This window comes from Podarcis filfolensis, assembly GCF_964270895.1.
Source record: "Podarcis filfolensis genome assembly, chromosome: 17".
NCBI lineage: Eukaryota > Metazoa > Chordata > Lepidosauria > Squamata > Lacertidae > Podarcis > Podarcis filfolensis.
In genome coordinates, this window is record NC_139621.1 from 37,802,048 (window position 1) to 38,085,780 (window position 283,733).

Below are 283,733 nucleotides of genomic sequence, written 5' to 3' on the forward strand. Positions count from 1 at the left end.
AAAGTGGATTTGGGCCTTTGTGCAAAACAAATCCTCTTTTTAAAAATCTGGACTTTTTGCAGGAAGGAAAGTGACGCACTGGAATGTGATGCACTGGAATGTATAGGGTAACAATTGCTTGGCTTGAAATTGTATAGCCTCCGTGCAAACCGATCAGAATGAATACTGGAAAAAATTGCCAACATCATGCAGCTTCCGTGCAACCAAATCAGGGTGGAAACATTTCATCTGGAAGCAACAAGAAAGGCAAATGTGCCATTGACACCCATTCCATGCTAGATTGCTATTGCCTTCATTGGGTTGTTTTTCAATGCCTTGCTTTGTTCTTTTTCTCCTTTGTTCCATATCTCTACATGCACTCCTGCCACAGCTCCAGGTCCAAGACACACATGCCGAATGTAAGAGTCATGTTTGGATTATCTTGTTGTAATGTTCTCCTAAATGATTATTAACGTCACAGACAGATACATAAAATGAAAGGCTTCAGATATGTTCAGCTGATCCTCACCAACGATGCCATTCAAAATTCCTAGGTGTGTGCAGGCAAACATTATACATATTAGTTAGAATTGCTCACAAATCTTGGAGTTTCATCCCCCCCCCAATTTTGTGAAGAAAAATTAATGAACTGCTTAATCAAATAATCCCCTAAGTGGTGTATTTGTATGCAATATATAACAGTGATCAACAAACCACTGAGCCTTGGGCTTGCTGATCGGAAGGTCGGCGGTTCGAATCCCCGTGACAGGGTGAGCTCCCGTTGCTCAGTCCCTGCTCCTGCCAACCTAGCAATTCAAAAGCATGACAAAGTGCAAGTAGATAAATAGGTACCGCTCCGGCAGGAAGGTAAACGGTGTTTCCGTGCGCTGCTCTGGTTCGCCAGAAGCGGCTTAGTCATGCTGGCCACATGACCCGGAAAAACTGTCTGTGGACAAACGCTGGCTCCCTCGGCCTGTAAGGTGAGATGAGCACCGCAACGCCAGAGTCGTTTGTGACTGGACTTAACTGTCAGGGGTCCCATTACCTTTAGGAACATGAACAGATTTTTTTTTTATGTATAAGCAGGTAAACGAAATGACTTGGTAGGTTTGCCAAAACAAAAAAAAAAGCTGCCATACCCTATACCGCCAAGACGCTCTGTGACTTCAGAGCAGCTAAACCAATGGCAGCTGGAAGGGCTATTAGAAGCCTACCTACTCAAGAAGCATTTTTTGATATCAGAGTAGATCAGCCACACACTGGTGCACCAGCGTCTTCTGCAGCCCAGCAGTTGTGACTATGGATCAATTAATTGCAACAGGGAAGTTTATAAACATATGGTGACACCGACCCTCTGTTGAAAAAACCTCTTATCTCACTTATTCTGTATATTTACAGTATACTGGCTATTCATGTATCAATATACTGTTGTGTGATTGTTTTAAACTTAATTGCGTCTCTCTGTAGTCATCATTTATCCTTAAGCTGTACAGCATCAACTTCTTAGACTCCTGCCGATAAGGTAAATGATTCTCCACCAACCACCATCCTGACGGAAACAGGACAACAGAATATTCTAAATATGGAAGCACTGTGGCCTTATATAATATAGCATTATCGTGCTTGCTTTTTATATCCAGTCCCCTTCTTAATAATCCCAAACACGGCCTTTTTCAGTGCCGCCGAACACCAACTTGACATTTCCAGTGAGTTTTCTGATTTGACCTCAGGATTTATTTCCTAAATTGTAAAAGCCAGCTCAGAACCCATCAGCATACATGTGTATAGTTGGCATTATTTGTCCCAGCATGCTTTAATTTGCTGGATTTCATCTGTCATCTTGTTTCTCAGTCATTCAGTATGGAGATATTCATTTGGAGCTCATCCTCACAGTGTATTTTGGATATTTCTGTCTCCAGTACTTTGATGTGATTGTTTCTTCCTGCTGCAAAATCCTTATTCCTTCTCTAGCCCACATTGCTCCCAGGCGTCTCACTTTCTCTCCTTACCGACCTCACACATCCCCCCCCCCCATTTTTATGGCTTTTCCAACGTTAGGATTTGTCACAAAACCAACAAACTCCTGGTACATGTTGATTTAGAGGGATAATGCCAAGCCTGGTATTTCCATCAATTAACTGCTCTGGAAAACAAAGGTTCAGTACCACTAGGCTCTCCTTCCAATTGCCCCCTTTTCAACCTGTTATGTACTGAGTTGAATAGGATCCAAACTGCAGCAGTCTGATTGGTCCTAGAACAATAGGATTCAGAATGCAGCAGTCTGATTGGTCCTAGAACAATGCAGCAGTATGATTGGTTGGCAGGAACCACCCAATCATGCTCCAGATAAAAGTGAATCCACAACCTGATTGGCTTACAGTAGAATTCCGGAATTAGCCAATCATGTGCAGCCCATTGTGTAAATAATGTATATAAAGCAGATACTTTGAGGGGACATTCATTCATTCCTCCTCACCACTATGAGCTGAATAAAGAGCATGAAATCACTTTGCGGCTCTGAGTATATTTCACAACCCCTCCCCAAAAGCGTTACTGGTTTCTTGCCACCCCTTTCCACACTCCTTCATCCCCTCACCTCAGCTTACCTAGAGAAGATTTTACCTTTGTTGGACTTTGCTACATATCTTGTACCAAAAGAGATATATATCTTTTTGCATATATGCAGAAAGAATCAGCCTGGAAAGACTGCTGGTTGGGAGAAAGCTTAAGGCTTATTAGTCACAGCAAACAAAGCCATTTTAAGTAAAGATTTTACATGTGGCCAAGATGGAACCAAGAAGTAAACACTAGCGCATGCTAACATGGTGGCTCTCAAACTGTTCTCTCTGGGCCACACTTTCAGAATAAAAAATTGCTCACGCCACACATTTTTTTTATTGATAAGAAATACTACTTTATAATATGGCCATGGGACATCCAGAAAATATAAAGCAATGAGAACATGAATCATTCCCTAAAATATAATGATAAATGAGCCTCTTACGTGTGTACCTTCAGTATGTAAACTCAATGAGAGGTGTGAGCTTGATTTTGCCCAATAATCTCATTCATAAAAAAATATTTTGATACTATACTACATTATGGTGCTGGAGGAGACTCTTGAGAGTCCCATGGACTGCAAGAATATCAAACCTCTCCATTCTTAAGGAAATCAGCCCTGAGTGCTCACTGGAAGGACAGATCATGAAGCTGAGGCTCCAATACTTTGGCCACCTAATGAGAAGAGAAGACTCCCTGGAAAAGACCCTGATGTTGGGAAAGATGGAGGGCACAAGGAGACGGGGACGACAGAGGACGAGATGGTTGAACAGTGTTCTGGAAGCTACCAGCATGAGTTTGACCAAACTGCGGGAGGCAGTGGAAGACAGGAGTGCCTGGCGTGCTCTGGTCCAGGGGGTCATGAAGATGCGGACACGACTAAATGACTAAACAACAACGTACTACATTGAAATGCTTATGTTTCTTTGATTGTCCTTGAATCTTCCCCCCACACGTGCCATCCTCCCCTGCGATGCCACACCCTTTGAGAATCACTGTGCTAACTCATTCTGACTGAACTTGGAGATGAAGCAGGAAGAAAGTAAAGCCTGAAAGGATCTACCATGCTAAGAAGTACTTACTAAAAGAAAATTAACTGGTTGCCTCTCTATCTAGCCCCCTTCTGCATCCTCTGTTTCAGGTAACTGATTGCAAGTGTTGTTGCCTTACTCCCCAGGTAAGGTGGATTGGAAGTGGCAGAGTGGAAAACATGATAAGATCGGAAGGTCCTGAAGAAGCAGGCAGCAAAAATATAGTGCATTACTTTGCGTCCAATCTGCAGAGAATAAGATTGCACAAAGATCCACCCGTTTCAGCAGCTGCATATAATAATGATCAAGAGTAAAAACATACTGAAAGAGACCATAAGGGCTGGCACAGCATGGATTGTATCCTGCACCATGCGAGGGAATGGCAAGTAAACCAGCCAAATTAACCTTCTTAGCTTCACCGTTGCCACCAAGTAGATCTCTCCCACCACCACCCAGCTGCCTTCACTAAACCAGCTGCCTTCTAGCCTCCCAGACTCAATACTTATGAACACAATCACATAACATTTCTCTTCTTCAGGATTAAGCTCTGTGTGAACTGAGCACGGGACCTAGAACTCATCCTGTGGCTGCATATTTGCAGGACGAGATAAGTAATGATGGGCAAGCATGAACTGAAATATAACGTTGGCTTAGCACTGGCACGCAGAGCTCGCACAATTAATTTAAATGCAAACGGCAGTCAGTGTGCAGATTCTAATACCGATTTGCATTTTCTAATTATTGTACTAATTGTGCATTTCCTAATACTGGGCATGAGTTGATGGTGGGGAGGATGAAAGCAGTAGGGTGGCAGTTTAAATTAGCTGTGGGTCAGATAAAAAGACTCCAGAAAGCTTGAAAATATGGTCCAAAACTGTCTATGTGGCTGGGCTACATAGTGAAAGGGTCCCTTCTAAGGTATAGCTTATTTCTGCTACTAAGCGTGAAGCTGTGATGTCCCAATCCAATCCACTCCCCCCCCCCACCATGTGACTCATCCTCCTCAAGGGGAGAGAGCTTCATGTTGTCCCTCTGAATCAGCGATGTCTGAATGACCATGCAGTGGATTTCCCCCCCCCCCCATATATTTTCAAAGCCTTGGGGGGAGAGCGGGGTGGGGAATAAGAGGGCAGCCTGAATGCTTTTTCTCTTCCTCTTCATTCTGCAGGAAAAGTGTCTGCAGCTTAGTCTTTTTAATTTACTTGTGTCATCACACACGTCTTGCACTACTAAGCAATGTAGTTCCCAACTTCACTCACAAATATATGTTGTCGGCAGCCTTCTGTCTTGATGGAGTGCATCTCCAGGAGTAAAGTCAAACCAGGGCTCAGGCCTGGGCGGTGTGTGTGGAGGTCCTGGGCTGCCCAGATGACAAGATCCCCCCCCCCGGCTCATTGATGGGGTCCAAAGGAAAGTGTTATGTACTGAAGTTCTCACCCTGGGCCAGCAGGGGGATACTGCAGATAGTTCAGGTCCACATATGCAAACAAGGGATCGAAAGTGACGTTCAGCGATTGGATAGTTACAGAAAGTTGTTACAGTTACGTTGTACTGGAGCTCTATATAAGCAGGCTGGCTGAGCTCCTCAGTTCAGTTCTGTTCTGGCCTGTGAATAAACAAGAGCTGTTTGAAGAATCGCTGTGTCGTCTGATATGTTCACCCACAACTTAACAGAAAGTAGAGCAATATGTTTGGCACCAGCTTGGCTGCAGGAGTTGCTGGAAAGATGTGTACAAGACTCCACTCCAGATGTGTGAAGGATTTACTCCTCAACCCTTTCCCCTCCCGAAGACATCCTGCAAGGCAGAAGAAGTTTAGGATCCGAGTTTTCCTTCTCCTAGGTGGGCTACCTTCCCAGGTTGATGAGCCCCATCTGCCCCTCAGTTCACTCTACAGTACATATAGAAACTGCCTTCGTGACCCTTGGACCCACTATAGGTCTTGCCTGCTCAACCCTCTGGATCCTGTCTTTGCATGCAAGGGATGTCCCTAACTCACCTAGGATTTCAGACCCATCGGCTACCCTCACCCGGCTTAGCCAGCCAATGCAAGCTGTTCCCTTGCAAGCAGGACCAATGGTCAGGGTTGATGGGAATTGTAGTCCCAAAACAGATGGAAGCCCAAGTTTGGGAAACACTGATCTAGACTCTTACAAGCAGGTTGTTGTTGTTATTTCTATACTGTCCTTCATCCAAAGATCACAGGACAGTTTACAATATAAAAACCCCAAAATATTTTTAATAGTAATTTTTATTAAGTACAAATTAGAAAACATACATATTTACCACAAAATATAATACAAAGGAAAAAGAAAATACATATAACCAAGGGAAAAAAATACTTTGCCTCTTTTCATATTTACAGCTATTTATACCTCTATAAAATGCTATTCACAATAAAGGAGTGAAATACTCTGGTTTCTCTTCAGATCGTATAAATCTTTCGCCTTTTACTAAAACCCCCAAAATATATAGCATAGTCACAAACAAAAACAATAGCTGCTTCCCCCACCCCCGTTTAAAAGGCCGTGGATTGTTTAATGAACTAAAGTAACATTGAAGTATCTGGTTTCAGATCCCATCTTTACCTTTTCAGTATTCTTTTATGCCCAGAGAAGCTTCTCCTTCTTGCTGTTTATTTAGGTCATAGTTGTCGCTCCCCTTTCAAAGTGCAGAGCCACTTCTATCACACTTCCGTAATAAAGAATTTTGATACCTACCTTGTGAATTTTTGCTGCGACTTCTTTGGGCGACCTTGAAATGTGCCAGCACTGATGCAGCTTGGGGACTTTAGGAGATTTATTGAGAGCGTCTATCCAGAAAGGACAATATCTGCTCCTTGCTTGGCTGCAGACAGGTGCCCTGTGCATTTGGCAGCACACATCAATATATTCCGTACAGACTGTGTCAGTCCCACAGCACCTCTTCCTCCGACTCTTGACTGTGCCTTCCTAAACTCCTCGCTTGCTGCCCTGTCAGCTACCCAAGTGTCTCACACAACCCTGAGAGAGGGGGAAATGTGTGCCAACATTTGCTCCTTTGCCTTTCACTGCCAGGACTGGACTCTGGTATCATGCATTTAGGGCTGGCTCCAAAAAAATTGCCCTCCACAAGCAATGCAGAGCATCCTTGTGTTTTCAAGGGATCTGGGCTGCACTCACCCTTTGAAAGGGTCCAGCCAACTCTACCAGAAAGAAGAGTTTTGGCTTCTATGCCACTTCTTCAATGGTAGGCACCCTTTGAATGCTGCTGTCCTGTATGGTTGAGTGGACTTTAGACGTCAATGTAGATGAGACATTGGTAACATAAACCTCCTTTCCCTCTCCATACCTCAACATTCCTTTAACCTAATGGAGCCTGGCTAGGTATAGGTATTGCTCTCATTGCCCAAGTTCCAAAGTCAGACTGGGCTGACAAACCAAAGGGAGAATACTCCCTTTGCTGGTTAAAGTCTGGGACTTCTTCCAGTAATGCAAACAGCCCACTGAGGGAACGCAGAATTATGGAACTGTAGAGTTGGAAGCAGAGACATCACCTTGCCAACAAAGGTCCCTATAGTTAAAGCTATGGTTTTCCCAGTAGTGATGTATGGAAGTGAGAGCTGGACCATAAAGAAGGCTGATCGCCGAAGAATTTATGCTTTTGAATTCTGGTGCTGGAGGAGACTCTTGAGAGTCCCATGGAGTGCAAGAAGAACAAACCTATCCATTCTGAAGGAAATCAGCCCTGAGTGCTCACTGGAAGGACAGATCCTGAAGCTGAGGCTCCAAGACTTTGGCCACCTCATGAGAAGAGAAGACTCCCTGGAAAAGACCCTGATGTTGGGAAAGATGGAGGGCCCAATGAGAAGGGGATGACAGAGGACAAGATAGTTGAATAATGTTCTCGAAGCTACCAGCATGAGTTTGGCCAAACTGTGGGAGGCAGTGGAAGACAGGAGTGCCTGGTGTGCTCTGGTCCAGGGGGTCACGAAGAGTCGGACACAACTAAATGACTAAATAACAGAGTTGGAAGGGACCCTAAGGTTCATCTAGTCGAGGGGTGGCCAACTCCCAAGAGACTGCGATCTACTCACAGAGTTAAAAACTGGCAGTGATCTACCCATTTTTGGGGGGTTCAGGTCAAAGTTGTTGAGCTTTTATTAGGGAGGAGGAAAGCCCAATTTTTAAGGGGTCAAGTAAAAAATGTTGAGCTTTTTTTAGGGGAGCAAAACTTGTTGAGCTTCTTTGGGGGGAGCCAGTGATCTACCACAGATGTCCAGTGATCTACCGGGAGATCACGATCTACCTGTTGGACGTGCCTGTCTAGTCCACCTGCCTGCAATGCAAGAATATGCAGCTGTCCCTCACAGGAACCTGCAACCTTGGAATTATCAGCACCACGCTCTAACCAACTGAGCTATCCAGGAGGATTATCTTTGGGTGTCCCAGAAGCATATATCATAGTTTGCAGACCCTAAAATGAGGGACAGGGATTATCTGAATGGGAAACAGTCAAGGGCAAAAATAAAAATAAAACTGAACCTTTCTATTGTTTATCTACATTGGTTCCAAATATTTCAGATAGCGCCAACATGCAAAAACCTCATCCGGTGCTGTCGCTCCAATCAAATTGGGAATCCCCTGCAGCTAATTTAAAGTAAAAATAAAAAATGTCAGGAGATCCAATTATGGCCCTCCAGAATCTCTTACTAAATTCATCTGATGACAGATCTCCTGCATCCTTGCTTCTGTAAGAAGTTATTCTCTGGCTCTCCATGTCAATGTGACATATGGGAAGGAAGTGAGTGATAAATTCCCATAATTTTATTTTTCTCATTTTCTTTGTTGAAAACAAGCAATGAGAAAACAGCCTGTGACACATATTTGCTATTTAAGTAAAAGGAATAAGTTTTTAAGGGCAGTCAGAATATTATTACTCATTTTGGTAGCACCTTTTTTTTTGTGAAAAGTACTTTGCAATGCTCCTCTCATTCAACCAGAAAAACTTGCAAGATGAGTCATTAGAATGCTTATTCAACAAAGGTTGAATCGAGGCTGAGAGAGATTTTTGCACAGGGCCAAGTAGCAAGTTCATAGCTCAACTAAGATCTAAACCTCAGACTCCCAGGACCACTAGAATCTACTATGGGTGCAGGAACCAACACTTGCCATCTTAACAGCACCAGGGGTTGTAAACAGTGACTGCTGGAATCCACCTTAGTTTTCCACGATTCAGTATGGAGAGAATGTCTGGCTGCCTGCGATGGAGAAACATCTCACACATCCTTTTGTGCCCGTCTCTCAGTGACTCATGTGTACGGCTATTTATATTTCTTGTCTAGCAATTTAAGTCCCTTTCATTTAAGGCTATTTGCTCCATTTGTTTGCGGTTCTCAGTTGGTGATCTTAAGAAGCACCTTACTTTCCTTTTTTTTTTTTAAAGATATTTATTGAAGTTTTACAAAAACGTAAGTTTACAAAATGAAAAAAGGTCATATAAAAAGAAAAAGATACCAAAAAAAGAACATAGAAAAATACATGAAAAAGAAAAAAAGGAATAAAAATACAAAAGACAAATAGCTAAAAAAGAATTAAAAACAAATCCGTTTTTTGTAACTTTGAACTCATTAACTTATTTCCTTGGCCTCCTCACACCTCCCCTTTTTGTATTCCCATTTAAATAATCAAATCAGCAAATCCTTACCCTCTTTCGTTTATCTTAACTCTGTATCTTAACATATTATAACTCTATATTTTCCTCCATTATCAATTCATTTTTGCATATTCTTATTAACTTTGTTGCTAATACCACTTATTTTCAATCCAACATCATTTTAACATTCATTAATTTTACAGTATTTCTGAAGATAGTCTTTAAATTTCTTCCAGTCTTCTTCCACCAACTCTTCTCCCAGGTCTCGGATTCTGCCAGTCATTTCCGCCAATTCCATATAATCCGTCACCTTCATCTGCCACTCTTCCAGGGTGGGAAGCTCTTGTGTCTTCCAATACTTTGCAATAAGTATTCTTGCTGCTGTTGTTGCATACATAAAGAAAGTTCTATCCTTCTTTGGCACCAATTGGCCGACTATGCCCAGGAGAAAGGCCTCTGGTTTCTTCAGGAAGGTATATTTAAATACCCTTTTCATTTCATTATAGATCATCTCCCAGAAAGCCTTAATCTTTGGGCACGTCCACCAAAGGTGAAAGAATGTACCTTCATTTTCTTTACATTTCCAACATTTATTATCGGGCAAATGATAAATTTTTGCAAGCTTGACTGGTGTCATGTACCACCTGTACATCATTTTCATAATATTCTCTCTTAAGGCATTACATGCCGTAAATTTCATACCAGTGGTCCACAACTGTTCCCAGTCAGCAAACATAATGTTATAACCAATATCTTGTGCCCATTTAATCATAGCAGATTTAACCGTTTCATCCTGCGTATTCCATTTTAACAGCAAGTTATACATTCTTGAAAGTATCTTAGTTTTGGGATCTAACAGTTCTGTTTCCAATTTTGATTTTTCCACCTGGAAGCCAATTTTTTTGTCCAAATTATAGACCTCTCTTATTTGATAATAATGAAGCCAGTCTCGCACTTTATCTTTTAATTTCTCAAAACTCTGTAATTTCAGTTTGTCTCCTTCTTGTTCCAATATTTCCCAATATTTCGGCCATTTGACCTCCATATTGAGCTTTTTCTGAGCCTTCGCTTCCATTGGTGACAACCACCTTGGGGTTTTATTTTCCAGTAAATCTTTGTATCTTATCCAGACATTGAACAATGCTTTCCTGACAATATGGTTTTTAAATACTTCATGTGCTTTAACCTTGTCGTACCACAAATATGCATGCCAACCAAAAACGTTGTTAAATCCTTCTAGATCTAAAATGTCTGTGTTCTCAAGAAGCAGCCAGTCTTTCAACCAGCAGAATGCTGCTGATTCATAGTCATTATAAGAGAACAAGGGAGGTGTTTGTGGTGAATTCCAGCACCTCATTTTCTAGAAAAAATAGCACTGGATTTCTGGGTGATTTTTTATGATTTTCAGTTTTATACATTTCGATAATATTACAATCATGTTAACATTTCAAAACTCGACATCCTTCCCCCTCTTTCTGCAATTCCTTAATTTTTTTTAAAAAAATATATTTTCTGCATATTCCAAATTAACTTAATTTACTCATTTATTCATTTACTTTAAATATATACTCTTATAAAACTGCAAGTTATTACAGTAATCCTACCAATGTTCTTATCTGTTTACAGTTTATTTGTAAACATTCAATAAACCATTTCCACTCTTTTATAAAAAGTTTGTTATCTTGATTTCTGATTTTAATCAGGATTTCTGGGTGATTTGCAGTTCGGTGGCTAGGGTTTCCGATTCCCCGTCGTTTAACAATAGCACCCATAGCCTAAATTATGTTGCTTAAATGAAAAAGAAGCAAGGCAGGGTGGTAACAAGATACACACACACACACACCAGCATGAGTTTGACCAAACTGCGGGAGGCAGTGGAAGACAGGAGGGCCTGGCGTGCTCTGGTCCATGGGGTCACGAAGAGTCAGACATGACTAAACGACTAAACAACAACAACAACAATTATTTTTTTATTTCTATACCACATTATATTTTTAAGAAAAATCTCAAAGCAGTTTATAGCATATTAAATCAATAAAACAATCTGAAGAAAGTCAAATATAGAGCGTACAGTCAAAACAACAGAACAGAAAACTAAAATATTATCTGAAAGCTTTCAAAATAAAACACTACAAAGGAGGTCAACTACAAAATACATATAGTGTTTATTAAAGTTTGAATTTTACACATAGTGCTGCCCACTGCTTTGAAGCAACCGGATTAAAAGCTCTCTGGGACCTGTTGCCTTAGTAGGTATTCCTCAGGACCACGTGACATGGGAAATCGGTGAGAAGATCTCCCATCTTGATTTTACTTGATAGCAGCTGCCCTGCATTTTATCAGAGCAGCAGTAGATAGATAGATAGATAGATAGATAGATTCTTTATTGTCATTACACACGTGCAACATTGCACAAGTGCAACGAAATTGGATGCCATCCCTTAAAAACAACAAAAGCAAAACAACAACAACAACCCACAAACCACATTCCAGCCACACCCACACCCACACCCATCAATCTCCCAAGTCACACTATCGAGTTACAGCATTCAAAAGGGCCACAGCTCTCGGGTAGAAACTGTTTTTCAGTCTATTTGTCCTTGACTTGATGTTTCTATATCTCCTGCCAGACGGCAGTAGTGCAAACAGACTGTATCCCGGGTGAGATGAATCCTGCAGGATGTTGTTTGCTTTCCTAAGACAACGGGAACCGTACAATTCTTCCAAGGATGGGAGAGGTTGACCAATAATCCTTTGTGCTGTGGTTATGACCTTCTGGAGCACCAGAGACCTTTTCCCCTGCAAAGTGAAAATCACACACACACTTCCTATTATTTGACCTGCACTTCAAGGCTTACAAGTATAATTCAGGTACTGGTGAGTTCTACACATACTACCTTGGGGCAACTAGCAGCTGGGGAGGGTTACCTTCTGAACTCTCCTGTCATTAGCTTTAATTGATGAAACCATCAGTGGATCATTCTAGAACTATTAGAAAGCCATTAGCCTAATGAAGGATGATCTCCTAGCCTTTTCCTTTTGAAAGAGATGTGGCAGGGAAAGGGGTTTTTTCCGGTGATGGCACTGGGCCAGCCCTATCATTAGGAGTGGGATGACTGCCTCAAGTGGCAGATGTAAAATTAGCAAAGATATATCATAATTGTGACAATATACCGGTATGTTGGAAATGTAAAGAAAAGGAAGGAATCTTTTATCATATGTGGTGGACCTGTCCCAAGGTGAAAGACTTCTGGGAAAAGATTTATAATGAATTGAAAAAAATGTTGAAATATACATTTATAAAGAAACCAGAGGCCTTTCTTCTTGGAATAACAGGTTTGGAATTGCCCAAGAAAGATGTTAAATTATTTTTGTATGCCACAACTGCTGCTCATATTTTGTTAGCTAAAAAGTGGGAAACCCAAGAATTACCAACAATAGAAGAATGGCAGATGAAGATGATGGATTTTTCGGAGCTAGCCAACCTAACCGGAAGGGTCCACGACCAGAAGGAGGAGGAGTATCAGGAAGAGTGGAATAAATTTAATGATTATTTAGTTAAATTTGCTAAGTTAAACTAACTGAAAGCAGCTTGCAGATACTTAATGGGCTTAGGATTTTATTTATGTTAAGTGATGAATTAATATAAGGATGTTAATGTTTAGGTTAAATTTCATAAAAATTGGGATTTGGAAAACCGTTAAAAGGACATGCAATGAAATTCAACCAAGGGGAAGTGAGGAAGTCACTTAACAAAGTTAATAACTGTAATTTTCAATAAGGCTATGATTTATGTTTGTTTGTTTTGTGTGTTTGTTTGTTTGTTTATAATATTGTGAAAACTAATAAAAATTTTGGGTTGCAAAAAACAAGTGACAGATGCTGGGAGGTGAGGAATGACAGAGGGATGTTGAAGGATCTGTGGCCACTGTGGAACGATCTGCAGCCATATCACAAAGACATGATTGCTAGACAGTCACCAACAGGAGCAATGGCACCATGGACTTTCAAAACCTGTACTGTATAGAGAGGACTCTAATGATGTCATATCCCCAAACCTGGTGGCAGGAAAAAGACAATGGGTTAATCTCTATCCCTTCCTGTCACTTCACACGCTTCTTCTTACCTATGATAAGGTAGGTTACCTGTGAGCTCTCCAGGAAGTGCACTCCATTTTGAACTGGACTATGGACCTTTGTAACTTTTAAGGATTATCGCCTGTCTGGTTTTCATCACTGCACCTGTTGAAACCTGGCAATACATGTAAGGTGAGTAAACCTCCTATTTTTCTGGTTTACTTAAACTGTCTGAGAGTGATTTTTTTGTTAAGAGGGAGACATATAAAAGGAGAGGATCCAAGTCTTCCCTAAGCATAATTAGATATAATAATTGTTCCGGAAGGTTACGCAACCTTGTCCTAAAAACTTCTAAAGATAAGCTGTGCATGGATGGTAATTTTCTCCGCTGAAATACGTATTTGCATTCTTACACAAGTGAGAAAAAGAGGGAGGATAATTAAGAAATAAAATATCCTCCCTTACTCATCTAAATCCATCCAGCAGCCTCTTAGCCTGGCCTGTGGCACCTAATTCCAAGTGCTTCCCTCGGAGGCAGAGGATGCTGTCCTGTCAAGAGTTATCTTCTGCATTTATCCTTTGCTTTGCTTCAGGCAGCAATATGTCTTGGGCTGGCTTTGGTGAGACAACGGCAGTGTAGAATGCCTTTCCCCAACCCAAATAAAAGGAATAAAAACCTCATTTGATTTGGGCTGCCTTTGGGTTTGGTGGCCTCTGCAACTGCTGCAAGATTACAGAACTACAGCAAGTCTGACTCTGTCTGGAAGCAGATAAGGTTGTTGTTGTTTTACACAGAAGAGAGATGATGTCCACACTTGATTTATTTATTGCCAGTATTTATAGGCCACCCTATATGACTGGGTTCCCAGGGAGGCTAACCACTATGTTAAGAACAGATTAAACATTAATACCATCAAAGAAGACAACGGCAAAGCACAAAAGCAGCATGAAATATATATGGCAACGATAAACGAGATTAAAGCTAGTGCAGATTAAAAGCAATGGAAAAGAACCGTTTTTTAAAAGCCTCCTCTGGGCACCACAAAGTAGTACATAAACGAGGGTGCCAGGCCATTTTCCCATTCCAAATTGCGCTGCCTCCGTGCCCCAAGAGCTTTTCTCTCCTCGGGGATACACCAGGGGCCGCATTTCCTCTGGCGACGCTAGCGCGCGCTGGCATCACCATCTATACCTGCCGATAAGGCGCGATCCGTGCGAAGCAGCCCAACACGTGTCCCCGGATCCACCCCACCCCCCAAGACCGCACACCCCACATTTCAACCCCAGGCCCCTGGTGGCGGTGCACGTCTCTTCCCGCCTGTGGCGGATTCGTCTTCCTCTGCCTTACACAACCCCCCCCCCACCTCCTGTTATGCTCCCGTTCAGACGTGACGCGCGCTCTAGCGGGCCTGCCTCCGTTCCCTTGTCGTCGTCCTCCCACCACCCCACTTGCCGCCGTCACACCTGTTACCCCGGGCCCGGGCCCGCGTCTCCATCCCAGCCCGAGGCCGCTTTGGATCCCCTCCGGTGCGGCGATGGGAGGCGCGCAACGCCCTCGGGCTCGGCGCACGGACGGCGCGCCTCCTCCTCTGTCTCCTCCTCCTGCTGCTGCTGCTTCTCTTCCCCCGAGAGGGACTCCAATCCCCGAGAAGCCCTGAGCCGGGATAATGCTGCCACCTCCCTCGGGGACACGGAGGGAGGGAGCGAGCGCGCCGAGGGGACGGACACGCGCGCACCAGCCCAGGCGGCCGAGCCGGGGCCGCGGCCATTAAGAGAAGCACAAGCGGGATTCGCTTTGGTGGGTGGGTGGGGAGCTAAGGTAGGTAGGTGGCCGCCTGCCTGCCTGCCTGCCGTCCATCTCCCTCCTCCTTCGCCCCAGGATCTCTCCTCCGCCCGCCTTTCCCCGCGCGCCCGCTCTCCCCCTAGCCAGCGCCGCCGCCACTTCCAGGCGAGATGCGGGCAGGAGCGAGCGGCGTGGCTGGCGAGCGAGGCAGCCGCTCCCGCAGGCAGACACGCACGCAGCCGGCGGCAGCAGCAGCAAAGGATGCTCCGGTCGCCATGGCAGCAGAAGCGGCAAGAGGTAAGATGGACCAGCTCGCGTAGCTCGCTGCCTCCCCGCCGGGGCCGCGGGGAAGGGGCGGCCTGGGTTTCGCGCCGCGGTCCCCAGCCTGCCCTAGGGGCGCCTCGGAGCCCTTGCGCGCCTTCGGGCGATGGACGGCGCGCTTCGCCTTGGCTGGAGACCGCGCAGCTCTTGACCCCGGCCAGAGGGACCCTCTTCTCCCCAGGACGGAGGCCTCTGCCTGCCTGCCTGCCTGAGGCTGCAAGGACCCGACTTCCACCATCTCCCTCCTCATGACTTGGACATGGCCACTGGTGGGCACGGATCTGTCTCGGCTGGGTGATTTGCCCCCACCTCAGCCAGATTCTCTTATCCTCACTTCGGCAGGAAAGGGTACGGCAGGCCTGTGCCGCTCTCCCCTTTACTACCTGCCCACCCCCACCTTCCCCATCCCCATAGGAGCCAGCTCTAAGGAACCGAGGTCCCTCCGCGCTCCCCCCCCCCAAAATATTTGAGAGGGCAGCCCCCAAGTTGATAGACACTGCCATTCAAATGGTGTGTGTGTGTGTGTGTGTCCACCTCGTAATCAATTTTGCAGGACGTGGCTTACCTGTTTGTCCCCCCCCCCTCCGTATTTTATTCAAGTTGGCACCCTTGCACCCCCCAGGCCTACCCTCATCAGCAATAACCATGGTAACTTAGCTGAGGCCAAGGTCTGCCCAAGACAGAAGGATATATAGTGTTGGACTGGTGGGGGGGGGAGGATGTGTCAGTGGGGAATATCCCCCCCCACCTTTATTATTCCTGGTTTCCCCCAGAGCCCCACAGGGCAACAGCAGGGGCTCTTCCTGGCCCAACGTCGGCCAGGTTTCTTCTCTCATGCCCACCTTGTGTTTTATTTTTATTGTCTCTTTTCATTTCTGGGTCATCTTGCTCTCTCTCCGAGTCCCTCCTTTTCTGCCTCTTCCCCGTCACGAGCTCGTGAGTTAACTTGTTTCCGTAGTCAGGCAGAACTTCCCATATGGAAAGGCGGCTAGGATGGTGGGAGCTGGCATTTAACAGGAAGCGCCGTGTGGGGTGGAAATCTGCCAGCATAAGGCTTGCTGAGAACCAGCCATTGTACCAGGCAGGCCCACATCCCAGGGTAAGGAAAGGCAGAAGGAGAAGGCAGCGGGGTGAGGTCTTAGCCAACCAGCTTAGTATTGTGAGGCTTGACCAGAAGTTATGGGGAAGGTGTTGTGTTGTTCGTATTGCGTTTAGGAAACCCGTTGTCATTCCGGGCTGAGCTGACCCAGCTAGACCTCCGTGTGCCATTCAGATTAGCAGTGGCCGGCGCTGTCATCAGCCAAGCGTGAATTGCGAGTGACAGGCACAGTGATCGGACACACCTGACACCCATGTTGGGTCCTGTCAGTTTTCTGAGATGCCCAAATATGGTCGGATGCTGAAGCATCATAAAAACCTGCAGAAGCTACCCAGCCAGAAACCGTAGCATGGGAAGCAAAAAACAACGCCTGTATGATGGGTAGTAATGGCTCTGTCACATCACCTGCAAGTTGTTGTTGTTTTTGTTTGGGGGTGTGTGTGTGTGGAAACATTGCTTGTACAAAAAGCTCACCACCAAGCAAGCAAAACAGGATTCCAGGCCAGGCTAGCAACCAGGGTATAAGGTACTGTAGTAGATCTTTTTGCCAGTCTTTGATCCTCTTGTTCACAAGGTGTTCATGATGTGATTCCCAAGATTTGTAAATTAGCATGGATAGACTGTTAATGGAATTTCCAGCTATTTCAGAGGAAACAGATTGACACTGAAGCAATTTGTTCTCCCCCCCCCCTTTTAAAGGTCAAGCTAAGTGATAGCTCTAAGAATGCCCCTCAAGGCCAGCCACCAGTGCCCCCTGCCAGGCTGTAGTCTCCTGGGTGGTCCTTTGCTCTGGAACTATTCCAGGAAGGCTGCATGTGTGCAGCAAAATAAAACTTCCTGGCAGGGAGAGGCTGTGCAGTTGAAGAATATTTTACAGCCAATCATGTAGAAAGAACAAATAGGCCAAATGCATGACTCTGGGCAAATTGAGGAGACATGGGTCAGGATGGATTGAGGTTTATCAGCTGAGCTGCGTGTAGAGAGACAGGACTGCAGTGGATGATGGTTATGAGGTCAGGGGGTCACTGGCAGAGAGCTGTGGGAAATAACCGATGGCAAGAGAAGAATGGGGGTGGTGCGGCAGGACTGAGGAGGAGGAGGAGCAGAACTATAGTGGGAGCTCAGGAATGAAACAGCATGTGGGGACTGAGGACCGATGAAACGGCATCGTTAGGCGGCAACAGCACAGACTTCTGCTCTTCGGGAGAAAAGCAAGTAGGCAAGGCTGCCAGGTGGTCAGGTCACAGGAAAAGCAAAAGAGGAAAAGCACAGGGAAATATGAGGGTCTGCTCAGCAGTGCTTTGAGAACCACCACTGCAAGGTATTTCAGTACTGGCTGTTCAGATACAGCCCAAGACATTTTGATGCCAAGCCAGAAAATCCAATTGGCACACCCACCCAATAACAATCTAATGGACATGGGGGTGCAACTCACCAGGAAAGTTCTCCTGTCTAAACGTAGATGAAAGCAGTGGGAGCTCTGCTCCTAATTCTGTCAGCGGGACTTGCACAGAAGAGCTTCCCCAGTGAATTGTGCCTCGTGGGCCAGGTGTATCTCCCACACGGCCACTTTTAGCAGTGCATGAAATCCACAGTCTGTGGCACTGGCTCAGCTTGCCTCCTGCAGAGCACAGGGGAGTTGTAAGAGGCAGGGAGAAAACTAGGACCCTCCCCTTCCCACCCACCTCCCAGCAGATACTTTCATATTTCATGAAATTATTCCGGCCCGGGGTGCAAAAGAGCAGGTAACAAGAGGCACATGTGGCTGCCATGTGGTTGAACTCCTGATATACAATTTCATTGTTCTATCGATCCAGCAATTTGGCACACTAGGCTATACACACTCATTGCGTGGGCTGGTGAATTGGGAATGATTTCTGCGAGGTGGGGGAGAAGGCTGGAAGAGATGGAGCTGTTTTCTGACGCTTTCCTTTTTCTTCTTTCTACAGTAAGGTTTCTCTAAACTCTTGAGTTACCAAGGAACTCTGGGGAAACGATTATTCCCTCCTGCAGTTGTTGATTGGCTGCCTACATATTCCAAACAAGAGGAGAAGGTTCTGGCGACACTGAGCCACTGAGAAGCAGAGGATGTTGGTGTCCTGTAGGCAGTGAAGAAGAGAGAGAGAGAGAGAGAGAGAGAGAGAGAGAGAGAGAGAGAGAGAGAGCACTCAGTGGCCTGCAGCTCAGGTGTTTGGTGACAGAAGTCTGGTATTTCTCCCTGTGAGAACCAGGGCTTTCATTCTGTGCACTGTTCCATTTCCCCATTGACCCTTTATTCATCCAGGAGAGTCAGAGCAGTGTGGGGTTAAGAGAAGGTTATCTTCTTTTCATTTCTTTTTCTTGAGGGGGACAGAAAGCAAGCAAGCAAGCAAGCAACCTAAGAAGTAGTACCAGTAAATAAAAATCCTTCTTGCTTATCTCACCTCCTTAAAATTTATTATTTATTTTCAACGTATATCCTCTGCCTCTGTACTTGATGCTGTGTAAAAATATAAAGCCAGTTACAACAATAGTTTAAAACGCAACAAGGGAACCAGCCGCACAAATATACAGAGCCTCTCGAAGAAAAACAGCTGAAATAGACAAAATGCCAAACCGCTATCACTAAAACTAGCAGTAAATCAGTAAATACATAGGCCAGCAATTCAGGAAAGCAACTTTTGCTGACCAGAGGCTCTGAGGAAAAGTGTCTTACATTTCCTCCCAAAATCCAGGAGGAATGGGCATAGGCTGACATCCTCCAAAAGGTTGTTCAATATTATCCAGCATACAGCTGCAAAGAGTTATAAGGATCCTGTTACTATACGTGGACTAGCTTTCCGTACAGACAAAGCAGGGCGTTAGTACATAACTTTAAAAGGTAGGAGGAGGGGCACATACAGGTTGCAGCCTTCTGTCTTCTTTCGCTAGTTTCTTTGTGTTCTGTAAACAACATTAAAATAAGATATAAATTTAAAAGATATATAAGAGGAAAAGCGAGACAAAAATTAAAGAAGGGAGTATGGATCGAAAGAGTGAAAAACAAAGAATGCAGAAAGAGCAGAGGAGGAAGGAATAATAAGGAATAGGATTAAGAGAGTGGACCCTCCTCATGGCAGTACCTTCTGGACGTTCCTTCTACAGTTCTCTCCTATTTCCTCCCGGAAGTAGATGAGACAGGCACCCCTTTGCCTTGTGCATGCTCCTCTGTACTGTCTCCAGATCCCAAGGTGGAGGAGGCACAATGAATCGCGGTGGAGGCAGCAGCCCCATGGAGGAACTCTCAAAGGCTACCCTGCACAATAACTCGCTGTGGTGGCTGGCTTGTGGGCTCCTTGCCCTGCTGGCCAACTCCTGGATCATCCTGAGCATCACAGCCAAGCAGCAGAAGCACAAACCCCTGGAGCTTCTGCTGTGCTTCCTGGCAGGGACCCACATCCTCATGGCTGCCGTGCCACTCACCACCTACGCGGTGGTGCAGCTGCGCCGCGAGTCCTCCGACTACGACTGGAACGAGAGCATCTGCAAGGTCTTCGTCTCCACCTATTACACCTTGGCCTTGGCCACGTGCTTCACCGTCGCCTCCTTGTCTTACCACCGCATGTGGATGGTGAGGTGGCCTGTCAACTACCGCCTGAGCAACGCCAAGAAGCAGGCCCTGCACGCAGTGATGGGGATCTGGATGGTGTCCTTCATTCTCTCCACGCTGCCTTCCATCGGCTGGCACAACAACGGGGAGCGGTATTACGCCAGCGGCTGCCAGTTCATCGTCAGCAAGATAGGCCTGGGCTTCGGCGTGTGCTTCAGCCTGCTCCTCCTCGGAGGCATCGTCATGGGCTTGGTTTGCGTGGGCATCACGTTCTACCAGACCTTGTGGGCTCACCGAAGGCACCATAGATGCCACCACCTGAGAGCGGAGGAAGCCGCCTCTGCCTGCCCGTCTTCAGCTCACAGCACCTTCAACGTGCCAACTATCGTGGTGGAGGACGTTAGGGGCAAACGGCGGTCGTCGCTGGATGGGTCCGAATCTGCCAAGACTTCCATGCAGATGACCAATCTCATCAGTGCCATCGTTTTCCTCTACGACACACTGACCGGGGTGCCCATCTTGGTAAGAAATACCCCTTCCTCCTCTTTTCCATTGTCCTAGAGCAGTGCTATGGGGTGTTAGGGGAGGGGTAGTACCACTGGTGGGGGGACACATCCTGCTCCTTCTGGGGTACTTTGTCCACCTTTGAATTTCAATTTACATTTTATTGTTAAAAAGTGCAATTACGCCCAGCCCTAAATTTGGATAAGAGCTTAATATAAGGTCACACCCATAGCTATTTGGTTATAGTTTATTATGTCAAAAGTTGACACAGCACAGAGGTTATCTAAGGGTACTTGAGGAATTTGGTCTCAACCTCATTGTAAAATACACCCTTTCAAGAGCACCAGATTAATTTCACCTCATTTTCCATTTAGAGGGTCATTCCTTTGTGGGTACTGATCACGTATACCACTCTAAAGGTTGTGAAACAATTTCCACCATAACTCTCTGTCTGAAACATCCTCATACCTGTGTCTGAAAGATTCACCTTAGGGCTCAAATGTTCCATTTTGAGTCTTCACCATTTAAAAAAAAATACTGCTACATAAAAAGAAAAACTTTTTCAGTTTGTCCACCTTTGGTCCCACTCTGCATTCTCTCACCTGTGGCTCCTAGAAGCTGCTAGCATGCTAGAGTGGCCACACCCAGGAACGGCTTCAACTGGCCGGCTAAACCAGATGAGGGTAGCCAATGGGTCTCAAACCTTTAGTGAGTTAGGGACTTCCCCTGCATGCGAAGACTGGCCTCAGCAGATTGAGAACAATAATGGGTCCAAAGGTCAAGAAAGCGGTTACTGTACGTGCTGTAAAGGAAAACGAGGGGCAGATGGGGCTCATCAACCTGGGAAGGTAGCCCATCTAGGAGAAGGAAACTCTAATCCTAAACCTCCACTGCTTTGGGGAATAACTTTGGCTGAAGAAAAGGCTATGGAGTAAGCCCTACACTGATCCCCTAAGCCAGATGGCACCTTGTACACCTCCTTCTGGCAACTCCTGCAGACAAGCTAGTGCCAGACCTATTGCTCTGCTCCATATGCACCGCCCAAGCTTGCACCCCTTGGAGGTCACTTTGGTTTGACTTCACCCCTGGAGGTGCACTCCATTGTCTCTTGAGACAGACAGATGCTAACATCAGTTTCCTGACTTTGAACCTTTAGGAAACACTTTCTGCACTGACATGTTTGCAGTGAACCTTTGAGACTCCAACATGGGCTCCCTGTATTTTGCAGAAGATTTGGGGACATAACTCATGTGGGGCATGTGGCCAAGTCTCTTAGTCCTCCCCACTGCAATGTGTGCACTAGAATTCACCCCAAAACACTCCACTGCATCTAAGCGTCTCAGGGGAAGATCAGAAGCGATGCACAGGGTGTTTTCAGAGAACCCTGCTTATTGATCACCTCACTGAGGAATCCCCAGTTAGCTTCCAAGGAACATCAGTGTTCCCTGAAACATAGCTTGAAAACCACAGTTTCAGAAAGTCAACAACCTCCCTGCCTCATTTTAGAGAGAAAAATAAGCATAGTTCGACAGAGGCATTGTTGGCCTTGATGTAAAGGTAAAGGTAAAGGGACCCCTGACCGTTAGGTCCAGTCGCGGACGACTCTGGGGTTGTGGCGGTCATCTCGCCCTTCCACCTGCCATTGGTTTAGCTGCTCTGAAGTCACAGAGCGCCTTGGCAGTCTAGGGTCTGGCAGCTTTGCTTTTGTTTTGGCAAGCCTACCAAGACATTTCATTTACCTGCTTATACATTATTATTATTTTTTTAAAAAATCTGTTCATGTTCTTAAAGTTAAAAGTAAAGGGACCCCTAACAGTTAAGTCCAGTTGCAGACGACTCTGGAGTTGTGGTGGTCATCTTGCTTTACAGGCCGAGGGAACCAACATTTGTCCACAGACAGTTTTTTGGAGTCATGTGACCAGCATGACTAAGCCGCTTCTGGCAAACCAGAGCTGCGCACAGAAACACTGTTTACCTTCCCACCGGAGCAGTACCTATTTATCTACTTGCACTTTGACGTGCTTTCGAACTGCTAGGTTGGAAGGAGCAGGGACCGAGCAACAGGAGCTCACCCCATCATGGGGATTTGAACCGCCGACCTTCTGATCGGCAAGCCCTAGGCTCTGTGGTTTAGACCTTGATGTACGCGCACAATTATTGTGTCCCGCCATTGCCTCTGATCAAACAGGTTTAGGGGGATTTTGAAGAACTGAAGAAATTTACAAAAACTGCTTACCAAAGACAAGAGTGAGATGCGTACACCACGAGGCGCAGTGCATGTGCTGTTTTGCTTTAAAAACTGAAGAAAACCATCTGTTTCCAGCCTCAGGTTGCATTTATATACTCCTCCAACTAGCCTCTAGAGGGCATAATCTCTGTCCTGGCTCCCCAGTTCCTGTTAGGATTGGCAGATCAAAAGAACTTTTAAGAAAGGAGCAAACACATACACATAAAGAGATGCTATTTTCTGAAACGCAGGCCTTTGATATTTTGAAATAACGTTATCTTGAAACAACAGGCAGCCTAAAGGACTTGTGGATTATATCATAGGTACCTAAGCTATTTCCCCCCCCCCCCACCTGTTCAGCTTCTCTGAGCTTTGATGTCCATCTCTTTTGGCACCCCTTGACAAATTAACTTACATCCTTCGGTGACTGCACACACATCACACACAGCCATGCAATCTCTGTCCTCAGGCCCCGTCTACTGGACCTGCAGAGGGTACCAAGCAGTCACCAAGTGTCATAGTTCTGCTACAGAAGGAGCCTGTTGTACATTAGCAAAATGCAAAGCTGGTTCTAGACTTTAGGGGGCGTTTGGCACAGGGGTTGTCAGTAGGCCTCCCAACCAGGGGAAGACCTATCTGTAGTCTTGGTCCTGTATGGAACTGTAGTTCCATAAATATATATATAGTTGTTATGGCTGTATAGGCTGGGGTACTGCGTTTCTGGTATAATTAAACACGCTGAGCAGTCACTGAAGATGGGAGCCGAGTTTGGCTTCCATTTGAAAGTGGCAGCACTGCCTGCCCTACACTGAAATCACCTCTGGAGGCCCGGTGGGAAGGATCAGTGCCGGATTTACGGTACGTATAAGCTAAACAAGCTACAGCTCAGGGCCCCAAAAAAAATTAAAGGGAAAAAAACCCCTGGATGTACATTTCCAATATATAAGACAAAAAACAAATAAAATAAAACCTACATACAGCAACAGTGCTTTGTGTTGTGTAGGCTCCTATGATGTAAGTAATGGGCCCTGCCTGCTAGCCTGCTCCCTAAAATATCACTGGTTTGCTCATTTCTATATACAGGGTGCCTACATTCTACAAAGGGATGCGGGTGGCACTGTGGTCCAAACCTCTGAGCCTCTTGGGCTTGCAGATCAGAAGGTTGGCGGTTCGAATCCCCGCGACGGGGTGAGCTCCTGTTGCTCTGTCCCTGCTCCTGCCAACCAGGCAGTTTGAAAGCACGCCAGTGCAAGTAGATAAATAGGCACCGCTCCGGTGGAAAGGTAAACAGCGTTTCCATGCACTGCTCTGGTTTCGGTGTTCCGTGTGCCAGAAGCGGCTTAGTTATGCTGGCCACATGACCCGGAAAAACTGTCTGCGCACAAACGCCAGCTCCTTTGGCCTATAAAGCAAGATGAGCGCCGCAAGCCCAAAGTCGTCTGCGACTGGACTTAAATGTCAGGGGTCCTTTGCCTTTACCTTTTTTTACATTCTGCATGTGCAAATGGCTTTAGATACCTATTAGGTACATAAATTTCCATATAGCATATATTCAACACAAAAAACAGTGACAATTTGTGGTTGACAAGGACAGCTGGACATATAAAGGGCCCCATTACCTTCAGGAGCTGAGGGCCTCATCCAACCTAAATCCGGCCCTGGGAAGGATGCTAAGTGGCAGCACAGCAGGGCCCTTTGGAGCTCCTGGGGCCCTTGGCCAATGCCCAAGCCAGCTGACCTTTGGCACCAGGACTGACACAAGGCATGGGGTGGGTGGAGGGAAGCCCTTTATAGCACAAGGAGCACTGGGGATGCAAGGACAGGCAACTGGGGTGAGAGATTATGCCGGATCCTTGTCTAGTGGAAGATAGGTCAGCGTGTGCTAGAATTAGAGGGTGCCCTGACCTTAGTTGTGGCCCCATGAGCAGCACTTTCCTCTATATAAGTGAATGGGAACTATTGTTCGGAATGAAGTAAAGAGGCGTATCCCATGGGGCTCCACTGGGCGGGCGCTAAACCTGCCTTGGTGACCCCAGTCATCTGGGCAAGAAGCGGGTTCGACCTGCTCTCAAATGTATCCCCTTGGAGGCTGAGCCTCACTTATTTGCATTGCCCGATGGCCTTCGTAGGTACAGCTCCGTTAGGAGTCTGGCTCTTTCCTTTTCTGGGGAGTGTGATCAAAACTTGTGTGTATGCACTTCTAAGATACAAACATGCATTGCAATAATGCTTTCAACTCAAAAATAATAAATAAATAAATAAATAAATAAAGCAAGCATCAAGGTAGAAAATCAGTTTTGCAACGTTTGCCCTCAGATACTTTTTCAGAAGTCCTGACCTTTCAGAGCAAACTGGAATTGCATTTTTCCTTTTCGTAAAATGTTCTCTCGGGTCCCTGTTGAGTGGGTATAAAGCCCAGAACTGCTTCTCTAGCCGGTGTTCTGGGGGCAGCAGGAACATGTGGAGTATGACTGTTCATGAGAGTGGCAGGAAGAGACAGGACTGCAGTTGTTAGTTTCAGTAAAGGTCCCTAGAATCCTTGTAGTTTCAAGCACAGTTCATGCCCCTGGAGTTTTGTTTTCCCACCCATGGATGTACATTCCAGCAATGGAGAGGGGAAGACAGAGCTTCTAATGATGCTTTTTCTCTCTCTTAAGTAGCAGAAACCGATAGCAAATGTAAGAGCACTACTGGGGCACGTGGTTTCCAGGGCTTAGCAGTTAGAATATCTACAATTGTCTGGCACAGTAGCAGAATATATGGACTGCAAATTAAAACACATACACATACATTTTAAATAAAAAGACCACAAAGGTCTGGGGACGTGAATTTTGATGCACTACTTTGGTAACATTTGTGTAACCACATTCCACACCTAGTTTGTGATTTAGAATGGTGGAGTTGCTGAAAATCGTAGTTCCCCAAAGACAGGGGTCAGCAAATGTTTTCAGCCATGAGCGGGTCCTCCATCCCTCAGACCTTGTGGGGGGCTAGATTATAATTTGGAGGGGAAAAATGAACAAATTCCTATGCTCTACGAATAACCCAGAGATGCATTTTAAATAAAAGGACACATTCTACTCATGTAAGAACACACTGATTCCCGGACCGTCCACGGGCTGGATTTAGAAGGCTATTGGGCCTTAGTTTGCATACCCATGCCCAAAGACAAAGTCCAGATCAGCCATTGCTCTTTACATTATTCTAGCAACGATTAGCATTTGTTTGTTTTTAAAGTGCTTTGCTGGTGCTTGTTTGCAATGAATCAAGTTGCCTGACACTTGCCATGAGCGGAAGCTGAAATGCTGCGAGACAGCATTCAACTCATTGATCTGATTGCACCGAGGTGCACAAATTCAGTTCCTCCTGTGGTGAACTAGTTGAATGAGCTTCTTGCAGTGAGCACCAGGCACAGAATAAAGTCTCTGCTGTGAGTGAGGCAGGAATGTGAACTAGCTCACAAGTTACAATGCTTCCATTAATGTTAGGAATGACTCCCATGTTAATGCAGGAGCTTTGCCAAAAATATTTCACTTTCAGCTACCAGCTGCATTTTGCAGGCACCTCTCACAGCCTAGAGACACCCTCTCACACAGCCCAAACAGAAGTTAAGGGAAACTCTCAACAACGGCCATGGAAAAGTAGTGTAGAAACCAGAGAGTTTAAATGCTGCTCTGTTGGGTGGGAGAATGCATCATCTTTTCAGCACCCCCAGTAAACCCCAATATGGATTTTCCCAGTTTACTTTAGAACATATAGAATTCTCATCAGGGCCAGTCCAGGCAAGGCTGCCTCAGGTGGCAAGAATGATAGTGGCAGAAGATCTAGCCCCCAAGGAATGAATTACCTGCTGTTGCTGGTTCCCAGGTTCCCCATGTAGATCTTTACTCACCCTTCTTCCATGCCCCCCCCTACATTTTGTAGTTTGACTCAGGTGCGAAAATTTCTTGAGCTAGCCCTGATTTCAGTGTAATTTATATGCCAAGAAGCATACCTTCAGTATACCTGAAGGAGCGTCTCCACCCCCATCGTTCTGCCCGGACGCTGAGGTCCAACGCTGAGGGCCTTCTGGCGGTTCCCTCATTGCGAGAAGTGAGGTTACAGGGAACCAGGCAGAGGGCCTTCTCGGTGGTGGCACCCGCCCTGTGGAACGCCCTCCCTTCAGATGTCAAAGAGAACAACAACTACCAGACTTTTAGAAGACATCTGAAGGCAGCCCTGTTCAGGGAAGTTTTTAATGTATGACATATTAGTGTATTTTTGGTCTTTGTGGAAGCTGCCCAGAGTGGCTGGGGAAACCCAGCCAGATGGGCGGGGTACAAATAATAAATTATTATTATATTATTATTATAAGCAAAAAATGTTAACAAACATCACACTTATGAAATGATACACCATGAAGCAAAACAAACCTCTCTTTAATCTGCTCCAAAACTACCATCAATATTATTTACGAATACAGTGGTACCTCGGGTTAAGTACTTAATTCGTTCCAGATGTCCGTTCTTAACCTGAAACTGTTCTTAACCTGAAGCACCACTTTTGCTAACGGGGCCTCTCGCTGCTGCCGCGCCCCTGGAACACAATTACTGTTCTCATCCTGAAGCAAAGTTCTTAACCTGAAGCACTATTTCTGGGTTAGCGGAGTCTGTAACCTGAAGCGTCTGTAACCTGAAGCATATGTAACCTGAGGTACCACTGTATGGTGGTACCTCAGTTTATGAACTTAATCTGTTCCGGAAGTGCATTCTTAAACCGAAACTGTTCTTAAACTGAGGCACGCTTTCCCTAACGAGGCCTCCCGCCGCTGGTGCCCTTCCACCGTTCGGATTCCGTTCTTAGACCAAGGTAAAGTTTGCAAACTGGGACACTACTTCTGGTTTTGCAGAGTTCGTAAACCGAATTGTCCGTAAACAGGGCTGTTCTTAAACCGAGGTACCACTGTATTAGCTTTGTCTGGTACATTCCGTAACATAGTTCACATGATTTAACATAATGGAATGGATAAATGAGCAAGATTATGCAAGCAATTGTTTACTTATAATGGCATTATTTACTGTATTTTTCCGTGCATAAGACTAGCTTTTTTTAACCAAAAAATTAGGTTTAAAATTGGGGCTCGTCTTGTACACGGGTAGTGCTGAGGGGTGTTTTCTTAATTTGGAGTCCCCCAAAACAGGGGGCATCTTATACATGCGGGCATCTTATACACGAAAATATACGGTATTTGCACATTCAAAACACAAGTCAATATTTTTTTAAGCGAGTGAGTGGCTTTCCATTTCTATTGCTTCTAAAAATGATCACTGCTTGTTATATGCAAACAAACAAACAAATGTACAAAATGCACAGAAGCCAGAAAGGGCTTCTATTTCTCCTATGTAGTTTACTTTCCCATGCCTGAAAACACAGATGCTTAAAACACTTTGCAAAGGTGTGGAAGAAAGGAAGCATATACCGTATTTTTTGCCCTATAGGACGCACTTTTCCCCCTCCAAAAATGAAGGGGAAATCTGGGTGCATGCTATGGGGCGGATGCAGGCTTTCGCTGAAGCTTGGAGAGCGAGAGGGGTCCGTGCGCACCAACCCCTCTTGCTCTCCTGGCTTCAGGAAGACATCCGCAGCCTAGGCAGCCCTGCGGGAGTTCCCCGCAGGGCTCCCCACGCTGCGGATAGCAGCCTGCTGCCCGGCGTGCGGGGCACCCTGAAGCAGAGCACCCCTCGCGCCGGGCAGACATCGGCCAGCCCCACAAGCTCGGGGGACAGCAGGGAGGCGCAGCGCCGCCATCCCGCTGTTCCTCGACCTGGTTCGGTTTCCCCGACCTGCTTTTGGGGGGAAAATAAAGGAAAAATTTTTTTCCTTTATTTCCCCCCAAAAAAACTAGGTGCGTCCTACGGGACGAAAAATATGGTATGTGTGGAAATGTCAAGTCGTGTGACATAATGTAAACCACTTATGTGAATGATGGTGAGGAACATGGCGCACGAGCCTAATGCACAGATGAAGCTGAGTTATTTGATGAGTGTGTGGGAGAGGGTTAAGCAGCAAGGCCAGGGCCAGCTCAAGACATTTTGCCGCCTGAGGTGAACTGCAAAATGGTGACACACACACACACACACACACACACACACACCGGGGAAGAAGGGATGAATGAAGATCTGTATCAGGAACAAGGGGGGAATGAAGATTTACACCAGGATCTGCTGCCCCAGTGGATCTTGCTGCCTGAGGCAGTTGCCTCACCTTGTCTCATGAGTGGGCTGGCCCTGAGGAAGACATTTTGCTTTAAACCACATTATTTAGTTGGGGCATGTATAGAAAATTCCTGTATACTACACTAACTTCGCAGCGGGACGGGGGGGGGGACATATAAAGTATTATAGGGACCACTTGCTGGTAGGTAGTGTTGGGCATCAAATGCTACAGTGCAGCAATGTTGCTGCTTGGGTAAATGTAAACATCATGAGCTGTGATTGCTCTTTCTTCAGCTTTTCTTCTGTGTGTATTGGGTGGGGGGACCTGTCTCCAGACTTAGCCGTGAATGTTGTCGTTTAGTCGTTTAGTCGTGTCTGACTCTTCGTGACCCCCTGGACCAGAGCAGGCCAGGCACTCCTGTCTTCCACTGCCTCCCACAGTTTGGTCAAACTCACGCTGGTAGCTTCGAGAACACTGTCCCACCATCTCGTCCTCTGTCGTCCCCTTCTCCTTGTGCCCTCCATCTTTCCCAACATCAGGGTCTTTTCCAGGGAGTCTTCTCTTCTCATGAGGTGGCCAAAGTATTGGAGCCTCAGCTTCAGGATCTGTCCTTCCAGTGAACACTCAGGGCTGATTTCCTTCAGAATGGACAGGGTTGATCTTCTTGCAGTCCATGGGACTCTCCAGAGTCTCCTCCAGCACCAGAATTCAAAAGCATCCATTCTTTGGTGATCAGCCTTCTTTATGGTCCAGCTCTCACTTCCATACATCACTATAGCTGTGAATAGGGAGCCTGATGGTGGAATGTTACTCACAATGTCCCCGTCCTCCTTTCCTTTCTGGTTTCAGGTGGTGAGCTTCTTCAGCCTGCGCTACGACACGGCTCCCACCTGGATGGTGCTGGCTGTGCTCTGGTGCTCTATGGTGCAGACGCTGCTGCTGCCATCCTTCATCTGGTCCTGCGAACGCTACCGGGCCGACGTCCGGACTGTGTGGGAGCAATGCGTGGCAATAATGTCAGAGGAAGATGGGGAAGATGGTGAGCTGCTCCAATCCCGTGTTCTCTCTACGCTAGAGGAGGCTCTGTGTATTTTCTTTCTTTCTTTCTTTCTTTCTTTCTTTCTTTCTTTCTTTCTTTCTTTCTTTCTTTCTTTCTGCAGCTATGGCTGGGTTTTTTCCCCTCATTTTCAGTCTTTTATTTATATTTTATACATTTATTTACATTTTATACATTCTTTCTTTAAAAAATATTATTATTATTGACAAAGTAATAATCATAAATAAATAAGAATAAAAATGTGCATCCCACCTCGAGACCATTCCATCGTAATTATCCAACCTCCCCAAATTTCAACACCTCTTGCAATGGTTTGACCCCTTTCCGTTTTAACAGTACAAATTCTACAAATACCTTCCATATCTCCTCAAAATCATTTCTCCTGCATGTTCCCCATCTTGCCTTAATAGCACATGTTAATTTATCATTAATTGCTATATCCCACACCTCTTTATACCATTCTTCCATTTTATATTCTGCTTGCCCCTTCCACTTCCTGGCTATAATAATTCGTGCAGCTGTCAATAAATTTATGAGCAAGTCCTTCATAGCCTGCGAACCTTCCACCCCATCGTAAATTGATAATAATGCTACTTCAGGACTTTTGGTCACCTTTAACCCAGTGATTTCATTTATCTCCTTAAACACCCTTTGTGTTCTTTCTTTCTGCATTCTCTCTCTATAGCTGGAGGAAGTGGCAAAACTCTGGAGAGGGTGGGGATGGAAAAAGAACAATGGACAACGCTTTGTGGGATCTGCAGCTGGAACTGGGGGCAAATTAGTGAGAAGATCTATGACTGAATTTCCCATATTTGTTTGCATTTTGAAAAATAAACACAGGCATGAGTGGGGCTGCAGAAATGAGGGTTCATGGGTTTATTCTCCCCCCCCTGCACATTTTCCCCAATCTAAATCCCCACAGTGGAAAACATACAGATACCATATTGTCCCCCCCCCCATTGCAGCTACATCTACCTTTTTCAAAACAGTATAGATCTGATCACACATCATCCAGCGCGCAGCCAATCTAGTCCCTAGCTAATGGAAGATGGTTAGAACAAAATGGGTTCATCTTCTAGATGAGCCAGAATTGGTGTTAGTTAAATTGGTGTTCGCTCATGGTGATTGCATCAGCTGCTGTTGAAATACTAGAAAAACAGCATTAAAAGCATCAAGCAGTTTTAATAGCAGTAGGTATAGGCAGATAAAACTGGATGTATCGAGGCAAAGGAAAAAATTGTGTTTGCAGAGGTTTTCTTCTTCAGGGGCTACTATCATATCACCAAAAAAGGGAAATGCATCACAAAAAGAGGCAAAAGAGGACACATATTTGCAATGTTATTTTTCGTATATTAGCTTACATAAGGTAAAGAGTAAAGGGACCCCTGACCATTAGGTCCAGTCATGACCGACTCTGGGGTTGCAGCGCTCATCTCGCTTTATTGGCCGAGGGAGCTGAAGTACAGCTTCCAGGTCATGTGGCCAGCATGACTAAGCCACTTCTGGCAAACCAGAGCAGCACATGGAAACGCCGTTTACCTTCCCGCCGGAGTGGTACCTATTTATCTACTTGCATGTTGACGTGCTTTCGAACTCGGTTGGCAGGAGCAGGGACCGAGCAACAGGAGCTCACCCCGTTGCATGGATTCGAACCGCCGACCTTCTGATCGGCAAGTCCTAGGCTCTGTGTTGTGTTTTCTCTTTCTATATATATATATTTGCCATTGGACCTACCCAGTGCTATTTTTCTCGAAAAAGAGGTGCTGGAACTCACTATGAAAGCCTCCCTTGTTCTCTTAGAATGGCAAAAGCACCCACCTGAGAGGAAAAAAGCCTATATATTGCATGCCATCCAACCTCCTTGCCCGCTGGCTCTCACCTCCTTCTTTCCTTCTGATCGGCAATCCCTAGGCTCTGGGATTTAACCCACAGCGCCACCCGCGTCCCATTAGCTTACATAGATTGATGCAAATTTGGAAGTAGTTACTATAATTCGAAAAGAAATACAGTGTGGTGCATGGTAGGGAAGGCTGTGAGCAGGTAAGCTGTGTCCCTGCTCTGTCTGCTGCTCTCCCTTCCCAGAGTTTATTATCTTTAAAACCATGGGTCAGATTATATCACTTGACCTCTCAGTGGACCAACTAGGAGATAAAGGCTTTGAACCTGTCTTCATTATTTAAAATGAATATAAAAGTGAAGAGTCATGTAAGAGACGAACAACAGACACAGGTGTAAGTCTGGTTTTTCATTACAGACATATACTCCCAACACACTGCATAACGGGTCGGCCATCAGTTTTGCCCTTACTCTCATGCATCACATTTTTGTTTTAAAGTAGCACATGTACATTCATTTGTTTATATCTCCACTCATCATCTTAGGAAAACAATCACATTTCTTTGTTTCTTTCTTTTTTAAAAACCTGTTGCAACATTGCTGAATTTTGTTTCCAGATTGAAACTTTCATGATGCAGGCTGGATGTTACTTCAGTCACTCTCACCATCTTTGTAGAAAAGTGCTTTCAAAGCTTATTCCAGTAGAGAAATGTGTGTGTTTAAACTTAATAGGATAAGGCCACTTTTAAACACCCCCCACCAAACTAAAAATGTTGGCTCTGCCTTTAAACGTAAGACGGTCCGTTTCCTCTTACTTAAACAGTGATTCCTAGAATTTTTTTGGGGGGGGGAGGGAGGGGCATCAAGTACATTGCATTGCGCATCCCAATGCTCCTAAGTAACATACCCAATGACTATGGCATCCCTGTCCAAAATCCAGGTGGTGTTTCCTTTAAAAGCACCAACAGAAGTGACAGTGGATTCACACCATCACTGTGGTACGGTCAAATCCACACGGGGTTTTCCTTGTGCACATAGTCAACTAGAAATGGCAAGCTATTTCCCATAAGCGCAGAATACAAGCAAGGCTGCATTGTGGGAAACTTGACATGCAAGCCCAGCTCATTACAGGCTTGCGGCAATAGATGCCACAGTCATGACGAACCACTTAGAAAACCAGCTCGCCACAAATGAACACTCTAGCCTCCTCATAGCGCAAGAATCCAGATGTTCCACGCCTGCATAGGTCTGCCCTCTGTCTGTTTGAGGTGGGGAACAAGAAGGAGGAGCGAAAATGTGGCAAAGACATTTTTGTCGTCCTCTAGATGGCACTGGTGACGATTACGGTGACGGGAGGATCTGCAAAGTGCGATTCGATGCCAATGGTGCTGCATCTATGAAACGGGATCCGAGGGATGCTAAGCTGCTGCCAGTGCATCACATGTTGTTGCCCCATGACAGGGTGCACTACCTGCAGGTAAGCAGTCCCCTTCTTCGGGGTGCGAGGGTTTGGTTGCCGGTCTGGGACATGAGCAGATCACGCCTGCCAACATTTGAAATGTACAAACCAACATTCTGTTTATTTAACACATTTATGGGACTGGGACCACATAACACCGGTCCTGAGAGATCTGCATTGCCTCCCAGTACGTTTCCAAGCACAATTCAAAGTGTTGGTGCTGACCTTTAAAGCCCTAAACGGCCTTGGCCCAGTATATCTGAAGGAGAGTCTCCACCCCCATCATTCAGTCCAGACACTGAGATCCAGCGCCGAGGGCCTTCTGGCGGTTCCCTCATTGCGAGAAGTGAGGTTACAGGGAACCAGACAGAGGGCCTTCTCGGTAGTGGCGCCCACCCTGTGGAACACCCTCCCTTCAGATGTGAAGGAAATAAGCAGCTATCTTCTCTTTAAAAGACATCTGAAGGCAGCCCTTTTCAGGGAAGTTTTTAATATTTAATGCTGTACTGTTTTTAACATTTGATTGGGAGTCGCCCAGAGTGGCTGGGGAAACTCAGCCAGATGGGCGGGGTATAAATAAATTATTATTATTATTATTATTATTATTATTATTATTATTATTATTATGTTGCTCACTGAAAATTTCCTCTGTGCATGATGTTGCCTTGAACCGGATCTACCTAGCAGAGTCAGATGGTTTCCTTAGCCCTCTTCCCTGAGATGCTAGGGAGCAGAACTTCCGCATGCATGCAGACTTCCACCCAGAATTGAAAAGGGGGAAAGTTTGGACTTACCCAAGGGTATGGGGTGTTAGGGAAGGGGCGGTACCTCTTGTGGGGGGCACATCATGCCCCTTCTGGGGTAGTTTGTCCACCTTTGGTCCTCACCCTGCATTCAGCCCTCCTAGAAGTGGCTCCTAGATGCCATCAGCATGCAACAGCAGCCACACCCCAGGAAATGGCTTTGACTGACTGGCTAAACCAGGTGAGGGTAGCTGGTGAGTTAGGGACTTCCCCTGCATGCAAAGACAGGCACTGACATATTAAGCGGACAGGATCCATAGTGGGTCAACTGCACTATCAACTGCAGGTCATAATACAGCGGTACCTCTGGATGCGAACAGGATCCGTTCCGGAGCCCCGTTCGCATCCAGAGCAGAACGCAACCCACATATGCGCGGGTCGCCACTTCTGCGCATGCGTGTGACGTCATTTTGAGCATCTGCGCGTGCACGAGTGGTGAAACCCAGAAGTAACGCGTTTGTTACTTCTGGGTCGCCGCGGAGCACAACCTGAAAACGCTCAACCTGAAGCGACTTTAACTGAGGTATGAGTGTAGTGTGCAGTCCACACATTACCTGGTCTGTGTGTGTACCCACAAATTGTGGGGATACCATTGTTTCTGGGTGCGCCACAGGGGGAAAAACCAACGAGGAGATTTATGTAGGGGTGAACATTTGAGGGAGAGCTGAGAGATCGCTTTGCTTCAGGAGTGTGAAGACAGCCTTATTGTCCCCTTCTCTCCTTAGAAAACAGAGCAATGTAACTGATCTGTAGAAAAGACTTCACAGCATGAAAAAAGAGACAATGCACATACGTTTGTAAATCAAGAAGATCTTTAATAAAAAATATTGTTAAAAAAGAAAAACAGAACAAGGATGAACTGAGCAGCCAAAAGGTACCTCAGACTCTCCCACCAACACAATTCAGGACCACGAATCTGTGTTAGTAGAACACTTGGGTTTTCTTTCTCTGTCTTGGAAGTTTTGTAGCCCCAAAAAGCACATAAAGTAGAACAAAACTAGAAAAGCCAGGGGGAGAGGTGTGTGTCACATTTTCTTTACAAAGTGGTGTTACGGGGCAGGTGTGTGTTGCTCACTAAGACTCACATACCCAAAACATTTCTATGAAATTTGCATAGCTGCAGAACTCGAGGAAAATGCATCAGAAATAGTGGCACTAGGTAAAGGTAAAGGGACCCCTGACCATTAGGTCCAGTCGTGACCGACTCTGGGGTTGCGGCGCTCATCTCTCTTTATTGGCCGAGGGAGCCGGCGTACAGCTTCTGGGTCATGTGGCCAGCATGACTAAGCCACTTCTGGAGAACCAGAGCAGCACACAGAAACACCGTTTACCTTCCCGCCGGAGCGGTACCTATTTATCTACTTGCACTTTGATGTGCTTTCGAACTGCTAGGTTGGCAGGAGCAGGGACCGAGCAACAGGAGCTCACCCCGTCGCGGGGATTCAAACCGCCGACCTTCTGATCGGCAAGTCCTAGGCTCTGGGTTGTGTTTTCTCTTTCTCTTTCTCTTTCTATACTGTATATATATATATATTTGCCACTGGACCTACCCAGTGCTATTTTTCTAGAAAAAGAGGTGCTGGAACTCACTACAAACGCCTCCCTTGTTCTCTTATAATGGCAAAAGCACCCACCTGAGAGGAAAAAAGCCTATATATTGCCCGCCGTCCAACCTCCTTGCCTGCTGGCTCTCACCTCCTTCTTTCCTTCCAGGTCCCTCTCTCCCGGAGGATGTCCCACGACGAAACCAACATCTTCTCCTCCCACCGCTCCTCGCCTTCCTTCCTCCACAAGTGGTCCTCATCCGACGACATCCGCGTGCCTACCCCTCACAAACACGGGGGCGTCCCCAGCTTCCTGCTGCCGGAGCTCCGCAGCTACCACCACCACCACCGACGCCACCGGCCGCCCGAAGACGAGTTCACCACGCTCCGGCAGTTCCTGGAAGCCGGGCTGGTGTCCCGGGGACCTGCCTCGGGGTCTAGCGTCTGCTTCTTCCGCGACGAAATCACCACCTTCATCGACGAGACGCCGGCACCCTCTCCGCACAGCAGCCCGCGCCACTCGCGCCTGCCACTCGCGGCACAACAGGAGAGGCGCCACTCTCTGGATGGCACCGAGCAGGAAGACGGCCCCGAGAAGGATCGACGGTGTTCACTGACTGGTGGGGAAAACCTATACCTCTACAGCGGAGAACAGGAGCCCGGGGTACGGACCTTGGGAGCTCAGGAAGCACGGGGTTTCCAGGCGCTCGGCCTATGAAATGGCGGCGGAAGCGTTTGCTGGGCTCTGGATTTTTAAGCAAAACTCGACGTGTCTCCCCAGGACCCAAGGGGTATTTTTAGGTCCTTGTGTTTCTCACCATGTTGGCAGAGGAGGGGGGGTGCCCACGGCGGGGTCCTGATGTGGTGGGGAAGGAGAACCGGCTTTGTTCGAAGGAGCCACGGAGCCCTGCGTCCAGGTGGCAAAACGTGAGCACAGACCACCGCAGTTCACCGGAGGGCACTTTTTTCTCCAGTTCCACCCCCTCAGTAGCATTGTTAGTGCCACACGCCCCTCCCTTTTCTTAGCTCCACCCATTATGAGAAACGCTTGTCGTCGGCTGCCAAGTGTGGGACAGGAAGGTATTAAAAAGAAATCTATATTTGGAGTGTCACCTGTGCCTGGCTTTCTCTTTTTAAAGTGTGTTCACAATGTCTGTGGTTTTGTTTCAAGTGATTTGGGCATGCATTTATCTAGGACTAAGCCCCACTGAAAACAATTGAGACCTACTTCTGAGTACAGTGGTACCTTGGGTTACAGACGCTTCAGGTTACATACGCTTCAGGTTACAGACTCCGCTAACCCCGAAATAGTGCTTCAGGTTAAGAACTTTGCTTCAGGATGAGAACAGAAATTGGGCTCCGGCGGCGTGGTAGCAGCAGGAGGCCCCACTAGCTAAAGTGGTGCTTCAGGTTAAGAACAGTTTCAGGTTAAGTACGGACCTCCGGAATGAATTAAGTACCATATTTTCACTCTGTAAGACGCACTTTTTTCCTTCTAAAAAGTAAGGGAAAATGTGTGTGCATCTTATGGAGCGAATGCACGGGGGAGGCAGGCAGGAAAAGCCCCCAAGAGCCGCACACAAGCTTCGCGCGGCTCTTGCGGGCTTTTCCCCAGGAGGGAGAAAGGACTGATGCAGCCAGTCAGTCCCTTCTCCCTCCTCGTAGAAAAGCCCGCAGGAGCCGCATGCTCTTTAAAGGGTACGTGGCTCCTGTGGGCTTTTGCGGGAGGTGGGGGTATTGCCATAGCCACGTGCAGCCTCTCCCAGCTGGAGAGGTTGTGCGTGGCTAAAGAGGAAGCCAAGACAGCCAGCAGGATGGATCCCGCTCACTGTCTTGACTTCTTTGCTCTTTGGGGCTGGAGGGGGAAACCCAGACTTCCCCCGGCAGCCCCAGAAGCTCTGGGAGAAGCGGACAAGATTTTTTTTCTTGATTTCTCCCTCTAAAAACTAGGTGTGCCTTATGGTCTGGTGCGCCTTATGGAGTGAAAAATACAGTACTTAACCTGAGGTGCCACTGTAGATACTACTTAAAGAGACTCAACAGCCAACTGAGAAGAGAGGATTCCAAGACGGAGTGTCCCAGTGCCAAGAGATGACGCATGCATGTAATATTGAGCATGCAGCGCTCAATTTCAAAATGCTCCACAGATGCTATTTCAGTCCTCCTTGCGGCAGGCACGCTGTGGTGGGCTGGTAACATCACCCACAAGATACAGATGAGTTTGGCTATCTTAACAGAGGTTGTCAAGAAAAAGGATGGAAATCTTCTCCATCACTAGCCATGAGGAAAGTTCGATTTCAACGTATACAGCCTTTGCAGTGGCGTAGCAAAGGTTGCTGGCACCCAGGGCAAGACAAATATTGCACCCCTTGGGTAGACTGGGAAGCCTTATGCAACTTAGGACCCCAATACCTCAAGAACTGCCTCTCACCAGATGAACCAACCCAGACCCGGCGTTCTCCACATGAGGCCCTTCTGCATGTGCCCCCTCAGAGTGATGCAGGGAGCGGCAACACAAGAACTTGCCTTTTCACTGGTGGCCCCCCATTTATGCAGTGCTTTCCAGGGAGGCGTGTCTGGTGCCATCGCTAACTGTTTTAGGCAGAAGGCAAACACGTTCTTGTTCACCCAGGACTCTGGGTCTTAATTTTAGTGAGGTGATGCAGAGTTGGATCTGTGTGTGTGTGTGTGTGTGTGTGTGTGTGTGTGTATAATTTGTGTATTTTAGGCTGCTTTGCCCTTGTTCCTTACCCCTTTTTAATGTTTGTTTTTTGTAAGTTGTTTTGAGCTTCATTTGGAGGGGGGAGTAATTAACAAATAAATAGTAATAATCACCTCAGCCAAAACTTAATTGAGATAAGACAAGCTGTACTTTAGCTCAAACACCTTAGAATATATGAGAGCTCATGCCCTCTTTTAATCCTTAATGTAACATTATCAGATTACTTTGTGCTAGTAATGTCCAATTCTCATTGATTTTAAAGCCAGGGGGAACCATTAGTCTGATGTAGTCTGCCCTCTTACGTAACCCCAACCACAGAAATTCACTCAGCCATTCCTGCACTGAAGCCAGAATTCTTGGAGGAACTGAAATTCCAAATGTATGTATTCTATCAAAGTGTGAGCCATTAGAGTTCTTTAAGACCTCAGACCATTTCTTTGAAGCTGATTTCCATTGCTGGCGACTTAATTTTTTATTCTCAAGTGTTTTGAGTTTGTACTGGCTTTCATGCCTATCTTTTTGGAGATATAAAAAGATATCCACCCATAATCACATCGCACATTTATTTCACTTAACTCTCAGGCCATTTCAAAACTTCAGGAGCGCCATACATGTTAAAAAATAAGACCTGTAATACACATTGTCAAAATGTAGCCCTGCCGTCTTAAGGGAAGAAAAGTTTGTTCATCCCATTTTACTATTTTTAATGTATACCGATCTCGCTTAGGAACAGCAGGATTTACTGTACATAAGGGACGTGGGTGGCGCTGTGGGTTAAACCACCGAGCCTAGGACTTGCCGATCAGAAGGTCAGCGGTTTGAATCCCCGCGACGGGGTGATCTCCCGTTTCTCGGTCCCTGCTCCTGCCAACCTAGCAGTTCGAAAGCACGTCAAAGTGCAAGTAGATAAATAGGTACCACTCCTGTGGGAAGGTAAACGGCGTTTCCGTGCACTGCTCTGGTCTCACCAGAAGTGGCTTAGTCATGCTGGCCACATGACCTAGAAAGCTGTACGCCGGCTCCCTCGGCCAGTAAAGCGAGATGAGCGCCGCAACTCCAGAGTCGGTTATGACTGGAACTAATGGTCAGGGGTCCCTTTACCTTTACCTTTATACTGTACATACATATGTATATACATCTATACATACACAGTGTGGGGTAGTGGTTAGAGTGGTGGGCTAGGACCTGGGATGCCCGGGTTCAAATTCTTGCTCAGCCATTGAGCTCACTGGGTGACCTTGGACCAGTCACTGCATCCGCCTAACCTGCCTCACAGGATTGTTGTGGGAATAAAACAAAGGCAGGGAGAACCAGGCATTCCGCCTCAAGCTTCTTGGAGGAGAAGTGGAATGCAAATGCGGTAAATAAAGGATACACCAGGGCTCCTGGCAATCTGAAACAGAAGCCTTGCAATCCTAACTGGGGATTTGAACCTTGGGCCCCATTTTTGTTGGGGGAGGTCAATGTATAAAGTCAATAAACCAACCTGGGTTTCCTCCTCTTCATAGCCCTAGGCTGGCACTTGACATGGACTGGTTGGACACAGGAATAGTGGGAGGAACCAGTTGAGGGACATATCCCAAGGGAAAAAGGCTCAGATCCCAAGGAGTGGTGGTGGGACAACAATGATTGGTCAGAGGGAGAAGACCGGGAGGAGGAGGTCTCGGAAGCTGAAGACGTAGCGGGGCTTAGGGAGTAGGGAGACTCTCTGCAGGGACAAGTCCAGAATCAGAGATAGAAGCATAGCTGTCAACTTACAGATTTGAAAATAAGGGACCAGCAGCCTCGAAAATAAGGGATCAGCAGCCAAAATAAGGGATTTTCCAGGCACAGGTATGTTCAACTTCTGAGCCCCTCCGAGCCAAAGGCAGAAAGCCCAGCCAGCAGCCAAACGAAGCCTCAAGCGGTGGTTCCCACGGCGCAGCAACCTGGCAAAGGGGATTCAGCAAGGAAAACCACCGTCACCTCTCCGCTGGGAAGCGCTGAGCAAAGGTGAGTCCCCAGACAACGCGGCCGATTTGATCGGCACAAGGCATGCAAGCTCCACCCCCCCAGTCGTTCTTAGACTCCTTATTGGGTGAGCAAAGCAGCCAAGCAACACAGCTGGAGCCTCCCTCCTCCCTGGCCGGCAGGGAGAGAGGGAGAGGAGCTGCTTCCTTTGAAACCCGGGAAATTTAAGGGACATCATCAATAAGGGACAGCAGCGGGACACAGCGCTGGGATAAGGGAGTTTCCCGCCAAATAAGGGACGGTTGACAGCTATGGATAGAAGCTGAAGCAGGAGAGGAAAGAGGCCAAGAGGCAGAGATAGGCCCGGCTCGGGAAGAGGCAAGGGGGTCTCCGCTTCCTGCTGCGACAAGCTCCCCTCCCCCCTGGTGTCCTAGAACCAGGAGAGGCATGAAAAAGGCAGAGCAGCGGCAGGCGCAGTTTCCGATTGCTTGGAAAACACCCTGGAGAGGCGGGGACATCGCCAGCTACAGGAAGGCAGGGACTTTTAGCCTTGGCAACTGCTTCATGAGGGCAAGACCTGAGCTGCTGTGCTCATCCTGCCTAACACTCCAGTGCAGATCATGTTTTGCTAATAAAGAGTTAACTCCAATGCACTTGGTGTGATTTACTGCTGGCTTGCTCCTGTCAGCACTCCAACAGAAGACATTTTGCTTCCCCCAAGCCAAGGTGCATAGCATCCAAGGCCCCCTGAGGTTTTGACTTCTAAAGCCTTAAATGGCCCAGTACCTCAAGGATCGCCTCTCCCCATATGAACCAACCCAGGCCTTGCGAACGTCAACTGAGGCCCTTCTTTCTGTGGTCTGGATGGTGGCAACACGAGAACGAACCTTTTCTGCAGTGGTTCCCCATTTGTGGGCTGCTCTCCCCAGAGAAGCTCGCCTGGTGCTTTCCTTAAATATCTTTAGATGCCAGGCAAAAATGTTTCTCTTTAACCAGCCCTTTGGCTGGTTAACATTCTATGGCCTTTTAAATATGTTAGTGGGAGGAGAGATCATTGGTTTGTCTTTGTCTTTGTTCTATTACACATTTTGTGCTCTCATCTTGCATTTTTATGTTGTGAACCGCCCTGTGATCTTTGGATGAAGGGCGTGATACAAATTTAATAAATCATCATAATCATAGCAGCAGTGAACAGCACAGGGAACTACAATCAGGGGTGCGAACTTGAATAAAATATTGGAGGGCAGGCATGGATGTAGCCAAGATTTACGTGAGGGGGGCAGAATCTCAGTTAATTAAGTATTTTTAATTTATTTACTTGATGGGGGGCCCTGCCTTGCAAAACTGATCACAAGATGCAGTGTGCACACACCATTTTAATGGCAATGCCCATTAACTTGTAGGGGGGTGGCCCTCTCAAATATTTTATGGGGGGAGCCAAAGGGACCTTGGCCCTAGGAGTTGGCTCTTAAGCAATCATGGCTGGCTGGCAGGCCTGTTGACTGCATTCCTTAATGTAGAAGCACTCCTACCATGACCGAAAAATGTGTTGTGTCAAGGTGCCCTGGAGTTATGTGAATCCTGTTAGGGTGTTGGAGGCAAAGCTCTGTGAGGAAGAGAAGAAAATTTGTTGCTCTCTCTCTCTCTCCCTCTATTTATTTCTTTTTTGGCTGGGTTTCTGCATCTATCATCCTTCTGGCAGGCAGAAATTCGGCAGGTGGGGAGGATTTCCTTTCAATAGTCCTGCTGGAACCTTTGCAGGGACTTGAGAGCTTCCATTGGATCCTTGTGATGGATTGCTTTGAAGTGATTTCTGCACCAGGAAAGGGATTTTTGTTGTTGTTTAGTCGTTTAGTCGTGTCTGCCTCTTCGTAGCCCCCTGGACCAGACCACGGCAGGCACTCCTGTCCTCCACTGCCTCCCGCAGTTTGGTCAAACTCACACTGGTAGCTTCGAGAGCACTGTCCAGCCATCTTGTCCTCTGTCATCCCCGTCTCCTTGTGCCCTCCATCTTTCCCAACATCAGGGTCTTTTCCAGGGAGTCTTCTCTTCTCATGAGGTGGCCAAAGTCTTGGAGCCTCAGCTTCAGGATCTGTCCTTCCAGTGAGCACTCAGGGCTGATTTCCTTCAGAATGGAGAGGTTGGATCTTCTTGCAGTCCATGGGACTCTCAAGAGTCTCTTCCAGCACCATAATTCCAAAGCATCAATTCTTCGGCGATCAACCTTCTTTATGGTCCAGCTCTCACTTCCATACGTCACTACTGGGAAAACCATAGCTTGAACTATAGGGACCTTTGTTGGCAAGGTGATTAACCCCCTCCCACACACCTGTCCTGTATTTTGCCCAACCAAAGGTGGCAACCCTACTTAAAGCACAGGAATTAAGCAGCAAAACGAACTTTACCACCTCCAGGCTAGGGCAGAACCAGCGAACGAGCGCGCATCCCTTCACCACCGTGCGCCCCACCTTCCTTCCCCGCCTCCACCGCGTCCTTCCCCGGCTTGTTTGGGCCTCCTCTGCCCCTGGGAGGAATTTCCAGCCTCGGGCAGCAGCTCCGGATTACGCATCCCTTCTCCCCGCCTTCCTCTCCCCCTCCGCCAGCAGCGCAGGCCCCTTTCCCAGCCGCCTCCTGCCCGCCCCTTTCGCCCCAGCTCCTCGGGCGACGTCTGCAGTTTCTCCCCTTGGCTGCTTCTCCTCCTTTGCGCTCTGCCATGACTCTCCGCTCGCGGCCTCCTTCCTCCTCCTCCTCGCCCCGCTCCTCGGTCCCCTTCCTCCTCCTCCTCCTCCTCCTCTCCATCCTCCTCTTCCTCTCCTCTCCCTCCTCCGGCCACCTGGCGCCTTACGACGCGCTCTACGCCGACGGGGTGCGCGCCTACTTCGCCCAGGACTGGCCCCGGGCGGCCGAGCTGCTGCAGCGCTGCCTGCACAGCTACTCTGGGCTGCAGGGCGCACGGCGGGAGTGCCAGGGCGCGTGCCAGTGGCAGGCCGGCTTCGCGGCGGGCCGCCCGCCCTCGCGGCCCTGGGAGACGGGCTTCTTCGAGCGGGTGCTGCAGCGGGCCGAGTGCCTGGAGGAGTGCCTGGGGCGCCGGCTGGGCGGCCAGCCCTCCCTCCACCGGGCCAGCGCGCAGATCCGGCAGGACTTCGAGGAGAGGGAGCCCTACAACTACCTGCAAATCGCCTTCTTCAAGGTGAGGGGCAGGACCGGGCCAAGAGGCGCCAGCAGCTGCTGATGTGGCTGCCTCGCCTGCCCGCCCGCCTGCCTGCCTTTAAAAACTTGGCAAACTTTATTTTTCACTTTCCCAAACTTGGGCTTTCCAGCTGTTTTGGGACTACAACTCCCATCATCCCTAGCTAGCAGGATCAGTGGTCAGGGATGATGGGAATTTATAGAATTATAGAATTGTAGAGTTGCGATGCAGGAATTTCGGATAAAGCATCCATGGCAGATGGCTAGCCAACCTCTGCTTGAAAACCTCCAAGGAAGGAGAGTCCACAACCACCCGGAGGGAGACCGTTCCACTATTGAACTATCACTGGCAGAAAGTTTTCCTGATGTTTAGTCAGAATCTCCTTTATCGTATCATACTTTGTGGTCTTCGCATTAAGAGCAACCATGTGTCATCTTCTTCTATGGGCAGAAAAATGCCTAGTGCAGTCATGAAACATTCAGGCCGTGCAAACTTACTCAGCAAAAAGAAATGTGCAGATGGCCAAAAGCAATTTAAACTGGCAGGTCCTTGGCACTCAGTTCAGAAGTCCTTGTTTATCCGTTTTGTTCTTCTTCTACGTCTCCTGCCTTCCCATTCCATGCCTGGGCTGCCTTAGAGCAGAGTTAGCTGCTACACACAAGCACTCCTAAACCGGGGTTATGGGCATAAAACTCTGGATTCCCCCTCCCCTTGCAACATACTTTAGAATCGTGGAATCATAGTGCAACCTCCTGCAATGCAATGCAGAAACCTTTTGCCCAATGTGGTGCTCGAACCTGAGATGAAGATTCTTTGTTGTTGTTGTTTAGTCGTTTAGTCGTGTCCGACTCTTCGTGACCCCCTGGACCAGAGCACGCCTGGCACTCCTGTCTTCCACTGTCTCTCACAGTTGGGTCAAACTCATGCTGGTAGCTTCGAGAACACTGTCCAACCATCTCGTCCTCTGTCGTCCCCTTCTCCTTGTGCCCTCCATCTTTCCCAACATCAGGGTCTTTTCCAGGGAGTCTTCTCTTCCCCTGAGGTGGCCAAAGTCTTGAAGCCTCAGCTTCAGGATCTGTCCTTCCAGTGAGCACTCAGGGCTGATTTCCTTCAGAATGGATAGGTTTGATCTTCTTGCAGTCCATGGGACTCTCAAGAGTCTCCTCCAGCACCAGAATTCAAAAGCATCCATTCTTTGGTGATCAGCCTTCTTGATGGTCCAGCTTTCACTTCCATACATCACTACTGGGAAAACCATAGCTTTAACTATATGGACCTTTCTTATGCTGTACCAATTGAGTGGTGATGGGTGCCTTGTGCCTCCAGGGCAGGCCCTGCCATGAGCCACAACGAGGTGATTTCCCTTGGGAAACGGATGCTTTCTTCTCTTCAGCTGGCAGAGCTTGGTGTGCCAAACAGCCTGCCCTTCGCTGCCTCAACTCGCCTTCTTCCCTCAGGTGCGATAGTGGAGGATGCTGCGCAATCACTAGCATGAGAAGGATGCTGATGACTCTGTAGGGTTCTGCATATGGACTGGGCTGCATAGGCACCTCCAGCACCTCTAGCAACAAAATGCATTGGGCTGGCGATGCTTGTATCCGTGCCAGATTTTTTTTCTTTTTCTTTTTCTTTAAAAATAACTTTTATGGATAAATGCAATACTTACAGACACAAACCAGAACGCTAAACAAACTTATTAGACATTGATACATACACCTCTCAACTTAGATTACAAAAAAGAAAACAAATATACAAACTAAACATACAGACATAAATTTTGACTTTCCTCCACCTATATGTGGCTTCCTTTGTTTCTTTTCACTCTGTTATCAATATTATTTTTGACTATCTCATCTTATACCCATTTCTTCTTAATTTTTTACTCTATAAGTTTCATTCATTGCGTATTGATATATTAATACCAGAACAATGCTTTTAGATGTATTCCTTCACTCAAGCCCACTCCTCTATCAGTTTCTGGTCTGATTTGCCTCTTACCACTGCTGTAAGTCTTGCTAAGTCTATATATTCACAAAATCTTATTTGCCATTCACTTATTGAGGGATTTAGGGTATTGCGGACGGTTGCTCCGCACAGGGTGCTGAGCCAAGAGGGCGCAAAATTGAGAAGATTCATTTTGGGGCACCAAATGTTGGCCTCGCTCAGGGAGCCATGTAACCAAAGTCTGCCCCTGCTCATATTTTCCCCTCACAGACTCCAATCATTTGTAATCTGAAATAGGCCTTTGTCCAAATCTTGAAGTTATTGTGTTGACAAGAGCTTTAAAACAGGGGAAATGGTGTTCTGTCAGGAACCATTATGAGAGGGGGAAGTAGTCATGGACACACATATCCTGTGTTGCAGAGGGCAAGTGTTTATTTGACAGGGCTACCAATAATAATAATAATAATAATTTTATTATTTATACCCCGCCCATCCGGCTGGGTTTTCCCAGCCACTCTGGGCGGCTCCCAACAGAACATTAAAAACATACTAAAACATCAAACATTAAAAACTTCCCTAAGCAGGGCTGCCTTCAGATGTCTTCTAAAAGTCAGATTGTTTCCCCCCCCTTGACATCTGATGGGAGGGCGTCCCACAGGGCGGGTGGCACCGCCGAGAAGGCCCTCTGCCTAGTTCCCTGCAACCTCACATCTGACAGTGAGGGAACCACCAGAAGGTCCTCAGCGCTGGACCTCAGTGTCCGGGCTGAACGATTGGGGTGGAGACACTCCTTCAGGTGCCTACACTTCCATAGTGTGCATGCTGGGTAGCTTTGTTTTTAAAGCAAAAATCCTCTTTGCTTTTAACAACAAACAAAAGCTGTTCGATAGTGGAATGGGCTCCCTCAAGAGGCTGGGGACTTTCCTTCACTGGAGGTTTTTAAAGCAGCGTTTGGATGTCCATCTGTTGGGGAACCTTTAGCTGAGGTTCCTAAATTGCAGGGGGTTGGGCTAGATAACCCTTGGGGGCCATTCAAACTCTACAATTCTATGACATCTCTTTTGACATCTGATAATACTTGTTGTTGTTATTGTTTAGTCGTTTAGTCGTGTCCGACTCTTCGTGACCCCCTGGACCAGAGCACGCCAGGCACTCCTGTCTTCCACTGCCTCCCACAGTTTGGTCAAACTCATGCTGGTAGCTTCGAGAACACTGTCCCACCATCTTGTCCTCTGTCATCCCCTTCTCCTTGTGCCCTCCATCTTTCCCAACATCAGGGTCTTTTCCAGGGAGTCTTCTCTTCTCATGAGGTGGCCAAAGTCTTGGAGCCTCAGCTTCAGGATCTGTCCTTCCAGTGAGCACTCAGGGCTGATTTCCTTCAGAATGGATAGGCTTGATCTTCTTGCAGTCCATGGGACTCTCAAGAGTCTCCTCCAGCACCATAATTCAAAAGCATCAATTCTACGGCGATCAGCCTTCTTTATGGTCCAGCTCTCACTTCCATACATCACTACTGGGAAAACCATGGCTTTAACTATACGGACCTTTGTTGGCAAGGTGATGTCTCTGCTTTTTAAGATGCTGTCTAGGTTTGTCATTGCTTTTCTCCCAAGAAGCAGGCGTCTTTTAATTTCGTGATAATACTACGAGGTATAAAAAAACCCTGTAACAAATGTTTTTAACTTGCACTGCTTTGCATGTGTGTTTGTGTGCGTGCAATTAAATCCAAGAGCAGGCTTCTCTACGCTCTCTGCCACTTCAGTCTGAGAATGGTGGCCTCGTGGCCCTCATTTTACTTCTAAATGGTACTCTTTTGTTCCTGCAGCTAAAGAAACTCGATGAAGCCGTTTCCTCGGCTCACACATTCTTCGTGGCCAATCCACAGCACCTACAGATGCGCGAGGACATGGAGAAATACCGGCGCATGGCAGGGGTGAAAGCGGAAAGCTTTCGGGATCTTGAGGCCATGCCACACTGGGTGAGACACTTCTGGGAAACTGGATGTCACTTGGCAGATTAAGAAGGGCTGCTTTGTGGAGCCTACTGGGGCCTGTGGGTGGTATAGAATTCACAGAATCGTGGCGTTGGAAGGAACCCCCAGGGTTATCTAGCCCAATCCCCTTGCAATGCAGGAATCTCAACAAGATCTTATGTGACATATGGCCATCTAACCTCTGCTTAAAAACATCCCAAGGATTGAAGGTGGGGGTGCGCCTCCCTTCCCACAGCGCTACCTTTGGCTCCAGAGGGGATGGTAAGCTGAAAATGGCACAGAAGGATGTCACGGAATTCTTCTCAATATGGATCCAGATTCCAATGTATAGTTAAGTAAAGGTAAAGGGACCCCTGACCATTAGGTCCAGTTGTGACCGACTCTGGGGTTGCGGCACTCATTTCGCTTTATTGGTCGAGGGAGCCGGTGTACAGCTTCCGGGTCATGTGGCCAGCAGGACTAAACCGCTTCTGGCGAACCAGAGCAGCGCACAGAAACACTGTTTACCTTCCCGCCAGAGCGGTACCTATTTATCTACTTGCACTTTGACGTGCTTTCGAACTGCTAGGTTGGCAGGAGTAGGGACCGAGCAACGGGAGCTCACCCCGTCGCAGGGATTCGAACAGCCGACCTTCTGATTGGCAAGTCCTAGGCTCTGTGGTTTAACCCACAGCACCACCCGTGTCCCTTAATGTATAGTTAGCAGAGTAAAAACTTAAACACGTTGCTGGATTCCCAAAAATTAAACCAGAGGCAATAAATATTTCATCCAGCAGAGCTTTACTGCTATGGAAGGCAAATGAGCATAATGGTCACAAATTCAATATAGTGGTACCTCTGGATGCGAACGGGATACGTTCCGGAGCCACATTCGCATCCTGAGTAGAACGTAAGACGTGTCTGCACGTGCGCAGGTCGCATTTTGCCGCTTTCATGCATGCGCGTGACATCATTTTGAGCGTCTGCGCATGCGCGAGCAGCAAAACCCGGAAGAAATGCACTCCGTTACTTCCAGGTCGCCGCAGAGCGTAACTTGAAAACGCTCAACCTGAAGCACATTTAACCCGAGGTGTGACTGTACATTGAGGATTGGCCCTGTCCATAAGAAATCCAGTTGCAGCAGACTTAACTTAAACTTTCAATAACTTATAATAAGTCTAAACCATAACACTATATACAGAACACCACACCAGAAGGAAGAGAGACAGAAAGAGAAAGTGAAACCCAGGCTCCTTCTGGCCTATTATAGTCAGCATGACCTTGACAGAAGAGATAACAGAACCAGTTTAAGCCAGCTGTACTCAGCTTCTCTGAAGAAATAACCCAAACACCATGAACCTTCTGCTTGTTTCTTTCACACAGAGAAGCTTCCAGAACCCTCTTGAATTAAGTATAATAGGAAATATCTCTACACATCAGATCAATACTTTCTGCACTAAGAAATGCAAACTGACAAGGGAAGGGTTAAAGACCCATTAGACAACTCTTACTACATGCTGCTTTTAGGACTTAAAAGATACATCTAGCCATAAACTCCCATACCTCATGTGGTTTGGCCCTGAGAGCTTAGCCTCTGGTTGCAAAGGCCTGCTACCACAGCCCCTAATAATAATAATAATAATAATAATAATAATAATAATAATAATTTATTTATATCCCACCCTCCCTAGCCAAAGCCGGGCTCAGAGCGGCTAACAACAGTAAAATAAATACAACATTCTAAAATCATTTCATTATAAAATTAATTCAAATCAGATTAATGGCAACCATTGGGCTAGAGTTCTGTGAGGATTGCCAAAGGAGGGGGTCAGGCTGTGCCCTGGCCAAAGGCCTGGTGGAACAGCTCCATCTTGCAGGCCCTGCGGAAAGATGTCAAGTCCCGCAGGGCCCTAGTCTCTTGTGACAGAGCGTTCCACCAAGTTGGGGCCAGTGCTGAAAAGGCCCTGGCTCTGGTTGAGGCCAGCCTAACCTCTCTGTGGCCCGGGACCTCCAAGATGTTTGTGTTTGAAGAATGTAAGATCCTCCGTGGGACATACCAGGAGAGGCGGTCCCGTAGGTATGAGGGTCCTAGAGTCACAACCTGGGCTGTCCTGGGGGACTGATGGGTTTGTGACCTGCAGGTGGCCTACGAAGCTGGAATTCAACATTACAAGGCGGATGACTACCAGCAGGCGGTGACAAAGCTGGAGGAATCGCTCAAAGAAGGGCTGCTGGCGCTGGAGGACTGCAGGGCCCTTTGCGAAGGACCTCAGGAGGATGAGGAAAAGGAGGAGGAGACACAGCTTGGCCTCTACGAAGCCATTGCAGGTAGTAGCAGCAAAAGTCTGAGAGAGCGCTGAACGTTCAGAGCTGGAGAGAGCTTGTGGCTTGAGGTGGCCTTCCTCTTGAAGCAAGCACATGTGCTTACTCCTCTGTAGACTCTAATAATAATAATAATAATAATAATAATAATAATAATAATAATAATAATAATTCCCCACCCATCCGGCTGGCATGTTCTCCAGATGCTTAATGAATATCAAATGCTTGCCTAACAGTCACAAAAAACGGGTGAGGGTTTAAATAGATGTGGTGGGGAGAGCCATTAATGAAACTTCCTGTGTTATTTTAAGAGCAGTTAGAGGGGCTTTTGGGTTGGGATCTGGCAACAGAAAAAGAAGGTTTATCCATTTCCCAGCAATGTTTTCCCAAATGAAATGTCCTCCCCACCGCAAGCATCTGTTTCACCTCATGGGAGAAAAGGGGCAGGTGTGTCTTCATTTAGGTTGCTTTCCTGCACTGTGGTGAAACAAAAAAAAGTTGGGAAATTTTGAATATTGGCAGTATTCCTCCCCCCCCCCCGAAGCTCATGACTTCTGGGGGCATTATCTTGAGAGAAAATCTATTCCCTAGGTATAAGAAACATCCCATAGCCCTTAAAGTAGCACCTTCTGCTTTTCAAGTGCTGCTCTTCGAATAATAATAATAATAATAATAATAATAATAATAATAATTTATTATTTGTACCCCGCCCATCTGGCTGGGTTTCCCCTGCACTCTGGGCGGCTTCCAATAAAGATTAAAAATACATTAAAATGTCACACATTAAAAACTTCCCTGAACAGGGAAAAGAGGGAGGGGGTCAGGTCATCGTGGAGAGTTAGCCATCTGGTTTCCAGGATACAGGCCTGGAAATCTGACACACGGGTGAAGGCCGTGGGTTTCTTTAGGGTACTGTAACCCTCCTGGCAAATAGAAGGGGAAGAAATGGAGGCAGTGAGAGATTGTACTTTCTTGGGCTCCATGATCACTGCAGATGGTGACAGCAGCCACGAAATTAAAAGACGCCTGCTTCTTGGGAGAAAGGCAATGACAAACCTAGACAGCATCTTAAAAAGCAGAGACATCACCTTGCCAACAAAGGTCCGTATAGTCAAAGCTATGGTTTTCCCAGTAGTGATGTATGGAAGTCAGAGCTGGACCATAAAGAAGGCTGATCGCCGAAGAATTGACAGTCCAGCTGTTACTCTGGGGGCATGTATTCTCTATTTCTATTTCTCATTCTCTTTCTGCCTTCTTCCAGCTCACTACATCCAGGTCCTCAAGTGCAGGCAGAAGTGTGTCCTTGACATTGCCACCAAGCCCGGGAGGGTGTCTTCCACAGAAGACTTCATCCCGTCTCATTTTGATTTGCTGCAGTTTGCCTATGAAAGAAGTAAGCCGGGGATGCTGTGCTGAGTGGGAACGTGCCTAGGACAAGAGTGGGGTGGAGCATGGATGGAATGGTAGTCGGAGCCATTGTCACTTGAGTCCATCTTCTCGTTTTCAGCTGGGAATTGGGCCCTCGCCGCTGAATGTGCAGCTACCTATTTGCAGTTCTATCCATCAGACGGGGCATTGCTAGAGAAACTGAAGCAATACCAAGCAGAGCTGGGAGATGTGCCCATTGCAGCCAGAGAGGTACCAGTAAACATTTCTTCCATCTGGAAGCAAGCACCACATCAATGAGAACAAAATATTTTGCACACTGGGCATAATCCAGAGAGAGTTAAGGATTCCCAACTCTCTCATGAAAATCACTCATGTGACCTTCAGGCACATGGGATAGATAGCTGTGCAGATTTACTGTCTGAGTTTGCTGTTGTTGTTTTTAAGCAAAAAAGGGGGAGCCATTTTGTAGTAATGTTTTTTTTAATGGCTGGTTTTAATATCTTTATTTCATTCACAGAATATTCGCCACTATGTGGAGAGGTCTCTTATGGAGAAGAAACTCATTTACTATGCAGTGGAGCACCTTGGGGAAACTTTTAATGACCCTGTAAGTAGCTGCAGTCCACTTTTTCATCTATGGACGTGTATTTGACAAATTAATATATGGGAGGGGACCGTCCTCCCCCTCCACTTCCTGCCTTGGTGCCTGAAATAAGTGATGAGCAGGAAGAAAAGTATGGATATCAAAGATACTTCAAGATGGCTGCTTCCAGTTGACCACAGTGAGTTCCCAAAGCCAGGAGGGAGAGGACTGTTTAAATAAAGGAATTGACTGCTTACCTCACTGGCACAAAGTACACCTTTGGCTTCTCACTTGCTGTGGCTCCAAAAAGATCCCTGTGGTTCAGTGATTTTCAAAGAATGTGGCGCGCCACACTGGTTTAGCCCGAAAGGATGGCAAGTGTAGCCAGAATATTCAAGGACAATCAAATAAACATTTAAACATTAGTGTAGTGTAGTGTAGTGTAATTAATAATAATAATAATAATAATAATAATAATAATAATAATTTCATTATTTATACCCCGCCCACTCTGGGCAGCTTCCAACCGAATATTAAAAACAATACAGCGTCAGACATTAAAAACTTCCCTAAACAGGGCTGCCTTCAGATGTCTTCTAAAAGTCAGATAGTTGTTTATTTCCTTGACATCTGATGGGAGAGCGTTCCACAGGGCAGGCACCACTACCGAGAAGGCCCTCTGCCTGGTTCCCTGTAACTTGGCCTCTCGCAATGAGGGAACCGCCTGAAGGCCCTCGGTGCTGGACCTCAGTGTCCGGGCTGAAGGATGGGGGTGGAGATGCTCCTTCAAGTATCCAGGACCGAGGCCTGTATAGTATAGTATATAGCATAGCATAGCATAGCAATTGTTTTGGATATACAAACATAAACAGTATCCCTGCCTCTGTTCTAGAGCATTGGCTATACTACTGTTCTCCATGATATATTGTTGCGAACAGGGATTTTCAACACTGACAAATCTGACACACCAAAAAAGAGAAAGGCTTCTTTACACTGATGAGGAGACGAGAGTTTGTTTGTTTCAAAGTAGACATCATGTAAACAAAATTACCTGGCAAAAGCAAGCTCACACCTCTCATTGAGTTGGTATACACACTTAAGGTACATATGTAAGAGGCTTGTTCATAATTACATTTTGGGAATCATTTAAGTTCTTATTTAGCTGCATTGCTTTATACTTTCTGAATGTCCCATGATTACATTATAAAGTACAGTGGTACCTCGGGTTAAGAACTTAATTCGTTCTGGAGGTCCGTTCTTAACCTGAAACTGTTCTTAACCTGAAGCACCACTTTAGCTAATGGGGCCTCCTGCTGTTGCTGCGCTGCCACATGATTTCTGTTCTTATCCTGAAGCAAAGTTCTTAACCCGAGGTAATATTTCTGGGTTAGCAGAGTCTGTAACCTGAAGCGTCTGTAACCCGAGGTACCGCTGTAGTTGTATTCTGTGTTATAAATCAAGCACCGCTCTGGAGTGTCTCTTCCTGTGCTCCAGTGTACAGTGGAGAACAGAAATCGTGCTTCGGCGGCGCGGCAGCAGGAGGAGGCCCCATTAGCTAAAGTGGTTCTTCAGGTTAAGAACAGTTTCAGGTTAAGAACGGACCTCCGGAACGAATTAAGTACTTAACCCAAGGTACCACTGTATTTCTTATCAATGAATAATTGGTGTGGTGCTGGTAAATTTTTATTCTGAAAGTGTGGCCCAGAGAAGAAAGCTTGGGAACCACAGCTGTAGCATGAACTAACTGGGAGGCAGAGCATGTGTGCACATACCATGGTGAGGGAGCAGGAACTTTATACTGCAATATGTAGAAGGAGGTGAGGGTTCTGCCACAGCATGGAAAAATCTTGTGTAACATGAGTCTGTGTCTTTATTTCTTTAGGATTCGTGGACTCCAGATGAATTGATTCCTGAAAACATGAAGGAAAAACACAAGTAAGCACCAGAAGGTAGATAGGCTGGGCTAAGTGGGAGCAATATTAAGTTGTAGCCTTTGTTTTTTGCCGAACTTTTTAATAGGGGAGAGTCTCATGTCCTCCATTTCTGCAATTGATTGCCTTTTTTGTGTTTGTTTGTTAATCCAAGAGAAGATCAAGAGAAGCAAAGGCTGAAAGCCCCAGATATGGGACAGCAGGAGCCAAGAGGTGAGTACCAGAAAATGAGATGACACGCAGGGAGGAAAGGCTGACTAGGCAACAAGACTTGGTCATCCCCACCGACTCCCTGTGGTGGTTTGAGGGGAGTTGGGCATTGGTGAGTGAGATGAGCCTGAGGCTTCCTCTGAACCTGGAGCTAAAGAGAAGAAGGGACCAACTCTGCCCCTTCTCCAGCTCCTAAGGTCAACTGAAGCCTGGCATTTGTTTTGGCTCTGTGCTTGCAAGGCAGAGGTAAGGAAACCTAGAAAGTTGCCACCTCTCTCTGCGAACGAGAGGGGAGATGTAGGTGCATGGCTTGAAGCAAGCCTCTCCCCGCAGTCCTGTTCCAAATTGTTGGACGTGGGGCCTTGTTTTCTCTCTTCCTCTTCCCCTGCAGGCTCCAAGTTTAGAGCTTCAGAAGGAGGGGGTCCTGGCAAAATGAAAGTTTGGGTTTGCTTATTTGTTGTTGTTGAGTCGTTTGGTCGTGTCCAACTCCTCGTGACCCCCTGGACCAGAGCACGCCAGGCACTCCTGTCTTCCACTGCCTCCCCCAGTTTGGTCAAACTCATGCTGGTAGCTTTGAGAACACTGTCCAACCATCTCGTCCTCTGTCGTCCCTTCTCCTTGCACCCTCCATCTTTCCCAACATCTGTCTTTTCCAGGGAGTCTTCTCTTCTCATGAGGTGGCCAAAGTATTGGAATCTCAGCTTCAGGATCTGTCCTTCCAGTGAGCACTCAGGGCTGATTTCCTTCAGAATGGAGAGGTTTGATCTTCTTGCAGTCCATGGGACTCTCAAGAGTCTCCTCCAGCACCATAAGCATCCATTCTTTGGCGATCAGCCTTCTTTATGGTCCAGCTCTCACATCCATACATCACTACTGGGAAAATATAATGGTAGCAAAAAAATATATTGTTGAGACTCCTGTTGAAGTTTTAGATTGAGCCTTGTGGCCTTTGGAAGAGCACTGAAGAACTTTGAACAACCCGCTGGTTTTATCTTAATTAGGCATTTCTGCTCCCAGTGAAAAACAACTGACTTTCTCTGAAGCCGTGCTTGCAACACAGGGTGGGGTGTTTTTTATCGCTTGAATTAAGTTGGCTCTGAATTAAATTGGCTTTGGTGAATTAGGTGAAGCTTTGCTTTTTATTTTTGAGGATTTACCCCGGGTTTGAAATACCATCTTGTTTCGTGATCCTTTCTTTTATAAATATGTAAATTGTGCAAAGGATATCTCAGTTGGTAGAGTGTGAGATTCTTAATCTCTGGGTCCTGGGTTTGAGCCCCATGTTGGGCAAAAAGATTCCTGAATTGCAGTGGATTGAACTAGAAGACCCTTGCGGTCCCTAATAGTAATGATGATAATAATAATAATAATAATAATAATAATAATAATACCTTTATTGTCAATGTACAACCTGTGTACAATGAAATTAACCAAGCCTCCCTCCCCCCCACAAACTCTCAGTCTCATTGCACTCTGTGTGCTTGTCGCACAACACAGCAACCCCGAAAGTCAGTTGCACTATATTATTTTCCGTTCAGCAGCCTAACAGCCCACGGATAGAAACAGATTCCAAACTCTATGATTCTGTGAAATGACAGGGACCCAGTGCTGAAGCTTCCAAACTCATGCTAAATCAGATCGACTCGGAGGTTGCTTAAGAGGCAATATGCTGATAAATCGGAAAGTACTAGGGAATTAGGAGCTTATTCACTATATTTAAGAGCAGCCCTGCTGGATCAAGCCAATTCATCATCACCATCACTTTTAATCTGTATACCGTCTTTCTATCTTACAATACCCAAGGCGATTTACAAGCTGAAGAAACAAAGAACGTACACCGTATAACAATCTAATGCAATACAAAAATGTGATAATAAAACATAACTTTAAAATACGCAACCTACATCAAATAAGTAACATTCAACATTCCTTAGAATAGTATAGAATAATATTAAATATCAGCATATAAAAATTAAACTGAAATCCACTCTTAATAATAATAATAATAATAATAATAATAATAATTTATTTGTACCCCGCCCATCTGACTGGGTTTCCCCAGCCACTCTGGGCGGCCTCCACAGATACCAAAAATACACTAAAATGTCACACATTAAAAACTTCCCTGAACAGGGCTGCCTTAAGATGTCTTCTGAATGTCAGGTAGTTGTTTATCGCTTTGACATCTGATGGGAGGGCGTTCTACAGGGCGGGCGCCACCACCGAGAAGGCCCTCTGCCTGGTTCCCTGTAGCTTTGCTTCTCGCAATGAGGGAACCGCCAGAAGGCCCTCGGCGCTGGACCTCAGCGTCCGGGCAGAACGATGGGGGTGAAGACACTCCTTCAGGTATACTGAACCGAGGCCATTTAGGGCTTTAAAGGTCAACACCAACACTTTGAATTGTGCTCGGAAACAATTAACAATTGTTAACAATTTCAATAAATAATTTCTAAACTCCAGTCAATAAAATAACGGCAAGCTACAGTGCATAAAATAATACAATACAAATGGAGAAGCAGAGACTGGAGGGTTAGGCAAGGCAGGTGGAATAAGGCTTTGCCTGATAAAGTCTCTCCCAGTTGCCATATAGTCCAGCATTCTGTCCCCACAGTAGCCAGCAAGATGCCTCTGGGAAGCAGGACTTTAGCACAACAGCCCTCTCCCACTCATGATTTCGGCGGTCAGTATTCAGAGGCATACTGCATCTGATTACAGAGGCCGTGTAACCATCACGGAGCATAAAGCCATTGACAGCCTCATCCTCCATGCAAACTTGTGTTGGGTCCATAGCTGCTTTTGCAGAGCCAGGCAGCACCCTTGTGGTGGCAGTGTTTGCTTATGCACAGACCTTGCAGCGGCAGGGTTGTCTTATGCACATGTGCTGTACCCATGCCAAAGCGCATTTCCTCCCAGAAGGAGTATGTTGCCCCCTTTCTGCACAGCGCAGGGGCACGCGCTCCTCTGATTTGATGCTGTTCCTTTGGCCATCTGCACAGCAGATGGGAGTGAAAGTGAGGTCAGCGGTGGCTGCTCTGCCTGTGTGACCCAGGGAAAGGTGTTGCCAGAGATGAGCATTCGAACACTATGTTTCTGCCTCCTTTTTGGACAACAGCTCCTCTACTTTCAGCTGGGACCGAAACTGTTGACTCGGAATGGGAGACGTGTCTGGCTGGTGTCTTGTACCATGCATGTTCATTGGTAGTAGCCCTTGACTATATCAACAACGATTTGTCAACGTATTTGGTTCTTATGCCAAAGGTTATGGCAAATTTACAAGGTGAAAATAAGCAATAGCTGGATTGCAAATCACACACTGTTTGCTAGTGTACTAAACGTGAATAAAGTATACTAAGGATCTATCTGGATGACAAATCCTGAATGTCTTTAAGCCTCCTAGTGGTCTTGCTCGTTGGTTTTACATAATTTTATACTTTTTTTTTACTTTAACCATTTCCAAATATTAAAATAAAAGGTTCTTTCAAACCTTCGGACCTCCTTCCCTCCCTCCACGGGTTCCATATTCAAAGAAAAATATTTTGCGTCTTTTACCGTTATCTATCTGTTACATATCCATAGTTACCAAAGTTCATTTCACATTACAAGTGTCAGTGTATCCCTGCCAATGATTTTAACTGTTTACAGTGGTCTTTTAAATATATTAAAAAATTATTCCATATAACCGGTGTTATATGATCTTACAGGTATTCTTCCTAGACGTTTGGGAAGCAACACATAATTGACTAGGGACTGTAAGGAGATCAGTTTCCTCCCTGTTTATTTACACTCCTTAGGCACCGCAGAAGGATAGCATTGCCTCATGTTGCATTCCTATACCGCCTTGCTCATCTCCTTTCCCCAGAACCCCTTGCTTTCGAGGGCATCACCATCACCATGGACTCCCAGCAGCTCAATGGCTCCCAGAGAGTTGTCTTGGACAGAGTCCTGACGGAATCTGAATGCAAAGACATCCTCCGCCTGGCCAAGGTAAGGAGAGGTGCCAGCACCTGTTCTGCATCACCCCCCGCCAGCAGCAGGAGAGGGAGCCAAGAGCAGCCCTGGGTCCCTCACATTGTTTCTCTATGTTTCAGGCAGCTGGAGGAACAGAAGGCGGCTATCGCGGCAGGCGTTCGCCTCACACTCCCCATGAGAAATTTGAAGGATTAACAGTGTTAAAGGCTCTGCAGGTAAATCTCTATATTATTATTTTTAATTGAATTTATATACTGCCCTATACCCGGAGATCTCAGGGCGGTTCACAGAAAAGATCACAATATATAAAATAAAAATATAAACAATAGCCCAATAACACCCCCCCCAAAAGAGCCACATTTTAAAAGGGTGTAGGACATGGGTAGGCAAACTAAGGTCCAGGGGCTGGATCCGGCCCAATCGCCCATGGACGTTCTGGGAATCAGCCCATTTTTACATGAGTAGAATGTGTCCTTTTATTTAAAATGCATCTCTGGGTTATTTGTGGGGCATAGGAATTTGTTCATTTTTTTCCTTCAAAATATCGTCCGGCCCCCCACAAGGTCTGAGGGACAGTGGACCGGCCCCCTGCTGAAAAAGTTTGCTGACCCCTGGTGTAGGATGTCAAGCAGGTCAACCAAAGGCCTGGTTAAAAAGGAACATTTTTGTCTGGTGCCTAAAGGTGAATAATGAAGGCGCCAGGCGAACTTCACTGGGGAGAGCATTCCACAGACAGGGGGCCACTGCAGAGAAGGCCCGTTTTTGTGTTGCCACCCTCCAGACCTCTCGCAGAGAATGGCCTCAGAAGGTGAACTCAGGGTCTGGGTGGGATCATATGGAAAGAAGCGGTCCTAGAGTCACTGTGGTCCTGAGCCATTTAAGGCTTTATAGATCAAAACCAGCACTTCGAATTGGGCTCAGAAACTAATCGGTAGCCAGTGCAGTCGGACCAGGATCGGTGTAATAGACTCAGACCGTCTTGCTCCGGTGAGCAATCTGGCCGCTGAATTCTGCGCTAGCTGAAGTTTCCGAACCGTCTTCAGAGGCAGCCCTACGTATAACGCATTGCAGTAATCTAACCTTGAAGTTACCAGAGCATAGACAACAGTAGTTAGGCAATCCCTCTTGAGATAGGGGCGTAGCTGGGCCATCAGCCACAGCTGATGGAAGGCACTCTGGGTGGCTTTAGAAGGGGCAAGCTCCTATTTCTAGGTGTAGGTTTTTTCTTTGCATCTTCCCTGAAGCTGGAGAGAAACCAGAGGTGTGAGAACTTTAAGCCAGAGTACACTGTCAAGTTAAAATAGCAAAGAAGTTGTAAACAAGTACATTTTTAATTGGAGTTGAACAGTATATGCGAGGCAATGTTGCCACTTGTGTGCTTATCTACATGCATGCGTAAAGACACATGCATGTGCAAACACACTTTCCTCCTGTGGTTGGAAATGACTGTGAAACATTCCCATTGCTTCTTCTAGGGAAGGCATGTCCAAAGTCTGTTTCAGGGGCCTAATCCGGCCCACTGGTTGATTTAATCCTGCCCCCGTGGCAGTATACCGTATTTTTTGCCCTATAGGACGCACTTTTCCCCCTCCAAAAATGAAGGGGAAATGTGTGTGCGTCCTATGGGGCGAATGCAGGCTTTCGCTGAAGCTTGGAGAGCGAGAGGGGTCGGTACGCACCGACCCCTCTTGCTCTCCAGGCTTCAGGAAGCTATCCGCAAGCCTGGGGAGACCGGCGGCAGTTCCCGCAGGGCTCCCAAGGCTTGCGGATAGCAGCCTGTTCTGGGGGCTGGGGTCGGGGGAAGCTTGGGCTTCCCCCGCCCCAGCCCCGCGCCTGGGGGAAAATTTTTTTTTCCTTTATTCCCCCCCCCAAAAAAAACTAGGTGTGCCCTATGGGCCGGTACACCTTATAGGGCGAAAAATATGGTATGTCCTCAACAACTTTGGTCAGCCCTCACACATGTTCACTTCATCAAATCCGGCCCTCTTTGAAAAAAGTTTGGGCACCCCTGTTCTAAGGTAAAAAAAATTTCAGGAGGGAGAAATTTTCATCTGAGAAGTGGCAAGGGAGTGTTTAACCTTTTCCTTGACCCAGTGCTTCTCTTCTCTAGATAAAAACATTCCTGTAAGGATTATTTTCCCCTCCAGGGTTTCAGATGTGTACATACAAACATGTATGTGAGGCCCCATGTGAGACAAACGGCTTGGGGTGTGTGATTTTTAGCAAAGAAGTGGTTGGTGCAGAAAGGGCTCAGCGCACACACAGACGTGCTGCTTCTCTCCAAACAATCTCTTCCTGAAGCTGCTTTGCCTTCCAAAAAAAAAAAAAAAGCCATTGGGTTCTCTGAAACGAATTTGCATGTAATGTATAGTTTTGCCTTTATGTAGCCTTCATAGCCTGTGATGTATGCATTTATTCATGTTCTCTGGCAAAGAGTTTCTGCAGGATTTTGAAGAATGACCTTTTTTTGTTTATTCAAAAAACAAGGAATTTAGAAATATTATTGCACACAGCATCATGCTGCAGGCTTAGCCCATAAAATACTCTTCATCATAGAACTGTAAAGTCAGAAGGGACCACGAGGGTGATCCAGTCCAACTCCCAGCAATGCAGGGATATTTTGCCCAACATGGAGCTCAAACCTACAACCCTGAGATCAAGAGTCTCAGGCTATAGCAGCTGAGCTATATCCCATATACCTCTCCTCCTTCGTACCCCCCAAGAACCATCTCATTATTAGTCTTGCTGCTGCTAAGGATCATAACATTTCAATGTGCCTGCAGATAAGATTATAAAGGTAAAAGGTAAAGGGACCCCTGACCATCAGGTCCAGTCATGGCTGACTTTAGGGTTGCGGCGCTCATCTCGCTTTATTGGCCGAGGGAGCCGGTATACAGCTTCCGGGTCATGTGGCCAGCAGGACTAAGCCGCTTCTGGCGAACCAGAGCAGTGCACGGAAATGCCGTTTACCTTCCCGCCGGAGTGGTACCTATTTATCTACTTGCACTTTGACGTGCTTTCGAGCTGTTAGGTTGGCAGGAGCTGGGACCAAGCAATGGGAGGTCACCCCGTCGCGGGGATTCGAACCGCCGACCTTCTGATCGGCAAGTCCTAGGCTCTGTGGTTTAATCCACAGCACCACCCGCATCCCTAGATAAGATTATACTTTTCTTTTAAAAAGTGCTTTCTAAATACATTCATATGGTGACATTTCCCCCCGTCCTCCCACCCATAATTCCAAAAGGAATGCGTCTCCTCCGTGGGCAATGATGTGACTCTCATCCCGCCTTCAGTTTGGTGGGGAGACTGCTGTCCTCTAGCTTCTGACAAGTTGGCAGACCTCGTATCATGCACTACATGCTTGTCGCATAAGTGACAAATATTTTGCCCAAGACCAGCTTGCAAAACAAAGCCTTACAGGGACCATACAGGTGTGGGGGGATGACCCAAATATCTAAGGATTTTCATTGCTGGATTGTATTTAGAGACATCACCATCAGGAATGATAAATGTGAGAGTAATGGAAGCCCTGAGAAAAACACTGAGGCCATATTATGAGCATGGGTGGAGTCTTGACGAAGATGATGCTATTGTGAAACATTTGAGAAGAGGACAAAAAGATGGAATACAAAAGAATTGTGTAGACTGCATGCTGAGGGAATAGAGGAGGCCTGGAAAAAGAGCCCAGGCTCCGAGCGTTTCTCCCCAAGGTGTTTCTTAAGGTGTGTTTCAATCTTAGGCTGATGTGATTATCTCATGCCAGTGAATATTTCCAGCATTCTTCCTTTCTCCCACCCTCGCTTGCTTGTGTTCTGTCTTTATGAGCATTTATTTTATCAAATATCCTTTATTAGGCATAGCAAACCACACATTATCAAACAGACACCGTATACAAACTGTGCAAAATACGAGCTCAGCATAACAAGGTTTGTCCCAGTCAGAGCTTTAACTCCAGAGGAAATCAATTTGCATAAATAATACAGTACAACACTACTACATCACCAATCAATTAAGAACCACTAAATCTCTTTATAATGGCCCAGTCTTTCTACATGGACAGCACTCAGAAATTCAGCCACTATTAAAGTAATTTGATCGTTCCTGTCCGAGAGCAGGTCCTGAACCGCCGGTAGCGTAGAATTCAGCCTATTGAGTTGTAAGGCCTCTAATAATTGTCTTCTGGCATAAATGCCAAAATCACAAGAAAAGAAAATATGCTATGAGCATTTCTGCTTCAGGCCCCATTTCTTGAACTCCACCAGTGAGAGACCCCTTCCTCCATGCTTCCTCCTCTGCAGTCATGGAGGGTGTCCCATTGCAACAGAGGACAGAGCCTCCTGTGCTATGGAGAGTTGTGCAGATGAAGGAATTTGGGCAGGTGCAGATTGCCATGCAATACATACCTTGATGCAGGCAAGGAAAGGCAGCCAAGGGGACCAGGGAATAAACAGCCATAACATCTCCTTCTCTCACTTCATTGATGCCAGATATTACCCTGGCAGCTCTAACAAACAAAAGCTGCACCAACTTTCATTCCCCCCTCTCCCCAATTGTTACATGTGCAGAAGCCCCCTCTCCTGCATTTTGCTAAGGAAACTGCTGCATATTCTGGCAATTGTTGTCTGCATGCTTTATTCTCTTTCACATGTGTGCTTCACGCGAATTCAGGACACTTCCGTAAGTGAGGGTTTCTGCAATGGCTTTTTGTCTTCTAGCTGGCTGAGGAGAGCACTGTCAACTGGAGGGATGCTAAGCTTCTCTTGCAAGCCAGTGAGAAATCCCGGAAAATTGTGGAATCCTATTTCACCCCTGGCAAAGACCTCTATTTTTCATTCACACACCTTGTGTGTCGCACGGCTGCCGAGGGTAAGGAACTTTGCCTCTTCTCATTGGCACAATGTTCCACACTGAACAAGAGCATTTCTACATTGTTAGTTGGAAATACGACCCAGCTGATAAATTTACTGCTTCAAAACGAACAATTAATAGAAGTGATGCAAACAATTCATTTGAAAGGCAGAGTAAAAGCCTTGGCTGTGCTACTATCATCTAATAAGGAGTGAACATCAGAGCTGAATCTGAATCTTACATTTGTGAATATTCAACATATGCCAAAGTTTCAAATTTTTCTGTTTGCAAAATTCACACCAAAATTCGTAGAATTGTAGCATTGGAAGGGACACTGAGAATCATCTAGTCCAAGCCCCCTGCATGCAGGAATATGTAGAAGTCCCATGTGGGGATTGAACCTGCAACCTTGGCCTTATCAGCACCACACTCTGACCCACTGTGATTCTGCAGTTGGATGCTCCCAAATACAAATTATCAAGAGTATCGAACATGAAATGTCATCAGCTGAACTCCCTCAAATATACCTGTCGCAATCCAGCAAGAGAATTCCACATACATAAAGTAGTCTTGTTATATGTGACTAGTTGCCCATGAGTAGTTGGATCGTAGCCTAATTATCAATGCATGCTAACTATAAAATACAATCAGAGGACCTTCTGGTGGTTCCCTCACTGCGAGAGGTGAGGTTACAGGGAACCAGGCAGAGGGCCTTCTCAGTAGTGGCGCCTGCCCTGTGGAACGCCATCCCATCAGATGTCAAAGAAGTAAACAACTATCTGACTTTTAGAAGACATCTGAAGGCAACCCTGTTTAGGGAAGTTTTTAATGTTTAATGTTTTATTGTGTTTTTAATATTCTGTTGGGAGCAGCCCAGAGTGGCTGGGGAAACCCAGCTGGATGGGTGGGGTATAAATAATAAATTATTACTATTATTATTATTATTATTCAATAAAAATGCTGGAATGGCAGAGATCAAATATTTTATGAACATTTATTTCATTATATTTATTTATTTCATTACACTTAATTATTTCATCCTGTCCTTCCCAACAGGATGTGTCTATTCCCCTCCAACATTTCCCCTTGCATTCTTCAACATTTTCTCCTGGTGTCAGAAACAAGGCATTTTATGGTTTTCATTGGTGTTGTTTAGGAGAGCAGGAAAGTCGTATGGACCTCAGCCACCCAGTCCATGCTGACAATTGTCTCTTGGACCCCGAGGGCAGCACGTGTTGGAGGGAGCCTCCCGCCTACATATACAGAGACTACAGGTGAGGCACGGAGGGGGAAGACTGATATATATGTCTTTTAAAGAGCCACATGTACGTTCATTTATACACAATCCAGATGAAGGCGATATATTTATTAGGCCATCCAAAATGTCGCAAAACAGTGCGTAAGCTTTTGAGGACATGTTCATCAGGCTAGATCGGGGTTTCCTAAACTTGGGTCTCCAGCTGTTTTTGGACCACAACTCCCATCATCCCTAGCTAGCAGGACCAGCGGTCAGGGATGATGGGAATTGTAGTCCAAAAACAGCTGGAGACCCAAGTTTGGGAAACCCCAGGCTAGATGATAAACAAAGCAAGCAGGGGAAAGAAGAAAAAAAGATGGGTGGTGGTAAAGTTGGGACTTTGCATCTTGAAAGAGTGTTAATGGGAGGTGTTTTCAGGTGCTCAAATGAGGCCCTGAAGAACCCAAAAGCTTGCACACCCTTTTGTGCCATTTTGGTGGTTTGGTTGACATTTTAGATGGTCTAGGAAAAAGCACTGTCTTCATAATGAATTTCAAAAGGTTTCTTATGGGCATAGCTGTCAACTTACAGATTTGAAAATAAAGGATCAGCAGCCAAAATAAGGGATCAACAATTACTTTGATAAAATACATATTTTGTTGCATGCAAATGGCTTTAGATACCTATTAGGTCCATAAATTACCATATAGCATATATTCAACACAAAAAACCAGCAACAATTTGTTGTTGACAAAGGACAGCTGGACATAGAAAGGGCCCCATTACCTTCAGTAACTTATTTAAGGGACATCATCAATAAGGGACAGCAGCGGGACATGGCGCTGGGATAAGGGACTTTCCCGCCAAATAAGGGACGCTTGACAGCTATGCTTATGGGCCGACATGGCTGCCTTTTACATTTTGTGTCGGCTCGACGTTCTTTGCTTCGGTTTAAAACAACAGCCCAGCAAACATTTCGGAAAGAGCTAAAGAACGTGCTCTGGGGTTTTGTTGACATTGCAAATGCCCATCAAGCGGGCACGTGTAACAACACAAATCCTCACCCGAGCGGTGCCAGTCTCTGTGGCAACGTTCATGCCCAACCTGGCTCTTAAAGACGAGCAAAGAACCTTGGAGCAAATCCCAGCTACCCATAATTCTGCCTGTCTCCCATTTCTCTGCAGTGCAATCCTCTATCTGAACGATGACTTCCAGGGGGGGAACCTCTTTTTCACTGAGATGGATGCTGTGACTGTTACAGTGAGTCTGGGCCCACGGCTTGGGGGGGTGGGGGAATGGCTGAGAAGGAAGAACAGCTGTAGCTGGGATCCTCCCCCCTCCCTTCCAACAGAACCTGTCCTTGGCAACAGCAGCAGATTCAAACTGGGCAGTCAAAGGCAAATTCAGTCAAATTTCACCCTGGAACAGGCATTAACTCCTTGTCGACTGGTATGCCTAGCTCTTCTGCTAACCGCTGCGTTCCTTTCGCCTTTCTGTCCCTCTTCAGTCCCGCATGGTGCAATTCACTCCAGAGCAGGGGGACCAAGATCCCATCAACAGCTCAGAAAGTTGCCATCCAAATTTGTGTCCCAAGAAGAAGCCAAGTTGGAGAAGGGGGAAAGGGTGGGCTCATGGCAAAGCCATCGATTCACACCTGTCTGCCTCTTTCTCTTTCTGTGTGGCAGGCCGAGGTGCGCCCTAAATGTGGAAGGCTGGTGGCCTTCAGCTCTGGCGGGGAGAACCCTCACGGCGTGTGGGCTGTGACCCGTGGGAGGCGCTGTGCCATTGCCCTCTGGTACACCCTCTTCCCGGAGCATGCGGAGCAGGTAACGCAAAGCAAAGGACGAGCTGGAGGATGTAGGGATGAGGGAGCCAATGGGCATTGTCCAAAGGCATATATACTTAAGTAAAATGGGGGCTGGGTTGGGGGTGAGATGAAGTGTTGGTGTTGACCTTTAAAGCCCTAAACGGCCTCAGTCCAGCATACCAGAAGGAGCGTCTCCACCTCCATCGTTCTGCCTGGACACTGAGGTCCAGTGCCAAGGGCCTTCTGGGGGTTCCCTCATTGCGAGAAGCAAAGCTACAGGGAACCAGGCAGAGGGCCTTCTTGGTGGTGGCACCTGCCCTGTGGAACGTCCTCCCATCAGATGTCAAAGAGATAAACAACTACCTGACATTTAGAAGACATCTGAAGGCAGCCCTGTTCAGGGAAGTTTTTAATGTGTGCCATTTTAATGTATTTTTAATCTTTGTTGGAAGCCGCACAGAGTGGCTGGGGAAACCCAGCCAGATGGGCAGGGTACAAATAATAAATTATTGTTATTATTATTAGCTTATGTGGTGCATCCAAGCAGCAAGTGGTAGAATTTAACGCATACACACTGTGTGGATTTCTGGAGGAGGAAATACCACTTTTTTTATTTGATTTATTGTATTTCTATGCTGCTTTTCATTTTAATGAATCCCAAAGCGGCTTACAAACAAGAAATAACAACATGATAAGCCATAATAGAACGTCACAAATACAGCATAAATCATATAATTAACAAATCATCAATAGAGCAATTACAATCTATAAAACAACAACTGAGAAATAAAATAAACATCGCAATTACAACAAAAGTCAAATGATTAACAAATCAATATGGCATTTATAATCTATAAAACAAAATTGACAACTTAAAAAAATAGCAACTTTAAAAAAGCTAAGCACTGTTAGGCTCATACACACTCTCATAATTCATAATCTTTCACTCGACAGTGGTACCTCGGGTTAAGTACTTAATTCGTTCCAGAGGTTTGTTCTTAACCTGAAACTGTTCTTAACCTGAAGCACCACTTTAGCCAATGGGGCCTCCTGCTTCTGCCGCACCGCCAGAGCCCGATTTCTGTTCTTATCCTGAAGCAAAGTTCTTAACCTGAAACACTATTTCTGGGTTAGCGGAGTCTGTAACCTGAAGCGTATGTAACCTGAAGCGTATGTAACCCGAGCTACCACTGTATTTGGTTCATTAAAATAAATGTAAAATACACATAATGCAACCCTTCAGCAAGGAGACCGTCAACTAGCAAAGTGCTGTTCTTCAAGACTCTTTCCGCCTTTCTAACTAGGCACACCAACTCTAGGAGGCCGAGGTGTCTTCGGGCCCCTTGATACTAGTTTGAAAGGGGCCTGGTGCATGTTGTGGAAGGCTGTGCCAGCACTGCGTGGCATCAGGAGATGCCACAGGGACTGGCACAACCTGGGATAAGGTCACACCAGCCTGCACAGTGTTGAGAGATGCTGTGGGGACCAGCCCAGCCTAATGGAAGGCCGCACCAGCCTGCGTGGTGTTGAGAGATGCACGTGACGTCACACGATGTGTGGCCGGCCCCCTCTGTTAAGTTGTGGGTGAACATATCAGACGACACAGCGATTCTTCAACAGCTCTTCTTTATTAACAGGCCAGAACAGAACTGAACTGAAGGGTTCAGCCAGCCTGCTTATATAGAGCTCCACTAGAACACAACATTAACCATTTTCTGTAACTATCCAATCACTGAACGTCACTTTCGATCCCTTATTTGCATATGTGGACCTGAACTATCTACAGTATCCCCCTGCTGGCCCAGGGTGAGAACTTCAGTACATAACAGCCTGAATCTTGGGGGGAACCTGGCACCTCTGTTTCCAACACATACGGTCTTCTCACTCTCTTCTTGTAGGAACGGGCCCAGGCAGAAGAGCTGATGAGGCAGAAGGAGGCAGAACAGGAGCAGTCGCATTCAGAGGAGGAGGAGCATGCAGGTGCTGAACCCAGTGGTGCAGACTCCCCCGAGCCCCCGACTCCAAAGGGAAGAGCCAGGTCCACTAGCCAAAGGACCAGGTCAAACTCAGACTCTGGGATACAGTCCACGAGGCTGCGAGCCAGAGATGAATTCTGAGCATGTTGGACATGCACAAGGCTTTCGGATTTTGTAGCAGCTCGTGGCAAGTGAATGACTTGGGAGTTTTTGCCCTGTGCCAGGCATTGTGGCAAGGCAGTTTTGCTTCTCCATGTGGCACTACCAGAAATGACATGAGAAGGTGACTTGGGGGTCTTTGGACCATGCCCGCCCAAGTTAGCCGGAGAATCGTTTTGTCCCCACTGGGATGCCTGTGAACCAGGAATCATCCATGCTACAACTCTCTCATCTCAGCTATAGCCTCTCATCTCTACACAGGAGTAATAGGACTGTTGTAAGGATGACTGAGATAAAGTGCTTTGACCATTCTGAAGTGCTATATAAATGTTGAATATCATTCTTCTACCAGCTCTGTTTTTCAAATAGTCATATGAAGGAATTTAAAAAACAGGAGGAGGACACCATCAGAAATGGATGGGTCTGAGAAATTTTGTTGTGATGGAAACGCACACTTGTGGAACCAGCTAGGCCAGGGCAGGAATCTGTGGTGCAGTGGCATAGCGTGGGGGGTGCAGGGGGGGCCAGCCGCACCGAGCGCAACATCTGGGGGGGCACGCTCGCACTCGCAGCTCTCTGCCCCTACCTGGCTCTCTCACTGCAGTGCTGGCTGTGCGAATCCGATCCGAGCCGCCTGGTCGCCGCCCACTGTGGAGGGGGTGGGTGCCAGGCGTGCGGTGCACAGAGAGAGCGAGGGACTATCTGGGGGAGGGACAGTGCAGCGACCGCCCAGCGCAGCGCTGAGCGCAGGAGAGAACCACACCAGACCAAACCAGGCAGCAGCAAGAAGAAGCTGGCAGTGGCGGTGGGTTAGGGGGCGCAAATTACTTGCCTTGCCCCGGGTTAGGGGGCGCAAATTACTTGCCTTGCCCCGGGTGCTGACAACCCACGCTACACCGCTGCTGTGGTGGGCAAGTTAAGAAATGAACGAGTGGGGAAACCTGAACAGACCTTTCCTAGTCCTGAGGAAATGAAGAGTAAAAAAGCAGAGAGAAAGAAATACTTGCGCCAATTAATTTTCTGAGATATAGCCTAGGAACAGCTTGTGCTGTCTGTGCCAGATCTTCAGTAGATCAGTGCTGCTCTCCTCCTAGGTAGGTTTTCACTATAAGGTCTAATAGCATGCTTCAAAGGTGGGTGGGTAATTCTCTTCCTACAGAGCACATACTAATTTGTTTTGCCCCACTGTTTCTGAAACCCTTCAAAGCCAGGCAAAAGTAAAACGACGATATAGATCCTTTCTTCGTGAAAATCTTCCAACTTCCTGGAAAATGATGACAGTCTCCAGCAGTTCATAGAATTATCGAGTTGGAAGGGACCCCCCAAAGGGCATTTAGCCCAACCCCCCACAATAGCAGGAGTGCAATGCAGTTCAGATATATATGAAATCTTATCCAGAGAGAAACCTTGATGGTATAAGTGGTCCAGAAGTTACTTGATCTCTTTAACAAGCAACCAGATCTTTGTTTCCCCTTCCATGGCAAATCCTTCCCATGTAGTGGTGCAACATATTGTATGTGTAGTATAGCATACGGAAGAAAGCTTCCTTTTCAAACTGTCCCCCGCCCTTCGTGAACAAAGGACAGCACAGACCGGACAAGAGTCCTTGTTTCGGAGAAAAAAAATGACACAATGTTTGCGCTGTGGGTTAAACCACAGAGCCTAGGACTTGCCGATCAGAAGGTCGGCGGTTCGAATCCCCGTGACTGGGTGAGCTCCCGTTGTTCAGTCCCTGCTCCTGCCAACCTAGCAGTTCAAAAGCACGTCAAAGTGCAAGTAGATAAATAGGTACCACTCCGGCGGGAAGGTAAACGGTGTTTCCGTGCGCTGCTCTGGTTCGCCAGAAGTGGCTTAGTCATGCTGGCCACTTGACCCGGAAGCTGTACGCTGGCTCCCTCGGCCAATAAAACAAGATGAGCACTGCAACCCCAGAGTTGGTCACGACCGGACCTAATGGTCAGGGGTCCCTTTACCTTTACAAACACTGCACTGAAGATGCACCCCATTTGCACAGTAGTCTACCAGGGCAGACAACATGCCACAGGCTCAAACCTCACAACTAACCCTGCCTGAATGACCTACTTTGCACCGGTGGCATTTTGCATCTCTTGGGCAGAAAGTGGGAAAACTACAGGCTTGCTACTAAACATGGCAGGGAGAAAGCAGCTTTTGAGGATGAAAGTCAACAGGTCCAACTTGGATGAGTGTGATTATCGCTCCTGGGAGCTTGTCAAAACTGTGGGGACGGAAACAGAGAGAGAGAGCCTGTGGGGCATCTGAGTTGCCACTGGAAGCAAAGATTTAATTAACAAATGATGCTGGGAGACAGAGGCCTGGAGAAAGGGAAAACAGATGAATAGCCCTTCCCTCAGCAAACACAAAAGGGGGCGAGATTAGGAAAAGAGTTACTGATAACTAGCTATGGCTTTTAGTATTCAGACTCGCAGTTATTTAGACGTACATGGTCTCCTGTATCTGTGTTGGATCACATAGCTAAACAGCAGGGAGGACGAGAACTTCTGGATTGTTTACAGGTTTCCAGTCTGGGATAAACAAAATCCACTGTTGTTCCTGTGCAGGGGATTAGCATCCAGAGATGGGATTATATTGTAGTCAAACAGAAGCTGAGAGGGTAGAGTATCAAAGATGGCAATGACCCCATTCCTGGGAGGAGCCTGGGCCTTCGGGCAGAAGAATTGGTGGCCCAAGCGTTGCTTTTGCACCGCAAGGGACTCGCAGAATTACAACTGGCTTCCCACTTTGCCTTATGCATCCACACAACAGGATATGACATAGCCACATGAAGAAGAAAAGGACAATTCACCTGAGCGCACTTTTTAAAAAACCTGTTTTTTAAAAAAAATTGTGTGAAAGTGCAAATAAAGCTAAAGGTAAAGGGACCCTTGACCATTCGGTCCAGTCATAACCGACTCGGGTTGCGGCGCACATCTCGCTCTATTGGCCGAGGGAGCCGGCGTACAGCTTCTGGGTCATGGGGTCACCATGACTAAGCCGCTTCTGGCGAACCAGAGCAGCGCATGGAAACGCCGTTTACCTTCCCGCTGGAGCGGTACCTATTTATCTACTTGCACTTTGACGTGCTTTTGAACTGTTAGGTTGGCAGGAGCAGGAACCGAGCAACGGGAGCTCACCCCGTCGCGGGGATTCGAACCGCCAACCTTCTGATCAGCAAGTCCTAGGCTCGGTGGTTTAACCCACAGCGCCACCCGCATCCCGAATGTGCAAATACTACTGAGCAATTACTTCAATAACTTTTTTGAATGTTTTAGGTCAAATTATAAAGGGGAGGGGGGAGGAACACACTGAAAAGGATGTTGACTGTAAAGACCAGAAAAGGCAACATGGTTTGTGTATGTGCTTTAAACATGGAACACCTTTGCAGCTTCAAGGGTGCCCCTTGTTGAGACTCTTAATCTCGGGTTCGTGGGTTTGAGCCCCACACTGGCCACAAGGTTCCTGCATTGCAGGGGGTTGAACCAGATGCTGGGGGCGGGGTTCCCCCTTCCAACTCTACAATTCAAATTAAAAGCCTTGATATTTTTTTTTGAAAAAATTAACATGTTGATAAAATGGCAACTCCAGGTACGGAAACAGTGAGCATGTGCTGAAAAGTAGGCGGGAATTGGCTCAGCTGCCCAATATGTCACCACACTTTTCAAAACAGCATCTCTTAAAAAGATGGAAGAACAAGACCGCAGTATCAGTGGAGATTCACCCCCCCCCCTTAGAAAAGTCAGATTTTCTGCAATCGGAAAAACAAGTGTGGTGAAAACACAAGAGAACGATGATTTGGTGACAACATCATACACAAGGCCTTATAAAAAGTGAGTGAACCAAATGTGATTGTCCTATATGGAATCGCCCTTAGGCTCTGGGGCAACAGCATGGAAGCAGAGATGATGGGAGATAAAAGACAAAACTAAGCAGAACATGAGTTACCTAAACTAGGATAGCTCACTCAGCAGAGCGTGAGGCTCTTAATCGCAGGGTTGTGGATTTGAGCCCCAAATTGGGCAAAAGATTCCTGCATTGCACAGGGTTGGATTACACAATCCCTTTCGGTCCCTTCCAACTCGACTGAAATATACTCAGAGTCGCAAAGTGATTTCATGCTCTTTATTCAGCTCATAGTGGTGAGGAGGAATGAATGAAAGTCCCCTCAAGGTATCTGCTTTATATACATTATTTACACAATGGGCTGCACATGATTGGCTAATTCCGGAATTCTACTGTAAGCCAATCAGGTTGTGGATTCACTTCTATCTGGAGCATGATTGGGTGGTTCCTGCCAACCAATCATACTGCTGCATTGTTCTAGGACCAATCAGACTGCTGCCTTTTGGATCCTATTGTTCTAGGACCAATCAGACTGCTGCAGTTTGGATCCTATTCAACTCAGTACATAACATCGACAGTTCCACAATTCTATGGGGAAGCCATTTTTTGATCTCCTGAAATCTTTAGGTGCTTCAAGACGCTGTTTTGCCATCAAATACCACCAGCAAATTCAGGCTACGCAGTTAAAGTGGATTTGGTGCTATTCTGCAACAAACCTATTCCCTCACAAAAAAATCAGACTTTGCGATAAGGCAAATGCCAGGAAATTCTGCTGTAAAGTGTGAGATAGCAATTGTTTTCATCGTGCAACCTCACTGAAAACAGATCGGAGTGCAAAAGCATCAAACGTCATAATACCACCCTGCAAACTTTGTGCAATCAAATCAGGAAGGATGGTCAACAAACGGGTCATCTGGAAGCAACCTTTGTCTGAAAGCAGCAAAACCCTACTGGATTGGATCCAAACTATAGCACTGGGGGGGGGGGAAGGCTTAACCCTTGCCATTCCAGGATTGAGGGCTAAGCATGGTGCTATAAAAACAGCCCTGGATGAACATAGAGTAGATCCGTTTCATACGTTGTCTGTGGCTCCTGACTGCCTGGCCACTTGAAGGGAGCTAATCCAGTCCCAATGAGCTTGGGAAGATATGGGAGGGCCAAGCAGGTGCTTTTGTGTGTGTTACACATTTGCTTCAATGAGATTCTGATAAAAACTGATAGGTGGTTTGCTCCCACCTGTTGTTGCTGCTGCTGCTGCTGCTGAGTAGAAGCTAAGATGCCTCAACTCGAAAGTTTCGCCTCACCCGCAAACCTCATTAGGTAGCCACAGGCAAATAGCAATCTCAGCCTTAGCTACTCATCTGCATTATGAGGATAATGCTGTGCTTCCACACGGGGCTGCCCAAAGGATTACTGAAGCACCAAGAATGCTTGAAATGAACAATATAAATGCCAAGTGTTATTACTATTATCCTACTCTAAAGGGAACCAGGGAGAAGAGAGAACTAAATGCATTTCCCCCTTTCCATTCTCTCTGCAACATCTGCTTCCCTATCCAATTGCCCTTTTCTCCTGTACATCCAGAGCTCATTTCAAATCCAGTTGTCATAGATGATGCTCATTTTGCAGGAGGAAGAGGGCGCATTACTAGCCCGTCGGGGGGCTAGTCGGCCTCAGATCCATGTGAGGTCCCTGGCCCTCTCAGCATGGTGGGCTACCTCTGGCCCAGAAGTGGCCCAGCTGATTAGATTGATGGCTTCCTGACGTCAGAATGCGATCCGTTAAAAGGTATTTATCTCAGGCTTGGGCCAAAGCTGCAGGAGAGATTAAAAGAGATTGAGGCCAAGATAATCCTTCTACAGCAGCAACCCAGAGCACAGCTGCCAAAAGGCCTTCGACCAAATGCATTTGCCAGTTCACCGCACACCTTTTTTTCTAGAATACAGTTGCCTCAATTATTGCCCTAAGGTGTGTGTCCCCATTGCTGCCCTTTCCCAGCCTAAGGTGGGGTTCGCCAAAATACAAGAGGACAGTGGGTTTCGCCAGAAGACAACCTGCCTGCCTCTGGATACCGCTCCAGACCCATTCTCCATAAAATGGAAAAAATAAAAATGGATGTATATTTTCTCCCTGGGATCGTTTCTGTTATCTTAATGCAAAACACAAATGAATCACACCAACATTCTCTGGATGTGCTTCCCCCCTCCTCTTTCGAGAAAGCACATAACTCTCCCTCTCTTTCCCCTCCCAACCTGCTTGCTTTGCATTAAGTCCCAATCCGATTTCCCCAACTCTCTGGTGTCTGATTTAATTTGCCTGATGCTGCTCCTGGAATTGGCCCTCCCCCAAACCCCCACCCTTCCCTCCACAGTATCCCAGCTCCCCACAGGGAGATCTGTCCTGGGAGAGGATGAGACGTTGAGAGCCAGCGAGAGATACCAAGCGTGTGGACTGTCGCTGGTGCTGGAACACAAACTGCTGAAGTGAACTAGCAGTGGGAGCAGGTACCTCGTGGCCTGAAGGAGCCAAACCCCCCACCCAGGGAGCCAGGGGGTCCCGAGCAGGAGGGGTCAGCCCATAGAGAACGGTAAGAGTAGACTCCCTTCTTGTTTCTTTTCCCCTCTCCCTGTTTTCCCGAATCCCTCACTCTTTGACTTGGTGGAATGCAAATTCTGGGTTTTCTAGGGTGTTGAAAGAGACCTGGTTTAAGAAGCTTGTGGGACAGGCGATTGCATAAAAGTGATTTTGTTTCTGGGGCTAGTTTCACAAAACTACATTCCCCAACCCATTATCTCTGTAATTTGTGGAGCGGAGGTGTGCATATCGCCCCTTGTGAAGGCAACAGGAGTGTTATCTATCTCTATCACCGATCAACTTTCCGACTGACGAACTCATTACAAACTAAAAAGCGACCAGGCTTCACGAGTGATGGTGAGCGAGCTTTTCCCTGTACTTTTTGCTGTCCTGAAGGATTTACGCATCCTGCCTGAAGTGGGACCTCAGAGTTGGCAGGTTGGCACAAGTTCTGTTCTGCTCACTGAAAAGGAGAGAGGACCAGGAGTCCCGCTTCTCCCAGAAAAAGGTCCCCCTAATGTAATGAGCTGGCAGCCACATGCTTCAGATTCTCACCCTTGCACCATACTTTTAGAGTTCTCTTTGGAAAAAGAATCCACAATGTTTGGTGGGAGCTGAAGGAATAGAGGAGGAGGATCAGGGTAATTTTATCCTGCCCTTTGATCTCTGCTGGCAGGAGGAGGAGGGTAAGAATGGTGGTGGATCAACTCTATCCGGTGCTGAAGGAGCTCAGGGTCAACAGGACAAGCAAGTCCTGCCTGCATAGGGATTACATGGAGTCCCAAGACATCTATTAATCCCACGTCCTTCCGTGCCTTTCCCTTTTCTATTTACAGCTCTTTGCCATAGCCTTCACCCGCCTTCCCTGCCTCAAGAGGAAAACTTGGGGTGCCATAGAAATTCAAGGCAGAGGAATCTGCGCTGCCTGCTCCCCCCTACTGGCCCGTTTCCTTTCAATTTGTGACATTAGCTGATTTAAGTTTCAAAAACAAAAGTTCACACCACTCTGTTGTACAGGCAAGTGGCACCCACACAACAATGCCAGGAGGTGCCCTGCATTGGTGGGCCAGGCCACACTGAGTACATCCCTCAGAGTTGTTGCTAAATTGGCCTACTGCTTGTGTAACGGTCAGCTGCCAGTCTGCAAAAACTTACAGGTCCGGCCCTATCGTTGGGCAACCTGAGGCAGCAGGTTCAGTGAGGGGTTGAAGCGGTGTGTGCCGCATGGCATGCCTCTGCAGCTCTAGGGTAGCTGGCTGCCCTCAGGTGTGGCAAGAGATACTGAGATGTCTCCAGTGCCAAAGTGAATATTCAGCTGCTAGCTCAGTTGGTTTCAGTCCACCCTCTTGGTCTTTGCCTCAGGTGGCAAAATGTCTTGGATGGCACTGGATGTAAGCACAGCCGGAGCTTCCTTTTGCTAACTCAACCACAAACATGCACATAGTAATGAGGGGGAAAACTGAGTGATCCTACCCTAAACGGTTTGTCCTGGTAATATCAATGAAATGTATGGAAAGCAAAACAGAGTCACCAAATACTCTGGGGTTTTTTAATGTAGAAAATATTTCAGTTTCTTATATTTGGAAAAAACGCTGCTGGTTTGGAGCAGAGGTATTGTTCACATACTTGTTTCACACCAGGTTTATTTTCCACATATCAGGTGAACATATGGCCAGCTTTCATTGGTTCTTGCCCTTAATGATGTGGTCCTAAGGTAACTACCAGTGTGAGCTTTCTTCATATAGAAGTTGCAGAGTTGAAAGGGACCCTGAGGATCATCTAGTCCAACCCCCTGTAATGCAGGAATGAATATGCAGCTGCCCCATGTGGGGATCAAACCTGCAACCTTGACGTTACCAGCACCATGCTCTAATCAATAGCTGAGCTATCCAGGCTATTGGCCTTAATGTGTGGTGCTTTATCCTAGAGCAGCAGTAGCCAATGTAGTGCTCTCTAGAACTTGCTGTACTATAGCTTGAATCATCCTTGACCACTGGCTGTCTTGGCTGTGGCTGATGGGAGTGGTAGTCCAAAAGATCTAGAAGGCACCCAGTCAGTGAAGACAGATCTAGAGGCCTCATTTTATAGTACAGTCCTTAGGGGAAAGCCATATTTTGTATAGCATAGGCAAAGTTGTCTAGGTGCTCTAGCACTGCTAAGAAGGACCGAAAGAATATAATAGCTCCAACTAGACGTGATAACGTAGTATTAAGATATTGCAAAGAAGATAAATGCAGTCACTGGTGGCATTAGCAAAGCACCATATACAGGACATGGGGCACTTTTTAAGAACAAAAAGGAAGAATTCAGATAGTAATAACAGGGGTTTTTTAATGTGTGTAAGGCTGAGACATCTAGGTAGGTTCAACTAAGATATTATTATAGAACAGAAGAGCATGTAGTTATTTTCACAGCTGTTATAACTGTTCATTATAGCTGAAGAAGTAGCAACAGAAGAAGCATCTCCTCTATTTTTTTATATTTTTTTTAGTGTGGAACAAATTGTTTTAAATGTCATGATGTGTTGTACAGAATTATGGGTGATGTATAGTGTTTTGGACCTGGAATTTGTGGAGACCTGGACTCAAATCCCTACTCTGCCATGAAGTCCTCAGATGACTTTGGACAAGTCATTAATATTCAGCCTAACCCATCCAAACAGGGTTGTTGTGGGAATAAAATAGGATTAACATACTATTCATGCCCCTCTAAACTGCTTGGACAAAAGAGCAGGATACGAATGTGATAAATGAACATCTCTAAAGTTCACTTAAAAGCAGATAAACATGACCCAGATAGCATCAGAAAATAAACAAGTGTGCTCTTAACCCTCAAACTCCTTAATTAAACAAGGAAAGCTTTAGTTGATCACCTAATTAAAGCTTCCATTCTACCCTACACTGTAACAGGTAAAGTAAGTCAAGCATCTATCTATCTACCCACATGTAGGGAGGTTATAGTTCTGCTTTATTTTGCCTTGGTTAGACCACACCTGGAGTACCATGTCCAGTTCTGGGTGCCACAATTTAAGGAGGATATTGTCAAACTGGATGGAACGTGTGCAGAGGAGGGCGACCAAGATGATGAAGGATCTGGAAACCAAGCCATATGAAGAAGGGTTGAGGGAGTCGGGTATGTTTAGCCTGGATAAGAGGAGATTGAGAGGAGATATGATAGCCAACTTCAAATATCTAAATATCCAATGGAAGGTAGAGCAACTTTCTGTTTTCCTGCTCTGGAGGGTAGGATTCAAACCAATGGCTTCAAGCTACAAGAAAGTGTGATTACAACTAAACATCAGGAAGAGCTTTCTGGCGGTAAGAGCTGTTCAGTTGTGGAACAGACTCCCTTGGAAGGCGGTGACCTTTCCTTCCTTGGAGAGGTTGGGTGGCCATCTGTCATGGATACTTTAGTTGAGATTCCTAGATAGCAGATGGTTGAAGTAGATGACCCTTGGGATCCCTTCCAACTGTACAAATCTATGATTCTGTATCCATTACCATACATGATCACATTCAGAGCTGTATACAAAGGAGTGCAGGCAGCCATGCTGGTCCCAGCCAGGGTGTGTGTGGAGGGAATCCACTGAACACAGTCATAACCCAACAAAAAAATCACAGAGCCAATATGTTTTTTGCATTTCAGGCTCGATCATCTATTTTTAAAGGTGAGGTAGAGGGAAAAAATGTTACTTGGAAGGACATCTTACTGAATCACTATTGTAAAACTAATATACTGTAGGTGTACTATGGCCTACACTCTCCAACTGTCCACCTTCATTTTGTTTATTGTTTATTTCATAAAGTTTATATACTGCTTGATTGTAGGGAAAAGCCCAAAGTGGTTTTCTTTTCTTTCTTTCTGTGAGTTTACCATTTTGTCATTTTTAGATGGATTGTATTCAGGGCTTTTTTTCAAGCTGGAACTCGATTCTGGCACCTCTCAGGTGGGCGCCATTGCCATTATAAGAGAACAAGGGAGGCGTTCATGGTGAGTTCCAGCACCTCTTTTTCTAGAAAAACAGTGCTGATTGTATTGCATTAGCATCACGGGTTCTGCCTTGTGTATATGAAAGCAGGACTGTCTGCATGTCCCTGGGTTTCTCCAGCCTCAAAACAAGCTTCATACAATTGATGCCAGATCTCCTTCAGGCCTGGCTCAATGGCCAGGGCCACTGAAATACTTCGCAGAATTTGCTGCATTTCCGGGCCAACATTTGCTTTCTGCCATTTACTGTAGGGTACAGCAGGGCTGAGGCTTCAGGGGGAGCTACGAGTTATTCTTATCCTTGTGTGTGGCTTCTTGTCCTTCTGAGGTTGGGAACAATTCCCAGCCTTCATTTAGATTGTTCCCTTTGCGAGATTGGAAGGTTCCGCTGGAGACCTGAGCCTAAGCTGCTCCATCTCTCCCTCCTGCTATATTTAGCCCTTCCTATCCCTCCTAATAAGTGAGCCTCTGCCCTAGCGTAGGATTCTTCTGCCAGCTTAGTAACCCCTCACCTTTTCAGCGGTGCAAACTTCGCCGCACGCGGTAAAGCACCAACCCCTATCGCGCCTCCTTCCCCGAAATGAACACGGGGGCTTAAAAATAGCTAAAGGAGAATGAGAAGTTAGGGGACAGAGCAGGTGGTGAATGACAAAAAGAGAAGTTGGGAAGGGAGGCACGATTTGGAAATAGGGCAAGGAGAAGACAAGGAGATGGAGGAGCAACCCAGGAGGCAACAGAGCTGTGCCTTGAATGTGGGGCTGAGGTTAGCAGCAGCTGGAAGAAGTAGCAGGGATCTGGGGCCCTCACAGGACAGGAGAGGGGCTGTAGACAGAGTTGGGAAGCTGCCACCCACTAGAGGCAGAGGAATGGACACTGGCGCCATTTGCAGCCAGGCAGGGCTGGTGGGCAAAGCACTGTGCCAGGAGGGTGGCCAGAGAGGCTGGAATTGAGGCAATCTGGGGTCGTAGAGAAAGCCTTAGTTTGGAAAGAAGGGGGTTCAAAGCCCACACGCACTGGATAGCTGTGGGCAAGTACTTAACCTCTCACACTAACCTCACCAAGTTGTTGTGAGGACACAGTGTACATTCCCCCATAGGGTGGCCACTCTCCCCACATTACAGCGTATTTACAGAGTCTGTTTAGAGACAGCATCTCTTTGAAGGGCTCTCTGATCCCAGTCATAAGGGGAGTCGCAGTGGTCCATTGAGTGTTAATACCTGGGCGGAAGACCGAGCAGGCAATCTGCAGGTCACCTGGCCGCCATGCAGGGATGTATTGCGTTTCTGTTTAAATTCCAGCCATTATTTTTAAACGTGCGCCTGTACATACAAATTAGGCAATGCAAATGTTACGCAAATCTGTGTGTTCTCTTCTTTGTGGTGAAACCTTCCCCTCTTGCCTAAATGGCCTTTCTGCCTGAGTTCTAGAGAGGAATGGCGGGACGGCATTGTGAAAGAAGGAACAATGGCTCTAGTCCCACTGACATATTTTTAATAACTCATTTGATGTTTTATCCCACATGGGCTTGGAATAGAAATGTCACAGATCTTCCAAAGCTCTTGTGCTCCATGGCCTTTTGATCTCGCTCAGAGGCCTTCCCTGGCCACACCTGGCTGGACCGTTGAAGGGAGGGAGGCAGAGATGGTCCGCCAAGGATGGTTAATCTGACGAAGGAGGCACTAGCCCATAAAAGCTTATGCCACCACAAATCTGGTGCAGACCAACTCTATGCATGTTTGCTTTGAAGTAATTCCCCATTAAACACCATGGGGCATACTCCCAAGTAAGTGTGTGCTTGCAGCTGTAAGCCTTAATATTTCAGGTGCCACCTGTCTCTGCTGTTTTTGCTTTAACCCTAACACCATTCCTAGAACTAGCAAAATAAATAGAAATGGAAAAGTATCCTGTTGTCGTACTTGGAGGGTTAAGGTTGAGAAGAGGGAGGGTCCACAGTGAAATGTGGACCAGGTGCTTTCCAGCTCATAAATTCCACTTTTAGTCACTGTGTTACACTGCAGAAACCTCAAATCCCTCCCTTTTCTTCCTCCTCTTCCTCCTCCTCCTCATCCTCCAGTATAATGTTGTACTGCTTTCACCTTCCATTAACTCCAGGGGTGCAGGGAGACAGGACACGCGTGTCTGATGCTTTTGCTATACTCTGGCACTGCAACATAGCCTCCAACATTTCTCTGATGAAAATAGGGACGTCCCATTCCATAATGATAATTCCAGTTACAGATAGGTAGCCGTGTTGGTCTGCCATAGTCAAAACAAATTTTTTTTTCCTTCCAGTAGCACCTTAAAGACCAACTAAGTTAGTTCTTGGTATGAGCTTTCGTGTGCATGCACACTTCTGGATGGAGCTGGTGTGTATCTGAAGAAGTGTGCATGCACACGAAAGCTCATACCAAGAACTAACTTAGTTGGTCTTTAAGGTGCTACTGGAAGGAAAAAATTTTTTTCATAATGATAATGTTACTCTTTATACCCTACACATCTTACTGGGTTGCCCCAGCCACTCTGGGCAGCTTCCAACATATATAAAAACATAATAAAACATTAACATTTTTTTAAAAAACCACCTTCCCTATACAGGATTGCCTTCAGACGCCTCAGGGGTCGGATAACTCCATACACTCCAACATGTCTCCAATGAAAATAGGGACATCCTAAGGAAAAGCAGGACATTCTGGGATCAACTCAGAAACACGGACATCCCTGGAAAATAGGGACACTTGGAGGGTCTGGCACTGTGAATTGCCAAACAGATTCAACAAAAGGCAGGCTTTGGGGATGTAGAGGCAGGTGGGTGCTTCTCCTTGGAGCAGAGCAGAGAGCTTGGGCCAGATTGGGCCAGGATTCAGTTCCGGCCTTAGACAAGACAAAGAAAAAGGGAAAAGAAAAGTCAGAGGCCAATTCCAGCTTTCGCCAACCTGGTACCCTCCTGATTATTAAGACCAGTTCCTTTTTATAGAAAAAAAGGTGTCGGTACTTGCCATGAAGTTGTCACAGTAAGTGCTACACTTTTAACATGTGAGGAAGGGGGGAAGGTGCTGGTATGGCATACCCTTGCGTCCTGGTTGAGACTACAACTTCCCTCAGTCCCCATCTAGCACAGCTGTGCTGGATGGAGCTGATGAGAGCTGCTGTGTGGCGGGCTCAAGTTGGAAAAGGTTGTCATATTCAAACAACTGTTTTGCAGAGGATAACATGACAGCTGCACGTCTACCTTTGCTTGTATGCCTATTGCCCACCCTAATAAACCACACATTCGCCTCCAAGAATAATAAGATCAAGGGCTGTGTCGTTAAAAGAACACTATAAACACTATAAATATTATTGAGTCTCTTGGTGCAGGAACCAGGCCCTGTGACCGGTAGGCCTTCGCAGGACTGGGGCTTTCCTAAGTTTGTTCTGGAGAGGCAAGGTGCGGCCACACAGGTGAGGCCAATTGGTAACTCACAGCACCTGGTGTCAAGAGCCGAGAACGGATATAAGGTCAGCATTTCCCTTTGGCTCTTTGCCACAGCAACACACTTCCTGGCTTGTTGCGTTTGGCTTCTTGACTCCTTACTTTCTGACTCTTGGACCCTTGACTTCGTAACTCCTTGCTTCCTGATCCTCGGACCCTTGGCTTCTTGACTCCTGGCTCTCTGACCCTCAGACTCTTGGCTTCCTGACTCCTGGCTTCCGGACTCTCGTTCCTGCTTCCACCCCACCATCTTGGCCCCGGTCCCGATGTCCTCAGCTGGGACTTTGGCCGCCCGTAAACTGGACCATGACAACAACTCAGACAAGATTCAGATTAAAGCACATGGTTAATATTACTGCAGAAGAGACTCAAGGAAGATTCTGCCAATGCATTGAACAGATGCCCCAAGTCAGGACCAATTTTAAACTCCCGAAACATCAAACGTGGAAACAACAGAGATGCACACGTAGATCTACTAGTCTTTCCACCACTGCTATAGTTACAGGAAGGTTAAGGCAAGTGAAATGGAAAAACTCACAGAAAAGCCATAAATAAGAGGATGGAGTATTGCATGAAGAGGGAGGAAAATTTGTCCTAGAAGATGATCACCCATCAAAATTTCTATACCAGTCTTCAGTTGAAATTCGGAGGGTGTTTTACATAAAATAACTTTGAAAAATTAAAAGTACAGTTCGTACAGAAAGTAAGAGCTTAAAAGCCAGATAAAAACAATAAGCAAGACTAAAGTTAACTCCAAAAGGCCTTTCCTTGATTCTTGAAAGTACGATGAAGTAGGCACCAAAACCTCTCTGAGGAAAGCATTCCTTAACTGAGGTGCCACCACTTAAAAGGCCCTGTCCTTGGTAGCCACTTTCCTTACATCAGATGTCAGCCCTTTGCAAAAGGGAGGCACCTTTGAAGACAGACAGCTATTCAAGTATCCTGGCATCACAAAGTTCGACTCTCTTCTTGGGACAGGAAGTGAGCAGATTACACCATACCCACTGAACTGTGGGAAACGGTGAGCCACAGTGAAGATGCGAAGGACCTGTCCAGAGCTTCAGGCAATGCTAGTTTGGGACTGGGGATTGTGGCTGTGTTCAGCTTGTTTGTTCAATGGCCTTGATTTGCTCAGCTTGACTAGTAACTTGAGGACCATGTGAGATTTTGACCCTTACAGAAACCACAATAAGGATCCAGTGTGGTTGTAGCAGCTGTGGGCCAGAAATTATTTTTTTTAAAAAAAATCCTGTGGTACCTCATGAAAAATAGCAGCCATCATTTCAATTTGCATTGTCAAGGCTCTCTGCATCAAGAAAAACAGGAGAGAAAACTGCCTAGTTTTTAAACTGGGGGAGCTTGTCTTTTTATGACATCTCACATGTGAAAAACTCCAGATCTTCTTCCAACCCAGAAAGGCTGGTTTTGTTTGATGATCGAGAAAGAAAGCACATGAAGGAGAAGGGTGGAAGGTGAACAGAACTGAGAGACGTCCAGAGTCCAAACAAGAGGGGTCTAGAAGAAGTTAAGAGGGAGTTTGGCTCTTGTACAACAGCTACCGTATTTTTCGCTTTATAAGATGCACCAGACCACAAGACGCACCTAGTTTTTGGAGGAGGAAAACAAGAAAAAAAATATTCTGAATCTCAGAAGCCAGAACAGCAAGAGGAATCGCTGCGCAGTGAAAGCAGCAATCCCTCTTGCTGTTCTGGCTTCTGGGATAGCTGCGCAGCCTGCATTCGCTCCATAAGATGTACACATCCCCTTACTTTTTAGGAGGGAAAAAGTGAGTCTTAGAGAGCAAAAAAATACTGTACTTCTCTGGCGCATATTCACTTCTGCTGGCGCAAATTCCCTTGTCACTCCTGAAAAGTTTTATTGTCAATGTCCCTTCAATGCAGATTAGTTAATATGCTTCAACAAGCCTTTTATACCTGCAGTACGGACGGGGCAATCAATCATATTTACCCAAAGCATATTTTAAATATAGAAATTTCTGGTCTGTGCTCTTCAATTCCAAGCCCAGAACCAAGAGATGGTTTATTCCAGACTGATAACTCCAAAATAATATGCAAAGTTTAGGGGTAAAGTGGGGTTGGTGGCAATCAAGGAAGTGTAAACAACTCCCTTGTGACTCCATTGTATCCCTTTGATGCAAGAAGCAGGAAAAATCCATCTGCCTGACATGGAAAAAACTTGAGGGAAGAGGGTGGAGAAGTGGGTAGTGAGGTTACCTGCAGAACATGAAGCCTGAGAAATTTCTGGTGCTGTCTGAAGACCAAGAGCAAAGCCTACATGCCATACATTTAAAGCACATTTCCCCCAAAGAATCCTGGGAGTGGCAGTTTAAGGGTGCTGGGAACTGTAGCTCTGTGAGCGGTAAACCATGGTCTCCCGAATTCTTTGGAGGAAAGCCATGTGCTTTAAGAGTGTGGTGTGTGGCTATAGCATTGCTCTGATTGCCAAGTTACAACTTATTAAAAACACTTTGTTGTTGTTGTTGTTTAGTCGTTTAGTCGTGTCCGACTCTTCGTGACCCCCTGGACCAGAGCACGCCAGGCCCTCCTGTCTTCCACTGCCTCCCACAGTTTGGTCAAACTCATGCTGGTAGCTTCAAGAACAATGTCCAACCATCTCGTCCTCTGTCGTCCCCTTCTCCTTGTGCCCTCCATCTTCCGCAACATCAGGGTCTTTTCCAGGGAGTCTTCTCTTCTCATGAGGTGGCCAAAGTATTGGAGTCTCAGCTTCAGGATCTGTCCTTCCAGTGAGCACTCAGGGCTGATTTCCTTCAGAATGGAGAGGTTTGATCTTCTTGCAGTCCATGGGACTCTCAAGAGTCTCCTCCAGCACCATAATTCAAAAGCATCAATTCTTCGGCGATCAGCCTTCTTTATGGTCCAGCTCTCACTTTCATACATCACTACTGGGAAAACCATAGCTTTTACTATACTATATTTGTTGGCAATAGAAAAACAATAAAAACAATAGAATCACCCAATGGGAGGCCACATTGGATGTGGACAGCAGTACCTGAGGGTGTTTAATTCTTCCCTTTGGCACCATTTAATTCCTCCATCCTGTAGCTGCTGAAGAAAAAAGCCAGGCACAATATGGATACCTCTGTCTTGCCTTCACCCCACAGAGGGGTTATTAGCATATTTGGGAGAGGACTTCAATCAAGTAAACAACATGGACAGGACAAGTTAAAACATCCCTCCCCTGCCCTGATCTAGTATGGACACCCTGCAGATGCAGATTACAGTTATTATCTTAATGGCAAGAGATCCAATCATGGTTCTGCCATGCAACATGCAGGTTTATTCTGGCTTGATCATTTTGGGCCAATCAACATGCAATCTGTGACTAGGATCACCTATGGGGTTTTTAAATTTGAAAGGTGCTTGGGGGTTAGGTGGGGGATCAGGACCAAGGCCATGGGGGTATTAACCCTTTTCACAAAGTGTTTCTTAAAAATGAAATCTCGCCACCGCCCGGCCTCAGAATGCATGCAGAATGCCTTTGGCTAAAGAACTGTAATATTTCTCTAATGCAGGCATAGGCAAACTCGGTCCTCCAGATGTTTTGGGACTACAACTCCCATCATCCCTAGTTAACAGGACCAGTGGTCAGGGATGATGGGAGTTGTAGTCCCAAAACATCTGGAGGGCCGAGTTTGCCTATGCCTGCTCTAATGGCTATGCAGGTGGTTTCCTGATCTGCAGAGGTGGTGTCTGAGACAAGGGCTCTGCAAGGTGTTGTATGTGATGAATGGCAGTTTGCCATTTCAACAAAGACGGGGATAGAGAAAAATTGGGGCATCTCTGTGAAGCAGGGATCTGCTGCCTCTTTGCCACGGCTGCGCTTGTATAATCACAAATAAAGTCAACATTGCGACAACACTCTGGAAGCTCCAGTGCCATCTCCCATCCAAAGAAAATGAAGCCACTGTAGGTAGCTCTGCCCTTGAAACCTCTCTCCCTCTTTGCTTGGGGAACATAGATGGCACCAGCAGTTCTCCAAAGCAGGGAAGAAGGAAACAAATGCTTGGGGACATTTCTGAACTGGCAAAGGTCTGTGCGCTGTTTCCTCCCTGAACCAGCCGCTCCCTGAAACGCTCAGATAATATATTCCTACCACCAAACAGTCTTACCTGGGATCATCAGGTGAGATGCAAAACATCCAGAGAACATCCTGAAACCCGAAACTCTCACTGTGGCCCATCGCAGAACAGGTGTGAGTGGAGTCTGAAGATGGAGTGATGCTGGTGGGGAGAAAGGAGTCAGTCGGCAACAAAGGGTGATGAATGAGCCTCCTCTAAACCCTTGTTGCCATACATTCAGACCATTTTCACATGACAGTCTCCTGGCCTCTTAAGGGCATGCAGGGTCTTTTGAACTTTAGCCTCTTTGCCATCCTGTTATCCCATGTTAACGTTCCAACCAGCTTCATTCATGTGTAACCCCAAAATTGTGGGTCCCCTACAAACTGACCCCAAAGTTTTGGCACTGGGTTTGGAGTGAACCGGAAAACGTTGGGGTTTTTTTGGTGGGACCTATGGCCCCCAGTTTGAGTATTAATAACTCAGTTTGGGAGGGCAACACAAAATGTGGGGTTCATGGCACAACACGAACACAAATCTTTGGCATCAATTTGAAGGGGATCGGACAATGTTGGATTGGGGAAGGCGTTAACTTGCAAGCCTGATTTCCTGTATGAATTACTCAGTTTTGGCGGTGGCACAAAACAAGGGGTTCAAGGTACAAAACAGCACAAAATCATTGCCAAAAAAAAATGGCACTGGTTTGGAGTTAATTGGACAATAGTTTGGGGGATACTTATGGCCTCTGGTTTGAGTATCAATCACTCAGCACAATATGTGGAATTTGCAACACAAAATGAACACAAAACATTGGCATCAATTTGAAAAGTTACACGTTAAGCTGTTCCAGCCCCTTACCTCACTCCCATAGTTGCCGTTGTTTTAAATCCTTTGCATACAGCTTCAGCCTCCGATAGATTTATCCCATTGGATTCATTCATTTAACAACATTCAAAACGACCAGAAAAGACATACTTAATTAATCAGACAGCCCTATTTTAAAATGCCAATGGTTTTTACTAGAAATTCTTACAATAATTGCATGTGGCCAGTGCCATCTTGGAAGAGGGCTTCCCCCTTTCACTGAGGAGGGAACCCCTCTTCTAAGATGTGGTCCGCTATGACGTATGCATGTGCCATCTAAAAAGCAGGGAAAGCTGCCTTTTTCATAAAATAAAAAAAACTATCCGATTACGTGCATTCAAAACTCTTCAGTTCCACCGTTCAGCCTAAAAAGGACACCTTGCAACAATGGCACTGTACACGTTAAGCAAACAGTACAAATCCAATTATATAGAGAAAGAGCATAAAACCCACAAGACAGGCCAGGATAAAAACAACCAAAACAGCAGATTGGACCAATTAATTCATCCTTCAAAACTCATCTGATGAATCAGTTAGCATTTCTTTCTAACTGGGTGACGTCCCTGGCTGGGCAGCATAGCGGAGGGATGTTTGCCAAGTCAACACGCAGGAACTGAGCTGTTGGTGTGAGAAGCACCCTGAAGGAGGCAGCGTCTACAAGTGCTAGCAGCTACCTAGGGCGCTGCTGAATTTCCTCTCTCAGCACTGCCACCTGTTGCTCCTGCTTAGTAGCAGCACAGGAGAAATTAGGATGGCTGGCTTGATAATCCTGGAAAACTAGGGTTGCCACCTTTGTTCTGGCAAAATACAGGACAGGATGGCGGTGGGTGGTTAGGGGGCATGCGTGATCCACCCCACCCACCCCTATCGCCACCACCTGGTGCTGAAATGACTTCAAAGCAATCCATTACAACCTATTGCAGCCTAACAGGCTGGCCCCTCTTGAATTTGTCACACACACACACACACACACACACACACACACACAAATTTGTAAATCTGTCTGTGTTTTGCTACCCGGAGCTGAAATACATGACCTTTTGCACACATGCAGTACTGTACAGCAGTAAATGCAGGCCACGGCAAAAATAAATAAATAGGGAGGCATATTCTGATGAGGGGATGAGCTTTGTTCCACATGTTCAATTTCGGAAGGAGATAAAAAATATTAAGGAGGGAGGGAGGGCAAGTCTTGTGGGGAGCTGCTACCTCCCTCCTCTCAAATATTATGTTCAAAACTGGGGTCTCTGACCGAAAACCACATTTTTTCTAGAGACTCAGAACCTGTTGCTCTCTGAGGTATGGGGCTTGGTGCGCCTGGGCTGCAGCCATAACCCAGACCAAGCTGCAGGGAAGTGGAAGGGGCAACATGAAAGCCTTGCCCTGGTTTGCTCTTCCTTGGAGGTGGGATTAGGAGGGGGGGGAGGAAAGGAGAGAGAGGAGAGTCCAGCAGCAAAGCAGAAATAGAGGAAATACAGGACAAACTACCGTATTTTTTGCTCTGTAAGACTCACTTTTCCCTCCTGAAAAGTAAGAGGAAATGTGTGTGCGTCTTATGGAGCGAATGCAGGCTGCGCAGCTATCCCAGAAGCCAGAACAGCAAGAGGGATTGCTGCTTTCACTGCAAAGCGATCCCTCTTGCTGTTCTGGCTTCTGAGATTCAGAATATTTTTGTTCTTGTTTTCCTCCTCCAAAAACTAGGTGTGTCTTGTGGTCTGGTGCGTCTTATAGAGTGAAAAATACGGTATGTCCTGTATTGAATCAATACAGAACATAGCATTTTACATTGAAATAAGGGATATTTCCATAGTGATTAGGATGGGTGACAGCCCTACTGGGAACTGTAGTTTATCCCTCACAGGGGCACAATCCCCAGCGCCCTTAACAAGCTACGCTTCCCAGGGTTATTGGGGGGGGGGAGTGCTTTTTAATGTAGGGTGTGTCTGGAGCCCAAGACAGTGGGGAGGAGGTCATTTTTCATCTGCTGCTACTCATTTACTCTTGCTCATTGTTTTCCTAACGCTATTTTAAATCTTGGAATCGTAACGTTGCGCTTTATTCATTTGCTGTAACCCACCTCAGGAGGATATGATATCCCCTAATGGCTAGAAATCCATTAAATAATGTCTGTCAAAGACCACAACCAGAATTGGCTGAAAGGGGTGGAAGGGAATTAGATGCATCACTAATACCGAAAAGGAGGTTAGTGGGATGGGTGAGGAGAGGAGCTTATTGAAATGAAGGCAGCCCTGTACAGTATTTAATGTTTTTAATGTCTGATGTTTTTTCATGTTTTTACTATTCTGCTGGGAGTTGCCAGGGTGGCTGCAGAAACCCAGCCAGATGGGCGGGGTGTAATTGTTGTTGTTTTGTTGTTGTTCACAGGATAATTTTTACGTTCTGTCTGGAGTGCCCCAGCCTTCTGGGCTTGGCTAATTTAAAGGAAAAAGAAAATGGGTTTTTAATACAGAAATCAGCCACTCTTGACACTGAACTCCAAGGCCGCACACTTGCAAACTGTTTCCAAGGATTCCTCTCCAGCGCAATTCATTTCTGCAACACATGCAAGGGGCACATGCACAGGAATAATTTTATAAATTTATTATTATTATTAGGAAGTGGAAGGGAAAGGGTCATGGACCTTGCCTCACCCATGAGGCAAGGTGATGCATCTGCCTCAGGCTGCAGAATACACCGGGGAAGCAGATCCCAATGTAGATCTATCTTCCCCTCCTTGTTCCTGATGTAGATCTTCATTCACCCCTTCTTCCCTGGTGGAGAGGGGGGGCTGACATCTGGTGCTCTGCCTCAGGGCCAAAACATCTCAGGCCAGCCCTGCATGGACTCAGCGCTAGGGTTGCCAAAAGACCAGAAGTTTGATCTGCAAAAATCAGCAGGTGGAGGTTTTTTGGGGGGGTTTTGTGGCATGGACATTATTGCCTCCTGCTGCTGTTGTTCAAGACATAGAACCACCAGGCACTAGTAAGCGGTCAAACTTACCCAACAATGGACTACAGCAGGGGAAATTCTGGTAGGGGGGAATGCAGAAGTGGATGACATCTCCACCCCATGCTTTTAAAGCACATTGAGCACAAATTTAAAGCACATGACTTCTCCCCAAAGGCTCCTGGGAACTGCAGTTTCCCCTTCACAGAGCTCCCAATTCCTAGCACCCCTTACAAACTACTGCTTCCAGGATTCTTTGGGGGAAATCATGTGCTTTTAATGTATAGTGTGGATCAGCTCAAAGCATAGCTGTCAAGCGTCCCTTATTTGGCGGGACAGTCCCTAATCCCAGCGCCATGTCCCGCTGCTGTCCCTTATTGATGATGTCCCTTAAATAAGCTATTGAAGGTAATGGGGCCCTTTCTATGTCCAGCTGTGCTTTGTCAACAACAAATTGTTGCTGTTTTTTTGTGTTGAATATATGCTATATGGTAATTTATAGGACCTAATAGGTATCTAAAGCCATTTGCACGCAACAAAATATGTATTTTATCAAAGTAATTGTTGATCCCTTATTTTGGCTGCTGATCCCTTATTTTCGAGGCTGCTGGTCCCTTATTTTCAAATCTGTAAGTTGACAGCCATGGCTCAAAGGCTGAAGAGACTGGGCGAAGTTGTGGAGACGTGGCGTGACACAGGACTTGTGGTTTTTGGAGACCACAGGAGGGGCCACACATTTCGTAGCCTGTTTGGAATCTCAGTACTGTGGGTGGACAATTCAATATTTTATTAAAGTGGATTTATTTAACTGTGCTTTCTATTTTAGGGGCTATAACTTTTACAAATGGCAAACAGAACAAGACAGACTAAAAATACATGGTTGAATAACACATTTATTTTATATGTATATATATACACACACACACCTAACCCTTGTTCATGGATTTTTCCTAGTGAGCTTTCCCCATCAATCTGTGGCAACAGAGCAATGTGGTAAAAGTCACTGCTTTGCTTTTGGGCTGGCCCAAAATTTGCAGAACATTTTGCTTTGTACGGGAAATTGCAGAGTAACAAACTCCAGCAAACGGCATTCAAGCAATTCTTGAGATCTGGATGAACAGGAGGTGCTGGAGGAGACATGAACGAGTTGGGATGTGGCCGCCTCAACCTCTCTTTTCGTTTCCGCAGGACCCAGGTGACCCTGAGTGGGAGCCCAAGGCTAGCCTGTCAAGATGGGTGAAATAGAGCAGATGAAGCAAGAAGCTGAGCAGCTGAAGAAGCAGATTGAGGTAATGGAGGGCGGGGGGCGCATAAGCAAGGATGAGAACCTAGCCCCCTCCAGACGTTCTTGGCCTCCATGGTCAATGGTCAGGGATGGTAGGAATCGTAGTCCAAAAAACATCTAAAGCAGTGTTTCCCAAACTTGGGTCTCCATCTAATTTTTGTTTTTTTTAAAAAAAATAATATTTATTACTTTTAAAGTTTACAGAAAGGGAAAAGAAAAAGAAAAAAAAACAAAAGAGAAAAAACAAAGAAAGAAAGCAAAAACAATACAATACAATATATAAACAATACAAAACACAACCTAAACACATTAAACTAAACTAAACATAACCCTAACCCACCTTAACCCTAAACAAAACAAAACAATAACCATTTAAAAACATACAACGCACCTTTTCCATACTCTATCTTTCATTCCCTTGTTTCCTCGACTTCCTCTCACCTCCCTTTTTGTATTCCACTTCTATTAATTGTTTCAGCAAATCCTTTCCATCTTTCTCTATTTTCTGTCATATTATAAATATCTTGACATATTTTTTATCATTAAAACTAAAATACTTATATATGCTTAACTCCTTATAACATTTCTGCTAAGGCCATAAAATTCCTTTCCACCTTTTTTCTATCATTCATTAATTTTACAGTATTTCTATATATAAACTTTAAATTCTCTAATCTTCTTCCACCATCTCCTCCCCCTGGTTTCGGATTCTGCCAGTCCTTTCCGTCAATTCCATATAGTCCATCAACCTGGAGATCTTATGTCCGAGGCTCTTAACTCTTTTCCAGGTCCCTTCTGCAGGTCTTCTTCATATTCTTTAATGCCAAAGAGCAGATCTCGGGAAGACTCCAACCTAACGATGCTTTTATTCCTTCCAGGCAGGTCAGCCCAATTTCCATGGTTGAAGCTGAGGTCTATAAGATGTTTCATGACATGTTTCAAAATTCCTCGAAATCCCAAGGCCCCCAGAACTCCAATCTCCTCCAGACCCAAGTCCATGTCCCAAAAGTCAGTTAATCCCTGCATAGAGGGATCTTTCCAACTTTCCTAATTTTTGGACTACAACCCCCATCATCCCTAACTAGTAAGAAGACCAGTGGTCAGGGATGATGGGAATTGTAGTCTGAAAACAGCTGGCATCCAGAGGTTGGGAAACACTGATCCAGAAGGCCAGAGGTTCTCCATCTATGGTGTGATGGCCAGGCTATGAATCAGGAAGACCCTAGTCCCCATCTCCCTTGCCATTTACAATAAGAAATAAGAAATAAATCAGATGAGAGAATTTTTCATATAAACGCCAACCCACCCACCCCCAATTTTTCAATTGACTTGTCTAAGATCCAGGACAAAGCGCCACCTTCCGGAAATTCCCCCCGCACATCAATTCTGCCTTTGAGATCCCAGTAATGTCTGGAGAAATCCAGACGCGTTGCAGCCCTGTTATAGACGCAGACCTTCTTTGGATAAATGCAGTGATATTTGCTATGAATTTACACATAATATATTAGGTTATTGATAATTATAAGTGTATTAGGATAATAAGAATAAACACATCTGTAAATGTAACAGTATTATTTTTTAATATTCTTTTACTCTCCCTTTTTTTCTCTTTTTTCTCAATCTTTTTATAAATGAAATTATTCTATTATTATTATTATTATTATTATTATTATTATTATTATCCAAGGCCAGGTAATCTGAGACAGCCAGCTTCCACAAAGATACAGAAGATCTCCAGGCCTACTGCCTCTTTTCGCCTGCAATTTCACTCCATCTCTCCTTTGTTACAGGATGCCCGAAAAGCTTGTGCGGACACTACGCTTGCACAGGTAGGAAGGGCTGATACTAAAGCACTGTGTCTGGGCAGAATTTGTCTAAAGGGAAGAATCCGTCAGGGCTCAGAAGAGAGGAGTGGAGTTTCCCGTAATCACCTGTGGCCAGGGCCGGCCCAGCCATTAGGGTAAAGAAGAGAGGAAGCAGTCGCCTCAGGCAGCAGATGATGGGGGGGGTATAAGGAGTAGCAGTGACTAGGCATTGGAGTATAGAGTCACACAGCCTGTACTGTACAACCACAGGTGGCCTCCAGTCCTCAAGTGCAGTGAGGTGTGCTGGTCCCAGGGGCTAACCAAGAGGTGATGTCCGAGTCCAGTCTGAGGTTGGAGGTTCAATATGGAGGCAGTCCGTCAAAGCTGGGTGCAGGGCAGGGCGTCGGGTGAGGTCAGGAACTCCGGCAGGCAAGCAGGTCAGGGATCAGGCTGGAACTGACAACCAACGATGTTGCTCCTGCAACTTGGGCCTGGGGCCTGGGGCTGGCTGGCTTTTATCTCCCCCGAGGCATAGGGCGGCCCCGATCCTCAGATGACTCGCCTCTCCTGGCCTGGAGGTGAGCACTCCTCCTGCAGGAACTTAGTTCCCTCCGCCTCTCTGCCCTGAGCCTCTGCAGCTCAGGAGAGGCTGGAGGGTTACCGGACCCAGAGGCAACCTCAGCTTCCCCTGACAGGGCTGAGAGTGGAGCACCTGCAGGCAATGGGTCCTCCATCACCTCAGGGGCCAGAGCAGACTCAGCTGGTGCCTGCACCTGAGGATCCAGCACAGGTGAGGACCCTTCAGGCTCATGCCCCAGCCCCGGCTCAGCTGGTTCTGGAGGCGGGGACTCCTGTGCAGGCTGGGATTCCTCAGGTTCAGCATCCGAATCCGATTCCCAGGCCATCACATGAGGGATGCTGATTAACTTTCAGTTACTCAGCGGCAAGAAGAGGAAAAAGGAATAAAGATTTTTCACACAAAGAATTCCTTTCTCTGTTTAATCTTTATTGTCAGCCAGAAACCAGGCTTTTCACTCTGCCTTAGCCAGCTTCCCCTGTCTTCTTCGAGACTCTTACAAGCTTCCCGATCGTAAATTTTCACCAGCAGACAGAGAAATATCTTAAGTTACAATTTTTCTGGTGCCAAAAATGTTTTAAGAAAGAGAGGGTGCAGATCTTCTGACCATGAATGGTTCTTTGAGTGAGATGTTAGTTCCTCGGCTCGCCAGCTCATTTTAGCCCCCATCTGAGCCCCCGGGCGCAGACGGCAGAAAATGGCTTTGATCAGAACATTTGAGGTTATTCCCTCGATCACTCTTTATCTCAGAGTGCCTGACTGTCAGACATTCAGTCTGATTACCATCAATCACCACGTAATTATCTCCTGTCATCAGAGAGCCGAGACTGTCAACCCACCATTCCTTCCGCCAGAAATCCCCTGATTAAGGTGGTTTGTGTACATGGAAGGAGAGACGAACTAATACCATGCAGCCATGACAGTGTGTGTTCATACCTGCATTGTCCCTCCTTCCGCCATGCACCTTTGATGGCAGGGGCTGAAACTTCCTCCTTTCTCTGCAGCTTGTGTCCGGGCTGGAAGTGGTTGGGCGCATTCAGATGCGTACACGGAGGACTCTGCGTGGACACCTGGCTAAGATCTATGCTTGTCACTGGTCCACAGATTCCAAGTAAGTGATGCAAAAGGATTGCGTCTGCTTCCCCTTGTTGCGCCCTGTGCCGGAAGCTCCTTCCCTCAGGCTCAAGGTATTTTGGCACCTGAGGCAAACCACAAAATGGTGCCCAGGAAGATCTACGCTGGGAACGGGTGGGAGAATCAAATCAACCTTACAATGGTTGAAGTGGGAATCAAGGGCCGTCATGTAAATTGTTGGTGTTGTATAATCATTGTGACGCTATTATGTGAGTCTAAGCTATAAGAGTGCCCTATAGGCAGAGAAAGACAAGCCCACCCTTCCACTACCCCTTAATTACTCAAGTGTAGTAATTACGTTGAAATCAAAATGCCAGTCCATATCTCTCCCCCCCCACCCCGGTCCTATTTAATCCAGGTATAACATTCTTAGGGGGGATGCAATAATTAAAACAACGACACCTATTACCAGCCACCTGTTAGCAATATCTCAATAGACCATGAAAATTAAGCCCTCTTCTGGAAGTGCCCTATGTAGTAGAAAACACAAAAGTGCCCTTGAGAATATGGACTGAACCAGGAAGAAGAAGAAGAGGAGGAGGAGGAGGAGGAGTTTGGACTTGATATCCTGCCTTTCACTACCCTACGGAGTCTCAAAGCGGCTAACAACCTCCTTTCCCTTCCTCCCCCACAACAAACACTCTGTGAGGTGAGTGGGGCTGAGAGACTTCAAAGAAGTGTGACTGGCCCAAGGTCACCCAGCAGCTGCATGTGGAAGAACGGAGACGCGAACCCAGTTCACCAGATTACGAGTCCACCGCTCTTAACCATTACACCAGGCTTCCTCAACCTCGGCCCTCCAGATGTTTTGAGACTACAATTCCCATCATCCCTGACTACTAGTCCTGCTAGCTAGGGATCATGGGAGATGTAGGCCAAAAACATCTGGAGGGCCAAGGTTGAGGACGCCTGCTGGCTCCCAGTTCCAGTTTGGTAGCCCTGAAGGTTTGGTAGTCCTGGGGAGAAAGGCAATGGCTTGAGATGAGGCAAGGAGGTGTACTCTGAAGGAGAGAGCCTTCAGGACCTTACCGGTCAAAGCAACCAAGCTGACGTGCACCTGGTTCTCTCCCTTAGGCTCATGGTCAGTGCCTCACAAGACGGGAAACTTATTGTCTGGGACACGTACACAACCAACAAGGTAAGGGATATTATCAGCAGGTAGGAGCCATCTGGCAGTCAGCAAGATCAGAAATGAAAAGATGACAATTTCCCCCAGAGCCACAAACATCTTGTTCCTGAGTTTGTTTTGCTGCATCTGAATTACAGCCCGTGCTTCTTTCAATGTTCCCAGCTACATCTGCTTGCATAATATTGTATAATAGAAACATAGAGTTGGAAGGGACCTGGGGGGGGGGCGGTTATCTAGCCCAAACCCCTGCAATGCAGGAATCTCAACAAAAGCACCCATGGCAGATGGCCATTAGGGCTGGGCGATATATATCAAAATATTGTCCAAAACCTGTTTGACGTCCATATTGGTTTCATAATTTTTGACCTGTCAAAATGTCATGAATCATGGTGTGTGTGTGTGTGTGTGTGTGTGTGTGTGTGTGTGTGTGATGCAAAAATCAAAATGTGGGCAAAACCACGAATCCAGCCAAGGCCTCTGCATAGCTCCATCCATGATAAATGAATATAGCATGATGTTTAGCTGGTAATATATCGCGATGTTGAAAACCAGATACAGTATTAAAAGTAAAGGTAAAGGGACCCCTGACCATTAGGTCCAGTCGTGGCCGACTCTGGGGTTGCAGCGCTCATCTTGCTTTACTGGCCGAGGAGTCGGCATACATCTTCCGGGTCATGTGGCCAGCATGACTAAGCCGCTTCTGGCGAACCAGAGCAGCACACGGAAACGCCGTTTACCTTCCCGCCGGAGCGGTACCTATTTATCCACTTGCACTTTGATGTGCTTTCAAACTACTAGGTTGGCAGGAGCAGGGACCGAGCAACGGGAGCTCACCCCGTCGCGGGGATTCGAACCGCCGACCTTCTGATCGGCAAGCCCTAGGCTCTGTGGTTTAACCCACAGCCCCACCCGCGCCCCACAGTATTGCCCAGCCCTAAATTGGCCATCCAACCTTACTTTGGATTTCTACCCTGTCCTCTGATCCCAGGTTCATGCCATCCCTCTACGCTCCTCCTGGGTCATGACCTGTGCCTACGCCCCATCAGGGAATTTTGTGGCCTGCGGAGGTCTCGACAACATGTGCTCCATCTACAACCTCAAGAGCCGCGAAGGGAATGTGAAAGTGAGCCGGGAGCTCTCAGCCCATACAGGTGATCTTTCTGCCAGGACTTTGCACCTTCTGTCCTCCCACAGAATCACAGGAAACACACAGGAAGCAGCACCAAGTGCCAAATTCAACTTCCTGGAACTCCCAGCTTGACACAAGATGCTGCCTTGTTCCAAGTTACAGCATTGGCCGAATCCGCTCTCTACACTGTCTGGCAGCTGCTCTCCTGCTCTCCTGCTCTTTCAGGCAGGATTCCTGGGGAGATGGAGATGGAGATGGAGAAGTTTCTAGCCCTGTGATTGTGAAGATATGCTTCCAAGTGTGGGTAACATGAGGCAAAACCTCAGAAGCCCAAGGGGTTGCTGAATACGACTCCCAGTGGTAGCCCTGTGTAGATCCTTCTTCCTCTCTACAAAGTGGGATAAATGATCATTCTTATAGTAAAGGTAACGGTAAAAGGACCCCTGACCATTAGGTCCAGTCGTGGCCAACTCTGGGGTTGCGGCGCTCATCTCGCTTTATTGGCCAAGGGAGCCGGTGTACAGCTTCCGGGTCATGTGGCCAGCATGACTAAGCCTCTTCTGGCGAACCAGAGCAGCGCACGGAAACACCGTTCACCTTCCCGCTGGAGCGGTACCTATTTATCTACTTGCACTTTGACGTGCTTTCAAACTGCTAGGTTGGCAGGAGCAGGGACCGAGCAACGGGAGCTCACCCCGTCGCGGGGATTCGAACCGCCGACCTTCTGATTGGCAAGTCCTAGGCTCTGTGGTTTAACCCACAGCACCACCCACGTCCCATGTTCTTATAGTACAAATTGCAAAACAATGCACAATATTTTCCTTATCGGCCTTATTTATGTAGGTTGCCCAATTCAGCTTTTCGTGGTCCAAAATGTTGATTTCAAAAAACTAGTTACTTTTTTTTAAGCAGAGAGTACGGACAGTGCCTGTAGTAACCTCTACCACCACAAACTTGTGATATTCAGAGTCTGTTATCTCTTCCCTGCAGGTTATCTCTCCTGCTGTCGATTCCTAGATGACAACAACATTGTGACCAGCTCTGGGGACACCACATGGTGAGTATATCTTATCTAGCCATGTAGGAAGGGGGGGAGAGAGAGCAGGAGAGAGATTGACGAAGGAATGACAAGTGCTTGAAGGAAAAAATTATTTCAGCCCCAGTATGTTTCAGAATAATCCTCCTTCAGGAACATTGTATATATTAAACACACACACACACACACACACACACACACACACACACAGATAGCACTGGGACAGTATTATGTTTCATAATCTCATAATACAGTAAATATGAAGCAAAGTGATTAAATTACTTATTATAAAGGGTGGGTGGGTATAGTTTCACAATATACAAACATAACAAAACAAAACAAAACAGTATAGGAAGAAACCATTAATAACCTTTATTACATTTCATGTAGCATACAAAAATCTCAAAACTATTTCCAGCAAAGCATCTGGATTTAGATTTCATTGTACCTTAGTACACCAGTACATGGTGAAAAAAGTCCATTTTTAAACAAAGCAGCCATAATTCCCCTTACCCTCTCTGACCTGAATCATACTAGTCAGTTTAACTGTGCAGGCTATATCCCAAACTTTGGCCAGCCAGGAGATTTTATTCCAGCTGTAAACAATAATTATACAAACTGCACAAAATAAATAAAGGAACCTCTCCCTGTCACCTTTTGATATACCCAAAAGGACTAGTCAATGGATCTCTTGGTAAGCTTCATCCAGTGATAATTTTGATTTCCTAAGTATTTTAGGACACTTCCAAAAAATATGTAAAATGTCAGCAAAGGGCATCTTACATCTCCAACATATACCACTTGCTGTTTCATATGCACAAGTAAAACACTATGATTTTAAGGATCCTTAAAGCCACAATCAGATCAGATACAAGAGCAGAGCAGGTGGCAATTTTAGTAATGTTGCCGCTGCTTTTAGCTGCCTTGAGGTCTGTTTTGAGGAAAGGTGGGACAGAAGTACCGTATTTTTTGCTCTATAAGACTCACTTTTTCCCTCCTAAAAAGAAAGGGGAAATGTGTGTGCGTCTTATGGAGCGAATGCAGGCTGCGCAGGTGTCACAGAAGCCAGAACAGCAAGAGGGATGCTGCTTTCACTGCGCAGAGATCCCTCTTGCTGTTCTGGCTTCTGAGATTCAGAATATTTTTTTTCTTGTTTTCCTCCTCCAAAAACGAGGTGCGTCTTGTGGTCTGGTGCGTCTTATGGAGCGAAAAATACGGTACTTTAAATAAACAAATGAGAGAGAGAGAGCGCGTGTGTGTGTGTGTTTCTCTGGGTGAATCCATGAGCAGAACCGCCCCATCACTCTGTGTTCCTCTCTCCTCCTCAATGTCCCCTCACTGCAGTATGCTCTGGGACATTGAAACCGGACAACCGAAGACAACGTTCGTCGGCCACACTGGAGACTGCATGAGCCTGGCCGTCTCCCCAGACTTCAATCTTTTCATCTCCGGAGCGTGCGATGCCTCGGCCAAGCTGTGGGATGTCCGGGAGGGCAGCTGCCGCCAGACTTTCATAGGGCACGAGTCGGATATCAACGCCATCTCTGTAGGTTCCCCTAAGTGGCCGGGCCCAGAGCTGAGGGGTGGTGGCAGGACTGGAATAAAGGACAGGGGAAGGCAGCTAGTGTTAAAATAATGGCCAGGGGCTGCAGAATAGGAGGGGAGTGAGATCATTGTTTGCATCTGTCTCTGCCCAGTTCTTCCCCAATGGTGAGGCCATTTGCACTGGTTCCGATGATGCCACCTGTCGCCTCTATGACCTCCGGGCAGACCAGGAGCTCATTGTCTACTCACACGAGACCATCATCTGCGGAATTACCTCAATCGCGTTCTCCCGCAGTGGACGGCTCCTGCTGGCTGGATACGATGATTTTAACTGCAATATCTGGGACTCCCTAAAAGCAGAACGTGTGGGTGAGTAGGCTGTGCCCCGCAGCCAGCATCTCTCTATGCCAGCTACTTCCCTTCCAGGGACAAAGATCGTCTTCTCCCTCAGGAAAGCATGTCGGTTTATTTTATTTTAAAGTATTTATATATCATCACACTGATACCAGCGTGGGTCACAACAATGAACTGCATATGCAAGTATTTAAAATAACACCTGCTGGGACTTTTGCGCTTTCATTGTACATTGCCTTGGAACATTTGGGTAGAAGGTGATCAATAAGTTGTTATTAGTAATACTAATAAATGTGAAGGACAGAAGGTGGAATAGAAATCAAACCAACACAAAGGGGTGTTATATGAATCGTCAGGGTTCTATCATCTTTTTGAAATGTATGTCGCTTGGAAACCTTAGTAACATGTGACTAATAAATCTAATTAATAGTAGTAAAGGTAAAGGTACCCCTGACCGTTAGGTCCAGTCGCGGACGACTCTGGGGTTGCACTCTCATCTCGCTCTATAGGCCGAGGGAGCCGGCATTTGTCCGCAGACAGCTTCCAGGTCATTGGCCAGCATGACTAAGCCACTTCTGGCGAACCAGAGCAGCGCACGGAAACGCTGTTTACCTTCCCGCCAGAGTGGTACCTATTTATCTACTTGCGCTTGATGTGCTTTTGAACTGCTAGGTTGGCAGGAGCTGGGACCAAACAATGGGAGCTCACCCCATCACGGGGATTCAAACTGCCGACCTTCCAATCGGCAAGCCCGAGGCTCTGTGGTTAGACCACAGCGCCACCCACGTCCCAATTAATAGTAGTATGCACAGTTAAAAGCCCTCTTCCTACCCAATTAAAAATAATAATCGCAATAACATTCCACGAATTTCCAACTCGCAATAGCAAGTTGAAATCAGGTTCTGAAAGTGGGAGGTTCTGCTCTCCAAATGTAGAGGGCATGGTGTCCCCTTCACAAGGAGGACAGGCTGTCAACTGGCTGAGAGCTTGTCTAATCAATTAGTATTTTGCATGGGTAAATCGTTCCTGGACTGTGCCAGTGAGAGGCAAATCACAGCACATGAGTGTGTTCTTGATTGAATATTATCTCATATAAAAAGCCCTCCATACAGTACATAGAGGTAAGGTAAAGGTAAAGGACCCCTGGATGGTTTAGTCCAGTCCAAGGCAACTATGGGGTTGTGGTGCTCATCTTGCTTTCAGGCCGAGGGAGCCGGTGTTTGTCCATAGACAGCTTTCTGGGTCATGTGACCAGCATGACTAAACCGCTTCTGGCACAATGGAACACCGTGACAGAAACCAGAGCACATGGAAATTCCGTTTACCTTCCCACCACAGTGGTACCTATTTATCTACTTGCACTTTGACGTGCTTTCGAACTGCTAGGTTGGCAGGAGCTGGGACAGAGCATCAGGAGCTCACTCCATCGCAGGGATTTGAACCGCCGACCTTCTGATCGGCAAGCCCAAGAGGCTCAGTGGTTTGGACCACAGCGCCACCCTAGATATGTCAGGCTACTGTCACTCACTCTTTCTCCAAAATGCTACTTTGCTGCATCCCACCCCCACCCCCCAAGGGCTCTCTAATTGTGCAACTTCAGGCCGAAGTGGTATGGTTTTACTGTTTGTATAAAGTGGTTCAGAGGCTTGGGAATGGAGTTGAGATGTGGACTTTAATGCATTGCAGGACCATGATGTGTGGAGGCCACATTCCCGCATCTGGGACTGTCCGCTGCCAGACCAGGCTCCTGCACCTTTAATAGTGTCTGATAAGCTACTTCTGTGGATGTTCTCTCTTCTACACTGTTATGAAAAGTGCAGGTGCCCGGTCCTTTTCTACCTGGCCCCTCTACAACAAGCATAGGTTGAGCTATTCTGTCCCATATCAAGCTGCCCAAATGGAGGCCATGCTCTGAGTAGCTCTGACGCAGCAGGTGAATGGCAACCGGAGACAAATTTGGTGGCACCCAGACTTTGGAGTTCCTTCCTTAAAGGGACCTGGGTGTTTCCTTCCTCTTATGCTTCCAGTTATTTCATCATGAACTTTATTGCACTAGCCAAAGGCCATGGCATCATTCACCAAGGGAACAAAAAGAAAAGCAACAATAACCATAAAAACACTGCAGATACAATAAACCACAATCACGTCTCCTAAAAATTATTTGTTGCATACGATAGAATAGCAAGGGGTTCTCAGCAGCTTAGATAATATTTTAACTTGGGTGGAATCTACACTCATATAAAAAAAAAACGCTGTGAAAATGCTTTTTTAAAAAACGTTTTGAAAAATATATTGAATGTGCCATAGCTCACCATCACCATCTAGTGCTGCATTTGTATATTGCACTTCAAAAGACATTTAAAATATTTTATTTGCAGCTGTAAAGCCAAGTCCCAAGTTTCCCATTTTGTCATGGCCATTATTCTCGGCTTGTATCTGTTCGTTTACACCAAGTTTTCTGCTTTATTAGGTTAGGTGCCTCGGCCTGCATGGCAGAAAGATGGGACGCAAGTATTTTCAAAGTGTTCATAATGGGTTTCCATCCATTCCCCTGCCAGGAATCCTGTCTGGACATGACAACCGGGTGAGCTGTTTGGGCGTAACCGCAGATGGCATGGCTGTGTCTACCGGCTCCTGGGACAGCTTCCTGAAAATCTGGAACTGACGAGGAAATGGGAGAAGAGAGACCTCCCCAGGCATCATATATTGCGTACTACTGGTTGCTTGTTCTATGCAGACTTACTGATCCATGACACTTCCCTACCTAAAGGAGGTGGTCAGGGAAAGGGTCCACAGGCCAGTTTTCCCAACACTTTTTCTCGCCCTCCCCCACAACCCGAGCTCAGGGATCCCCTCTTAGTGTGGCTGCTTCAGGGACACACTTCAGCGAGAGGCAGGTCACCTATTTACTCTGCCAGCTTCCTTTACTTGAAGCTGCAGAAAACCCCTAGGCTCCCATCAGGTTCCTGACCCTCCTCATCCAGAAGAAGTCTCATGCATTCCCCAGTACCTTCAATTTTTAAGATTTCTTTTCCATTTTTATCCCATTAGTTCACCCACAGACATACCTCCACCTGTTTTGCCCTTTGTTAACCGATCGCATGCATTTCTGTGAAAAGAAGAGGTTCATCAGACCAAGGATTCTGCATTGATCTTTATTCACTTTTATCTCAAGTAAGGAACGAAGAGTAAGTTAGCTCACTGCTATAATCTATGCATTTTCAGGGCGGGTGGGGGGGAGTTTGCTGCCTCCATTTTGGGCGCCAGAGTCAGGGAATGCTTTATGTAGTCCTGTAGTCAATGCTGCCACCCTGCACTTTCTTACCTGGTGTGTACACTTTCCCCCTCTCCAGCATCTGCTAGATTCCTCTTAGCCACTGCTTTGAAATGTAATTGTACCATACAGGAGTTTTATAGCCCAAGCAAAATAAAAGTGACACATCAGACAAACTGGCTCAGGCTGCATCATTTGAGAAATCTTTCCTCCCGTTGGACGTCAGAGTCCAGTATTACCCTCCTGAAAGGGTTGCAGCTCCCAGAACAGTGGGAAGTCAACTCTTCCAACAAAAAGCAGCACAGCTCACTAGCCTCCCTCCCAGCAGGTTGCAAAATACCAAAGAGCCGCTGTCTCAATCAAAAGCAAAAGTTTATTTTCCACAAAAAGAAAGAAAACACAGAAAGTTGATAGCAGCAAAGACATTTCAGAAGGTAAGCTACCTACTAGAGTCTGTACAAGATAAAACATAAATATGAAGCTAGAGATGAGAGAACTATATAAAGAGCGACTCCTTTACCGAGAACAGAAGCAGTGAGAGGGAAACCAGTTAGCAGGGAGACAAAGGCTGTATTTCCCATGATAGGGCCACAATCCTCGAGTCTTCAGAGTTTCCTTCCTGCAGCTTCCAGGGGCCAGGAATTCCTGGAGCATCTGAAGGAGACTAGTTTTCAACCAAATGACGCTGATTCTCTTTATTCAAGGAATCCCAGCTGTAGAAGCCTGTTCTGAAGCCCCGTCCAGAATTTAACACGCCTTCCTTGCGCTCTCCTTGGTTATCGGCCGCTGACTGTCGCCTCTTACTCTGAAGAGAAGGAGAAACAAGATGTTGCCATGTTGAGATGGGGAGTGGGAGAGACAGCAGTGCACACAAATGGTCCCACCCCCAGACAGGAACAACCAGTGACAAGTTGGGAGAGAGGGCATTTACAAGTTTTAATAAAATTCTTCCCCCAAAAAGATATCCAGCGAGAGAGAAAAGGTCAAGAACTCACTGTGTTTCTGTGCAAACAGACACAGAAACACACACCGGCCTCATTTCTCCTGCTGTGCTTCCCCTGTCAGAGGAGGCCAAGCTGCCAGGGTCTAGCTAGACAGTAAAGGTGGTGAGATTTTATCCCCCAGTGGTGCCCCCCGTTGTGGTGGCCTCTTATTTTGTGCCTTAGAACTCATTTGAGTTTTAGGAAGAAAAGTACAGGCAACAACCCAATTTAAGCTCATTCAATTGATGCATGGCTGTGGATGTATCACGCCAAACACGGATGTGACTTTTAAAATGGCAAAAAGAGCCCAGAAAGGTAAAAAAAAGGTGCAAAAACAGCAACCAGCAATCCCACAAGTCTTTGCAAGTGCCCTTACACCAACCATCGAGGTCTGTGGGGAGTTTAAACAAGGAAGTTTGGAGGGGGCAATTGTGGTGGAGTTTGGCATCTGGCAAGTGCTGCTGGTTTTTTCCAAAGGGTTTCCAGAGGTTTAAGAGAGTATTTGCAGGCTTTTCCAATGGTGTTTCAGAAACTATATACACAATCTCACTTGAAGCTGGAGGGACTATAACAAAACTAATAGGATGGAAGAGGCACCAAGCAATCAGTTCTGCTCCAGCTGCTGAAACTGAGAATCCAAGCCCCAGAAATACAGCAGAGGGGTGTCAGAGCTCCTAGCTTTTATGGTCAGTGGAAAAGTAGAGAGAGACTTCCTTCCCCATACATCACCTGATGAGAAGCAAGGGAATTCGGGGAATTGTCGTCCTGCAAGACACTTAGGGGAGAACGTCCAGCACCTGTTGACATTGCCAGTATCTTGCTGCTGGCTCTGTGCCTTGTCGTTCTGCTCCCTTGAAAAGAAAAGGGCAGAGAACAAATCAATGAAAACTTAGCATGCAGCATTCATGCATTGCAGCGGGTTGGACTAGATGACCCTCGGCAACTCTACAATTTCTCAAAATGGAAGTGCAAGAGCTTTGACACACGCCTTCTCCACCTCCACATGGTCTGGGACACACAACCAGATAGATGAGAACACATTTTGCTGCGCCAGCCAACCAGCAGCTTGCACTGTGTTCCTCCATTTCCCCTTTGGGGCAGGGGTCTCCCAAGAGGAAGCTGGCAGAGATGGAACACTTGCCTCATCATATCCAGCATTTAGTTTTAAAGCAAGCCTGATTTGCAAATTGCATGCATGGGAGACACTGTTTGACAGGTGTGGGGGCCAGCACTAGTTCCCCCTATACCTTTCACAGTAACCACCAGCTTACACTGCTACAACTGCACACCCAAAAATATGCGTTTACACACAAACATTCTTACCCCCCCCACCCCAACTGCCCCCATAAATTCTTGCTCCTTCACTGCCCTCTGAACAGGAACTGTCATGAGCGAGCCAGCAGTAAATCACACCAGGCAAGTTGGAATTAACTCTTGCTAGCCACAGTTTACAAAGGAGTGTCAGGTCTAATGAGCACAGCAACTCGTCTCTGGCAGTTCTTGCCCCCATGAAGCAGTTGCTGAGACTGGGGGTTCCCGCCTCCCCACAGCTGCCTAAGTCCCCTCCTTGCTGGGATTTGTTCCCGCCCAAGCGATCAGATACTGCGCCTGCATGCAACCAACCTCACCTCCACCCTCTGCATGCCTCTTCTGGTTCTGGGAGAGAAGCGTGGAGAGGAGTATGTTGCAGCAGGAGGGGGAGACCCCTCTGCCTCTTCACCAGCTGGACTCATTTCTGCCTCTTGGCCTCCCTCATTCCACTCTCCTGTTCAGCATCTGCCTCTGATTCTGGACTTCTCTTGGCCACAGACTCTCACGGCTCCCTAAGCCATGTTACCTCTTCAGCTTCTGACACTCTTCCCAGTCTTCTCCCTCCCACCCACTGTTGTCCCACCGCCACTTCCTGGGCTCTGAGCCGCCTTCGCTTGGGGGGGGGGGGGGTTCGCCAGCTGGTGCCTCCTCCCATTCCTCTGCATCCAACCTGCCCATGACAGCAACTGACTAGAGGCACTCATTGCCTGGAGTGATCATAGCCTTACCTGTTGGATGAAGAACACCGACAGGGGGAGCTGTTCTTGTTGCAGCTGCAGCAGAAGCGTTGGAGGGCAGCGGCTCATTTCTCTCCTCTGCCCACAGGGGACTCTCCTGGGACGCTTCTCCTGGAGAATCTTTTCCCCTGGAAGCCTCCTCTGTCACAAGGACAGCTTCAGACTTCTGGCTTTCACGGCAAGACTCCTCCAGAAAGATATCTCCCTCCAAGTCCTCTGCCACAAAGACTCTGCTGAGTTGCTTCACTAGACAGTTTATGGTGTCTGGAAAGGAGGAAAATCACAGAACTGAGAATATGAGTTGTATGGTTTGTTTTAATTCTACCTATTTTGCTGTGCATCTTGCCTACAGAATACAGTGGTACCTCAGGTTAAGAACTTAATTCGTTCTGGAAGTCCGTTCTTAACCCGAAACTTAATCTGAGACACCACTTTAGCTAATGGGGCCTCCCGCTGCCACTGTGCAATTTCTGTTCTCATCCTGAAGCAAAGTTCTTAACCCGAGGTACTATTTCTGGGTTAGCGGAGTCTGCAACCTGAAGCGTCCGTAACCTGAAGCGTCTGTAACCCAAGGTACCACTGTACCTTTTTTATGTGACTCATAAACCAAATAAATAAATGTGAAATCTTATGCCAGGAGAAACATCTTCGATAAACCTCCAGCAGGAACCACGTTTTCACCTCTGAGTTTGAGGCAACATAAGAGCAGAGCCATCTTTGGCAAGATAATAAATAATAATAATAATAATAATAATAATAATAATAATAATGTTGTTAATACCCCACCCATCTGGCTGGGTTTCCCCAGCCACTCTGGACAGCTCCCAACAGAATTTAAAAACACAATAAAACATCAAACATTAAAAATTTCCCTAAACAGATGATGGCTTTGAGTCCACTCAGCTCTTTCCTCAAAGAGAGGAAAGAGCAGCCAACATTGTTCACTACGGTTCTTGGGAACCATTCTGCCTAGCAGCAGTTTTCAAGCCTGGAAAATCAAAGGTCCCATTTCTCTGCACTGTGCACATTAGTGTTATTGGGCATCACATCCCCACTTACCTGGCTCCACAGGTTTCACGGGAGTACGCGAGACACCAGGTGTCGGGGAACGAGGGTCGCAGCTAAGATTCTGGTTGTTGGGTACCAAGCCAACGTCCTTTGGATCGGACAGGAGACTCGCTTGCGGGGAGCTTTCCACCTAAGGAACAATGAATATGAGCATGGCTCAGCCTGTGTGAACTAAGTTAGAACAACAAATAACAGGAAGGGGATGGGGAAAGAGGATGTGACAACAAGTTAAGCCATGCCGCTTTAGAGAGGCGTTGAAAGATGAGCATCAAGGTCTCCCTGTACCTCTATGGGAGTTCTCAGGATCCCAGCTGTAGGGGATCGTGGATCGCTAACGTGTTGCAGGTGCTTATTCAGCAGAGGCTTGCAGGTGGGTGTTGTCGGAGAGCTCTCGGAAGCCCCCATGACAGCAGGCAGCGAACACAGCAACTCCTCAGGACAGTTCTTCTGCTGACCGAGACTTCTGTAGAAAGAAGAGTCACTCGACATGTTGAGTTACAATCCAGGAAAAGGGTCACCAGCAGCATAATATTCTAAATCAAAGGCTAGCCTCAGTTTTAAAAGGCCTGCTACCTCAAAGCACTGCAGGATGAAGAAAGCATAGAAGAAGCCATTATGAACTCCCGGCACCATCTCCCTTAAGGGGTATCTAGATTACCAGCCAGAAGGGCTTTTTTCCAGCTGGAACTCAGTTCTGGCGCCTCTCAGGTGGGTGCCATTGCCATTATAAGAGAATAAGGGAAGAATTCATGGTGGGTTCTGGCACCTCTTTTTCTGCAAAAATGGCATTGCCAGCCAGCATAAATCAAGGGGGAAATACAGAGGAAGATATTAGCATTCCCACAACACCCAGTGGAAACCTCTCAAATTCCATATAGCTCTCACTGAAGGGGTAGCAGAACCTCAGACTGCAGGTGGAGGGGACTCACATGACTAAACACTCCTTAATATAAGTCACCATATGTTATCGCCAGTAGTCTTTTTTTTTTTGCCACAGCAATTCACAGCAACTCAGAATATTTTAAGCCCAAAACACATACAGTGGTACCTTGGGTTAAGTACTTAATTCGTTCCAGAGGTCTGTTCTTAACCTGAAACTGTTCTTAACCTGAAGCACCACTTTAGCTAATGGGGCCTCCTGCTGCTCCCGCACCACCGGAGCACGATTTCTGTTCTCATCCTGAAGCAAAGTTCTTAACCTGAAGCACTATTTCTGGGTTTGCGGAGTCTGTAACCTGAAGCGTATGTAACCCGAGGTACCACTGTACATTAAAACCAGCAATATAATAATAATAATTTAATGCTATTAATGTTTTTAAAATGATTCCCGTCCAATATGCTTTAGCTGTTCCTGCTATTATTATTACAGTGGTACCTCAGGTTACATATGCTTCAGGTTACAGACTCCGCTAACCCAGAAATAGTGCTTCAGGTTAAGAACTTTGCTTCAGGATGAGAACACAAATCGTGCTCCGGCGATGCAGCGGCAGCGGGAGGCCCCATGAGCTAAAGTGGTGCTTCAGGTTAAGAACAGTTTCAGGTTAAGAACGGACCTCCAGAACGAATTAAGTACTTAACCCGAGGTACCATTGTATTTATTAAATTTGTATGCTGCCCTCCATTGGAAACTCCCAGGGCAGTTCACAACCTAACTGAACTGAACAATATGAGAACGCATAATCCACAATAAAAACAAACATATAACCCCACTCCTGCAACAACATTTAAAAGGACATATAATGTTAATCTGCTAAAGTCCACCTTAAAGTCCTTGTCAGGGAAAAAGGCGTGGTATAAATAATGATAGTAATGATTATGATAATAATAATAATAATAAGAAGAAGAATAAATCTTGCACGTCGAAGGCTAGTTGTCAGGTGAAAGGGGGCCTTCTCCCTGAGCTGCTAGCTTTCTCCGTGCAGGGACCTCTGCGGACCCGAGTCCCAGCTAAGCTCGCCAAGTCCCTAGCCACCTTCCCCGTGGGGTCCCGCCCGTCGCCAGGTATCCTGGCCGCCCTTCTTCCCACACCCGAGTTACGGCCCCGCTATGTGCGACTCACTTGCTTTCGCCCGCCCGACGCTCTGAGGGCCAACTCGGGTGGAGGCAATTCGAATCTCCCGCCTTCCCCCCCACAGCCGCCACGCTGCAGTTCTGAATGGCTCAAGCTCCCGTCACTCAACTCGCAGCCCTCTGCGGAGCGGCTCAGGGTGACGTCAATCCCGTTTTCTCCCTTCCTTCTCCCCACCCTCTTTTTCTTTTTAACTGGAAAGCTGAAAGCGTTGCCCCTCCTATGGTGGCCTTCTATTGGTGGAGCGTTTGTCAATCAACTATAAGACAGGGTGGGCCACAGAGCCGACGCTGTTCTATTGGCTAATTCGGGCAAATACAAAAGCCCACCACCCAATAGCACAGCTCGAAGACTAATCTTATGGGGGCGGAGTTTAAAAAAAGTAACCGAACGTTTCCATTTGTCGGAAGGGGCACCTAGTATTTTTATTGGATCAGGAGGATGTCCGTTTAGAAGGAAAGCGCTGATAGGCGGGGGAAGGTAGGTGAGGAGGACGAACCAAACAAAGCACCGCGCGTCCTAGCGTTCGTCTTCGTGGCTGCCCTCATTGGCTAGTGGAGCCTGAGGTACGTCGCTCTCTGATTGGTGGGACCTTGCTGTGGGAGGAGTCGGAAAAAGCAGCTGTCATGGCGGAGCTGAGTGAAGCGCTACTCTCTGTACTGCCATCCATCCGGGTCCCCAAGGCCGGAGACCGCGTCCATAAGGATGAGTGCGCCTTCTCCTTCGACACCCCGGTAAGCTCCCGTACGAAAGCGCCGGGCGCCGGAGGGAGCCCCCGTTGTCGCCGCAGACTCCGGCCGCCCAGGCTGTGGGAGCGGGGTGGGGGGAGGAGGTTAGCGTAGCCGGGCGCAAGGCACCATGGGACTTGTATTTTTCCCAGGGCGTGACGTCCCATTCGAACCTGCTGCCAGGGAGCCGAAAGAGCACTACAGGTCCCAGCAGGCACTGCGGTCCAGTCACCTTTTCCTTTTTTCAGTTGCTTGAAATACGCTTGGCTTACTGGGGATTGTAGTTCTGCGGGAGCCGCCGCCTTCCTCTTCGCTTAGGCCCGCGCCTTGCCTGCGGGCGCCCCACCCCGCCGCTTTCCCGGCCCCTTATCCCTCTGACAGGCCGCCTCAGCCGTTCTAAAGAGATACAAGGCCGGGCCGCTTCGAAGCTGAGGGGGGCGCGCGCGGCATGCTGGGAGCTGTAGTTCTCGCGCCCGGCTGCCGGCTGTACGGCTGCGCTTCGCCGGACTACTGAAGTCTCTGGAACTGTCGGGGCGGGGCATGCTGGGAAACGGAGTCCCTCTTGTCTGTGTGCTTGGCGGCGGCGACCCCCCTAGAAAACTGCAAATCCCGAAGTCCTTTGGGGCGGGGAGAAAGGGCAACGTCAGGCCTCTCAATTTCGAATCGCACGTGTGCTGCATCACTGGCTCTGCAGCCACACCTTTTACATGGGATTGATGCGACGAGGTCCTGAGCCTCTGGCATCCGAGGTCTTCGTCTGTTTGCTTGCTTGCTTGTTTATTTGTTTTGTTTTTCTTTTCATATTTTTTTAAATAATTTGATTGATTTCCATTATATAACAACCACACACAACTTATACTAAGCTGGGATCTGTCAGTCGGTAATAATAATAATAAGAAGAAGAAGAAGAAGAAGAAGACCGGGGTCAGGGCGGCTAACAACCAATAATAAAAACAAGTTGATTAAAATACAATTTAAAAGATTAAGATACAACATTAAAACATTAGGATACAGTCTCTTCATAGGAGGACAAAGGAAATAGAAAAAGGGGGAGGGAATCAAACTGATTCTAAGCCAAAGGCCAGGTGGAACAACTCTTTCTTACAGGCCCTGCGGAAAGAGATCAGATCCCGCAGGGCCCTGGTCTCATGAGGCAGAGCGTTCCACCAGGCGGGAGCCAGTGTTGAGAAGGCCCTGGCTCTGGTTGAGGCTAATCTAACTTCCTTAGGGCCCAGGATCTCTAGGGTGTTGCTATATATGGACCTTAAGGTCCTCCATGGGGCATACCAGGAGAGGTGGTCCTGTAGGTGCATGGGTCCTAGGCTGTGAAGGGCTTTAAAGGTCAAAATCAGCACCTTAAATCTGACCCTGTACTCCACCAGGAGCCAGTGCAGCTGGAAAAGCACTGGGTGAATATGCTCCCATGGCAGAGACCATGTGAGGAGCCTTGCTGCAGCATTCTGCACCCGCTGCAGTTTCTGGGACAGCTTCAAGGGCAGCCCCTCTTAGAGCGAATTACAGTAGTCAAGCCTGGAGGTGGCCATCGCATGGATTGATGCGACAAGGCCCTGAGCCTCTGGCATCCGAGGTCTTCATCTGTTTGCTTGCTTGCTTGTATTTGTTTTGTTTTTCTTTTCATAGTTCTTTAAAAATAATTTGATTGATTTCCATTATATAACAACCACACACACAACTTAAACTAAGCTGGGATCGTTCAGTCGGTAGAGCATGAGGTTCTTAAATCTCAGGGTTGCGGGTTTGAGCCCCACCTTGGGCAAAAGGTTCCCGCATCGCAGGGGGCCAGACTAGAAGATGGCTCTCATGGCCCTTTCCAGCTATACGATTCTGTTACAGTGGTACCTCGGGTTACATATGCTTCAGGTTACAGACTCCGCTAACCCAGAAATAGTGCTTCAGGTTAAGAACTTTGTTTCAGGATAAGAACAGAAATCGGGCTCCAGCTACGCGGCAGCAGCAGGAGGTCCCATTAGCTAAAGTGGTGCTTTAGGTTAAGAACAGTTTCATGTTAAGAACGGACCTCCGGAACGAATTAAGTACTTAACCCGAGGTACCACTGTATTTTTATTTATTAAATTTGTATACCGCCCTTCATCTAAAGATCTCAGGGTGTTTCACAGTCTAAAAATACAGACCAAGAACACAAAATAAATAATAAAAACAAGAACGAACCAAACCAATACCTTCCCTGTGCAAACACGTTTAAAAGGACATAGAATGTTGATCGGGCAAAGATCTGGTTGAAGAGGAACATTTTGGTCTGGTGTCTAAAGATGTATAAGACGAACCTATGATTCTATGTAATAGCAACAATGAAAAAAATCTCTTAAGTAGTTTATATAAAAATGATTTTAAAAAATAACACTGCATTCAATGTAATTTCCTAAGAAATAGATATAAACTGAACACAACAGTATATCACAGATAAAGCTGAGCAGTGTACAAAACAGAAATTAAGAGTCATGGAGAGTGTCGGTAAACGTGTATGTTTCGTGGTCTGAGGTCATTACTGCCTCCATCTCACAAATTGCCTAAAGGTGGGCGTTCCAGAGGGTGGGAACAGTTACAGAGATGGCTTGCTTTCATGTTGGCACCAACTGGAAATCTGCTGGTCATGGAACGACCAGGAGCGTCACCTTGAAAGATCAGCTTGGACATATGGGCTGGCCACTGTGAGAACAGTGTGCTAGACTAGATGGGCCAGAAGAATGAGTCTCTCATAAAGAACAGGAGAGTAGCCTCCTTTTTCTTAGCTCCCCACAATCCTCCACAAATGGGTAGGAAGGGACTGTTTGAGGCACTTGACTAGGGCTGTTTGGTTGCAATAATTGGCAGCTTTGGGGACCCTGTCTGACAGATTCTCATTTGCATTATCACATTCCAGGCCTCTCCAAACATAGATTGTTTCTACTAGCTGGGGAAATAATAATAATTTCCCAGCACCAGTGTGTTGCAGTTTGAGTCTTGTGAAAATACGACATTCCTGCGACAGAAATTCTGGGGAGACATAATGAATCCTTCACAACAAACATGATCAGAAAAAGTGCATTTGAGACTAGCTGGCAGTCATCAGGAAAGGCCCTGTGTCATCAAGAGATGGCTGTAGAGTGATTTTTGACACTGACAGGGTGATGTCAATCACTTGGCATGTTGTTCGCATTCACCAGTACAGAACTAATGCCACACGTATTGTCAAGATAGGGATAAGCATTCAGATCTCACAAAATCTGTCTCAAGCAGTTGGTTTCAAGGCCTCCTTATCTGTAATTTGGAATCTAGGTGACAATGGTCAATACCCACATGCTATACTGTTTTAAAGCACCATGCATCTTGATGGGATTATATTAAATAAAAATCTGTATTCTTTCAGAAACAGGTGCTGTTGTCTGCTATGTTTGAGTTTAACACTACTTTAAATCTCAATCCCAGAAAGGACTTGAATGCCATATTTCTACTGTTGCCCATTACAATCTTGCACATGGACCCAAATTTCCTGAAAATGATATGCAGCAGTACTGTCCATAGGTAGATTTGGAATCAAACATCGTATAATAAAAAGACTGATCTGCTTTTAAGAATTAATGGAAAGAAAATGTTCGATCTCAGAATAGGGATGCTTCACCACACACACTTCAAACCATGTTCTATCTTGCAGGGAAGAGTTTGAGAAACAGCAGCTACCTGAGATTTATCCAGCTTTGTGTGTTTTCATGGTGCCTAATACAAACTGCTATTGGAGGATGTGTTCAGAAAATCTAGTGCTGTGCCTGTTACTCGGTTCACTGTTTTAACTGTCAGAATTGTCCAATTAATTTAAAACCAACTTTTACAAGTTGTAAAAAATCCTGCATATACTTGCTATGCAACAGAAGTTCTTCCCCAGGTTCAGCTTCACCAATTGATTAGGATTTATTGCGATAACCGGATCAAAAGTTTTTTAATGAGGACATTTTTAATGAGGTGTTTGAAATTAGCCAGGCACATTCTGCATCTGGCTTTTGACCATTTGCGGCCAAGTGAAGATGCCTGGGCGCCAGGATGGCACCTGATGTCTCAACCAGCTGGAGGTGCATGCCTGGGGATCCTTAGATCTTGCCTGTTTTCACACACTAATCCCCCAGCCTTTAGAATTCTATCAGTTATATTTTATTTTCTGCACAATCAGAATGAATTTCTGGAACCAAAATACCTTTTCTGTGCAGCCTGAGCAGGAGCAGTCACCCTTAAGAAAAAAAGAGGTAGGAATAGGACTATATATGTGGGCTCTTCCTGAATCAAGGGACTTTTCTTCTTTAAGCTCTCAAAAGTTCTTAACCTAGCTCAAGGCTGCCATCTGAACTAGCCAGATGTTTAAATGATAATTGCATTCTGTCCATCATTTAAAAGATAAGACTTAAGTGCTGTCTTGTCCCCAAGTAGCAACTGGACTTTCTGTTTTGGCGGCTGCAACCTTGGTTTAAGAATCCATTTGGCGCCCAGCTTATATATCTGAATTTTTAACACTAGATACACGCCCAGTCAATGGGGATAAAAGGGGAGAGCACTGGTTGTTCACTGAGATGAATATTGTACTGCTTCCTGGCCAGTAAAAGCAGCCTAGACCACAGGAGGGAGGGAGGCTTGCAGTCCAGCGTCTGCCTAAGGAGGGTGATTCCTGGCAGCAGGTCAGATGTTTGAGGGTGGAGCACAGCTGCATAAGGAGCCAGACAGCAACTATTACTCAGCAAGCAGAAACCAGGAATATAAGGGTAGACTGGCAACTTTCTCTCCTACACAGAATAATTGTGATAGCACAGAGACTGCTTGGCCTGAAAGAGAGTCTGGTAAGGCTCTTCTCCAAAGATCAGCTTCATCTCTTCTCCCTTCCCTGCTGCTCTTTATCTGCCTGCCACATTCCTGGGAGCAAAGATGCCCAGGAGGCTGGTTCATCTTGAGCGAGTGTCCGTCCATGCTGGGATTTGTGGAATTGGAAGAAAAATGGATCGACAACCGATCTGCCTTGAGTAGCATCCTTAACCTCTGTGCAGAAAGCCGGTCCATGAAATAAATAAAAAAATTGCAAATATAACCGGGGGAGGGGGAGGATAGAAAAATCATAGGCTAACAATAACAACAAAAATATTCCATCATTTGTAACTTAAATTAATAGATTAATATATGCAGTTCATATGTCCAAATAGGCATCTAAACAAGACCGACAATTGTAAACCAGCCCTGATCTTTATCGAGTTACACAGGGGTAAAAGGCAATGCAGAAGAACACACCAAATGACCTGTCTCTTTCTCGATCTTCATAGTTATGCTTTACTCTAAACTTTAAGCTTTTTCCTTGGGTCTTTGATGTCTCAGGAAGTGTTTAAAAATAATAATAAATAGCAAGTATCAAATCACTACATGAATATATAGCGTGCTCATACATTTAGGCACTAAACCAGACCATAGCTAAGCATGAACTTATGAGCATGTGGGTACTCACAGCCAAAGTCACAGCTGCTTTGCTTCTCCCTCAGTTCTGCTGCTGCTGAGCTACCCAGAATGAAGCCATGGTTTGGCTTAGTTTTAAGTGTTAAGCTGGGCTCGTGGTTTGTCTCGCTCCACACAAACCATGAGTTGCAGCCAAGCTATGTTCTTGACTAACTGCTGATGGTTTGTCTTGAAGGATACAAACCACAAGCCCTAGTTCAAACATAACACTAAGCCAAACCGTGACTTAGCTACAGGTAACGGGTAGTTCAGCAGCAGGAGGACCAGAGGCAGAACAAAAGCGGCTGCGATTTTTCCTCTGAATACATTTGTGTGTTCACATTTTGATATGATTTGTTTTATATGAACTCAGCCTTAGACTTGTCTGTGTGGTTCTGGTTCCTCTGTCTTCAAAACATCATTGGCTGGGTAGGCTACGGAAAATGATAACTGAAAGATAGATCAGGGAGGAAGCAGCCCGTGACAAGCAAAAATGCCTCAAACCTGGAAATCCTCCATATTAAAGACAAGGGACAAAACGTGACGTAGACCTCTCATTTGAACCACTTCAGTTTGAATGGCTTGAATGATGTTCACTTCAAATTTGCCATGCACATGTCAAGCTGGTATGTTGGCACAATGGTTTCAGTCTAGCCTTCTCACTGGCACACTTAACTGTGCAGGCTTTTAATTTAAACCGGGCGGGGGGAGGACATGCAAACATTTGATTTCCCTGCTTGTAGAATCTGGTCCACTCCAGTGCAGACTGTGCAGCTTGGTTTGTAGGCTGGATTTGGTTTTCAAATGCAGTTTGTAGACTGGGCTGCCTTTAGGCCCCAATTCTGAAGAGTGCACAAAAACAGCAAGACAGAATGTAGTGTTGGGTGTAGAACTCAGCTTCCTGAAGATTGCACAGATGCGCTTGGAAGTTGTGTGGCAAAGAGCCTGGAATCTTTAAGAAATTGTTAAAAACAAGAGACTTGCAGATGGAATACATTTGGATAGCTTAGGCTGCGGGCTTTTGGCTTTTGGGGGCATAGAATCTTTGTGATATTGTTGTTTCAAAAAAAAAATTGGGTTACTCACAGCGCTGCAGACTCATCAACAACCCCTCAACCCCCATACCTGTTGAATGTCCTCGTATTTCTATTCTACAGGAGTCTGATGGAGGCTTGTATATTTGCATGAACACATTCCTGGGCTTTGGAAAGCAATATGTGGGGAAACATTATGAGAAAACAGGTCAACGAGTTTATCTACATCTTAAGAAGACACGCAAATTGGTAAGAATAGCTGGCTTTCTACCTTATGCGCTTGAACTGCTTGAGCTGAGAAAGTGGGGTTCCCGTGTTTAACTTTTTGAGCAGGGGAAGAAATTCCAGGTCTCAGTGGCTACTGCCTTGTGGGCTGTGACCCAGTCTTTGGAATGGCTTCCTAACTACCTCCCTCTTGACTCTGCTCCAGAAAGAAGAAGATACCAACTCCAGCTCTGGAGATCCTCCTAGGAAGAAACCAACGCGTCTAGCTATTGGTAAGCAACTATCTCTGCTCCTCTCTGGTACCCTGAGGATGAAGTCCTTGCATATATTTGGGCTACAGTTTTCCTAGTAGTAAAGACTGCAGGGAAGCTGATATTTCCCATTCCCTTTTAGATCATACATGTCCTAAGCTGGGGGCTCTGATGATGTAGAGTTTGGTGTTTGGCTCAGACTTCTGCTTCCTGATCTTATCATGTTGTCTCTTGCACCTCTCATTTGCTGCTGTTATGCTTCTCTTTTGGCAGGAGTGGAAGGTGGGTTTGACATCCCGGAGGAGAAATATGAATATGATGAATATGTCAAAATAGTCATTTTACCAGAGCACTTGGATATTCCTCGAGATGGACTGGAGGGTCTGCCAGATATGGTCAAGGACAGGGTAGGCTCTCTGTTTCATCGGAAGGGGGGGCGGTTCTGGATTGTTCGTTGGAGGCAGAAGAAAGGCCAAGTACTGGGGCTTGGCGGGGTGGGGGGGAATATCGAGGTGCCTTGGCAGAACTCTGTCTGCAGGTGCAATGCAGGTGGGTGGGTTAGGAGACACCGGAAGGCTGACCCTCTCCTCTTGGCTGTTCAGATTTCCAGTGCAATTGAAGCGATTCTGACAGCAGACTCTGCCTCGCGGAAGCAGGAGGTGCAGGCCTGGGATGGGGAGGTTCGGCGTGTGTCAAGGCACGCCTTCTCACTGCAGCAGCTCCAGAATGCTGTGCGTATCCCTCCTTGGTGAGTTTGATTGCAAAGTCTCGGCATAATAATACAGTTAATAATATTTATTTATTTATACCCCACCCATCTGGCTGGGTTTCCCCAGCTACTCTGGGTGGCTCCCAACAGAATATTAAGAACACATTAAAACATCAAACATTAAAAACTTCCCTAAACAGGGCTGCTTTCAGATGTCTTCTAAAAGTCAGATAATTGTTTATTTCCTTGACATCTGATGGGAGGGCGTTCCACAGGGCGGACGTCACTACTAAGAAGGCCCTCTGCCTGGTTCCCTGTAACCTCACTTCTTGCAGTGAGGGAACCACCAGAAGGCCCTCTCAGCTGGACCTAAATGTCCGGGCTGAACGGTGGGGGTGGAGACGCTCCTTCAGGTATACTGGGCCGAGGCCATTTAGGGCTTTAAAGGTCAGCACCAACACTTTGAATTGTGCTTGGAAATGTACTGGGAGCAAATATAGGTCTTTCAGGACTGGTGTTATTTGGTATCGGCGGCCGCTCCTAGTCACCAGTCCAGGTGCCACATTCTGGATTAATTGTAGTTTCTGGGTCACCTTCAAAGGGAGCCCCACGTAGATCACCTTGCAGTAGTCCAAGCAGGAGATAACTAGAGCATGCACCAGTCTGGCAAGACAGTCCACGGGCAGGTAGGGTCTCAGCCAGCATACCAGGTGGAGCTTGGTAGACAGCTCCCCTGGACACAGAATTGACCTGCACCTCCATGGACAGCTGTGAGTCCAAAATGACTCCCAGGCTGCTCATATTTCTCCATCCCTCTGATGAGTCCCGTTGCAGGAGGAAGGGCAGAGCTCCTTTGACGCTTGCCAAGTCTTCCCGCCTGCTCTCACCTGAGGCCCTTTGCCCCTTCTCTGTGGTCACTCATGTTTAGGATGCAAGTCCGCAAGTTCTCCAGGAAGGAGACAGGCTTGTGTGTGTGCCTATGCCCGGGCTTGCGTGTACATGGCTGCCAGCCTGCTTCCTGGTGGCTGAAAGTTGCAGTGGCTGAGAGAAGTCGCTTATCCCCCACCTGTTTCCATTGCCAGTGGCTGGAAGTGCAGCAAGTGCGACATGCGCGAGAACCTGTGGCTCAACATGACCGATGGCTCCATCTTGTGTGGACGACGCTACTTTGATGGCAGCGGGGGCAACAACCACGCAGTGGAACATTACCGGGAAACGGGCTACCCGTTGGCCGTGAAGCTGGGAACAATCACTCCTGATGGAGCTGGTGAGCGAAGCGTCTAGCTGAGGCTGCAGCCAGTCTCTGTCCTGACAGTGTGGGAATGTTACGGGTAGTAGGAAAGGATGTATTGAATAAGTATTATCCCTCCCTCCCACACGCTTGTGAAGTGCTGTAGCAGAGCAAATTGCCCTCAATATAGCTGGAAGCTAGTTTGCAGGTTCGTTTGAATCTCTTAGTTAAGATTATTTCCTGGTGTCCCGTTTGATCCCTCTTAAAAGAATAAAGACACAAGAGTCTTTCTGAGTAAAGTAACAAAAAGTTTACTCACATTTCAGTTCACGATTTGGTCCCTGAAAGGCAGGCTTTACTTAGTATTTACACAAACCAGACAGTGAGTTCATCTCATATCGAAACTGAACTCATGTGCTGCTGGCTGAGAGCCAGCAGACAGCAGAATTACATTAACAGTACAAAATGGCGGCAGGAGAACAGCATGGCAGCAAAAGAACAGTAGGCAAGAGAGGAAGCGAAGCAAGACACCAGACTGAGAAAATGGTTGCATGATGGCTCTTTTATGGAGTCAGCCACGCCCATCTCCCAGGTCACATGCAGGGGGAAGATGCTCCAGACCAGTGGAACAGGAAGTTACACTGACTGGATGTCCCCCTGCCTGTGACCACTCTAGGGAAATAAGGAATGTTGCATTTGACTGTACCAATGGATTACATCCTGCAGACAAGACAAGTGCTGGAACGGTTTTTGCCTCCTACTTTGGAGTCTGTGGCCGTGGACAGATTTGCTTGTTTGTGCTCTTGCTATGAAGCAGTTACAGTCATAGGGGTCTGCAAGAAGCCTTTGCTGCCTGGGCCCAAGGACAGTTTGGGTTGGAGCTGACTCCTCTTTTCCCCACCAACTTGAAGTGAGCACCGCTATTCTTGCACATGCCAACATTCTTCCACGATTGGGAGGCCTGCTAGGGCAGTTGGTTTGCTACATATCCTAGAAGCCTGCCTTGCTCCACCAGGAATGACCACATGTTCTTGGGACAGGGGAGTCAGAAATGAGTTTTGCTACACACCCTTGCATGCAAACAGGCTCTGGCAGACTGAGCGGATGAGACTAATAGTCCAGTGGTCAAGAAGGCAGTTTCTGCACCTGCTGTAGAGGGAAGTGAGGGGCAGATGGGGCTCATCAACCTAGGACAGTAGCCCCTCTAGAAGAAGGAAAACTCTGGTCCTAAACCTCCGCTGCCTTGCAGGATCTCTGCTGTTATCGACCATAGGTATTCACAGTTAATGAGAGACATATATTTCTGCACATCTGGAAGGCCTGTCTCTTTGCCCACATTTTGTAGGAAGGAGAGGTTTTGGACATACAGTCATACCTTGGTTGTCAAACAGAATCTGTTCCGGAAGTCCGTTCGACTTCCGAAAACGTTTGACAACCAAGGCGCAGCTTCTGATTGGCTGCAGGAGCTTCCTGCACTCAATTGGAAGCCATGTTGGACGTTCGGCTTCCAAAAAATGTTCACAAACCAGAACACTCACTTCCGGGTTGGTGGTGTTTGGGAGCCAAAACGAACGAGTACCAAGGCGTTCAACAACCAAGGTACAACTGTACCTTGGTTTTGGAAGGCCTTCAGGAGCCAGATCAGCGTACTTAAACAGTTGGCTGACCTTCTCGACCATGAGCTGGGAGCGTATTTTGACATGCAACCCATCCCTTCCATAAGCAGCTTGAGTAATTATGGGCCAATAGTATTGTACGCTAATCCTGCAAAACAGGCGTATAAAATATGCAATATTGAAATTTTAAGTAGCATTTTTTGCATGCAGCTTTCAAAAACGACACCCCCGCCCTGCATTACTCAAAGTGCAGTCAAAGATAGTTCATCTTCTCTCCTGTATTTTAAAAAAATGATAGAACTGCTGGGGACCAGATAGAATTTATCTTGCTGGCTCCAGCAGCATTCAGCCTGCTGGGCTGCCCCAGGTGGTCATCCCTGCTCTTGAGGATTTCTGTAGGTGGAACAGCACCGAGATGCACTTGGTAAAAACTTGTTGGTTTTCACCTCCCCTCCCAATGTTTCCTTTCTCCATAGATGTCTATTCATACGATGAAGACGACATGGTTTTGGACCCCAACCTGGCTGAGCACCTGGCTCATTTTGGGATTGACATGCTCAAAATGCAGAAGGTGAGAAGGGGCGATGGGAGTGTTGCTTCCTGCCCTGAGATTTTCATGGCCACTAGGGCTTGAGATTTTCACATGTGACACTAGGATGGGATATGGATTTGCCATTGGAGTAGCTCAGAGGCTTTCGAAGAAATGGGGAGCGAGAGAGAGAGACTGCCTGTTGTTGTTTAGTTGTTTAGTCGTGTCCGACTCTCCGTGACCCCCTGGACCAGAGCACGCCAGGCCCTCCTGTCTTCCACTGCCTCCCGCAGTTTGGTCAAACTCATGCTGGTAGCTTCGAAGACACTATCCAACCATCTCGTCCTCTGTCATCCCCTTCTCCTTGTGCCCTCCATCTTTCCCAACATCAGGGTCTTTTCCAGGGAATCTTCTCTTCTCCTGAGGTGGCCAAAGTCTTGGAGCCTCAGCTTCAGGATCTGTCCTTCCGGTGAGCACTCAGGGCTGGTTTCCTTAAGAATGGATAGGTTTGATCTTCTTGCAGCCCATGGGACTCTCAAGAGTTTCCTTCAGCACCGTAATTGCCTGTTACCAACTCCTAATGCCAGACTGTGGCCAGAATAATTCTTTTGTCTTTGATTCAGTGTTTTAGCAAGATAAATTCCAAGTAGCCCAGATGGAGAGTGGGGAGAGGGCTCTTGAGTTCTTTGTAAGCTTTCTCACATGCCACCTTTGTTGTGACTTACTCCATTAATTTTCCTTGGATCAGCAACTCTTGGGGGAGGGGCATTTTCTGAACATTTTCTGTGGTTCTTTCTTCCCAGACTGACAAGACAATGACAGAGCTAGAGATTGACATGAACCAGCGGATTGGTGAGTGGGAGCTGATCCAAGAGTCCGGGGTTCAGCTCAAGCCACTCTATGGCCCTGGCTACACAGGCATCCGTAACCTGGGAAACAGCTGCTATCTCAACTCAGTAGTGCAGGTGTTGTTCAGCATACCAGATTTCCAGCGGAAGTAAGTGACCCGGAGGAGGCCTCCATTGTGCCTGTAGCTGCAGCAAATTGTATTGAATCTCTTCTGAGAGTGCAAACAGATATCGCCTGTAATATAGCAATCTTAACACCTTCAGAGATGAGAGCATAGCGTAGTATGGTGTCATTTTAGAGGGTGAAGCATAATTTTTGTAAGTTTCTTCAGCTGAAGGGTCTCAAAAATATGTTTTTGGGTGTGAGGAATTCAAATCTGCTATTATTTTTGTGACAGATAGGTAGCCGTGTTGGTCTGCTATAGTCAAAACAAAATTTTTTTTTCCTTCCAGTAGCACCTTAAAGACCAACTAAGTTAGTTCTTGGTATGAGCTTTCGTGTGCATGCACACTTCTTCAGATACACTGAAACAGAAGTTGCCAGATCCTTCTATATAGTGAGAAGGTGGGGAGGGGTATTACTCAGAAGGGTGGTGGGAATGGGTGGTTGGCAGATAGCTGGGATGAGCCTGTTGACGACTCTTAACGACTGCAATAGGTCTTACAGGAAAAAGCAAGGGGTGAGAAGGTGAAAAATGGCTTTGTCATGTATAATGAGATAAGAATCCAATGTCTTTGTTCAGACCAGGTCTCTCCATGGTTTTAAGTTTGGTAATGAGTTGCAATTCAGCAGCTTCTCTTTCCAGTCTATTTCTGAAATTCCTTTGTAGTAATACAGCTACTTTGAGATCTTGTATAGAATGTCCTGGGAGATTGAAGTGTTCTCCTACTGGTTTCTCTGTCTTGTGATTCTTGATGTCCGATTTATGTCCGTTTATTCTTTGGCGTAAGGTTTGGCCTGTTTGTCCAATATAGAGAGCTGAAGGACACTGTTGGCATTTGATGGCATATACAATGTTAGACGATGAGCAATTAAATAGTCCCAAGATGGTATGTGTGATGTTGTTGGGGCCAGTAATGGTGTTGTCCGGGTGTATGTGGCAGCAAAGTTGGCATCTGGGTTTATTGCAAGCTGTGGTGCCAGTGTCCGTGTTACGTCTGGTTGTAGTCCGTGTTAAAACACACTGCTTCCGGAAGCCATGCCAAACAGGAGTCTCCAGAGGAAGGAGATTTCAGAGCTGAGGGGCAGCTCTCTCAGCATCGTTCAAGTTGGTACCTAAGAAGGTCATATTAAGGGGACATTCCAACTCCAAACATGCAAGAGAGACCCAAAAGCAAGAGATGTTTCTCTACTGCTCCAAGTCCTAGACATGTGCATCATCATCATTATTATTATTATTATTATTATTATTATTATTATTATTTTCACAAAATGAGGTTGAGATTATTTGGATCCCCAAACCCCTGAATCTTGCCAGCTCTGCTGTTCTGAATTATGCAACCGTGGGTTCACTGAACTGTTCTTTTTCGTTTGCTTGCTTGCATTCTAGGTATGTAGACAAGCTAGAGAAAATATTCCAAAATGCTCCTGCTGATCCGACACAGGACTTCAACACCCAAGTGTACGTAGTGCTCTAAAGGGCTCTTTCTGTCACGGGCCGCATTCCCTCGGCGGTAGTCTGTGTCAGCGGCTGCTGCATGCTTCTAGCGGGGTACAGCCACCCCTTCTCTCTCTTTCTGCCACACGCCACACCCTTTTCTTCTTCCCTCTCTCCCCAGCCAGTGGACTGCCAGAGTCTGACAGATCTCTCTTGCCAGAGGTCTGAGCTGATGGATGGTAAAAGGCCTTCTCCTTCCTGACCCACATCCATTTCAGCTCCCCCCCCATCACCTATGAAACTAGGCTGCTAGACCCCTGGGTGCCAGTCTCTGCCCCAAAGGGACAGGGTTGGGGACTAGAGTGAGTCTAGTCTGCCCCTCATGTTTGTCACAGTTCGGCAGTGAACAGAGTGTGCTCACTAAGCAAAAGCAGCGACAATTTGAGAAACATTCTGTGCTGATTGGGGTACTGCCACATTTTGTAGAATTGTGAGGGTTTAGAAATCTAAGGACACAGCTAGATTGGTAAAGAAAGGGCGTTTTATGTGTGTAGTATATGCATTATAACACTGTGGCACCAGACTTGGGAGTTCCATTTTTGCCAACCCGATTTCTCATACAAAGTTTAAAGCGTGTTTGCCTGAAACAATTTTTTGATGTGTCTAGATTAGGCATAGGCAAACTCGGCCCTCCAGGTGTTTTGGTACTACAACTCCCATCATCCCTAGCTAGCAGGACCAGTGGTCAGGGATGATGGGAATTGTAGTCTCAAAACATCTGGAGGGCCAAGGTTGAGGAAGCCTGGTCTAGATGCAGCCTGTTAAAATGAAATCCAAGATTTTGGGGTTATTATTTTTTTAAAAACTGGATTGTGTGAATTAGTTTTTGTTTCAGGTGTGGGGAATCTTTGGCCCACCAGGTGTTGCTGAGCTATGAATTACATCCGCCCCAGCAAACATGGCTAATAGCCAGGGATGATGGGAGTTGTAGTTCAGCAACACCCAGTGGGCCAAAGGTACATCACACCTGTTCTTGAAAAGAAAAAGCTATCTTAAGTTGGCTTCAAGTTACAAGAAAGGAGATTCCAACTAAACATCAGGAAAAGCATTCTGACCATTAAGAGCTGTTCAACCACAGAACGGTCTCCCTTGGGAGATTGTGGACTCTTCTTCCTTAGAGGTTTTAAGCAGAAGTTGGATGGCCATCTGTCCTGGATGCTTTAGTGGAAATTCCTGCACCTTAGAGTCCCCTCCAGCTCTATAACCCAAGGAAAAGTTGGATGCCACTAATCCTGAGGTCCCTGTTCCTTGGAAAAGACATATTGTACTGTTTGCAGAATTCCTTGGACACGGTTGACATTGAGAGGCTCCTAAATCACTCCAGGTATTAGAGCCCAAACACGTATCTTTTGTGTGAAGCTGGAGGTGCCCATCAAGATTTCGGCAGGCCACAAGGTTAAAACTCGCAAGGTCATACCTTTATTATCCGTGCCAGGGCTGATTACATTTATCTGCTTTTCCAGAGCCAAGCTAGGCCATGGGCTACTCTCTGGGGAATATTCAAAGCCAGCTGCTTCAGATGGAGAGCAGCAAGTGGACAAGGTAGGATTCTGAAGCCCATTTGTCCCTGAGCTTGGAAGGAGGCTTGCTAAATCAGTTACAGGCAGGGTGGATAAAAATAAATTATTTTTTTAAAAAATAAAAAAATCAGATTTTTAAAATTTAAATCGGATTTTTTGGATTTAAATCAGATTTTTAAAATAAAATGATTTTGGAGAAAAATTACTTCTAAAGATAGTTTCCAATTTAAGTTACGTTATAGTCCAAAGGCTATTCATCAGGAAATAAGGATTGGTTTTAAGTTTCTCATGTGTGCTAAAACTCAGTCTGTTTGTTTTTTAAATTGTTTAACCACATCAGTTAACAAACATGAATACAAATGCTATAATGTTATTGTTTTAGTTAGATAAATTGTTTCAATTGTTATTAAGGAAATGATTACTTTTCTCCTTCCAATAAAGTACAGCAGAAAAGTTGTCCAAATATGAACAGTTTACTTATTAAACCTCACAATAATTTCATAATTATCTGTCTTATGTATTTCTAATAGTAGAACCAAATCAGTAATTTTTGATATAGCTGTAAAAACTATTCTGAAAATTTACTATTCCAAAAATGAAACCTTCGTCTGGTAAGATTATACCAGCAAAAATGAGTCTTTCTGTAAAAAAAAAGATTTAAATCAAGTCTTACTGACTGGTGATTTAAATTGTGATTTAAATCAATTTGATTTAAATCAAATCCACCCTGGTTACGGGTCTCTCCTGGCTGAAGCAATTGTCTCCTCTCCTTGCAGGGCATTCAAGATGGCATCGCACCGCGAATGTTTAAATCACTTGTTGGCAAAGGTCATCCAGAATTCTCTACCAATCGGCAACAAGACGCTCAGGAGTTCTTCCTGCACTTCATCAACATGGTGGAGGTAACAATTCCCGGGCTTTAGGAAATGGATTTCTTCTACTGGATAGAAATGGTCGGAAGGGTATTTGGGCCGGTGACTAGGAGTTGTTTGGCAGGCCAGCACTGAATGCTGGTGCTCCGCCTCCCCTGCCAAAGTTGGTTCGGGGGAGGGGGGAGAGGAAAACGAAGGGATCTGACCTGCCTGATGGGTCCTGTTCCCCACCCCTGGGCTAGAATGATGAAAGTCTTTGAAACGACAGGGCACAGTATAGTTTTCAAGCACAGAGTTCCAGTGAACCTGGGGCTCCTCAATGAGAAGACCAACAATGGGGGGCCACTAGGTGGCGCATCGGAAGATGGCTGACAATAACATCTCTCCGACCCACACGAGGTAATTTGGAGGCTATGATGGGGGTAATTAGCCTCCTTAACCCCCCCAGGATTATGGGGGGGACGGCCCTTGCCTGCTGTGCCCTATACCACCCCCGAATTTGTGGGGGTGGGGGCACTAGGCACAAAGCCCTCCTGTGGGATTCCGGCACTCCTTGATGCCGTCTCTGATCCGCGCCTCTAGTTTGCAAGAATCTTCAAAAGAAACAATTTGGACGAGATAAATTGCACATACTTCAAGGAAAAAGGGGGAGTAAAGACTGCTGACAGAAGAGATCTCTGATAACAAGGCAAGAATAAAATATGAGAAGATACGACAAGATACGGTATTGCAAATGACTGAGGGGGGAGGGGGGAAAAACCTTCCATTCCTTTTCACGTGATTTAACAAGAATCCCCTCCCCTAATAAGTCAGAACTTTAAGGACTTAAGCTGTGATTTAAGGCTGTGTGGAGATAAACTTTCGAACCAAAGCAATGCTTCAAGACGAAGCTGGAAAGTTAAGAGTTTTGGAATGACGCAGTTAAAAATGCCGTCGCCATCTTGGGAGGCATTGTTGGAGCTCTTGGGTCTGGGAGGAGAAAGAGAGAAATAGTGCTGTTTATATATCGTGGATAAACTCCTCCGTGGGATTTAAGAGCGAAAAATGCCTGATTTATGATGGAAAGAGTGATGTTATCTACGAAGGAGATATATGGAAACCATCTGGACTTAGATTGGAAGAACGGGAAATTCACACAGGATTATTATATTTGCTTATCGGCTTAAGGAGACTAACAGAAGAGATCGTAAAAGAAAAAGAGAAATTAATGAACAAGATATGATGTGGAAACACCAAGATAAGACTGGATAGAATTATGAACTTTGTCTGGACTGATTGGGACTGATTTGGACACTAACGCAGTAATAAGAAGATGATTTGAATCCCCCTTTGGATCTTGAAGTATGGGTTCCCCCAACAAAATTTAAAAATTTGGCTTTGTAATTTGGAATTTATGTGATGTGATTTAATTTGATGTGATTGGCCAGTTAATAAAAATTATTTAAAAAAAAAAAGAGAAGACCAACAATGACAGCCAAACCTTCCTGAAAGGCAGCTTGACCTCCACTAACCTTGTCCCCACCATATTCAGCTGCAGAGGAATGTTGGGTTTGCCATTGGCTTAGGCCTGATATGCAGGGTGCTGGCTAGGCCCAAAAGAGTGCTTCCTCAACAGCCAAAGCAAGTGCTTTCCTGAAAGTCCAGAAGCCTGGAAGCTTTGGCATAGGCTTTTAAAGGAGAGGCAGACAGAGTAGCTTTTGCTTGTTTGGATCCTTGCTCCTGGATCCTCTCCTCCAGTATGTATGCTGTCGCTGGCCCTAATGCCTCTCCTTCCTGTTCCCATATTTTCCTTCCTCAGAGGAACTGCCGTAGCTCCGAGAACCCCAACGAGGTCTTCCGCTTCTTGGTGGAGGAGAAGCTCAAGTGCTTGGCCACGGAGAAAGTGAAATACACCCAGCGCGTTGATTACATCATGCAGCTGCCTGTGCCCATGGAGGCAGCGCTGAACAAAGGTGGGGAGCTGTGATGTCACTGGTGTCTCCCCACCCCTCCGTCCTTTGCAGACCTTTATTTCTGTGCTCAAAGTGGTATGTGCAAGAGCATTGGTCTCCTTTCCACGCCAAGCCAAGCTTACTCTACCGCACCGTTTCCCGAACATGGGTCTTGGACTGTTGGACTACAACTCCCATCATCCCTAGCTACCAGGACCAGTGGTTAGGGATGATGGGAACTGTAGTCCAAAAACAGCTGGAGACCCAAGTTTGAGAAACCCTGCTCCATCATTTCCCTGTGATTTTCATGAGGATAACAGCCAGCCAATTCCCTTTTCCTCGCTCCACTCTGAAACTGGCCAAGCCTTGCTATGAGGTTCTAGTAACACTAAAACCCTGTTCATAGCAGCTGCCTCTGTCTCTCCACCTCTGCCCTATCTGTCATCTAGGGTGCATGCACATCATGCACTAAGCATGGATTTAAGGGAGAGGATACTGCAGAGCTTTTCCTGTGGTTTTTGTTATTATTCTTAATAAAAAATTTATACCGCCCTTCACCCGAATATCACAGGGCAGTTCGCAGCACAAAAACACAAAATAAGAAGACAAAATACTTAATAAAAGCAAAAACAAACCAAGAACTCCCCCGTTACCTTGCCCAGCCAAACAGATGTTGGTTGGGCAATAGAATTAAATACCACCAAGAAATCCAATAAAATCAGCTCAGCTGCATTCACCCAACTTTTCTGGGTAGAGGTCATCTATGATCGTTTATTATTTATTGAATACTGCCCAATATCCAGAGGTCTCAGGGTGGTTCACAGAATAAAATCAAAATATAAAACCACAAAATATATAATCAAAATAAAACCAACACAATAACACCCCCCCCCCAAAAAAAAACATTTTAAAAGGGCATAGGATCCTCACAACATTTAAAGTAAGTATTAGGGTAACCAAGGGAGATTTAGTTCCCAATATGAACCAGGATTCAAACTGCAACAAATAATAATGAGTTTCATCTGGAATTCGCCAGCAACAGCACAATTTAACACCCTGCACAAGGATTTGTGTCTGGTTTGTAGCTGTTCTAATCCTATGGCATTTTAAACTGTTTGTGGGAGGGGGTACTGTTTTCGTTTGTCACGATGGTGTGTATTTTTGGAACATACCAGCAAGAATTTGAAGAAAGAAGAAAGGTGAAAGGTGTTGCCACTGGCAAGGCAGCGGACACAGGGAATTATGTAATGGAAATTGCAGCTGGCCAGTCCATTTTCCATGACCTATAGCCCAAACCTAATGATAAATCCCTTGTGTGCTAGAGCATGCTTCTTTTTGCTTTTTCCTGCAGATGAGTTGCTAGAATATGAAGAAAGAAAGCGGCAGGCAGAGGAGGAGAAGCAGCCGCTGCCCGAACTGGTCCGTGCCAAGGTGCCTTTCAGCTCCTGCCTAGAGGCCTACGGGGCCCCAGAGCAAGTAGATGACTTCTGGAGCACAGCCTTGCAGGCCAAGTCTGTGGCACTCAAGTGAGTTGGGGGAGCAGCGAGGCAGTGCTAGCAAGTTTGAAATCCAGGGCATGCAAGCAAATAAACCTTGCTGAGGATTGCATTTGTGTCATCTTAGTACAGTCGTACTAATCCATTCCGGAAGTCTGACTTCCCAAACATTTGGAAACCAAACCGCGGCTTCCAATTGGAAGCCGCTTCGGACGTTTGACTTCCAAAAATAGTTCGCAAACTGGAACACTCACTTCTGGGTTTGCTGCGTTCGGTATGCAAAACGTTTGAGAACTAAGCTGTTTGAAAACCAAGGTGTGACTGTATTAGTGCCATTGTGGAGTTGTTTCCTGTTGCTGTGAAGCTTTTGTGTCGTTCCAATGATCTTCCCAAGGAACTGGACCCTACCAAATTTCAGACAGGCTCCCTAAAACAGGACCCCTTTTCCCCATGTAGGAAAACGCTAAGTGTGGCAGAGCAGCACCAGCTGGGCAGACACCAGGCTCTTGCACAGACAGGCCTGGTTGGCAGACATTGGGCACAGTTTGAAGGCCTGGCTGGAGGCATTAATGGCTTTGACAAACAATGCATATTATAAGATTTGAGAAACAAAGCTGCACCACCAAACCAGAGCTGATGAGGCCCAGAGAGTGGGAGACCTAGGTGCTAGAAACCTGTGTGACACAATTTCCAGTCATGTTTCTCATCATCGGAAACAAAAGGCATGAGCCCATTTGCCTCCCCTTGCAGCACCAGTGACCAAGGGATGACGTGCCGTGGTTTGGTAACGTTCCCCTTCATTGTATACAGCTTACCTGAATGGGTAGGCAAACTAAGGCCCGGGGGCCGGATCCGGCCCAATCACCTTCTAAATCCGGCCTGTGGATGGTCCGGGAATCAGCGTGTTTTTACATGAGTAGAATGTGTGCTTTTATTTAAAATGCATCTCTGGGTTATTTGTGGGGCATAGGAATTTGTTCATTATTTCCCCCCCAAAAAATATAGTCTGGCCCCCCACAAGGTCTGAGGGACAGTGGTGAAAATGTTGAAAGTGGCTGAAAATGTTTGCTGACCCCTGGCTAGATCTTGCATAGGAGATATTCCCCTCAGCTGCAGATCTTCCATGAGTTGGGTCTGCTGTTTTCCCACTGCCCACAGGATTTGTGGAGAAAACAAAAACCTGGGCTGTTGCTCCCTCTCAATTTGTGCACAGATTGTGGCTGGTGCTATGGCAGCTGGGAAAGTGAGAGGGGCTCTTTATTGCCTTGCCTTAGTCAAGTAATTACCCAGAATGGTACACCCTACACAGCTTCCTGACTGGGAGGGAATAGCTCAAATCATATTTGGATATCCCTCGTATCCAAAGTTAACTCTAGCCCCTTGGCAAATTCCCTACCTGGGGAGGAGGGGAAGACTGAGCAACAACAGCCTCCTTAGCCAGAGAAGTGGCTGCAATCACACAGGTGCAGCTGCCTGCGAAGGATATCTGCTTCATCCTGTTTCCCCTCAGTCCATTTCCTCCTCGTTTTGCTAGCTAGTGGATGGGAAAAACTACTGGGTTCTTCCATTTGGGAGGCTGCCAAGTGCCATGGCCTGATGTTCTGCCAGCATGTCTCCCTTGTCTACAACCAGAAACTGCCCATCTGCTATTCATTGTAATTTGTGACAATGAATGGACTGATTCAGTCAGTATATGAGAGAGAGAGAGAGAACATCCTTCTCTCTCTCTCTCTCTCTCTCTCTCTCTCTCTCTCTCTCTCTCTCTTTCACACACACACACACACACACACACACACACTGTGCATAATTGCTCACTCACTAAAGCACACTTGGATTCTGAGCAAGCTTTGAATGAATAAAGGTAAAAGAAACACATGCCAGGCACAGGGAGGAGACTGAGTAGCTCCAATCTGCAAATCCATATCACAGAGGAATGGGATCTGGGTGGGACAACTTCTTCTTTGGCGATCCCTCGTAGCCAAGTAAGATTGTCTTCCATAAACATGGTTTTAACAATGAGTCCATAAGTGACTGTGGAGGCCAATTCTGGATCCACACGTCCTTCCACAGTGGAGACATTGGTTTCTGGGTGGGAGTTGATCACGGTGTGGATTTGCCAAGCGTGCCTTCCTCCTAGCACGTTTCTCCCTTGCATCCTGAGTTTGAGTGTCTTCAAAGCCCATGACACCTTTGGTCAAGGCTGTTCTCCAACTGGAGCGCTGTTTCCCAGTTGTCAGTGTTTATAATACATTTTTTTAGATTTGCCTTGAGAGAGTCTTTAAACCTCTTTTGCTGACCACCAGCATTACGCTTTCCATTTTTAAGTTCGAAATAGAGTAGCTGCTTTGGAAGACAATACTCAGGCATCTGCACAATATGACCAGTCCAGCGAAGTGTATGAAATAGGACTGAAAGTTTTAAAGGAACTGATAAGCTACAGCTGTATTTCCACAGAAACCTCCAATTCAGAAAGTACCGACACAGGCAAAGGGTAAACCTCTGTCTTTTTTTGTCCTTCCACCTGTGAAAGGAAGACCTATCACATTGTTGGACATCTTCAGCTCTAATGTGTACAGTTGCCCCTTCGGAACTCATTTGTTTGTTCTGTTAGCCTTGTGACTGTTGGCTTCCATTTTTCGGTTTTGTTTGGTATGAAACATCGTGCATCCTTAGTAGAAACGAGTTAAGCAATTGTGTGCACGGTCCATGCAGAAAGTTGGAAGCTTGCGAGACTCTAAGAAACTGTAAGCTTGCAACTGCTGCTCCATGTAAGAGTCTATATTGAGGAGTCTCCCTTCTCTCTTGGTTGGGTGTTGCTTAACTTTTGAAATGGGATGCTTCACTAGCTCTTCATCTCATTTTTTAGGACAACCCGGTTTGCATCCTTCCCAGATTATCTCGTGATCCAGATCAAGAAGTTCACTTTTGGCCTAGACTGGGTGCCCAAAAAACTCGGTAAGAGGGCTATTTTTGGAGGGTTTTTGTACATTTTGTGTTTTCATCTTGTATTTTTATGCTGTGAACCACCCTGAGATCTACGGATGAAAGGGGGTGTTAAAATGTAATAAATAAATAAAATGTTGAGAAATCACGGGTTGTCCAGGGTTAGGAGTGACGTCTCATAATTCCAGCATGGCAACTCTTGTCGCTGCACCAGATATTCCCTCCTAGTTGACAATCATAATGACAATACTTAGCGAAGATATATGGTGTTTCTGACTGTTCAAAGTGGCTCAGCTCTCCGGTAATCCTTAAAATACCCTTGTGAGGTAGGTCACTATTATCTGCAATTGTAGATATGGGGGAATGAAGGGGGAGCACCACAGGATGTTAGGTTGCTTAAAACTACCTGGTAGGTTAATAATAATAAAAATTTATTATTTATATGCCGCCCATCTGGCTGAGTTTCCCCAGCCACTCTGGGTGACTCCCAACAAAATATTAAAAACACAATAAAACATCAAAAATTAAAAACTTCCCTAAAAGGGCCGCCTTCAGATGTCTTCTAAAAGTCAGATAGTTGTTTATTTCCTTGACATCTGATGGGAGGGCATTCCACAGGGTTGGTGCCGCTACCGAGAAGGCCCTCTGCCTGGTTCCCTGTAACTTGGCTTCTCATGCGAGGGAACCACCAGAAGGCCCTCGGAGCTGGACCTTGGTGTCCGGGCTTAATGATGGGGGTGGAGGTGCTCCTTCAGGTCTACTGGGCCAAGCCCATTTAGGGCTTTAAAGGTCAGCACTAACACTTTGAATTGTGCTCGGAAACATACTGGGAGCCAATGTAGGTCTTTCATTACCGGTGTTATATGGTCTTGGTGGACGCTCCCAGTCGCCAGTCTAGGCGCCGCATTCTGGATTAATTGTAGTTTCCAGGTCACCTTCAAAGGTAGCTCCATGTTGAGTGCATTGCAGTAGTCCAAGTGGGCATGCACCACTCTGGCGAGACAGTCCGCGGGCAGGAAGGGTCTCAGCCGGCGTACCAGACAGAGCTGGTAGACAGCTGCCCCGGATACAGAATTGGCCTGCGCCTCCATGGACAGCTGTGAGTCCAAAATGATTCCCAGGCTGTGCATCTGGTCCTTCAAGGGCACAGTTACCCCATTCAGGACAAGAGAGCCCTCCCCCTGTCCCCCCGAAACAGTACTTCTGTCTTGTCAGGATTCAACCTAAATATTTTAGCCACCGTCCATCCTCCAGCCGCCTCCAGACACTCACACAGGTTTGTGGCTGTGGACTTCCTGGTTCATGGTCTCTGCCACTACGCAACATCTATTCTTAGGAGCCTTTCCTTATCGGTGGCCTTGTTCTGTTAGCACGTCCATAGATTGTGGCGTTTTCTTTCATTTTTTACGCTAGCCTTCTTGTTTAGCCAATTTACATTTGACACAATCCCTGACACAATCCCCATTGTGCTGCTTGCGTTGACAGATGTCTCCATCGAAATGCCAGATGAGCTGGACATCTCTGCACTCCAGGGGACAGGACTGCAGCCTGAGGAGGAGGAGATGCCTGACATAGCGCCTCCGCTGGTGACACCAGATGAGCCCAAAGGTAGCCTGGGTTTCTATGGCAACGAGGACGACGACTCCTTCTGCTCCCCTCACTTCTCCTCTCCGACATGTTAGTGACTCTTCTCCTTTCCTCTCTTCCTTGAGTCTCTCACTCACTCACTCACTCAATCAATCCCCCCTCCCTCTCTCTCCTTGTGTCCTGTCACCTGTGTCAGTGCCTTTCCTTCTCCTTGCTCAGTCTGTCTTCCTGTCAGCTCTTCTGTCGAATTGCTGGCTGCCTGACTCTGCACCACCTTACACAACATCTCAGGATCCACTATTGAATCATGGGGGCTTCAGGGATGGAATTGTAAAGTCTGAATCTTACAGGGTGTGTTTCTAGAGAATCAGCCCCCCCCCCTTTTCTTTTTTTAGCCAGAGGCAATCACTGTTGAAGATTCATTCCCCATGTCTGCAGTCATGGGATTGTTGTCTATCACATGACTCTGTATGTTTTCATTCCACAGAGTGGGAAGTGATGGAGACAGGATGTTTGTGTTACTGTGTTCCGTGGAGTGGGACTATTGTCCTTCGTTCTTTCTCTTTGCTGTCTGATGCCAAGAGAGAGGGAGGGAGCCACGTTGCAGTGCTCCGTGTGTGTTTATATGTAAATAAAGTAGATTAGCCAAAATGCTGAGGACTGTTACGCAAACTGTGAAATACTCTGCGTATCCATAAGTGTGCTGATGTTTCTTGGAATCAGTCGCTGTGATGTTTGGACTGAAGAAAGCTTTTGAAGCTCCCAAACGATTGACCAGGAGGGAGAGAACATGCCAGTCGGGCATGTGTCTCTGCCAGGGTCCTACTCAAGAGTAGGGGATCCTAATAACCACTCTCAAATCCTGTCTCTGAGGCACGTCTGTTTAAGAGCTGCCTTCTCCTGTCACATCTTTTTCCCCATCTAATGAGACCTGTGGTGCCCTGGAGGTTGCCGAACCCTTCCTTAACTGAGACCTTTAATCCCACCATGAAATCAGCAGAGTGAAATGTTATGGCAATGGATGGGGCATAGTGCACCTTCGGGCCTCGTTCAGAAGGGGTATTCCAGAGAGACAACCCTCTGCGATCCTTTGCAAAGTCCGTTTCTTGTCAAAGGGCACTTGCCCATCCTCTGCTCATAGTCATCGTCACATGCAGCATGTACATTTCTTTTAGAGAAGACCTGTGCAGCTGTGGCCCACCAAACTGAACACAGCCCACCAGCTAGAAAGTGTAGCCTGCCAGCAGCTTGACAACCCTCCCAGTCGTCATAATTCCTCTGGCTCTCTCAGAAGTCAGTGGCGAAAAGCTCCACTATGTTCTGCCTGAATCTCCCACCTGAAGGTAGGGCAGCAACCAAAGTCTCCACTGACTTCTCTCAGGATCAGGTTTGTGAAATCTGAAAGAAACCGTAGTATGTCAAGGGCGAAACTGACCTAGTAGGATGTTCCCTGTAATGGCTTTAGGGGTTGCTTGTGCATAAGTTGCCGCCGCTCTGGGCTAGGTTGGCTGGTTAAACCATTTCTCGCTGGACAGCCATCCACTCCGTGGCTGTTCAGTCGCTGGCAGAATCCGTCAGTGGGCGTTCCTTAAACCTTTTCCAACATAAAAGTTGTTTGACGCCCAGTCTCCTCCTACTCTCCCTGTGCGGAAGTCTTCTGCGCAGGGAGGGCGTGGGTAGCGGAGGACCTGTGCTCTCCCCGCTGGTGTCCAGTGAAGAGTCCCGGAGCCTGCTCTCTGCTTCCCCCATTGGCCCCCCTCTATCCCTGGTGTTGCGCTGATTTTCTTCCCCAACAGGAGACCTGCCTCTCTCCCTGCTTGGCCCCTCTCCAGCATCGCTGTGGAGCCTCGCCTCCTCCTCTAGTTCCGATGGCAGTTCCCTGACATTCCCCATCTCCTGTTCCTTAAATACTTTTGTCAGGATGGTGTTGTTTTGGCAACAGCGAGAACAGGAGACTGATGGAGCTGCTTGCTAGCAGGCTACCATATAATAATAATAATAATAATAATAATAATAATAATAATAATAATCTTATTTATATGCAACCCATCTGACTGGGTTGCCCCAGCCCCTCTGGGCAGCATGTGAGTTTGGTGAGCCACCAGTTGCATAGCCCTGTGAGGAAGGTATGGATGGGAAAAGGGCTTGGTCTATCTTTTTTTAAAAAATAATGATTTGGGGGGGCGGGGGGGACGACATACCTCACATCAACCAAAAAGGAAGAAGACGAAGAAAAGAGAGGCGTCACAATGCATATAGAATTGTTCCCCTAGTTATTATGAACCCATATTGTTCAACAGTAGTATTGTATTTGTTACGAAGCATGGTGTTGTAAATCATGGTCATTGTTTGCCATCTCATCCCAGGCTTGGTCTGTCTTTGACTCCTCTTTAAGAAATGTGCGCAGAGCTGGGGAGGTGGCTATGCCTCTCCTAGCAACTGCTTGTTGCCGGTGCTGGGGTGGCCATTTCCACAGACCGCTGGATACAGGCATGGCCTTGCCGAAGGCGCATAGTGTGTGCGAGAGAGAAAACCTGCAGAGCGGAAGGCTGGGGCCTGATCCCGCGAAGGGCTTGGCCAGAAGTGGTGCTTTCTGGAGACCTCTAACCCTTTCCCCTCCCATTGCAGCCCCCATGTTGGATGAGTCTGTGATTACTCAACTGGTGGAGATGGGCTTTCCGACAGACGCCTGCCGCAAAGCTGTGTATTACACTGGGAACAGTGGGGCTGAGGCGGCGATGAACTGGGTCATGTCCCACATGGATGATCCAGGTACGTCAGCAACGTGGGTCCCTATTCTCAGGGCATTAAACTTTTTCTCCTGGGATTAGGACATGTTGGGCGGGAAAACTCCATGGCTCCCACCTTTTCCCTCTTTTCTCTAGATTTTGCCAATCCTCTGGTTCTTCCTGGATCCAGTGGACCAGGTTCCACCATCGCTTGTCCAGACCCTCCATCAGAAGACAGCGTGGCCACCATCGTCTCCATGGGCTTTTCCCGGGATCAGGCCATGAAAGCGCTCAGAGCTACGGTGGGTCGAGGGTGAAAGATGAGCAGAGTGTTCGTCCTCTTCTGCTTCTCCTCTGCATCATTGTGCCTGGAGCTGTACCCTTTGGGGGCAGGGGGGGGGAGAATTGGGTGGGCTCCTAGCTTGACTGTTTGCAATCCTCTCCTGCGCAGAATAACAGCCTCGAGCGGGCTGTGGACTGGATCTTCAGCCATATTGACGACCTGGACGCAGAAGCGGCCATGGACATTTCGGAGGGGCGTTCGGCGGCCGAATCCATATCTGAATCTGTCCCTGTAGGGCCAAAAGTGCGTGATGGATCTGGAAGTGAGTCTGCAACCCTGGGGGAGTTTTGACTTTGGAGCGTTGAGTAGTTTTGGTACCCTAGCGCTTTAGAACATTGTGGTCCATACTGTGGTTGCCTAGATCTGTGCCTCACCCATCAGTCTTCATCCCAAGCCCTGAAGCCCTTGTTTATTTCTCCCCACCCCACTCCCAGTTGGGAGCTTGGCACCAAATTGACCTAGAGAATTTGCTCCCATAAGATACGGTGATAGCTGCTGTCTTAGGTGGCTTCAAAACCGGGATTGGACAAGTCATGGCGGCTGGGGCTATAAAAGGCTCATAGCCATATTGGAGAGGGTACCTGTGATTTCCTTATGCCAGCCAGCAAACAATGCAGGGAGGGTTATTGCTGTTGTTTCCTGGAAATAACTGGGTGGTTATGGGTGGCAACTAGATGGGCACTGGCCAGGTCCAGAAAGGCTCTTCGGTTGACTTTATCTGAACCAGTCTTGTGTCCTCTGGCACCTTCTTTAAGGGGACGGGAGTGTTTGAAGACAGACTTGGTGCCGTTCCAGATTATCACACACACACACACACACACACACACACACACACACACACACGCCATGGCCTGCCTCTCATCTGTACATGTCAATGAGGCTGTTCTTCAGGACAGCTCATCCAGTCTCATAATGTACCAGATCCTGCATTGATTCCTGCATTGCAGAGGGTTGGACTAGATGACCCTTGAGGGTACCTTCCAGCTCTTCAGTTCTACAATTCTACGATCCTCTGGTGGTATGAGGGAGAGCTATGCAGAGAGGGTAGCAAGCATGCTTGACTCCTTCCTTTCGCTCTTTCAGAATACCAGCTTTTTGCCTTCATCAGCCACATGGGCACATCCACTATGTGTGGCCATTACGTCTGTCATATCAAGAAGGATAGCAGGTAAGGAGGAAACAAAGTACCCTTTGAGAGAGTTGGGGGGGCGGGGGTGAACAAGGAAGGATTCTGAAGGCAGCCAGCCAACTAGGTTTGTATTACTTACAATCTAACCCTCAAAGTTAAACAAGGCAGTCCAAGCGGAAGTTAGAAACATGAATTTTCAGCACGTTTGCAGTTTTTTGCTCCCGGTGCATATGTAAGCTACCGTGTAGGCAACTTGTTTTAATCGGTCAAGCCCCGTAGAGGGAAACCACTAAGCCGCAAGTACAATTCCTTGGTCTGCAGTGAAATATGTCTTTGAATTTTGTAGACATTGAAGAAGCCCTGTACAGTGGTACCTTGGCTTACAACCATAATCCGTTCCGGAGGTCCGTTTGTAAACCAAAACAGGTTGTAACCCAAGGCACGCTTTTGCCAATGGGGCCTCTAAAAAAAATTTGTTCGTAATCCAAATAAAATGGGTTGTAATCCAAAAAAAGTTTGCAAACTGGGACATACCCTTCCGAGTTTGATGTGTTTGTAATCCAAGACATATGCAAACCAAGGCACCACTGTAACTGCCTTGATCGGCCATTGTGGAAGGGCAGCTTGGCTACTGAAAGAGCCCGTATGCTGGGCTACGTGTGCTTTTTAAACAAAATTCTGCCCCAAAGGAATCCCAAGCCTGTAATGCCCATTACGCAAAGTGGCATTTTAGAGGGGGGAAATAATCATTGTGCCCTATTGATACATTTTTTCACTTATATTTGGGAGTGGGGGGGGTAGTTATGTTGAATATCTTATTATATCACCTCTCTGGCTGCTGAGATTTAAGCGGGCATTTGATCTGTTCACTTCTGAGCATTCTTTGCCACCCTAAGGCCTAGAAACTTGATTTCCTTTTATAAAAGGAAAAGAAATAATTTCAATAAATCCCTCTTCTCCCCGCCCCACTCCAGATGGGTGATCTACAACGACCAGAAAGTCTGCGCCTCTGAAAAGCCTCCCAAGGATCTTGGCTACATCTACTTCTACCAGCGAATCTCCAGCTAGGACCCTCTCCTGCCAGATGTGGAGTAGGAGCCAGGCGATGGCAGGAGGAGGGCAAATGGCAGCGATGAATGCAACGAAGAGGGCCAACTCTCAACCCCTATGTGTCTGTGTGCCACTGCTGCAGCCCCAGGAGCAGTATCCCTCCTGGAGGAAGCTGGAGTTTGCTGCCCCTCTGGACACTGGTGGGCGGGGGTGGGGGTGAGTTTGAACCTCTGTGTAAGAGCAAGAAGGGGGGGAATATATATCTCACTGAACCCAGGCTCCCAGGGGACATCTGTGCACAACATGTTTCCTCTTGATGTAACTAACACACTTGGACAATTTAGAAAGGGGTGGGGGCAGGAGGGAGCACTTGGTTACGTGTGGCTTTCTGTACCATATAGGGCGGCTTCCCCCCCTCACCCCCACCCTGGGAATTGTGCTGGGGGAAACCTGGGCCGTAAAGTTAGCACCAGTTCTTCATGTGCCCCTTATATGCCAAAACACAAAGGATCAAATAAAAACCTTGTACCCCCCTTCCAGCAATTGGGTCTTGTTCATAGTCTTCATTTTTTATTATAGGCTCGCCTGCGGTGGTTGGTCACAGCAAATGGTGTTTTGGTCCATGAACAGGCCTTATGCCCTGGATCTGATGTAACAAAATACTGTATTTTTTGCTCTATAAGACTCACTTTTTCACTCCTAAAAAGTAAGGGGAAGTGTGTGTGCGTCTTATGGAGCGAATACAGCCTGCACAGCTATCCCAGAAGCCAGAACAGCAAGAGGGATTGCTGCTTTCACTGCACAGCGATCCCACTTGCTGTTCTGGCTTCTGAGATTCAGAATATTTTTGTTCTTGTTTTCCTCCTCCAAAAACTAGGTGCGTCTTGTGGTCTGGTGCGTCTTATAGAGCGAAAAATACAGTACATCTTTTTTTCTTTTGGAGGGGGTATTAATGGAGATGAGCATGTCTTCTACTTCTAGGAAAAACTCACCAAAATCTACTCCCATTTTCTAGTAGCTTTTCCTTGTTTTTCTGCTTGCTCCGTGAGCCATTCAATTAATTCATAAGAGTGAAAGCAGACCTGGCGTCCTCCAAATTTGGAGCCAAATTTGTGCACAGGGTTGGTATCCTGCTCACATGGCTTTCTGTGCCTTCTGCATTTGTTACGCCAGGCCTCTGCCTCCCTCACGCGGGCCAGGACAGAATCGTAAAGTGCAGTTCATTTTCCCTTCTGCTACTAGGACTGGAAAATATCTGGTTTTCAACATTGCAATATATCACCAGCAAAACATAGTGATATATTGATATATCACAATGTCTGAAATAAGGATGGAGCTACATAGAGGCATTGGCTGGCTTCACTGTTTTTCCTACATTGTGATTTTTGCATAACACACACACACACACACACACACACACACACACACACACACACCATGATTTGTGATATATTGCCAGGTCAAAAATTATGAAACCAATATCACAATATGGATTTCAAACCGGTTTTGGACAATATATTGGATCTATCGGCCACCCTACCCAAAAAGTTTTGGCACCTGAGGCAGCCCCCCAAATGGTAGCCCCATTCCCTGTCAATGAAGAAGGGACCGAGGGAAGATCTACATCAGGAACAAGGTGTGTGGGGAGGTGGAGATTGGCATTGAAATCTGCTGCCTTACTGGATCCTGCCACCTGAGGCTGTTGTCTCGCCTTGCCTCTCAGGTGGGCCGGCCCTGCCTGCTACGCTAAAGGAGTATTATACAAGAGAGACTTCTGCATGGTCACGTTTGTTCATTTTGGGCTTGTGTTACAAAATCACATTTTACTTTTAGGCACAGTCACAAGTTAGAAAGATGCCCACTGTATTCAACAGAACTTACACTGTAAAGGTAAAGGGACCCCTGACCATTAGGTCCAGACGTGACCGACTCTGGGGTTGCGGCGCTCATCTCGCTTTATTGGCCAAGGGAGCCAGCGTTTGTCCGCAGACAGTTTCCGGGTCATGTGGCCAGCATGACTAAGCCGCTTCTGGCAAACCAGAGCAGCGCACGGAAATGCCGTTTACCGGTACCTTCCCGCTGGAGCGGTACCTATTTATCTACTTGCACCTTGTGCTTTCAAACTGCTAGGTTGGCAGGAGCTGGGACCAAACAACAGGAGCTCACCCCGTCACGGGGATTCGAACTGCTGACCTTCCAATCGGCAAGTCCTAGGCTCTGTGGTTTAACCCACAGCGCCACCCGCGTCCCAACTTACACTGTAGTGAGTAACAAAATGAATCTCAGTAGGGATAAAGTGAAGGTTCTGCTATCTATTGCTGTCATGCAGGCCTTGTATCTAAAGTGCTCATCACTTGTTTCCAGGGCCTTGTTGTATGAGCTGGTGGATCAATACAACTGCAGAGCAGAAACTGCCCTGTGGGGTGGGGGTCATGTCTCTGTAGTGGCATACAGAGGCACTCCTGTACAGTATTTTCTGTGCCATCCCATTGGCTGGTTCTTTTAGTTCAGGCATATTATGACAGTCATTCGCTCAGTGTGAAAGGCGGAGGTTTGAAAGGACATCCTACTCTTAAATAGTTTTAAGTACAGTGGTACCTCGGGTTACATACACTTCAGGTTACATACATTTCAGGTTACAGACTCCACTAACCCAGAAATAGTACCTCGGGTTAAGAACTTTACCTCAGGATGAGAACAGAAATCGTGCTCCGGCGGCGCGGCAGCAGCGGGAGGCCCCATTAGCTAAAGTGGTGCTTCAGGTTAAGAACAGTTTCCGGTTAAGAACGGACCTCCGGAACGAATTAAGTACTTAACCAGAGGTACCACTGTACTAAATTTAGGTGTCTGGCTAGCAAAATGGGGGTTGCAGTTGGGGAGACTTTCCCTTTACTTATATAACAAATGCTGTATTGTGATTATAAATAGGCCCCATGCATAAAACAAAGTAGATTCCTCCCTGTAGAGCAGATAAATGCAGGAGCTAATGCCACATGAATTTTCTAAATGTTTATACTCTGCTAAATGAAATTCTTGAAGGTCAGCATCAAAAAAACGAAGATCATGGCCACTGGTCCCATCACCTCCTGGCAAATAGAAGGGGAAGAAATGGAGGCAGTGAGAGATTTTACTTTCTTGGGCTCCATGATCACTGCACGAAATTAAAAGACGCCTGCTTCTTGGGAGAAAAGCAATGACAAACCTAGATAGCATCTTAAAAAGCAGAGACATCACCTTGCCAACAAAGGTCTGTATAGTAAAAGCTATGGTTTTCCCAGCAGTGATGTATGGAAGTGAGAGCTGGACCATCAAGAAGGCTGACTGCCGAAGAATTGATGCTTTTGAATTATGGTGCTGGAGGAGACTCTTGAGAGTCCCATGGACTGCAAGAAGATCAAACCTCTCTGTTCTGAAGGAAATCAGCCCTGAGTGCTCACTGGAAGGACAGATCCTGAAGGTGAGGCTCCAATACTTTGGCCACCTCATGAGAAGAGAAGACTCCCTGGAAAAGACCCTGATGTTGGGAAAGATGGAGGGCACAAGGAGAAGGGGACGACAGGACAATATGGTTGGATAGTGTTCTCGAAGCTACCAGCATGAGTTTGACCAAACTGCGGGAGGCAGTGGAAGACAGGAGTGCCTGGCCTGCTCTGGTCCAGGGGGTCACGAAGAGTCGGACATGACTAAACGACTAAACAACAACAACAAAATGAAATTCTGCACCAATGCAATAGAAACTCAATTCCAGAAAAAGCTGCAATTATGCAAACACAGCACATTTTTTCCATTCTTTTTAGTTTCCCCAACTTCTATGCTGTTCTGCACCATCTCTTCTGCCTCGGCCCTGCGAAACCAGGGGTGGTGAGCTATGCAGGAGTGGGAACACTTTCCAATCACTGGGAATCCATGCAGTCAGATACCCTTCTGAAGTTTCAGCAGGCATTGCGAATGCATTCAGTCAGAAGTTCACAGACCTAAGCCCTAGAAATGTGCTCTCCCGCAACTGACCTGCTTTACTATGCTTCTAAAGCTACTCAGACTTACAGAGAAATAGTGTGGGCTGATCACCAAACTACATTAACTGTGAAACCTGAATCCCTTTTTAAATGTCAGGGTATTTGCCAACTCATTGGTAGAACGGGCTCTATTCTGCAGCACCAGGCATTTTCCCATGTTTATGCTGGAGATGGGGATATTTGGGGAGAGTGCTGATCTGATCTGGAAAGGTTTTCCTTGTGGAAATTGTGTAGCTAGAATTGCAGGCTGCATGGAATGTTTTCATGACTCTACACAGGGCAAGTGAGTCTTTACTGTGTTCCACATGTTGAGCAGGTGGGTGAAAGCTGCTCTTTTTATTCCAGGTTTTTCTTTTTCAAGGCTGCCCTGAGCTGAGATCAAAGTATGAAACTGTTGATGTGCTGGGTCCTGTTCCACAAATTGCCACACACGGGAAGAGAGCCTTCTAGAAGCCACTGTTTTATGTAAGACATTAAAACAACACGTTGTGCTGCTGGGCACTATCTTAGCAGTACAGAAGAAGGGGCAAATTACAGAAAGCTGGGGTTGAGGAAAGGGGGTGTTGACTGCTGGTTGGCAAAGGTGAACAGATTCAAATAAACCCTTACTAACTTACCAATCAGGGACACGGGTGGTGCTGTTTAAACCACAGAGCCTAGGGCTTGCCGATCAGAAGGTCAGCGGTTTGAATCCCCACGACGGGGTGATCTCCTGTTTCTCGGTCCCTGCTCCTGCCAACCTTGCAGCTCAAAAGCACGTCAAAGTGCAAGTAGATAAATAGGTACCGCTCTGGCGGGAAGGTAAACGGCGTTTCCGTGCGCTGCTCTGGTTCGCCAGAAGTGGCTTAGTCATGCTGGCCACATGACCCGGAAGCTCCCTCGGCCAATAAAGTGAGATGAGTGCCGCAACCCCAGAGTCGGTCATGACTGGACTGGTCAGGGGTCCCTTTAACTTTAACTTACCAATCAACGCAGATCAGGCTTTCGTAGGCTGCTGTAATGCATATTTTAAACAAGTAACAGAACTCATCTGTGCATTTCAATTACACATGTTGCTTGCAGAGTTGCTTAGAAAAAGAAAATGTTTTGCTAAACTAAAAGAGAATCAGGGAGAGGTAGGTATTCTGCAGAATTACACAACTCCTGGTCCATCCTGGCTCATTTGCAGAGGATCACACCTTACCTGTGAAGTCAGACTGTTGGTACACCTGGCTGAGTAATGCCCACTGATAACAGCTCTGCTGGGGGAGAGGGAGAGGGAGAGGGGGAGAGAGAGAGAGAGAGAGAGAGAGAGAGAGAGAGAGAGAGAGAGAGAGATCTTTCCTAGGCCTACCTGGAATTTGGACCTGGGACATTACATTTAAACAAGGAAAGCATGTATTTTTTACCACTGAGCTATTGCCACCATTCCAAACATAATTCAGATCAGCTACAGCTAACTTATTTTTAACCCAGCGCATCCCTGCACTCAGCTCTCACCTGTGGCTCCTAGAAGGTGTCAGCATGTGACAGTGGTCACACCTTTGAATGGCTGGCTAAACCAGGTGAGGGGAACTGATGGGTCTCAAACCTTCCATGCATTAGTGGCTTATTCTGCATGCAAAGACAGACTGGAAGATTGAGCAGACCAGACCAATAAGAGGGTCCAATGGTCAAGAAGGCAGTTTCTGCACATACTGTAAAGGGAAGTGATGGTCAAGTGGGGTTCATCTACCTGGGAAGGTAGCCCACCTAGAAGAAGGAAAACTCTGATCCTAAACACCTGTTACCTTGTGAGATATATTTGGGAGGAGTAAACCCTACACAAATCCAGAGATGATGCCAAACGTATTGCTCGACTTCCCTTTGGACCCCATCAGCGAGGTCGGGGGGGGGTCTTGTCCTCTGGGCAGCCCTGGACCTCCATCCACACTGCCCAAGCTTGTGTCCCAGGAAGGTCACTTTGGTGCCGTTAACACAGCAAAAGCAATGCAGGAGGCAGCAGTTCCGTGTTATGGCTCTTTGCAGCCACAGTAGGGCACTGTGATTCTCCAGCTGTTTGACTTCACCCTCGGAGGCACACTCCATTGTTTCTTGAGACTGATGGGTGCCTACTGCAACTTCCAATCGTTCATGGAGATGTGGTTTCATTGTAAATATTAGAGACATAGGAGCCAACTCCTAGGGCCTGAGTTCTCTTCGCTCTCCCCTCCCCAATAAAATATTTCAGGGGACTGCCCTCCATGGGTGTAGCCAAGGGGGGCAGGGAAGGGCAGCTGCCCCCCATCAATAAAAATACTTAACTGCAGTTCTTCCCCTCCTAACAAAAATTCTGCCTGCCCTCCTAACAAAAATTCTGGCTACACCTATTGCTCCCCCCTCAAGTTAATGGAGGGATGCGGGTGGCGCTGTGGTCTAAACCACAGAGCCTAGGACTTGCCGATCAGAAGGTCGGCGGTTTGAATCCCCATGACAGAGTGAGCTCCCATTGCTCGGTCCCTGCTCCTGCCAACCTAGCAGTTCGAAAGCACACCAGTGCAAGTAGATAAATAGGTACCGCTCCAGTGGAAGGTAAACGGCGTTTCCGTGCGCTGCTCTGGTTCGCCAGAAGAGGCTTAGTCATGCTGGCCACATGACCCGGTACACTGGCTCCCTTGGCCAGTAAAGCGAGATGAGTGCCGCAACCCCAGAGTTGGTCACGACTGGACCTAATGGTCAGGGATCCAAGTTAATGGGCATTGCCATTCAAATGCTGTTATGTTTGGCAAGTCTTCCCTGCACCGCCCCCCCTTTCATACTTTATTCAGTTTGGCACCCCTGATTCCAGAAGACACAGATGCACTTTTAGAAACGTGAAGTACATTTGATAAGTCTCTCTGCTTCTTACATCACCGCCGGCAAAGAAATGCCAGCCAGCCAGCGCGCACGCGCCTCCTCTCCGCGCTCGCTCGCGGGTTCTTTCGGAACATCAAAGGGAGGCGGCGGGGAGGCGGGGCCCGCGTGACGTCAAGGGGCCAGTGGGCGTGCCCCCCTCGCGCCCCTATAAAGAGGCCGGGAAACGGCTGCGCCGCCGCTGCGCGCTCTGACCTTCGCAGTTCTCCTTCGCATCCATCCAGGCGGGCGGCCCCGGGGCACCAACCACCACCGTCATCATGTCGCCCAGGAAATTCTTCGTCGGCGGGAACTGGAAGATGAATGGCGACAAGAAGAGCCTCGGGGAGCTCATCCAGACTCTCAATGGCGCCAAGGTCCCCGCAGACACCGGTGAGCCGGGGGGTGCCCAGGTGGGGGGCAATGGGAAGCCCCTAAGGGGCGCGATCGTGCGCGCGCCTAGCCTTCGGGGAGGGGAAGCCCCCGCGCCCGGGTCTGCAGGCTCCCCGGAGGTGCTGGCAGGAGGCAAGCAGGGCCACCGGGTGCCACGTTTAGGATCGGGAACCGTCCTGGGGCGCACGCCCCACCGAGCCCTGCCCGTCTCCCCTCTTGCGCCCCCTTCGCCATAGGGGAGCGCAAAGGATAATACCCGCCGATGAACTCGCGCAGGGGGAGAAACAATGTCGAGATGCCTGCGGTTACCGGGGGTTGGTCTGGATGACCCTGCGGGGTCCCTTCCAGCTCTAGGAGTCTGCGATTAACGCGCTTAAGGCTTATCCGCAGCGGCCTCTAATGGGATGGAGCATGAGAAAGGGGAGCCGGTGAAGGAGGCCGGCCTGTTTCCCTGGCCCGCTCCATCCACTCCCTTCCTAGGGGCTCGGGCAAGGGCGGGGGAGGCGCCCGGATGCCTGGGTCCCTCCCTCGCCCCCGCCGCGTGCTCGCCCGCACGTACTCCAGGGCTGCCTCTCCCGGCAGGCGATCTGCCTTCCTTGTCTCTCTCTCCTTCTCTTGCCAGGAGGAAGGGAGCCGAAGAAGCCTCAACGCCCCGGAAAGGAAACTTGCTACATACTTTCTTTTTTACTGCTTCTGTGTTTAACATCTTTCCGGTCGGGCAGAGAAAATAGGCTTTTCTTGCTACATTATTTCCTCGCCGGGAAATACTGCATTATTGTACTATAAAGGAAAGAAAGAAAAATCCTCGGGCCGAACGTGTTGGCAGCTTCAAAAGGCCGAAGAAATACTGTGGCGGGCAGTTCCGAGGGTGCTGTTCAACTTAAGTTTATTCAGAGTAGAGCTGTTGAAATTAATGGAGTCATGGATGGGTTTTCCAGGGAGGCCAGCATAGAACAGCCCAGGCCTAAGCACAAGCTTAGAGCGAAGTTAATTGATTCAATGCAAAGAGGATTAAAATACAAGTAGATTTTATATTGCTAGTAAACGGGTCAAGTGCTGGTGATTTTGTACTGATAGTTGCGAGAGGAGCAGATTTACTCCTTGCAGAGCAGTTGTGTAAAGCACGGCCTGCACATTTTCGCCTTCTCTTAATGACCTCCTTTTGAGAAAAATGAAAGGTTAAAAATCTTAGAATACCCTTGAAGGAGCTTCCTCTCTCCCTACAGTCTATTGTACTAGGGCAACTAGGCCCACTATTAGTCACAGCTCAGCCCAGTCCACGGAAATCCCTGCTTTCAGAGAGATCCTGCCCGCTAGTCATGTGGCACAGAGTGCTTTGGGTGCTGTGTTCATGACCACCCACCCTACATTTAACTGGTGGCTAGCAGTGGATGAGAAGCCGGAAAATAATCTGACCAGTCCTCACACAAGGGCCATGTAGCGGAAAGGGGATGCAGTTGAGGCCTACTCGGCTGCAGAATTCTTTGTCTGAACGGGGCTGGCACAATGCCCAGTTCTCAGGCAGTGAGACTAGCTAGCCCGTCTGCCTCTCTTGCTTTTGGTTGGCATGGTTGTGCCAGCGGGAGACTCTGCCTGCAGCATGGACTCCTTGCTCACCAGCGATGGGGGGCAAAGGGTATGCCTGGGCCAAAATTTGGCCGGCAGATCCTTTTCGCTGTCCCCCTCTGGTTGGAAAAGGGCAAGGTGGGGGCATGCTGAAGAAATGTCAAAGGGTCTGGAGGAGGGGGTTCCTAAATATAGGTGGCGGCACAGCTGCCTAAAAATACCAGCTACTGTACTTGGAGTTGGGAAACTTTATCCCTGCAGCTTGCTAAAGGTCAGGAAATGGGCCTCCAGATAAATTATATGGGGAGAGGTTGATCTACTCAGTTGCCCCAGATATTCTGTCTCTTCTATATTATACGGCCTCCTCAGGATTTGAGCAGATCTGGGGTTACCTCCCTCTGTTGGAGATGCCACTGCAGTGTCCCCCATGCAGACTGCATCGTGGAATTCTAGAGTTGGATGGGTCCCTGAGGATCATCTAGTCCAACCCCCTGCAATGCAGGAATATGCAACTCTTTTCAACTCTGGCTCCGGCCTGGTGGAACGCTCTGCCTCATGAGACCAGGGCCCTGCAGGATCTGATTTCTTTCCGCAGGGCCTGTAAGACAGAGTTGTTCCGCCTGGCCTTTGGCTTGGAGCCAATTTGATTCCCTCCCTCTCTTCCTTTTTTTCTTTTCCTTCTCCTCCTGCGATGAGGCTACATTTTAATATTTTAATGTTTCAATATTTTAATGTTGTATTTAAGTTGTAATCATTCAACTTGTTTTTATTATTGCTTGTTAGCCGCCCTGAGCCTGGCCTTGGCTGGGCAGGGCAGAGTATAAATAAAAATTATTACTATTATTATTATTAACTGCCCCATACAGGGATCAAACCTGCAACCTTGGTGTTATCAGCGTCATGCTCCAACAAACTGAGCTATCTAGTTGTAGCTTTCTCTTATCCGTTATTTGCCAACTGGCTAAGCAAGGCTTCTAGCCACAGAACAGCTTGTAAAAAATCCAGGATTATGTTGCTAGGTAAACACTAGGCTGCCCGCACCCCAAAAGCCCCCTTTCTCAAGAAATAGTGTAGCAGTTCTTAAGATTATTGGTTATAGGGAATAGGTTTGCCCTTTACCCCATGGAGTCAGCTTTCAAGTTTCTGACCTTTGCAGCGCCCACAGCTCCACCCCACACACTTATTAGGTTTCCCTCCATCTTTATAACCTCTTATATATCTGTGAACATATGAGACTGCTTTGTCCTGAGTCAGGCTACTTGTCTGCCTAGTCCTATTTTGCTACCTGTTTTGACCAGCAGTGGCTACCCAGGACCCCGTGCAGAAAAAAGGTTTTTCCCACCCCAGTAAGATCTCTTTTAACTTGCAAGTGTTCTACCCCTGAGTTCTGGCTCCAGCCTGCAAAAACAAATTATAAGGCTCAAGTGTCTCTTGACCAGGGGCCAGCAAACTTTTTCAGCAGGGGGGCTGTCCACTGTCCCTCAGACCTTGTGGGGGGTCAGACTATATTTTGGAAAAATAATTCCTGTGCCCCACAAATAACCCAGAGATGCATTTTAAATAAAAGGACACATTCTACTCATGTGAAAACATGCTGATTCCTGGACCATCCAAGGGCTGGATTTAGAAGGCAATTGGGCTGGATCCGGCCCCCGGGTCTTAGTTTGCCTACCCATGCTCTTGACCCTCAGGCAGATATTGTTTCAGGATTAGAGCAGTGCAGAGCAAGAAGGGGTTTGCCACACCCAAGAAGGATGCTATTTGTACTGCCTTGAACCCAGATGTGGCTGGCAGGTATGCTTCCCTGTGACCCTCTGAAAATTGGGATCACGATCACTGGTCAGGAACATTGGATTTAAAGTCCAACATTCAGAGGAATACTGGTTCTTCATCCCTGGTCAATAGGATAGGGTTAGGTTTTTTTAATAAAAAATAAATAAATCTATAATGGGAAATGACAGCCAACCTGTTTGCTGGTTAACCTTGCTGAAGGTAACTTTCTAGACTGAGACGTAAGATTTAGTGTAGATTTCCCTTTTCTCAGTGAAAACTATTTGGAGGGAGTAGATGCATTTAACCTCACTGAAAAACTTACCAAAGCAACTCTTTTATTACTTGGGCTTTTTCAGCAGTATCCCAAAGATTTGGGTTGGGTTACAAATATATCCTTTGTAATTTTTCAATCTTACAAAAGTAGGCCAGGCTGTATTATTTTGTACAGCACCTCTAAGATTCAGCTTTTGGTATAAGATTTGGCCTGCATCTGAGAAGGGAAGTTCTTTTAGTATGGAAAGTCAAGGAGAGAGCATCTATTGTCACTCGGGCAAGCCATGTTCAAGTGAGGCAAAATTTTGTTGCTGAAAGTCTTTGACATCCTCTCTTCCAGTTTGTAAATTTACAGTTAAACAAAAGAGCATGTAAGTGTTAAGCAAAGAGGGAAATTGCCAAAAATGTCACTCCTTCCTTCCTTCTCCCCCCCTCACTAATCTAGTAGTTTCAATGACCTAAGGCTGCTTCCAGAAAACCCCCTAAAATACGTTCATCTCCTTTCCTCCATCTGCCATGAAGATGCATTTTCAGAAACCACTTAGCAAATTTCGGACAATCTCTTCCTGGTTGGCACCCTAACACCCAGTCACTATCAGGAAGACAGGATTTGTAGCCATTGTCTTTGTCAATTTTAAGCCCAACTTTTTGATTTCGAAAAAGATCCTGTTTTCCCCACACAGAAACTCCTGTGGACACTGCTTCCCATCAGCTGCCAAAACCCTTACCTGTCTTCTGTTCTGAAACCCAACCAGGTCCCCATTTCTAGGGAAGGTAAAGGCAAAGGGACCCCTGACCATTAGGTCCAGTCGTGGCCGACTCTGGGGTTGCGGCGCTCATCTCGCTTTATTGGCCGAGGGAGCTGGCGCACAGCTTCCGGGTCAAGTGGCCAGCATGACTAAGCCGCTTCTGGCAAACCAGAGCAGCGCACAGAAATGCCGTTTACCTTCCCGCTGGAGCGGTACCTATTTATCTACTTGCACTTTGACGTGCTTTTGAACCGCGAGGTTGGCAGGAGCAGGGACCGAGCAATGGGAGCTCACCCCGTCGCGGGGATTCGAACCGCCGACCTTCTGATCAGCAAGTCCTAGGCTCTGTGGTTTAACCCACAGCGCCACCCGCGTCCCATTTCTAGGGAAACCTATGCTCTTTCTTCCCCTTGCTGTGCACTTGTTTTCTCTTTAGTTTCCTCCCCCCCAAATGCAACCCCCCCATGGAACTTTTACTTCTCTAGCAGTGCCCCCCACCCAAGTCTTGCAATTGCCTATTCTGATTCTCACATTAAACCTTTCCCCAGGCTCCACAAAATCACTATGCAAATGCCATTCCAACTTCCCCATCTCTTTTTAAAAACAATTTGCCCTTGTCACATTCATTTTCCTTCAGGTACCACCTTAACGCCTTCAGCCAAATCTCCCCCTTCGCCCCATTTCAGCCAAATTCTTTCTCTCTCCCCCCCCCCCACTTTCCACAGGCCAATTGTCCTATACTCTAGTGTGTTTTCAGGTCTGCTTTTAGAACTGATAGCTTTAACCCTCCAAATTAGACTATTGTTCAAATGCTACCAGGTATGATGAAGGCCCTTTGAGACAATAAAGTCACTTTTGATTGTGTTCTCCCTGTTAACTCTTGGAGTGCTGAATTCTGAGGTGCATTCACAATTGATCATGAAAGGGGGAAGTCAGACTGCATGTGAGATGTGCAAGCAGCACACTTAATAATGGCCATCTGTGTCTTGGGGGGCTTGTGCATCGTGCTGTGGAGGCCTCATGGCGCCATCGAGAGAGAGGGCCACAGTGTTTGAAACAGGGTGGATTTGATTTAAATCAAATCAATTTAAATCACCATTTAGGCAACAAGACTCATTCTTGCTGGTATAATCTTAATGTTTACGACCAGATGAAGGTTTCATTTTTTGGAATAATAAATTTTCAGAGTAGTTTTTTACAGTTTTATCAAAAAGTACTGATTTGGTTATACTATTAGAAATATACAGACAGATTATTGTGAGGTTTAATCAGCTGTTTATATTTGGACAACTTTTCTGCTGTGCTTTATTGGAAGGAAAAAACCACTCATTTCCTTAATAACAATTTAAACAATTTGTTTAACGAAAACAATAACATTATAGCATATGTATCCATTTTTTGTTAACTGATGTGGTTAAACAATTTAAAAAAAACACAGGCTGAGTTTTAGCACACATGAAAAACTTAAAACAAATCCTTATTTCCTGATGAATAGCTTTTGGACTATAATGTAACTTAAATAGAAAACTATCTTTAGAAGTATTTTTTCTCCAAAAGCATTTTTTGAAAATACAATTTTTATTTTTTTAAAAACCATTTATTTTTATCCACCCTGGTTTGAAATTAACCAGGTACGTTTTGCATCTGACTTTCAACCACTTGCTGCGACCAAGTGAAGATGTCTGGATGCCAGGGTGACGCCTGACACCTCCACCATCTGGTGGCGCGTGCCTGGGGATCCTTGGATGTGGACTGCTTCCACACACTAATACCCCATCCTGTAGTGGTGGTATCAGTTATATTTTATCTGCACGGAATGAATTTCTCGAGTCAATTTGCTTTTCCTGTGCAGCCTGAGCAGGAGCAGTCACGATTAAGAAAAAGAGGTCCGAATAGGCCAATATACATAAAGACTGTCCTCAATCAAGTGACTCTTCTTCTCTGAAGTTCTTAACCTAGCTCACAATTGTCATCTGAACTAGCCAGACGTTTAACAGAGAATCAATTGCAGTCAGTCCATCCTTTGAAAAACAAGACTTTAGAGTTGTCTTGCCCCAAAAATATCAACTAGAGTAGACATTCCGTTTTGGCAACTGCGACCTTGGTTTTAAGGAACCATTTGCTGCTAGCTTATATACAGTGGTTCCTCGGGATGTGAACGGGATCCGTTCCGGAGCCCCGTTCACATCCTGAATAGAACGTAAGACACAACTGCACGTGCGTGGGTCGTGTTTTGCCGCTTCTGCACATGTACATGATGTCATTTTGAGCGTATGCGTGAGCGTCGAAACCCGGAAGTAATGCGCTCCAGGTTAAGAACGGACCTCCAGAGCGAATTAAGTACTTAACCCGAGGTACCACTGTCTCTGAAATTCTAACACTCGGGAAGGGGAGATTGGTGGCGGAAGGAAGGGAAGGTTTATTTTCCCACGGTTACCCTCTGAACCTCATGGCACGACCAGCAGAGTTGACCCACAAGTGTGTTGTGTCCAGCACCCGAAGAGTGAGTTGGCCTTGGGGTGGGAACAGTCTGCAGCCGAGAGACTCTGTGGGGTGCCTGCTTCATCCTAGACGCTTTTCTCCCTCTCGTCCCCAGAGGTGGTTTGTGGTGCCCCCTCCATCTACCTCGACTTTGCCCGCCAAAAGCTCGATGCCAAGATCGGTGTGGCCGCCCAGAATTGCTACAAGGTGCCTAAGGGAGCTTTCACAGGAGAGATCAGGTTAGTCTGCTGGGACTCTGGGGGAACTGGCATTCCTTTAGCGAGGGGTAATTTTAAAAAAGTAAATAAGGATTTGGTTGGCACCCTGTGGCAGAACAGATGGCGTGATTTCTTTCCTGGTCTGCCCCGCAGAGGACCTTAAGGTCCATGAATAGTTTAGAGGTCCCGGGCCCTAAGGAAGTCAGACTCTCCTCTGCCAGGGCCTTTTTAGTGATGGCTCCAACCTGGTGGAATGCTCTGTCCCATGAGACTAGGGCCCTTCGGGATTTAACCTCCTTCCGTCAGGCCTGTAAGACAGAGCTATTCCGCCTGGCCTTTAGTTTGAATTGAGCCAGATCTTTTATTTCCCTTCCCCTCCCCTTCTTATGAAGATCACCCGCTCTGAGACCCCACAGCAAATTCTCCCCTGGCCTCCTCGCTGGCCCAAGTAGGACCAATTCAGCCAGCTAGCCCTGAGGATTATCTGATTGATTTTTGAATTTTATTGTTATTCATGTTTTTATACCGTATTTTATGCTGCTTTTATAATTAAGTGTTTTAAATTTGTTGTTAGCTGCCCTGAGCCCGGTTTTTGAACCGGGAGGGGCGGGGTATAAATAAAAATTATTATTATTATATTTATTTATTTATTTATTTATTTATTTATTTATTTATTTCCTTCTGTTTCAGCCCAGCCATGATAAAGGATGTTGGCGTCACCTGGGTGATTTTGGGACACTCTGAGAGGAGGCATGTCTTTGGCGAGTCTGACGAGGTGGGTGATCTAGTAGATTTCTTTCCCTCCACCATCGCTGGGCTAGGAATCACCTGCAGCAAGGAGGTGTGCGGAGATGGTATAGTTTGTATGGGACTCTGAAGCTGTCCTCCTTCCCCTTTTCCAGCTCATTGGGCAGAAGGTGGCGCATGCCTTGGCTGAGGGTCTGGGCGTCATCGCCTGCATTGGGGAAAAACTGGACGAGCGAGAGGCTGGCATCACCGAGAAAGTGGTATTTGAGCAGACCAAGGCTATTGCGGGTAAGAGGGGACTGGGGAATGTGCAGAAGTTTCCTTGGGTTTCAGGTGAGGGGAGAGAAATGCTTTGGTTTGAAATAATGGGGCAAAACGTTTGGTAATAGATCATTCAGTAGGCAGGAAGTGCCATGTTACACTAGTGGCCAAAACCTTTTGGGGAAAGTGTGTTTTTGAGGTTGGATGGCTCATAATACCGTTTTATTTTATTTTAGTAATACCATAAAATTATATATCAATGGAAAGATAATTTAATGAAGAATGCAATGCAACAAAGCTTGTTCAGTTGTCTGTCTTTTATCAAAAGTTAGAGCCAAATAACCAAAAAAAGGAAGCACAACTTGCTTACGGTAAATGCGTGCTCAGAGCTCCTTAAAGTTCTGGTCCTTAAATAAGAAAATGTACGATAAGGAAAGCTATGTAATATGATTAGGACTGTGATATGGTCTTTTGAAACTCTGATATTGGAAACTGCTACATATAATTACTAAGAAATTCAGATGGAAGAGATTTGAGGAAGTCAAATATTATGTTTATGAAGATGGATGGTACTTAATTTTAATTAATTAAGTGGTAGTATGTTGTATGTATCTTTTCTCTTTCTCCTATTTTTTGTTTGTCTTTATTATTTTTAATCTTTTCTTTTTTTACTATGTTTATCTACTGAAAATAATATTATTTTTTTTGGGGGGGAGTTCTGGATAGCACTAACTTTTAAGTGACCCAGGTTTTCTCTCATTACTTTGGCTTCTGAATACATTACTCCAAAACCTGAGCCCTATGCAGGCATTTGTCCTCATGTGCTCCGTATCATGGGTTTTTTTGTGGGGCAGGGGTGCACATTCAGGCCTCGTTTGCTCCCCCCCCCCGCATGCACTGAAGCCGAATGTCTCCAGCTGGGAATCTGCTCTGCTCATGGAGGCTTCCAGCTTTATTTCGAATCCCTCTCGGTCAGCAGAGCATGAGACTTTTAATCTCAGGGTCGTGGGTTCGAGTCTCACGCTGTGCAAAATATTGGTGCATTGCAAGGGGTTGGACTAGATGCCCCTCGGGACCCCTTCCAACTCTGGAGTCCCACCCTCATAACTTGATGGGAAATTTAGATCCTAGAGATGTCTAATCTTGGTGCTCCTCACCCCACAACTGCCATCTAACTATACATGCTCTTCCCAATAGTAGTAGTAGTAGTAATAATAATAATAATAATAATAATAATAATAATAATAATTTATTATTTATACCCCGCCCATCTGGCTGAGTTTCCCCAGCCACTCTGGGCGGCTCCCAATCGAGTGTTAAAAACAATACAGCATTAAATATTAAAAACTTCCCTGAACAGGGCTGCCTTCAGATGTCTTTTAAAGATAGGATAGCTGCTTATTTCCTTCACATCTGAAGGGAGGGTGTTCCACAGGGTGGGCGCCACTACCGAGAAGGCCCTCTGTCTGGTTCCCTGTAACCTCACTTCCTGCAATGAGGGAACCGCCAGAAGGCCCTCGGCGCTGGATCTCAGGTCAAATTGTGCCTGATTACGCCCCCCCATACAAAAAAACAATGCTCACTGTCCCCCTCTCTTGTCCCCAGATAACGTGAAGGACTGGAGCAAAGTGGTTCTTGCCTATGAGCCAGTTTGGGCCATTGGGACTGGTAAAACCGCAACTCCTCAGCAGGTACGGATGTGGTTAGCGAGAACTGTGTTCCCAAATCTTGTTTCCCTTTGGAGGTGGTCTTGGCATCAGAGGATGGTGAATATCCCTGAGCCCCACTCTGAGACTTTGGACCGATAGCCTTTAGCTTGCTGTGATTAACACAATTCTTGCCTTTTCTTAGGCTCAGGAGGTTCACGAGAAGCTGAGGGGCTGGCTGAAGAGTCACGTGTCCGATGCTGTTGCACAGTCGACTCGGATCATCTATGGAGGTAAACGGAGCCCTCCCCAGTTCGCAAAGCAAGTGTGGCAAGAGTTTGCCCTTTCCCCCTATCGATTGCACAGCAAACATCCTGTTTCAGATGTGCGCCTGTCAAATAGAATCTCAAAGGGGGCACAAAGTTAATTTGCGTGTTCGTTGTAGTTCCTTAGCTGTTACAATCTGTAGTAGGGCCAGTTCAGGCCACAAGAAGTAAAAAAAACCTCGGCTCCTCAGCAGATATGGATGTGGGTAGGGAGGAAAGTGTTGCCCAAATTCACTTCCCTTTTCTAAGAGATGGTTCGTACTGGAGAATGGAAAATGTCTTAAGCTAAGCTCCTTTGTAGGGGTTTGGTAAGGATTTGCCAAGGACAATCCTTGAATTGAATAATGAAACACTGGCAATTAAAATTAAAGGAACCGCAATTCAAGCGCAGAAGCTGCTTCCATCTTCTCACAGCTTGCCGTGGAGAATGGCAGGTTTAATTTCGGAGGGATGGTCAGGCCTATGGAACCGCCTCCTCAAATTGCCATCCCTATGTGGCGAGCAGCAAGCTTTCTGTGTGGTTTTTAGATCAGGATAGCACGGTTTCATGACCAGATTGACCCTGCTGCCACCACTAATAATTAACGTAGGCATAGAAACTTTAAAAGAAAACGTGAAGAGAGTTCATCTGCAAATACATAATTTAGTTGCAGATAAGTGTGTTGTGTGAGGAGCTGCAGATGTGGGTTAGAAGAAGGGTTTCCTTAAAAGGCAAGGTGGGGTAGCATTTATATGCTACTTGCTTGTGGCAAAACCTCCATAAACAGTTTGCAGTGGTTCGAGACAATGGTCAGCCTAGCTAGTACATGAAATCGTGCTACCTAATTTTGAAAGCATGGCTGCTCTGAGAGGAGACAATTCAGAGCAGAGAAGCAAAGGGAAGAGGTGGGGCTTAACCCTTCACCTGCCTACATTGCTCCAAGGTGCCCTCCTTGGGTATATGTGTTTGTGCGCGCGCAATTTTATTATAGCAGAAAAGCTGGATAGAATTAAGGACTCCTGCCACCTCTCCACATTATCTTTCCCAGAGTAATTTTGCTTTTAAAAGGCACTGTGAGGGGGTCGCAGAATTAGCCTTGGAAAAACCATGTAGCCAAAGACATGGTGTTTTTTTGGTCCTTATCTGCTGTGTGGTTTCTCCTCCCTCCTTGGGCATTTTTTAAATAAAAAGAAATGGGGATTGTAATCCTTTGCAGGTTCCGTCACTGGCCCCACCTGCAAAGAACTGGCCTCCCAGCACGATGTGGACGGCTTCCTCGTCGGCGGGGCTTCCCTCAAGCCTGAATTCGTAGACATCATCAACGCAAAACACTGAAAGCTGCTGCTCGGCGTTCGAAGTGAGGGGGTGCAGTTCATCGCAGGCAGAAGACACGGCACTGTAGAAACCTGCGCCCACCCTCTGCACTTGGGTCACACAAACTCCCCGTCCCTGCCCCCATACTTTGCTGTTAATTGTCCCACACTGCTGCTAAACACAACGGTTGCCAAGGCATTTCTCGGTTAGCTGGATCCTTTGTGCAGGCAGGCCTTTGTTTACTTCCCCCTGTGCTGGAGGGACAGGCCTTCCTGCCTTGCTCTTCTCCCCGTAAGCTAGACAGAGGCCTGTTTTTTTCTGATCAATGTCTAGTTTTGCTGCCTTGCTGAGGAAGGGGTCTCTTGCCTCTCGCTTCAGCCGAGTCGGAGTCTTTACCCAGTGGCTTGTGTTGTGTGTAAGATGTGCGTCCGTACTGTGTCCCACCCCCTAAGCCAACAACGAACAGAAATAAAGAAAGGGAAACGAATGTAAGGCTCTGAAATCTGTTGCCGCAACTACAGTGTAGCCTGCAAGATAAATTATTAGTTATTATTTTTATTATCATTTACATCCCACCCATCTGGCTGGGTTTTCCCAGCCGCTCTGGGCGGCTCCCAATAGAATATAAAAAATACACTAAAACATTAGACATTAAAAACTTCCCTAAACAGGGCTGCCTTCAGGTGTCTTCTAAAAGTCAGATAGTTGTTTATTTCCTTGACATTTGATGGGAGGGTGTTCCACAGGGCAAGTGTCAGTGTGGTGTAGTGGTTAAGAGCGGTAGACTCGTAATCCGGTGAACTGGGTTCGCGTCTCCGCTCCTCCACATGCAGCTGCTGGGTGACCTTGTCACACTTCTCTGAAGTCTCTCAGCCTCACTCACCTCACAGAGTATTTGTTGTGGGGGAGGAAGGGAAAGGAGAATGTTAGCCACTTTGAGACTCCTTCGGGTAGTGATAAAGCGGGATATCAAATCCGAACTCCTCTTCTACTGAGAATGCCCTCTGCTTGGTTCCCTGTAACCTCACTTCTCGCAATGAGGGAACCGCCAGAAGGCCCTTAGTGCTGGACCTCAGTGTCCAGGCTGAATGATGGGGATGGAGACGCTCCTTCAGGTATACTGGGCCAGAGACCATTTTGCTTCACTGTCAAGTTATCCTGCGTTTCCCTTTAGCACTGATTTTCATGATTTGTTGATGGGCCATGAGCTGCTTCTGATCCTTTGCCAGGCAGTCTCACCTTGAGTCATACGGAGAACGTGGTGGGGAACTTGTCCAGGCCTCAAGATTTTCACATGTTTTGGGAGGAATTATTCTCATTTTCACAATGTCTGGAGGAAGGAGTGAAAATGTATGGCAGGGGGCAAGAATCAAGAATGCTGTTTATTGGCTGCTTGGCTGGAGAGCTTTTGCCACTGTTCCACTCCCCCCACAAATACAGGGAAGGACAACTTTGGCTTTCATAATTTCAAAGCAAGCTGCCATGTCCAGTTTGGGTCAAGTCTATCCCTAAGTCCATACCTTTCAGAGGTGAGCAGAGCTGACTGCTGCAGAAGCCAGAGAATGCAGCATAGAAAAATGAAGGCAATCACATTTTAGCTGAAATGAAGGGCAGCACGGACCGGGGGGTGTTAAGATTAATAACACTGGTTTTAATGAATCGGTATCTCTGGCATGCCTGAAGCCATGTAAACTACATTTTAGAAGTTAATTTTTCACTCCCATATGAAATGGGAGTGCTTTCTGGTTAGAAGCAAACCATCTTAAATTCCACATCTGTCCTGGCAGGTGGTTTAGGGGGCATCACTTGCAATAAAAGGGGGGGGGCTGGATTTTATGCACCACTGAGGAATGATTGTTATAATTGGGAAGAATCGTTTACTCTTGGTCAACGCAATTATCAAAAATTTGAGCTTTTCGTAGAGGAAAATATAACATTGATCACGCAAAAATGCTCGCTGGATGCTGAAGCTATATTTCACCACTAAATTGCAGGGTCGTTTTCTTTGTCTGAACCAGGTAGATAAAAAATATGGTTGCTGAGCTGCTGTTCACATACTACACGATAATTTAATTTACATTTACTGTATAAACCTACAGATGGGGAGGGTGGCATCACTTCTATACACTGTCTCCCTTAGCCCTTACCAAGATGTAACCACATCATCTTTGCAGCACTACTGAAGGAAACTCTGATCCTAAACTTCCACTGCCTTGTGGTCAGGCTTCCAGAAGAAAAGTCCATGCCCACTGTCTTGCAGGACATCTTCCGGAGAAGAAAAGGCTCAGGAGTAAACCCTACGCAAATCTGGAGTGGAGTCTCTAAGACTGCTGGATGTCGCCTTGTACGCCTCCTTCCGGCAGTTCCTGGAGCCAAGCTGGTGCCAGACATATTGCTCTGCTTTCCTTTGGACCCCCATCAGTGAGGCCGAGAGGGGGTCTTGAAGTCTGGGCAGCCCAGGACCTCCATTCACACTGCTCAGGCTTGCACCCCAGGGAGGTCACTTCGGTGCTGCTAACGTAGCAAAAACAACATAGGAGGCAGCAGTTAGGAGTTGACAGTCTCTGCAGGCACTGTGATTTTTCGGCAGTTTGATCTCGCCCCCAGAGGCGCACTCCATTGTCACTTGAGGCAGATGGATGTCAACAGATATTGATGCAGAATTTCATAAGCAAAAAAGGCATACCTTTGCCCCTGAGGAGCTTGCAGTCTTAAATTGTATGCTTGGTATTTTCAAAAACAAAAAACCTTTCAAGATGTGGGTTGCCTGGCTGAGCCTTCTCCTTTCACTTAAGTTTCCTAGCGTGATTGCTCAGCAGACTACCTTGGGAAAGGGTTTCCTGCTATACCCTTTTCTCATTCATAAGGTTGCAGTTGGCTCCATCATTTCAGCAGCCCACTGTAAAACTAGATTAAGGTACCGTATTTTTCGCTCTATAGGACACACTTTTTCCCCTCCAAAAATTAAGGGGAAATGTGTGTGCGTCCTATGGAGTGAATGCAGGCTCCTTGGCTTCAGCGATAGCAACGCGAAACCTCCAAAGCCTGCGCTCCAGAGGCTTCGCGTTGCTTTCGCTGAAGCCAGGAGAGTCTGGTCTTTGAGGCTGGCAGTGGGGGAAAGCAGCGTTTCCCCCCACCGCCAGCCCCACAAGCTCAGGGGGCAGCGGGAAGGTGCGCGACGCCTTCACGCTGCTCCCTGACCTGGTTTTGAGGCTGGTGGTGGGGGAAAGCAGGAATTCCCCGACCTCATAGAAAAGCCCGCAGGAGCCGTTCACCCTTTAAAGAGCGCGCCGCTCTTGGGGGCTTTTCCCCGAGGAGGGACAAGGGACTGACTGGCCGCGTCAGTCCCTTCTCCCTCCTGATCGAATTCCCCCACCTCCCATAATAGCAGGGAGAAGGTCTGGGAGAAGTGCACAGGCTGCGTTCAGCCTGTTTGCTGCTCCCAGAGCTTGGGGGGGGGGGGAATCAACATCAGGGTCTTTTCTAGGGAGTCTTTCCTATGGTCAGGTGCGCCCTATAGAGCGAAAAATACGGTAGGTAACTGGTACTGGAGCCTGACAAACTGGTGCACTTTAGGGTTGCTGTGCTTTTTGCTATTGAGCGTGCACCTCTTCAGCAGAATTTCCTAAGCTGGTGGCCACCAGATAATTTTGGACTACAACTCCCATCATCTCGGACCATTGGCTGAGGCTGACGGGAGCTGGAGTCCAGCAACCTTTGGAAAGTGCCAGATTGAAGAGAGCAGCCTTACGGAGACCCACGAGGCTCTGTCCTGCCTGCCAGAGTCCTCTCTCCACCTCCATAGCTCATCCTCCCCTGGCAAAGCAAAACCTGCTGGCATCTGTCTCGAGAGACAATGGACAAGTGCCATTGGGGATACAGTTAAGTCCAGCGGAGAGTGATGGCACCTGCTGTAGCTGTGGAGACCGATATGGGAGAGACATGTTTTGTTGCAGGTGGGGCAGATGAAGGTCTGCAGATGCACCATGGCGTTCCCCCTCTCTGTGCTTCTCCCAGCAGTCATTCCTCCTGCGGTCACTGCTATGGATGCACGACTTGGCTGCCTGTCTGCAGGCATCTGAAAGAGATTCCCAGCCTTCATGTCACATTTGCAGACATCTTTGTAGCGCATAGTAGGTCTGCCATCGTGCCTGGTACCTGAAGCCAGCTCCCTGTAAAGCACATCTTTGGGGGTCTTGTCCTCTTCCATTCTGTGGACATGACCACAGAAGTGGTAACCCAAGTCGCTCTGAACATAGTCAGGGTGTGATTCCCCCGCAGTGCAAAGTTAACCCATAAACCATGTCTTCCAGACCAGCAGTTTCTTTGCTATTTTGCTTTATATAAAAAGGCAAATAATATAATGCCGTTGCTGCTGGATCTGTTAAAGCAGCAGAGAATGCAGAGCAAAATTTTGTGGGGGAGGAAGTGCTTTGTCATTTTGGCCACCCAAAAATTGTTGATAGCCTGTCTTAGAGCTCCCTCACGTGGTCAATTCTGTTGTTGTTTAGTCGTGTCCAACTCTTCATGACCCTGTGGACCAGGGCACGCCAGGCACTCCTGTCTTCCACTGCCTCCCTCATGCTGTTAGCTTCGAGAACACTGTCCAACCATCTCGTCCTCTGTCGTCCCCTTCTCCTTGTGCCCTCCATCTTTCCCAACATCAGGGTCTTCTCCAGGGAGTCTTCTCTTCTCATGAGGTGGCCAAAGTCTTGGAGCCTCAGCTTCAGGATCTGACCTTCCAGTGAGCACTCAGGGCTGATTTCCTTCAGAATGGATCGGTTTGATCTTCCTGCAGCCCGTGGAACTCTCAAGAGTCTCCTCCGGTCAATTCTAGGGATGTAAAATAATCTATGTCAATTTCACCAACACTTTCTTTGCCACCTGCCATTATTTCAACATAGTGAATTAGAATTGTTCATCCCGAAAGAAAAACAAGTCAGCTAACAAAGGTAAAAGAATGAAATGGATAATAGCAGGCAACAGTAAATCAAAACGTTTAAAACAAAGTTAACCCTGAACACAAAAGAAAAAAAGAAAACAATGCAAAGATTTATTCACATCTCATTATTTCAAATGCTCAAATAAATTATAAAACACACATGTATACACTGTTGCAAATTATTGCGAGTAATTAATGAAAATGGGATCAACTTTGGGATGACAAAAGGACAACTCTGTTTGCACCAGGGTAATAAACTACACGCCTGTAAATCTCAGGAACATTAAAGATAAAGTATTAGAGCATAGCTCTCATAGCACGAATATTCACCCAAAATTATGATGGCTGGATGCATTCAACCTGTTCCTCTATCTGCACCATTAAATCACAAATATAAGACAAGGTCTAGTTCAAATAATTCAGAAGCTTTCCAGTGGTAGCACAGGGGAAACCTACTTAGCAATGTTGTTGGGGATCACTACTTCCCAAGCCAGCAGAGCCAATGTATCTCTCTTCAGCCAACCACCAGTAATGTAGTAAGATGGGGAACAGTTTAATTCAATCAATCCTGCCTTTGATATAGAGAGCCCTGGATTCAACTAAACAGTTGTGCCAGTGGGACACCCAGTGCAACAAGTCCTGCCGGCTTTCTCCCCTCTCCTCCCCCCTGTGCAACCCCCCATATTAGCTCTTGGAGGGAGGGTCAAAAGAACCCCCAGAGCAGCACACAAGGGGAGGAAAGGGGACGTCTTCCATCTGGCAAGCAGAAATGACCAGCACGGTCAGAATGACGCAACGTTGAATTCCTCCCAGAAAGTTAAAGCTATGCTTAAACAAAATGAAATAAAATATATTGACAGCCACAGATTGACAGATTACATTGCTACACAGATAAGGGACAGGAGGCCTTGGACTTAAGTCCAGCTAGCACCATGCTGGCAGCCAGCACACAAACTCAGCTGAAGCTAGGGCAGAGTTCACAGAGGACGAGAGTCTGAGTTGAGCGTTTCCCAATGGGATATTTATTTATTGTATTGTAATTGTTATTTTTAAAGAACAGTTTAACTGAACAAAAGGAAAAGAGAAAAGGTATACTATATCATTATAAAAGGTAAAGGTAAAGGGACCCCTGACCGTTTAGTCCAGTCGCGGACGACTCTGGGGTTGCGCCGCTCATCTCGCTCTATAGGCCGAGGGAGCTGGCATTTGTCTGCAGACAGCTTCCAGGTCATGTGGCCAGCATAACTAAGCCGCTTCTGGCAAACCAGAGCAGCGCATGGAAACGCCGTTTACCTTCCTGCCGGAGCAGTACCTATTTATCTACTTGCACTTTGACGTGCTTTCGAACTGCTAGGTGGGCAGGAGCAGGGACTGAGCAACGGGAGCTCACCCCGTCGCGGGGATTCGAACTGCCGACCTTCCGATCAGCAAGCCCTAGGCTCAGTGGTTTAGACCACAGCGCCATCCATGTCCCATTATAAAAGTTAGCAATTCCAATTCCATATATACTTATCTAATGTATAAATAATGTATACTGTATTTTGTATAAATGTATTCCAGATATCATTACACTTGTCCATGCAAAATCTATGTCCACAAGCAATCTGTTCATCAATTGTAAATGTAGTCCTATCTTCAATCCGTTGATTAAATGGAGCTGCACACTTCTCTTTCCAATGTATCAGTACAGGTGGAATTTGGACACATACAAAAAAAAAAAAACGCTGTGAAAATACTTTTTGAAAAAACGTTTTAAAAAATATATTGAATTTGCCATCACCGTGTAGTGTCTCATTTGTAGAATGCACTTAAAACACAAAACATTATAGTTGCAGCTGTACAGCTGAGTCCTCAGTCTTTTGGCCACAGTATCCCAATGGGATAGTTAGAAACATGGAGTGATTTCCATCTTCTGTGCCCATGAAAGGGAATGTGGCGCAGAACGAAAGTCCATAGTAAGAGGAGACAGAGAAGGACACCCTGAGATGAGAAAAGAGGACTCCTCCATTTGGTGACAGAAGAGCCTGCCTCTGCTCTCGGTTAACCCCTGCTTTTCCTAAAATGTGCTTCCTACCACTAGGATGGGAAGAGATGCTGGTGGGATGCATGGATCTGGGTTGAGATGAATGGGTATTTCTTCCACCGGGAGCCCACAGTCTCGGCTCGTGTTCCATGAGAATGAGGGGACTCTCTCTCTAGCCAGTGGCTGAAAAACCACATTTAGTCTGTTTTGTTGTACCAGCCCTTGAAAATGTCAGATGAGGAGCCGGATGATGAAGATGAAGTCGAAGATCAGAAGGATGATGCTGAAGAGAAAGGTGGAGACGAGGTGGAAGGGGAGGAGGAGAAGGAAGCGCCAGAGGAGGAGGAGGAGGAGGTAACAGATTGGTGGCTTTTTTGTTTTGTTTTTATGTTCAGAAATGCAGGACACAATTCAACCAAAGTTAGGCTCTCTCATGTCAGTGGAAGAGACGAAGGGTGAAATCCTGTATGTGAGCTCAGCTTTGCAGGTGGAGCAGCTTGGTGAACTCGCCCAAATGAGGGGAAAGAATTTAAAACTTCTGAATGCAATTGGTGAGGGGGGAAACCGCAAAAGGAAGGAAGGGGCACCCTCAATATTCTAACTCTAACAGCTAAAGGGGGAAATACCCAAATTGTTTTTTAAGAGGCAATGCTGTCTGAAGGAGGCACACAGAATGCCAAAATCCTTCATACTCTGAAGTCTGTGTAAAAACAAGTCCGGTTTGAATGAACAATTACAGTATAGATGATATGAACAAGTACAAATAGAAATATATACAGTAAGAACGAATAGCTCCACTATGAGGTAGCTTCTGTTTTGCTCATGTACACCCCAAACTCACATATTTGCTAATCCCTTCAATCTTCAAACTGAGCTACTAAAATTAGCAACAGTGACCTAGAAAAATGGATGTCTAAGAAACCCCGGTAGCTGTGAGAATGTCATGAGAAAGAGCTAGATAAATCTCAATACTTTGTGTGCTTTATTAAATTTGTGGCAATGTCCCCCTTTTTTATCAAGTATCTACCTTATCGGTGTTCCAGCTGTGACTATGGATGTCCATGGTGGAAAATGGCCGGTCGTATCCCAGCGAATCAGAGCCTTCCATTAATTATCTCCATACAGGCTGATCGAGTGAAAACTGCATCCTTGATTGATGTGGAGAAAGAGGGAGGGCACTGCAAGGCAATGTACATTTTCACCTGCAGCCTGCAATTCTTGCCGCCATCCATCCTCATTCTTGCCACCTCACTGTTTCCTGCCTTTTATTTCCGTTCACCTCCACATTCCGCCATCTTGCCTCCTTCTGCCATTTCTCTGCTGCCTCTGCTTATATCCAAGCAGTTGAAAACATTAGCAGGACTGTAATAACACTTGTAATGTAACGAGAACTCTGGGCATAATGGAATTAGTTTTTTAAAAACTTGGATTATTGAAAAAAGAGGCAGTAGAAAAGGTTTAACGACAGAACCCACAGAGGGGATGGTGGGAAGTCCAGAGATTTGGAGGAATTTTTTAACTGGATATGTTGTGTGGTTATAAATTTAAATATGTAAAACCATATAAAAAGTAATTTTGTAAAAAAATGAAAAGGGGAAGAAATTCCAGTATAAAATCGCTTGTTCTCCACCTTCATGGAGGCTCTGGAGAGCTTTGAGCGGGTGGGTTCTGGTGATGTTCTGCGGTTCCCTCTTATCACCACACCTCCTGCTTCCATTTCGCTTCCATCAGCTGACAAGAAAGGATACAGGTCCCTGGCTTGTTTTGGTTTTTAAAACAGCTGTTTTGTGTAGACAAGATCTTGCACAAAACTGCTATATTATGATTCAAAACAAAATTGTCCTTACAGGTACAGGAAGTGGGGAAAGAAACAGGGAGGAAAATAAGCCTATTGGGAAACTTGCAGCAGGTCACTTACGAAGTGTGGTTCCTAGAAGATGCAGGAGTCATCTTAGGAAATGAGCCCTTTCATTTTTCAGCAGCAAAGTCTTGTAGCAGGTTTTTGGTTGCTGTTGTTTTTTAATGTATTGCAGCTTAAGGTTTCGTGCCCACTTCATAAAATGAATGCAGGATTATCCTGCAGTAAATATGCATGTGGTTGTGTGTGCATGGGCCAGGGAGGGAAAAAGTTCCCCTTGAGGTCGGAAGAGAAGGTGAGGAAACACAGAAAACTCAGATTGGGACAATTCTACTGCAGCTGGAAAGGTATGCACAAGAAACGCAATGGCTATTGATCTCCTTTGCATCTGGCAGTCCTGCATTTGCACACATACACCCCCCCCCCATCACTCAGAGGTCCCCAAGTCACCGCCTGTTGCTTTAACGCAGCCTAGAGGTGAGTTCCAGAAAGTCATCTACTTCTGCTTCATTGACTATGCAAAAGCCTTTGACTGTGTCGACCACAGCAAACTATGGCAAGTTCTTAAAGAAATGGGAGTGCCTGATCATCTCATCTGTCTCCTGAGAAATCTCTATGTGGGACAAGAAGCTACAGTTAGAACTGGATGTGGAACAACTGATTGGTTCAAAATTGGGAAAGGAGTACAGCAAGGCTGTATGTTGTCACCCTGCTTATTTAACTTATATGCAGAATTCATCATGCGAAAGGCTGGGCTGGATGAATCCCTAGCAGGAATTAAGATTGCCGGAAGAAATATCAACAACCTCAGATATGCAGATGACACAACATTGATGGCAGAAAGTGAGGAGGAATTAAAGAACCTTTTATTGAGGGTGAAAGAGGAGAGTGCAAAATATGGTCTGAAGCTCAACATCAAAAAAACGAAGATCATGGCCACTGGGCCCATCACCTCCTGGCAAATAGAAGGGGATGAAATGGAGGCAATGAGAGATTTTACTTTCTTGGGCTCCATGATCACTGCAGATGGTGACAGCAGCCGCGAAATTAAAAGACGCCTGCTTCTTGGGAGAAAAGCAATGACAAACCTAGACAGCATCTTAAAAAGCAGAGACATCACCTTGCCAACAAAGCTCCGTATAGTTAAAGCTCTGGTTTTCCTAGTAGTGATGTATGGAAGTGAGAGCTGGACCATAAAGCAGGCTGATCGCCGAAGAACTGATGCTTTTGAATTCTGGTGCTGGAGGAGACTCTCGAGAGTCCCATGGACTGCAAGAAGATCAACCCTATCCATTCTGAAGGAAATCAGCCCTGAGTGCTCACTGGAAGGACAGATCCTGAAGCTGAGGCTCCAAGACTTTGGCCACCTCATGAGAAGAGAAGACTCCCTGGAAAAGACCCTGATGTTGGGGAAGATGGAGGGCACAAAGAGAAGGGGAGGACAGAGGACGAGATGGTTGGATAGTGTCCTCGAAGCTACCAGCATGAGTTTGACCAAACTGTGGGAGGCAGTGGAAGACAGGAGGACCTGGCGTGCTCTGGTCCAGGGGGTCACGAAGAGGCGGACATGACTAAATGACTAAACAACAACAGAGGTGAGGTTTCCCGGGCCCTCCCTCCCCCGCGCCTCTTCATGCAAATCATGCCGCTCCCTCAGCCAATCAGCGCCCGCGCCTGCCTCGTTCCAGCCCCGTTCCATCCGCACTGGTCGACAACAACCACGCGTCAAACAGGTCGCGGTTGCCCGGGGAGCGGAGGCTTCTGGCAACGGCGTCCGTCCGGGCCCGTAGCAACGGAAACACCTCGCCTGCCGCCGCCTTCTCGCCTCGGCCAAAACAGCAGCAGCAGCAGCTCGGAGCTTGAGCGTGGGTAGCTGTCCTTGCTCTTCTTTCTTCCCCATCCTGAGTCCTCCCCACGCAAAGGGAGAAGAAGGGTTAGCAGGGAAGGGTCTTTGCATGGATGGGGAGAGTTCCTTTGGGCCGAGGGGTCTGTGGCTTGGCTGGTTTGGGGATCGCAGGCTCCGAGGGTCGTCATTTGCTCAGGAGGGCAATAGCGAAGGGGGGGAAGTTGAGCAGGCGCCGCTTCTCTCAGCACTGTGACAAGTCACATCTGTGAAATTTCCCCCCCTTTTAAGGGTGAGCTCCTCAGCCCACAACTCTTTGCCTTAACGCTGTTTAAAACATGGCAGGATCGCATCGTTGTGCTTGATCGTTGCTGCTTTTTGCCCTGCATTTTAGACTTTTGCTCCTGGCTCCAGAACCGGGGGGGGGGGGGATGATACGGGTTCCATCATTTTCTCAATTCTTGTTGCCCTCTGATATATAGATTGCCACATATATATATATATATTAGTTTTTCTCAAAATTGTTGGGCAACCTGACTCTGATAGATACATTTCTGAGTTGTCTTGTCGTTGTGGCCAGGCCAGTTAGGGGATCCAGGCCAGATGGCATTAGCTAGAAAGCAAGGGTAGAAAAAGAAAAAGACCTCAGGGGGCCAGAACTTAAATCAAGGACCAATTGAAATACAGCAGGGGTTGCCTGTGTGGTACCCAGGGGTGTATGGGGTATTAGGGGTGGGGTAGTACCTCTGCCGGGACGCGGGTGGCGCTGTTGGTTAAACCACAGAGCCTAGGACTTGCCAATCAGAAGGTCGGCGGTTCAAATCCCCCCGACAGGGTGAGTTCCCGTTGCTCGGTCGCTGCTCCTGCCAACCTAGCAGTTTGAAAGCACTTCAAAGTCAAGTAGATAAAGAGGTACCACTCTGGCGGGAAGGTAAACGGCATTTCCAGGCGCTGTTCTGGTTCACCAGAAGCGGCTTAGTCATGCTGGCCACATGACCCGGAAGCTGTATGCCGGCTCCCTTGGCCAATAAAATGAGATGAGCGCAGCAACCCCAGAGTCGGCCATGACTGGACTTAACGGTCAGGGGTCCCTTTACCTTTACCTTTACCTTTAGTACCTCTGCTGGGGGACATGATGCACTCCTTCTGGGGTCGTTTGGCCACCTTTGCTCCCCACCCTGCAGTCAGCTCTCATTTGTGGCTGCTAGACGCTGTCAGCATGTGACATTGGTCACACCCCGGGAACGGCTTTGAAGGGTCAGCTAAACCAGGTGAGGGTAGCCGCTGGGTCTCAAACCCTCAGCGAGTTGGGGACCTCCCCTGCATGTGATGACATGATCCGGTGAACTGAGTGGATGAGACCAAGAATGGGTTCAAAGGTCAAGAAGGTGGTTTCTGTATGTACTGTAGAGGAAAGTGAGGGGCAGATGGGGCTCGTCCACCAGGGATGGTAGCCCATCTAGGAGAAGGGAAACTCTGGTCCTACAACTCCACTGCCTTGTGGTACATCTTCGGGAGAAAAGGGGGAAAGGCTAAGGAGTAAACCCTACACAAATATGGAGTCCCTAAGACAGTTGGACGGCACCTTGTATGCCTCCTTCCGGCAACTCCTGGAGCCAAGCTGGTGCCAGACGTATTGCTCTGCTTCCTTTTGGACCCCATCAGCGAGGTCGAGAAGGGGGTCTTGAAGTCTGGGCAGCCCAGGACCTCCATCCCGACTGCTCAGGCTTGTTCCCCAAGGAGGTCACTTTAGTTTGACTTCACCCCCAGAGGCTCACTCCACTGTCTCTCAAGACAGATGGATGCTGGCAACAAACTCATGGATAAACATGTGCCTGCTAAGGCCTCACCTATGCTGCTGAAATTAGACTTGAAACACACTTTCTGCCATAGCTGATAGAATTGGTTGCAGTGTGTGCTTGGCTGTGGTGCCCACAAGTGGTTTGCAAATAGGACCACAGGCCCCAAACATTGACAACCCCTGCTTTTCCTAAAATGTGCTTTCTACCACTACCAAGGATGGGATGAAATGCTGGTGGGATGCATGGATCTGGGTTGAGATGAATGGGTATTTCTTCCACCGGGAGCCCACAGTCTCGGCTCGTGTTCCATGAGAATGAGGGGACTCTCTCTCTAGCCAGTGGCTGAAAAACCACATTTAGTCTGTTTCGTTGTACCAGCCCTTGAAAATGTCAGATGAGGAGCCGGATGATGAAGATGAAGTCGAAGATCAGAAGGATGATGCTGAAGAGAAAGGTGGAGACGAGGTGGAAGGGGAGGAGGAGAAGGAAGCGCCAGAGGAGGAGGAGGAAGAGGTAACAGATTGGTGGCTTTTTTGTTTTGTTTTTATGTTCAGAAATGCAGGACAATTCAACCAAAGTTAGGCTCCCTCATGTCAGTGGAAGAGATGGAGGGTAAAGTCCTGTACGTGAGTTCTGATGGCTGAGGAGTGATAGGATTTGGAGGAAGCCTTGCTTGGTCCGTGGGTGTTAAAATAAGGTATCGCCAGCAGAACAGGATGGAGTCCTGGGTGATATCTGAGTGGCAGACAAACGCAGTTCATTTACCCCCATCCATGGCACAGCATTCCACTGGCCCTAGACTGGGCAGAAGAAATTTCTTCCCTGTTGACTTCCGTGGTGGAGAAAGGCAAATACTCAAGATGGGTCTGTTTCTTGTCTGCTGCCTTGGCCAGAAGATTCAAGGCTAATCAAAGAAACATTTCAGCATAGTGGAGCATAGTATAGCATCAAAATAGTAATTTTTTTTATTTGCAGAATGTGAATAGATATCTTTTCAAAATGAGAGCATGAGCAAATGCTGATGAGGAGATGGGAGTCTGTTTGCCTCAAATTAGGCCTTGTATAAATGAGATTATTCACCAAAAGCAAGCACACACCTCTCATTGAGTTTGTATACATACTTAAAGTACATACGCATGAGGCTCGTTGGTTATTATATTTCGGAAATGGTTCATGTTCTTACGTAACGTAGCTGCATTGTTTCATACTTTCTGGGCGCCCCATGGTCATCTCTGTAAAGGATTATGGACCCTGATTTTATCTAAGGCTGCCAGACTGCAACTCAGATTGCAGCTGCCATTTGCCGTATTTTTTGCTCTATAAGACTCACTTTTTCCCTCCTAAAAAGTAAGGGGAAATGTGTGTGCGTCTTATGGAGCGAATGCAGGCTGCGCAGCTATCCCAGAAGCCAGAACAGCAAGAGGGATTGCTGCTTTCACTGCGCAGCGATCCCACTTGCTGTTCTGGCTTCTGAGATTCAGAATATGTTTTTCTTGTTTTCCTCCTCCAAAAACTAGGTGCATCTTGCGGCCTGGTGCGTCTTATAGAGCGAAAATATGGTCGTTTTGCCACTAAACTGGGGGGAGCAGCAATGTCTTTGATCACCTCTGACCCCATTCCAGTCTTTTGGTGTGGCCCCCTAACCTGCCTTCTGTAGTGTTGTCCAGGTGTAACACAGATGAGAGGGCACAGTGTGTGTAAAATTAGTGGGGCTGAGGGATAAGTCGTCATTGCCTGATCTCCTGATTCAGAGGCAAATTTAAAGATTCAGCAGAAATCTTTGCCGCTTGACAACTTTAATTTTATCCGATGTCTTTTTTCTTCTTGCTGTGCTTTCCGCCCCCCGCCCCCCCAGCACCAAGTCTCAAACCCTCTCACCGAGGATCACATGAAGGAAGGCCTTTCGATGTTATGTAAAACCGGCAATGGCTTGGCTCATGCATTTGTGAAATTAGAGGCCAAAGAAAAGTGAGTGCACAGGCATGACTAACCTGCCCCCCATTTCTCCTCCCTTCCAATGGGTGCAGTTGCCCAGAAATGGGATAATTTCCCTGTCCATGCTTCCTGGGAAAATTGAGCAGTTTGGGACAAGCACACTGGAAAGCTAGCACTGGTAAATAACATTGCTTTCTGCCCTCATCCTGCGGTAGGGAACTGACAGACATCAACCTCATCCAAAGCTTCATCCACTTACGTTATGTAGACCTGTCCGAAAACCTGCTCAAAGACCTGTCCCCACTGTCAGGACTCACGCATCTGCTGTGGCTGAAGGTGGATGGCAATCGGCTAACTAGCGCCACCCTGGATGAGCTGATCTACCTGCAGCATGCCAGCTTTGCCAGCAATCACATCAAAGACAGCAATGGCATTGGGCACCCACGGCTGGTCAGTCTCAACCTGAAAAGTAGGTGTGCAATGCTCTAGAGAGTCCCTCTAGCCCTAGACGACAAAACCCATACTCTGTAATCACCTGGGGCAAGGAATCCCTTTCATCACAGTCTAATTCTTCTATCACCCAGGTAATGAGATCGAGACAATAACAGGACTGGACCCAGAAAAGCTGTCAAATCTGCAGACGATCGAATTGCGGGGAAACGGCCTAAAGTCCACAGCTGGATTCTGCCTGCCCAAGCTCAAAACTCTGTACCTGGTAAGAGAACTTTACTGATGACGGCTTCGTTAACTACGAACCCCAAATGCCTGAGCAAACACATGTGCTTTCAGTATCACCAACTTCAGGGCTACTCAGGCTTCACGTGGCCTGTTAATTGTATGCATGCAGTTAATGTCATGCGTGATTATGCTGAGCTTCATGCTGCAACAGAGTTTTGTGGTATAGATATGCCCTCAAATCTATTGGATTTCGACAGGTTACTAGTTATAAGGTCCGCTTACCCTTGCTGGGTATATGGATGTACTCTGGATCAATACTATGTCTGAGGATGTGGGTGGTGCTGTGGTCTAAATCTGGCATAGACAAACACGGCTCTCCAGATGTTTTGGGACTACAACTCCCATCATCCCTAGCTAACAGGACCAGTCATCAGGGACGCCAAGGTTGCCTGTGTCTGGTCTACACCACTGACTCTCTTGGGCTTGCCGATCAGAAGGTCGGCAGTTTGAATCCCCGTGACGGGGTGAGCTCCCATTGCTCGGTCCCTGCTCCTGCCAACCTAGCAGTTTGAAAGCACACCAGTGCAAGTAGATGAATAGGTACAGCTGTGGCAGGAAGGTAAACAGCGTTTCCATGCGCTCTGGTTTCTGTCACGGTGTTCCATTGTGCCAGAAGCGGTTTAGTCATGCTGGCCACATGACCCAGAAAACTGTCTGTGGACAAACGCTGGCTCCCTCGGCCTGAAAGCGAGATGAGCGCCGCAACCCCATAGTCGCCTTTGACTGGACTTAACTGCCCAGGGGTCCTTTACCTTTTACTATGTCGTCTTTCTCTTACATTGCAACATCTTCCCCCCTAGGCCCAGAATGCCATTACCGTAATAGAGGGCCTGGAGGACCTGGGGCAGCTCACAACTCTGCATCTGCGTGACAATCAAATTGAAACCCTGGATGGCTTCTCAGCAAGCTTGAAGTCTCTCCAGTATCTCAACCTACGGTGAGTTGTTTCCCGTAGTACAGAATTTTCACCAGGGCCTCTTGAAATAAGAGGGGAAATGGCACAGGAGGCAGGGAGTGGTATCTGAGCCAAGTCTACGTTTGAGACTGGTTCTTAGCTCCTTGAAGTATTTGTTGTAAATCAGGGGTGGTTAACCTGTGGCCCTGAAGGCATGCGGGTGGCACTGTGGGTTAAACCACAGATCCTTGGATTTGCCGGTCAGAAGGTCAGTGGTTCAAATCCCCGCAACGGGGTGAGCTCCCGTTGCTCGGTCCCTGCTCCTGCCAACCTAGCAGTTTGAAAGCACGTCAAAGTGCAAGTAGATAAATAGGTACTGCTCCGGTGGGAAGGTAAACGGGTTTCCGTGCGCTGCTCTGGTTCGCCAGAAGTGGCTTAGTCCTGCTGGCCACATGACCCAGAAGCTGTACACCGGCTCCCTCGGCCAAAAAAGCGAGATGAGCGCCGCAACCCCACAGTTGGCCATGACTGGACCTAATTGTCAATGGTCCCTTTACCTTTACCTAACCTGTGGCCCACCAGATATCGAACTGTAACTGCCATCATCTCTGACTATTGCCATGCCAATGAGACTGATGGGAAATGGAGCCAAACAGCTTCTGGGAAGGGTCACCCCTGCTGTACAGCATTGTTACTGAGATGTTGAACCATATTTGGCCACCAAATCTGAGCAGGAGTGGTTGGAATGAGAAAAAAAGAAGTCTGTGAAAGTAGATAGCTGTAGCTAGCTATCTTGAGCACGAGCAGTCTATCTGAGCAGTAAGAACTTGGAATTTCAACATCAGCATCCTTAAAGCATAGGTAGGAAACTGGATCTGGCTGGTGGGCCACTGATTGGGTGCTTTGAAGTCCCAACAACCTCAGGACTTTGAAGTAGGGCTTGTGCAGAGCATTGTGTGGTGCTTTGAAGCGGCGCTAATCAGCTGATTGGAAGCACTTCAAAGTGCTGAGCGGTGCTTTTTGCAAACCCCTGGATTGGCTGGCTGCTGACCACCTGCCTTGCTCCCACTGCCAATCAGTGACAGGAAGCCTCCCTTTCTGACAGTGACTGACAGTGACAGCAAGCCTCCCTTTCCAATGCGCAACTGAGTGCACTTTAAGGCTCTCAGCTGTGCACTGGCAGCATCAGTGCACAAGGACAAATAATGTCAAATGTGGAGGAAATTGCCTCATGAGCCAAATTCGGCCCGTAGGCTGGGCATTATCATTATCATTATCATATTTATATTTATACCCCTGCCACTCTGGGCAGCTTCCAACACATATAAAAACATGATAAGACCTCAAACATAAAAAACTTCAGGCATCTTCTAAAAGTTGTGTAGTTCTTTTTCTCTGATGGGAGGGCGCTCCACAGGGAGGGTGCCACTACCGAGAAGGCCCTCTGCCTGGTTTCCTGTAACCTCACTTCTTGCAGTGAGCAGGGACGGGGAGTATCTAAATAGTGCCCAGGTCAGGTACGCAGGGCGCGCCCTCGAAGGGGCAGGGCACAGAAGGAGGCCCACTGTGGCCCTGGCACATGGGCACACTTGCTTGGCCCAGTTCAGGGGAATGGGTGGCAGCATCGCCAGCCACTCTCCTCTTTCCACCAGAGCTGCCAGCTGGCTGTGAAGAAACAGACGTTTGGGAAGGGTTAGCTGTGGCTAGGCGTGCCAGACAGGGGCAGGTCACACAGAAGGTGATCTTCAACCTCTGTGATCTCCGTTGGCAGGGCACAAGTGGGGGTCTCTCTGGGGGGGGCATGGCTCGTGCCTCCCAGGTTGTGTGTCTGGGACATGGCTCCTATGCCCCCCCACGCTATATCAATGGCAGTGAGGGAACTGCCAGAAGGCCCTCAGAGCTGGACCTCAGTGTCCAGGCTGAACGATGGGGGTGGAGATGCTCCTTCAGGTATAGGGGGCTGGGGCCATTTAGGGCTTTAAATATCAACACCAACACTTTGAATTGCGCTTGGAGATGTAGTGGAAGCCAGGATAGATATTTTAGGAGCAGTGTTATATGGTCCCAGTGGCCATATAGTGGCCTAGCCATGCTTCAAAGGCTCCTGCCATTCTCGGCTCGCTCTGGTGCCATTCCTAGAGTCTGGATGGACAGCACAAGGGACGCGGGTGGCACTGTGGTCTAAACCACAGAGCCTAGGGCTTGCTGATCAGAAGGTTGGCGGTTCAAATCCCCACGACAGGGTGAGCTCCTGTTGCTCATTCCCTGCTCCTGCCCACCTAGGAGTTCGAAAGCACGTCAAGTGCAAGTACCGTATTTTTTGCTCTATAAGACTCACTTTTTCCCTCCTAAAAAGTAAGGGGAAATGTGTGTGCGTCTTATGGAGCGAATGCAGCCTGCACAGCTATCCCAGAAGCCAGAACAGCAAGAGGGATTGCTGCTTTCACTACACAGCAATCCCTCTTGCTGTTCTGGCTTCTGAGATTCAGAATTTTTTTTTCTTGTTTTCCTCCTCCAAAAACTAGGTGCGTCTTGTGGTCTGGTGCGTCTTATAGAGCGAAAAATATGGTAGATAAATAGGTACCGTTCTGGCGGGAAGGTAAATGGCATTTTCGTGCGCTGCTCTGGTTCGCCAGAAGCGGCTTAGTCATGCTGGCCACATGACCCGGAAACTGTACGCCGGCTCCCTCGGCCAATAAAGCGAAATGAGTGCCGCAACCCCAGAGTCATCCGCGACTGGACCTAACGGACAGGGGTCCCTTTACCTATGTACAGCACAGGAAGACTGCCTTGTGCATAGAAGGTACTTAACTATGGTACTGGCTGTTAAGGGAAAACTCTGGCATCAGAGAGCCAAACTGGCACACAGAGGGAACATTTTCAACAGGAGGACCTGGAAGTTCCTGCACCTGCTAACTTCTTTGTTCTCCTGCAGGGGGAATGGGATTGTGCAGCTCCAGGAAGTGTCGAAGCTGCTGGTGCTGCCCATGTTACGAGCCCTGGTCTTGCTAGACAACCCTTGCGCGGAGGAGGGGGACTACCGGGTGGAAGTCCTGGTGATGCTTCCACGCCTTGAACGCCTCGATAAGGATTTCTTTGAAGAGGACGAACGGACGGATGCCGAGGAGCTACGGCAGAGGCGCCGGGAAGAAGAGCTGGAACTAGAGAGAGAGAAGGAGAGAGAGAAGGAGCTGGAGCTGGAAGTGAGACACAAAGGGGGACGGCAGGAGGGGCAGCCAAGGCTCAAATTGTCAGGAGCCACAGAGAACCATACGCTCCTCCCTTTTGTGACACAGCCTCTCTCCCTGCTGTTTTTTAAAGTGATAAAATTTGGCTATAATGGAGGAGAAGGTGGAAAGGAGTGTGTGGATTTCATTTGCAGTCATACCTCAGGTTGAATGCGGTTCGGGTTGAGCGCGTTCAAGTTGCGCTCCGCGGCAACCCAGAAGTAACGGAGCACATTACTTCCGGGTTTTGCCACTTGCGCATGTGCAGACGCTGAAAATGATGTCACGCATATGCGCAGAAGAGGCGAAAAGCGATGCGCGCAGACGTGCCATCGCTAGTTACGTTTGCTTCTGGATGCGAATGGGGCTCCAGAACGGATCCTGTTCGTATCCAGAGGTACCACTGTATTTGTTTCTCCCCATAATTTGAGCACAGGGGCAGGGGTGGCACGACTAGTGTGGATCCCCACTTAAGCAGAGAAAAGCCTGAAATCAGGAATCTGGTCACTTTCAGCCTTAGATCACTCCCCGCGTAGTCGCTATCTCTGGGCAGGATCCAATCGCATGCATGCTAGTTGCTCTGTTAAAAGCTGACCTGGAGGTCTTGCTCAACAACAATGTTATAATGAATTCGGCGCAGCACATTATACTGGGGAAAGGGGTTGAAAATGAAACAAGAAGTCTTAATGCCATTTTTCAAATCTATGGCGTGGCCACCGTTATAATACTTTACACAGCTGTGGTCCTCATATCTCCAGATGGATATCTCAGAGCTGGGAAAGGTGCAGAAAATGGCAGCCGTTGACACCCACACCCATTCAAAGTGCTTGGCGCAAACCACAAGTCATAGCCTTTCTGCCCTGGTTGTTGAGCTCTCAGAGACATCCGGCTGGTCACTGTTGGAAACAGAGTGCCGTATGCCAATCTTCTGGGCAAAATATCTTGAGATGTTTCAGGTGGCAAGTGAACATTATTAGGAGGATGAAAGCATAACATGGAAAGTAAAGATGCTGTGAGTATGTGTTTAGCCTCACATAGGCCTGGGTGTCCACCGCTAGCATGCTAGCCTCGTTCAGCAGCTGTTCTTAACTCTTCATGTGTCAGGACTCCGAGCGAATGAGAGAATGAATGAAGCAATTTTTTCACTTCAGCATTTCTCAACCGGGGGCACCCCCCAAAGACATATGATGATCTCAGTTGGGGGGGCATGAGTGTTTCCCAGAAATATGTGCAATACAAGTAACACATTCAAAGTCATGAAATCTCAATCCATTTGAAAATTCAAATAAAATAATTAGGGAAGCCAGGTTCGAAGGAGGGTGTGGGGTTTTTACGTTAGCTAAAAGGCAGTTATGTTTTGTTTTGTTTTTTAAAAAAGAAACACTGTTTTCAATAATCCCACAGCATGTGACCATGGTGCCTGTCACAGACAAGATAACAGGCTGCCTGCCAGAACAGGACACTGAACCAGCACAGACTGGGAGCAACAGTGTCTGTTGGTGGGCATGGGTGGGGAAGACTTTTGAAGCAGTAATTCAAGCAGCCGGTTTCCTTCTTTCTAATGAATGCTTCCAGATGGGTGCTTTATGGTAGGACTAGTGCTCCTCACGCATTCAAGTGTTTGCAGCATCCACACAACATAATTGGTGTTGAAATACCATTCCCCCCCTTCCCCAATTTAATCTGGATCTGTCCTTTCTGGATAAAATCCAATAAATTAAAAATAACTCCTGCCAGTGGTCCATTTGCAACCCCTGTGCTGTACTGTAGGTATGGTGGAGGGGGGCAGCCAGGTTTTTCACCCCAGGTGAAACCCCCAGAGGGGTGCCATTGAGGCTCCCAGCCCGTGTGTGTGTGTGTGTGTGTGTGTGTAGGCAAATGCATGTGGGGGGTGTCTTTGACCTGGGTGAAATAAAGCCTAGTTTCGCCCCTACTCTTTGCAGCTCCCACCTGGAAGCAAACTGTAAATGTCAGCATTCTGTGCTTTTAGTTGTGTGATCCTATGGCTAATCCGAAAATGAATAAAGCCATACCTGCAGAAGAGAATATTTATATATATATAAAATAGATCACCACCATTTATTAGTTATAAAGCTTCTAATATGTTCTAGATGCTATAAAGACAGATAGAAGCACAAGGCTAGCTCAGTTGGTAGAGCATAAGACTCTTAATGCCAGGAATATGGGTTTGAGTCCCACACTGGGCGAAAGATTTCTGCATTGCAGGGGCTGGTTTTGATACCCTCGTGGGCCTTTTCAACTCTACAATTCTGTGAGTAGCTGACCGCTAATAAAAGAGATGAAAGCAGAAGGCAGTTGGAGGGAAAGGAGAAATTTTGCGCTAAGGTTGTTAGACTTGATGCTCTAGTAGTGCATAATCATCCAGTGGGAAGTTTTACAGGAGCCGCATCAGAATTGCTGGCCACTGCGCATTCCCATCCATTTCAACAGAGTCGGCACAGAAGACCCTCTCTGTGGATTATGCCCTTCTTCTGATTTTAGTATCTGGGCTCTCAAGAAGCGGGTGGGATCCTTGTGTGTCTCGCGGGTGTCGTGTATGCCAAATCAGGCCGCCTGCCACCTGAAAGACCCTCATCCGGAAATAACCCAATTTCCCCCTCTTCTTCCTATCCACTCCGTCCCCTCCCCTTTTTCTTCCAGGAAACGGATGACCTCGCTCAGGAGGAGGATGCGCCAGAATGACACGAGAGTGCCAGTCCCCAGACAGGGCGCTTGCCCGGAGCCGCTTTTCCGGAGCTCAGCTGCCAGCTGGTTCGCGGAGTGGAGCAGGAGCGGCAGCTCGCCTTGCAAAGCCTCCTTCCCTCCTGGGCTGCGCAGCGCCGACCCAAGGAGCGCTGCTTCCCTGGCGCCTAGTACCCGAAAGGTGCCGAGAGACAGAGGAGTGTCTCTGCGCTTTGAATGGGATGTGATGTGATGCATGTGACTGTGGATTAAAAAAAGGAGGTCAGGAAAAGAAGTCTGATGGAGCCGGGCTGAGTGTGTTGTTTTTGGCATCCCATCCCTGCAGCAGCGCCGCCGCCCCTCCCTCCCTCCTCCCCCCCTCTCTCCATCCTCTACGTGCTGTTTGCAAAGCTCCCTTGAAATCCTGACTCATCCCAGCTCTGGGTCACATGCTCCCGCCCAGGCCCTATCAGGGGCGGCTCCATCCCACTGTTGCTGCTTTTGCTGCTCTTCCTGGCTCAGAGGACAGAGCTGCTTCCCTTCGCATCCTGTATCTTTCCTCTCGCCATCCATCTCTGCTTAGTGTGCTGCTGCCTCGGCCAGCCTTCCTGCTTCTGCCTTAGGAAGGTAAGTGGCTTCCCCGTCTCCTCCCGCAAGGCGAAACCCCTGTCCCTCCGCATCTCAAAATACTATCTCAGACCCTCCAAGTGTCCCTGTTTTCCAGGCACAGTTCCGGATTTACAGAAGCCCTCCCGCTTTCTGATTTGACCCTGCCTTTCCTTTCCATCAGAGAAATCTTGGAGGGGTCTGCTCTCTATCCCACCACCATCCAAGGATTGGTTCTGCTTCTTCCAATCCTCCAGCCTCTGCTCATGGGCTTTTGAGATTCTTCTTGCCCCACTCCTGCCAGTGCCCCCCCCCGTGGGTTCTTGTGCTGGAGGCATCAGAGGGGGAGGGTGCTCCTATTAAGCCTGCCTTTGCTGGGATGGCAAGGGAGTCTGGCAAGCACAGGACTTTGCCACCCCAGGGATCAAGCTGTGCTTCTCTCCACCCCCTTCCCCAGTCACCATCACCCAATAATTCTATAGTTGCGTGGCAAGGTTGCAGCCATGCCAACCAGCGCTGCCCAAAGAGCCAAAAGTCATCATAAGGTGGATTCCTGGGCTCCAGTTAATACGGAAGGGGAAGCGATGGGAACCAGGGAAGCGAAGCCCTCACTGCACCATCTCACAGCAGGTTGTATATTCTTGGTACCAATGACTGCCTCTGGGTTCCCAGTTCTGCCTCTCCTGCCCCAACCCTTATCCCTTCTTATCTGGCCCTGACCTCCTTAGAGGACAGTGCTCTTGTCTCTCTGCCCCCCCCCCCCGCCCCTTCTAGCTTGGAAAATAGTTGTGGATGGAGGGGGGGCAGGAAAGAGAGAGAGACGGAAGGATGGTTAGGAATGAAAGTGGAGGGGGGGACAGCCTGCAAAAGTCCTTCCTATTCTGAACCCAAGGACCCTTGGAAAAGGACTGGGGGGACGGGGACGGATCAGGCACACAGCCAATGGCTTTGTCTAATCTCTGTCCGAACCGGAATGAATCAAAAGGCAAAGCCAGCGAAAGCACAGATGAGCCGCCGGGAATTTATTTGGGCTGGATTGCTGACAGTTTGGGCTCTGCTGCAGAAATATTGATGCCCAGGGAGTCCTCAGTACATCTGTGCACACAAACACATGCCCGAGGTGGGGGGGGGAGTTCCTTTTGACACTGGGGCAAGGACGTTTCCATGGTCCTGGGTCTTTGCACCCCACCGAGGGCGCCTGTGGCATCTGAGCAGACTGGGCAAGCTGTTTTGGAGAGCAGAGCAGCTGTTGGAGCAGCTGACGGCGGGAAATACCGACCCAGAAGGTGCTGCAGAATATGGTGGGAGGGGAATAGAGACCTGCGTAGGTGCCGGAAAATCCCTGCCTTGTTGGCTGAAATTCCCAGGCACCAGAGGCTTTTCCTGGCGTGGTTATCTGCAATTTTTGCAGGTTTTGGCAGTGCAGAGGAGACTAAACCCTTAGCAGTGCTGTGCCTTGCACCTTTTCCCTTCTTCTCTTTCTGGCGCTGTATCAGGCTCCATCTCTTCTCTCCCCCACCACCTACTGTGGTGTTTGCGGCCTTCTCCTTTCTGCCCCCCCCATTCATAGCCTGCCCTTTGCGTCACACACAATGCAGGTGGAGAGGTGTCCATAAATCTCTTCCTGGCACAGCATCAGGTCAATGTGCATTGCTATTCTTCTAAAGATTCTTCTTTCCAGGTTGTAGCTGTTGCTGGCAAAAGAGCTTAGCAACAACAAATAAGGCGGAAAGCGAGTAAGGAAACAAGTCAACTGATCCTAGAAAGGAGTCCTTGCTTGGTGGGGGGTGGGGGGGTTAAGGGGGGCAGGATTCCTCTGCACCTCCTCCATGTTCCCAAGGCATTTGTGCAATAAGCCATGCAGAGTGGCACCTCTGCAAGCTAACAAGTAGACACAACCCAAATGTTAAAAAATATGCCGAAACCAGTGGGCAAACCACTTGCTCTCCTGAGGACTTCGTCTCTTCCCTTGGGGCCAATAGCCTAGAGAAGATGACAGAGGCGAAAATGGTCTGAAGACACCTGTCACAGTGTTATCGCTGATGCTAAGAAAGTCTGGAAGGGGGTCTGCTTCAGAATTACACAGCACTCGATGAGATCCTTCGAGAAAGAGCCCGAGCGGGTAAATTAAGCAAGCACAATAATTCTGGGCACCTCCCTGAGTTTGCCTGTGCTGTTGCTCAAGCACCAATCCTGTACCTAAGCACACCAATCGCAACAGATGACACGGAGCGGGTAAGAACCTCAGTACATGGGAGGACTTACCTGGGAGTAAGTCACATTGAAATGAATTGGCCTTCTCTGTATAGTGTTGCACTGTAGACGTGGCAAATATTTGCTGCCGGAGTTCCCTGGCAGGGAGAGTGAGATGTAAAAGTGGTAAGTAAACAGTTACACATATACCTCCTGCAGGAAAATGCCTTCACATGACCCAATCTTACTTTGTTTTAATTTGTGCTTGCAGGATGTGCATCATCTTTTTTAAAAAATAATAAACAGGGGGCCAAAAGCCTCGCTAAGGGTGTATAAAATTGCAGCCTTAAGTGGGTAACCCATTGGGGAATTATGCTGTATAGTGGAGAAGTCCACGCTTTGGATGTAGCTTAATAACTGTATCCAATGTCCCATCCTCCTATTAAAATTACAGAAGCCGGGACGGGACACAGTGTGTATTTTGTCATCCGTGATGTTATGCATCCTACTTATTCCATGAATGCAGAAAAAGGCAGGATGTGGGAGTGGGCACAGAATTCAGCTTCCTCCACTTTTAAGAAAGCAACTTTCTAGCCCTCATGAAGGGCTGCTTGAAAGTACAGTATAGCAGGAAAAGCTTTGGTGAATTTCAGGAGCCAAGATTGTTGCGAAATGTCTATTTGTCCGGGGCCAAGGCTTCAGTGCCTTAGCTCCTTGCCCTTTCTAGTGATTAGCAAAACCAAAACAATATGTACCAAATAATAAACATTGCAGAATAGTGTATTTTTGCCAAATAAGAAATTCTGCAGTTTGTTCCATCTGCAGAATTTATGCAAGTCACAGAATCCAGTTTTTTCTTTGCACTGAATTTGGATTACCTGGCTTCATAATTATTTTAGTACAGAATACATACATGCTCTTCAGTCATTCCCATGTCAGATGCACAAGCACTTCAGATTAATTCTTAGTGGTGATGGAGGTGCTGGTCTTTCACCAACAACCTCCATTGCCGTCTGAATGCTGGATTCCTCACAACAGAGGCACAATCTGGGACGACATCAGTATCACACATTTGCAACCAAAGAGGATCTCTTGCAACTTGCTCCAGCAAATCTGTACACACAGCCTATTGTACATGCAGTCGATTTCAGATAGGGCGACCACTTGCAAATCACAAAAAGGAGGGAATGCATTGCCAAGGGCAAACATGTGCATATGCTAACGTATATAAAGGAAAATTTAGAAATAATTTACATTAAAATGCACCTCAGCCCTGTGAAGGAAACTGATGAAGGGTCCTGTGTCTGTTCAGGTACTAACTACCGGTACTGATTGGCAACTTCATGCCCCCTGTTCCTCCTCCTTATGGTTATCATAGAATCCTAGAGATGGAAGAAACCCCCAAAGGTCATCTAGTCCAGCTCACTGCAATGTGGGAATAAGTTATTTATTTCTAAACTGGGCTTGGACCAGGCAGCCCTTCAAACCCTTCAACTAGAGGGTTGTCCTATGTACCGGGACGTGGCCACCCTAATTTCAAAGAGTGGTTGTAATGAGGCAGGGGTCAGCAGACTTTTTCAGCAGGGGGCCAGTCCACTGTCCCTCAGACCTTGTGGGGGGCTGGACTATATTTTGGAGGGGAAATGAACGAATTCCTATGCCCCACAAATAACCCAGAGATGCATTTTAAATAAAAGCACACATTCTACTCATGTAAAAGCACCAGGCTGGCCCCACAAATAACCCAGAGATTCATTTTAAATAAAAGGACATATTCTACTCATGCAAAAACACCAGGCAGGCCCCACAAATAACCCAGAGATGCATTTTAAATAAAAGGACACATTCTACTCATGTAAAAACACGCTGATTCCCAGACAGTCCTTGGCACCCAATTTAGAAGGCGATTGGGCCAGATCCGGCCCCTGGGCCTTAGTTTGCCTACCCATGTAATAAGGGATTGTTCTGTGGGCATTCATTATTTTTATTGTGAGCTGCTTTGGAAACCAAACTTTGCTGCAAAGCAGGGTATAAAGGTAATAAACGGGTGTGCACTACATCAATCATAAGGATGTGCTGTCTTGAAAGCACAACTGCAGGTTAGGTCTTTTTCTGATGCCTTGTCTCACCCCTAATAGTGCAGAGCAAAGGAAAATTCACCAGCTCCGCTTTGCTTCTGCTATGATCTTGTTGCTTTCAGGTTCAAGACCTGCTTCTTGAATTTCATTTACCTTCCATCTCAGGCGGATGGAACCTGCGGTCTTCTTCCTAAGCCTTCCGGAATAGCACAGATCCGTTGGGTATCAGTGATTTCATAGGCTCAAGGTCAGATTACTCAGCTTGCCTCTCGGAGCATGGGAGGCACTGAATCCTATGCTGCTGTTCACTTCAGACACAAACGCAGAAATCAGCACGAAGGCAAATGTGAACAGGCAACAATCAGGAGAGGATGTGTGGGAACTTCTCAAGTCTCGCCTAAGCGCTTTTGGCTCTCCTCAAAAGTCATCTGGTGTTTTTATGACGACTCACCTCAAAAACATCTGGAGCCTGCCAGGTTGGCAAAGCCTGACATATGTTACCTCAGTAATCTGACAATAACCCAAAAGGGAAGGTCAGGATTATTTCCCCCCACGTTACAGCCAGAGGGGGAATAAGTGTCTTGCGCATCAGTTTGTACCTGAGGTGAGATCTGAGCTGCAGATTTCCACCCTTGCAGCTCAAACACTTTGGAATTATTTTGTATTCACGCTACACATTGAAAGCACATTCAAAGCACACACAGCCTTCAAAGAATTCTGGGCCCTGTGGTTTGTTCTAGGTAGTTGGGAAGTGGAGCTCTGTGAGAGGTAAACTACAGGGCCCAGAATTCTTTGAGAGAAAGAATGTGCTTCAAATGTACTTTAAAGGTATAAATGTCTGCAGAACCTATGTCAGCTCTGGCAATGATATATCACTGTGGGGGAATGTACCATAATTCCACTGTAAGCTTCTGGTCAGAGGAAACTGGACAGCAGAGATGAGGAAGGAGAATGTCGAGTTTGTCCACGTGGCCTGCTTTTGTGGGAGCACATTGCTTCCACGAAAGGCACTCAGATCTAGAGCAGAGCTATGGCCTCTGGCTTAAACCGCCGTGGGGCTGAACCCTGCAGCACAGGCCAGGGCTTGCGCACCCTCCCAACATTTCTCAGATGAAAATAGGGACATCCTATTCTACATCAAGGGACGCGGGTGGCGCTGTGGGTTAAACCACAGAGCCTAGTACTTGCCGATCAGAAGGTCAGAGGTTTGAATCCCCGTGACGGGGTGAGCTCCTGTTGCTCTGTCCCTGTTGCTCCTGCCAACCTAGCAGTTCGAAAGCACATCAAAGTGCAAGTACATCAATAGGTACCACTCTGGCAAGAAGGTAAATGGCATTTCCGTGCGCTGCTCTGGTTTGCCAGAAGTTTCTTAGTCATGCTGGCAACATGACCTGGTAGCTGTCTGTGGACAAACGCCAGCTTCCTCGGCCAATAAAGCGAGATGAGTGCTGCAACCCCAGAGTCGATCACGACTGGACCTAATGGTCAGGGGTCCCTTTACCTTTACCTTTATTCTACATCAGGAAGCTTCTCCCGCATTCAATATTTCCACACACATAGACATCATGTACACATCTACATCTGTCACCTTAAGCCAATTCCAACCTCTCCATTGAACCTACCTCACAGGATTGTTGTAAAAAAACAACAACTGAGCGAGGAAAGGGATCATGTACAACACCTTCGACGGATACCGGTAAATGGAATGAAATAAAATGTTAGTGGTATGCTGCCTTGAGTCCTTGTCAGGGAATAATGATATCGATGAGAGAAAGTGTGAGAATGATCAGGAACATACCAAAGAGTAAATCCTATTGAACTCAGTGAGACTTACTTCTGAGTAAAAATGCTTAGGATTGCAGTGTAAGGCTGCAGCGTCTTTAACCAGTTACCTGGGAGTCGGGTCCATTGAATACAGTGGGACTTGCTTCTGAGCAGAAAGAGTAAGGCTCCATTTACAATTAAGGAATAAACACTCCATGCATCTGGAGTGCTGCTGAAGCACTGCGATTAAAGAATTTGAAGCGGATTAGTAACCTTTTCCTTCAAAATTATAGGAAGGGCTTCGTATGCCAGCTTCACAATTTCCTTCATTTGGTACAGGGATTCTACTTTCAGCATAAACAGAACTCTGTTTTTGCACCCACTTACCTACCACGGCTTAGTCATGCTGGCCACATGACCCGGAAGCTGTCTGCGGATGATTATAGAGCGAGATGAGCGCCGCAACCCCAGAGTCATCCGCAACTGGACCTAAAAGTACCTTTACTTTTACCCACCACTTCTAATTGCTCTCTGAGATGTGGAGGGGAAGGGAAAGGAAAACCAGTACATTCCTGGATCAAATCAGAAACCGAGATGGCTTCTGTAATTCCGGAACTGTCCCTGTAAAATTGGGACACTGAGAGTATGGGGCAAGTTATGTGTCTCTTGCATTGTCCCTTTTCATTCAGAAGCCCATTTGTACTCCTTGACCTTCCCTTGGCAAATGCACAGTGAGTTCCTTCCCCCCCCCAAGGATTTTCTTTGAGAAAAGCATCCTCCTTTTCTGTCGGAGAGAAAGCAGCTGTGCTGCAGAATCTGTAGCAGACCTTTAAGCAGGAATCTCATGCGCTGTGCACTGTCAGAGGGAGCTAGCCCTTCATTTGTGCCCTGGGACTTGGCCCCAGCATCTCCTTTTAGTGCCCAAGACTCAGCCCTGGAACATACAAACTCAAGGTTTTAAAGGAAGTGCAGAATGCATTTCCTCCCAGTACCGAACCAATATAGAGAGAATCCACAAACATCGTGAATTAGAGGCAGGTCTTCCAGAACAGAGGGTGCTGGTTTATCTTTTTCTAGAAGAGGTGGTAGAGACAGTGACTGTAATCTACTTGACTCGGCTGACTCATTTTGCATGTCGGCTGCAAGACCAACATGTCTCACCAAAGACACCCTGCAGAATTGCACCACCCACCTCCACGATCCTTTCGTTCAGGACAGAGCTACGTGAAGCAGAATTGTATGCAAATATCTGCATTCAGAATGTCTCCGTTCACATGAAATGCTAAACCAGGCCTGTGGCAGATGAATATTCTACAGCCCTTTAAATGTGGGAAGGGGAGATTATTGCTTTGCCTTCATTTTAATTGTTCTTATCCTGTGTTTTATTCTGTGAACCGCACTGAGATCTTACGATGAAGGGCGGTATATAAATCAAATTATAAAAATGATAGTGATATTGATAGTGATTATGAAGATGATGATGATATACGAGTATGTGGATACTCAGAGGAAAAATAATCGCTTCACTCCTCCGCGGTTCCTGTTGCTACACTGCCTGGAGCCAAGCCATGGTTTGGTTTAGTGGTACATTTGAGCTCAGACTTCAGATAAACCATCAAGTGTATCCAAGGTTTGTTCTTGGTTTACCTCCCATGGTTGGTCTGGAAGAAACAAGCTGTGAGCTGAGTTCCTATTTGTCATGGACAGGTTGGATGCAGATGGGGTGGGAGGAACCAGCTGGGGAACCCCTGAGGGAACAGTCAGGGGAAGAAGGCTCACAGCCAGGGGATTGGTGGGGGGACAACGAAAAGCAGCGAGAAGTGAAGCTACAGGGAACCAGGTAGAGGGACTTCTTAGCAGTAGTGCCCTCCCTGTGGAACGCCCTTCCATCCAGTGGTGTAGCGTGGGTTGTCAGCACCCGGGGCAAGGCAAGTAATTTGCGCCCCCTAACCTGTGGATTTGCGCCCCCTAACCCGTGGATTTGCGCCCCCTAACCCTAACCCCCAGATGTTGCGCCCGGTGCGGCCGGCCCCCCCTGCACCCCCACGCTACGCCACTGCTTCCATCAGATGTCAAGGAGATGAGTAACCCAGTGGCGTAGCGTGGGTTGTCAGCACCCGGGGCAAGGCAAGTAATTTGCGCCCCCTAACCCGTGGATTTGCGCCCCCTAACCCATGGATTTGCGCCCCCTAACCCATGGATTTGCCCTAACCCCAGATGTTGCGCCTGGTGCGGCCGGCCCCCCCTGCACCCCCCACGCTACGCCACTGGAGTAACCCTAAACTATATGGTAAAAAGGTAAAGGACCCCTGGATGGTTAAGTCCAGTCAAAAGCAACTATGGGGTTGCGGCGCTCATCTCGCTTTCAGGCCGAGGGAGTCGGCATTTGTCCACAGACAGCTTTCTGGGTCAAGTGGCCAACATGACTAAACAACTTCTGGTGCAACAGGACACTGTGACGGAAGTCAGAGCGCACGGAAACGCCGTTTACCTTCCTGCCGCAGTGGTACCTATTTACCTACTTGCACTGGGATGCTTTTGAACTGCTAGGTTGGCAGGAGCCACGACAGAGCAATGGGAGCTCACCCCGTTGTGCAGATTTGAACCACCGACCTTCTGGTTGGCAAGCCCAAGAGGCTAAGTGGTTTGGACCATAGCGCTATCTGCGTCCCAAAACTATATAACCTTTAGAAGACATCTGAAGGCAATCCTGTATAGGGAAGCTTTTTAATGTTTAATGTTTAATGTTTTATTTTATTTTTATATATGTTGGAAGCCACCCAAAGTGGCAGGGGCAATCCAGTCTGATGGGCTGGGTACAAATAATTATAAGTTTAAAGTGACCTTTGTTAAGAAACCAGAAGCCTTTCTTTTAGGAATAACTGAATCTGAAATACCTAAAGATCAGAAAAAGTTATTTATGTACGTGACCAAAGCACCTCAAATGGAGTTTGCCCAAAAGTGGAAAGAAGAATTAGCCCCAAACGAAAGAGGACTGGCCACAAAAGTTACTGGAGTGTGCAGAAATGGCGAAACATATTGGAAGATTAAGAAATCAAGAAGAGAGGATTTTTAAACAAGAGTGGGGATCATTTATTGAATATTTAAAGAACTGTTGTAAGGACTGACTTAAACAAACCCAGATGGTGAAGTTAAACTTTTGAGTAAAGGAGATTAATTATAATTAGGCTTTAATGCTGCAGAGGCAGAAAAAAGAAGAGATAACTTAGGTAACTGCAGAAAGGGCGAGGGGAAAGGAAGTTGATAACAATACTAAATGTATAAAGAATATTTGATATGTATTGTAAAATTTGAAAATAAATTTATCATCATCATTATTAAACATGCTGTTCTTTCTCCAAACCCTCTTGAAACTTATCATGCCGTTCATTCCATACTGAGGCCAAGTGGCCATTTGATGCAACTGGAGGTGGTGTAAGAGATCATGGAAGAACAAGGGCATTGGAACCAAAATCCAGGTCCCATTTTCCTCTCTGTTTGTTCTCCTCCAGGAAAGACCAGCTCCGCCATGTCTATTGAGAAGGTTCACGCTCGGGAGATCCTGGACTCTCGTGGGAATCCAACCGTGGAGGTGGATTTGTACACAGCTAAAGGTACGTGTTGGTGGAGGGGCAGCAAACTGCAGGAGGCAGCTGGCTTCTCAGCCGCAGTCCAGGGCATCGTGCTGCTAACGGATTAGCTCAGTCCCAAGGCAGCGAGCCGGAAAGGGCAGGAGGCACCAAGCAGAGATGGCCTGAGGCTGGAGCTGTGCCTCTCCCTCTCTCCCTTTCCCTAGCAAAGTCACCACACAGCAAAAGCATCTAATTTTAGCCACGCTCTGTGATGCATCCCCACTTTTGGAGCAGGAGATGGTTGGGAAAGGCAGAGAAATGAGACATATTCAGACTCCCGCTGCCCTGGCTTTCTTTTAAGCAAACAGCAGTGCCTGGGTTTCGTTCCCCAGTCTCACATGCATACACCTTTCCACAGGCCTCGGGGGTCGAGGTGTTGAGTATTTAGCCCATGAAGAACAGCTACCAGCCCTGTATCCATTGCTGAAGCGCTTGCCGTGTCAGGTGTCTGAGAGACAATCAAATAAAAATGCTTTAATTGGCATAAATTTGTACTTAACTAGGACGCGGGTAGCGCTGTGGGTTAAACCACAGAGCCTAGGACTTGCCGATCAGAAGGTCGGCGGTTCGAATCCCTGCGACGGGGTGAGCTCCCGTTGCTCAGTCCCTGCTCCTGCCAACCTAGCACTTCGAAAGCACGTCAAGTGCGAGTAGATAAATAGGTACCACTCCGGCGGGAGGGTAAGCGGTGTTTCCTGGTTCACCAGAAGCAGCTTAGTCATGCTGGCCACATGACCCGGAAGCTGTACGCCGGCTCCCTCAGCCAATAAAGTGAGATGAACGCCGCAGCCCCAGAGTCGGTCACGACTGGACCTAATGGTCAGGGGTCCCTTTACCTATGTACTTAACTGCAAACACTGAGGCACACCAGCTGCCCGCTCAGATTCTCAGGAGTAAAATCTGTGCCTGGGAAGGCAGACTCAAGGGGGCAGGCAATTTCCTCATTGGTCTGAGGACAGCTTTTGCTATTCACTCCGCCACCTTTATCCATCAGGCTTGACCCAGGGGGGTGAGGTAGAAGCCAAGCTGTCCCCCTGCCCGTGTATGAGGTCTAGCAGAAATTGCTGCCCTGAAGCTGCTATTTGCATTCCGTCGGTGCCAGCGTAGGCTTCCAGTGTAATGCAAAAAGCAGCTTCGGAGAGAAATGGTTCAATGTTGCCAGCCCACCCGCACAGCCCCTTTGCCTTCCCCAAGTTTTCAATTTACATAACAAAAAACTAAAACACTCTTGGTGTTCATATAATTAATGCTGGATCTAGTTTCCTGCAGTGGCGTAGCGTGGGGGGTGCAGGGGGGGCTGGCCGCACCGGGCGCAACATCTGGGGTTAGGGCAAATCCACGGGTTAGGGGGCGCAAATTACTTGCCTTGCCCCGGGTGCTGACAACCCACGCTACGCCACTGGTTTCCTGCAAGGGGGATAGCCTTGCTGCAGTGAAATAGCTGTTTGCAGCTAACGATGAAAATAATGAAATAGTGGGTACCATACCCTTCAACATTTCTCTGATGAAAATAGGGAAGTCCTATTCCATTATTATTATCATCATCATCATCATCATCATCATCATCATCATCATCACACCCATTTGATTGGGTTGCCCCAGCCACTTTGGATGGCTTCCAACATATATAAAAACATAATAAAACATTAAACATTAAAAAGCTTCTCTAGACAGGGCTGCCTCTGTCTTCTAAAAGTTGTATAGTTACTTATCTCCTTGGCTTGGGGAGTCACATAACTCCATACCCTCCATTGAAAATAGAGACATCCTAAAGGAAAGCAGGACATTCTGGTATCAAATGCTGGGATGGATTCTGTAAATCTGGGACTGTCCCTGGAAACTAGGGACACTTGGACAGCTTGTGTTTTATGGTACCTAGTCATGCCTTAGATGCTTTAGACTCAGGCATGGCCAAATTGGCCCTCCAGCTGTCTTGGGACTACAACTCCCATCATCCCTAGCTAACAGGGTCAGGGATGATGGGAATTGTAGTCCCAAAACAGCTGGAGGGCCAAGTTTGGCCATGTCTGCCTTCTACACTATTGAAATCACTAGACACAATAGCGATGTGTGTGCTCTCAGGGAGGAGAATTGCATTTCTCCAGATACAAACCTCTTATTTTAATTTAGAATATAGCTCAGCTGGTACAGCACAAGACTTTTAATCTCAGGGTTTTGGGGTTGAGCCCCACATTGGGGAAAATATTCCTTCATTGCAGAGGGGCCTCATGGTCCCTAACAATTCTATGATTCTGTGGATATTATATCCTGCTTTATAGCATCAAGAGGTTCTCTAAAGCTGTGTTATGCACCATTCCTTTAAAGCACATTCAAAGCACATCCTTTCCCTCTAATAATTATGGGTTTGCTATGACTTGCTGGGAACTGTAACTGTGAGGGATAAACTACAGTGGCCAGAACCCTTTGCGGAAAAGGATGTGCTGCGAAAGTGCTTCAAAAGTATTGCATGTACACAGATTCTGATAGGATGCTGCATCATCCAGCTCTGATCTTCGACTTACCTGCACACAAGGTGGATAGAGACCATTGCTGGAGCAGCCTCACAGCTGGCAACAGATCTCATCACACATACACAGCCAACAAGGATTTCAACGGTTATGCAGAGAAGTTTAGGCCAGGCCAAAGCCAGAAACCTTTGAGTTAGTTAGTGGGCCTAAATTAGGGTTGCCGTATTTCAGAAAGTGAAAACCGGGACACGAAAGTTGTTGAGCAAAATCTCCAAAAAGAGAGAGAAGTTTTTGAACACTTCTGACATGGGTTGCCATAAACCCAGGTTTCCCCAGACATTTTTACCAGTTTTTGGAAATTCTGCCCAGATGCTGTTTTTGACGGATGAATCCCGGATATGTCCGGGAAATCCCAAATGTATAGCAGCCCTACCTATATGTACGTTGTGAAGGATAATCTTAGCTCAGGGTTTTAAGTAAAAAATTGAGAACAGGTATTTTAAAGTGATTTAACCTAACGGTGTTAATTTAATTGAATTAGTCTTTGTATTCATTGGTCATAAACAGTCGAAAGTGGAAGTAAGTGGACTTCTTGTGGAGTGTTTGGTTAGAAAACACCAGCTGTATTTATTATTATTATTTTTAAAGAAAAGAGCTGGTGACTTCTGTTATGTACTGAAGTTCTCACCCTGGGCCAGCAGGGGGATACTGTAGATAGTTATGCAAATAAGGGATCGAAAGTGACGTTCAGTGATTGGATAGTTTTAGAAAATTGTTACAGTTACGTTGTACTGGAGCTCTATATAAGCAGGCTGACTGAACCCTTCAGTTCAGTTCTGTTCTGGCCTGTGAATAAACAAGAGCTGTTTGAAGAATCGCTGTGTCGTCTGATATGTTCACACACAACTTAACAACTTCCTTAAAATGACAAGGCAGCTGTTTCATCAGAGAAGAGTTGTGGGCTTAAGTGATGTTGATGGCTCCTCCCCTTAATGTTTTCCACCTTGGTTTTTGTTCCTCCCTAGGGATGTTCCGGGCAGCTGTTCCCAGTGGCGCTTCCACCGGCATCTACGAAGCTCTAGAGCTGCGTGACAACGATAAGTCCAGGTTCCTTGGGAAAGGTAGGGGTATTCCAGGCTTCTGCCCATAGAATGACAAACAAAAATTCCAGAGTCCTCTGTGTGTGTGTGTTTTCTGCTTTTGGGTTGGCCAAAAGGTGTCAGCCAGTGAAATTCCACGGTGAAGTGTGTGTCCTTGTGTGCCTTCCTTTCTCTGCCTCTTATTTCCTTCTGCCTCTGTCTGACACTCTCTGTGTCTTTTTCCTTCTGTAGGGGTCCTGCAGGCGGTGGATCACATCAACAGCACCATTGCCCCTGCTCTCGTGAGCTGTGTAAGGATGCCCCTTTGCTTTTCTCATTGGCTCAACTTGCGGGTCTTTCGTTCTCTCTTTCTCTCTCTCTCTCTTTCTCTCTCTCAATCTCTATCTGTCCCTTCATTTCAGCTTGCTTTGTTTTCTGGATGCTCGACATACTATCTCTCTGTGAGTGTGTGTGTGTGTGCACTGTCAAAGGATGGAGGAATATCTTTTCCTCCAGAGGCCTTTGTAGAGAGCAGTGACAGGACCATTCCTGTGTACGGACAACAGCTTTTCTGAAACCTGAAGGAAGCATGAGATGGAATCTATACACGTATAGAAACTGTTATGAAAATGCTTTATTTTTTAAAAAGCATTTTTTAAAATACGTTGAATTTTCTATAAGGCTCACCTAGTGTCATCTAGTGTCACATTGCATATTGCACTTAAAGTAAGGTAAAGAGACCCCTGACCATTAGGTCCAGTCGTGACCCACTCTGGGGTTGCGGCACTCATCTCGCTTTATCGGCCGAGGGAGCCGGTGTACAGCTTCCGGGTCATGTGGCTAGCAGGACTAAGCCGCTTCTGGCGAACCAGAGCAGTGCACGGAAATGCCGTTTACCTTCCCGCTCGAGCGGTACCTATTTATCTACTTGCACGTGCTTTCCAACTGCTAGGTTGGCAGGAGCAGGGACCCAGCAACGGGAGCTCACCCCGTTGCGGGGAATCGAACCGCTGACCTTCTGATCGGCAAGTCCTAGGCTCTGTGGTTTAACCCACAGCGCCACCCGCTGCACTTAAAAGACACTTAAAACGTTTTATTTGCAGCTGTATAGCTGAGTCCGATAGAGCATTGATGCAATAACCAGAAAAGGCCAAACTTGGGTCTCCAGCTGTTTTTGGACTACAGTTCTCATCATCCTTAGCTAGCAAGACCAGTGGTCAAGGATGATGGGAATCGTAGTTCCAAAACAGCTGGAGACCTACCGTAAGTTTGGGTAACACTGATCAAGAACATTGTGGATATTTCCAGAGGGGGCTTTTAATCTGCAGTCGCCTTTTACGGGAAGTCCAGACGATGTTGCAACCCTCCTGCCTTTTCCCATCCCTTTCACTATTTTTTTCCCACTGTGAAAAATCCATTAAGGAAGAGAAAAGCCGAACAGCAGTACAATCTCTTTGGAGGTGTGTATAGGAAAATGCAGGACTGCGGTGCAATGGGAGGAGTTGTGGCTTCCTGAGGCTGATGGGAAATTGAGCCCAATAAAATCTGAGGAGGGTGGGGAGACCCAGGTTCCTCGCCCCTGCCCTGTTGCTTGCTGTGTATTTCCAGTTTCATGCCGGGCACCGCAAGTCCATTCCCCTGATTAACTGGCTCTCCCCTTTAATTAATTGCTTGCTTCCTGGAATTAGGTTCCCTCAAACCACACACTTCAATTTGCTATTTAATTAGTAGATTACATCGAAAACAGCAGTGCAGGTTCTGGCTGTACAATTGCCATCCTCCAACCTTCTACTGCTTACATGTGAGCAAATTTGTGTAGATTCCAGCTGCAGTCCTGTAGGACTACAACCCTCCGTTGCTGACACTCCCCCCCCCCCACACACAGTTGTACTATAGAAAAGCACTACAAACAAGCAGGGAAAGTCAAGTTTTCTAGGCAAGTTGCAAATATGACTAGTATACCCTCCAACATTTCTCCAGTGAAAGTAGGGACTTCCTATTCCACAACAGTAGTAGTAGTAACATGTAATAATTGTTGTTATTGTTCTTATCATTATCATTTATACACCACACGTCTTACTGGGTTGCCCCAGCCACTCTGGGCAGCTTCCAACATATATAAAAACCATAATAAAACATTGAACATTAAAAAGCTTCCCTGAACAGGGCTGCCTTCAGATGTCTTCTAAAAGTTGTATAGTTACTTATCTCCTTGGCTTGGGGGTCACATAACGCCATATCCTCCATTGAAAATAGGGACATCCTAAGGGAAAGTGGGAAATAATTATAATAATTATTATTATTATTTATTCGCAGCCCATTTGACTACGCTGCCCCAGCCACTGAGTCTTCTAAAATATATGAGAACATAATAATGCATTTAAAAACTTCCCTGTACAGGTGTCTTCTAAAGGTTCTCCTTGGTTCGGGGGTCACATAACTCCATACCCTCCGACATTTCTCTGAAGTAAATAGGGACACCCTAAAGAAAAGCAGATGTTCCTATTTCATCAGGGAAATGTCAGAGGGTATGTAGGGCTTACAGCCCAGTTGGTAACCACGTTTGCTCGGAAGTCAGATTAGCTGCTATCATCTTGCCCTGTGCTTTAAGACCCCTTTTTAATTTTCGTTAATGTGTTACTTCATGAATTATTTTTAAAAACTCAACAAACAACACAAGCATAAATAAAAGTGGGTGCCAAAATGGTGTTGAGATGCCCTCACTTCTAAATGACAGGAGAAGAGTTCACCAGTGAGAAATGGACAGAACTGAAGGGTAGATGGTCAGCTGCAATTCTGTCTATAGCTTGCAGCCGAAGGGCAAGGATGATGATGATGATAATTATTATTATTATTATTATTATTATTATTATTATTATTATTATTATTTATACCCCGCCCATCTGGCTGAGTTTCCCCAGCTACTCTGGGCGGCTCCCAATCGAGTGTTAAAAACAATACAGCACATCTTCACCATACATTTAAAGCACATAGGTAAAGGTAAAGGGACCCCTGACCATTAGGTCCAGTCGCGGACGACTCTGGGGTTGCGGCGCTCATCTCGCTTTACTGGCCGAGGGACCCGGCGTACAGCTTCCGGGTCATGTGGCCAGCATGACTAAGCCGCTTCTGGCAAACCAGAGCAGCACACGGAAACGCCGTTTACCTTCCCGCCAGAGAGGTACCTATTTATCTACTTGCACTTTGATGTGCTTTCGAACTGCTAGGTTGGCAGGAGCAGGGACCGAGCAATGGGAGCTCACCCCGTCGCGGGGATTCAAACCGTCGACCTTCTGATCGGCAAGTCCTAGGCTCTGTGGTTTAACCCACAGCGCCACCTACGTCCCTTTTAAAGCATATACCTTCCTCCAATGAATCCTGGGTGCTTTAGTTTCCCCCTCACAGAGCAGGCGATTCCCAGCAGTCTTAACAAACTACAATTCCCAGTATGCTTTGGGAGGAAGTCATGTGCTTTCAGTGTGTGTCGGATTTGCTTTAAATGTATTGTGTGGACCTGCCCAAAGTGTCCTCGGTCTGGAAGTCCCCAAGGCAGCCTTTTATCCAGACTTCCAATTTGAGAGATGTTTTCTTTCTGCAGGGCCTTTCAGTCGTGGAGCAAGAGAAGATTGACAGCCTCATGCTGGAGATGGACGGGACAGAGAATAAATGTAATGCCTCTCTATTCATAACAAAAAGTCTTGTGGGAGGGGGCCAGAGGGGCAAGTTGGGAGAGCAGCCAGGAGCTTTACAGCAAGATTAAAAGGCACTAGCTGAGGTATGGAAGTGTTATAAAAAGTCGTGTGCCACCCCCACTCTCTGCAAGTTTCCATGGGGTTCCAGGCACTCACCTGTGTTCCTTTAGAAAACTGAGACACGGCAGAGACTGACATAGTTTTAAGAAATGTGGTTTATTCACCTGTTTACAATGTTAGTCTGCATGGAGGGGGTCCAGATCTTACAACATGGTCATTTAGAGAGAGTTCTCCCCCACAGCAGTGCAGCCAATGGAGTCCAAGGCATCATTCCCAGCCAGCCTTCAGCCAGCCTGCCCAGGATGGATCCCAGTCTTTCTTCTTCCTTCTTCTTCCCAGCCCCCCTTGCTCAAAAACTCTCTTTTCCTGTCACTGCAAACACACACCCCCATCACATCGGCACCATCTGTCTCCCCAGGCCAAAGGATTCCTCTCGGATGGCCCATCCAACCCCTTTTGTCATGTTAACAAATTTTCCAATTGCATAAGCCAGCCCAGGGATTCCTTGTCTGCCACAATTCTGAAGCTTATACTTTCATCCATATCCCAATTAATTGAAATCCTACTATTTTATAGGGTTTAGCCACCAGCACCCCCATATCTATAACACAAGGAATCCAGGGCTAGACTAGTAGCAGGTCTGTGGGGCTGGAAAGTTGATTGTTTGATCTTTGGGGCCAGGAAACCTATATTGCTTTGTTGAATTGTCCTGAGCAAAGGGCCATTGATGGTGGTCACCTAATTTTGACGATGTTCACAGCCAAGTTTGGAGCCAATGCCATCCTGGGTGTCTCCCTGGCTGTGTGCAAAGCGGCGGCTGCAGAGAAGGACATTCCCCTGTACCGACACATCGCTGACCTGGCTGGAAATTCCGATCTCATTCTGCCAGTACCGGTAAGCATTTAATCACTCCCGATTTCACAAGGAGAACCCAAAGGGAAGTCGGAGGCTGTAGAGTAACCATATATGCAAGGAAATGGAAATCCCTTACTAGGAGAAGAGAGGTCACACCTACCTCAGTTCTCTGCATACCCTTTACCGCCACGCTGCAAGTGTAACCTTGCTTCAGCCCTGCATTGTTGTAGATATTATTTTTGTGCAGTTTGAAGTGACTAGAAGCATAAGAACTAACCCCTTTTGGAAATGAATCTTTGTCCAGGCCCATAAAAATAAAAATTTAAACTTTTACTGGCAGAACTCTTCAGAACAAGTCATAAGCATCAAAGATATAACCAAAATATCCATACAATGTCTTGTATGGGCTCAGCATCTTGCAAAATATGAAATAATCCAAACAGACCTACAAACAAAGGTCTCTTTCTCTCTTTCCACAGCCTGCATTCCGGCCTCCATTGGCCGTTGGCTGTGTACTCTCCCTTCAGGAGAGCTTCATTTACATCCTCACTCCGTGGCATTTGGGAGACAAAGTCTAAAGGCAACTCCCTTTCGAAAAGGGAGATTTGCAACCCAATACCTCTCCCATGATCTAAGGTTACAACATTCACATGTTAGCTAACAGAGAACAATCAGTTAGATAATCATTAACCCATTAAGTGGCTCAGAGTATGTAATAAAAAACAAGAAATCTTTCATTTTCTCTATCTACTTCTGGAAATCGGGTGGAAGCTGGCAGAAGTTTAGTACTCATTTCCATTTCAGTTATTTCCAGGAGGGGAAATCAATCTGCAGCACCACTAACTTGGAAACTGTGTAAACTTTGCTTGTGCTGCTGCCACTTACAGGATGAAACTGGAAGTTTATCTCGGCATAAGGTTCTTTTCCGCCTTTTGAAATAGCACGACATGATGTAATATCCCTCAAAAAGCCACAGTCCCATAACACAACAGGTAGCGAAGTATAAAAGGAATGTTGGAAATCAGGTTGGAAGCACTAGCATAATAGCCAGTAAAGCTCATGCAATAAACCTCACATTGGAATGCAGCCTTGCGATTGGTTCCATGTAAAATCTTTGGGTTGCTAACAAGACATTCTCAGGACCCTCACGGAACCTCGGTTTCCAGGGCATTTTGTGGGAAGCCATGACAGTTAAGGCCTGCACGAACTGTCGGGATCTTCGTTCGACCGAGCTGATAAAGCTCATCTTCCGGCCGAGTCGCCCCCGACATGATTGACGACCTGAGCCTCTGATAAGGCTCCAGGCACATCCCATTCAGCAGAGAATCCAAAACAGCACGCGGAAGTGATGAGATTTATGGCTACATGCTATGCTTTATTTCTAAGCTACGCAGACAGAAAAATACATCCTCTCCCTGTGAGAGCAGAGAGCAACTGAAACAAAGGAAAAGAGGATCAGAGAAACCAGTACGTCACATCCGTCTCCCTTCTCCCGTGAGACTTCCAATAGCCTGGACTGTCTCTGGAATGTAAACAGAGCCTTGTGACTCTAAGCAGCTGCTCAGTGGCAAACAGAAACTAACACGAACCATGTCAATTTACCGTGTAGGTGTCCGCTAAGTGAGTTTCATGTCTTTCTTCTTCCCGAATTCTCCCAGGCCTTCAACGTGATCAACGGGGGCTCCCACGCTGGGAACAAGCTGGCCATGCAGGAGTTCATGATCTTGCCAGTTGGGGCTGAGAGCTTCCGGGACGCCATGCGCATTGGTGCCGAGGTCTATCACAATCTCAAGGGTGTGATCAAGGACAAGTATGGCAAAGATGCCACCAATGTGGGCGACGAAGGAGGCTTTGCCCCTAACATCCTGGAGAACAGTGAAGGTGAGAACAAGAACAGAGTGTGGAATTACTGGCATGCCCGGGCTCTGCACTCCCTGCTCCTCTCCCACTGAGTAGTGACGAATGACACAACACAGCTTGAATGGGATTATTATTATTATTAATTGAATTTATATGCCGCCCTATACCCGGGGGGTCTCAGGGTAGTTCTCAGAATTAAATCAAGATATAAAATCACAAAATACCTAATAAAAATAAAAACAGCAACCCAATACTCCCCTCCACAAAAAACCCCTCATATTTAAAAGGGCATAGGATGTAAATCAGATCAACCAAAGGCCTGGTTAAAAAGGAACGTTTTTGCCTGGTGCCTAAAGGTGCATAATGAAGGCGCCCAGCAAACTTCCCTGGGGAGAGCATTCCATAGACAGGGAGCCACTGCAGAGAAGGCCCCGTTCTTGTGTTGCCACCCTCCAGACCTCTCAAGGAGGAGGCACACGAAGGAGGGCCTCTGAAGATGATCTCAGGGTCCGGGTAGGTTCCTATGGAAAGAGGCGGTCCTTGAGGATCAAATCAGACCACGATTTTATTGACAACAGAGGTTTGGCATAGGCACTGCATGGCCTGCAACATTTCTCCAATGAAAATAGGGACGCCCGAAATTAATAATAATAATAATAATAATAATAATAATAATAATAATAATAATAATAATTTTATACCCCCACCCATTTGGCAGCATTGCCCCCACCACACTGGGCCCTTCCAAGCTGCCCTCGACATTGGCCTGAGGTGCGGGGGGGGGGGGGGGACGACGCATTTATTTGACTTGCTCCAGAACCAGGAGTGACCCCAAACCAGCAAGTGAGACGACCGTTTGCCGTAGTTTTTAGCTCTTCCGCAGGTGGTGAATGTGGCTGTTGTCAAACTGGCACTGGGTTGCCCCAGTGATTTAACTGCGACAACTTCATGGCCAGCACCTATTTTTCTCGGGGGGGGGGGTCGGGGGGGGGAAGCGCTGTCTCTCCCAAAGCCAAGGCCTAGACCAGGGGATGTTCACCTGTCTGTGAGGGATTGCTGAGATGCTAAAAGGGTTCTAAGCTGCCTTATCAGAAAAGGAGTTTTTCCACAACAGGCATAGCAAAAGAAGTGATTCCTCGCTCTCTTGTTAATGGCTCCATAATTGGCTACTTCTCTTCCCCATCACAGGGCCACACCACCACTTTCCTTGTTCCTTGTCTCTGCATTCAGTACTATGTGGTCTAGTAGTCTCTTGATTGTGTGTTGTCATACGCTGGAAATCTGCAGAGTCTTTGCCGGTCCTATCCACATGGCACTTGGCTGCTATGTTTGCCATGCCATAGTGACGTCCAGATTGTTGTTGTTTAGTCGTTTAGTGGTGTCCGCCTCTCCGTGACCCCCTGGACCAGAGCATGCCAGGCACTCCTGTCTTCCACTGCCTCCCACAGTTTAGTCAAACTCATGCTGGTAGCTTTGAGAACACTGTCCCACCATCTCGTCCTCTGGCATTCCCTTCTTCTTGTGGCCTCCATCTTTCCCAACATCAGGGTCTTTTCCAGGGAGTCTTCTCTTCTCATGAGGTGGCCAAAGTATTGGAGCCTCGGCTTCAGGATCTGTCCTTCCAGTGGGCACTCAGGGCTGATTTCCTGAAGAACTGATAGGTTTGATCTTCTTGCAGTCCATGGGACTCTCAAGAGTCTCCTCCAGCACCATAATTCAGATTAAATGATAGCAATACAGTATACGGAGGACGGCTCCTGAAGACAGTTCAGCTGGTACAGAATGTGGTTCCTGAACTATTCAGGGCGAGCTGAGCTGCTATGAATGTATTGCCAGAAGTGCAACAGCAGAAATCATTCAGTGTGCAGCGTAACAGTTAAATTTATGTTTAATGTAATGTGTTGTTTGGTCCTAAGGCTTCACTGTGCATATTTGCTTCAACCTGCTTCTAACATCTGATTTTATTGGTATTTTTATGCATATGTTAGGTAAACCACTTAACACAAACCACTTCAATCCTGTTAAATACTTACAGATTAGCTGTTTATTCACACACACTTTTGTGATTATCCCACAGCTTCTAGGGCAAATATCCTATCGCTTTCCACATTGCCAAAAGTCCAGCAAGGAAAATTGAGGGAAAACTGCACAAGAAAGTGAGGGATAACAACCTCTAGCTGGCATTATTGTCTAAGCTCTGTGCAAATATATTAGGGTTCATGCTTGTAGGGTACATAATATATAATAATAGGGGACGCAGGTGGCACTGTGGGTTAAACCACAGAGCCTAGGACTAGCCGATCAGAAGGTTGGCGGTTCGAATCCCTGCGACGGGGCGAGCTCCCGTTGCTCGCCCTGCTCCTGCCCACCTAGCAGTTTGAAAGCACGTCAAAGTGCAAGTAGATAAATAGGTACCGCTCTGGCGGGAAGGTAAACGGCGTTTCCGTGCGCTGCTCTAGTTTGCCAGAAGCAGCTTAGTCATGCTGACCACATGACCTGGAAACTGTATGCCGGCTCCCTCGGCCAATAAAGCGAGATGAGTGCCGCAAACCCAGAGTCGGTCATGACTGGACCAAATGGTCAGGGGTCCCTTTACCTTTACCTTTACCTTTACCTTTACTTTACATGCTTGATAAACAGGCCACTTCACAAATTGGTCTGGAAGCTGAAGAACCTTAAAATATAGTTTTCAAACATGGAAGATGCTTGCAAAATCCGAGTTTCTCTCCTTTCCTACCTCTCAGCTCTGGAACTCCTCAAGGAAGCCATTGAGAAAGCTGGCTACACTGACAAGATTGTGATCGGCATGGATGTGGCCGCATCGGAATTCTACAGAGACGGGAAATATGACTTGGACTTCAAATCGCCCGATGACCCCAGCCGCTACATCTCTGCTGATGAGCTGGGTGACCTGTACCAAAGCTTTGTAAGGGATTACCCAGGTGAGTCCACCTTGCCTAAAGCCTCAGTACCAGGGCACCAGATTGTGGAAGTTTTTGCTCTTTGCCAATTGGGAACAGGAGCAATGGGTTGCTGCAATACAGTGGTACCTTGGTTCTCAAACGCCTTGGTACTCAAACAACTTGGGACCCAAACACTGCAAACCCGGAAGTAAGTGTTCCAGTTTGTGAACTTTTTTCGGAAGCTGAATGTGCTCCGTTTTTAGTGTTATTCTTCCAATTTGAGTGCCACACTTCCGTTTTGAGTGTTGTGTTGAGGTCTGTCTGTTTTTGCTACAGTGGTACCTCTGGTTAAGTACTTAATTCATTCCAGAGGTCTGTTCTTAACCTGAAACTGTTCTTAACCTGAAGCACCACTTTAGCTAATGGGGCCTTGCGCTGCCGCTGCGCCGCTGGAGCACAATTTCTGTTCTCATCCTGAAGCAAAGTTCTTAACCTGAAGCACTATTTCTGGGTTAGCGGAATCTGTAACCTGAAGCGTATGTAACCTGAAGTGTATGTAACCCGAGGTACCACTGTATTTATCTTGCTATTTTGTTTTTGCGGCTCTTTTTTTTTTTTAATAAGATATTTATTAAGATTTTTTAAAGTATTACAATAAAATGAAAAAAAAAATAACAAAAATACAAAATAAAAATAATTAAAAACACACAAATTTTCCATTGCTTATTTTCCTTTTGCGGCTCTTTTTGTGTGTGTATGACTGTGTGGAACCCAGTTCATGTACTGATTGATTGGGTGACTGCAAGTACATCGTTTATTGCTTTCATTTTATGGATCAGTGCTCTTGTTAGATAGTAAAATTCATGTTAAATTGCTGTTTTAGGGGTTGTTTTTAAAAGTCTGGAACGGATTAATCCATTTTGCATTCCTTTCTATGGGGAAGCACGCCTTGGTTTTGGAACGCCTTGGTTTTGGAACGGACATCCAGAACTGATAAAGTTTGAGAACCAAGGTACCAATGTACTCTCGTTTCCCCCTTCTCTCTGCAGTGGTGTCGATCGAGGATCCTTTTGATCAGGATGACTGGGAGGCCTGGTCCAAGTTCACAGCAAACGTTGGGATTCAGATTGTGGGGGACGACCTGACCGTGACCAACCCCAAACGCATCGAGCGAGCTGTGGAAGACAAGGCCTGCAATTGCCTCCTGCTGAAAGTCAACCAGATTGGATCAGTCACCGAGGCCATCCAAGCGTGAGTCCAGCCAAACCCCTCTGTTCCACAAGTGCCCAGTCGCGTTCCCTTCCAAGAACGTTAGACCTGTTGGGACTGAGGCAAATCCACTGAGTTCCTTGTCTCCCCCCACAGCTGTAAACTGGCCCAGGAAAACGGCTGGGGGGTGATGGTGAGTCACCGATCAGGGGAGACTGAAGACACCTTCATTGCGGACCTGGTGGTGGGACTCTGTACTGGCCAGGTAAGTTCTGGGTGGGGAGAAAACGTGTCTTGGGTGTTCTCTGGAGAAGAAACAGGTGAAGGCTGAAACAACCATGTCAGTGTAGAGACACAATATCTTTCTACAGCCAGAGATAATTCAAGTGTCCCATCGTAGAATAGTGGGGTAGGAGAGTTGAAAAGACAGTGGCACCTTGGTCCTCGAATGGCTTAGTTGTCAAACAAATCAGCTCCCAAACGCTGAAAACCCGGAAGTAAGTGTTCTGGTTTGGGAACTTTTTTCAGAAGCCAAACATCCGACGCGGTTTCTGCTTGACTGTAGGAAGTTCCTGCAGCCAATCGGAAGCTGTGCCTTGGTTTTCAAACATTTCGGAAGTCAAATGGTCTCCCGGAATGGATTAAGTTCGAGAACCAAGGTTCCACTGTAATCCCAAGGTATTTCATATCTGGCAACCAATGTACCCCTTTGCTTTCAGGTAGTACATGGGTAGACGAGTCTAAAAAGACTGGGACACAAATTTTCACAGTCCTCTAGCGGCTGTGGGGGCTCATTTACCAGAAGTAAAGAGTTGCCAAACTGCACAGGCAAAAGCCAATTTAAAATATCCGCTATGCACCCATGCCTTTGCTCATAATGCGCCTGTTCCCATTTGTAATACTGGTGTGGACCCTCCATAAAACATTGTTGCCTTGACATTGACTTTTGCAGATAAAGACGGGAGCGCCATGCAGGTCCGAGCGACTGGCGAAATACAATCAGTTAATGAGGTAAGAAACAAGAGGGGAAATGCTGGCATATTATCAGTTTGCCTTCCAGCAGGAATCGGCCTCTGTGCAATGGGCAGATGCATGCAGGCAGCTATTGGGAGCTAATCACTATTGCAGAGCTTAGGGGAGACTTGAGTGTAGGTGGACCATCACACACACAATGATGGAACAGCATGTAAGTCTAAGATCTCTTTCAGCTTCTATCATGCAATGCCACAGGAAATTGAGGGACGCACTGTCAATTTATACCAGGCATAGGCAAACTTGGCCCTCCATATATTTTGGGACTGCAACTCCCATCATCCCTAGCTAACAGGACCCGTGGTCAGGGATGATGGGAATTGTAGTCCCAAAACATGAGGAGGGCAGAGTTTGTCTACGTCTGGTTTATACAGTCGTACCTTGGATGCTGAATGCCTTGCAAGTCAAACATTTTGGCTCCTGAATGCTGCAAACCTGGAAGTGAGTGTTCAGGCTTGCAAACGTTCTTTGGAACCCAAACGTCCAGCATGGCTTCCACTGCTTCTAATTGGTTGCAGGAGCTTCCTGCAGCCAATCGGAAGCCACGCCTTGGTTTCCGAACGTTTTGGAAGTCGAATGGAGTTCCAGAACGGGTTCCGTTCGACTTCCGAGGTACAACTGTATAAGGATGACTTGCCTTTCTCTATCTAAATCAGCAAAAATCACTAAACTGCCCCTAGCATTGGTTTCTAACACACTGGCTTTCTACCTTGCAAATATATGGTAGAAGATTAAGAATGGGGTCCCCAAATGCATACTGGGGTTAAAAGTGGATGCTGGGTCTGAAAAGGCTGAAGATACCTGCTGTAAGGCATGGGCTCCCCAAAGCTGTCCATAAAAAGGTTTTCTTTTCCACGGCCCTGAACAAGAACCTTGAGCATCTTAGTCTTCCATTATTCTCTGAGGAGTCCAGGCAAAGTTGTCCACACACAGTATTTGAAAAAGCAGCACATACCTTTGGCATCAAAATGGCATGAGGGTTTATCTAGATTAGATTAACATTGCCAGACGCAGATGTTGTTCCCTTCCATCAAATCACGAAACATTATCAAAACACTCCCATACATTGTTCTAGCAATAACAGTGCTTTCTTCTTCTTCTGGGGTTGCTGAAGGGTACGCAGTCCCAGCACCGCATTTTCTAGAAGAAAAGCACTGGGGCTTGCTTGCCCCTGCCTTTCAGGGAGCCAGCAATGCGCCATGTGCTCACATCACACATGCATACCAGGCCACATGCTGGCTTGTCGTGTGCGAGTGACGTGACCATGTTGCACGGCATGTGCGCACACGGCATGGGGGATATGAAGGGGGCCTGGCCCCCTACTTGAAATTTCTTTTGAGGGCGTCCCTCGCCCCGCCCCCCATCTGGTGCCCCACAACTTCATGGTGAGTTTTTTTCTGAAGAAAAGCACTGAGTAATCCCTACGGCAAGCAAGTGTTATTCCCACATTTCGGATGAAGCTGAGAGAATAGGAGCTTGCCAAAGGCCAACAAGTGACTTCATGGAATAGCCAGATTCTAACTGGGGCCCAGGGCCGTCTTAAGCATATCTGGTGCCATGGTGCAAATATCTCTCCGGCGTCCACTCCACCCCCCGTTTCCCAGAGTTGTCGACCTTTTTTAAGGGGGGGGGGACTTTGGTCCAGCTCATTTACATCGCATGGTCCGATGCGTGCTCGGCGCTGCACGTAAGTAAGAGGCGCCCGGATTGCAGCCCAGACGGCCTCCCACGAAGCCTCCCTCTAAGCACCCGGCGCCTCTTACCTACCCCCCCGTCCAGGGAAGTCCACACGACAGGAAGGCCAGCAAGCAGATCTGGTGGCTCGCCGGCTGTCCCATCCTTGCTCGGCACTGGGATTGCACAGGACACTTCCCTGCTCCACTCGCAGACTCCGCAGGGAGGTGCGCAGGCAGCGATGTGGCCAGAGAGGGGTAGGAGAGACACGCCTGACCCGCCCCTCACCCGCCCCAATTGCACCCGCCAGGTGCCCAGGCAGCCCTGGCAGGAGGGGACGCAAAGGGGCTTCCCTGAGCTGGACGCAGCGTGCTCCGATGGGCAGCTGAGAGGAGAGGAGGGGGCTGCCCCAGAGCAGGGAAGGGAGTGCACCCTGACTCTCCCTCCCAGACACTGAGCCTGTGACGCCTTCCAAAATCTGGTGCCCTGGCGCCCTGCACCACTAAGGCCTATGGGTAAGACACCCCTGCTAGGGCCTTCCCAACCTGTAGCTTGTACAGCAGGGGGCCTTTAACATACCGTATTTTTCACTCTATAAGACGCACCAGACCACAAGACGCACCTAGTTTTTGGAGGAGGAAAACAAGAAAAAAAAATATTCTGAATCTCAGAAGCCAGAACAGCAAGAGGGATCGCTGCACAGTGAAAGCAGCAATCCCTCTTGCTGTTCTGGCTTCTGGGATAGCTGTGCAGCCTGCATTCGCTCCATAAGACGCACACACATTTCCCCTTACTTTTTAGGAGGGAAAAAGTGATTATTACAGAGCAAAAAATACGGTAATTGACTTCTGTGCTTTAATTCCAGCAGATCCTAACCGTCTCTGATTTACGTCTGTTCTGTGAAGCAGGGCCTGTGGTGTGAATATAACGGCCTGCCTTTCTCTCTGCCTTCCACAGGATTGAGGAAGAGCTTGGCGACGAAGCCCACTTTGCCGGGCACAACTTCCGTAACCCCAGCGTCCTATAAGCCCTGCCCTGGGCACACTCTGGCTTGCCTGCTGACTTCCCCAGTGCACAGACTCTGAGTGCCCCTTTAGACCACACCCCCCATTTCCCCGGCTCCTCTGTCTCCTCTCCCCATTCCAGCTACCTCCTCTGGCCTCTCACTGGAGCCGCTGCCCCCCCAAGACGTGTGGAGAATGAAGCTTCCCTCTGCCCGTCCCAGGGCGCTGCTCCAAGCCAGCTTTGCGTGTTTTGCGCAGTGTCTTCTCTCTGGGCCTGCTTGAATCATCGTTGCACCCCAGTGTCAAGTGCTGTGAGCATGTTTGCCTGGATGTGTGGCGAGGGCGTGCGTGGCTGAAGTTAGCCCTGTGTTCCCTCTCCTTTGTTGCCGCTGGGAGTCTGTGTTTTACTCCCGGATTATGACGGTGTTTAAAACCTTCGTAGCGCTTACTGTCAACAGCAAGTTTCTGTATGTTCTAGCCTGTCCCTGCCAGCCTTCAAGTTTTGTTTTCTCTTTCTGTTTCGGGCGGGGTGTGTGTGTGTGTGTTTGTCTGTGTGGTGCCATACCTACACCTGCGACTGATCTGAAAGTTCTTTTGGTTTGTGTTTTCAGGCGACAAGAAGGCAACCTGTGCTGCTGCAATACACTGGGTCCTTATGCCATGCTTTGTGGGGTGTTGTGGGTCAGTGCATTGTGGGCGTGTTGTTGTGATCAGCATCCTGCTCAGACCGCTCTCTCTCTCTCTTTCTTTCTGGTTGTTCGGTCACACGGCGCTCCTTTCCCCATCACCTGTTCCCCACCTTGCTCTCCTATCACTTCTGCTTCAACCTCCAGAAGTTTCACCCTCAACTGAGCAAGCGGAGAACCCCCACCCCCCACCCCCAGACACACGAGAAAATCAACCAACAGACCAACCCTCAAAATTAAATTCTGTTTCACACCTGAGGATCGTGCCTCAGTGTCTTTTTGCTTTCTCTTCTGGAAGATGGAAAGTGGACGAGCTCTGTGCAAGGGGAGGGGGCTCAGACTTAAGTAGCAGAATCGGGAATCTGAAAGATAGCGCCTGACCGTTCAGAGGCTGGATTGTTGAGGAGGCTTCCCTGGGTGGGGGAGCTGCTATGCTGACTTCCAGTTAGGGCAGTTGCTTTTGCTTACTGGAAGAAGGTAAGGCAAGGCGATAAGGAAGTTGGCATGGTGCAAAGGCACCAGCGGACTCTATCTGCCATTCCTCACAGGATATTTGCACTGCGCTGACCTCTCTGGTGTCTCCCTCCTCTCTCTCCTGGCAAGCAGCAGCAACCCACCTGCCAGGAAGCTAAGGTACCAGCATCACCACACCGGGTGAGCCACTTCAGGCCTGAGTTGAGCATAGTACAGACCATAGCACACCTCACTAGCCAAGGGTAGATGGATGCGTCAGGGATGGAGCCAGATTTTATTATTATTATTTGAGGGAGGGGGAGCAGGCAGAGCAAGCAGAAGTTCTCATCGTGCCAAGGAGAAAATATTCTGCCCCCTTGACTCTGGCCTTTTACTCTCAGATGTTATTCCTTCCGCTGGAGAGTCTGAAAAGGAGGCTAGTGCCAGAAGTTGCAGCTCAAACCCTGAGACCTGAGGTGGATCTACATACAGGAAAAAACCCACTATAAATAAGTCAGAAATTAAATCATCATAACAAAAGGGGGGGAAACCACTATGAAAAACGTTTAGAAATTTATTTTGCTCTCTGGCGCCATCTGGTGTTGCATGTTTATAACGCATTCAAAACACTGTTTTTTGACTAATGTAGCCGAGTTCCTGGTAAGGAGAAAGAAGATAGACACCAAGAAGGAAGGGTCCGTTTCTGCTGTCCTGTGTGGCCCCTGACCTTCCCATCCCATAATTCTACCAGCTATACAGCTGCAATCAATTGCATGGTGTTTGAGGAGTTTCTAAGAAAATCCTTCTCATTTTTTGAATTTGCTTTTTTTAAAAAAAACAAACCCCAACTAATTCTGTTCCTCCCATCCCAACATTAACAGTGATGGATATTTCGGAAATAGGGACAGCAACTGAGACAAGGTGACAAAGTACTGAATTTAATAAGTCATTCATTAACTGGAGGGGATAGATTTATTTTCAGCCAATTCCAACCACAGCCAATGCGTTATCCACTAACTTATCATGGATCTGTTGCAGGGAACATACTGTGATATGTTTTATTTATTGGTGATAAATGCCACAAAATAGATTTTTTATATAAAAAAGCGTCTGTGATATTATAATATATTTCAAACCTCTCACACAAATATACTTCCCCTGATTATTACAAATCTTGCCGTTTAGACACCTCCTCCTTCCCAATCTCGATATACAGAACGTATTCATCCCAAACTAGCAACAAAAATGTATGTGCAGATCCCTTGCGACATCAGGAATTGTGCGTCTACAAGGTGCTGGGTGCATAAAATGGTGTCTCCAGTACGCTAGGGCTGTATCCATTGGTCATCCGAGTTTAATCTGGAGGCACATGCACAGCATTGAGCAAGCGGCGAGTGCTCAGCTTTTACATCACCAGTTGCCTGTGTGAGAGGAATTACATCTGGCCACCTCTGGCCTCCGAACGCTGATCTTCGGGCAGGTAGAGCCCTACAGTTGGGCTGCAGCAGACAGGATATTCTGCCATATTGACCAGACGAGGGAAGAAAGTCACTCTTTATGTTATTTATGCCTGATCCGAACAATTCAGCTGTCTTCTACTTTTTTGCCGATCATAAAGGGGCCAATGTTTCCGCATTGTGTCTGAAAAGAGAACACAGAGGTATGGGTTGCTTACACGGGGAGGTCTCGGACTCAAAACACAAGGTTCTTGGCCAAGCCCTGGCATTGAAAGTGGGTTTTGTGGCTATGTTCCTAGTTAAACCTGTGTCAAATTAAGCTCTGTTTTCCTCAGAGAGAAGAGTGATTTATTCCCAATACAGAAATAAACGACTTTCGACCATGAGAGAGCAGACCCTCCAGGTGTCCCTATTTCCCAGGGACAGTCCCGGATTCACAGGTTTCTGATTTGATCCTGGAATATCCCTTTTTTCCTTAGGACATCCCCATTTTCACTGGAGAAATGTTGGAGGGTATGGAGTTCTGCAACCCACAAGCCAAGGAGACTAGTAACTATTGTTGTAAACAGAATCTGCCCTTATTCCCTTACGGGGGACACAAGAGCCCTTATAGAGTCCTTTGTAGGTTCTCCATCGGTCGGAGAAAATAACAGAGGCCAACCAGAGAATATTGAGAAGCAAAGCAGCTCGTAAGCCTGATCTTTATTGAACTGTTGCAACAGGGTGCTCCCCTCACACGCAGGAGGATGGAAGAGGACCCAGAACAAAGGTGTGTCTGCCCTTATATAGACATTTTAAATTCCCTGCCCTGGAGCTCAAGACCACCCCTCCATACATCATACACACATCACAGAAAAGGTGGTCTACAACAGAAATTCGAATGTTATTGTTTTTCCTGTCTGCCAGGTTATCTGATAATGCCTTATCTGATTGCCTTTCCTGGTAGTCTGGCCATTCCTTTGAGATGGTGATTTCCCAATTCTGAGACAATGGGAAGGTTCCCTCGCCCCCTCCCTCCTTGCAGAGAAAACATTTGGTCAGTTTGGGAGTCAAAATGGTTTCAGGGCGGTCGTCCTGTGCTGCTCCAGACATGTGGTCGACATATCTATGTATGTGCTTGGTTGGTACATTTATGGTCATTTATTATATATATATATATAAGACTTTAAATTTTTTTTATTCAATATACAACCTTTAGAAGACATCTGAAGGCAGCCCTGTATGGGAAAAAAATTTTCATGCTTTATTATGTTTTCATATATGTTGGAAGCCTCAGTGGCTGGGGCAGCCCAGTCAGATGGGCAGGATATTATTATTATTATTATTATTATTATTATTATTATTATTATTATACAGGACATCCCTATATTCATTGGAGAAATGTTGGAGGGTATGCAACCCATATCCTGCCGCCAACACCTCCAATTTTATTCAAGATTTAGCCTTTCCCAAAGAAATCCCACGAAGTAAAATAAACCTGTGGCAATTGTCCCACTTGTGGCATCTCAGCGATCCATCTGCAAATTAAGCCCCTGTCTGGAAGCACCCTATATCCAGAAGGCAAATGTAAATGTTGCTGAATGGGTACATAAAGCCACTGGAGAATAATCTTCAGCAATGTGCAATGAAGGCAGATGTTCATGCAGTTATCCCGGCTTGTTGTGGAAGAGGGATGTTGGATGTATACAGTACTAGCAGAGGGTAAGCGGCCATCAGTTTAATTCCTACTGTAATAGGGCCCATAGTGTGAAATTTGCAATATTTATTTATTTTTTTAAAAATGCTATTCTTTCATATGCTCCAGGTCCTGAGTTCCAGGAATCAAATGGCTCCACAGAGTCCTGGAACGAGAGCCACTATGGACTCTCATCCTTGGACTAAGGCAGGGCAGTGGGCATCTTGGCTGAGCTTGCTCAGCTTCACAAAGGATAATAACAAAGAGCATTCTGGGAACTGTAGTTCAGAGACCATTGCATAAAACTCCATTTTATTTCCTGTCTCAGACTCCTCTCTTCAAAATGTGATCCCTTCAACAGGTAAGGAAATAAGAGGATGGAACTGCAGAAAGCATTTGGCCGTGTGCATTCCACTAGAGGGCAGAGGCATGTAAGGACAGGGGCTTAACCATATAATATAAAAAGGTGAAAGAGTTAATAAATTATTTGCTTTGTAATTTACAAACCTGAAGGGAGGAAATGGGGATGTTGACCTAGACTGGATTCCTAGCATTTTGGGCCTGCGTGATCAAACTGAAAGGACCAGCAGATGAGTGAAAGCTGGTGGTAGTTTGGAAGAAAGTGAAAGTGAGCTACAGGGAGGTAGAGGGGCAAAGGCATGCACAATCTTGCAGGAAAATGTCTTGCCATTTTTGTACATCCTGCTGTAAATTTGTGTCGCATGCAATTGTCTTTCCAGCATAGATTCTAACAGTGCAAGGCAATTTAAGGGAGACAACTATATTTTACGAACATTTAAAGCGCTTTGAAGGAGACTTCCTTTTCTATGAGGTACATGCATAATTTTGTAAAAAAACAACAACCCAGCCCTATCACTCCGGTCAAACAGGTTTTGCAGGTTTTAACAATCTTAGGGTTGCCATATTTCAAACAGTGAAAATCTGGACAGAAAAGTTGTTGAGCATTTTTAAGCAAAATTGCAAAAAAAAAAAAAGAGAGAGAAGAGCTGTTTTTGAGCTATTTTTAAGGAAAATCGGCAAAAACAGCATTGCTGATCTGGGCTGCCATATGCACAGACATTTTAACGATTTCTGACTGCAGTATTCCACATATGTGTCCAGGAAATCCCAGATGTATGGCAACCCTAAACAACCCAAAATCTGCAAAGCGTATTTGATCAGAGTGGATCACCAGAGGTGGCGTGAGTATACCCACTAGGAGTGGCAGCCCCTCTTTCAAACTGCTGCCTGCCTCTAGCCTTTGAAAACTAACAGTCTGGAGAGACAGTTTTTTCAGAGAGTGGTTTGAAAGAGGGATTAATGGGCACACTCAGCCAATGTTTGCATTTGGCAAACAGGTTTTGCAGATTTTCCCATTGCAATGAACCCATTGGAAAACCTGTTTGCCTGTAGACGGCGGTGGGGTCAACGTGTCCGCACAGAACAGGGACCAGTCCGTCTTTCAAATCGGTTTCAGCTCTCTTAAGAGTTATTGGCTGCCTCCAGCCTATCACACATACAGCCAAACTGTACACATGTTTGCTTGGAACTGAGTTGCATGGCAAGGTCTCAGACCCTCCCAGGAAGTGGAATAAAGACACATGAAGCAGTATTTTAGGTTAATGGGCGAAAAAGGCCACAACTTTATTGGTTACAGAATGTGAGTGGTATTGGCTTAGGCACTGGAAACCACATGACTATATCTGACTCCTCCTACCCATCCGCAGGAGTCTTGGAAGGGTTAACCACCAGTAGCGGGAGCCCTGCTGATGCACATCAACTACAGCAGTAACTCCCCCAGGGTCACCGCTAGGGGCCATGCCATGGCCCTAGCCCCCGCCCCCGTCTGTGGCTTCAGAAGAGACCATGCCCCCTGGATTCCTTTAACGGAATACCCTTGAATTAGGAGGGGTAGGTGATGGCCTTTGAAGGACTTTATAGTGATACGTACCTATGATCTATGATCTCGTTGCTCGGTCCCTGCTCCTGCCCATCTAGCAGTTCAAAAGCACGTCAAGTGCAAGTAGATAAATAGGTACCACTCCGGCTGGAAAGTAAACGGTGTTTCCATGCACTGCTCTGGTTCTCCAGAAGCAGCTTTGTCATGCTGGCCACATGACCCAGAAGCTGTCTGCGGACAAACGCCGGCTCCCTCAGCCTATAGAGCGAGATGAGCGCCGCAACTCCAGAGTCGTCCACAACTGGACCTAACAGTCAGGGGTACCTTTTCCTTTAGGTGAAAAACCGAATGGCTGGTGCCAATTTGCCAAGTGGGGAAAAATTTCTACCAGGCCCCTTGGACAACCAAGGCGACCAACCGAGGTCCATAGCAAGGTCAAGAAATAAAGAGCCTAATCTAAGGGCAGGAGAAGTGACCGAGCAGGGAGAAAAGGGGTGGATTGGACGGCCTATGGATGACATGGCCGAGGACCATCCAATGGCGCAGGGGCAATCCCACCCCATGCATGTGGGGAGGGCTTGCTCCCAGCCCGCAACATCATCTCCCCAGGATTGGGAAATGGCTTTCTCAAGTTGACGTCCATAGGATGCGGTCTTCCTGTGGCATGTGCTATCATAAAAAAGAGCATCAAATGTATGCTGAGGTCAGTGATCAAATGCATTTATATTTGCAGAAGGCTAGACTAATATGTTACATTTATTGTGTTTGTATGCTGGCAGAGTGTTTGTATGGAATGCTTATCCCCATTCATTGATTGTCATTGAAATATACTCGGAGTCGAGTGTGGATTTCATGCTCTTTATTCAGCTCATAGTGGTGAGGAGGAATGGAAGTTCCCCCAGAATGTCTGCTTTATATACATTATTTACACAATGGGCCCCACGTGATTGGCTAATTCCGGGATTCACCTGTAGGCCAATCAGGTTGCGGATTCACTTCCACCTGGAGCTGGATTGGGTGGCTCTTGTGGACCAATCAGACTGCTGCATTCTGAATCCTATTGTTCTAGGACCAATCAGACTGCTGCCTTTTGGATCCTATTCAACTCAGTACATAACAGTCATCTAAATCAGTCTTGCCAAATACGTAGAGGTGGTTTGTAAGGACACAAGAATTACTGGTACAGGCATGAAGAATTTCCCTTAGCATGTCCTAGATAATCAGGGAGTACACCCTTCCATCTTTCCACAGCTATTCCCTCCAAACCTCTGGCAAATGAGTCATTTTGAACATGAACTCCTGAAAGCAAATTTCTTAACCGTTGTAGTCTTCCTAGATTTGGTCCTCACATTGCACTCCACCAACTCTAACACACATGTTTTTGTACAGATAACAAGTGTGAAATAGTGGATAGAACAAGGCCATGGCAGTTCATCCCTGCTTACAGAGCAGAGCTTACAGAGCGGCTTTTCGGAGAGTTGCTGTCTCCGAGCTCAGTGCAACTCGCAGGGCTTTCCTGCTTAGTTTTATCTTTCTCAATTCTCAAAGGCAGACAGAGCTCTACCCCACATACAGCTGCCAAGTGCCATGTGGGATGCAAATATAATAGATAAATAATAAGAGCAGCGTGAAAATTGAACGGGAGCAAATGTAAAAATAAATAAATGATTAAATGTGCGGTGAGCCACATTGGCTTGCCAGCTATGTTCCCTGTGAGGTATTGCAGTTGATATCAGAAGTACCTGATTAGGTGTTCTGTTCTAAAGTTGCAACAGTACAAAGAGGAAAGGTGGTCGGAAGCCATAATTTCAGGAAAGGACGCTACAAAGAATCTGGAGGACATGCTGCACAGCGGGGTGGCTGATATTTATTGCCCAATTTATTGCCCACCACCACCACACACACCAGGGATGCCAACTATAGAGGGCAGAAGGGGCTTTGGCCCCCTCAATATTTGTGGTCAGGGGGCTGAGCCCCCCCCCAATACAGTGGTACCTCAGGTTACATACGCTTCAGGTTACAGACTCCGCTAACCCAGAAATAGTACCTCGGGTTAAGAACTTTGCTTCAGGATGAGAACAGAAATCGGACGATGATGGCGCAGCAGCAGCGGGAGGCCACATTAGCTAAAGTGGTACCTCAGGTTAAGAACAGTTTTGGGTTAAGAATGGACCTCCAGAACGAATTCAGTTCTTAACCTGAGGTACCACTGTATTGAGGGCCCCCCAAACAGATCGGCCTCCCACTTGCAAACATGCCCTCCGCATTCCCCATCCCCCACAGCCACCGGCAGAGCACTGGTTGGGGGCCAGAAGGAGATCTTTGCTCTCTGTGCCCTCCAGCCCCTGCTGCCACGAGGGTGCAATGGGGATCTTGTCCCCCCCCCCAATTGCACATTAAGTGCATATGATGTCATGCAGCGCTGGGTTCCGTCATTGTGGGGGGCAAGTCTGCGCCCCTGACACACTTATAACTCACCAGGAGCTTTTCATGCACACACTCCACTGAGATGAACAAGAGCATTGTCTTGATAGATCTGCCTGTCAGATCTGCTTGACTTCAGCCGTGTACCTATTAGGGCTGGGTGATATATCAATATATCGTCCAAAACTGGTTTGAAGTGCATATCGTGATACTGGTTTCATAATTTTTGACTATAGTGAATCGTGATGAGTGATAGGGCTGGGTGATATATCATCCAAAATTAGTTTCAAATCCATATCATGGTATTGGTTTCATAATTTTCGACCTGGCAATATATTGTGAATCGTGTGTGTGTGTGTGTGTGTGTTACGCAAAAATCACAATGCAAGCAAAACCGTGAAGCCAGCCAATGCCTCTACATAGCTCCTTCCTGATTTCAGACATTGTGATATATCAGTATATTGTGATGTTTAGCTGGTGGTATATCACGATGCTGAAAACCAGATTTTGCCCAGCCCTAGTACATATCAGGGTGTCCATGTGCTTCTAAGTGTCCACCCCTGCTTTTTTCAAACCTCTGCTGTTGTTTACAACAGCCACTTTTTTCTTGTTAGTGTCACTACCTTCTCGCTGTACTCACTAGTCTCTCTCTCCTATTCCTCAGCAGCCTCATGGGAGAGAGATAAAGGATGTGGAGCCCTCAGATGTTCTACCGACCCTTCACGCAATACCTTATATTGCCTTCAGCATGAAGTTCCAGATTCAACAGAGTGCCTTTACCTTCTCTTACTGAACGAGCTAACTGGCAGGCTTGCTCTTAAGAGCATGGAGTGTGTGTGTGTACAAAGGGGGCTTCAGAATGGGAGGAGGCCTGGAAATGTGGCTGGTCAGTGTGCAAAGGAGAGTTGAGAACAATGAGCAGGAGGAGGGGGTTGCAAAAAGAGAGGAAGCAGGAGGCATGGGAATGTGGTTGAAGATGAGAGCAGGGGCATGAGAGCTTCTGCAGAACAGGAAAGATTGGTGGCTTCATAGCTGGGTGGAAAGTGAAATGGGTGCTTTGTAGCTGCGCTGTGTGGGAGGAGGAAGACGCAGGCAGGGCCAGCCCAAGACATTTTGTTACCTGAGGCGAACCACAAAACCACACTCACTCTCACACACACAGGAAGGAGGAAGGAGTGAAGATCTGCATCAGGAACAAGGTGGAAAGGCAGATCTGGACTTCTGCTGCCGCAGAAGCAGCAGGTGATGCATTCCTTGGAGGCAGGATCTGCTGCCCCTACGGATCCTGCCACCCGAGGCAGTTGCCTCACCTTGCCTCATGGATGAGCCGGCCCCGGATGCAGGTTACCATGGAGGGTGGTTTGTGTGCAAGGGAGGGTTGCACAAAAGGTGCTGGGGGGAGGATGAGGCATGGGCATGGGGTGTAAAGCAGGGCAGCAGAACAGAAGAGAGAGGTGGTTTCAGAAAGAGGTCTGCGATGGTGAAAAGCAAGCTTAGCAGTTGCACACCGTTATGTATTCAGTGGTCTGTGTTTGCCTGAGCTTGAGTCTGGACTAAGGATTCTGAGCTCCTGAGTTCTGATTCGATACTTGATGTGAAATCACAGAACATTTCAGAATTTGGGCCTCTGCCATTGGCCCTTGGACTCGTGAGTCGTGATTCGCAGCTTGGAAGTTTAGACAGCCAATCACGCTGGGAGTGGGAGTGCCCGGGCTTTCAGGAATATATATAAGCAGTTGCTTTGCCCCTGTTTCCCAGTGATGTAGTTCAATAAAGGTTCTTGCTGTTATCACTGTGTCTTGCCTCGTGGGAACCCACCTACACTTTACACGCAGTGGGAAGGGGAAGCTCTGGAGGGTTAATGCGGTGTGAATGGTAGGGGGTTGCGGAGCAGAGCGAGTAGTGGGGCAGCCCCTGGCCATTTATAATTTGATAGACACATGTTCCCCATCCTCGGTCATCTTTTCTTTTTTAAATTGTTGTTGTTGTTTAGTCGTTTAGTCGTGTCCGACTCTTTGTGACCCCCTGGACCAGAGCACGCCAGGCCCTCCTGTCTTCCACTGTCTCCCGCAGCTTGGTCAAACTCATGCTGGTAGCTTCGAGAACACTGTCCCACCATTTCGTCCTCCGTCGTCTCCTTCTCCTTGTGCCCTCCACCTTTCCCAACATCAGGGTCTTTTCCAGGAAGTCTTCTCTTCTCATGAGGTGGCCAAAGTCTTGGAGCCTCAGCTTCAGGATCTGTCCTTCCAGTGAGCACTCAGGGCTGATTTCCTTCAGAATGGATAGGTTTGCTCTTCTTGCAGCCCATGGGACTCTCAAGAGTCTCCTCCAGAACCATAATTCAAAAGCATCAATTCTTCAGCGATCAGCCTTAAAAAGGCCTTAATGCTTTAGCTTTTCCTTGGAGGGAAGTGACTTTTGTGGAAAATCCAAAGGGCCAGAAATCTTTTGAGTATTTACCTGTACCTCATAGGCTTGAGTACAAAGCTTGAAGGTAAAGAATTAGCTCCACCAGACGCTAAGAACTGCCACATTATGACATTACTCAGGAGAGGAGAAGGGGAGAGCTATGCCGGCATAATATAAATGTTACACCAGATCAGGTTTTTAAAGGCTTGAGTCCTGTTCAGGGTCTATCAGCCCCACAGAAAGCAACATCTGGCAGGATAGAGATTTGCCTCAGGACTGGCAGCAGAACTGGACTCTGAACATTTGCTGCCACACGTATCTCTTGGGCATAAGTTGCTCTGACATTCCTTCTTCGACTGCATTGGGGAAAATGCCCTTGTAGATGATTAGCTGAACTGGACGACTTCCCATCGGCAATGTGATTTTGAAGTACAATGTGTGTCCTGTGGGCAGAGAAGATAATGATTTTACTAGACAATCTATCCGGCGAACATCGCCTCTTCACACTGCCCGTTGGAGAGCTGCTAAATTGATCGGTGACGGCTTGTATATTGGACCAAGCCGTGTCGGTGAAGGAGTACGGGACTCATGCGTTTCAGTTATATCAAGGGCACAAGACCTCCTGCCCAAGTGCCATCAGATTGAATGGGACCTGCGTAAAGAGCAGTGCCATCCGATTCAATGGGGCTTGTTTGCACGGCAGAACTTGTCACTCTATTGCACCCAGATTCTTTATTTTGTCCTGCAAGCACATCAGATTTGCTAGTGCTCACTTTAGACAATGTGCTCAAAACAAATTGCAATGTCTATGAGATGTATGTCCTAATTCTGTTGCTTACTGACTTCAAGAAAGAAAAATCCTAGTGTATATAGGCCCTTGGTCTTTTATGTTTCTAACTCTAGTCCAAAACCTCTTTTTCTGTTTTGTAAGTCACTTCCATATTGCATGACCTGATAGTGGAGACATGGTGTGTGTAGGTGTGTGTAGTCGAAGCATTTTCTCTGCTTGCTGTTTTTCTACTTCTGATTCCTTTCCCCAGAGAGCAGCTTCTCCCCTTTAAGAGTTTTAAATTTGTGTTTGGGCAGGAAAGCTGGAATGTCCCTCCCCACTTAGTTTATCCACTGTCAACTGTGCGCTCCAACCGTGGCCTCTAAAACAATTACTACATTTAATATTTAGCGTGTCTCTTGATGGTGTTGTGTCTGTGGCCAGCGCTCTATTTATTCTGCAGTTCTGTGCAAGCACAGAAAAGGCACCAAATGCAGGACGGGGTACAAGAACCCCTGTTTTCATTTGTTTAAGGGTAGAGAACCTGTGACTTTCCAGATGTTGTTGGATAACAACTCCTGTCATCCTTTGACTATCGGTCTTGTTGGCTGGGGGTGTTGGGAGACAGAGTACAACAATATTTGGAGAGCCGCAGGTTCCCCATCCCTGCTAGATAGTTCCTGTGGCTGTGAAGAAAGGCTCAGCGATATTGTGTGTGTGTGTGTGTGTGTGTGTGTGTGTGTGTGTGTGAGAGAGAGAGAGAGAGAGAGAGAGAGAGAGATGGAGAAGAGGTTTCAGTGCCCTGCATAGCTCCTCATGCCTCCCTATATCTAGGAGAAGCAGAATAAATTATGCATGATAACAAATATGAAAATTTGCTTAATTTGCCTAATTTATAAAGATTGCGGGATTCAGTTTTTCCTGTGCAAAGTTTGGATAACCTTGGCACAGGGTGTGTGTGTGTGTGTGTGTGTGTGTGTGTGTGTGTGTGTGTTATATGTACACACACACATTTATAATATATATATGTGCACACACACACAGAGATAAGTACAGTGGTACCTCGGGTTACATACGCTTCAGGTTACATATGCTTCAGGTTACAGACTCCACTAACCCAGAAATATTACCTCAGGTTAAGAACTTTGCTTCAGGTTGAAAACAGAAATCGTGCTCCGGCGGTGCAGCAGCAGCAGGAGGCCCCATTAGCTAAAGTGGTGCTTCAAGTTAAGAACAGTTTCAGGTTAAGAACAGACCTCCTGAACGAATTAAACACTTAACTTGAGGTACACTGTATCAGGACTTTGTCATCTAAAAATGCCTGTTAGAGTGCTTAAGTAATGTGGGCCATACTGACTGTTCCCCTCTAGTGATTAAACCAACCGAAAAAATAAGAACCTTCTCTTTATTTCCAAATGGCTTGAACTGGTTTTGAAGTAAACAAACAAAAAACCCTTTCAGGTAACAATAGTCAGAATGTTTATGGGGCTGCCCTTGGAAAGGGAATTTGGGCACAATTTTTCACCTCAGATATGTTGGCCAGGGGGCTTTAGGATGCACTGTAAACCCCCCTATCCTGGCATGACGTCAGGGATAATCTGGCAGGGCACTACATATGCATATGCCTGACTCCCTCTTAACTCCATGGATGGCAGTCTCCAAATAGGGTGCTGACAGAGGAAGAATTGGCTTACACCAAATCCTCTGCTCCCTCAAACCTCTCACCTGGCCCAGATACCAGCATAATATTACAGTGACCACAGGCATGTTGTAAGTTAAAACTCTTCTGTTGAACTCAAAGGGGAACAAAGAAAACCCATTGCTGCACATCTGCTTCCAACTGTTCTGCCTACTCTGGCACAAGGGGACGTCGGATTCAGGGTTCATCCACATTTCTGCTTGTTCCGGACTTCACGGGTCCGAGATGCTTTCTGTTTGTCACACGCTTTTTGGCACAGGTGTGATGGTTTTCCGTTTGCCTCCCTGCATTCCCTTGGAAAATCTTCTCTTTACCACTGAATCAGAGCAAATACCAATGCTTGGAAAACCCAGTTTACGTTTGTTCGATTTCCCCGGGGGGGGGGGAGTGGCAGGACATGTGGGAGACTTAAACTTCTATTCAGTCTTTTTTGATTATTTGATTAGATTTATATACCTGTATACCTGAAGGAGCGTCTCCACCCCCATCATCCAGCCCAGACACTGAGGTCCAGCGCCAAGGGCTTTCTGGTGGTTCCCTCACTGCGAGAAGTGAGGTTACAGGGAACCAGGCAGAGGGCCTTCCTGGTAGTGGTGCCTGCCCTGTGGAACGCCCTCCCAGCAGATGTCAAGGCAATAAACAACTATTTTACTTTTAAAAGACAACTGGAGGCGGCCCTGTTTAGGGACGTTTTTAATATCTGATGCTGTATTGTTTTTAACACTCGATTTGGAGCCTCCCAGAGTGGCTGGGGAAACCCAGCCAGATGGGGAGGGGTATAAATAATAAATTATTATTATTATTATTATTATTATTATTATTATTATTATTATTATTATACTGGCCTTCACAAGAAGATCTCAGGGCGGTTCACAGAATAAAACACAGGATAAGAACATATAAGTAAAACAAAACAGTGAAACAATAACCCCCTTTCCCACAGACACATTTCAAAGGCTGTAGAATATTAATCAGCCAAAGGCCTGGTTGAAGAGGAGCATTTTTGTCTAGCACCTAAAAATATATAATGAAGGTTCCAGGCGAATCTCTCTGGCCTGCTCTCATATTGCCACCATCCAAACCTCTCTGGAATGGAGGACACAGAGAAAGGCCTCAGGTGACAACCACAGGTTCTGTTCAATATGGGGAGAGGCAAATCTAAAGGTATTGAGGTCCTGAGCCATGAAAGCCTTTATAGCCGAGTATATAGAGTCCTGAGGGATGCGGGTGGCGCTGTGGGTTAAACCACAGAGCCTAGGACTTGCCGATCAGAAGGTCGGCGGTTCGAATCCCCGCGACGGGGTGATCTCCCGTTGCTCGGTCCCTGCTCCTGCCCACCTAGCAGTTCGAAAGCACAACAAAGTGCAAGTAGATAAATAGGTACCACTCCAGCGGGAAGGTAAACGGCGTTCTCCAGAAGCGGCTGAGTCATGCTGGCCAATAAAGCGAGGTGAGCGCCGCAACCCCAGAGTTGGTCACGACTGGACCTAATGGTCAGGGGTCCCTTTACCTTTATCTTTATATAGAGTCCTTGTGTTCTTATACAACCTCTGTGGTCCTGCATGAAACTTTGGAGGGTCAACAGGACTCTATAATATACCTGCTTATTATCTGCTGTTGTGGTTCAGTAGACAAGGACATGGGTGGGGTTGCTTTGTTCTATGCTTTTGGCTGTTCTATTGTTTTCTCCTTAATTTTTGCACTGAGATTACAGAGAATCTTGACTAAGTTGTGCCAACATTACATTGGTGCAACTGGGGCATTGGCTTGCTGGGAACAATAAGATTGCAGATTATAGCGGACTAGCGAAAGGGTGGGTGATTTTATAGAGTGGGTGTATTTGGTTGTTGCTTACCTTCGTTTGGCGATATTTTTTATTTTTTATTCTAAAGTAACAAACTCTACCAACAAGTGTAAAAAAAATATGGAAAAAACAAAACAGCACAAGGACAGAGAGGTACACAAGCCATTACACAGTAATGTCTAGCACTAGTCTCAAGTTCTGTATTAATATTTGCTTTTCCACAAGCATTCATTCTTGACCCTGTGCTTCCTGACCTGTTAAATGTGTCAGGCTTTCTTCACTGTGAGATGTAATTGGTTGCTAGGTGTACAAACAGGTTGCTGACAAGGGCTTAACATGGGAGAAATGCCAACCACAAAGTGCCGTGAGGTGACTGCCTCACAAAATCTGACAAATTGTGGATGTTGTTTAAAGGCAGCAACTTGTGAGTTATTCCAATTTCTTTTTGACTGTGGAGCAGAGTGCCACTTGGACAGCCTGCCTCAAACATCAGACTGTATCGGGTTAGCCTTGACAGCAACAGATGGGTCTACCGTCTCTATTTTAGTACAACTCCCTGTTCAAACAGGTGACTCGTCTGTCGTCATGCTTTCTGGGTTTGGAGGAGCTACCATTGCTAGGGAAGCTGATGGCTGGAAGTAATTTTATCCACTTCAAAAAATATATATAGTTGCTTATGTCACTTGCACAACCATGTTTCCACACCATAGCCAACACAGAGCATTGCTTTTGTAATTGATGTGTGGGATGATGATGGTGATGATGATGATGATGACGATGATAATAATTTCATTGCTTTTAGATCCCACATTTCACCTTGGAAAAAGAGTTCAGTTAATCTCTACAGCAATTGTGCAAGGTAGGTTTGGCTGAGAGGCAGTGACTAGCCCAAGATCACCCAGTGAGCTTCATGGCCAAGTGGGGATATAATAATAAAAATAAAAATAATAAAAATACCCCGCCCGTATGGCTCAGGTCCCCAGCCACTCCCAGGTCCTAGTCCAACACTCTAACCCTGTACAGTGGTACCTCAGGTTAAGTATTTAATTCGTTCTGGAGGTCTGTACTTAACCTGAAACTGTTCTTAACCTGAAGCACCACTTTAGCTAATGGGGCCTCCAGCTGCTGCCACACCGCCACGACGCGATTTCTGTTCTCATCCTCAAGCAAAGTTCTTAACCTGAACCACTATTTCTGGGTTAGCAGAGTCTGTAACCTGAAGCATATGTAACCTGTAGTGTATGTAACCCGAGGTACCACTGTAGTTCTCAAAGGGTGTAGCTTTAGAGAATGGCAAGTGTGGTGGGAAGATTCAAGGACTCAAAAAACCCACATTGAAACATTTTAGCGTAGTTTCAAAGGATTTTTTTGTTGGATATACAACCAGAAACAGTATCCATGCCTCTCTTGGAAAGCATTGGCTACAGTTCTCCGTGACATATTGTTGCGAACAGGGATTTTCAACTCTTGACAAATCAGTCCCCATTGGGGCCAGCTGCATATTCCTGCATTTCAGGGGGCTGGACTAGATGACCCCCAGGGTCCTTTTCCAACTCTACAATTCTCTGATTCTATGAAATATGAAAGATCAGAAAAGCTGCTTTGCTCTGATGAAGAGATGAGAGTTTGCCTCAAATTAGACCTCATATACAGCAATTGAGGCTACCTGGCAAAAACAAGCTCACACTTCTCACTGAGTTTGTATACCTACTTAAGGTGCATATGTAAGTGACCAGTTTATCATTATATTTTGGGAATGGTTCATGTTCTTACGTAATGTAGCTGCATCGCTTTATACTTTCTGGATTTCCCATGGTGATAGCTGTGTTCTGTGTTACAAAGTGAGCATCGCTCAGTTTCCCTCTGTTTTCCAATGTTTTTCTTCTCTATAAAAAAAAAATGTGGTGTGGCACAGGGAATTTTTTATTCTGAAAGTGTAGCCCAGAGAAGAAAGTTTGAGAACCACTGCTCCAATCACTACACAGAGATGTGCGCACACCAGTGTTACAGGCAACCAATGAATGGCTTCTGTGATGTCACTGGTCACAAGATACCCAACTTCCTCTCTGTCCACCTCTATCAGTTTTTAAACTTTTATTAGGCTATTTCCTAAGCAGGAACTGTTCTCTCATGCACACCCAACACACCTCGAGAGCATGGACTTGCAAAGGGGATAAAATTCTCAGGTCCTGCTATCTGTGATGCCTCTGTTCTACCTCCACGGTCGGAGACAGTATGCCTGGGAATGTCACTTGCTGGAGAACACCACTGGGGAGATCGATGCTGCACTCAAGTCCTGCTTGGAGGCTTCCCATAGACATCTGGTTAGCCATTGTGAGAAACTAGATCAGGTGTCAGCAACCTTTTTCAGCCATGGGCCGGATCCACCGTCCCTCAGACCATGTGGTGGGCCAGACTATGTTTTGGAAAAAGAAGTCTGAACGAATTCCTATGCCCCACAAATAACCCAGAGATGCATTTTAAATCAAAGCACACATTCTACTCATGTAAAAACATGCTGATTCCCAGACCATCTGTGGGCTGGATTGAGAAAGCGATTGGGCCGGATTCGGCCCTGGGCCTTAGGTTGTGTTATGTATTGAGTTGAATAGGATCCAAAATGCAGCAGTCTGATTGGTCCTAGCACAATAGGATTCAGAATGCAGCAGTCTGATTGGTCCTAGAACAATGCAGCAGTATGATTGGTCTGCAAGAGCCACCCAATCCAGCTCCAGATGGAAGTGAATCCACAACCTGATTGGCCTACAGGAGAATTCTGGAATTAGCCAATCACATGAAGCCCATTGTGTAAATAATGTAGGTATATAATGCAGATACTTTGGGGAAACTTTCATTCCTCCTCACCACTATGAGCTGAATAAAGAGCATGAAATCCACTCTCGACTCCGAGTATATTTCAGGTTGCCTACCCCTGAACTAGATGGACCTTTGGTCTGCTCCAACAGAGCTATTCTCGTGCTCTTATGTGGACAGGATATCATACTTGGAGCTGGATTGTGACTAATATGAACACAGTAGTATGGGTTGTTTATCATCCGGAACAGACCTTCATACTAAGAGAGAGGCACTGCTATCAGCCAGGAAATTTTCCTGTATAGGGACCATTGCAATGGGGGCTCCCATTAATTTCAATAGGTCTTGCAAAGGAAAATTTCCTGGAGGATTGTGCCCATAAGAGATATTCATGCTTTGAAGTGCAGGGAGAGCGTTTTGATTGGCCTCATTGACCAGAACAAGACAGTGGACAACGCTACAACTTTTTCCTTCCTCTTACATTCACATGTGCATTCATAACCTGCGACAAACCTCCGTGGCTGGCACAGGTCTGGAACAGAACAGACCCTGGGCTCCAGAGCTTGGAAGAAAAATCAACGGACATTTAAAAATCGCAGCTATGCAATGTAATATATTCTGATGACCTGTAACCAGTGGTGAAAAGTAGGTTTAAGGCCAGTTACTGCATAACAGTATCCCAAGCCAGAATTAAGATTGCCGGAAGAAATATCAACAACCTCAGATATGCAGATGACACAACCTTGATGGCAGAAAGTGAGGAGGAATTAAAGAACCTTTTAATGAGGGTGAAAGAGGAGAGCGCAAAATATGGTTTGAAGCTCAACATCAAAAACCGAAGATCATGGCCACTGGTCCCATCACCTCCTGGCAAATAGAAGGGCAAGAAATGGAGGCAGTGAGAGATTTGACTTTCTTGGGCTCCATGATCACTGCAGATGGTGACAGCAGCCACGAAATTAAGAGACGCCTGCTTCCTGGGAGAAAAGCAGAGACAAACCTAGACAGCATCTTAAAAAGCAGAGACATCACCTTGCCGACAAAGGTCCGTATACTTAAAGCTATGGTTTTCCCAGTAGTGATGTATGGAAGCGAGAGCTGGGCCATAAAGAAGGCTGATCGCCGAAGAATGGATGCTTTTGAATTATGGTGCTGGAGGAATCTCTTGAGAGTCCCATGGACTGCAAGAAGATCAACCCTATCCATTCTGAAGGAAATCAGCCCTGAGTGCTCACTGGAAGGACAGATCGTGAAGCTGAGGCTCCAAGACTTTGGCCACCTCATGAGAAGAGAAGACTCCCTGGAAAAGACCCTGATGTTGGGAAAGATGGAGGGCACAAGGAGAAGGGGACGACAGAGGACGAGATGGTTGGACAGTGTTCTCGAAGCTACCAGCATGAGATTGACCAAACTGCAGGAGGCAGTGGAAGACAGGAGGGCCTGGCGTGCTCTGGTCTAGGGGGTCACGAAGAGGCGGACACGACTAAACGACTAAAGAACAACAACTGCATAAGAAGAGAGGAAAACTGCCTTGCGCTGTTATTGTTTACACTGTCTTACAGAGTGCTTCTCCAGGGCTTCAGGTAAGGTGCAATCCTAACCCTAACTGGTGATGCCAAGGATTGAACATGGAAGCTTCTAATGCTCTCCACCATCCAGCTAAAGCCCTCCTTCCCCTGACCAAGATAAGGCTTAGTGGTAGAATGGGGATACAACCGTAAGCTAGAACACTTCAGTTATATTTATTGGGTCTGTGTTCCCAGAAGGCGGCCAAGAGAAGAGGCAACAGGGTTATGCTTAAAAAGAGGATGATGCCACAGCCCAGGACGGCACAGGATCCCTGTCATCAGCCTGGGAAGGAGGCCTGTTTCTTGGTTCTCAGGATATGGGCAAACTGCTGTAGTTGCTCAGTGGCAAGGTAAAAGCACTCTGCCCATACTTAGATGCCCTTGTAGCTACTCAGTAACGTTGTTTAAAGGGGCCTTGGGCATGCAAAAACGTACGATGAAAAGGTGGGGTGTAAGAAACGCATGGGAGTTGTTGGCTGTGGAAGAACCATGACTATAGCTAAACGTGTTTTTTTCTTCTTCTGGAAATCTCCTCCCCTTCCTTTTTTTGTGGGGGGGGGGAGGCAGAGCTGTAGATAAATTCCATGTGGCAATTTTAAGGCTTGTTCCAAGGCGAAAAGGGAAGAGAAGAATGAAGGGAACCTCAATTGCACTGCCAGCCATCTTTCCAGAAGCCCAGCTCGCGCCTTGAATGTCACATTTGTTATCTTCACCCCAGTTGGAGGAGGAGGAGGAGGTGGATGCTTGCTTCCTCGTTATTTTCCTCCTGCATCTCGGTCCCTTGCCCTGCCTGCCCTTTGTAGAACATGATCGCTGTGTGTTCCTCTTTCCCTGCCGGCCCCCCTCCCGCCTCCCCCCCCCCTCCGCCTTTCAATGGCTCCGGCTCTCCATTATGCCTCGCTCGCTTCCCAGGTACAGAGGCTCTGATTGGGTTGCCTCGCATTCCCCTCCATTCTTGCAAAGGACTCGGGGCCCTCGCTTGGCCTCCGCACTAGTTCTCTCCCTTTGTGCCGTTGCCTGGTAACTGGGAAAAAGGCGGGGGGGGGATGGGACAGGCTCCAGGAGGGGAAGATGGAGAGAGGCGAAGTTGGGGGGGGGGGGAGAGAGAGAGGAGAGAGAGAAGGAGAAAGCAATTGAAGTGTGTGCGGTTTGTGTAATCCTCCAGGCAAGGCTCTGCATGTTGATTAGTTGCAGGCCGGCGGAAGCAAAGACCAGGCGTGGAGTCCAGACCCGCATCTGCGGGAAGAACGAGTTGCGCTCTGCAAGGCGCGCAAAGAGCGCACGCCGCGCCGCAGGCGATGACGCAGAGGCTTCAGTAGGGGGCACTCTTCCCCCCCCTTGAAAAAGCAAGGCTGGGCCTGGCACACCCCACAACCAGGGGGGCTTCAAGCATTGCTCTCTCTCTCTCTCTCTCTCTCTCTCTCTCTCTCTCTCTCTCTCTCTCTTCTTACTCTCACCCACAACTAGGGAAACAAACAGCCCAGCTGGGGTGCCAAATTGAGTAAAAAAAATTTTTGGGGTGGGTATGCCCCGTCTTACGGGACGCAGGTGGCGCTGTGGGTTAAAGCACAGAGCCTAGGACTTGCCAATCAGAAGGTCGGGGGTTCGAATCCCCGCGACGGGGTGAGCGCCTGTTTCTCAGTCCCTGCTCCTGCCAACCTAGCAGTTTGAAAGCACGTCAAAGTGCAAGTAGATAAATAGGTACCGCTCTGGTGGGAAGGTAAACGGCGTTTCTGTGAGCTGCTCTGGTTTGCCAGAAGCGGCTTAGTCATGCTGGCCACATGACCCGGAAGCTGTACGCCGGCTCCCTCAGCCAATAAAGCGAGATGAGTGCCGCAACCCCAGAGTCGGTCACGACTGGACCTAATGGTCAGGGGTCCCTTTACCTTTACTTATGCCCCATCCTGCACAATCAATCACTAGTCCTGGTGCACACCATTTGAATGGAAATGCCCATCAATTTGGCAGGGAGGGGGCAGTCCCCTCAAATATTTTGTGGGGAGCAAAGGGACCTCAGCACCTAGGAGTTGGCCCCTATGCGCACACCATTTGAATGTCATTGCCTATCAACTTTTGGGGGGACAACCCCCTCAAATATTTTATGGGGGGACAAAGTTGGCTCCTATGCACTCACCATTTGAATGGGAATTACCATCAACTTTTTTGGAGGACAAACCCTTCAAATATTTTATGGGGGGTGAAGGGACCACAACCACTAGGATTTTGCTCTATGCACCCCAAGAACCTTTTGCCCCCAAACCACACGGATGCTGCGTACCGTATTGGAGTTAGGGAGAGATTTGGCTCAGCTGCTGACACATCAGTTGACAGTTTGTGCCGCACAGTGATGTGCAAGTGGCGCTGAAGTCAGTGGGACTAGCGAACATGCTGAGGCATGTGCCATCTTGGGAGCAGAGCGTAGCTGAAAGGGCGGCTTAGTTTTGAGTAGTAACCATGCGTTGAACGAGGCTGCTTGCACATGAGTTATGACTTGGGAAGTTCCCACTCAAGTTTCATCCACAAACTCATAAGGGGATCTTAGGCAGGCAGCCACTGTTGTTTTGGGCTCCTCCCGAATGCACTGGCACTATGAACACAAACGGTTTTGTCTCAGCCTCAGTTTCCCTACATGCAATATGGGGAATTGTAATATTGATTTGTCTTACAGGTTTGCTGTGGATCACAACTGTGAAGTGCTTTGAGTGTTGGAAAGCGCTATATGAATATGAAGCATAAACACTGAGGAAATGTACATTGAGCGCTCAAAATGGCAACTGGCTGTGCTTTTTTCCCCTAAAAAACAACTTTAGGGGCACTCTCATTTTCCCGCTGGGACCACATAACACTGGTCCTGAGAGATCTGCATTGGCTCCCAGTACGTTTCCGAGCACAATTCAAAGTGTTGGTGTTGACCTTTAAAGCCCTAAACGGCCTCAGCCCAGTAGACCTGAAGGAGCGTCTCCACCCCCATCGTTCTGCCCGGACACTGAGCTCCAGTGCCGAGACCCTTCTGGTGGTTCCCTCACTGTGAGATATGAGGTTACAGGGAACCAGATAGAGGGCCTTCTCGGTAGTGGCGCCCACCCTGTGGAACACCCTCCCTTCAGATGTGAAGGAAATAAGCAGCTATCCTATCTTTAAAAGACATCTGAAGGCAGCCCTGTTCAGGGAAGTTTTTAATATCTAATGCTGCATTGTTTTTAACATTTGATTGGGAGCCGCCCAGAGTGGCTGGGGAGACTCAGCCAGATGGGCGGGGTATAAATAATAAATTATTATTAATTATTCCTACTCATTGAAATACTGCCCCTCAATGAGGCCAAACTTAAAGGCACAAAATGTTTAGGGGTATGTGTACATCTGCATCCCCCCCGAAAAAAAGCACTGGCAACTGGTGCCATTACAGTATTATATGGCCTCCATCTAAAAACCGGCTCACATAGAACTAGCATAGCAGAGTGGCTAAGGCTATAGTTCCAAAAGGATTAACTCAGGACTAGGAGTAAATTCCATTAAATTATGTGGTTTATTGTTCGTTGTGACACATGATGTAAATGTGCTATAAATCCAGCAGTCCACCATCCAAATGTCCTGTTGTAAACTTACCTCAGAAGTCAGTATCTCTGTTTCATCTAAAATACGGGGATGAGAATAATACTGACCTACTTTATAGGGCTGTTGTAAGATTTAATAAAAACATATGAGAAGCATTTAGAATACAGTGGTACCTCAGGTTACATACGCTTCAGGTTACATACGCTTCATGTTACAGACTCTGCTAACCCAGAAATAGTGCTTCAGGTTAAGAACTTTGCTTCAGGATGAGAACAGAAATCGTGCTCCGGCGGTACGGCAGCAGCAGGAGGCCCCATTAGCTAAAGGTGTGCTTCAGGTTAAGAACAGTTTCAGGTTAAGTACGGACCTCCGGAACGAATTAAGTACTTAACCTGAGGTACCACTGTACCAGTCTACAGGGTTACAGACATGCTAAACGTTGTTCTCAAACTCTCCTTGTAGCACACATGGCAAGTTAAGACAAAGATTTGATTTGCGATGTTTCTCATTTTTATTGCAAAGCAACTGTACGAACACAGTGTTCATGTGCAGTGAATTTCACAAACGTGTAATGCGAGTTCTGATCAGAAGTCTCATCTCGGCCCAGAGTTTTGCAATCTGCATTTCATTACTTCACAGTTTGTTCATTTCTAAGTATTTCAGAAGCTAGAATTTCAACCACGGAGTATGTGATTAGTCATGGTCACATCAAGTGAAGCATTTTAGTGGCTTAACCACATGCTGTGAAAAGTGGTGTAGTTGGCAGAGTATTGGCCTTACACTGAGGAGGGCAATCTCAACTTTCATTTGTAAAATGGGGATATTAATAATCTATCACCTAAGGCTGTAGTAGAAATGAAATAAATACCATAAAGCACTTTCAACATTAATGCAGTGCTCTAAACATAACGAAATGAAAATTATGAATGTAATGTATGCAAAGTACAGTATACTAAAATAATCAACCATAAAAAAACGCAGTGAGAATTCAGACATGATTTATGGCAAAATATATGAGTTGTTGTTGGTTTTTTTTAAAAAAAATCAGGTATAATCAATACCTTCTGTTCTCTTCACAGGGCTACAATTTCCAGAGTTCCTTGGGAAGAGGGACTGACTGTTAAATCACTTTGAGAGCCGTAGCTCTGTGAGAGAAATCGGCGTCTCCCAACAACTCTCAGCCCCTAAACAAACTACAATTCCCAGGATTCTTTGCGGGGAAGCCATGCCTGTTGAAATGACATGAAACCACTTTATGTGTACGGTGCTCATGCGGCTCCAGAGCCAGACAACTGTGAGGAAGCCACATGGACCAGCTCCACTCCCATCTGCCAGCCATTCCCCAACCTCCAGCCATGTGAAGTGCCCTTGTGTGCATATGGATGTGTGTGAATAAAGCACCTCCACAGAGGGTTGCTGTGTGCATATAGAATCATAGAGTCCAACCCCCTTGCAATGCAGGAATCTCAGCTAAAGCATCCATGATAGATGGCCATCCAACTTCTAGGTCCACAAACTCCCAAGGGGAACCCTTCCACTGCCAAACACCTTCTGCCGTCAGAAAGTTCTTCCCAATGTTTAGTTGGAATTTCCTTTCTTGTAACTTGAAGCCGCCTGCCAACCTAGCAGTTCGAAAGCACGTCAAAGTGCAAGTAGATAAATAGGTACCACTCTGGCGGGAAGGTAAATGGCGTTTCTGTGCGCTGCTCTGGTTTCGCCAGAAGTGGCTTAGTCATGCTGGCCACATGACTCGGAAGCTGTACGCCGGCTCCCTCGGCCAATAAAGCGAGATGAGCGCCGCAACCCCGGAGTCAGCCACGACTGGACCTAATGGTCAGGGGTCCCTTTACCTTTACCTGTTTAACTTGAAGCCAGAGCAGGAGAAAACAAGTTTGCTCCGTCTTCCATGTGACAGCCCTTTGGATATTTGAAGATGGCTCTCATATCTCTTCTTCTCATAGTTCGTAAACACATGGACAGCAGGGGCAGCAGCAGTGGGGCGGGACTAACCTGTGCAGCCCTCTCATGTGGAGTTCATGTATGGATACCCCTCAGACCTATGTAGCAGCATATGTAGAAGCCACACTGCAGGGACGCCCATGTGACTCTTTTAACTTCAGGGGCGTGGATTTGAGCCCCGTGTCGGGCAAAATATTCCTGCATTGCAGCGGGTTGAGCTAGATGACCCTCATTGTCCCTTCCAAATCTACGGTTCTGTGATTCTAAGGAGCTGAAGGACGTGGCAAGCTGAGGTGGCAGAATTCTGAATTACCATATTTTTCCATCTACAAGACGCCCCCATGTATAAGACGCCCGCTATTTTGGGGGACTCCGATTTAAGAAAATGGGGAGAGATCTATCCATGTATAAGACGACCCCAAATTTTGGACATTATTTTTTAGGGGGGAAACCTAGTCCTATACACGGAAAAATACGGTATTTCTGAGTGAAGGCAGGGGGTTATGATTATGAATGCACCATCATGTTAATAATCTTCCTGCATATATTTTCTGTTTGGGAAATTTTTATACAGAGAAGGATTCAAAATACGGCCCAGTCACCTTTATTTTGTAAAGGCGCAAGTCAGAATTCCACCATATCGGCTGGCCACTCTACCTTTGAATAATGTGTGGAAGGGTGATGGGAACCTGTGACTTGTCCAAATATTATTATTTTTATTAAATTTGCATACTGCCCTATATCCACAGTTCTCAGGGCATAAAATCACAATATAAAATGTTGGACTCCAACGCCCATCAGCCAGCAGTCAAGCATGATGGGAGTTGTAGTCCATCAGCATATGGCAGGTCACTGCTTCCCCTCCCCTGGATTAGAAAACCCCATACCTTTTGGAGGGACAGATTCAGGTTTGGCCTATACAAGGAACAGAATGAGGCAATAAGAACCCTGAGGTTAACTGTACCACTTCAGAATGCAGATGGGAAATTCCATTTTTAGTTCAGTGGCATGAGTTATTTATTTATTTATTTTTAAAGCCAAGCAAGCCACCTTGTGAGTAAAATAACTTGGCAAATGAGGTGAATGTTTCTAGTCTAGCCTGTTTCCCGCTGTTCTAACTTTCAGGGAGCTTTTAATGTATAAGGTGAACGTTTCTAGTCTAGCCTGTTTCCTGCTGTTTCAACTTTCAGGGAGCTTTTGATGTAAGGGAGAATTCAAAAAGATCTCCCATCGGCTACATTTGTAGACCTGACTTAACTATATAGCAAATGGAAGTGACATTATTTAGTCAGTCAGTCATCAGTCAACCTTTAGCCAAAAGATGCAATTGGGACCCACTTCTTATTTTAAAACTGGTTATTTTGTGCATGTGGTAGTAGTGCTTTTGTAGCAACCAAGCTTAGACCATGCTCCAACTCAAAAATGGTTCCTGGCCCACTAGATGCCAACTAATGGCTGCGTGTAGGTATTAAGCTTAATTGTTGCTTTTAATTGTGTGTGCAAGTTGCCTGGAAACATTTTGAAATTGGGTGCCAAAGAAATCAAATAATTAATAATAATGTTCCAAGGTTTCTTGTTTCCTAGGCCCCAGGGATTTTAAATCTTCCTTCTCTGGCTCTTATGATGACTTATAATCTTGTGACTTTCCTTCAACCAGTCCGTTTTGTTTATGTCCTTTCTAGAAAAGTTGCATCTTCTTCTCCATGATTTCTTAGGGGTTTTATTTCCATATGTCTCTTTTCCCCCCTGAACAATAAATGTGAAATTGTTATTCATGTGTATTTTGGGGGTGGGAGTGCCTGACATTTCCCCTCCAGGAAACGCTTTTGTTATGGGAAAACTACATTAACATGCAGTTCCTGGAGAAATGCTGTCTTTCTCCCTGCTATCACTTTTTGTGTGACTACCAGGTAGAATATGACTGAACAAGTTTCATGGCTATCTCTTGGACCTGCCACCATGCAACATTGGTGGGGATGAGTGGCGTAACACCTGTGTATTTTGTACCATTCTAAAATTAAGCAAAATTAAACTTCTTCTTCCTCTTCTTCTTCTTCTTCTTCTTCTTCTTCTTCTTCTTCTTCTTCTTCTTCTTCTTCTTCCTTATTTAGATGTGGGGTTGCCAGCATGTGGCCATCCAGATTTTGTTGGAGTACAACTCCCATTAGCCTCAGCTGGCATGTTCATCGATCAGGGATAATGGGAGTCGTGTGTTAGGGGATGGATCTCTGATAGGGATGCGGGTGGCGCTGTGGGTTAAACCACAGAGCCTAGGGCTTGCCGATCAGAAGGTCGGTGGTTCGGATCCCTGTGAGCTCCCATTGCTCGGTCCCTGCTCCTGCCCACCTAGCAGTTCGAAAGCACGTCAAAGTGCAAGTAGATAAATAGGTACTGCTCCAGCGGGAAGGTAAATGGCATTTCCGTGCACTGCTTTGGTTGGCCAGAAGTGGTTTAGTCATGCTGGCCACATGACCCAGAAGCTGTACACCGGCTCCCTCGGCCAATAAAGCGAGACGAGCGCCGCAACCCCAGAGTCGGTCACGACTGGACCCAATGGTCAGGGGTCCCTTTACCTTTTTAGTACTTCTGATGGAGGACACACTGTGCTCCTCCTGGTGGTTTGTTTGTCCACCCTTGGTCCCCACCCTGAACTCAGCTCTCTCCCAGAAGCTGTCAGCATGCAACAGTGGCCACACCCTGGGAAACAGCTTCAAATGGCCAGCTAAACCAGGTGAGGATAGCTGATGGATCTCAAACCCTTGGTGAGTTAGGGACTTCCCCTGCATGCAAAGACAGGCTCTAGTGGATTTAGTGGACAAGACCAATAGTGGGCCCAGCACTCAAGAACAGGCTTCCTCAACCTCGGCCCTCCAGATGTTTTGGGACTACAATTCCCATCATCCCTGACTACTGGTCCTGCTAGCTAGGGATCATGGGAGTTGTAGGCCCAAAACATCTGGAGGGCCGAGGTTGAGGAAGCCTGGCTTAACCCCACACAAATCCAGAGTGGAGTCCCTAAGAGTGCAACTGGGTAAATATTTGAAGGAAAATGCAATTCCTCCCCACCAAAGTCCCTGTTGTCCCAAGAGGGGATGATTTGTGCCCCCTCTGCAAAGGTCTTGCTGGTTGCAGCTCTTTTCCTTCAGGATCCATTTGGTTGCATGAAAAAGGGGCCGCACTCCTGAAAGCTCTTTGAGAAAGAAGGGCAGCAAAACAGTAAGCTCCCATAGCTGGCAGCCTTGAATGTCCAAAACCCTTTGACAAGTTAAATGACAAGAACTGCCAAATCTTAGGGCGGGGATCATTAGCATTAGTGGCGCGTCTGAAGGCATCCTTGAATTGGCTCAGTTTATTACACCTCGTACTGCGTGCCCACCTCCTCCGTGGTGCCAGCCATCGCTACTTCTGCACAGGCTCCTTCCCTCGTCCTTGCCTTTTTCCAGAGCACAGTGTTTGCTCGGAATCCAGTTCCTACGGGATCCGATCCGTCTCTTCCTTCCTTTCCCCCGCTCCTAGATTCTGTTGCTCCTGAGTCTTGCCTTGCCAAAAAAAGCTCCAGGCATCTCCCATTCCTTTGTACTGGGGATTGAGAGGGGAGGAGAAATGGCAGGAAAGCTGGGAAGAGAAAGGAGGAGGGGGGAGCGTTGGGGGCAGGGGGCTTGGGGAGGAGGGGGAGGCAGGCAGCCAGGAGGACCTCAGCTCTAACCACAGCCATTTCGGAGCGTCTGTAGCCGGAGACAGATTAATATTCTTCCCCATTTTGTCGTTCTCTTCCGAACTCCCTTCTCGTTCTCGTTTGAAGGGGTCTCCCTTGAAACCACCACTGCCCCCCATCCTCCCAGATTTGCACGTATGCTCTGGAAGGAAGAGAGAGATGGCATAGCCGTCCGCGGAAAGGTGCCGCTCGCGAGCTTTACGCAGCCCCGATCCTATAGACATCTTGCAGAGCCTTGGCAGCAAACGCTCTGCAGCCCAGTGGGAAACTTTCACGGAGCTGGGTACCCTCAATGCGACACCCCCCCACTCCGGCACAGTATGCAGCGCCAAAACATGTGGGTCCATAGGAGCCAGTTCATAGGGGCCGAGGTACCTTCACCCAACCCCAATAAAATATTGGAGGGGGCTGCCCCCCCCCCAAGTTGATGGCTATTGCCATCCAAATAGTGTGCGCGCGCGCACCGTGTCATGTGATCGATTATGTGGGGCGGGACTTACCTGGGCCCCCCAATATTTTATTCAAGTTGGCACCCCTGTGTGGGTCAGTACTGCGCGCAATGGGGGGGTGAAGGCCTGAGAGAAGGCCTCGTATCCTTGGGCACCCCATCACCCCGTTCCCCTGCACCCGTCCGCCTCCATTTCTCTCCCGCGATCTCGCCTTTGCTCGCACCAACCCCTTCCCCCTCCAGCCCCACCGCCTCGCCTTTTAAAAAGCGTTATATAACATGTCCCGACTCCTGCGCCCTCGCCATCGTTTTGCTTTAAGGCGCAAACAGTTTTTTCCCCCCTGCTGGCGAGCGGCGGGTGCAATCGATGCGCTCTTGCGCGGAGAGGGAGAGGGTGTTGTTGGAAAGAGAGGGGTGGGGGAGAGGGAGAGAGAGAGAGAGAGGGAGGGAGGGGAGGGGGCTGCTTGCGCGTACTGGGCTCTTCGGAAATGGGAGGTGGCCAAGGCGGCAGGCGGCGGGCGGGCGCTGCGATGGGCGAGCGCGCAGGCACGGGCGGCGGCGCCTGAACCCGGAGGCGGGGGGGGGGGCGCCGCCGACAGACGCCACTCGGAGGCTGGAGGTACGGCGGGGGAGGGGGGGTGCGATTCTGTTTTCCCGCTCCCCCATCTTTGAAGTCCCGGGGAGAAAAAGGAAGAGGAGGAGGGAGGGAGGGGAAGACGGAGTTGTGCAGCTGCCGCCGCCGCTGCTACAGCTGGCTCTCCGAGCCTCTCCTGCGCCTCCTTCTCCTTCGTTCCCCCCTTCATTCGACCTCGCTGCCGGAGCCCGGTAAGTGCGAGGAGCCCGGGAGCCCCATCTCTCTCGCCTGCTCGGCATCCATTCGACACCGATCGTGCGTTTTGGGGCGAGGGAGGTGGGACGGCGAGCGGGCTGGCGGGCGCCTGGCCATCTCTTCTCATTCTCTCTCCGTAGAGGAGGATGGTTGCGGAGAGGAGGGCGCGAAGTAGGGAAGGGGGTTGTCAGAAAGCAGGAGGGATCGGGCGACAGGAGCCCCACGCGCAGGAGAGAAGGTACCCCCACCCACCCTAGCCCGGGAGGTCGTGGTTTAAAAGGCACCCGAGCGCGAGCGAGCGCGCGCGCGCACAAACACACCACTGCCCAGGCTCTTGGCGACTCCCGTCCCCATAAGAGCGCTGGCTCTGCGGAAGAGATCTTTTAGGGAGCCCCTAAGAAACGCCTCCCCGAAGCAGAGATGGCCAACTCCACGGTGGAGCCCCGTGGAACAAGTCCACTCCCTGCGCCGGATCCGTGGGGCCTGACAGTAGAAGACGCCTAGAACCCCCGGCAGAGTAACCCCTTGATGATGCAGAACCTCCAGGAGAACCCCAAAGAGAACATCCATCCCCCCCCAGCTTAATTCTACCCCTTCACCCAAGCTGCATTCTGCCATAGGAGATCCCCTATTAATCTAGAAGCTCCACTAGACCTCATAGAACCGATTCCTGCAGCCCGGCCAGAGAGCCAGGAGTCTGACATTCCAGTGTGTCCTTCTGGAGAGTTATAGTCTAGTAGCGCTATTCCTGGGTGGGGGGTGACAAGGAGGGTGCCTCTTATGAAGGGCAACGTCTGGTGCTTCACACCCTCCACGGAGTAGATGGGTCCTGTAAAAACCTTACCGCGCATTTTGCTTATTTGTGCAAATGAATGGAGACTGGAATGTGCAGGCGAGGCCACAGCACCTCCCAAGCTGTGGTCTTTTCCGTGGAAGGTGGCTTCTGTTCAGTCTTTTAAGTGACAGCAGGAGGACTTCTCAATCTCTCCTCTTGGAAGAAGGTTTCACGTTTCATAGAACAGGCAACCCTGAAAGGCCGCGATCCAGTAGAACATTAAGGAGATGTTGCTTCTCTCCAGAGCCACCCCCCAGTACGTCATGCACCTAGCGAGAGAACCCAGTGACTGGAGGCGCCTTCTCAACTCTAATAATACTTAACAGTTCTGAGGCGCTATAGCGCTTCACGGACAACAGTCCAGCAAAGTAGGCCGCTTTTCTTGCTTTACAAATTGGAGGTGGGAGGTGAAGGATGAGGTGGTGGCGTCTTGCCTAAGTCTACCTAGTGAATTCCAAGATGAGGCAAAATTTGAACATTAGGCTTCCTGGCTCAGTACCTGGGGGGGGGGGAGAGAGAGAGAGAGAGAGAGAGAGAGAGAGAGAGAGAGAGAGAGAAGGCTTACATCAGTAGACAAGATGGAAGCTACTGCTCTAGGTGTTTCTTCTCCAGTTGTCCTACAGACACATCCACAAGACTGCAGACAAGAGACCTCCCACTTTTCTTAGTCCGTATAGTCCAGAAAACAGTCAAGGTTGCAATCCATTGAAATTAATGAGTCTGAGTTAGTTATGTCCAATAATTTCTATGGGACTACTCTGGGAGTAGGATACACTCAATACGGCCATCAGTCTTTTTCTCTCCCCCCTCCCACACTTGCATTCCCCTGAGCTTCTTCAAATGCCACGCAAAATAGGACCAGTCTTGACAACCATGGCTGGGAGAGGCACATCTTCTACTAAGTTAAAGTATCTTGTCAGTTGGTGTGCTTTTTTTCTAATGCCGTTGTACTCGCTCTCCTGCGTTCTCTCTCGCTCGATGTCTCTGTGTGTACAATATATGTATGCAATATTGTGTATATGTATGTGTATATGTGGGTTGGGTGGGTGAATAAGAATGGGCACTAGGAAAAATGGTTTCCCCTTATTCCCTATTCCTCCTTATGTCTTCTTCTTGTTATTGCTATCCCATCCTTGCAGTAATGTCATGGAATCATTTTAGGGAACATGGGAGCGGGGATGGAATGATGGAAACTGGGAGGAATCGCAGGGAAACAGGAAACGGACAGAGATCTCTCTAGGTGTTTTGGTGCTGTGGTTGGAGTTGTTTCGAGAAAAGATATCAATCAGTTGGATATGTGGGGATGCAACCTCAGGGTTAGGCAAGATGATCCACTGGATTTATTCCAACTCAGGAGCTCCACGGATATACATAGCGGATATTTCTTCTTTCCCTGTCCCCTGTCACTGGATAGTTTCCATGGCTTAGTTGCTCTACCAGGAATGCTTCTGTGGAGAGATGACAATGGGCATCGCTTGATATCTAGTAGTTTTTAAAAGATGGGCATCATTTGGCCTGGCCGTAGTCGGCTTTGTTTTAAGAATACTGGGAAACGTGTTATCAGTGGAGTCTCTGTTATGCTTTCTAGACTGTATTAGAGGAAGGACTCAGCGGTAGAGATGCAGAAGTACCTATTTCCAATCTCTAGTTTCTCCAGGTAACGCTAGGGAAAAAATCCTGTCAAATCCCAGAATGTAGACAGTAATAACCTAGATGGGCTGTTGGCTCGACTTCGTACAAGACAGCTTCCTACATTTCTATTAGCGAGCAGAAGTGATGGATTTGAAGCAAAACATTGCTTTGTTATATGCAAGGCCTCAGATTCAGTCACTGTCACCTCCACTGTAAAGCATCTAGACCTTAAATAGCCACTGATAGCGTTACTGAGCTAGGTAGCTTCATGGCCTGGTGCAATAGATCAATGGCCTGACTGCATGTATTGTGGATATTCAAATAATAATGCCAATGGGACAGTTCAGGTGTAATTGGTATAAGATCTATGGACCGTATCAGGATTTATTTGCCACCGTATCAGGACTTTTTGCATTGTTCCGGGGGTGGGGGGGGGAGGGAAGGATAAACAGCTCCAGAGAAGATGGAGCCTTCGTTTGCCTACCTCTGGCTTAACTGATACCCATACAGAAGGCTGAGCTGCCATTGGGCTTGGCCATTATTATCTTGCCATTTCAGAACAATATACATTTGTGGTTGGTTCTACTGCATTCTAGTAACCACATTTCTTTGTGGAAAAGGGGTTCCACAGAAATTGAACTGGAAATAGATTTCACTGGATTTACCTATCTTTCCTCCCCACTGAGACCAGTGCTAGAAAAAGACATTGTAATATCATTGTGAAAATTCTTCTTATTTTAAATAAAAATAATGTTATGTCTGTCAGCCTGTTAACTTCAGTAATGACTCTCAGTCCAGAGGTGTGTCTTGGATTTATCCATTATTTCCTTCCATTTTACTTCTGATAGTTAGGGAATGAATGGGGAGGAGATCTTCTAGCTGCTGAGTAGCGTTTACGATGCTGAAATGTAAAATAATGTGCCCCTTTGAAGGAAAGTAGCACCATAATGGCATTTTTAAAATTATTAACATTTTTATCCCGCCTTAGAGTCCCAGTGGAACCCTCAAGACATCTCACAAGGAAACGGTCAAAGTCACAGCTTTTAAAATTAACAACCATCTCATAAAACTATTATAAAAAGAATGTGCCATACAACCTATACATTAGACAAGGGAAAAAACAGTCGCGATATGTTTTATTTATTTAATTCATTCATTGCATTTATGATACTGAATCCTGCCCTTCCTTCAAGGTGCTCAGGGTGTTAACCCAAGAACCCTGGGAGGCAGGTTAGACTCAGACGTCATTACTTTCCCAAGTTTGACCTGTGAGCTTTGCAGCGTGAGTGGAAATTTGGACCCCCAACTTGTCTGAAATATATTTTGAGAAGTTTAAAGCAAACATTTTAAAATTAAGAAAGAATAAAGCAATACAGTGGTACCTCGGGTTACATATGCTTCAGGTTACATACGCTTCAGGTTACATACTCCGCTAAGCCAGAAATAGTGCTTCAGGTTAAGAACTTTGCTTCAGGTTGAGAACAGAAATCGTGCTCCGGCGGCGCGGCAGCAGTGGGAGGCCCCATTAGCTAAAGTGGTGCTTCAGGCTAAGAACAGTTTCAGGTTAAGTACGGACCTCCGGAACGAATTAAGTACTTAACCCGAGGTACCATTGTAGAAATAGGAACAGAGTATCTCCCCTAAAGATCTGAACACAGGGTAAAGTTCATATTGGCCACCAAGCTTGAAGAAAAGGCAGGGAAGACTGAACTGAGAGAAGGAAAATATGTTTTCCTGTAGATGTAGCATCACTTTTATTTAGTTTTGCCTTTTCACAGACTTGTGATTTGCCATAGAACAAGGGTGGCAAATGTGATGTTGCTAAGTTGATGATGGACTACAACTCCTATCATCCCTGGTCATGCTGACTGGGGCTGATGGGAATTGGAGTCCGACAGAATGTGGAGGGAGCCACATTGGTTACTACTGCTATAGAGTGTGCTTGAAACCCCATTTTAATGGTAGACTGTTTCCAGAAGGGACACAGAAGCATGGCAGCTGCTCTTAGTTGTTTGTGTCTGTGTGAATGTACAAAATGACTTGTCAGAATGTGGCCAGTTTGGGCCAGTTCAACTGACAGGACTTCTGCAGTCTCTGTCGGACAGGCTGTTCTTTGAGTTCTGTTCATTATGCTTTATTAATCCGTTTCTTGGGTGAAGGGCACAGAATGGAGTGCAGGAATCGAGGGGCTTAACCAAAGGGAGCCCTGCAAAACCTCAGAAACCTGGGTCACAGAAAGACCCAGAATCAGCCACTTCTTCTCCAAAGACCCAAACATAACATTGGTTTTCAGTTTAACTTATATCAGGCCTGCACAACTGGTGATCCACCAAGCTGAACACAGCCAACCAGCCATGTATGGGAGCCCACTAAGTTGAGAAATCTTTTGTTGTCATTGTTGCTTGGATTCTTTTGCTTTGGGGATCACAAAAACAGAGATGGGGTTGGGAAGGTCCTGGTGGGCTCCAATAGGTGTCTGGTCTGCTGCGGTTGGCTTGGGAGCTCAGAAATTGTGCTAGTCTTGATTTCTAGAGAACAGTGTGTGAAAGCTAGTGACTTAAGGTAAAGGGACCCCTGACCATTAGGTCCTGTCGTGGCCGACTCTGGGGTTGCGGCGCTCATTTCGCTTTATTGGCCGAGGGAGCTGGCGTACAGCTTCTGGGTCATGTGGCCAGCATGACTAAGCCACTTCTGGTGAACCAGAGCAGCACACGGAAACGCCATTTACCTTCCCGCCGGAGTGGTATCTATTAATCTACTTGCACTTTTTGGCGTGCTTTCAAACTGCTGGGTTGGCAGGAGCAGGGACCGAGCAACGGGAGCTCACCGCATCGTGGGGATTCGAACCACCGACCTTCTGATCGGCAAGTCCTAGGCTCTGTGGTTTAACCCACAGCACCACCTGCGTCCCTAGTGACTTAGTGAGTAGTTTTTACCCACTCCCCACTCATCTTTCATTACTCTTTGCCACTCCCGTTGCACCAAAGTTTCTTGGGAATGGCTGTGGCAGGTCTAAGTCTTTAAACACAGATTTGCCTGAAACTTGTATAAGATGAGGATGGCTGGAAGTATAATATAGAGCACCTAAGGGTCACCTGGGAGGTGAGGCTGAACTTCTCCACTCACTTTCTCTCTGCAGCTCATTTTCTCTTGCCCTGCCTACTTGCTTTCTTCCAGCGAGACTCGTTTCCAGTACAGTCATACCTTGGGTTGAAGTAGCTTCAGAATAAGTATTTTCAGGTTGCGCGCTGTGGCGACCCGCAAGTAACGGAGCACGTTACTTCCGGGTTTTGTCGCTCGTGCATGTGCAGACGGTCAAAATGACATCATGCCCATGTGCAGAAGTGGTGGTTCGCAACCCGTGCATGCGCAGACACAGGGACACGGGTTACGTTCACTTCTGGATGCGAACGGGGCTCCGGAATGGATCCCATTCACATCCAGAGGTACCACTGTACTGGAATCCAGTGGGGGGCGGGCTTCTGGGGATAGATTGGGGAGGGTGAAGGTTCAATATCCTTACCCCAGAGTGACTGGGGCAACCCAGATGGTCAGAGTATGAGTAATAAATTATATTATTATTATTATTATTATTATTATTATTATTATTATTATTATTCTGCTGCTGCTGCTGCTGCTTCTGCTGCAGCACTTTAAATCATTCCCACCACATATGCATACATGCATTAGATGTGAAGTGAGCAGCCCCCTTGTTTGTCAGAAGAAGAAGAAGGAGACGAGGAGTTTGGATTTGATATCCCACTTTATCACTACCCTAAGGAGTCTCAAAGTGGCTAACATTCTCCTTTCCCTTCCTCCCCCACAACAAACACTCTGTGGCTCTGTTATTATCACATGAAATTTTGGACTCCTTCCCTGCCTCTTTGCATTCGATAAGATCTGTGTCCCAGCTATGTAAATCACGGTACATCATACGATTTAGTGGTACGGTCCCATTGGCTGTGTGAAGACACCATGCTTGGAGATTTCTGGGTTGGTGCCTGGATCTGCTAACATCCTTCAAAGCCTTTCTAGGTGGGTGGATTGGAAAAGGCATTGGGTCTCTTTCCACCTCCACCCCCCTTTGTTTGCCATTTGAAGCTGCAAAAACCTATCCAATTGCTTTCTTGTAGTAAGACCAGGAGTAGTTTGTGACATGCTGGATTGTCCTTTCGTTCTGCGTTGGGCAGAGTGGATAAATGGGAGCCAGAAACTGTCAGGGTGTCTGTCCGTCCCCCTGCCCCATATTCCTTATCACGATATGGAGTTACATTTTGTTCCTCCTACCAGTTTTGCAGCTCCTTCCAGTTCTATAGGATCAAGCTAAGCCCTTTCCTGTCTGGGTCTCTCCACATGTTTTGAACTACAACTCCCATTAGCCACCAGTCAAGCACAGCAGTGCTTGCTGGGACTGATGAGAGTTGGCATTGCAAACCTCTGGAGGGCCATGGTTGAGGAAGGCAGAGGTATACAGTTTGAATACGTAAAATATGTATTTATTTATTTTATGCGTCACCAGGTGTGAAGGCAGTAGCTGCAAAGTGACGATTCAGGTTTCAGAGATGCATGGCATTATTCCTTGCCACACTGCATGCATGTACACTGTCATTGCAGTGTGTGAGGCTGTAACTGACGGCAGATTGACGTGTGCATGCATGTTTGTGTGTGACACCTAATTACCCAGCACCAGGCAACTCACAACAGAACGTGGCTCTGCCGAATTGTCTTCAAGGCAATGGGAGGTGACACAAAACCTCTCCATGCTGTTTCATCGGTGTTGACTCATTCACACATGCTTGTTCATACTGACGTGATGCTCTCTGCTCACGCACAAACAGCCCCTGAACTTCTGCCATAACATTCCTGGCTGTGGGCATGCCCGTGGTTTCCCAAGGTGTGGCCCTCAGGCTATGGGGTGTGTGGGTGTGTGAATGTGTGTCATACACATGGTTCTGCCAAATTACAGGTTGGTTACAGACCTATAGAAAGGTAATGTTCCCCAGGGACTCCAAAAGGCCGCTATAGCCATATTACATGTGCTGCAAAAGGGTATGATAGAGAGGGATTATCTGGGTGGAATTCAGTGCTGCACAAGGGAGATTGTTCCATTCGTGCAAGCTTTTCTGGGTACCCCGACAGAAAAATCTCCCCTCACTTCCTGCAGCAGACTGTTCCACAGGTTCTTCTGTCCCTCCAGAGTGGATTTGGGGGGAGATGGCAGGGGAAGAAAGAGGAAGAACCAGTTGTACTAATAGGAGGTTTTGCACTGGTTTTTGCTAGCAGGATGGGTTCCTTGATGTGCCTACATACCGTATTTTTTGCTCTATAAGACTCACTTTTCCCTCCTAAAAAGTAAGGGGAAATGTGTGTGCGTCTTATGGAGCGAATGCAGGCTGTGCAGCTATCCCAGAAGCCAGAACAGCAAGAGGGATTGCTGATTTCACTGCATAGCGATCCCTCTTGCTGTTCTTGCTTCTGAGATTCAGAATATATTTTTTTCTTGTTTTCCTCCTCCAAAAACTAGGTGCGTCTTGTGGTCTGGTACGTCTTATAGAGCGAAAAATACAGTATTTTGAAATGCTAGCACGCAGGAGAAGATGTTTCAGTGGTTAGAAGTGGTCTGTTGGCCTACCAACTTTGGGAAAGGGCCTGATAAGTTTTTCATGTGACTGTCCGGTGGCACGGCACACCATTTGACTGCAGATCAAGAGGTCCCTACTTCATCCTGGCTGCGTTTGAAATTAGCCAGGCGTGTTTTGCGACTGAGGCAGGTCCAATTGTGACCACGTGGAGATCTCTGGATGCCAGGCTGGTGCCTGGGAAAAGCAAAATGTCGCTTAAGAGAAGGACCTGAAATATTTTCCTTGAAGCTTGATTTTGTTTTATTCTGGATTATTTTATTTGATGTTTCAGTGTGTTGTAAACCACTTTGAGATTTGTTCTTTAAAATCTAAGTTGGTGTAGAAATGGAAAGCTGTCTTGCCCCAAAGTGGCAACTTAGACATTCCATTTTGGCGACTGCGACCTTGGTTTAAGGAGCCATTTGACACCTAGCTTATATATCTGAGTTTCTCACACTGTTCTGTATGTTGCAGGAAATAGACCGTGACCTTCCAAAATAGCTCAAAGCGAGCTTAGTTAACGTGAAACACATTTTCTTGCTTAGCATTAATGAACTGCTGTATTTCTGAGTGTGAATGTTTTCCGTGTGAAAAGGGGAATACTGCTAAGCACCACTAGGAGCTGCGAACTGTTCTGCAACCCAGAATATCTGTTATATTTTCATTTTTCAAAAACTCTGCATGATGCAAAATGATCCTAGTTTTTTTATAGCACGAGCCTAAGGATGCTTGCTTAGAAGCAAGTCCTATTGCGTTCAGTGGAAATTACTCCCAAGTAGGGGTATTCAGCCTAACATTAGATTTTAAACGACAAATCTGTTAATCTGTTTCTTGTCATTTTACCTTTTCAAAATTCTCAAATTATTGTAGTTAATTCTTCTTTGTTTTCTTACAATCAAGCGGTTTACAGATTTTGTGAAATAAGTGAGAAATTGATAACTCCTTCCCACCCACAAATTTGCTTGAGTGCATCTCCAGGATACTGAATAGCAATATGTACACATTTAAACTCATTCCTTCATGAAATTCTCTTGTGCATCTCACATTAAAGGGAACATACAGGAGCTGTGCAAGAGCAGCGCTATATTCTAACATGTATCCCATTCACTTCAATGGGACTTGCAGAAGAGAATGCCCTATTTCTACTGGATTGTTCTGTGCTGTAAATGTTAGGGGCCCAATAATAAAAAATACAGGTTAAATGAACAATACTTTCCTCTTTAAAATTTCCAGGGAAATGGCAGAAATTGGAATAAAGGTAAAGCGACCCCTGACCATTAGGTCCAGTCGTGACCAACTCTGGGGTTGCGGCGCTCATCTCGCTTTATTGAGCCGGCGTACAGCTTCCGGGTCACGTGGCCAGCACGACTAAGCCGCTTCTGGCGAACCAGAGCAGCGCACAGAAATGCCATTTACCTTCCCGCCGGAGCGGTACCTATTTATCTACTTGCACTTGTGTGCTTTCGTACTGCTAGGTTGGCAGGAGCAGAGACCGAGCAACGGGAGCTCACCCCGTCACAGGAATTCGAACCGCCAACCTTCTGATCGGCAAGTCCTAGGCTCTGTGGTTTAGACCACAGCGCCGCCCGCGTCCCTGAAATTGGAATAGTATCCGTCAATTCTGAATTCTGTTACTGTGACATAGAATGATAAGAATTAAACTAAGATTGTGGAATTGTATGGAGGAAAAGTTTCCCAGGTGTCTTAAACCGCAGTTTCTCTGCCTGACTTTAGTGTTACGATTCCATCAAGGCACATAACTCTTTTTAGCGTTACGTAAACAGGAAAAAAAGTCCCTGCCCCAAAGAGCTTAAAACCTACGGTATATTTTGACCGTGGGAAAGACATAAAGGGAGGGGAGGGAGAGGCAACGTTGCTTGGGGAACCAGGGTAATATGAAAAAGTTCCCTTATACTATACGGTGTTCTGGTTCATGTTTGGATTAGGAGCTGGGGCACCAGTGTTAAAATCTCTACCTATGAAGCTCACTGAGTGACCATGGGCCAGTCACAGCTACTCTCAATCTAACCTACCTCACAGGGTTGCTGTGAGCATCAACATGGGAAGGCGTGGAATATGTATTTTTATTTATTTTCTCAAATTTACAGACCATTTTTCGCCGTAAATGGTCTCATGTGTGCCACTCTAAGCTCCTTGGAGGAAAGGTGGGATAAAGGTAAAGGTAAAGGACCCCTGGATGGTTAAGTCCAGTCAAAGGGGACTATGGGGTTGTGGTGCTCATCTCGCTTTCAGGCCGAGGGAGCCGGCGTTTGTCCGCAGACAGCTTTCTGGGTCATGAGGCCAGCATGACTAAACCGCTTTTGGCGCAATGAAACACCATGATGGAAACCAGAGCGCACAGAAACACCATTTACCTTCCCGCCGCAGTGGTACCTATTTATCTACTTGCACTGGTGTGCTTTCGAACTGCTAGGCTGGCAGGAGCTGGGACAGAGCAACGGGAGCTCACCCCATCGCAGGGATTCGAACCGCCGACCTTCTGATCGGCAAGCCCAAGAGGCTCTGTGGTTTAGACCGCAGCACCACCCTTTTAACACTGTGGTGGGCTAAAAAACAACAACATGGGGTAGATGGGTGGGTGACATAGGGATTTCCAGGCATGAGGAAGTGGCAGAAAGCAAGGAACAGAAATTTAAGTTCTGCTGATGCGAAAGAGGCTTCTTCTGTCTCCATGGTGCTGATGTTGCGGGCATATTCTTATACCTAAAACTGGGGGGGGGGGTCTTTGATTAGAGAACTATTTTGAAGTGAAAACTTGGGGGTGGGGGACGACACAGAAGCAGCTATGTGTCCTAACAAATCCACATTTGCGGAGGTGCCAGTCAGTGCTGACATGGGGCAGTTTTCCGTGGAATGAAGTGGCAATGTGGCAAGGAGCTTCTGAAAGCTTCACTGGTTCTGCTCAGTGTTCGAAATTAGCCAGGCACCTTTTGCCACTGGTGAGGGTCCAGTTGCGGCTATGTGGAGATTTCTGGCCACCAGGTTGGCGACCACAGTTTAAAAACCTCTGCCTTAGTCCATAGTTGCATCATTTCCATTTCCATTTCTGTTATGTACTGAAGTTCTCACCCTGGGCCAGCAGGGGGATACTGTATATAGTTCAGGTCCACATATGCAAATAAGGGATCAAAAGTAACATTCAGTGATTGGATAGTTACAGAAAATGGTTACTGTTGCTTTGTAGTTGAGCTCTATATAAGCAGGCTGGCTGACCCCTTCAGTTCAGTTCTGCTCTGGCCTGTGAATAAACAAGAGCTGTCTAAAGAATCGCTGTGTCGTCTGATATGTTCACCCACAACTTAACTATTTCCATTTCCATTTCCATTTCCATTTCCATTTCCATTTCCATTTCCATTTCCATTTCCATTTCCATTTCCACTATGTGTGTTTGCTTCTCCTTCCTGCATAGTGGGACAAGTGAATTGCTGTAAGAGCAAGCTACAGTCAAGCAATGTAGTTGAGATTGTAGAATTGTAGTGTTGGAAGAAAACATCAAGGGGCATGTAGCCCAACCCCCTGGCGAATAGACATTCCATTGTTGTGGCAATAGTAACCGGGATTTAAAGTGTCATTTGGCCTGATAATAATAAATAATAATAATAATAATAATAATAATAATAATAATAATAATAATATTATTTATACCCCGCCCATCTGGCAGGGTTTCCCACTCTGGGCGGCTCCCAACAGAATATTAAAAACACAATAAAACATCAAACATTAAAAACAAGTCTGCCTCAGAGGTCTTCTAAAAGTCAGATAGTTGTTTCTTTCCTTGACATCTGACGGGAGGGCGTTCCACAGGGCGGGTGCCACTACCGAAAAGGCCCTCTGCCTGGTTCCCTGTAACCTCACTTCTCACAGTGAGGGAACTGCCAGAAGGCCCTCGGAGCTGGACCTCAGTGTCCTGGCTGAATGATGGGGGTGGATACTAATAGGATCTTGCCTATTTTCACACACTAGCAACACATCCTTTCAAATTCTATCCGTGATATTTTATCTGCAAAATCAGAACGGATTTCAGGAACCAAAAAGTTGTATTGAAAAATTTGACTCCCAAGCCGTCTGGCCCCAAAATGGCAACTAGACATTCTGTTTAGGCAATTGTAACCCTGGTTTAAGGAGCCATTTAGCACCTAGCTTTGAGTTCTAACACAGCCTGTGAGCCACAACATTAACATGAGCTGGCATGGTTGGAGTTAGCCCAAGCCATGTAAGCTGTGCTCCTAATAAATGACTTTACCATGCAAAATGACACCCCACATGGCTCATGTCTGGACGTCAACCAGATCGCAGTGGCCCTAGAATGGTAACAGGAGTCAGAAAAGAAGCAGAAATCCAGACACAGGGATATGGATGTGTTTTAATCTCATTTACTGTTCATTTTAAATTAAAAAATAATGTTTTTATTTATACTTTTAATATTTCTTGTAAACCGCCTAGAGGTTTTACTTCAGTGAAAGTGGTAGACAGGGGGTGACCTATTAGCACACATCTGAAACGTGTGAGATTGTGCACAAGCGCACACGCCAAGCCTGGAAGGAACCAAAAATTTCACAAAACACGTGGCATAACTGCACAGGATGAACTTGCTCCTCTGATGCATACGGGGGCCAAGAACGGACCCTCCATGTGAAATGGTCCTCAACTATATGCAATTTGTTAAGTAACATTAAAATAAATAACTGACTGCATCTTCTGGTCAAAGCCCAGTGCCTTGATTTACTCTTGGGAGTCATGTGTAATATACATTTTCTTGACTATAATTTTTCAGCGCACTTTGGGGGAGTTCTGTTTTATAAGGCGGTTAAAATAACCCATGATTCTATAAAAGGATATAAGTAGCATGGTTATGAATTGAGCAAATTTTTGAAGCAATGGGTTTTTCTTGTAGTCCAGCTTCACAGACATGTGATCAAGGAGAGGGAATCACTGTTAATGTTCAAACTGATAAATAAGAGCAACTGAAGGAACATAATAATTCAGGAACAACAGTAAGCAGTCATAGTGTCGATGTTTTGTTGTATTTTGTGGCAATAAATGATTTTTTTTTATGTTGTTCTTGCCAATTTTGGGGGAAGTACAGTGGTACCTCGGGTTACATACGCTTCAGGTTAGAGACTCCTCTAACCCAGAAATAGTACCTCGGGTTAAGAACTTTGCTTCAGGATGAGAACAGAAATCGTGCTCCGCCGGCACGGCAGCAGTGGGAGGCCCCATTAGCTAAAGTGGTGCTTCAGGTTAAGAACAGTTTCAGGTTAAGTACGGACCTCCAGAACAAAGTACTTAACCTGAGGTACCACTGTAGTCTATAAATGAACAAAATGAAAGCATAGACTCATTTCTCTCTGTGCTCTGAAATGCTTAGTGCAGTTTGTTGTGTTTTAAATTGTAACTGTGTATTCACTGAAAGGAACTGAGGTTAAGAAGCATTATGCTATAATAATAATAATAATAATAATAATAATAATAATAATAATAATAAATTTATTTATTTATTTATACTCCACCCATCTGGCTGGGTTTCTCCAGAGTGCTGGATGAGGCCCTGGGAGACCAGGGTTCAAATCCCCCCTCTGCTGCGAAGCTCACTGGATGACTTTGGGCCTGCCACTGCCTCTCAGCCTAACCTACCTCACAGGGTCGTTGTGGAGATAGAATGGGGAGGAGAAGTTATGTTCGCCACCTTGAGCTCCTTGGAAAGAAGGAGGGATATAAATCAAGGAATGAACAAATCTCTAGCTATGATTCACATACACAGCACTTCCAGACCTCATAATCCTTCCCACTAACCAAAATTCTCTGTTTTAGGAATTGTTGGGAGCCTAGCATCCTTGGACAAAGTTCTCGCTGCCCTTTTCCTGAAGAGCAGAGGTTGTTTTACCCCTTGAGGCTCACACCTCAGTCTCCCAAGGAATAGTTGTGTGGCGGACTGTATAAAAGTTAATGTTTTCATCCACTCGGACAAAGGAGAATGGGGACCCTACATCCAAAAGAATGAAGACTCGACAGAATAAAGACTCCGTAAGTGCCCAGGAGACTGCAGGGTAGAGAGGGGGAAGGACTCAGGGTCTCTCCAGTATTGTTGCAAAGCCATCATAGCCAGAAGCCTTACCCTCCATGAATTTGTCTCAGCTCCTTTTAAAGCCATCCAAGTTGTTTTGCGCAATGAGGTAGAATAAACTTAGAGGGGGGTCTGCAGGGGAGACTTTGAGGACATTGGAAAAGCTTAAGGGTTCATGGACATAAATAGCAGGGGAGCTGGTCACTTGTGGACCATTTGCACCTGGGTGATGGATAATTTTTGGGTGCGGTTTGGGGGGAGAAAAGAAGCAAAAAAGGGGGGGATTTGGGTGTTAAATTGTTTCAGTTGATTAATTCTCTGCCTTTTAATTTATAAATTAAGTGACTCAATTCTAAATAAAGCCATGTCTAACAAAAGAAACCCCAACACCCTCAAGATAGGTGTGTTTTCAATATATGAAACGTAAAGCTGGATTATTAACAAATCAATAAACTAAAGTTAACTAATCACTCTTGGGAGGAAAGGTCATCCTAAAGAGGGTTCTTTTTAATCCCCTATTACAATCCCCTATTACAAACGTCCTTCAGTGATATAACTGTGTTCCCCAAACTGTCAGCCTCTGCTGATTAAGACTGAGGTCCACCAAATAATGAATGGACGCTTTAGTGCAGAGGCCTTCAAACATCTCACCTTGATAACTTGCCTCCTGTAGAATTCTCAGGAGAAAATACTCTGAGATGTTGCTGGACTTGTACTCCCATCAATCCCAGACAACTTGGCCATTGGTCAGAGATGTTGGGAGCTGTGATCCAGCATGATCTGGGGAGCACCTCATTGGCTACTCCTGTTCTAGGGTGTACATTCGGTTCACACAAGGTCTGGTCAGGTTCATGGGGCCTCATGAATCTTCACTTACGATGCACCTGGGTCATGTACAACAGTCCCATGCAGAAGGAAAATAATAATAATAATAATAATAATAATAATAATAATAATAATAATAATATATTATTTATACCCCGCCCATCTGGCTGGGCTTCCCCAGCCACTCTGGGCAGCTTCCAAAAATTATTTAGGGCTTTAAAGGTCAGCACCAACACTTTGAATTGCACTCAGAAACATACTGGGAGCCAATGTAGGTCTTTCAAGAGCGGTGTTATGTGGTCTCAGTGGCCGCTCCCAGTCACCAGTCTGGCTGCCGCGTTCTGGATTAGTTGTAGTTTCCGGGTCACCTTCAAAGGTAGCCCCACGTAGAGCACATTGCAGTAGTCTAAGCGAGAGATAACCAGAGCATGCACCACTCTGGCGAGGCAGTCTGCAGGCAGATAGGGTCTCATCCTGTGTACCAGATGGAGCTGGTAGACAGCTGCCCTGGATACCGAATTGACCTGCGCCTCCATGGACAGCTGTGAGTCCAAAATGACTCCCAGGCTGCGCACCTGGTCCTTCAGGGGCACAGTTACCCCATTCAGGACCAGGGAATCCCCCGCACCTGCCCGCCTCCTGTCCCCCCGAAACAGTACTTCTGTCTTGTCAGGATTCAATCTCAATCTGTTAGCTGCCATCCATCCTCCAACCGCCTCCAGACACTCACACAGGACCTTCACTGCCTTCACTGGTTCTGATTTGAAAGGAAGAGCAGCAGTAACGGGCAGAGTGCCTTTCAGGAAAGTTTGTGCACCATTGTTGAAGTCCACAACGAGGCATCCTTGACAAGCCTCCAAGGAACCTCAGAGTTTCCTGAAACACAGCGTGAAAACTGCAGATTTATTAATGGATAAGTAAGATAATGGACTAGGCAGAACTGGCAAAATTAACAGCAAAATGAAGAGAACCTAATGATGAGTGTTTTATGGAAGAATGGATGGCTTTTTCGGGATACTTAAGGAAATATTATAGCATGATGGAAGTCACAAGCAGGATTTGAGCTATGAACCAACAGATGTAATTAGATTATAATAATTGTGGTTATGATTTAATAGATGGAAGATAGGGTGCACCAGAAGGGGAGGAACAGCAACTCCATGGAAAACAAGGTGGGAAGTCGCAAAAAAAACATCAAAAAGACGAAATTGTGCTTGTTTGTATATGTTAAAAATGTTGAAACTTAATAAAATATAATCGGAGGGTGGGGGAACCTATCACTTTGACAGTTCCATGCATCAAAGCGATGGTGCGATTCAACCCTGAGAAACACTTGTCAGAATAGGGTGGGATTGGCCCCAGCTTGGGATAAGCAGGAGGCACTTTAACAGGACCATTGAAAGAAGCCTCTCGTCTCTCCGTTAATTTTCTCTGCAGATGTCGATGCGGAGTGGTAGGAAGAAGGAGACTCCAGGGCCCCGAGAGGAGCTCAGGACCCGGGGCCGAGCCTCTCCAGGTGGCGTCAGCACTTCCAGCAGTGATGGCAAGGCTGAGAAATCCCGGCAAACTTCCAAGGTAGGTCATCATAGCTTCCGTGTCAAGCTACACTTTTGCAGCTCAAGAATTGGAAGTGACAGTAACACACTTATTTGAGTTGCACCAGATAGTCCCCCGTTTTGGTTTTTATGTGCAGTAGAAGCAAGATGTTCTACCCAAATGCACCAATGGGAAATGCAAGTTTGTGGAATTCTTCACATCCATGGCACATGGTACCTGAGACCAGTAAGACGGCATCTCTGGAACTCTTATGCTGCACCATCGTGACCCTATCAAGAGTCAGGAAAATTAGAATAAGCAATGATGAATGTTTACCTTTTATTTAATTCACCTTTGTTGTGATTTTGCAGGGGTTTGTGCGGCCTTGTTAATATGATTTTGTTTCCTTAACCTTTTTGAAAGTCTGAATGAAAAATTGCGTTAAAAAAAAAGCTGTTTTAGAAATCTCTCCAAAAAACCACTTAGATTGTTAAAATAGTTGCTGTTCAAAAATCCTTTTGAGTGAAGTTGTTTTAGCCAGCAACTGATTCTTTAGCACCTCTGTCTATCTATTTATCTATCTATCATCTATCTATCTGTCTGTCTATCTGTCTATCTGTCTGTCTGACTGTCTATCTATCATCTATCTATCTGTCTGTCTGTCTGACTGTCTATCTATCATCTATCTATCCATCCATCTATCTCTCTGTCTGTCTATCATCTGTCTGTCTGTCTGTCTGTCTGTCTGTCTATCCATCCATCCATCCATATCTATCTATCTGTCTGTCTGTCTGTCTGTCTATCTATCTATCTATCTGTTGCTTCTTCCTCCTGGATGGAAAAGCCTCACAGCGCTATGCTCAGTGTCAGCACTGTGTCCAAGTGAGAGCAATACAAATTAACAACTGAACAACAATTGCTCCCGCGAGCAAATGCTTTGCAGCCCTCAGTTATGCACCCCAGAGTGCTTCCTCTTTGGAGCAATTATTGTCCACTTGTTAATTTGCATTATCTTCACTCTCACAAACATGGATAGCTCAGTCAGTCAGAGTGTGGGGCTGATAACGCCAAGGCGGCAGGTCCGATCCCCATATGGGGCAGCTGCACATTCCTGCATTGCAGGGGGTGGACTAGATGACGCTCAGAGTCCCTTCCAACTCTACAATTCTATGTAATCACTTCTCCTGTGTTTTGTCATCAAGTAACAAAATATGATCACCTGCATAGCCTCACAATGCCTTCCCGTTCTCTTCCCGAACTTTGAACAAAGGGATCATTCCTTGGACTAGTACAGGAAATAGTTTCATCTAGTCCAGCATGCACATTGTGTTACATTACATTTTCCACAGTTAATAGAAGGCAAAAAACAAACAAACGTACATTGCAAAACTTGGGGGAGAAATTTCTAACCGGGCCTCTCTCTGCCTTGCAGAAGGGTCGTGTGGAGGAGTCCATGGCCCCTAAAGGAAGCAAGCAAAGCCGCCCAGAGGAGATATCGGAGAGCGAAGGAGAGGACACCAATGCCCCAAAGAAAACTAAAACCGAGGTGGGGTTTCCCTGGCCACAGGCCTCCTCTCCCTGCGTGCCCCAAACACCTCCTGAGGTGTCCTGTCCCAGGGCCTTCTAAGGCTGTTCCTGCCTTTCCTGTGTTCACCTGGTTTCCTGTGCTCACCTGTGCTAGGTCTGGCTACCTGGCGGATGTGCTTCCATACCGGAGACCTCACCAAGCCACAATGGCTGCAGGTTCTTCTTGCGTGAGCAAGGCATACCACCCTTGGAGAGCCCAAATTTGCTGTGCACCCAAATTCTCCCTCTAGGACCCTCCCCCTTGCGAGACCCTCTGCTCAACCTGTGACTCATCTTTCCACTCCAGGAGCTGCCGAGGCCTCAGTCCCCCTCGGACGTTGACAGCCTCGATGGCCACAGCTTCAACGATGAGACAAGCAGCGACCCTCGCGACATCGACCAGGACAACCGGAGCACCTCGCCCAGCGTCTACAGCCCCGGCAGTGTGGAGAACGACTCTGACTCCTCCTCAGTGCTGTCCCAGGGGCCGGCCCGCTCCTACCACCACCCCCCACTCTTCCCCCAGAGCCCCTCTCCTGCCCCCCTGGCAGAGGGCCTAGCTCGCCCACCAGAGCCAAACTTTGGCCTGGCAGGGGACGTTCATCCTCCGGGCCCCGCCGGCAGTTACCAGCCGCAACTTGAGGCCCAGGCCTCGAGGATTTTCCAGGCGCAAGCCCCGCCGCCTCCCACTCTGTCTGCCAATTCCTCTTCTTCCTCGTCCTCACCTTCCTCCTCTACCTCCTCCTCCTCCTGCACGACCCACGTTCCCCTCTACTCTGGCGCCAACGTGGTCCAGATGGGGCCCAAAGCAGTTGGCGCAGGGCCAGGCCTCCCTGCGCCAGGCGGGCGAGAGCAATCCCTTGGCACCAAGCACAACCCGCCCCCGACAACCCCCATTTCCTTGGCCCCAGTGGCGGGGGGCCTGCCCCCTCAGAAAACCCCTCCGAACAACTCCCCCTCGGTGCTCCCTTCCTCCGCGGCCGCTTTCCCCCACGTCCTTGCCAACCTGCCCCCGCCGCCCGCTCTGAGGCCCCTCAACAATATGTCGGCCGCCTCCAGCTCCCCGGGGGTGGCGGGGCAAGCGCTGGGCGGGCACCTCCCGCCCCCCCATGGGATGGGCCAGGACAAGTCGCCCGTCCCTTCCCGCTACCCCTACGCCCCCGCCCCGCCCCCACCCAGCTCTTCGGCTGCCCAGTACGCTCTGCCGCCCCCTTCCCAGGCCCTCCCCAGCTACAGCTCCTCCTATGGCCACTCTTTTCCCCAGCCCAGCAGCCTCTCCGTCGCCAGCCAGCCCCCCAAGTACACCCAGCCCTCCATGCCCTCCCAGCCAGTGTGGAGCCAAGGGCCGCCGCCCTATAGCCGCCCCCTGGGCAACGTCGGCTCACACCCTCCGGCCGCTTTCCCGGGACAGGCCGCCCTACACCAGCAGCAGCACCAGCATCACAGCCACGGCAGTGGTGCAGGGGGCCCAGCAGCGGCCGCGGCAGCCCCCCAGGCCCCCGGAGGGTATCCCCACCCACTGGAGCCAGGCCCGCACCACCCGTCCCATGCCGCCTATGGCCTCCGCCTCTACCCGCCCCACGGCCATGCCACGTACAGCCAGGCCCCCTCTGCGTCTTCCTCTTCCGCCTCCTCGTCCTCTGCCTCTTCTTCTTCTTCTTCCACCACCTCCTCTTCTTCCTCCTCCTCTGCACCCCAGGGAACGTACCCGGGAGTCTGCAGCCACCCCCAGGGGCAAAACACCGCGGCCTACACATTCCCACCGCCGCCACCGCCTTCGCCTGCCCACGGAGCCGGACCACCGGTCACCTCCGCCTCCGCCACCCTCTCCACCGTCATCACCACCATGGCCTCGACCTCGGCAGCACCCTACAAGACGGCGTCGCCCCCGGCGGGGCCCCCCTCGGTAACCCCCTACGGGAAGCGGACGGCCTCTCCGTCCCCCACCTTCCAGCCCCCGGCCCCCTACAAGCCGGGCTCCCCTCCTTCCTCCTCCTCCTCCTCTTCCTCAGCATCCTCATTCCGTGCAGCCACCCCACCGGGGTACAGGCTGGCCTCTTCCCCTGCGGGTGGGGGCTACAAGGCCCCCTCGCCGGCCCCCGTGGCTCCCCCAGCTGCGGGGGGCATGCCGGCCCCTCCCCCTCCCTTGCCCCCGCTGCCCCTCAGTGCCGCGCAGATCAAGCAAGAGCCCTCCGAGGAATACGAGCCCCCGGAGAGTCCGATGCCCCCCGTCCGGAGCCCCTCGCCAGCCCCCAAGGTGGTGGACGTGGCAAGCCATGCCAGCCAGTCTGCGAGGTGAGGAAGGAAAGGGATCCAGGAACAGGGCGGAAGGGAGAGGAATGGGGGAGAGATGGGGTAAGGATGAGTGGGAAGGGTTGGGAAATCTCAGAGCCTCTGGATGTGAACGGGATCCGTTCCAGAGCCCCGTTCACATCCTGAGTAGAACGCAACCCGCGTCTGCGTGTGCATGGGTCACGATTTGCCGCTTCTGCGCATGCACGTGCCGTCATTTTGAGCGTCTGCGCATGTGCGAGCGGTGAAACCTGGAAGTAACGCATTCCGTTACTTCTGGGTCACCATGGAGCGTAACCTGAAAATGCTCAACCTGAAGGATATTTAACCCAAGGTATGACTGTAATAAAAGAAGTTCTGCCATTGGGCCTGCACTGTGTGTGAACCGCCAATCCAAGCGCAGCACCTTAGCCATCTTCTGGTGGTTTTGCTCTCAATGGCCAAAAGTGGTCCCCTACTTCTGTATGGGGCATTATTCTATCTAGTTCTTACAAAGAAGTTCTTACAAAGCAACTAGATAGAATAATGCCTACATATTTTCACTTTAAGTAGCATGGGACTAGACCCTTCCTTTTAGTTTCAATGAAATACAGTCGTACCTTGGATCCCAAACGCCTTGGTACTCGGACGTTTTGGCTCCCGAATGCTGCAAAGCCAGAAGTGACTGTTCTGGTTTGTGAACATTCTTTGGAACCCGAATGTCCGACGGGGCTGCTGCGGCTTCTGATTGGCTGCAGGTGCTTCCTGCAGCCAATCAGAAACTACATTTCGGTTTCTGAATGTTTTGGAAGTCAAACGGACTTCCGGAATGGATTCCGTTCGACTTCCAAGGTCGAACATGTATTAAAAACCTGGAAATGTGCCCCAGAGACTTCCCTGTGACTCAGAGCTGTAGGATGCGCCTTGAAAAATCTCAGAAGCCAGAATTGGACTTTTTGTGGATCAAGTGGGTAGGCAATCTTCACTAGTGCCCCACAACATTCCTTGCTTTCCTCATCCCCCACCAACACTAGTGGAAACAGGATAAATTATGCAACAACAAAAGAGAGAGGGGGAATTCTGCCTATTGGCTTCATTGATCTAATTCACACAGATTGGAGAATTCATATATTTTTTGCTTGAGAAATTAGGGAGCAGGGTCTGTGAGGGGCATAGTCTGGGGAGACAGTATGGCATAGAGAATAATCCCAAGAGGCTAGCTAGAGAGGAATTTGCCCCCCCTCCTGGGTTTTGGAGGATTCAGATACAGTTGTACCTTGGTTTTCGAACAGCTTAGTTCTCGAACGTTTTGTCTCCCGAACGCCGCAAACCCGGAAGTGGCTGTTCCAGTTTGTGAACTTATTTTGGAAGCCAAACATTCAATGAGGCTTCCATGGCTTCTGATTGGCTGCAGGATCTTCCTGCAGCCAATCAGAAGCCGTGATTTGGATTCCATTTGCCCTCCGAGGTATGGCTGTATATACATACTATTTTCCTTTGAAGGCATATTTCTCAGTTGTCCTCACCACTTTTGGCCTTCCCTCCTTCTCCATTTCATTTGGGCGTTGACGCCTTCTTCCTTCTTCCCTTCCACAGGTTCAATAAACACTTGGACCGCGGCTTCAACTCCTGCTCACGGACCGATCTCTACTTTGTACCACTGGACGGCTCCAAGCTGGCCAAGAAGCGGGCAGATCTTGTGGAGAAGGTGCGCAGGGAGGCTGAGCAGAAGGCCCGGGAGGAGAAGGAGCGTGAAAGGGAGCGAGAGCGAGAGAAGGAGAGGGAGAGGGAGAAGGAACGGGAGCTGGAAAGAAGTGTGGTAAGTACCAGCTCTGGAGCCCCCGTTTCCCAGTTAAAAGGGTAGGAAACTGCCAGGTTTCCACCAGTGATGAGCAGAGCCAATGTTGGACAGAACAATGGTGTAGTCAACATGGTGGTCTGGTGCCAAACCTGACGAATGAATGGCCTGACTTGGGACAAGGCCTTTTCAGTTATGCCTGTAATTGTCATGGACTGGTTGGACACTGAGGAATGGTGGGAGAAATCAGCTGGGAACCCCCCAAGCAGAGAAGGCTCAGAGTCCGGAGATTGGTGGTGGGACAACGATGAGTGGTCAGAGGGAGAAGGTGGGGAAGAGGAGGTGGAAGCTGAAGTGGTCACAGGGCTTAGTGAGCGGGGAGAGTCTGTGGCAGAGAGAAGTCCAGAATCAGAGGCAGAAGCTGAAGCAGGAGAGGAGGGAGGCCAAGAGGCAGAAATCAGTCTAGCTGGTGAAGAGTCACAGATGTCTTTCCCTCCTGCTGCAACAAGCTCTCCCAGAACCAGAAGAGGCATGAAAAGGGTGAAGGAGGGGTTGACTTCATGCAGGCGCAGTATTCGATTGCTTGTGGGGAGGACCCAGAGAGGAGGGGACTTAGGCAGCTGTGGAAAGGCAGGGACCTTCAATCTCAGCAAATGCTTCATGGAGGCAAGCCCTACTGGAGATGAGTTGCTATGCTCATTAGGACTGACACTCCCGTGTCGATCGTGTTTTTGCCAATATAGAGATAACTCTCAACTTGCACAGTGTGATTTACTTCTGGCTCGCTTCTGACAATAACACAGGACCCCTTGCTGCTAATGAAAAGGAATGTAGCTCATTGAGGAGTGTTGTGTACAGGTGTATTTTGATGCATTGAATAGAATGAAAGTTTATGAGTCATGGCAGAGGGGAGAGCACGTGTACAAATTCAACACTTTGTTTTGTTAATGTCGTTAATATTATTTTATAGCTATGAATGTTGTTGTACTTCAATGTGTATCTTATTTTTTAGTTGTTTTGTTAATAGCGTTACAGAGATGGTAATTGTTTGATTTGGGGTTGTTTTACTGATGATTAGTTAAGTACAGTGGTACCTCGGGATAAGAACATAATTAGTTCTTGAGGTCCGTTCTTAACCTGAAACTGTTCTTAACCTGAAGCACCACTTTAGATAATGGGGCCTCCTGCTGCTGCCGCGCCACCGGAGCACGATTTCTGTTCTCATCCTGAAGCAAAGTTCTTAACCCGAGGTACTATTTCTGGGTTAGCGGAGTCTGTAACCTGAAGCGTATGTAACCTGAAGTGTATGTAACCCGAGGTACCACTGTATTCCATACGATTCATGCTGTACAGTGGTACCTCGGGTTACATGCGCTTCAGGTTACAGACTCCGCTAACCCAGAAATAGTACCTCAGGTTAAGAACATTGCTTCAGGATGAGAACAGAAATCGCGCAGTGGTGGTGTGGCGGCAGTGAGAGGCCCCATTATCTAAAGTGGTGCTTCAGGTTAAGAACAGTTTCAGGTTAAGAACGGACCTCTGGAACGAATTAAGTTCTTAACCCGAGGTACCACTGTATTTGTGATGTTCCATTATGTTATTTTTATCTGTTGTTTGTAAGCCGCTTTGGGGTTTATTTGAATAAAAAGCTGCATAGAAACAGAATCGATCAATCAATTGAACACGCTTTGGGATTTCTTTGGCTAAAAAGTGGCATACAAACATAATCAATCAAACACGCCTCTCTCTGGTCTTTTGCAGAAGGTGGCGCAAGAAGGCCGCGCAGTGGAGTGCGCCTCTCTGGGGCCCGTCCCTCACCGCCCGTCGTTTGAGCAAGGCAGCGCCGTTGCCACTGTCCCCCCCTACCTGGGCCCCGACACGCCGGCGCTCCGCACCCTCAGCGAGTACGCGCGGCCCCACGTCATGTCCCCCAGCAACCGCAACCACCCCTTCTACGTCCCGCTGGGCGCGGTGGACCCCGGACTGCTAGGCTACAACGTGCCGGCCATCTACAGCAGCGACCCGGCCACCCGGGAGAGGGAGCTCCGAGAGCGGGAGGCCCGCGAGCGAGACCTCCGGGACCGCGACCTGCGCGAGCGCCTCAAGCCCGGCTTCGAGGTGAAGCCCGCCGAGTTGGAGCAGCTGCACGCCGTGCCCAGCGCCACCATGGATCCTTTCCCGCGGCACGGGGGGCTGGCTCTGCAGGCCGGCCCGGGCCTGCACCCCGCTTTCCCTTTCCACCCGGGGCTGGGCCACCTGGAGAGGGAGCGGCTAGCGCTGGCGGCCGGCCCTGCCCTGCGGCCCGACATGTCCTACGCCGAGCGACTGGCAGCCGAGCGGCAGCATGCTGAAAGAGTGGCCGCCCTGAGCAACGACCCCTTGGCCCGGCTGCAGATGCTCAACGTGACCCCCCATCACCACCAGCACTCCCACATCCACTCCCACCTTCATCTCCACCAGCAGGACGCCATCCACGCAGGTGAGGAGCGGGGCCTCTCTCTCCAACATGCCTTGGCATCACTTTTAAGTCTTGTCCTTAATCATAATAATTGCATTATTTCTAGGCCATCCATCTGACTGGGTTGCCCCAGCAAAATATTAAGTAAAATATTAAACATTGAATAAACAAAATATTGAAAGCACAGGCCCCTGGCAATACTGAGGACCTTCACAGTGGTATAGCAAGAACAGCAACAACAACAAAAACATGGGTAATGATTTGGGGCACATTTCCAAGTTTTTCATATTTCATTGAAACAAAAAGGGAAGTCTCTAGTCCCATGCTACTTAAAGTGAAAATTGTTGTTGTTGCTGTTTAGTCGTTTAGTCGTGTCCGACTCTTCGTGACCCCCTGGACCAGAGCACGCCAGGCACTCCTGTCTTCCACTGCCTCCCGCAGTTTGGTCAAACTCATGCTGGCAGCTTCGAGAACACTATCCAACCATCTTGTCCTCTGTCGTCCCCTTCTTCATCGAACATTAAAAACTTTCCTGAACAGGGTTGCCTTCAGATGTCTTCTGAAAGTCAAATAGTTGTTTATCTGTTTGATATCTGATAGGAGGGCATTCCACAGGGCGGGTGCTACCTCTGAGAAGGCCCTCTGCCTGGTTCCCCTGTAACTTCACTTCTTGCAGTCAGTTTGAGCCCCACGTTGGACAAAATATTCCTGCATTGTAGGGGGTGAACCTAGGTGACCATTTTGGTCTCTTCCAGCTCATGGTTACAGTGATGGGCCTCTGTTCTGGCTGTGCCATTTCAGCCGGCAAGGCATGGAATTCTTACATGAATGAACGCTGTTGCATACAAGATAATCTCCTGCACATGGGAAACTGGTGTGTGTCATATGGGACTAGAATCATTCTGCCTGGTGTATCTTCTGCACGATGGGGATTTTTGCACGCGGAACAGCAGTCAGTTGTGCAGACCCCCACATTCTGTCTGACATGGTACAGCCCAAACCTGGGCTTGGCACCTCACCTAGAAGTTAAGCTTCAAGGAACTGTTCTGTTCTTTTCAGCCTGGAAGTGCCAATTAATTAATTAATAGTCTGTGTATTTTCAGCCTGTTACAGGCTTTGATTGCAAGTTGAAAGACGAACTCTTGAGACTCTGCTTCCCTCTTTCTTATCTGTGGACTTTTTCTGCAATCCAAATTTTGCAGAGAAATGCTGGATTCTGCCACTTGAATACTGTTACTCAAATCAAGCAAACGTCCACCCAAAATTGTTGCTTATTTTGCAAATTTCATTCTGCTTTTGCTGGTCAGGGAGGGAAAATGAACTCTGAAGTACTAAAGTCTCTGGACATAACCTCTGGACATTTTATTCAGTCACTCTTTGGGGGCTCTTTGTATTCCTATCTTTGCATGTGTAAAAGCTAGAATCTTGTTGAGATTCTCAGGGATCTGGTTACATGAATCAGGCCCCTTCATGAGAGGAAGAGGAGTGGTATGAATGTTAATGTGGGCAATGACATCCAGCACCTCGTATCACCTCAGCTGCAAATTCTCTCTGTAGCTGTAGATATTATGTTGTGAACTGCCCCGAGATCTATGGGATGAAGGACGGTAAACAAATTTAATAAAATAATAATAATAATAATAATAATAATAATAATAATAATAATAGCTGTTTTTCTCAGTGGATCCAATACCAATCTGCAATGTGTGGGTAATACTTGTCTACCTTACAAGGGTGTTGCAAAGATTACTGAAAAAATGCCACATAAATGCTAACATACAATTTAGCCTGAATGCAAAAAAATCAGGAAGAAATTGTATTTGAATTTACAGTCGTATCTCGGAAGTCGAATGCCTTTTGACTCGAACGTTTAGGCTCCCGAATGCCACAAACCCAGAAGTGAGTGTTCCGGTTTGCAAAGGTTTTTAGGAACCCAAACGTCCAATGTGGTTTTGCAGCTTCCGATTGGCTGCAGGAACTTCCTGCAGCCATTCGGAAGCTGCACCTTGGTTTCTGAACGTTTTGGAAGTCGAACGGACTTCTGGAACGGATTCCGTTCGACTTCCAAGGTAGGACTTTATTGCATATTACACACCACCTTTTTTCCCCTCCTGTTGCTCTCTATATCCCATGCCATAAGCTAACTGTTTACAATCTTCATTTCCTCAGCTTCCGCCTCTGTTCATCCTCTTATCGATCCACTGGCCTCCGGGTCACATCTCACCCGGATACCCTACCCAGCTGGTACCATCCCTAATCCGCTCCTTCCTCACCCACTGCATGAAAATGAGGTGCTGCGCCACCAGCTTTTTGGTAAGATCTCTGTAAGGGATGGGGGAGTGCAGCATAGAGGCAGGGAAGAGAACTGACAGAACGAAAAGCGGGAGTGTGAGAAAATGGATTGAGTGTGGCAGAGAGCATAGGCGCATGCGTGGAACTGCAAAACAACTGTGAATCAAAAGTGAGGATCTGATTAGGGAGCAAGGGAAGATCTCTTGGATGTGGGATAATAGACTCTGGGGGTCTGGTCTTCACAGAAATATGTGCTCTTTCACACCTTCTTCTACTGTGGGTCCTTCTCTTTCCCTTTTATTTATGGAAATAAGACAGGGAAGTGTGCAGGCAGCATTTTCTCTATCTAACCAATGGCTTGCCGAGAATATAAATCTGATCCCGGCTTACAGGGTTGCAGCCAATGAATGCCAAGGCGCTGTGTCAATCGACAAGCACGCGGGAGATTATTTTTAATTACATTAGAATGTGCTTTGTTACTGTTATTTGATAAAGGGAAGAATCTTCAGCTTGCAGGCTCTTGGGTCAGACAGGTGGAAACTGAAGGAGACCCACTGCAGATTTCAGCTGGGGCATTGCTTCAGCTCTGTAAGGCAAAAGCGCAGAGCAAGGGCCGGGTGGCTCATGGGCAGAGCAACTGCTTGGCATGCAGAAGGCACTAGGTACAACCCGCAGCAATTCTAGGGAGGGGTGTGGGATAGGCTCCTGTCTGAAAGCTTTGGAGAGCTGCTGCCCGATGCAAAGGAAGGTGGCGGGCAGCTTGCCTTAGGCAGGTATACAGAAGAGGGAATGAGGGCAGGCACACTTTTTTTCAGCCCTCCGCGGCAAGCTGCCTCTGCTGCTGAAATTCTGCCTGAAATTCTGAGAGCCAGTGTGGTGTAGTGGTTAAGAGCGGTAGACTCGTAATCTGGTGAACCGGGTTCGCTTCCCCGCTCCTCCACATGCAGCTGCTGGGTGACCTTGGGCCAGGCACACTTCTTTGAAGTCTCTCAGCCCCACTCACCTCACAGAGTGTTTGTGGTGGGGGAGGAAGGGAAAGGAGAATGTTGGCCGCTTTGAGACTCCTTCGGGTAGTGATAAAGGTAAAGGTAAAGGGACCCCTGACCATTAGGTCCAGTTGTGACCGACTCTGGGGTTGCGGTGCTCATCTCGCTTTATTGGCTGAGGGAGCCGGCATACAGCTTCCGGGTCATGTGGCCAGCATGACTAAGCCGCTTCTGGCGAACCAGAGCAGCGCACAGAAACGCCGTTTACCTTCCCGCCGGAGCAGTACCTATTTATCTACTTGCACTTGGATGTGCTTTCGAACTGCTAGGTTGGCAGGAGGGTAGTGATAAAGTGGGATATCAAATCTAAACTCTTCTTCTTTTGTGCCACTGTTAAAGGCAAAGAACCCATGCGGTTCGCCATGATCACCCCAAAATGTGACTTGTCCTTGTTTTGTTCTGTGGCTCCAGCTGCCCCCTACAGAGACCTGCCAGGCTCTCTCTCGGCTCCGATGTCGGCAGCGCATCAGCTCCAAGCCATGCATGCACAGTCAGCAGAGCTCCAGCGCCTGGCCCTGGAACAGCAGCAGTGGCTGCACGCTCATCACCCTCTGCACGGAGTGCCGCTCCCCACGCAGGAGGATTACTACAGGTGAGTGGCTTCTTTGTGCGGGGATGGGGGGGGGGACAAGTGTGGTTTTGCGCTAGCATGAAGGGACCAGCAGGGATCCCAAGAGCAGAATTGTTAAGAAGCTGCCTGCTCCCAGACACAACAGCTTCCAATCTTCTCCTTAATATAGGTTTCCAAAGTGTGTTTCAGGGTTTTGAAAGTCCTTCCTGTTGCCCCAGGGCCCTAGTGATACTGAGGACGTTTACAGTGGAATATGAATAATATGCCACTTTGGGCAGCTTCCAACAAGTGCAGGCCTCAGTCCTGTATATCTAAAGGAGTGTCTCCACCCCCATCGTTCTACCCGGACACTGAGGTCCAGCGCCAAGGGCCTTCTGGCGGTTCCCTCACTGCCAAGTTACAGGGAACCAGGCAGAGGGCCTTCTAGGTAGTGGCACCCGCCCTGTGGAACGCCCTCCCACCAGATGTCAAAGAGAACAACAACTACTAGACTTTTAGAAGACATCTGAAGGCAGCCCTGTTTAGGGAAGCTTTTAATGTTTGATTCATTACTGTATTTTAATATTTTGTTGAAAGCCACCCAGAGTGGCTGGGGAAGCCCAGCTGGATGGGCAGGGTATAAATAAATTATTATTATTATTATTATTATTAAGCATAATAATAAATAATCGAACATTAAAAACTTCCCTATACAGGGCTGCCTTCAGATGTCTTCTAAGAGTCAGGTAGTTGTTTATTTCCTTGACATCCAATGGGAGGGCCATTCCACAGGGCGGGCACCACCACCAAGAAGGCCCTCTGCCTGGTTCCCTGTAACTTCCCATCTTGCAGTGAGGGAACCACCAGAAGGCCCTCGGAGCTGGACCTCTGGGCCTGGGCTGGACGATGGAGTGGAAACGCTCCTTCAGGTATGCAGGGCCAAGGCCGTTTAGGGCTTTTAAAGGTCAGCACCAACCCTTTGAATTGTGCTCGGAAACGTACTGGGAGCCAATGTGGATCTTTTAGGACTGGTGTTATATGGTCCCGGCAGCCACTCCCAGTCACCAGTCCAGCTGCCGCATTCTGGACTAGTTTCTGGGTCACCTTCAAAGGTAGCCCCACGTAGAGTGCATTGCACTAGTCCATGTGGGAGATAACCACAGCATGTATCACTCTGGCAGGACAGTGCGCCAGCTGGTAGGGTGTCAGCCGGCGTACCAGATGGAGCTGGTAGACAGCTGCCCTGGACACAGAAGAAGGCTGCTAATGGAAAGCGACAAGATTGCCTTGAAATGAGCAAAATAAAAGGTGCACGTTTGTGGTGTTTTGTTCACTCTTTCTTCTCTATTTCTCCCCCTTGCTCTTCTCCCCAGTCACCTGAAAAAAGAAAGTGACAAGCCCCTCTAAGCAGATCCCATTCCCCATGGCGACGTCATTGACCTTCTTGCTGCTGCTGCTGCTTCTGAAAGAGAGGAAGAGAGGAAGATTTGCCAACCAAACCCTGGAAGCTGCACAGTGACACAACTTCTAATGTCGTTTAATGGGAGAGGGACGAAAGCAGGCTGACCCCTGGCGGGAGGGGGGGTGGCGAAAGGGGAAGGACAAGCAGGGCGCCAAACACCAAGCAAGGATTCCGAACCTGTGGCTAAATGTGCCCTTGTATCCTGTAAGCAAAGGTATATAAACCATCGTGCATCTATTTTTCTGCCCTCCCCACCCCACCCCCTGCAAACCTCGGGCAAATTGTGGCCAGTCAGCAGGAACTTCGAAAGGCATGGGGGGAGTCTCCAAAAGCCCCCTTCCTCCATGCCTTGACGCAGGAGAGAGTCCAGAAGACTCGCGGGACGTTTCAAGAATGCATGGCCACGTTCTTGCTCAGCCCCCCGAGAGACGGGGGCCGAGCCGAGAGGTGCAAAGCGCCACAGGACTGTTCCACGAGGGCAGCTGCCTTTTTTCTTCGTATCCATGCCTAGAGGGAAGGAGCACTGGCGAGCTGCAGAACTGTTTGAAGGATGGAAACTGCCCTTTCCCCTCCCACCTCGTGGGGGTGAGGAGGGCGGAGGTGGATGCAGCCGAGTGACGAAAAAAAGCACGTTTGGGACTTTCCACGATGGCAGCTGCCCCTTTCCCCCTCCACCCCCTTCCAGTTGATGTACTTTTAACTCATGCACATTCTGTTAGACGTGGCGGTTTTGCGTAGCAATTTGTGGTTCCTTGATCTCCCCGTGTGTGTGTCTAATCTCACGGTTGTATATCTTGATCTGTCCTCATATATATTTACATAAGAACATTAAAAGATGCCCAACTATGGGAGGAGAATCTCCCTACACACCCAATTTTCCCCACACACATTCAAATAATTTTTATACAAAGGGCACTCTTAAAAGTGTGGGGCAGGGGGGGGGAGGGGGAGAGAAAGAAACTAGCAAAGCAACAACAACAAAAAAGAAGCGTACTGGAAACTGTTCTGCTTTGTTCGTTTTCTGCACGCCCCGCGGGGGCTATTATTACCAAGAGGATAAGATTTTTGAAACCACATCCCCTGCTATTTTGTTGCAAAGTGTGGAAGTGGAACAGGACACTGCCAGAAACAGGATCTGTTGCTCTGGATTAGAGTGGGGTGGTGCTGTTATTCTGAAGCTCTCCTTTCTCCAGAGCTCTGCAGTTCAGTGTCTCCTGACGTGTGCTTTGGGCAAGCGGCTGGATGAACCCAGTCCCTCCTTGCAAACTACCACCACAGAATCTTTAGTTAGGTTTTCATACTGCTCTTCCAGTAGCAAGCAGAATGTTGGTTTGTGCTTGCATTAGTGGAATCCCCAGCGTCAGGTTTGGGCGGTGTAGGTAGGGGATGTTTTTCCCGCTGCTCTCGCTTCACTTTACATCCCTGGTGATAGGGATCAACTATGAAAATGACTGGGTTCACCAGGCATACCTTCTGTGCAGTGGAGGAATGCACCAGTTCATATACCGTACTTTTCCCTCTATAGGACACACTTTTTCCCCTCCAAAAATTAAGGGGAAATGTGTGTGCATCCTATGGAGCGAATGCCAGGCTCCTTGGCTTCAGCGATAGCAATGCAAAGCCTCTGAAGCGCAGAGGGAGCACTCCCTCCACACTCCGGAGGCTTTGCATTGCTTTCGCTGAAGCCTGGAGAGCGAGAGGGGTCGGTGCGCACCGACCCCTCTCACTCTCCAGGCTTCAGGGATAGCCACCTGAAGCCTTTGGAGTGCAGCGGGAACTCACACTGCGCTCCGAAGGCTTTGGGTTCCTTTTGCTGAAGCCGGGAGAGGAAGACTCTCCCGGCTTCAGCAGAGAGGGAAAGCTGTGCAGTGCCCCTTCAGCGAAGCGGGAGGAGAAATGGAAGGGCTCCGTTTCTCCTGCCGCTTCGCTGAAGGGGCGCTGAGCAGAGAGGGGGAGATTTCCCCCCCCCCCGTTCTCCCCCTCCTATGGTCCGGTGCGTCCTACGGTCCGGTGGGTCCTATAGAGTGAAAAATAAGGTACTCGTGTAAGATAACGTGGCGGACCCACAGGCACAATTCATTTCTATTCTTTTTCTGGGGCTGAAATGCATAAACCGTTCTCACCCACAGCACCCTTACTTGCACAAGGATTTATGCACGTGGAAGGGGGGAGTATGCAACGCCCACTTTCAGCTTTAATATGGAAAAATCTGCCAGTTTAAAAACTTCTGAGTAATATTCAGCTAACTCAATTACAGCTCATCCACACTCTTGCTTGACTATATTTTGATCAGATTGTGTACTGATTAATTCCCGTGGGTCCAAGAGTTTCCTTTACTGGTCCACGGCTCTGCCGTGCAAAAATCCAATCTTGCCCACTGAACTGAAGCAAGACCTCTCTTCGGATTGTCCACGCATCTGATAAGATCCGGATTCAGTGAGTGAGATCGGATTTTTGCAAGGCACACACATAGAGCATCAAGAATAGCTATCAGGTGTGGGGAAATTTATCGGTACACAATACAATAAAAATGTGGGTTTTGCAAAAGTGTGAGTGAGCCCTTAGAGCAGATCCATTGAATTAATTAACATGATAAAAAGTTAAGTGCATTCATTTCAGTGGATCTTGTCTGAGTAAAAGATGCATTTGACCAAATCTCATCTCTTACTTGCTTAAATCGGCAGCTCATAGCTGAGCGTGTGACGCATCTTGCTACAATGTGCATAAAAAGCAAGTTACAAAGCTTATCAGATACCAAATCAACAAGTGTCTTAATTTTAGCCCCCTTTGAGCTTGGCCCTCCTCTTACTCCCCTCCCACCCCCCACTATTGACCCTTGGTGGGTGGCAAGAATGGATGTTTCAACAGCAGCACTCTTCATAGCGAGCAGATGTTCATTGGGGAGGTGTGCGGGCACACGGCACAGACAAGGACATTAGGTACACCAGCAACAGCCAAAATAACCAGCTGCTTGCTGGCATCCACACCGAAAAGTGGACCAAACAACTTTCAATGTGGTTTGTGGGCGAACTTCTGAGTAAGAACAAGAGGCTGTCTTAAGAGCCAGGCCTCCACCCAAAGGGTTCATCCACACATCTTTTTCCACATCTTCTGTGTGTCTCTCTGCTTTCTAGGCATGGGTTGGAGAGGCTTTTCAACCCATTGCTCACCACTGAATTGGAACAAACATCAATTCACAGAAAACCCGGTCAATGTCTGTTACAATTCAGCCATAAATGGTTCGTTTTCCCGGAGGGAAACGAATAGAGGGTGCTTTCACAGCCTTGCAAGACGACTTGCTTCCTTTTCGTAGACTAAAAGCCACAGAACTGTAGAGTTGGAAGGGACCACAAGGATCATTGAACCTGTAGGTTCCCAGATGTTGTTGGACTACAACTCCCATCATTCCTGAGTTCTGGCCTTGCTAGCTAGGGGTGATGAGAGTTGTAGTCCAACAACATCTGGGGACCCACAGGTTGAGAACCGCTGATTCTAGTCTGACCTGCTGCAATGAAGGATTCCCCCCCAAGTAGGACTTGAACCCACGACCCTGGAATTAAGAGCCTCATGCTCTACCAACTAAGCTATCCCAGGAACTTCAACCTAAGTGGTGAAAGGTGGTGTAGGTACTGCACTGTGATGCACACTAGCATGATAGCTTTTGCATTTATGGTTGTTTCAGATGCAGGGCATCAAACTTGGAGCAACCATTCAAAAACCTCCAGTGAAACCCTAAGGATTTAGCTATTCCCTTTTTCTGTGGCACCCCATTTTGAAGAAGCCCTGTGGCTTTAAAAACCATCTCTCTTCTGCTTTGAAATTCCGAACCTATATTCCAGCTCCTCCTGTGGGATCCATCAACTGGCAGGGGCGTGGACCCTAAGTCACTGTGTCCAGCAGAAGCCATAACTTTTAGCATATGAGCTCTACGGTGCCCAAAGCTTCATTTTCAAGGGTAAATCTAAATTCCACAGAAAATGGGGTTGCTTTTCCCACCGCTGTTGACGCTTCGCGTTGTGCTGCAAGCAGGGAGTACTGGTCACTGTCACCTAAACCGTATTCTGTTCTCGGTGGACAAACGTCAAGCGATTTCTTTTTGTTGCTCCGAGTGATTCCTGCTCTCTTTGGATTTGTCCAGCAGGCTTTCTGCTGCAGCTGCGGAGAGCCACCCTAAAGCTGATCAAACTGCAGATTACAAAAGCCATTATGTGTTCTTACGCGTGGGTACAAGTCCTGTCCTCGTGAACAAATCATACCTGAGCCAAAGAACCTCGGAACATGCATTGTTTTTAGAGCAAATGCACTCGGGGTGCTATTAGTCACCAGAGTTAACTTATTTTCTAGCCCAATGGACGTGAAGCATCTCTTTAGCATATCTTCCTATTTAAGTCAATGAGGACTGGAAGGGCTTGATTTCACCCAGATCATGTCCCTTTGTATTGGCAGTACAACCAAGAGCTGCATCTCTCTTGTCTCCTATAATAATACTTTATCATTTATACCCCGCCCATCTGGCCGGGCCTCCCCAGCCACTCTGGGCGGCCTCCAACAGAATATTAAATACAATAATCTATTAAACATTAAAAGCTTCCCTAAACAGGGCTGCCTTCAGATGTCTTCTAAAAGTCTGGTAGTTGTTTATTTCTTTGACATCTGGTGGGAGGGCGTTCCACAGGGCGGGTGCCACTACTGAGAAGACCCTCTGCCTGGTTCCTTATAACTTGGCTTCTCGCAGCGAGGGAACTGCCAGAAGGCCCTCGGAGCTGGACCTCAGTGTCCGGGCTGAACGATGGGGGTGGAGACGCTCCTTCAGGTATACTGGGCCGAGGTCGTTTAGGGCTTTAAAGGTCAGCGCCAACACTTTGAATTGTGCTCCTATAAATGAGATCAGACTGGAACTGAGGATTTTCAATTGTTGGGGCGCCGGGGGGGACACTTTTAAACAATACTGATCAGTAAGTCAGCCTCTTGCTTTGAAATTCACCATGTGGGGCTCTAACAGATCTGTGGGTCATGGAGTGCAAGAACCCCGTGACAACCCATAACCGGCATGCAGCCAAAATGACACGCTCTATATATCCTGAGGAGGAAGACGAAGGAGCAAAACAGCAGGGCAGCAGACCATCAAGCAAACCCTGCAGGATCAGGCCACGGGAGCACCTTGCTGTGCAACCCATTTGATTGACTGCGCGAGTGACTGTATTTCTCTGCTGCTTTTCATTCAAATGAATTCCTACATTGCAGGGGGTTGGACTGGATGACCTTTGAGGGTCCCTTTCTAACTCTACAATTCTATGAATCCCAAGGCGGCTCACAAGCAATAAACAACAGTAACATAATAGAGCGAAACAGAACAGCGCAAGAAAGGCATAAAACCAGGGCCAGATTTATGTATACGCTAGGCAAGCTATAGTTTAGGGCCCCACTCTCTTGGGGGCCCCAAAAAAATTCAAAGGGAATAAAACTGGATGTACATTTCCAAAATATAAGTTAAAAAACAAATAAAATATAACCTACATACAGCAACAGTGTTTTGTGTTGTGTAGGCTCCTATGATGTAAGTAATGGGCCCCGCCTGCTAGCCTGCTCCCTAAAATATCACTGGTTTGCTCAGTTCTATATATAGGGTGCCTACATTCTGCATGTGCAAATGGCTTTACATACCTGCTAGGTCCATAAATTACCATATAGCATGTAATCAACACAAAAAAGCGACAATTTGTTGTTGACCAAGGACAGCTGGACATATAAAGGGCCCCATTATCTTCAGTAGCTTAGGGCCTCATCAAACCTAAATCCGGCCCTGCATAAATCATACAAAATAATAATGGAGGAGACTCTGGAGAGTCCCATGGGCTGCAAGAAGATCAAACCTCTCCATTCTGAAGGAAATCAGCCCTGAGTGCTCACTGGAAGGACAGATCCTGAAGCTGAGGCTCCAAGACTTTGTCCACCTCATGAGAAGAGAAGACTCCCTGGAAAAGACCCTGATGCTGGGAAAGATGGAGGGCACAAGGAGAAGGGGATGACAGAGGACGAGAAGGTTGGATAGTGTTCTCGAAGCTACGAACATGAGGGAGGCAGTGGAAGACAGGAGTGCCTGGCGTGCTCTGGTCCAGGGGGTCACGAAGATGCGGACACAACTAAACGACTAAACAACAACAACAATATACTCAACAGAAAAAACAGCGACAATTTGTTGTTGACAAAGGACAGCTGGACATAAAAAGGGCTCCATTACCTTCAGTAGCTTAGGGCCTCATCAAGCCTAAATCCGGCCCTGCATAAATCATACAAAATAATTAACCAATCATTACAAAAAACAATCATCTATAAAGCGCTATGAACAAAGCAGCAACTAAAAATAAATAAAATCCTATACGTCACTATTACAGCAATTGCAGGATTAACAAATCAATAGGGCATTTATTAGAATCTCTGAAACAGCAGCTAAAGAGAAGCCAAGCGCTGCTTTCCCACGCCAAACAATCTGCAGCTAGACTGCCCCTGCCCGGGGAGGTTCCCTTTCGCTTCCAAGTGACGTCACCGCCGGAGCGGGCGTTTCCCACCCGCTTTGCAGCGCGGAAGTGGGAAGGCGGGTCCACACGTTCCGGGGCGGGGAGGGATGCTTTGCAAGGCGGCTGCTGCGTCTTCCCGGCGGGGCGAAGGAGGAAGACGCGCGGCTGCTCCTCCCGGCGCCTGAGCAGGGCGCGCAGCCAGCAGCGGAGGGAGCCCCGGCGCCGCCCGCCCCGATCTCCCGGGACTCCTCTTCGCCGCCAGCGCCTCTCCCCTCTTCGGCCGCCGCATGTCCAGCCTGCAGCGCCCCGTGGCCGCCTCGGCCCAGGCCCAGCCCGTCTCCCTGACAGCCGAGCAAGCCAAAGGTGAGAGGAGGATCCGCATCGGGGGCGAAAGCCACCTCCCTTGTAGATGAAATGATGATGATGATGATTGTTGTTGTTGTTGTTTAGTCGTTTCTTCCCGCAATCTTAATTCCGGCTTGGGATTCATCCAGTCCAGCCCTTCGCATGATGAATTCTGCATATAAGTTAAATAAGCAGGGAGACAATATACAGCCTTGCCGTACTCCTTTCCCAATTTTGAACCAATCAGTTGTTCCATATCCAGTTCTACCTGTAGCTTCTTGTCCCACATAGAGATTTCTCAGGAGACAGATGAGGTGATCAGGCACTCCCATTTCTTTAAGAACTTGCCATAGTTTGCTGTGGTCGACACAGTCAAAGGCTTTAGCTTGAACTATTTGTTGTTGTTTAGTCGTTTCGTCGTGTCCACCTCTTTGTGACCCCCTGGACCAGAGCACGCCAGGCACTCCTGTCTTCCACTGCCTCCCACAGTTTGGCCAAACTCATGCTGGTAGCTTCAAGAACACTGTCCCACCATCTCGTCCTCTGTCGTCCCCTTCTCCTTGGGCCCTCCATCTTTCCCAACATAAGGGTCTTTTCCAGGGAGTCTTCTCTTCTCATGAGGTGGCCAAAGTCTTGGAGCCTCAGCTTCAGGATCTGTCCTTCCAGTGAGCACTCAGGGCTGATTTCCTTAAGAATGGATAGGTTTGCTCTTCTTGCAGCCCATGGGACTCTCAAGAGTCTCCTCCAGAACCAGAATTACAAAGCATCAATTCTTCGGCGATCAGCCTTCTTTATGGTCCAGCTCTCACTTCCATACATCACTACTGGGAAAACCAGAGCTTTAACTATACTGACCTTTGTTGGCAAGGTCATGTCTCTGCTTTTTCAGATGCTGTCTAGGTTTGTCATTGCTTTTCTCCCAAGAAGCAGGCGTCTTTTAATTTCGTGGCTGCTGTCACCATCTGTAGTGATCATGGAGCCCAAGAAAGTAAAATCTCTCACTGCCTCCATTTCTTCCCCTTCTATTTGCCAGGAGGTGATGGGACCAGTGGCCATGATCTTCGTTTTTTTGATGTTGAGCTTCAGGCCATATTTTGCACTCTCCTCTTTCACCCACATTAAAAGGTTATTTAATTCCTCCTCACTTTCTCCCATCAAGGTTGTGTCATCTGTATATCTGAGGTTGTTGATATTTTTTCCGGCAATTTTAATTCCGGCTTGGGATTCATCCAGCCCAGCCTTTCACTTAATAATAATATATAAAATAAAAAGTACCCCACCGGGAGAGAAGCTAAGGTTGTCATCTCTTTCCGTAGTGATGGAGCTGGGATGATGAGCATTACGGGGGGTTGGACTAGATGACCCTGGTGGCCCCTTCCAACCCTGGGATTCTGAGATTTGCTGTCTCAAACATTTGCTCATTTCTGGAAACAGATGCCGCTTTCACCGAACCTTAATCTCAGATGCTGCTGTGTTGTATCAGTGGGAAGGGCAAGAAATGCGCTCTGCACGTGATCAGAGGCACTTTGGCCAGTGGCTTTTGCTCCAGTCATAGGAATCAACTCTTAGGGGCCAAGCGGTCTTCAGCCCCACCACAAATAAAATATTTTTGGGAGCGGGAGCCCAAAGTTGATGGGCATTGCCATTCAAATGGTGTGTGTGCACCATGACATGTGATGGATTATGTGGGGCGGGACTTACCTGCCCCCCCCACATTATTTTATTCAAGTTGGCACCCCTCGTTCCAATTGCTGAGCTTAAATCAGGAGTGAGCAATGTGAAAAGGACACGGAAATGTATCTGGCAAAGAGGATGGGTTTGGCAGGGACAAAACAGGTGATTCTCAATTTATGCAGCGATACCTCTTCTCCAGGGGAAAGAAAGTAATCACAAAATGGAAATAGTTAAATGATATAATTGCATCGCACTTTGTGGGGAAGTGTGGCCCTAAGCTTGGCTGAGGGAAAGCAGGAATCATCTTGATGAAGGAAAAATATTGGTGGTTGAGTTGTTTGTTTGTTTGCTTTCTGCAGAGCTGGACCGATATTATCATTGATATTGAGGCTCTTTAATAAAGTTAGCTTATAATAATAACAGCAACAACATATACACTGCTTTAGAATTTTCAAACCAGTAAGAGCATCACAACAATGGCCCTTCCTAGGCAGATGTGATGTTTTTAGTAGTTGAAGCTTCTTGAAAATAATTTTGAAATCTCCTGGAAAAAGGCTTCTGCCATGCATTGATTAAAATATAGCAGGGCCAGTCAGGGGTCAGATTAAATTCCTTTGTGGAACACATTTGTGGACTGCAAATTGGCTCTCTCTGCTGCCCAGAAGCAGAGTTTTTCAGACTAGGAAACTTGGTTCTATGGAAACTTATTAGGGGTGTTTAATGAGAAGATCACAGTCGAGCTTTCCTGGAGGACAGTATGTGCACCAACACAACACATTCAGATGTGTAAGTAAGGCCTGTGGATATGTGTTACTCTAGACGTTTTCTCTCTTGGTGGACCCAGAATGAGCATAGGAAAGCATTCTGCTTTTACTCGGGAACAGTTGCTGCATTAGCAGAATCAAATGATAAAGCTGTAAAGTGCATTGCACCATTGTAGGCTCAAGGTTGACTGTTTGTGGTACTCCCTTCATGAACAAATAAATCTGTGTACATGCAAAACAAGCATCTCTGGAGGAAGGATTCAGCTTGGCATTGTCCCTGATACGCTTTAATATGGATGTGTGTGTTTATGTATGACCAGGGCCTGAGTGTGCACTCTCAAAACACTCCCCGGAATCCTCTGCTACACACAGGAGCAGTGGCGTAGCGTGGGGGGTGCAGGGGGGGCCGGCCGCACCGGGCGCAACATCTGGGGTTAGGGCAAATCCACGGGTTAGGGGGCGCAAATCCACGGGTTAGGGGGCGCAAATTACTTGCCTTGCCCCGGGTGCTGACAACCCACGCTACGCCACTGCACAGGAGTTCCATGGCTGATGTGCTTATAAGGAAAGGATTACCTGAAAGCCACACAATTGAAAGCCATTGCACGAAAGACTAGTGTAAAACTGAATGTTGTGTTAACCGTGGTTTTCCAGTGAGACGGAGGGGTTGGGGTTTTGCCACGGTTCCTGTCAGTTCTCTCTTGAACTGGACTGTTTAGTTGCAGAGTGTCTTCTGTGAAATAAGGGACGATGGTGCTGGTTCCTCGTTTTAATCTTCCTTATTCCAGGAACTTGGCATCGCCTTCACTGGAAACCTTTTCTCAGAGAGCCTCACTTCAAGGCTGTTGCGTGTAGGTAACTCATCCCAGGAAATTTGAGACGAGGGTGAGATTTGATCCTCGTGGATAAAATATTAGCAGGTGGAGGCAGGCTCCTGCCTCGGAGGTGCTGAATTCTGCCCAACATTGGGAGGGTCCGCTGCCCCGGCGAGGTCTGCTGCCACAGCAGCAAGGCCCACCGTGGCAAGGCGTGGCCCCTCAAGACTGGGGTGGCACAAACCTGTACCAACAGACTTTGTGGGCACTTGAAGACACCTCAGCCCTATAGAGTCAGTGCCTATGGCTTGCGTGTTCCACTTGCTGTGTGTATGGTTTGCAGGTTTTTTTTAATATAGTGATTTTTTTTTGAGTTTTCCATATTTATCATATATGTAAATTAGTTCCTTATATTCACATTACAAAACATTTCAATTCAAACCTACAAACGTTTTCAGATGTTTACAGTTTTCTTTCATATAAAATACAAATTTGCTCCAGTCCTTTTGAAACAGTTCATTGTGCTGATTCCAGATTTTCCTTGTCAACTTTGCCAACTCTGCGTATTCCACCATCTTGACCTGCCATTCTTCCAATGTTGGAAGTTCCTTGCAGGTTTGTGACTGCTTAGTGGCAACAGTCCTTCTGCTTTCTTCCCCAGTGGTTCTGGCTGAAGTGATCAAGGCATTTGGTGCGCCGGAAAACGCCCAGCGCATGGAGGAGGCGAGGGACAACGCCTGCAATGACATGGGGAAGATGCTCCAGTTCCTGCTGCCTGTGGCTACCCAGATCCAGCAGGATGTGATCAAAGCCTATGGGTTCAGCAATGATGGGGAAGGTGAGTTCAAAGTGCTGAAGTGGAGGGGAAGGGGCTAGCCTGACTCACGTTCCTTGCGAGGTGACACAAACGCAAGCTGCGTCCCATCTGACCATGGACACAGCTAGAAGATTAAGCCTGGGAAAATGGATATCGTCAAAGTTTGATTTGCTTAAAAGGAACTTCATAACATGCAGGATCAGGAGATTTCCCAGATGTTTGTGAGGGTTGCGAAGTTTGAATAGAATGCTGGGGTTAAAGAAGATTATAGAATTACCCCTTTTAATTATAGCGTTGTGAAGGCATAAAGGCAAGATTAACAAGTTGCACTGTTAAAAATTGTGATTTACGGTTTATATGGATAGATGAAGGAAGAATAACTCCACTTGAATAACTGGGGAAATGTTATAGTTAAACAAAAGTCTGAGCAGGAACCGAAACCTGTCCAGCAGGTGGAAATTGAGAAAGGATGGGAAATTAATAGAAATTAGGAAAAGGTATGTTATTGTGAGAGCAGCAAAGGAGGGAGAGAAAAGAAACATCTGGAAAGGGGTGGGAAGTCAACTTTTAAATTTGTTTTTAATTTTAATTGTTAAAGTTTTTGAAAATCAGTTAAAAAAATGAATTGGCAAAAAAAGGAAGGTGTCCCATTGATTGCTTGGCTGAGTCAAAAGAGGTTTCCTTGCTTGTCATGCAGTGTTGGGGAGCATTGTAATAAAAGCAACAAGAAGTTAGTGTTCTGGTGGATAAATTGGATTTCACTTTATCCTCCTTTTTCCCCTAGGAGTCCTAAAGTTTGCCCGATTGATAAAATCGTACGAGTCTCAGGATCCCGAGATTGCAAGCATGTCTGGGAAGCTAAAATCCATGTTCCTGCCTCCGATGACATTGCCCCCCCATGGGACTGGGGCAGGGGGTGTTGCAGCATCATGAAGCAGGCAACCTCTGCTGCCTTTTCCTGTCTAAATTATGCTGCTGCCCCTGCGGCAGTGTTAACTTGATTCTTGGACATCGTCTTCTTTCCGTTGTCATGAGAGATGTTTTTGACTTCTGTGAGCAGTCCTTGTTTTGCATCATATATTATGTATTTTTTGTGCTCGTGAATAAATTTTGCTTGTTTGTAAATTATCTCCCTGCATATTTCTGACGGAGTCCTGCCCCATGGTGGGAGAAGAGGTTTGGTTAATGAGCTCCATTCCTGTTCTCTTGACACACACATACAACCTGGAATCCTCATAAAATCAGTCGGCTCTGTCCTGAGAAGGAGAATAAGCACATTGTTATCTAGGCTCACTTATTGGGCTATCAAAATTGTTAAAACGATATCCCACAGTCTGGATAAGTAAAATTTGGTGCACGTAGTTAATCTTCTGAAATTGAGGATACAAAACGTAGTTCTTCAAAGCATGCTGGAAAACTGATTTTTTTGCATGCTGCTAAACTGATTTTTTATTTTTTTTAAAAAAAGGTAAAGGACCCCTGACAGTTAAGTCCAGTCATGAACGACTTTGGGTTTGCGGTGCTCATCTCACTTTACCGGCCAAGGGAGCCGGCGTTTGTCCGCAGACAGTTTTTCCAGGTCCTGTGGCCAGCATGACTAAGCCGCTTCTGGCGAAACCAGAGCAGCACATGGAAACACCATTTACCTTCCCGCCAGAGTGGTACCTATTTATTTACTTGCACTTTGATGTGCTTTCGAACTGTTAGGTGGGCAGGAGCAGGGACCGAGCAACGGGAGCTCACCCCATCGCGGGGATTAAAACCGCCGACCTTCTGATCGGCAAGCCCAAGGCTCAGTGGTTTAGACCACAGCGCCACCCTTTTCCTTTACAAAACTGATTACCAGGCCAAAAAAGGGGAGGGGAATAATGATTTGTTCATGTCCCCCTAGAAATAATTTTACCTCATGAATAATTTTATTTTGGGAGTTCTCCTACCATAGCAATAGTTTGAGGGGATTCCATCCCCAGCCCCCAGGAGATCAGATTACTCTGTAATACCTTTTACCAAAAGCTGCAGTAGTGCTTCTAAACATTTGGGACGGCCAAAACAAAAGAGCGTAAGGACTACAAACTCATTGGTTTCCTGATGATGGTGGCAAGAATGATTGTTTGAATTATTCCTTTCTGGCAGCATTTTGAGGGAACCACTGTTGGGGCCTAGTATTCTAATGTTCGGGTTTTGGTTTGGCTCAAAAGCTGCAACTGCTCAGGAAAGAAATAAAAAAAGGACAAGTTTTATTCCATATGGGAAGACCTTACTATGTTTCAAATAGGACAAGAGGAGTTCCAGAAGGTCGCAGCATGGCATGTGCTTTTGTGGAATGGGCAGTGAAACAATGGGCAGTGGAATGATGCTGTATAGGAAAGAGCATAAGTGTACGAGCAATAGTTTTTCTTTTATGTTTTGCATACAAATTTTCCTGTTTCCTCATTTTGGTAAGATTTGTTTGCAGTTCTGCAGTTTTGAAAATTAGCAAAAACTAATTTTAAAATGAATGAATTCACCGGACATTAGAGGGCAGCATCCCAAACAAATTGGATTGTGGGAGTTGCACGTCTCACACACACATAAATCACCCTTGGTGGGAGAAGACAGAGGTTGTCATAGCAGTCAGAAATGTATCAATGCTTCCAGAATGAATCCTGAATATACACACAAGCATATAAAGAGGGATAATAATGATTCAAGAACAAGGAAAAGCTGTTATGACACTTTCCTATGAGGCAGAACGCTGAAATTTAAGGGTGAATGTAACCCAAGGCACCCTGATAATTAGAAATGTATAGAAACAGGACAGTTGGCACAGGATATGAAATTTGCCTTGTATCCAAAGGCAGTTCTCCATCATGTCCACCCACGCAGTGGGGCAAATCCTGGCCCATGGGAGCTCCATTATCGCTTCACGCACTTGAATCAGCTTACGATAAGGGCAAATTTCCGCTAGCAATCAGGAACATTTATTAATACTTGCAGATTGCAATCTGTATCTGATAATATGCCAACTGCTTACTCACTTCAGATAAGGTTTTTTTTTTTTTTTTAAAGATCTTGTATGAACTGGAAGATAGTTGTTATGTACAAGAGCAACTTTTGTTTGTTGAGCATTTCTTCCAACGGCATGGCCATTACTTGTTATGCTACATCGTACAAAAATAAATCCCCGTAGCACCTTTGAGAGATGGGGGACCTGCGTTACCCAGTAACTTCCTGAATGACCAGGGCAACAGGAGGAACAGACAAGACACATTCTTGAAATATTTGCTATAGTCTGTAGTGATCAATGCTATAGGCAAAGGTAAAGGGACCCTTGACCATTAGGTCCAGTTGTGACCGACTCTGGGGTTGCGGCGCTCATCTCGCTTTATTGGCCGAGGGATCCGGCGTACAGCTTCCAGGTCATGTGGCCAGCATGACTAAGCCGCTTCTGGCGAACCAGAGCAGCGCACGAAACGCCATTTACCTTCCTGCCAGAGTGGTACCTATTTATCTACTTGCAATTTGATGTGCTTTCGAACTGCTAGGTTGGCAGGAGCTGGGACCGAGCAACGGGAGCTCACCCCATCGTGGGGATTCGAACCTCCGACCTTCTGACTGGCAAGTCCTAGGCTCTGGTTTAACTCATAGCGCCACCCGCGGCCCTGACTCTCAATGCTATATAATGACATAAATCAAAGTTTGTAAGATATGAAGGAACAAGAAATATTGTCTCCATTCAAGGCGGCTCCTTTGGGTGCCCTGCTTTCTGAAGAGCAGAATCCTTTGTACGGGGGGAAATGCAGTACTATACGGAAATCAAATCCTCCATTACACAGACAGGGAAGATGTGGGTGACCATGCGCTTCGTAATTCTAACATAAAGGATGCTAAAATGGCTCCTTTTGTCATTGGTTGTTGCATTTGAGTGGCTCTGCACTTCGCCTTGGAATAGCTCCAAACAGGATTTAATGCTCACGGAGGTAATGAAACCTATTATGTGTGTCTGAGGGCCAAATTACACGTGAGGTGAGAGATCCAGTCACAGAGCTGGACATCTTTCAAATTCATGAAAAACAATTCTCTTCCCTTTCTAAAATCTGGGCAAAGAAACAGGGAAAGGGTTTAACCCAGGGGTCAGCAAAGTTTTTCACTGCCCCTCAGACCTTGTGGGGGGCTGGACTATATTTTGAGGTGGGAAAAATGAATGAATTCCTATGCCCCACAAATTACCCAGAGATGCATTTTAAATAAAAGGACACATTCTACTCATGTAAAAACACGCTGATTCCCAGACTGTCCACGGGCCGGATTTAGAAGGCGATTCGGCCTGATCCGGCCCCCGGGCCTTAGTTTGCCTACGCATGGGTTAACCCTTACTTCCTTCACTGTTTCTCTGACTTAAGTCCCGTCCCATCCCCCCCACCCCACCCCCGCTTGCCTTAGATTTGACATTGGGCATGAAGAGGATAAGGGCAAGGGGCTACTTGTTCGTCTCTACCCCCTGCAGTTAATAGTAGCTTTGAGGGTTGTTGTTTACTCGTTTAGTCGTGTCCGACTCTTCATGACCCCCTGGACCAGAGCATGCCAGGCACTCCTGTCTTCCACTGCCTCCCGCAGTTTGGTCAAGCTCATGCTGGTAGCTTCGAGAACACTGTCCAACCATCTTGTCCTCTGTCGTCCCCTTCTCCTTGTGCCCTCCATCTTTCCCAGCATCAGGGTCATTTCCAGGGAGTCTTCTCTTCTCATGAGGTGGCCAAAGTATTGGAGCCTCAGCTTCAGGATCTGTCCTTCCAGTGAGCACTCAGGGCTGATTTCCTTCAGAATGGAGAGGTTTGATCTTCTTGCAGTCCATGGGACTCTCAAGAGTCTCCTCCAGCACCAGAATTCAAAAGCATCAATTCTTCAGCAATCAGCCTTCTTTACGGTCCAGCTCTCACTTCCATACATCACTACTGGGAAAACCATAGCTTTAACTATACGGACCTTTGAGGGAGAGGTACTTAAA

The 283,733-nt window shown here is 47.1% G+C and overlaps 10 protein-coding genes and 1 long non-coding RNA gene across 17 annotated transcripts; 10 read left to right on the forward strand and 1 right to left on the reverse strand.

The window, feature by feature from the left end:
- Window positions 1-13,378: 13,378 nt before the first annotated feature.
- On the forward strand, window positions 13,379-36,786 carry GPR162 (G protein-coupled receptor 162). 2 transcript variants are annotated; one of them, XM_083593457.1, is made up of 5 exons: window positions 13,379-13,470; window positions 18,431-20,571; window positions 29,825-30,014; window positions 33,194-33,345; window positions 35,844-36,786. In XM_083593457.1, the coding sequence occupies exons 2-5, from the start codon at window positions 19,660-19,662 to the stop codon at window positions 36,390-36,392; spliced, it is 1,803 nt and encodes a 600-aa protein (XP_083449583.1). In that variant the 5' UTR covers window positions 13,379-13,470; window positions 18,431-19,659; the 3' UTR covers window positions 36,393-36,786. The 2 variants fall into 2 exon arrangements, with proteins under 2 accessions (XP_083449583.1, XP_083449584.1); XM_083593458.1 differs by lacking the exon at window positions 13,379-13,470 and adding an exon at window positions 14,547-15,358.
- A 6,070-nt stretch (window positions 36,787-42,856) lies between these two features.
- On the forward strand, window positions 42,857-68,223 carry P3H3 (prolyl 3-hydroxylase 3). The gene is made up of 15 exons (XM_083593235.1): window positions 42,857-43,536; window positions 47,306-47,458; window positions 49,594-49,780; window positions 51,036-51,167; window positions 51,282-51,412; window positions 51,681-51,770; window positions 53,629-53,681; window positions 53,832-53,890; window positions 57,747-57,871; window positions 57,976-58,071; window positions 62,572-62,722; window positions 63,861-63,978; window positions 65,126-65,201; window positions 65,627-65,767; window positions 67,647-68,223. The coding sequence occupies exons 1-15, from the start codon at window positions 43,060-43,062 to the stop codon at window positions 67,863-67,865; spliced, it is 2,208 nt and encodes a 735-aa protein (XP_083449361.1). The 5' UTR covers window positions 42,857-43,059; the 3' UTR covers window positions 67,866-68,223.
- A 5,942-nt stretch (window positions 68,224-74,165) lies between these two features.
- GNB3 (G protein subunit beta 3) lies at window positions 74,166-103,167 on the forward strand. The gene is made up of 10 exons (XM_083593867.1): window positions 74,166-74,328; window positions 90,872-90,972; window positions 92,759-92,797; window positions 94,355-94,461; window positions 95,559-95,622; window positions 96,602-96,764; window positions 97,733-97,799; window positions 99,123-99,324; window positions 99,476-99,692; window positions 102,236-103,167. The coding sequence occupies exons 2-10, from the start codon at window positions 90,916-90,918 to the stop codon at window positions 102,340-102,342; spliced, it is 1,023 nt and encodes a 340-aa protein (XP_083449993.1). The 5' UTR covers window positions 74,166-74,328; window positions 90,872-90,915; the 3' UTR covers window positions 102,343-103,167.
- A 137-nt stretch (window positions 103,168-103,304) lies between these two features.
- CDCA3 (cell division cycle associated 3) lies at window positions 103,305-109,292 on the reverse strand. The gene is made up of 6 exons (XM_083594011.1): window positions 109,110-109,292; window positions 107,336-107,513; window positions 107,042-107,180; window positions 105,974-106,246; window positions 104,664-104,785; window positions 103,305-103,756 (listed from the first exon to the last, which is right to left on the reverse strand). Exons 2-6 carry the CDS (start codon window positions 107,453-107,455, stop codon window positions 103,616-103,618), a joined length of 795 nt encoding a protein of 264 aa, XP_083450137.1. The 5' UTR covers window positions 107,456-107,513; window positions 109,110-109,292; the 3' UTR covers window positions 103,305-103,615.
- A 303-nt stretch (window positions 109,293-109,595) lies between these two features.
- USP5 (ubiquitin specific peptidase 5) lies at window positions 109,596-139,571 on the forward strand. Of its 2 annotated transcripts, none has more exons than XM_083593161.1 (20): window positions 109,596-109,852; window positions 116,485-116,610; window positions 116,792-116,858; window positions 117,111-117,244; window positions 117,440-117,585; window positions 118,629-118,813; window positions 120,870-120,964; window positions 121,726-121,919; window positions 123,321-123,392; window positions 124,892-124,970; window positions 125,725-125,850; window positions 127,619-127,772; window positions 129,103-129,277; window positions 132,114-132,202; window positions 133,676-133,798; window positions 136,406-136,549; window positions 136,663-136,808; window positions 136,958-137,111; window positions 137,933-138,017; window positions 138,953-139,571. In XM_083593161.1, the coding sequence occupies exons 1-20, from the start codon at window positions 109,745-109,747 to the stop codon at window positions 139,044-139,046; spliced, it is 2,496 nt and encodes an 831-aa protein (XP_083449287.1). In that variant the 5' UTR covers window positions 109,596-109,744; the 3' UTR covers window positions 139,047-139,571. The 2 variants fall into 2 exon arrangements, with proteins under 2 accessions (XP_083449287.1, XP_083449286.1); XM_083593160.1 differs by having other exon boundaries at window positions 109,664-109,852; window positions 133,676-133,867.
- Window positions 139,572-146,070: 6,499 nt separating this feature from the next.
- On the forward strand, window positions 146,071-158,108 carry LOC310752895 (triosephosphate isomerase). The gene is made up of 7 exons (XM_083594047.1): window positions 146,071-146,287; window positions 153,245-153,368; window positions 154,038-154,122; window positions 154,250-154,382; window positions 155,961-156,046; window positions 156,207-156,294; window positions 157,524-158,108. Exons 1-7 carry the CDS (start codon window positions 146,176-146,178, stop codon window positions 157,640-157,642), a joined length of 747 nt encoding a protein of 248 aa, XP_083450173.1. The 5' UTR covers window positions 146,071-146,175; the 3' UTR covers window positions 157,643-158,108.
- A 10,037-nt stretch (window positions 158,109-168,145) lies between these two features.
- Window positions 168,146-179,871, forward strand: LOC310752797 (leucine-rich repeat-containing protein 23-like). Of its 3 annotated transcripts, none has more exons than XM_083593826.1 (8): window positions 168,146-168,377; window positions 170,468-170,602; window positions 171,945-172,057; window positions 172,240-172,493; window positions 172,609-172,739; window positions 173,563-173,699; window positions 176,593-176,860; window positions 179,546-179,871. In XM_083593826.1, the coding sequence occupies exons 2-8, from the start codon at window positions 170,477-170,479 to the stop codon at window positions 179,585-179,587; spliced, it is 1,071 nt and encodes a 356-aa protein (XP_083449952.1). In that variant the 5' UTR covers window positions 168,146-168,377; window positions 170,468-170,476; the 3' UTR covers window positions 179,588-179,871. The 3 variants fall into 3 exon arrangements, with proteins under 3 accessions (XP_083449952.1, XP_083449951.1, XP_083449950.1); XM_083593825.1 differs by having other exon boundaries at window positions 168,146-168,313; XM_083593824.1 differs by having other exon boundaries at window positions 168,146-168,309.
- A 123-nt stretch (window positions 179,872-179,994) lies between these two features.
- On the forward strand, window positions 179,995-208,619 carry LOC310752733 (gamma-enolase). Its single transcript, XM_083593666.1, has 12 exons — window positions 179,995-180,193; window positions 189,720-189,821; window positions 193,333-193,428; window positions 193,639-193,697; window positions 196,985-197,054; window positions 197,899-198,032; window positions 199,652-199,874; window positions 202,598-202,795; window positions 203,806-204,007; window positions 204,122-204,230; window positions 204,918-204,976; window positions 207,629-208,619. Exons 2-12 carry the CDS (start codon window positions 189,737-189,739, stop codon window positions 207,696-207,698), a joined length of 1,305 nt encoding a protein of 434 aa, XP_083449792.1. The 5' UTR covers window positions 179,995-180,193; window positions 189,720-189,736; the 3' UTR covers window positions 207,699-208,619.
- Window positions 208,620-211,985: 3,366 nt separating this feature from the next.
- On the forward strand, window positions 211,986-218,132 carry LOC310752388. The gene is made up of 3 exons (XR_014542933.1): window positions 211,986-212,307; window positions 212,687-212,794; window positions 216,953-218,132. It is a non-coding gene; the product is annotated as an uncharacterized lncRNA (long non-coding RNA).
- A 19,425-nt stretch (window positions 218,133-237,557) lies between these two features.
- On the forward strand, window positions 237,558-268,690 carry ATN1 (atrophin 1). 3 transcript variants are annotated; one of them, XM_083592901.1, is made up of 11 exons: window positions 237,558-237,629; window positions 251,760-251,972; window positions 253,956-254,009; window positions 254,275-254,412; window positions 255,806-255,919; window positions 256,247-258,234; window positions 259,807-260,029; window positions 261,770-262,487; window positions 264,636-264,779; window positions 266,216-266,396; window positions 267,728-268,690. In XM_083592901.1, exons 2-11 carry the CDS (start codon window positions 251,895-251,897, stop codon window positions 267,759-267,761), a joined length of 3,672 nt encoding a protein of 1,223 aa, XP_083449027.1. In that variant the 5' UTR covers window positions 237,558-237,629; window positions 251,760-251,894; the 3' UTR covers window positions 267,762-268,690. The 3 variants fall into 3 exon arrangements, with proteins under 3 accessions (XP_083449027.1, XP_083449029.1, XP_083449028.1); XM_083592902.1 differs by lacking the exon at window positions 237,558-237,629 and adding an exon at window positions 237,656-237,835; XM_083592903.1 differs by lacking the exon at window positions 253,956-254,009.
- Window positions 268,691-274,429: 5,739 nt separating this feature from the next.
- On the forward strand, window positions 274,430-279,874 carry LOC310752982 (protein C10-like). The gene is made up of 3 exons (XM_083594183.1): window positions 274,430-274,697; window positions 278,594-278,770; window positions 279,534-279,874. The coding sequence occupies exons 1-3, from the start codon at window positions 274,622-274,624 to the stop codon at window positions 279,680-279,682; spliced, it is 402 nt and encodes a 133-aa protein (XP_083450309.1). The 5' UTR covers window positions 274,430-274,621; the 3' UTR covers window positions 279,683-279,874.
- Window positions 279,875-283,733: the final 3,859 nt, after the last annotated feature.

Excerpts from the sequence above, each read along its gene's own strand:
- GPR162 (XM_083593457.1), top strand. The coding sequence starts at position 19,660 with ATGCTCCTCTGTACTGTCTCCAGATCCCAAGGTGGAGGAGGCACAATG. Across the intron at positions 30,015-33,193 it reads AGAGGAAGATGGGGAAGATG|ATGGCACTGGTGACGATTAC; the intron begins GTGAGCTGCTCC and ends GTCGTCCTCTAG. Across the intron at positions 33,346-35,843 it reads ACAGGGTGCACTACCTGCAG|GTCCCTCTCTCCCGGAGGAT; the intron begins GTAAGCAGTCCC and ends CTTTCCTTCCAG.
- P3H3 (XM_083593235.1), top strand. The coding sequence starts at position 43,060 with ATGACTCTCCGCTCGCGGCCTCCTTCCTCCTCCTCCTCGCCCCGCTCC. Across the intron at positions 47,459-49,593 it reads TTGAGGCCATGCCACACTGG|GTGGCCTACGAAGCTGGAAT; the intron begins GTGAGACACTTC and ends TGTGACCTGCAG. Across the intron at positions 57,872-57,975 it reads ACATCCTCCGCCTGGCCAAG|GCAGCTGGAGGAACAGAAGG; the intron begins GTAAGGAGAGGT and ends TCTATGTTTCAG.
- GNB3 (XM_083593867.1), top strand. The coding sequence starts at position 90,916 with ATGGGTGAAATAGAGCAGATGAAGCAAGAAGCTGAGCAGCTGAAGAAG. Across the intron at positions 92,798-94,354 it reads CGGACACTACGCTTGCACAG|CTTGTGTCCGGGCTGGAAGT; the intron begins GTAGGAAGGGCT and ends CTTTCTCTGCAG. Across the intron at positions 99,693-102,235 it reads CCTAAAAGCAGAACGTGTGG|GAATCCTGTCTGGACATGAC; the intron begins GTGAGTAGGCTG and ends TTCCCCTGCCAG.
- CDCA3 (XM_083594011.1), bottom strand. The coding sequence starts at position 107,455 with ATGGGGGCTTCCGAGAGCTCTCCGACAACACCCACCTGCAAGCCTCTG. Across the intron at positions 107,181-107,335 it reads TCCTGAGAACTCCCATAGAG|GTGGAAAGCTCCCCGCAAGC; the intron begins GTACAGGGAGAC and ends ATTGTTCCTTAG. Across the intron at positions 106,247-107,041 it reads CGTGAAACCTGTGGAGCCAG|ACACCATAAACTGTCTAGTG; the intron begins GTAAGTGGGGAT and ends CCTCCTTTCCAG.
- USP5 (XM_083593160.1), top strand. The coding sequence starts at position 109,745 with ATGGCGGAGCTGAGTGAAGCGCTACTCTCTGTACTGCCATCCATCCGG. Across the intron at positions 117,245-117,439 it reads CAGATATGGTCAAGGACAGG|ATTTCCAGTGCAATTGAAGC; the intron begins GTAGGCTCTCTG and ends TTGGCTGTTCAG. Across the intron at positions 137,112-137,932 it reads AGTGCGTGATGGATCTGGAA|AATACCAGCTTTTTGCCTTC; the intron begins GTGAGTCTGCAA and ends TCGCTCTTTCAG.
- LOC310752895 (XM_083594047.1), top strand. The coding sequence starts at position 146,176 with ATGTCGCCCAGGAAATTCTTCGTCGGCGGGAACTGGAAGATGAATGGC. Across the intron at positions 146,288-153,244 it reads CAAGGTCCCCGCAGACACCG|AGGTGGTTTGTGGTGCCCCC; the intron begins GTGAGCCGGGGG and ends TCTCGTCCCCAG. Across the intron at positions 154,383-155,960 it reads GCAGACCAAGGCTATTGCGG|ATAACGTGAAGGACTGGAGC; the intron begins GTAAGAGGGGAC and ends TCTTGTCCCCAG.
- LOC310752797 (XM_083593826.1), top strand. The coding sequence starts at position 170,477 with ATGTCAGATGAGGAGCCGGATGATGAAGATGAAGTCGAAGATCAGAAG. Across the intron at positions 173,700-176,592 it reads CTCCAGTATCTCAACCTACG|GGGGAATGGGATTGTGCAGC; the intron begins GTGAGTTGTTTC and ends GTTCTCCTGCAG. Across the intron at positions 176,861-179,545 it reads AGAAGGAGCTGGAGCTGGAA|GAAACGGATGACCTCGCTCA; the intron begins GTGAGACACAAA and ends TTTTTCTTCCAG.
- LOC310752733 (XM_083593666.1), top strand. The coding sequence starts at position 189,737 with ATGTCTATTGAGAAGGTTCACGCTCGGGAGATCCTGGACTCTCGTGGG. Across the intron at positions 193,429-193,638 it reads GTCCAGGTTCCTTGGGAAAG|GGGTCCTGCAGGCGGTGGAT; the intron begins GTAGGGGTATTC and ends TTCCTTCTGTAG. Across the intron at positions 197,055-197,898 it reads GGACGGGACAGAGAATAAAT|CCAAGTTTGGAGCCAATGCC; the intron begins GTAATGCCTCTC and ends CGATGTTCACAG.
- ATN1 (XM_083592901.1), top strand. The coding sequence starts at position 251,895 with ATGTTTTCATCCACTCGGACAAAGGAGAATGGGGACCCTACATCCAAA. Across the intron at positions 258,235-259,806 it reads CATGCCAGCCAGTCTGCGAG|GTTCAATAAACACTTGGACC; the intron begins GTGAGGAAGGAA and ends TCCCTTCCACAG. Across the intron at positions 260,030-261,769 it reads GGGAGCTGGAAAGAAGTGTG|AAGGTGGCGCAAGAAGGCCG; the intron begins GTAAGTACCAGC and ends GGTCTTTTGCAG.
- LOC310752982 (XM_083594183.1), top strand. The coding sequence starts at position 274,622 with ATGTCCAGCCTGCAGCGCCCCGTGGCCGCCTCGGCCCAGGCCCAGCCC. Across the intron at positions 274,698-278,593 it reads GACAGCCGAGCAAGCCAAAG|TGGTTCTGGCTGAAGTGATC; the intron begins GTGAGAGGAGGA and ends TTTCTTCCCCAG. Across the intron at positions 278,771-279,533 it reads GTTCAGCAATGATGGGGAAG|GAGTCCTAAAGTTTGCCCGA; the intron begins GTGAGTTCAAAG and ends TTTTTCCCCTAG.